At 38.5% G+C, this 288,358-nt stretch overlaps 4 protein-coding genes across 10 annotated transcripts; 2 read left to right on the forward strand and 2 right to left on the reverse strand.

Annotated features, from left to right (window-relative positions):
* The first annotated feature begins 82,984 nt into the window (after positions 1–82,984).
* On the forward strand, positions 82,985–118,456 carry JAG1 (jagged canonical Notch ligand 1). Its single transcript, XM_030448259.1, has 26 exons — positions 82,985–83,062; positions 84,014–84,319; positions 95,193–95,244; positions 100,667–100,921; positions 101,911–101,971; positions 105,753–105,883; positions 106,188–106,307; positions 106,757–106,870; positions 107,430–107,543; positions 108,347–108,460; positions 108,861–108,907; positions 109,462–109,635; positions 110,156–110,306; positions 110,837–111,001; positions 111,511–111,624; positions 112,150–112,263; positions 112,375–112,488; positions 112,609–112,725; positions 113,254–113,281; positions 113,394–113,479; positions 114,308–114,421; positions 114,648–114,757; positions 114,848–115,084; positions 115,384–115,515; positions 116,009–116,159; positions 116,878–118,456. Exons 1-26 carry the CDS (start codon positions 82,985–82,987, stop codon positions 117,333–117,335), a joined length of 3,657 nt encoding a protein of 1,218 aa, XP_030304119.1. The 3' UTR covers positions 117,336–118,456.
* Positions 118,457–126,072: 7,616 nt separating this feature from the next.
* SLX4IP (SLX4 interacting protein) lies at positions 126,073–204,297 on the reverse strand. Its single transcript, XM_030448708.1, has 9 exons — positions 203,927–204,297; positions 202,740–202,918; positions 199,175–199,223; positions 165,964–166,053; positions 162,574–162,697; positions 144,352–144,429; positions 140,592–140,680; positions 129,399–129,508; positions 126,073–127,915 (listed from the first exon to the last, which is right to left on the reverse strand). Exons 3-9 carry the CDS (start codon positions 199,199–199,201, stop codon positions 127,099–127,101), a joined length of 1,335 nt encoding a protein of 444 aa, XP_030304568.1. The 5' UTR covers positions 199,202–199,223; positions 202,740–202,918; positions 203,927–204,297; the 3' UTR covers positions 126,073–127,098.
* Positions 204,298–204,416: 119 nt separating this feature from the next.
* On the forward strand, positions 204,417–211,225 carry MKKS (McKusick-Kaufman syndrome). 6 transcript variants are annotated; one of them, XM_030447496.1, is made up of 6 exons: positions 204,417–204,558; positions 205,670–205,899; positions 206,628–208,060; positions 208,559–208,734; positions 209,405–209,515; positions 209,844–211,225. In XM_030447496.1, the coding sequence occupies exons 3-6, from the start codon at positions 207,070–207,072 to the stop codon at positions 210,282–210,284; spliced, it is 1,719 nt and encodes a 572-aa protein (XP_030303356.1). In that variant the 5' UTR covers positions 204,417–204,558; positions 205,670–205,899; positions 206,628–207,069; the 3' UTR covers positions 210,285–211,225. The 6 variants fall into 6 exon arrangements, with proteins under 6 accessions (XP_030303356.1, XP_030303355.1, XP_030303359.1 ...); XM_030447495.1 differs by having other exon boundaries at positions 205,674–205,899; XM_030447499.1 differs by having other exon boundaries at positions 204,417–204,546.
* Positions 211,226–238,654: 27,429 nt separating this feature from the next.
* Positions 238,655–266,323, reverse strand: SNAP25 (synaptosome associated protein 25). Of its 2 annotated transcripts, none has more exons than XM_008500561.2 (7): positions 266,252–266,323; positions 265,566–265,607; positions 258,829–258,877; positions 250,505–250,622; positions 246,343–246,468; positions 244,129–244,273; positions 238,655–239,975 (listed from the first exon to the last, which is right to left on the reverse strand). In XM_008500561.2, exons 1-7 carry the CDS (start codon positions 266,321–266,323, stop codon positions 239,907–239,909), a joined length of 621 nt encoding a protein of 206 aa, XP_008498783.1. In that variant the 3' UTR covers positions 238,655–239,906. The 2 variants fall into 2 exon arrangements, with proteins under 2 accessions (XP_008498783.1, XP_008498784.1); XM_008500562.1 differs by lacking the exon at positions 250,505–250,622 and adding an exon at positions 250,766–250,883.
* Between the last annotated feature and the right edge of the window lie 22,035 nt (positions 266,324–288,358).

The raw sequence follows: 288,358 nt of genomic DNA on the forward strand, positions 1-288,358 counted from the left end.
CATGATCCAAACCTCGTCTTGCAAGAACAGCCCCAAGGACACTTTTCCAGGAAAGAAATCAGCTCCCCTCCAGGTGTACCTATTTAAGCTGTTAGCTGCTCCAGGTGTTGCCACTCAGCACCGACCAATCCCTTCTGAAACTTCACAGTGGCTCCTAATAACTTTTTTTTTTTTTTTAATCAGTTTAGAGTTTAGGTCAGCTGAACATGCCTCTTGAAGATGGTGAACCAAAACTACACACTGAGAAAAGTTCATGTGTATTTAAGTTAGTTAGGCCTGTGTCCAAAACCGGATTACCCCTTAGATTCCATACAACTAACAGTCCTTTTCACCTCTGCTTCTCTGGTGACAAAAACTGGTAGACTTTTGTGCTGCTTATAGAAAGCAGGTGTCAGCACGTCCAAAATCATCTCTGCGAGATGGTGGACTAAACTTTTCGATCACTATTTGAACAGAGAGGCTTTAGTCTTCTGCAGTATACATTTCTCTCCCATACTATTTTAGGAAAACAGAAACCATTTGAGGGGAAATTACCCATAAAATCATGAGTATACAAATCTACAACCCTAAATGAGAATAAATTAATTTTCTTAAAAAAATTCTTTCAAAATTCTTTAATTTTCTTCAGAAAATCAGGTTAGTCTACCATAGAGGTAAAGGAAGTAGCCCTGTCAGCAGTTAAGCAACTGATGGTAGAGATATAATGTTCTGGGTTTGGGTTTTGTTGTTGTTTTTGTTTGTTTGGCTTTTTTTTTTTGTTTTTTTTTGTTTTGGTTTGGGGTTTTTTGTTTGTTTGGGCTTTCTGGTGTTTTGTTTGTTTGTTGGTTGGTTGTTTTTTTTTCCAGTAGGAGACACTAGAATCCACTAGTAGCTAAATATGATAGTTTGCAAGATTGAAAGAAAGATATTAAGTGTTTGTGTGATCAGGAAGGGGGAAAACAACGTCCAAGCTGATGATAGCTCTATCCATGAAATATTAATTCTTGAAGAGGTCTGTAATCAGCCCACAAAATTTCATGAAATTTCTTTCTCTGCAGTTGTACAGTGGGTCTGCAAGATGGATCAAAGGTTGACAGTGGCCTGCTCTCTGAAATATTTGCATTTCAGGGCTCCAAATAGTACAGCTTATTCTCTTCATCTACCAGCAGTTTGTGTTTCTAAAGAATAAATAAATAAATAAATAAATTTAAAAAAATAAAAAGTCAGACTACAATCTTCTCAGAAGAATTCTTAAAGAGCTAAAGGAGAATTGGATACCAATGTTTTGCAGTTAAAAGTGCTGGCACTTTATAAAGAGAAGCCTTTTGTTAGAGACAGGAAGTTTAGTTTATTGCCCGGTGTATACAGTTCTCCCACCGCATTATTTTGGGCTATTTTCATTCCTTACACAGTAAAGAGGAAATTCTAAGAACATTTCATTGCTTTTGCTTTTCTTTGTTTGATATACAGCAAAGGTTTGCAGTTTACTGACCACTGTATGGCTTCGTTACTTTTGACATACAATTTTACTTCACATAGATCCTCTGGAGGATAAAACATTCGTTCTTTATAAAAACCAATTGTTTCTGCCCCATTCATTTTACATCTCTCTCTCACTCTCATCTTTCATTATTTCACAGAAATAATTCCTAAATACCAAACTACGAGAAAACCCAAATAAGTTGCAACCCTTTTTTTCCCATGACAAAACTTCAAGTTGACACTACAAAGAGGTACACGATGACATTTTCCCTCTTTGCAGTTTCCCCAGATCTTTTTTCAGTAGGATACAATCTTAAGCAGAGTAATAGCATCACAGCCATTGTGCAGAAATATTATTTGACAGTAAGGTCACTCTTCTGAGAGCATTCATTTTCATCAAAACAGATACTGCATCTTATATTCTGTCTTACAATTCTGTTGCACAATATGGTTCCTGCAGCTGAAATTAAAAAGCAAAGATCTAGAATATCTGACTGCCCATTTACTCTTTGACTTTGCAAAAATTCACAAGGTTATCCCAAATGTTTTTAGACCATTCCTGCCTGACTGAAAAAAAGGATTCCTCATAAAAGGCTTGGTTTCTAAAAAATGCTAAGCATTTATTAGAAACAGTTTTAGATCCTCATTAATCTGAAGATGAAGTATTATTGATTTACAATGAGCAATTCATCCAATATCAATCACCAGCATATAAAAACAGAGTCTGAGAATTAAAAAATGGGTGATGCCTTTTTGGCAGCAGCTTGCTATGTCCTGCCAATGGCATAACCTGTCCAACTGGATGGGAAACAGGCCTGCTCTTTCTGTGTGTTCTGCATGCTTGACTGTATATGTCCCACAGTTCATACACCAACCTACATTTATTTTTATGTTACAGGATCAGCAAGTATATATTAGATCAAGGCTTTGGGGACTTTACATATTGCTTAACCTCAGTCACCAAGTCTCTTAGTCACTCCAGCTATGAGCATGGTAAAAATAGATAAATTACACAGATAGATTGACACAGAGACATAGTCACATCTGTGCACACAGACATATATATCCCTAGGGCCTGATGGAATAACTCCAGTTGAGTTCAGTCCGCTTTGGATCAGGCCCAATATTAGTATATGATAGAGAGTTACTGCTTCTGATCTTTGAAACCAGTTTTAAAAGGGCTAATGTACGGGGTGAGTCTCCATTCTGTGACCCTGGTTTTCCACCAGTGTAGCTCTATTGGCTTTAGTGGCACGTAAAAACAGTGTTATGAAGTGGAGAATTATGCTCACATTATGTTTTTTAAGTAGCTTATTAGCCTGTATATTACACCCTTTTTAGTGAGTTGGCAGCTCTGCAAAGGACTCTGAGGAACTAATTCACCGAAGCTGATAGGAGTCTTCCCACTGGCTTTGCAGCAGGGTCCTAAATTATTCTGAAAATTCTGGGGAGAGGTTATTATAAAGTAGCATAATAAAGAAAAAAGGGTGTTAATGACAGTCCCTTGAGGAGGTCTTTTGGAGGAACCTTCCTGTGGAAGTAAGAAAAGTTTTTAAAAGTATCTAAAATGTTCCTGAACTAGACATTTCCTTGCTTGCTTGTTACCATTGAAAGAAGAACCACCCCCAATTTCAGGATGGAAAAAAAAAAAAAAAAAGATATATTTTCAAGCCTAAATAGATTTGCTCACATCTTGTAACACACAGAAAGCATACAGGGTGGAGGTAGAAGGCAGGGGGCAGAGAGATTAAAAAAAACATGTCTATGCCACCCCCATCTCCTTTGCTGCATGCTTGGCCCTCGGGCTGAATTGCCTGCCAATATTGCTAGATCTTAACTCTCCTCTCTCACTGCTTTCAAGGTTGCCTCCCTCTCAGGTGTGCCCCAGTCACATCTCTCAGCCTTTAGGGCTGCACCTGCTTTTCCCTTCTCTGCTGCCATTGGCCATGCATGTCTCTTCTGGCAGCCTCCTGTCACACCCAGTGCTACTGCCCGCCCCAGCTTCCCACACACACGCACTTAATAAGCAGGTAGTGTAATTGCTTTCATAACACTTTTTCCCACAATGACATTTCTTAGTTTGTTCAGGCAGGATTTAAGGTTATAGCGCCAGTTCCTCGAGCTCTGTCTTAGCCCAGATTCCCTCAGTGCTATTAATAACAAAAATGGGTGCTGGACTTAAAGCTGTAAAGAGACAGGGAATGATAGAGCCACTGGGAGCAAAAGCCAGCCCTTCCACAGTCTCCTGCCCCTTCTTTGCCCCTCAGTTTTCGAAGAGTGGAAATTAACAACAGAGATGGACCCTGCAGAGTTCTGAGAGTAAATGAATTAAGGACAGGGAGATGGTCACTTCTCATGTCTCCAAAAGCACCTGAAACTAAGCTAAAATGCAAAACTAGTAACTTTCTGAAATTATGCCAGTCCTTGACAGGACTGAGAATCGAACCCTTCAAAAGAAGATAGGACAAGTTCCATCCATCTAATCTGTCAGTATATGCGTGGAGGCCAAGGGGAAACCATGAATTTCAAACAGGATGTACCTAGAGCCTGTAAACCATAAAATACTATTGTTATTGTCCAGACTTCTTTGCAAGGGACTCTGAAGATTCAGTTCTGTTGATTTGACTCTTCCCTTTTGGCATCAGCTCAGGGCCCTAAGTTACCATGAGAAACTGATGAAGGGCTTTCTGAAATATGAAGGAAGTGCTGAATTATGACAAAAGAGTAATAAGGTTTTATTATTGAAATGACAGTCATTCCTGGAAACCCCAAAAACATTTCACAAAAGAGGAGGCATCCATAAAGTAGGCAGATGCAAGTAGTTCTTGATGAAACTTCAAGACAAAGAATGCAGATGGGCTGAATTTCATATAGATGAGAATGAGCAAGTTAAAAATAAATCCCAAGTCTCACATACTCTAGTGCCACTGTTTATCATTGTCTTCACTGCTACTTCTTGTGACTATGTTTCTCTGACTTTTTGTTCAGCAATACCCAAACAACTTTTCCTTTGACTATGGGCATGCTGCACAAGGGAGGTGACAGACAGCATTCAGTGGCATACCTTACCTGGACATTTCATGGGCCAATAGCAGCTCATCAGCAGTGCAAGCAGTTCTTGGCAATACTTTGAATAATGTAACCTAAAACATTAGACAAGCAGAACTCCATCTTGGGCCTCTTCCCCTCAGTGCTTTACATACCTGAAATCAAAGATAGCTCAAACTAGCTACTTTTGACTACATTTGCTAAAGTTTTCCCCCTGGATGTTGACTAAGTTTTCACTGAAATCCCTTTCCTCAAATACCTTTACTTTTCCATGTTTTCATATTTATTTTTTCATATTGCTTATTTTTTATGATCTTCACTCCTGCATTTAAAAATTACATGCCAATAGATGCACATTATTTTCTTACAAAGGATTATGAGTATTAATCTACTAATCAGTTGCCATATCTCCATGACTCACAATAACTTGCAAACATTTAAAATTTGAATCATATTATTTTGAATGGAAATGAATAGAAGGAATAGCTATCCACAATTTTTTCTCCAGAATATCATTCAGATTCACCAGAGGAAAATATTTTCAAAATTACAAGACGCAGTCCAGAAATGACAAAATATTTAATTTAACCAAACTATATGAAAAAAAAAAAAAAAGTCATAAAATCTCAATGTATTTTCATTTAAAACACTAGTTTTTGTTTCAAAATCCCTTTGGAACAAAAAGAAAGCTCAGGGTAAAGCCATAATGTAATCCAAAATACCGATTTCATTTAATGCCAAAATATGAATGTAATTTGGGAGGTTTACATTTTCTTGAAAGATGCAGAAAGTGTCTCATTCAGGTTCTGTTCAGTCAAATTATTTTCTAATGGTTTGGATTGGTTAGCAAAATACAAAGAAGAAGAGCCTTAATTAATCCACCTCTACAAAAAATATTTCTGGTGACGTGTCATGACTACAAACAGTCATATCCCCAGAAAGTGATGCTGTGAAAGCAGCAACCTTATGATTTCAAGGGCTAAGGGGTGACTTTGGTTCCACCCTGTATGAGGCAGCAAAGGGAAGAAAATTTACCCTGCTGTTACAGAACTGGGCTAGACAGCTTTGCTGAAACAGAGATAGACAGCATTCTATCTCTTTTCATAATCCTAAATATATTTTCTTTGCGAGACTATAAATCACCTAATGCAGAGACCTTTTTCTATGGAAATCTCCTTAGAAAAAAGATTCAGTCACAGAAGTAAGGTACATGAAATCACGCATGACACAGTCTTCTCAGCCACTTCAGAAAAGTAGTGAGGAATGCAGTTTACTTGTATCTGTGGAACTTCTGTTCCAACTTCTACATGAGCTTTTATACTTCAATATTTGAGTCCTCCTCCTTCCAGATAAATGTCACTCTTTACATGATAAAAAGCAAGGAATAACCATGCTTAGCTGTACCCATAATACACAAAGCTATTGCTGAATGACAGCAACATAGCTTCTGATTTGGTATTATTTTGAATCAAATGCAGCTCTTATTCACTCACCCAATAATAACATTGCATCAGAGGCTTAGTGAAGACAAGAGGAAGGAATTTACCATTGAAAAGATGAGTCTGAAACACTGCCAGTCCTCACAGAATTTTCTTGACTTCATGTTACACATACCATAACATGTCTCAACCATGCCACAGACAACTTTCCCTCTAACACAAACATCTCCTCAGCATCACTGGATTCTGTGACTTACATCAATGTGACTTCTCATGTGAATGCAGATTACATATATGAACGAGAGATTGAGACTTCAGTCAGCACAGTATCTGGGGACCCTGTTGATATGAGGCACAATGTGGAAGTAAATCAATTAAGAAGTATTTTGAAATATGATTGAGATGGGGGAAGAATTTTACAGTTAGGGTAGGAAGGAAACACACTGTCTCTAACACACGTGTGTTTCAACTATGAAAATGCCAGGGTTTCTTGAAAATGCCCCCAGGACTGTGCTTCTGCAGCAGGCTGAAGTTAAATGCAACACAAAATCTTAAGTGGCCATGATAATTACAAAACAGGCCCAGAGATCAGTTAGGCTATTTTCACACACACAAAAAAAAATTATGCATTTTTCTACTGGATTCAAGATTTGGCATCATATTATTACTATTAAAATTATGATTAAGCTTGAACCTACAGGCTAAATTCAAGACACACTTTATTTATGCCTGTTGGAATTAATATCATTTCTACAAGAGTTTTCAAACAAAATAAAAAATGAAAAACTGGGTGAAAGAAATCTGTTGCAGAGCATTATACTATATCTTTCTGTTCATAACTGATGGAATGTTTCATTTTCATCTGTTGAATCAGCCCAGACTTCTGTTTCAAGAAGCATTTCCCAGTGGTACTGCATTGCTTCACAGGTATGTGATTTAAGGAGTCTAATACACACTTTGCTTTTATATGATGCACTGTCCTTTCCTTACTCCTGCTAGGAACTCCTTTCCCATTAAGAAGTATGTACTGTAGGTAAAAGCCTACTTCTAAGTAAAAACAGATTCTGTAGCAAACATCCTAAGTCAAACAGAATTTGGACTCTAGTTATCATAAAATTAATTCCTTAAATTGTGCTTAATCTCTGACCATGGAAATATAAAGAGAAAAGAAAATGGAAATTATTTATATATTGACCAGTATTACAGCAAAATAACATCCTCTTCTATTTCAGCATTATTTTGAAGACAGTAACCAGCAGACATCCTAGTTCTTTTCCAATGGAATCAGAAGTGTATTGGGCAATTTAATAAAAGAATATTCATTCCCTGCTGCTACTCTTATCTAGCACACGCTTTGTTTCTGTTTCTTGCATGGATCACTAAAGAGGTGGCACTTGACCAGGATTCAGTAGCTGTGGACTCTAGACTTTGGCACATGCTCACATTCACAGCCAGTTACATTTTAAATTGAGACCCTGAGTTACCCAGTCTGCTTGCAATGCTCTCAGTGGGTCTGTCAGAATATTTCCGCTCTCTCTCGTTCATCTGAAGTTCCCAAATGGCTTTCAGAGTCTGACACCCTGGCAGCAGTCAATCCTTGGCTGTTTTCCGTGAGGAACAGGACAAGGAGTAGCAGTGCAAGCCCTCTGCCCTGTGTGATGTTTTCTCCTCTGGTCACTGAAGCACTCCCAGTCAATGTTACATGCACACCAGTGGGACAGAAGATGAGCAGTTAAGTGGTCTAGGTTATTTTTCATGAAGACCAAGGTTCTGCTCCCCCCAGCACATTTGCAACTTCTCTGTCTTTAAAAATTACCAACTCCCTGAAAAACAGTTTTCTCACTATATATGTAATTCTCTTAACTACTCTAACACAATCCATAAGGGCCACATTTTACTAATTTTGCTCTCAGTCAACTTTTTCCCCTCGTTTAGATTTATAATGGAGACATCATAAATTTTACACAACAGTGTAAACAGTGTAAACAGTGACAGGACCTTTGCTTTACTCAAAATATTCTGGATGAAAGCATGATTCTCAGCAAGGCAATTTTCTTTTAATATTAAGCACTTGAGAATTTTTTTTCTTTCTATAATTAGTGGTGGCTATTCTTCCCATGATCTATAGTATTCTACACCATCTATGCTTTCTGCCTGTTGAAAATACCCTTTACTTGGAATACTGTGCACATGCAGGCAACAATTGTAAGATTTGCCTTAATGGTGCTTTCTTACCAGCTTGCCCATTAGGCAGTTAGGGTAAAAAGTAAATATTTGCAGCTTTGAACAAGCATCTGGGGAGTAGTCATTATAACTATCTGAATCCCCTCAAATTGATTGGCAATCAATTAACTTGAGGGAAAATTATCTAGCATAAAGTAGCTGAAGTGGAAGAGCTGAACTCCCTAATGGCCCAAAGTGGTATAGTAGTCAACAATCATAACCATTCAGGAAAACAACAGGAATTAGACCTGCTCAGTCTGTTGAAGACTGTTCAGCACTCAGTCTCTTACAGAACTGAACCTTTAACTACTTCAAAATCCGTGTGAGGATTTCAGATGTTCTGATGTAGACATTTTTTAAAAGATGAGTCAATTCTGCTTTTGAGAGAGTTACTAATAACATAAAGATCACAGGTTTCTGAGTCATACATATGCATATGCAATAATGTTCTTTACCGGAAACATAGCATAGATGCATGCAGATAAAGCTAGATATAGCTACAGAGAAATGATGGCATCTGTTGGTATAAAGGCTTCCCTGGCAAAGGTCTGAGAAAGCTGAATTGCTCACAATTAGTGAATTATGCAAAACTTCCTCAAGGAGTGATGATGCTGTATGTTTCAGAAAAATTGTTTTACTCTTACTTCAGACCTCTACTTTTTTCTTACCCTCTGCCTTTCAAGCCAAGTGCACACTTAAACTTGGCAGATGCAATAAAGTTCAAACTCTTCCTACCTCTTCTAACTACAATCTCAGAACTTGTTTCTGAATAGTCACAATTACTGAAGACTTCTCAAGTGACATCAGCAGAATTTCTTTTTAATTTAAAGTAAATTTTGGAAATATTAATACTGTTTGGTGACCAAAATAAGGAGATAATAACATGAACAGCAAGTGCTCTTTTAATCAAAAGGAACTGGACAGTGCAGAATTCTCCCTTGAAGTCAGTTGATGGAAAACCTAGTGTGCTCTGTGCTACTGGAAATCTGAAGAACTAATTTTCAACACTGAAAACATTTGCCAATGTTTGGGGTTTTCTTTGTAGACTTGCAGAGAATTAAGAATAATCACAGCTGTATTGTTAAGAGGGCTCCAATTAAATACAATCAATTTGATTAGTTTATGTCTCAACCTCACCATCATTTAGCCATCAATTTTTATATCCTGCAGATTCTAGATGCTGATAGGTCATCTCAGTTCCCCATTTTTTCCATTACCAAGATTTCATTATGCACGTTAAGCATGTTTCCATTTGCCTGAGGTACACCAGGGCAGGGAAGCATTTTTCATAGATAACTCATTTAATATTAAATGTCAAAATATTACTCACTTCTTTAGCAAGATCATGCAGCTGCAACCTGGAGAATTAATTTGGGATGGTGTCTCTGTGGAGTTCAGGGCGTTGGTCTAAGCATACCTTTTGCTAAACAAAAAATCATTGACTTATCCAGAATTTAAAACATTGTATGGAACTAACTAAAGAGTAATAACAAACAGCTAACCATATAAAGGAAATGGTTTTTAAGCCAGAAACACTGTGATTAATTATGGATAACAACCAGAGGAACTTCTCATTACATTAAGTAATGAAATAAGGATATTAACGTGATAACAAAAAAGTGGAAATGATTGTAGGCTTTGTTTTGAGGATTATCACCATAGTATTCCCCTTCTGCATAAGCAATCAAGAACCCATTGTAAAAAGAACCCTTAACACCTCCCTCTTTACAGACAGAAAATCGATGTAGGAGAAAAAAAGCAGGTTGACTATGTAACACTTGCTTCCTGTGTTTAATTGCAGTCAATTTACATGAATGTAAATCAGGATACAGGCAGCCTTTAAATGACATGACCAAGGATCTGTGTCAACAGAGTGAACCATCGCCTCATCCTCTCCATCTTAGCCCTGAGAACCTGTAACAAAGGCTTCCTCTTCACGGGGAGAGTGAAATTATACTCTAGCTTCCAAGAAGAGGTGTTTCCCACTGTCTTCACAGTAATTGCTTCAGAAGCAACAGATGTTTTCTATCACTGATCTTTTGCATTTGTCAGAAGAATACAAGACAAGATGGTAACTGATCAGTCCTTGTCTGGACTTCATTGCTTATGTTGTTATTTGGGCAATAAGGTTTGAGTGTTGTGGGTTATATTTTTTCAGTATTCCATTGCGTATTTAGCTAATTCCTTTCTTCTATAAGTATCAAACCAGAAATAAATCTTTTTCCATTTTTGTTTGTTTGTTTGTTTTTTAACTCACACCCTTTGAGAGACCTTTTACACATAAAAGCTACTTCAGAGAAAAGTCAGAGAGTTAATTTAAAATAGACTATCTGTGCTTGTGAACAAAACTTCGGTTTTGTATTAAGAATATTACATTTTTTGTCAGTCAGAAACAGAATTTCTACCTCCCACTTACATCCTTGTTTGCTTTGAAAATTATCAAGTCTTTAGACCCAAACTGCTCTCCAAAATGCAGTGTGTTAATACACATTTTGCAGTAGGCAAAACACAGTCACCTTTACTGATTCACTTGAGCTCATTCAATAGAGAAGCCATATGGAACTTGTTTTACTAAAAATGTAAATCAAGAGGAAAGAAATTTAGTTATCCCATGTTTCTTAAACATGGCATTTGAGCATGATAACAGCCATTCTTTTGCTTATAAAGCAACACATGACCAAAATATTTTTTAAAATTATGCCAGTCTATAAGCCTAAGAACCATTTTAGTCCCTCTATTTAGTTCTGTTGTTTAGCTAACAGTTGAATTTAACTAGGCTTATTCACAGGACCTAAAGTTTTTTCCTGAAACCAAGAATTGGAGTAGGGCCTTTGTAAATGCTCCTCTGCTAAGTGTTCCCTCTATGTTCCCTTCAAGTGTCTTCTACTAGATCATCTTTCTACTTGGCTTAGAAAGCCCTTTCTTTAACCCATGATTTCCTCTCAGAACCTTTATTTTGAACATTTCTGCCCTTGACCCATTAAGGAATTTTTGGTGCTTCAAGCCAGCCTTCAACATATTCTTTTGGGTCCCCATGTATCTCTTTTTCTTTGACCCTCTGCCTGAAAAGGAAAACAAACACCTCAAGAATCCTCCTGAGGTTTGCTCTACAGCTCCCCTCTAGCAATGGCAACAAGCCAGAATTATAGGCGGAGCCTTATAACCCCAGGATGAACTAAGATAAATTTGTAGCACTAGCAAGGCAAAGTTGGGAATCTAAGAGTGGCTTCTATTTCAGAAAATGGCAAGCAAAACCAAAAAAAAGCTTTCTTATGGCTACATGCAAATCTGATATCTGAAGCTATACCTAATAACTGCCTAATACCAGTTACTGTAACTGGCATAGTCCTACATGTTGAGGTAGACAGCACAGTGATGGATACAATATAAATACATCACCTTTCCTATAAAAATTATAACCTTCAGAGTTCACTTCATGGTTATCATCTATGTTGGCAAAAGCACTAGCATACAAGAAATAGGTTTCCTGCTTTTGACAGATCTTTCTTTTGTCCTCCACGATGATTTATCTCTCACAGATATTGCCATTAGATAGAACAGAATCATTTATGTTGGAAAAGCCCTCTAAGATTATCAAGTCCAACCATCAAGATGCTCCAAGCTATAAAAGGTTTTTAGCAAAAATGTTCAATTGCCAGAGAATCCTTTTCCCTAGCACACAGTAATGATGAAATACATAAACTCTTGCACTTCCTATGTAAAGACCAGGAAAGTGAGCAGGGAAGAACCTCTCTTAACAAAATAGAAATATTTCCACACTTTCTTTTCATCTGTGCAACTAGCAATATTTTTATCTATATCCCATCCACATGGATGCTGATGGCAAACTCTCTTAAACTGAGACATATCAGTTTACCCATTTGTAATAAAATTAACATGATTTGGGGGTTCTCAAAGACAGACACATAGAGACAATGTTTGATCTGAAGGGCTGGCTACAAAGCCGTGGGTGTGCAGCCAGCCCAGGTTTCCAGATTAAAAGCTACATTTCCGAAAAGCCAACAGAATCAGAAGAGATTCTTACTTTGAACTGGTTCAGTACTTCTCTATACTGATCTTTCACACAGTTTTTCAGGTCATACAAGGAGTTGGGAAAATGCAGCTCTTTGCCAGTTCTAACACTGTTAGGAGACTGCTCATGCTGGCACTGCTCTTCTAGCTGACAAGGAGTATCACCACACCCTATAAAATGCATTACACAGTGCAATGATTATGCATGTTAAAGAAAGAATCATTGCTGCAGGAAAAAATATAACTTAATTATAGGTGAGCAAATAAATTCATAATTGAGTGTCTCCATTAAAGCTTTCCAGTTTTATTTATTTCAAACTTTTAATCAGTTTTCACATTAGGATTTTGAAATTTCTATGTTTCTCTGAGAAACACTTTTTTACAGTACTTCTCTCTCAACATTCAGTAGCTGGTAATGACCAGAATTATCTTGGATAGTGTTTGTTTCCAGACAAATTCAGTTGCCTCACAGAATTTGATTCAACCTGCTCAGCATCACATGCTATATCTTAGAGTGGTCAACATCAGATCTTCCTGAGTAATGGATAAGGTGTCAGTTGCTGCAACATGCAATAATTTAATTCCCCCAAAAGTCTCATCTTTGTCTTTACAGTCAGGCACTACACTAAGTCTGGAAGCTCAGTATTTCTCTACTATTGTCATGATCATTTATAATTCTAGACATGCTTTTTGTCTATATAAGTGAGCGATCTGCATTTAAGCTTAAAAAACTGTGTAATTTTAAAATCAGATAGGCACATTGGTTTGCTTTCTGTTCTAATATTTGCTCTTGATAAATATTTTTCCTGGTAAACCCAGGCACTAAGTATTGTCATAAACCAAATATAAATGAATTGTGGATACACAATTCATGTGGAACATTCAACCAAAACTCAGTTTTGCATCTGTAAACTAGTTTTTAAAGAATTTGGTTTTCCTCTTTTTTTTTTTTGTTTTGTTTTGTTTTCAGTTGATTGTCTGGTTTTATTGTATTTGGCTTTGTGATGGATATGTTTTACTGTTTGATACATTGTGGCAAATCAGAGCATTATATTTTGACAGCATTGCTCCACTGAGAATTGAGACTTAATACAATTTTAATCCAGCCACCATTTTATTAAATCAAGAATTAACATGACTCTTCAGCTTTCACCAATTCCTTGCTGTACACACCTTCATAAGGACTTTTGCTTGATTAATGAATATGTGGTTTGGCCTGAAGTACAATGATACTCTGATTGTGTTTTTTTATGTGCCTTTATTTTTCTGTCATGTGTTACACAAGACTCTAGTAATATAATGGCTGTTGCAGTCATGAAGGTTGGTAACTGCAGATGATAAAAAAATTACCGTGATAAAAGTAGCAACTTTACTCCTTGTGTTCCTTGAGAAAACTTCAGAATTCAAAGCACAAGATTACACTGCAAAAAATAATCTCTTCTTGAAATTCTATTTTACAAATGACAGTTGTTTATTGCCCTACTAAAGTGTAGTGGATGGGTAAGGTTTTTTTGGAATAGATTTAAGAAAATTGTGACACTTCCAATCCTTTTAATTAAAACACTACTCTCATGACTCATTTATGTCACTTTAAAATGTAGACATACATCAAGCTAGATTGTGGGTGTGTGCTGATACAATGATTTACTCTGGATTGCTGGCCAGACTTATCAGTTAAAATAATTTAAAGCACATGGGATATTTTTTTTCTCAACCGCAGACTAACAGGCAGAAGCAAAATGGCTTTAACCCCTCCAGTTTGAGAGCTGTGTGGGATTTAGCCACACAGCTCTCAAAGTCAACAGAAGTTCAAATCCACAGGTGTGGAATGGCATCCTTCCACACAACTCTCTTAAAGTTGATGGCTTTGCATATCTGTGGGGTAAGATGGTGGGCAAACATACCTTATCTAGTGGTAGTCACTGCCATTATTCTGACTTCAGTGGAAAATCTGACCTGATAACTCAGATAGCTACAGCCCTGCGGGTAGAAAGTTTGGTGGATCAAAATCCAAAAGATTATTTTCCCCCTGAAAGTACAGAGCAAGTGGAACTTATACCACTTTGAAGTAATCCACTTCTTGCAGTTATTCTCAAAAACGGCCACCCTGTGACACACTGTGCCAAGTATTACTTGTGGGTGATCTTACAAGGCTGTCTCACATTTGGCTTATTGTTGTAATCAATCTGCACAGCACTGTAAGCCAAACAGTCAATGCCACTCCTTGACAGCAGCAATTAAAGATTCAGAACCTCTCAGCTCTTAAGGCCATTAACACAATGCAAGCAAACCTCATTAATTGTTTATGATCTATAAAACATCTGCTCATCCTTTACATTTGAAGGCAACTCAAGGTGTTGATTGTTGGTCTTTTAAAGCCACAGACAGATTCCTGGGCCCATGGAAGAACATGGGAACATTGCCATGAAAGGCTTCACCCCACATGTAGTTCTGGAGATAAATACCTTCCTAAAACAAACTTTCTTAGAGGGCAAGGACAAGAGCTTTTTTAAATGGCTTGCAGCAATGTTTCAACTTGTCCCAAGCTCTATTGCCTTTTGCATATTTTCCCAGTTTGGAAGAGAGCTTGGGAAAGACTTCCAGGAACTGATATGTAAAAACAGGCTCTGACTCCTGCATTTCAGCATCTCCAGCAGCTCCTGCTGAGTTATCTGTGCACATTTTGGGCTCTGTCTCAAATCTGTTCCGTGACCTGGGGTAAAGCTGCTTACTCTCTCTCTTCCTCAGCTTTCCAGTTGTAAACCACAGCTGATAATGCTTTCTTTTTTCTGTGTCATGTCTTGTCTACAGAGACCATCAAATTCAAGAGAGGGTCTCTGCTACAATGCGGTGTCTGTTCTGTGCCTACGACAAAAGGCTGAGATCCCACTGAAGGCTCCAGAGGAACTGGGCTCTAGGCCAAGACTCGAATAGGCTTGGCTTTTGGTTCAAACAAGGGTTCTCTCTCCTCACTGGCCATCATATTCATTTATTTTGCCCTGTGGTGAAGTTAATGCTACATCTGTGATGTCACAGTCGTTTCCATGACAACAGTTTTATGACTTCAATGTAAAGTCAAATAGAAGGAGAAGCTCAGGGACATGAAGAAAAGCTATTATTCAAATCAGAAACATCTGACACAATAACAGAGAAATGGCCAAGATGGTACTTTCATTGTTATACATGTTTGTGGTTTCTACTTAAGTTTTCAACAAGGTGTACTTCTTCCATCATGTTTTAATAGCTACTTTCCCACTTACATTTCGTTCGTTAAAGCTGTTTTTTTTCTTCAGTTAAATAAAAATATAAATTTAATAATGTTTGTTTAACTAGTTAATGAATGCTTTTGCCTTTTTTCAATTAGGTTTAATTTAATAGGAGTAAATTTGGACTGCAGTATAATCTTCCTTCTGAAGCCAAATATGAATGATACTATTTCTGAACAAACAGGGGAACTGTTAAAACTGTGGCTTTCCATACTTAGCAGAATAAGCTTTCAAAGAAGAATGTATTAAAAAAAACCACATCAAAGTTTTTGAAACACTGATTTTGAAAAAAAAATATATGCAAGAAGGCAAAGCTATTATGGAGTAGAAATAAATTTGGAGCAGGGTAAGGCAAAGACTCAGAAGCTTTCATTACATGTCTTTTCTTTGTTTGCTGTTTGTTTTCCCCTTGAACAACAACCTGGTCAAACACAGTTGTCTCTTCATGGAGTAAGGTGCCACCAAAGCAGAGACTGCAAAGTGGCACTGATATGGCTCAGTGTTTGTCCAGAGTGGGAACTGTCAGAGGACCTTTCCCTTCTGTAGTCTCAATGAGGAGTTCCCAGGAGCATCTAAATGTGGAGCTGATGCCTAAAGGCAGCCTGTGAAGTTTACCATATATCCTTTTTAGCAAGTCTAAACATATATATAAATTAGTCAACTCAAAGACCCTGAGAGTCACACTAAAAACTAGAACGGTTTGTAAGGCTTATGTAACAGGTTAGAGTTTGATTCACTGGAAATACTCAATGGTAGTTGTCAGTACCAAAGCCATTCAAGTTTCTCTAGAAAAGTTTTCAGGTACTTACTGTGCAGCCAAAACTGACTGGGTTTAGCATGTTACATCTCTACTACACTGCTTGATTCATGATAGTTGATTGAATTAATTAATTAAGATAAACAATTAATTAAGGCTGTCATTTTCAAAGAGGCCAAAGGAATTAAGTAACCAAATTCAATGAGACCTGGGTACTTAAACTCACTTATACTCATTTGAAAGGGCCAGCTCTAAATGCTCGCCTCTGTTACAATCATTTGCATTCACAGGATTATGAGTGCAGGTTTTTGTAAGTGCAGAATTATGGCTGCAAAAGCAGACACAGCATGAGAACAGACATCTATCCATGCATAGTATGCAAGCATAGTATGATAGCTTGTGTACATAAATGTATACGAGCAGTGGCCATACATTTAAACTGTCCTTAAAGTAAAAAAACCAGTATAGTTAGTAATATACCTGAAGCCTGTAAAACCTTCTTAAGCTTACCTAATTAAATCAGATATATGTTCTCAAATATACATGTGAACAAACTCATAATATATTAAAAATATATGCACACATATGCATATATAAAGTAAATGCATGTGTTTAAAGAGTCAAATGCGAACATGGGTGCAGACGGTTGTTTGGGTTTGTAGGCATTTTGCATTTTTTCTTCTCAAAACAGTGAATTGCAATCATATTTGCTACGGGGAGAAGGAGAAGCTAAGCTGCCATGGTAATGAACATGATCTTATCAAAGTATATGAGGAAATGACCTTCTGGACAGACTTATAATACAGGCATTATGGAAGTAGCTCTTACTTAAGTAATATAGAAGGAAGGACTGTACCAGAAGTATCATGAGGAAAAACAGCTGTAAGATTGATTAAGAAGAAAAAAAAAACCCTACAACTACTGTAAAAAAAACAATCAAACTATAAGAAAACCAATCAACAAAACCTGACACCTTGTCTTTAAAGCTGACTGCAAAGCAAAAGGACAACATCCTGTCTGTCTGAGAAAGGCTATAAGTGTTAGTAATAAAAATATGGCACAACCATCTAATGCATCCTTGCTACTGGCTCCCACTAAAAACAAAGGCATGACCCAGGGGGACTCTGACATGAGCAAATAAACTGTGGCTCTACTGAAGAGAATGACAAAATGCAGGACCTGTGATTGCCTTCCCTGAACATGGAGCAGAGCCCTCATTGGCATGACTGCAGCTTCCCTCCAAATCACTGTCTTTACAACTACTGCAAATGGTGAAGTCCATCTTGCCTAAATGAGGCAAGCATTAGCTTCTCATCCAGCAAAACAAGTTCAGGCATGAGTAACCTTAGGCCTACAAAGGCCTTTGGGACTACTTATGTGCTTAGACACACAAGGGCTTAGGCTCTTTGTTATGAAGGGAATCTCAAAAAGGAGGAAAAATCCCTAGTACAAAGAAGTGGGAATAAAAAACAGCCAGCCAAATCCTGTTCATTAGAGGGCAACTTATTTTTTTTCTACTAAAAATTGATAGACCTCTAAGTACATGCTAGAATGATGGCCCGCAAAGAAATCCAAAATATAAAGATCAATTTCTTCTACCAAGGAGGGTCACTGCTTTCCATTAGAGAGTCAATGTGTTCTCCAAACCCTTAAAGTATAGCAGAACAAATGAAAATAAGGTTAGCTGAGGAATACAAACAGATACGTGGCACATACAGACCTTTATCTTCACTCCATATGTAGCCATAAAATACAGCTGCTTAAATGTAAAATGTATGGATTTCCCTCTGCAACAAAGACATAAAATATGTCACTCCCAAGCAACTATTTGAGCATATGAACATGATCTTTCACTTCATCTAGGACTACCCACCCAGTAAACCAAGTTGTATTCTTTCTGGGTGGCTCAGAGAATAGCATATTACAGTGGAAACACCCATTTATTTCATTTACTGCCATTTATAATATTTTCCACTATTTGCAGATAATGAATTCATCCAGTCTTTGCCAAGATTATGCAGCCTGTTTTATAGCCAAAATTATCCAGAATCCTTCTAAAAATGTGTTACCCTTCATTTTCCATGATTGCTTAGTGGTTCTCTTGGAGCATGACCAAGATCAACCATATTAACAATGCACAGCAATAACTGAACTGTCATGCTTATACTCTCCTAGCAGCAGGAAGAGTGTCTTCAAGTTGGTCCCGTAAGTATACAGAATTCAAGAGCATAACTGTTCAGGTTAACTAAAGCCATTAGAGTAGAAATGAGGAATTACTTTTGAAGTTTTTTCCACATTCTACAGTGGTGTTCTCATAAAGGTAGATATATTTCAGATTATCTGACATATTATATATGTATTGTATTTGTAGAATATAACATAATGGAGACCTATAATGTGTAACATGCCTGAACAGACCTAGCTTCTGACCCTGTCAAGTCTGACACACACCTTCAACATTACACACCATGAGTAGCCCTTTCAGCCCTTTTCAGATGCAACAGAGCCACAGGCAGTAGGTAACACAGGCACCCTGTGACCAAGCCCATGCACAGGTCACTGGGTAGCTTTACCAAGCCACAAGCAAGGCAAGCAGGAAAACAATGGAATGGGACAGGTCCTTTGCGAGATGATGTGTATGGGATTAGTGCAGATTTCTTAGACAACTTCCTTCACTGGCTCGACTGTGCTGGCATGGTATGGAGGGTGGAGCTGCAGCACCATTCACTCCCTACTCCACAACAGGAAAGAGGAGAAACAGGCCAGTCACATCTGCTCTTTCCTTGTGCAGGGTCTGGCAGTCTGAAAATCCCATGCTGGGGAGAAAGAGGGCTCCTTGCCATCACCAGGCTCAACAGCTGGGCCCAGCATGTAAAATGAAGTACATGCAAATCTTTGCAGGAATTCCTTAGTGTTCAGCCTGTGGCTTTCACCTTGGAGTCAAGGGAATCTAGCTTGGGACCCTAAATGCAAGAAGCAATCTCTGCCCAGATGTTCCAGTGGTCAGTGCTAGCAGTGATAACAGAAGTAATCATACCAATAGTTATAAACAAAGGCTAAACAGAACAGATGCACTTTCTTTTAAAAAAAAATTGTACAAAAAAAATAATCACTGCAATAAATATCCTAGCAGCCAAATCTTTTTTTCTTAACATCACTGTTTTCTTTGGCACTACTGGGAATCTCTTAGCAGCAGCTAAGAGGAAGGAGAAACTTCGGCTCAGCAAGAGGCCCTCTTCACCCAAATCACCATTGATCTGCAAGACCGAAGCCGAACAGCTGGTACTGAACAAGTTAATCAGCCACCAAGTATGACTTCAGAACAGAGGGGAGCTGGGAACCACACAGCAGATTGAGTTATGGTCACTGGAACTGAAAGAGGTTGTCATGATATAACTGAAGATTTATTAGGACTGAAAACTGACAACACTGCAATAAATATTAATGCTCCAAACTCCTCCTCAGATTTCCATAAATACTTCAGTCTTCACCAGGAACTCCTTTCCCTTTGGCTACTCCATTATCCAATTTTACCATACATGTTACCATAATTTCTCCCTCCGTCTACAAGCAACACCCTGGCACCACCACAACTTCCTATACAGCAGGATCCACTGATATTACCCTATCTAGCCTGTCTTAGAATACTCCAGTCAACTCTGGCATAGACTCCTGCCTGTTTCTCTGGCTTCCTACCAGTAACATCTTGAGGCCCTAATACTCATCCACTTGATCTCAGCATAGCAGGATCTCAGCTGATTAGCTTTATTCAGGGGGGTTGGTTTAATCTTAATCTCCCTCTTTCTCTTGCCCTTTTTTGTTTGTTTGTTTTGGTTTTGACAGGGTCTTTGATTCCCATTCTGGTTCTTCTCAGGGCCTCTGAGTTTCAGGCACTTCTCTAAACACCCTCTAATGTTTCATCTTTTGGTGGATAAACTTAAACAAAACTTAAAAGCTTTTCCAACTATTTTTACTCATTCTCAGAGTCATTTATCAATCCCATAGAGAGCCTGGATGCCCCACATGATCACTCTGATCATGTGTAGTTAATGTGTTATCTCCGTAATCACACAAAGACAAGATGCTGGCAACAATCTGGGTAAAGCAACTAGAATCCATGGAGCCTTTTCTGCTCAAAACAACCATTTCTAGGGTGTGTCCTGTCAGACCACCACTAAGGTCATGAACAATACTTTGAGGCAGATACAGTGCTCTCATGATGCTGCAATATATTTTGGCTGTAAAAGTAATCATCTTATTTGCCCTGGCTCAATAGGCCCTGTGTGGTTGATACTCTAGTCTGGACAGCTTTGTGCCAACTCTTCCAATGTCAAAGGTGTATTTTCTTTCAAAGCCTAGCTGCAGGCTATGTGAGCTATATGCTGCTTCTCTTGTCTGTCCAGTTTCCCTGGCAAAAGTTCTGACTTAAACTTCTTGCACTTACTGGAATCGCAGAGAGCCATATGAGAAGGAAATGCGTGGCCTCTCAAATCCTCTAAACGTTGTCCAGCTGCCACTAAAAAGGTGCCCTGACTTGAATTCTTTTTTTTTTTTTTTTTTAATTTATTTTTTAACAGACAACTACTCTGTGCTTTTGTACAAAGCCATAGGAATTTTATTCTTGGACTAGTAGATAACCACAGCACATCTCTCCCAAGTTTCCAACCCCACAACCATTTTTCTTAATTTTGAAACTTTAAAGGAAGAATGTTGTTTTGGCTTCACAATTTTACACAGCTTGTTAGAACCAAGGGAGAATGTTACAATACCAAGCCACATGAAATGGAAACATCTGAACAGACCTTTGGGCTGGATCCCCTGCTTCCACCGAACTGCCCATGACTGAAGAGTGTCTGCCTTGAGTAAAAGACAGATTTTGTGACCTCAAGTCCTCATGGCTAGAAAGAGTGGTTTGACCTCTCAGTGCAATTAAGAGCTGCCTCAAATCTATTCAGAATTTTGTCCCTGACTCAGGATATACTGAGGACCTTCTGACAGCTACTGTTAACTGAAGCCCTGCATGCTGGGCTGTACTTGGGAACCTGGGAGTTACCCCAGCTCACTGACACGAACAGCTCTTTCCTAACACCTTTGGCAGGAGCCTCCTGAAGCTGGCTCTGTGGGTTTCGCTGCCAATATAGCTGTGCGAGGAGACCAAAACAGTTCCAAGGAACTGTTTCCCCTAAGAGGAAATTAAAAGAGAAACTTAAGCCATTGGCAAGCCATACATTAGACATTCTGGTTAAATGTAGCTAGACTGTCCCTTGGAATGACTGATTTTTGGAGAATGCTTTGTTCTTCTGCATGCATTGTACCCCACAATTGATTACTCAATCTATAGAAGATGCCTTAGTTTAGACCAAAATTGTACTTTTCTATCACAAATTTCCACAGCACAGCAGGACTAAAAATAAAATAGAGGTATGTAAGTGATGTTCTGCTCCTGCTGGCTCAGCCACTGCATTTCAGAAGGACATAGTCCAGTTATATGAACCATAAAGGAATGTGCACAGAGAAAAGCAGGGTTAGCAGGAGTCAAAAAGAGAGATTCAGGTGAGATGGACTTTTATATGACAGGCCTGTACTGCAGTCTACAGAGTTCAGACACTCTTAAAGTAGAGTTGCTTTAATAAGCAACGGAAGGTTGATCCTAGCTCCTTAGTCTGGGGTGTTCTGCTTCCCAGAGGAAGGCTGCCTATTCCCTGGTCCCTCTTGCCTTTAGAGGAGTAGACAGCCACCACCTAGTATTAGTTAGGTCAGGAGCCCATGCCACTGGGCTAGGCAGTAATAGAACACATATAACGCAGTATCTGCCCCCAAAATAATAAAAAACCTCTACACATTTAATGTAGGCAATGTTTTAGTAGATAATATTTCTGTTACGTCTCTTGTACACAGACAAGAGAAGCACACAGCAATTTTGTGGCCTGCCTAGGATTAAGGAACATGTCAAAGTGGGGTTAAACACCCAGACCTACAACACCAGGTAGCCCGCTATCCTCTACAGAAGGTCATTCTGTCTCCTGTTCAGAACATGGTTTAATGCAAGTTGAGATTGTCCTAGAACATCCCTCAAAACAAAACAGAATCCCCCAGTCCCAGATTTGACAATGCTTTATGGCATAAATGCTACTACTGCTGGGGGAAGCCAAGAGTAGGAGCAGTATGAACTTATATGAAACAGAGGCACGGAAAGAGAGATATATTTCAACTGAGTTGGAAAGCTGATGAGGAGATAAAGTCTTTCCAGATGGCTGGAGCTGTAAGAAACCTCTTGCTCTGAAGCTGGCCATATCAGATAATGAAAGAGAATTTTGGGGATGATAACTGGGCTTCACTGAGGCCGCAGAAAATGTTCTTTGCAGTGGGTCACAGGTTACTCTCACAGAGAGGCACACTACTGATGAACCCTCACATGAAACTGAGAGTGAGAAAGACCCCGCCTGTAAACTCAGGCTGCACAGCAAAAGCCAATGCAACCTGGTAGAATAGCTGCAACTGTTTTGGGAGTAGCCCAATAAAGTATTGACAGCCATGTAAAGGCAGTAGCAGCACAGACTTCATTTCACCTCAGGATAGATGCCTGAGGACTCAGCCATCCCAGGTGGGTTTTGCAGCCTTGGCTGAATCTGTGTGAAGATGGCCTCTGCTATCTTGTGATCAGTATCCCACTCTGACCAGTCAGAAGTGACCTCAGAAGTGTTCCTGTGGTTGCACCACAGATGTATCTAGTGAATTTGCAAAATCCAACCCCTTCCTCCCCCCAACAAGTTATTTTGTCTTCCTTAGCTTTGCATGCTTGGAAATGGCTGAGAAAATCCTACAGACTAATATCTTTTGAAATTGCTTTTAAGGACTCTTTTTTTGTCAGATTCCTCACCTGCTCTGTCAGGATGTTCTTTTAATGCCTTTCATATTTCCCCTGAAAGACCGTAAGCTCCCAAAGCCCCTGCATATCTGCCATCTCAGCGCTATCAGGAAAGAGCTAATGAGAATATGATTGTCAGTAATGATTACAAGTACTTTACAAACACAGGAAAGCATGTTCTGCATTAATTGCTAATCTATTTCAGCCAATTTGGCACCATGACAAATGCAACTGGTTGTATCTAACAATCCAGGGAATCGGCAATGACTGTGTTTCAGTACAGTATGTCCAGGGAGAAGAATCAACTGTTAATCCCAGGTGACTAGTTTCTTTATAAATATATTAGCAACATAATGGAGGGGTTTTTAATGGGATTATAACCACACAAGCAGACCCCAAGCAGCTGCTCTGCTAGTCAAAGGGAACTTGGCTGACAATAAGACCTAAGAAACTGAAAAAGTGGAAAATGGCAGACCTCTGGTATGACACACATAAATGACCTTACTGAAAAGAAATGGATCATGTTGCACACATGAAAAGAAAATTAAATATGCTTAATGCATATACTTTGTGCATGCTCATCTTTATTTTCTCCCATTGATACTCTGTCAAAAGGGGAGAAAATTACAAAACCAAGGAGAACTCATATTTTCATATACTGGGGAAAGATTTTAAAGCCAAAAAGATTTCACTCATACACTGAAAAATTAACAGGTTATTGTCAATATATGGCAAAGCCCATATATTGCCACCCAATCCTCTGCATCGCTGAAATAATTCTTCATGTTATCAATGTTATAAGTATATGTGTGCAAGCATGTCTTTGAGAGTGTGTGTGTATTGGATCAGATGATCTTTAAAGGCTCAACTCATTCTATGATTCTGTACACATAGAAAAGGAGAATGAGCTGTGAGGCAGCCTCTGGGAATGATGCTGCAATGGCATTAGCAAGAGAAGAGAGAAGCCTCATTCAGCAGTACCTCTTGATACATTTCACAGGCCAATTAAAATAACAGGCCCAGATTATGTCCACAGTAATATTTGGGTTCCTTTTCTTACCATTACTTTAACTGAGACATATAAAGATGGTCTTGTAACATACTAAAGAAATGATTTTTTAAAAAGTTGATGGAAGCAATGAAAGACAAATGTGAATAAATGGCAGTACACCTCAAAATATACTCTTTTTTTGGTTTAAGTCATTATTTGTTTTTTGTTTTGTGGCTTGAAGATGAGGCTAGGATTTGTTTCTGTGGCTTTGAAAGGAATACAGTACGGTATAATTCACATAACTGTTTTGGAATGCAAGCACTGTGGTATGTAGCTGGTCTAGCAAGGACTATTTAGGAAGTTTAACCTTCGCTTAAAGAAAATAATTTTTGAAGTCCAGATCTAATTTGCACAGTTCTAGAATTCCGTTACCAGAGGTAATTCGTTCAGGGTGGCAGTATGACTCACAAGAGTTTTTAAACACTCATTTAACACGAAACTACACCTTACATCACTCTGAAGTACTTTTGTTAGAATCAGCTGAAATGAAGGACACTGATTCACCTAGTCTGACCAAGCCACACTGCCTGTCTGCCATTCACTGATACTAACACAATATCCTTAGTGATTTCAAAGGCTGGGGATCAGACCCTCATCTTGAACATCTCTTGTACTTTGAGGGCCTGAACTCAGGACACCCTGACACCAGTTCAGGTGACACTGTGCTTCCTTTCAGACAGATGCATGGAGCACTGAGCTTGGATCTCTTGTTCCCAGACACTGCTGAGCCCATCGTGGTGTCACAAAAAGTATTTAAGATACTTATTCAAATACATATGCATACACTAGCAGGGATATGAAGGTGTGTAAAAGTTTCACTGGCCTCAGTTTTCACAGTTGTGGTGGCAAGCTGACAAGGTTCAATATAGCCTTTCTATCACACATCTTTTCTTTCCAAGTACCTAGCACTGTCCTCCAAAACAAATTCCAGATGTATAATTGCATCACCCTCCAGCCAAGTAACTGAGTGTCTTCCTGCCTTTTCTGTATGGCATTAATCACTGTTATTAAAGCTTCCCATCTTGAGTCTAGTTGTTGACAATACTTCTTTAGTGCACATAGTAGTGGATGTTGTACGATCCCCTGGCAGATTTACATTTTACTGATGATAAGCACTGGCTGTGATGCACTAAAAATACTGTGACTGTGGGGAGAATTAAGAGTATCTCTGGTGCCTGATTCAGGAGAGCAGTTAATGCTGGGATTAAGTCCATGGCTAGTCAGGACAAGACAGCTTACATTTAAAGAGAGCTAAGTATGTCCGGTAGTACCTTCCTGAATAACACCAGCCTCCAGAACTGGGTCTATACCAAGACTGTGGAACAATATCCTTGCAGAGGTAAAAGCCACTACAATCCTAGTTGTCTGGTACTCAGAGGGTAAGATGTGCTTTTTTAAACTGGCATTATCACAAAATATAGCAACTTGTTTACTTTTAAGCCTACAAAATTTATAAAAATCTAAAATAGAAGGCTACACTGCACTCATTTCTCCTCCCAAATAAAAAAATGGAAGTTTGCATGAGACACCTATCAGGCACACTGAATAACACACTGCTGGCAAGGCACTGGATAGTAGTTATAGGTGCCTATCAGGATCCTTACAAAACTGACTAACGAACACTGGAATTAAAAATGAAGACTTGCAGGGAGACAGGGGCTTTGAGCAGCACAGTATTTCAGATCAGCTTACTGAAAGCTTCAAAATATCACCAGCTTTCAGTCTGAAATGCGTCAGCAATCGTTTCATTTTTATCAAAACATAATTAGGCTGTGGTGAATGACAGCATAAATCTTAAATAGGAAAGATACAGGATGAAAGACCACCCGGGTAGAACATAACTGTAAACTTCTCCATAAAACTACATTTGAGTTCTGATCAAATACACAGGAACTCGTTTAAATGATCCAGCAAGAATCTTAACTCACCGACTTCCAAAGAAAGTGTTACCAATTAAGTGGGAGAAACTTTTAACAGTCAATTTTAATTATGCTAAGAGATTCACCAATCAACTCTCAGCTCAAACTGAAGCTTTTACTAGAGACAACTGGAACCAATTTAGATGCTTTTATGTTGCGTCTAGACTTTAATAAATGGTCTAAGCACGGAGCAATTCTATGCCAGTATCAAACTAGTTTTCATGCACACTGAGAAATGCATCAGCTTCTCAAAAATTCTCCAGTCTTTGTGTCTTGAAATATCCCCCTGGGAAATGATTGCAAAGTTTACTGAGTATATTACATAAGCACCACTGTGGGGATTGCTTTCAATACTTACCAAGATAGTGATGCCACAGATTGCCCTCCAGCTCAGTGCTTTAATCTGAGAGACACAAAGCTTACAGAGCAAGCTTTTCACTTTAGCATTAAATGGAATCGTTTTTCTGAATACAAGACATCATTCCTATTGAGTATTCATCAAAGTCCAGTAGAACAAATATAGCTAAAACATGAAACCACCCAGGACAGCTACAAATATTTAACAGATGCTTCAAAAAGGTAAACCTACGCAGTCTTTCAAACACCTAAAAAACATCTTTCTGTTGTGTCATCCCTTCTCTGCACATCTCATGGTCATGACTAAGCAGTGGGCTACTGTGCTAAAGGATCTGAGCATCCAGCCAGTCCATCAGATCTGATACAGAGGAATACAAAGCACCTGGTCGCTAGATTGTTTAAATATTGAAGTGCCTACCACAGTACACTCAGTAATACTCTAGCTATATAAGCCTTACCACTACAACACCACTTTGATCATTGCTGTAGGTCATGGAATCACTCTGAAACCAAAACAGTCTTGTTAAAATATTAAGCGGAATTACCATTTAGGGAGCTCTGTTGTTTTTTTTTTTTTTTATTTCCCTCCCTTTCTTCTTTTTAAACATGCCCATCAGGAGTGTGAAATTTTATGCATTTATCACCACCCTGAGGAGCAAAGCTTGTTAAATTAAGAAAGGCATGTTTAATTAAATTAATTTAGAAACATTCATATACTTGTATTCAGAGGGCACTGTATGTAATTTTAATTTTTTTTAAACTGAGAGGCTGCTTTGGTGATTCAGTCTCTTAAAATGTGTCCCACAGGTTGATATCAGACTAATAAACATTCAGGGAGTTCTGGATGCCAGAGGTCTGACAAAGTTTGGCCTCATTGTGTTCCTTCCACAACACAATGATCTAGCTGCTGCTGTATTTTAGAAAAAAGCAGCAGACAACTTTGGAAGTGCTGCACCAGCTTGGGTGCCACCTGAGGTAACAGCCATGAAACTCAGAAAGAGTAATTTTCCATTTTGCAGTAGCTCATAGTGCTTTTGTGAATCAACAAGCAGAGGGTGACCCATCTCACACCTCCCTCCTCCCACTATCTTGCTGAGCTCCAGGCTGTGGGGCCACATGTTAACCTACACGCACCTGCATACAGGGTGATGAATGGTTTGGGCAAGCTACTGGTTTGGGCAGCACATTTTGAGGATTGTCTTTGGAGCTATTGTAAACCTGCAACACAGAGGAGAATTCTTCTGTTAAATCAAGTACAAACATACAGAAAATAAGTCTGCTTCAGGGATAGGACAGTGTGGACAAGCAGGATGGAAGGAAAGAAGGAAGGTAGGAATGGATTAAAAATGAGGTTACATGTCAGCATGCCAGTAAGAGAGCATGGACCAGCACCTGCCAGCCAGGTTCTTTGACCCATTCATGAGAGTGGTTAATCCAAGGTGTTACTCTCAGTTTCTACCAGAATGAGAAAAACAGACTCGTATTTAAGCATCCGGCATCTTGACTTAAGCATCCATCATCTCTTGCTTTCAAGGATTATTTTTGCTGAATTGCAATAATGGCTTTTAAAAAATCAAATAAAAACCAAATGCAACACATGTTGCAGGATGCTGGGTTTGTATGAGGTACTGTAAGCAATGCTTTTTGCAAAGACAGGGAATGTTATTCATCATAGTTGTCTGTGGTGGACAATATGTTTACCTTTCAGAAGACTAACTGAAGATCCCTGTCAAGACAAAGAACTGGTCAAAGCATTGTGCTTTTCAAGGCTGAGGTTTTTTCTTTTTCCTTCTGTCTCCTTCAGAAAATTTATCAAACTTTGGGAAGTCACAATGATCTCCATTGCTGAAAATAAGTTACTAGCAATTTAAAATCTTCCATTTCTTGCATATTGTCATTACACAGAATAATATACAATGTAAAGAGTCGCTGCTCTTTGAGAAAGCACCATGATCTTCAGACCTGACCTTCTGAATAATATAGGCCAAAGCACTTAACTCAGTGTTCACTGCCTCAAGCCCAGATCTTGTGGCTAAACTGTAGCATGTCATTCAGAAAGATATTAATCTTGATTTATGGGTACCAGTTTTGATGTCAGAATGCCACACAAAGCAGTTCCTGTCTTGAGCTTTATGCAATGAATTGCAAAATTAAACTGGTTCATGGACTTGAAATGCCTCTAATCCAGAAAGATTTTTGTCCAGTTCTAGGCAGAAATAATGTATATTTGGTTTATAAAACTTCCTTTCCACAGTAACCTAAAATATAAGCAAAAGGTCAAAATCACCTGTGTTGCTTCAAAGGATCAGTTGTTACTCAGGCCAACAAGTTAGCCATTAAAAAGACTATATTCAATTTTTCATGTTGCTTCAAAGGATCAGTTGTTACTCAGGCCAACAAGTTAGCCATTAAAAAGACTATATTCAATTTTTCAATCTATGACATAGCTAAAAAAAATCATAGTGAAAGGTTGTTATAGTTTACTGAAATTCTTTTTCTACTGAAGTTGTAGTAATTAGTTATTGTTTTCATGCCATGGATTTTAAATCTTAGGGTGCAAATAACTAAATTTTGCTCCCTGATACCTACACAGCCAATAGCCTTCATGGAAATTCCAAAATCAGTGGATGAAATACTTGCCCCAGGAAAGTTAGTTTTGCAGAGTCTGTAACCAGCAGATCTATCAAGCCCCTTTGGGAACATTACTAGTTCCAGCACCAATTGAGGAAACAACTCCAGTACCAAGGTGAGGAAATTAATCCCATTAATCCCTGACAAATACAATCTTGGACGTGTTCGTTCTAGTTTTATGTAGGGAGGACTACATAAATCTGAATCTCAATGCAGTCCAAAGACCTGGCTGTTGCTATGCATGTGCCTGTGTCCAGCAATACAGCCAACCACTGGTACCATCATTTGCCATTGTCACAGCTTAATGCAAGATATAAAATATATATCTCACACTGCATAAAACAGACTAACACTACAATCACATTAGCTGCTTACATGTTAGTATCAGCAACTGAAAAGAGAATCTCACAATACAAGTATTTCACTGGCAAATGCACAATGGGGAGTAACCTGTAAGACTTGAAACGAAACTAGACAAAGCAGGGAAACAAATAGTAGAAGACTCAGGAGAAGTGATTTACTGATGGCCACGTAGCAGGTAGATGCAAAAATCAAGAACTGGACAAGACAAAACAGAGAATTAACTTAACCATCTACTATATCCCAAGAAATATTAATCATTAAATTTCAGAAAGTATTTTATTACGTTACAAAGCCCTTCAACTTCACTCAATAGCCATTCCATTTCAACCTGGAGTGTACCTACCAAACAAACACTCATAAGTCTCACGGAAGCATTCTTTAAAATGCCAAGCATTGGCTGAAACTTCAAGTTTACCCTTTCAAGACATGTAAACCTAGGAATAAATCCACCTGTTACTCCATCTTCACTGAGATCACTTAAAAAATCCTTCTTTCTATTTGCAAACAGCTTAGTGGCTACCAAAGAACAGTCACCAATAAACTTATTCCAAAGATTAAGTCCTGATTTATCACTGAGAAAGATTAAATCAGCATTCAGGAGCTGAGGCTAATTAGGACTGGGTAATAGAAGATTACAAAAATTGTGAAAAGTAAAAGGCCATAAAAACTGGTAAACTAAATAATATAGAACAAAACAGTGGATCAGGAAAGAACAATCACAACATGACCACACAAAGTGTACACTTAGGTAAAAACCTGTCGAAGGAAAGAAATGAATAAAATTCAGCTCTTAGAAAACTCAGCTCTGAATAAATGATTTGAAAAGAGCTAAATGCTATCCTGTTTTTCTACTTAGCAGTATATCAGACTTAAAGTAAAACAGATCTATTATCAATGATAATATCACTTTTAACAACTCATTTCTTTTTCCTCAAAATATTCTACAAAATTTCATTATGATTTTCTAATCCGTACACTCAAAGAGTTGTGAAGAGTTCTTCACTGTATGTTTTGCCTGTAAACAATCTCAGAACAGAGGTGGCAACAATCTTCTAGCTGCACAGCACACTGTTCACTGAAGGCTTTTCTGATGTGTCTCTGAAAGATACTCAAGTTGAGCAATATATAATGAATCCTCTGGCATGTACACTACAACAAATAACCAGCAATTTAGAATGAGGCTGGTAGAAGGCCAAATCCTCTGCCCTGTATCTCAAGAGAAAGGGATGAAAGAAAGATGAAGAAAGGATGAAAGAAAGATGAGCTCTCCACCAGATCTTTCTCTGCAGACAGAAGGAGCAGCACGGGCTGACCTACGGTGCCACAGAGGCAAATGAGCAAGAAGAATCCTTAGCAGATAACTGAGTTGGTGTGTTATGGAGGATGGAATCCAGCTGGAAGTAGGAGAGCACGCACCTTTTTCCAGGTTAAAAATGTTCTGATTTGAGGGAGTGAAAATGTGTCCAAGGAAATGGAGGCCTCTTTCCCAAAATCCCATGGCAAAGCCCAACATTTCACTGCATATGGGATGGAAATTTTTTGACCTGGCCTAGCCATACCCAGAGCTGGTTATGAAGTTCTTTCTTACTCACACACCCAAACTTCAGAAATGCCACCTTTAATAAGCCATAAGAAATATAAACCAGAACAGATTTTAATGAAAACCAAGAACAACTGCTGCCCTAGTCCAACAACCTCAAGCTAAATATTTAGCTGCAGTAACTCAAGTGAACTATGCTTCTTGATCTTTTTATTTAAGCAGAATCAAATTTTAAAGTTAAAACAAACTGGGAAAAAAATAAAACAACAAGTATAAACTATATACAAAGGGAAACACCAATTCAAAGCATTGTGGGAAATTATGCAACACAACTGTGTGATCCCCATGTTGATCAAGCACCATGAGCTGAGCTCTGAGTCCTTTCTTTGGAAGCGTCTCCATGAGCAACCATTAGATCTCTCCCCTTGTGCTGCTGCACTGTAGACTGGATTGCTGGCTAACTACATAATCTAATGTGGTGTCCACAAAACCACTGAGACCTGGCTTTACTCCACTCCTGTTTACATGAGTAAGAGTGTGACAATCAAATTCAATAGCAAAAACAGCAAACTACAGAGTCCAGGGTTAGGTTTTTTCCACAAAAAAGTCTCCCAAATAAGACTTGCTAACACTGTATAGACATATATGGGATGTTGTTTGCTGGAGCAGTCACAGGGACATGCTTGTACTCTTTGTTATGAATTGACAATAATGATAAACACATCTGTTTTAGACAAGGAATGTTATTTAAAGATTGAAGAACGATGTCTTTTGCTAGAAGCATTTGTTCAAATGGTGTGTTTTCCCCTGACTTTTTCATTCGGTTTTTAATAATACCAGGAACAGGAGGGAAGGACAGGGATTAAAAGAGAGATGAGGAGGGAAAGGAAGAAAGAGAGGAAGAAAGAGAAAGAAAGAAGTGCTAAAGAAAAAAGGAAGACAAAAGAAAGAAAAAGAAAGAGAAAGCAAAAGGGAAGAAGACAAGCAAAGCAAGCAGCTGGCGCTGAAAGTGAGCAAGACTCTCTCTCATTTTCCTCTGTCTTTTAATAAATCATTGTAGCAGCTTTGTGACAGGTCTCTGTTATCCATAATGCCCAAGCAAACAGCTTTTCTTTCAGCTCCTATTCAGTTGGCTGCCAGGGAAGCAGGATTGCAGGCAGGAAACTTCAGTGGCTCAGCCTGCTCCCCTGTAATTCAATTAGAAAAGCAAGCATGAAGTCAATATTCATTGCGCCAGGCCAGAACTGCACAGCACAATGAAATGATAATGAGAAAGTTCACAAAGAACTTGGGCCTAATGATAAGTTTTTAAAGAGGTGCTGCAGCGGGTGACCCGCTGTACAACTGGCAAACACACACAGGCATATGGGTCTTTACCCTCAGGGATTTACTCTCATCTCTTACCATCTGTATCTAGGGCAGACTGCCGATTGTGAATCCAAGGGAATCTTGTGATATACTGTCATAGGTCACCCTATTCAGCTATTTTGCGTCTCTGAAGGGAAAGAAAGCATGTTTCTTAAACACCCAGGCCCCTGGGGAACATATACAACTTGCTGGATCACAGGCAATGCAGTTTCAAGTCGTACAGAGCTGCAGCTCCCAAGCCCAGCAGGGAGGCTGGGCCTGTGGGGCACAAACCAAGGAAATAATGACAGAGAACCTCCAACACTCATGAAAGTGCAGAAGAAGAAGAACTGCACCCTCATGCTTTAAGAAAAACTCATTCCCTGCAACTACGAGAACTTAAAACATTTGTGCTTCAAACTGATCAGTACTGGGGTAAATGCTTGACTCAGTTCTGCAGTTCCCTCTCAAAGAGATCTCCCACTGGAGATGGGCTCTACATAATTTCCTTTATTCTCCTTTTAGCACTTTGCTGGTGACAAGAAAATATGTAGTTCTTTATTTTGTAAACATCATTGTATTTAGTTTTAAAAATAATGAATGATTGAAGTAGTAATTAAAAAAACAGCATTGTGTGTACAAACACAGAGCTGCCTTGTTCTAATTTTGATTTGGGATTCAACATTCCAGATATGACAGAATTTGTTCTTTTAAAAATTACTTCTGTGGTAAAGCCCTGGGCCCCTCACAGAGAGGCTTGGGCCTCATTATTTCAGTGCAGTACAGAAAGAGCAAGGGGCTCTGACTCTAAGCAGACAAACATGAGAAACAGAAAGTTTTTTCCCTTTTTTTCTCTTTTAACAAAAGCAAAACAGGGCACACAGAGCTTATGTAAGTTCCCTGAGGTCACACAGGGTGCCAGTGACAAAGTCAAAAATTGAATTCACATTCTTAGGCTCTCAGTCCAAGTTCGTGCCATATTACAGTGCAGGACAGTCCAAAGCTTTAACATAAGTTACAAAAATATGTGGTTATTTCCCTAAACTAATCTGTTAGACCAACATACATTAACATTCGACATATCGCCATCATCAATAATGGCAGCTTGAATATTTTCTCAAAACCAGGAGATATTTTTCAACATTGTTCATGACAACAGCCCATTTTTTACTTAACAGTCCAACAAAAAGGAAGTCAATTTTGCTATTCTTCCTGATTCTTCAACTGCTAATAATAGAAGTGGGTGGTGAATTGCTACATCTGCAGTAGGAAGCTCTTCATGTACTATTGGGCCAGTTCTTCAGCTGCTATAAACCCACACAGCTTCACTGAAGACAGTGCAGCTTTGTCAAGTCAATCAAGCCAAGGGCAGATGTATTTGTGTTCACTGCCCACTGAGCTTCTTCAGACTGACCTAATCCCTGCATCTCAAAGGGAGAATGAAGCACTGCCCACAGCTGGAACTATAGCCAGGGGTGTAACAGGTAGAACAGGCTGGCTGGTTGTCTCTTAGGGCCACCACAATTCTCCAGAAATCCTCCCTGATGAATAGAAAAGTTAAACACCAGAAAGAGCAAGCCTGTTCCAACCAGCCATGACAATTTCCTGGACTAAACACACACCCATCTGGAACATAGCACACAATAACAGCAAAGCATCTCAGAACGAGCTGCATTCTTCTGTTGCTGATCAAGAGATGGTACGTGAAAAAGGGAAAAGGGTTTTTTCTCTCAAGTTACACACACTTGTGGCAGCTTCAGCAGTTCACAAATTTTCAACAGTTTTGTTGCCCTAACTGTAATTTGTTGGCTTTTGCCAGAATTTTGAAAGTTTACCAACCCTTGGTTGACAGAAAACCATTCTCCTGGCAGAATAGATCAGATGCTGAACAGATGTTTGTTTGTATCATTACACCAGCAAAGAGCAAGATCCCAGAACTTTTTCTTTTGGTTCATTTATTTCCAGTGCAACTCCCTAAGAGAACAGAGAAAAAAGGGTAGGATGGCCATACATTCCATATGTATTCATGCTCATTCTCACTATTATATAAAAGGACAGATAAGAAGCACTTGTTGCTTTAGAAGTTAATACAGAACATAATTATACTTATCAATGGTATATAGACCCCAATTTTCACAACTAAATGCAAGTTTTGGATAATCTCCAAAGCCAAATATGACAAACAGAGTCCACACTGCTCAAAACAACTAGAGGTCAAATGTCCCTGTGTAACTCCTGTGTGTAGCTGGCAGAAGGGATCACAATAACTTCCCCGTTCTTATTTTAGAGGCAGCACTCTCACTCTTATGTAACGAAGGCAAAATGTGTTGAGGTCAGGGTTTCAGAAACACCAGCTTCATCTTCTAAATAGCCTTTGTCTCTCAGTAAAAGCCCCTGGGAAGTACACAAGACACTGCAGGTATCTACCCTCAGTCATCACTTGTTCATGTCAGACCCTGCTGTCCTGTTTTATGCCCTGTGCTCCGATGGGAAATGTCGTCTGCACAATATCCTCAGATGAGAAATGTTTTTTCCTGGACACATTAATGCATGTAATTGGTGCATGCTTTTCTGGAGTATTTCTCTCACCTTTCAAAGATAGAGACAATCAAATCTCTCCGCCACTCATCAAGGAAATGCTTAAGGCATCAAGTGGGGAATTCCAGGCCAGCTTATGGCTGGTACTAACTTTACATTTTCTCAAGAAGCAAGGTAACACAGGACAAAGACTGTCACAGTGTTTATTTTGAGTTCCTTGGTGAGAAAAACATTTGACACTTATCCTGGATGGTTGAAACCTTCCTTCCCTCCTGGAGAAGTCAGGCTATCTCTGGCATTCATATATAACTGCTGAACACGTATATAGCCCTCCAAACACACACCACTGAAGTCAGTTATTCTATATTAGGCTATAACCTTCAAAAGGATAAGGCAAAAGTAAGCTCTCTTTTCTTGATAGGTCATAGTATGCATGAGAGATGAGATCAAAACTCAAAAGCTTACCTTGCAGAAAAGCAAAGCACTAGGAAGAGACTAAAATCCTTCCCAAAGTTCTGCATTTCTCTAATTCCTGCTGTGCTGTTCTCAGTCCTGAAAACTGGAAGAATCAAGAAAAAAAAACAGGCAAAAGGGAAAAGATGGTCCTGCAGTTAAGTGATTAGCCTGATCAGGGTTTAATTTCAAGCACTGACATGAGACTGCCTTGCATCAATGGCAGATGAAGCTATGGGCTGTCTTCAACATATCTTTTTAAGAATAAATGAGATAGGAGAATGTTTTTATCCCATTCTTTGTTTTGATTGTCAGGGTTTAGAGGTAAATATTTTTTATTTGATCAGAAAGTCAACTGCACAACAGCTCTCTGATCTTTTGGGAAATCACTGTATTGTGATATACCCTTTATTTCTGTACTACAGAACAAACCCATATGACAAGGAAAGCAATGCACCACCGTACCCCATGTAGCCTTTTAGCAAAAAGGAGTAAATTTGGAAGTGGAGACACAGATGATCTAACTACAGATTATAGCCAATGACCTACACAATTGCATGCCAAATTCAATCCAGCAGGAAAATTACAGATGCATAGAATGGAGAGTCTCCTTGTTATTAATAATAAAGGTACTGCAACCAATGAGTGCAGAGCTACACAATTACAAGCAGACATGCAGTGTACACAATCAGGAATCCTTATCAGATTGTTTGGTCTATCTTTTCCATTTAAAAGTGATGTTTAAAATGTGTTTATAGACAAAAGAATTGATCAATGAATCTGTCATTTGGTCATGAGTAACATGGAAAAAATTAATCAGGTGATGAAAATATTACTGTTTCTCCATTTGAGAAATAAACTGAGGATTGTTCAAAAAGATTTTGTCCACACTCTGGGGATATATGCATCATCAAAGTCAATTATTACATCTTTGAAAATTTCCCACAAGCAAATATCTCCAAAGATATTTGGAAATGAGATTTACTAAAGGTAAAATAGCTGGGGGGAAAAAAAATATACCAAACCAACGAAAACAGAGATTTACTATTATTTAAGCTTTTCAGCTGCTCCCTAAGAAAATAAATTTGGAGTTAAACGAAATCTTCACTGTTTTTCCACAAAATAAATAACAGTAATATTATATCCACTAAACAGGAATCAGCTGTATAAACAGTTCACCTGTGTCTGACAGGATCAACTCTAGAATGAATTTCCCGGCAACTACATTCAAAGGAATAACTGAAGTTATGGTAACCATTGTAACTCAATGCATAATAAATATAAAGTAGCAAGTGGGAGGGGAATATATCTAACAACTTCAATGTCTTGACTAAGCATCTTGAAATTTTATAATTGAAAAAGGTGACAGTCAACACACTCTGTTACTTTCCACTTAAACTTTGTCCAATATTTGCCATCCTAAATCCTTTAATCAAGATTCAACTGTCTTTAACCACTAATCTCAATTCACCCATTTCTAAAACTCGTGTGTCTGGTTTCCCACATTCATTCTCTTCACAAAATGGACAGACATATGTTGTGTGCAATTTGAAAGTATTTTGCAGATTGGAAACAAACCCCTATTTTTCTGTCATCTAGTCCCCCCAGATACTTTGATGAATTTCAATGAACTAAAACTGAAGAGTTCACAGGCCTCACACAGTCCAAGCAAAGGAAGGCGAGAAAAAAAATTTTTTTTACTGTATCATTCTCTGCAAACTTGAACTCAGTGATCAAACAATTTGCAGTTGTGAACAATAAAAACTGTGTGAGCCTGTGAAACATGTCAGCAGGGCAGAAACATATCTCCCCCTAGTCTAATCCTTCCCACCAGCTCAGCATATGTAAACTTTTAGGTACTGTATGCTCAAGTTGTTCCCATAATATATAACAAAAATGTATGCTGTTACAGACCAGCAGCATGTGTAATAAATGTTTTCAGTGCTCAAGAGCCTAGGAATAGTTTGTAGGCTGCATGTGTACTATAGACTTGTGTCGACATAGCCAGATCCATCAGGTGCATAAAGAGAAATGATCCTGATGGCCACAGCTGGGTTTCAGAAGCTGCCTCTGCGGCTTTATTTATAGCAGCTAAACTGACCATTCAGCTCTTGACAAAAGGATATATAACAGAGCTTTGATAATGGGACTGCATCTGCAGTAGAAACACATCAGCTGTAGAGCATATGATACTTGCAACTGATACAAATCACCCAGTACAAATCTGGCATGAGATCTAGGGACAGAAGTTGGATGCGGAGGGATTACATCCAGCACTTTCTAAGACAAGTGCTCTCTGAAGAATGAAAAGGGCTCGATTCTACCTTGCCCTAAATTTTGTGCTGTCAACCTCATCAAAGCAACCAAGATGAAAAACCTTCTCTCTTCAACCTTGGATATGGGTATGTTTCAAAATACTTTGTGAACAGCTTTGTTTAGCGACGAAGCGCCTTGACATAACAGGTCTGAAACCTCTCATACAATTTCAGCTTTATCACGCCAGTACTCACTTTTCACTTAGTGGATTTGCAATAGTCACTGAATGCTGAATTTCTCTTTGTGCTTCTTTAGACAAGATCCTCAGCATACTACCGTACAAACTAATTTAATACCCACAGATGTCACAAAATCTTCCCATATTTATACTAGCTGAAGATCCAGCCTTTGTTTGCCAATAAGGGTGTAGCTCTACAGTTATACTGTTTCTGGTCCAAGTAATTACTAACATTATTGTAATTTACAGCACTACCAGGCACAAAAGGAAAAGAGTAACCACCAGGAACAAATCTTTTCTGATTCTTCAGAGTATGTGCAAGTAGCTAATATATGGTCAACAGAAAAAATATAGAGATGTGACCATAAAATATTGTATAATTATCTTAACGTGCTGCTTTCAGACGGACTTCATTATTCACTGTTCACTTTCCTTAGATATTCTCCTGCCTCCTTCCTCACACTGAGCATTGTCAGTTTGCTGTCATCTTTACAGCATCAAGAGTGTGATCTCTCCATTGGTACCCTGTTCAGTGTCATTTAAGCTGAGCAGTCTGCAAGGCCACCAAGGTCAAGGAACTATCAGGAGTAAGGTTTCTTAAGTGCAACGTGTGAGACACCATCTGACACTGTTTATAGATAGAGTTAGCCTCTTATTGACTACAGGATAGAAGTTAAAAGCATTGCTTTGGGAGTTCAAATGTGTTAACCTCTGAAGTGATGTTTGAATTAGGGTCATAAAGGGCCTAAAGTTTTGATCAGAGGCTTGGAGAATAAAAAGGATTTGGAAAAATTTTAGAGTGGGATCAGTGTAGATACACTGAGTGTGCCAACTGCTATATAATTGTTGATTTAATAGAGTCCATCTATCAGGTCTGTGCATTATGTGATCCAGTTCCAAAGATGTTTCCCTGCTGCAGCTGACAAAATACAGACTATACACTTCAAATGCAGTTGTCGGTCTTTAAAACATGCAGTTACAAAACACCTTGGCTGCTCTAGCAATCAATAATGGGAAGGGCAGTGTACATTGGATTAACTCCCAAACAATTAAATACTTGCCAGCAGGAAGAAAAAAATAACGTGAAACAATGCTGAAAGCTTGTTCACTATTTGGCAACCCCCAATACTACAAACACTGGTTGAATAATCAGGCAAAATTAACAGAGCTGGAACAGCAGGAAAAAATTCTGAGTTTTTTTGTGAATATACTGAAGTGGTAAGTTTTCTAGTAATTTCTACACCTTCCCTTGAACTGTATCCACATGTCACCTGGAATTCCTGATGCACAGTTTTCCTGGAAGTTGACTCACAGAGGAGGAGGTTAGATACCTGTCGTGAAGTGTAGACACAAGCTCTGAAGACATCACACCACCTTCAGCAAAAAAAGCCATGCCTTTTTCCCAGAAAGGAGGCACCAAACAGCTTAAATATTTTGGAACACTGAACCTGGGCTCTGCAGATGGAGAAGGAAAAATTCATCCCAGCCCTGAGAACAAGAGAAGCAAAGTGCAATGTCAGGGTGCAGCAAGGGCCGGTCACTCCCTAACGGACCAGGAGCTGAGCGTGATGACGCAGCCAAGGGACAGGCTGGTGAGGTGAGCAGGGCAGATCTATGGTGTCCACCCAGGGGCAGCCCAGAGAGCAGACTACCAGCTGAGACCAGGCCAGGCCATCAGACTGGTGCAGCAGGGACAATGGCCAAGCAGGGCAGGGCTGTGGCAGAGCTGGAGAGCAGAATCTTGCAGTGTCACTGGGGCAGCAAGTGATGGTCCTAGCTGGGATGAACCAGAGCCCTAAGTCATTCACAGGAATGTGAATGGAAGCTCCAGTGAAATCAGGCAGGGCCAATGAGGTCCACTAGTGCCGTTTTATCCTGAAGAATTTTGCTGCTTTTCACCATTGAACTATCTCTTTTCTCATGCCTTGGTTCCACCACAACAAAGCATTAAGTGTGTTGATGTTTTGTGCTCTGTAATTAAATTTTCCACTTTTGCTATCAGTCTTATCAACACAGAAAACAGACAGAAAGAGGCCCACAAATGCAGAGAAAGGATGGTAGAAAGGTCTGTGCTATATGTTATTCCAAAAGTATGGACTTCCTTTTACTACTCCACTGCCATATGCTACTCTTCACCAAAATAATAAGGATCAGGCATCCATATTTTGATTTATGGGTGGAAGGAGAGAGTCACTGAAAGGTTTACAGCCAATCTCACCCTTGCTCTTAATACCAGCTAATGTGTGCTTGTCGTAATGTAGCATGCAGGTACATGGCTGTTGCCTCTCCACTCACAGAAGAGCTGGGCATAGCCCTGCTGTATTTCAGCAACCACTGAGAAGGGTATGCATCCAAACCAGCTAGATGATGCTTCAGAGATGTCATAGTCAATGGTTATTGCTCATGTAGCCAGGAACAGAGACCCTAACTGCATTACAGAATAGTTATGAGTAGAAAAAGGCTCTGCAGGCCATTCTTTTTTTGGACTTGTACCAACAGCTAACTTAGTCTTGCTGCAAATCTTTCAAAGTGTGAAAAACATGGTCGATTTTGGTATTATTTCTCTGAAACATAACAGGAAATGGTATGTACTCAGCTGTTCCTGCTGCTTGCTGCTGCTGTGTGATGTGTTTCTATAGTGATGTTGTAGGATATAACATCCATACTCACCTTTTCTATCTTCATCAGTTATCTGGGATAATAATCTATTCATACATTTTAATCCCTCTACTGCATAGCTGAGGAAATGACAAAGCATAGGTAGCTATTACCCTTGCATTAATGATCATTTAGAATGCTCCTATTAAAACACACACAAATCTCTGAGCTGGACTCAACTTCAAAGACATTTCTCTTGCAAATGATGGTGCATTTACGTGGGACAATTAATATGAATAGAAATCAAGTAATCTGATGCCCAAATTAACAAAAAACAGGTTGTTTTCTCTACTCTCTCCTCCTCTCCTGCCTCATCTTTTACTTCCTTTTAACCTTTCTCTCTGACTCCTTTCTTGATTTCTTAATTGTAGTAAGTGAAACTAACATGCATATGGATATAAGCATACATATCTATTAATCTTAATAGCTGGACTGGATGATCTTAAGGTCTCTTCCAATCAAAGACACTCTGTGATTCTGTGATCTTCATGTTTCTGGTAAAACATGACACTGTGTGACTTTCAGACATGTACATAGATAAAACAAAGAAAGACAAAAAGTTACCTAGCAAGTGTCAGTCTTAATACTCCAAACTATCATTTCAGAGTATTAAAGAATATCATTCCCTCTCTGTAACCCTGAAATAAGATGTATGTCAAATCTCTGTAGACTAGACTGCAAATAGTTCAAGTCCAAGGCTGTGAAACCTTTCCATTTGTCACTCAGCTATCAGTAAAAGAACTGTCCCATACCAGATGTGTAAACAAATTGTCAAAATACAGTAATCTGTAACAGGTCTCAATGTAGACAACCATCTCTGATTAGCAAAAGAAAAAACTGATGTCAGCCAAATCAGTGCTGCTAGAAAATGAATTCTGTTAGTGCACACTGGTTTGTAGCAGACGATAGAAAATTTTATTCAGTGCTTTATAAGGAAATGCACTGATTTGAGATGCAGTTGAACTCTAATTGCCTGCTGGCAAACAGTTTGACTGAAACCCTGGGAAAACCAGAGCAATACTATGTGCCTGTAATAGAAAACCAAAATATAATTCTAGAGGCTAATCTTGACCCCCAAAGGGGTTTTTTTTGGAGCTCTCTTATGAAGATAATACCTTTTTTTCTGATTAAAGATCATTTTAGATAAAGGTACAAATCTGAACTGAAATCTGCAGTTATTTGGAGGACTAGCGAGAACTCACTAATGTTAAAACTGATACCTTGGCTAAGTAGTGTCTCCTAGCAGGAGTCAGTAATCATTTAGAAGATTCTAATCACTAGATTCTAATCACTACTTATTTGAAGAAATTGTGTAAAAATATCAGAAAGAATAGCTTGATCTTGAAAATTCATAAAAATCCAGGCTTGACTCTACATATTTCAAGAGCAGACTAAAACATTTGTTGGTTGACTTAAGGTAATATTTTAACCAGAAAACATAAGAAAAGAAACATCCTAATTGACTGGAAATCCAGCTGTGGACTTAAAATAGATTTTTTTTAAGTTGCATTTTTCATGTTACTAAGTTCAGAACTGTCTAGTCTTTGAAGAAATGGATTGGCTTGACAGAACTAGCTGGAGCACTCAGCATTCACACGGGAACTCTCTTCCCCTGTCAGCCCAAAATCATGGCTGTGAGACTTGCCATACCCTGACTGCTAGCTATTAAACATATCTACTTCATGCTTGAAGGAGAGACTTAAAGATGGAAATTTTAAAGCAAAGATGGAAATTGTAAAGCTTTTTGTGGATGCTTTGTTCTGTTTAAAAACATCTTTGCCTTCACTGGAGAGATTTTTCAAAGCTGAGGAAAGAATCTGTGGGCTGAATCTATTCCAACGTAGTAGTAATTAAGCTCTCCATTCATAAAGGCCTTGTCTAAGTCCTTATGAAATAAACAGCATTGCTCCCATTGCTTTCTAGAGACACAGGATCCAGTTCCATCTATCTAGGGTTCTTCACATGAATGCATCTTAACTGTGACTAAGACAGCAGCAGATAGATATCAAAGTAGAGCAAAGTGTTTGAAATCAGGATATCTAGTACAGTGACTAATCTGTGCCACACTTTCCACTATCAGTCCCTTCATGGAAACTCCAGAAACCATACCCACTGCCTGTTATATTAGCATTCTATACTTAAACCAACCACTTCATTTGCTGATTTCCATGTAACACCCAACTCCTAACCATGTACAATAAATCCTGCAGTGCCAAGTGTTTCAGGGATATAAAAATGAGTCCCTGCTAGCACTTGCTTTTCCATCTTCCAGGCCTTTACCCTGCCCCCTGAACTCTCCCCCTGTTTTCTTGCTGCCTTGTGACTCACCACTGAACCATGCCATCTGTGCAATGCAACCAAGTGATCTCTAGACACCCAGAGCCAGAACACTCCTTGCTCAGGAGCAGTACAGTAGCAGTGTTCTAACATTCAGCTGAACTTGTGGGGATACTGGCCTCTTAGAACTGATACTGGCAAGGAAAAAATGCTGATTTGGTGAAATCAAGGCATTCCACAGAATTATTTTTACTTTTTTTTTTTTTTTTCTTTTTATAAAGGAAAAAAATCAAGGAAGATTTCAACCTGAAAGCTCTTTTGTTTCCTGACAGTTTATCTATCCATCATTTTGATAGCTTGTCAGGTGGAGAGGCATCCAGCATCTGCAGTTTAATATCCAGATGGAGTCCAGGGATCACAAGCTTCTGGAAAGATCTATAGTAACACCTCGTATTTACCTCAGTTCATAAGCTTCAGGGACAAGGTTCTTCAGAGAGCCAAAAATCAATGTGGCTGAACAGAAATTCGCAAATGCCAGGTCATTTGCAGTAGCTGGAGATCTGGCCCTTGTTTCATAATATTTGATTAAAACTGACTTGTACATCCCAAATGCTACACTGCCAAAGTTGAACATCAACTGCATGAGAAACCATGTGGCAGGATGTGGAAAACTATTTTGTGTTAATGATTCTGTGCTCTGATCAATATTCTACAGTCTCCCTACGACCCAGTTAGTGTTTCACAGAAAATAACACAGTGGAAGAAACAAGTGTCAAATCACTAGGGCACTACCAGATTTCATACTGCTACAATCCCATACTGCAAGCTTTTGAAAGGCTGCCTGGGGCAAAATAATAGTAATTGTATAAAAAGTATGCAAAAGAATCTCATTTCTCCATGAAATGTAGCATTAATCACATGGATTATTGCTGTCCGAATGATAAGAGAGGCAAAGAACTCTGATTAATACTCTTCAATAAGAAGTCAATAACCTTATGGTTGTTTGTATCACATAAGGACTTGATCATATGTCTGACTCTCATTTGGTATTTTAAAAGAATTAATGGTGCATAAATCACATGATTAAAGCCATTGCAGGGTGTTTTATAACTGTAGGTTCTCTTTATAAACCATAAGCTTACTATGTGACCTAAACCTGGCTCTGTTTATAATTTTTTATTCAGCCGCCAAGAAAATCAACCAGCAGTGCTTCCATAATTGTCTGCATAGGCTTTCAAGGATTACTCTTATTAAAATCTTTCTAGTTGCCTTCATTAAAATTCTGTGAAGCTCTGCTGATTATCCATCCAGAAAGACCTTCACCTCAAACAGACTGTCCCATCCATGATTACCTATCTGTGTTGCTCTGTCCACCAGGACTTCATCAAGGCACTCATTCAAGGGGTGAAAGTCCCAAAGGTGAGCCCATAGCAGCTGCAGTTCTATAAAGACATCCTCCACTTGCCCACCAACCACACTTGATTTTTCCCATTCATGACTTTTTCTAAAGCCCAGAAGCCCATTCTGAGTGTCTGATTATTTAGTCTGTAGCAAGACGAACCTCTTTTAGGGTACGGCGCTTCAAGGTCCAACCAGGTGTTCCAGCAGAGACTCACGAATAGTGGTCCGAGCCTATAGCCCACAGGGCTGACTAGCCTGGATCGGTGCTGTTGCTCTGAGGGCAACTGACCTCTCTGCTGGCTAGCTCAGGAGTGAGCCCCACCTGTGTCTCAGGCCTCACCTTTTATTGGCCCCCTGGTCCTGCTCATGCGCAGTGGGGGCCCACCCTAATTGGGCACAGGTGAGCTTGACACAAGCTCATGCTCACTCCCTGGCAATTAGGGGCACCTGGTTGCCTTGTTACACTACATTAGTCTTTCCCTTCTTATTTTAAGAGGCTTGGAAGAGAATGAGCAATGTTGTAACATGAGGCATAATTCACCAACATGACTGTGAAAAAGATTTTTGGCACTGTCAAAACCACCTGTTAAAATGAATATATTTAACAAAACTGTATCTCTTGATGGCATGAAAAGTTAGACATTTTACCCTAAAGGCTTTTGGGGCTCTCGTTGTTTTTTTCCCGATCAGTTTCCAAATCTGTTACTTAAAGGTGGCTTCAAACTGTTTCTGTCTATAAAGCACCTCATATTTTTCTAGTCTGAAGACAGGAAGTACCCTGTTCTAGAAACCTCTTCTGCTTCTTTACTGCTGGAAACCAGAAAGAGTTAAAAATCTGTGTAGTGAAGATTGTCACATAGCCTAACAAGTCAGCAAAGCACAGTCTTTATTTTTTTTTTAACACAGGCAATACAGGAAGAGACTGATAATTAGAAGAATAACAATGAAACTACTCTTACAGCCAAGGAATAGGGAAGCTGCTGAAGACAACCATGAATAAAAGTTCAGAGCCCAAGTACTCCAGTCTGAAACTAGAAGATAGTTGGAGGAGAAGGGACATCTGTTCCCAGAACAAAAGGCCAAGAGAGGATGGGGAAAGCTCAAATTGTTGCAGCCCCTATCCTCCACCCCCACTCCCTGGGCTACTACATAAATTTGTTTTAGCCTGTTATGCTTTTTAGCTCTCTTCTGAAGACACATGAATCTGACGCTGTACTTGTTCTACTCACTGTCTCTACTCAACCTTTTTTATTTCTCTGCAGGGAAAGCTCAGTCACTGAATCTGTCTCCTTCTCCCATCTCCTCCCCTCCTCTCTGTCCCTCAAAACTGAGACATGAAGTTACATTTTTCTCTTTCTTACATTAGCCATTGTGGTATGAGAGTTCCACTAAGACATGGGCACGTTCCAAAAATAACATCTGAATAAGGACTTCTGTGTTTTTAAGACCTGACCCAAAATATTTATTTATTCAGAAGTTGAAATTCTCACGAGCAATGGATGAAATTCTGAAGAGGAGGTCTGCAGCAGGCCTGGACATAACACTGAATCTCAGGGCAACAAGTGCTATAAAACAGATAATGAACGATAAGCCATAAGCCAAGCGTCAGCAGAAATCTATATATTAGCACCATTTCATAACTCATATCAGTTATTTTTATATTAGAAAGGAGTAAGAATGAAAGCATAGGTACACTTACATAATAATTTAACAACCCTGAAATTATTTATAAATGACAGTGCAGTAATGGATTGCTTATGGCGAACAGGAGATTCACAGTTTCCCGGGAGGCTTATTTCCCCACTGCAGGATACAAATAATTCCCATTGACTTCAGTGCCTTTCCTGCCATGAAGTACTAGGAATTTATTGGCTGCAGTGGGAGCTATGAATAACTTGCTGGGGGAAAATAAAACCCAAAAGAAACAAATAAGAATAAACCTGTCTACTTCTTAAATCTATTTCAAGTATTTCTCTCCAAGCTACCTGGGAAAAAAACCCTACTCATCTCAAACTTACTCATCTTTAGAAACTAAAATTTCTTGCAACATCTATGAACAGATGTATATTTGTATATACAAATGTCACCGCAGATCAAAAGAAGCAGCAAAAGCCATAAGAAGATGAAGGACTTCTTATAAAAGAAATTCTCTCTAAAGGATTTGTCTCCTGGGCAAATTTGACTACCTAACAGCCAAGGTTCACACAGAATTCCCTCGCTAACACTGTGTCATCATCTTACTCTAACCACACATTTTGCTTCCTTTACCAGGGAAGAGCAATTACATTTTAAAATCAACCCAAAAAACAGATACAACTTTTTTGCCATTTGTGTGCTTAAATTCCCATCCTGCCCATTTGAACTGTTTGTCTGACAGCGTATCTGGTGCAGCAGAATAGGAGGAATAAATGTTCTTCTTTGAGAAACAAATTAGGTGAAAATTAAAGGAGACATGAGGGCTAATGTTTAATCTGGTAGACCAGCAGATGGACGGTCACACAGCTGTGGGCCTACCTAGCCAGGCATATGGCATTTCCACAACAGAAAAGTGTTTTCAAGAAACCAGTGAAATGTGGATGCTTGGCAGCTACGTGGGCAAGCAGAGGACTGTTATTGATTTCTTACTGCCTCCTTGCACACATCTAGCTGGGTCAATTCCTAATGACAGGAAACATGGCCATAGGATCTGCTCCAATGTAGCAACCGGTATGGAAGGAACTCCACTGGAGTGGCAGCACTGAAGGAATCACTTCTGGAATGAGGAATTAATAAATTACTGTTGGATGACCAATGAACTTTTCCACTGATGTCAGTGAGACCATGGGCATAGGTGAGAGGACAAAACTGAAACAGCAGAGCTCTTCAACAAGAGGAAAATATATAGAGTAACCCTTCTGTCTAAATCAGCGACTTTATATACGATATAGCATTTGGTTTCAGCTGAGCTTTTTCCAAGCTAGCGGAGACTCAGAACACTGAGTAAACTACAGAAATATATCCTTGTAAACATCACCTTTATGCAGCAGGTAAGGATTTTGCTGTGCATTTGTTATTTTCAAATTCCCATTTAATAATAAAAAATATTTTTCTTCAACAAACTCTGTGACATCCCCAAAATATATCACTAGCAGGTGTCTCAGATCGTACTAGAAATGTCAAATGATTTCTAGTCACATAGCCCTCAGTAAATTGAGTGGAGGATTGTGTTATTGTAAAGTATTTCAATACTACCACAGAAAGTCTATATCCAGCAGGAAAGGAAATAGCATCTCACAGAAAATTCAGCACCATACATGGTGGCAGGACATTTCAGGGACATAGGAATTGCTCCATATACTGATTTTGCTTTTAAGCAGAAACTAGGCCCTGAAAAACACAGTTAATGCGTACACAGGGCTATAAGCAATGTATTTGCTAGAATTGATTTGCCTTTGCTATTGAAAAAACTGGACAGCCTGCATGACTAAGTAACACAGGTTCTGCTGGAAGGGATGAAGTAAAGATGCAGTTTTGTAAAGAATTTAGAAGGAAATAGGGGGAAAAGGGAAGCTTCATTCTCAGTTTAACTATATTTTTAAACACCAGTCAGTCAGTTCCTAAAGCTCAAAAAGGAATACTCCTTCCAGAGTATTTTCATGAGGCCTAGGGCCAGACAGTTGCTAATCTGGATGAGTCAAGAGCATCCACTAGAGAGGAAACAACAGCAGGAAGCAAGGAAATCATCTCAGACTTCCCTTGGCTTTACTGTCTGGCTTAATAGGGAGACCCCACCTACAGATCTAATAGGGTCAGAGCTATAACCCAGAGCTATGAGATAGACAGAGTCTTGATTTACACAAAGGATTCTATATTTCTAGTTAAACTCACAAACAATGTTGAACACTACTCAGAAGATTAACAGGACCTCCCACTTCATGGAAACGGTGACTGTTTACATAATATGTAACAACAATAATCATAACAAATCCTAGGAGAAAACTCCAGTGAGATAAAATAACATGACCTTCTGAATTTTCTTCTTTTCTCAGTCTTACAACCCATGTCTTTACTCTCTTATACTCTAAGGATTTCTGCAAATGCTTAATTTCAGCATATTAGTTGCCCCACAAGTTTCAATTGGCCTAATTAAGCACACACACAAAAAGAAAAAGATGCATGAATAAGAGAATGTCCTTTTTCCCCTCTGCTTATGCAGTGCCAGACATGGTAGGATTCCTCTCTGTAGTTTCATCTCCCTACCACCATGATATAAATAATACAACGCATTCCACTTTGCAAGGTTAAACAATTAGCATTCTAAAGACAGGCCTGGTATAAAGTGGCATCCCTATTGATCTCCATTACTGTGTGGAGCTGGACCAGCTGAGGATCAGTTGCTCCCTAAGGTGGTGAGTGGTTTGTAATATGCAAAGAAGCTAAACAGACATAATTCCATGAAGAAAAAAAATTGCAACTGGACATCTTTCTGAAACTCATCTGTCAGTTGAAATTAATTACTGAAGAATGTTCTGCCTGAGAAATTCTCATTCTATCATTTATTATATTGTAATATTGTGTAGCTTTTGCAAGAGGAACAGACTTCATTACTTTTCCCCTGGGAACTTCTCCATTCTTTTTTTGTGCGTGTGCATGTGAGCAGACCCATAATTAAACAACCAGAACTCAGATTTGCCTAAAATGAACCATTCTAGTGCTCATTCCCCAATAGGACACTCCTGTGAAAAAAATACCTATTCCATACTAAGACAAGGGAGTCAAGGCAAGAAAAAAATTTCAAAAAGAAAATTTGTTTCTTTTCAGATCTAGCATTTACTTGTGCTGCACATGTATCCAAAAGCTATACATGTCAGGCCTGGAAGCCAGTATGCTTGGTGCTAAAGATTGGCATGACTGCCAGGGGCTGCAGGAATGACAGTCCTTCACATCAGTGCTAGAAGGAGGCAGTGAACATCCTGAAAGCATGTGCAATGTGGCTGCAGCCTTCTGCCAGCCCTCATTATGTGGCCAAGGTGTCTGTCGCAGTTTTCCTGCAGAATCTTCCCATCTGGTCAGCTGTCATGACAGGGTTCTGGCTGCCCTTTTAATATTATTAGTGATTTATCCAACAAAGAAAGAAATACAAAACAAAGTCTCTCACATGTAAACTCACTACACTTCAGCAAGTGCTCAGGTCCCATTCAGGCGGCAGCTAAAAGACCAAGTGGAAAAGGCCAGACTTGAATCCCAACATGTCCTTGTGCTCTGGAGTGTGGGCTACAGCAACTAATAATAGATGAAGCTTTACATGTTTTTCTTGTGTTTCTGCTGGGGCTGCTGTGGCATTAATTCAGCTTGTGCCTGGCAACTTATGTTAAACATTCCCTTTGTGGCTTTCTCTAAATCTTAAATTTTGCATGTGACCACATGTAAATGTAAATGTGTATTTTTATGGCCCTGTAATCTCAGTGCTTTTAAATCCCAGTTGCCTGAAGGCATACAGGGAGCTGAAGCAGAAAAACTTGGTCAGTTTGTGATCATTTAGAACTAGTTTATTTGCTCTTTTTGAGTGGATTTGGTTCCTGTAGAGGATTTTGCCTTTTGTGTCATAGAGTAAAGATAAGATCTAGGAAGCTAATTAACCCTGCAGGGCCTGTGAACAAGACTCATTAGAAAACAGTCAAACACATTTATATTTAAATACCATCTTTACAGGAATTCATATCATATTTCTGAATAGCAGATATTCATACCTTTAACTGCTGTAAACCACTTCCTTAAATAAATCTGAAAAATGCATTAAGTTTGAGCTCAAATTCACCTGAATTATACTTGTAAATACCCTACAGTTTGAAAGACTACTTAGTAATAAATTAAAGTCCTGTCTGCTGGACACTGTATGCTATAGTGTCCTTTCACCTACACCTCCCAAAAAAAGTGCCCATTCCACTAAGCCAGTATGGTTTGTAACCCACATTCTGACCAATAAATTCCCCTCTGAAGATATTTCTCTGGGGACTTTCTCACCTGTCCAAGGATGTGACAATGAGGTACATCGTTATCATAGACATCTGTGAGGCCATCTGGAAAGACTTCACAGGCTTCAGAAAAAGATTACTGAAAACATCACTCTGAGTAACATATTCCTGTAAATATTCTGAGCCAGACAGTAGCAAAGCATGGGTTCTAGTGCTCAGTGCCCATGAATATATATGTACTTATCACACAGATTCTAATTATTTGAGATCAAAAGTATCATCAGCAATTCTGAATTCTCATTCTTTCCTAACCCTACATTCCTTCCACTCCTCATCTCAGAGAGACTAGAAAAGAGAGATCTTCAGAAATACCACATATAATTTTCTACTCTGAGGAAAGGTATGGGAAAAGAAATGTTTTTTCATGGACACAATTGGTAGTTCCATTGATTTGACCAAACTCTTGACGTATCCTGAGGACTCTGGGATACAATAGCCTGATGTGAGCCCCTGCCTCACAATTTGATGCATTACTGTGTGCAGCTTTATATATGTACCATGTGCATGGTGGCTTAAAAGACAGAAGACTTAGGCTTCCTTCTTGTGACACCTTGAAGGGTAGCCTAGATTCAGAATTAGGTCTGGTAGGTACTTAACTTCATTGTAAGAAGCAGCCTGACCAGTGAGTGGGATAAATGATGCCACTGGGACTAAAAAGTATTTTAAAATTAATAATTTGCTTAGCGGTTTTCCTGAAGAAGGATGGGTTTAAATACAAATTGAAGGGCACTTTCTGCATCAGGGCTTGTGTCAGGGAAGATCCAAAAGATAGAGAGAATCTAAACAAGACAGTCCTACATTGTGTCACAGATATTTTAAAGTAAAATACATTACAAATTTATTCTACTTTAAATTCTATATCTAGACACAATCGGTGAAAGCAACCAATTCTTTACACTGCACGTTTTTCAGGAAAAGAGTGAGTGTTGTTTAGCATTTGTATGGTATTTAACACATCAGTCTAGGGCTGGGGAAACTGTACTATAACGTTATACAAAGGAATATAATTGTGTTTTTTTAAAAAAATTTTGGCTTAAAAATTTTGCCTCCAAGGCCTAAAATTAATATTTTATTAGCCAGTTTAAAAGCATGTTGTTCAGAAAAGACAATAACTTGGCTGTTTCTATAAGTAGATCCATGATTTATACTTTGAATCACTTTGGCAAAAACAGGAAAATCCCAAATCAAGTTACTCTTCAACCTGCACTAATAAATCCTGTGCTGACATGAATTCTTTTTTTGGTGCTTTATTTTCAAGGAGTCATGTGGTTTTTAAATAATCACTCTTCTTGTTTCCTCTTCATTCTATTCAACAAAGCAGCGATAAATGCAAAAGCATCTCAGGCAACACACAGCACCTCAAATGCAGCACTGAGAAATATCTCTGTGAAATCAAATTTAATGAGACATCAAAATATTACATCTGCAAGTCTTGGCTGCTGGGCAGTACTTTGTAGAGCAAAGCCAGTTTCCCTAGTCCAGATTAGTTAAGATCAGGTTCACCGGTCTAACATTTCACAAAATATTTTCCCACATTTGTCGGGCCAAAGTTTGAAGGGTGTAGCTGACAACATAAATGTGCCCTAAGGTGAAAATCCCTAAATATTTCCCTCGGTGATCTTTGTGTCTGGACATTACCAATGCAGATGTCTGTAATCAAGAGTTCTCCATGGACCTGCTAATTATTCCCTAGGCTTTTCCACTGGTAATAAAATTCCCATTTGTCGCAGCCTGTTTGCAGAAGTGCTTCCATTTCCACAGTGGTGGCATTAATTAGCAAAAACCTGTGAAATTTGTTGGAGTTTACAGGTTCAAAAAAACCCAGTAAGCATTACTCCTAGATATTCCTATTAATACAGCCATGGCAACAAGCCCTGAAAGTCCAACTTTCTCAGTTGGAGCAATTTTTCATGCTTGTAGCAATAAGTGGGAAATAATGGGGGTCTCAGATTCACATTAGGAAAGTTGCTTCTGTGACCTCTTCATGCAGATGGATGGTGAATTTCTCAGATAATAAATCAAAGTTTCCTGATGGTACAGTGGCATCTCTTGCTGAGGCCCATAGAGCTGCTGGCTGCCCTTTATTCAAAGGCAGCAGGCCTCCTCACTGCAGGATGCTTTCTCTACAAATCCTTCAGTCATGATCAGGAGATATTTGGGCCTCTATAAACTGCCTAGGTATTCTGGGGAACAGCCAGCATCCTGCTGGGAAATGGACACTTTTCAACTTCATTGACATCTGTCACACATATAAAGAATAGAAAATGAGCAGGAAAAAAGCCACATTATGACTTTCCCATCAGCAGGGCCAGTAAAGTCTTTGTTCTTAAAAGATATTTAAAATGTTCATCAGAGTTACCTTGCTTAATAGTCTTTGATAAAAGAGTCTTACCTTTGGGTTTTAATGACCAGAAAATGTTGCTCAGTTTCTTGATGCTTTTTGCATTCGGCTCACTCTCCTTTAGGAATTCCAAACAGAAAAAAAGAATAGATGCAATGCTAGGTTTTCTCTGCACTTTTTATTAACTTTCTTCCAAATAAGTCCCTGCAAGGAAAACGACACTGATTTTTATTATCAGAAATATATTTATTAAGTGACAATCTAATTCCCAGAATAGTAATGCATGCATTTTTTTTGGACTTAAACCTTTTTCCCAAATGGCCCTAAAATAAGCATGGGAAAGCAGTATTGTAAATACTGTAGCAATCTTCAAGCAAAAATACTTCTTTCCCTCAATGTATTGACTGTATTAAAGACCATTTGGGGGAGGATAGATAGGCTGTCAATTATTGCATTTATATAAGGATAAAACTTAAGATGATGCTCTCTTCCTCTGTATAATTGTTTTTAAGTGTCTTTAATGAAGATGACAAAATTTTAATAGGAATTTTCTCCCTCTGAGAGTGATGTGTATGCACAAATACTTTTTCAGTTCCTTCTTGATGCAAGTATTTCCCTCGAAACACAAAAGATTCCAGTAGGTAAAGGCACCTGGTAGGGAAACAAGAATTTTCAGCCTTTGCAGTGACACTATGGACATTCTTTTGGGACTCAGTTTGTATAAAAGCTGGTGATTCATAATGGAATTGATTCTATATGGTCCTGTTCCACTCATCACAGAAGTCAATATAATCTATTAATGCTGGGTTTTCTGTATTGACTTCAGTAGAGACAGTGTAGTTTATGTAAAGGTAACTGAAACCAGATCTGGCCAACTGCCTTCAGTCTTTTCTAACAATTCCACCCAAGTCAACTAAAATCAACAATGTGGTGAATGAAGCAAGCAGGAGTGGGGATCCATTTTATACAGAGATGATGTTGAGCTTGATGTGGCAGAAATATGGGAGATAATGTACTCACCCAAACAAAAACTGGGAAACCTCGATACACCTGCTCAGCTACAACAGCAAAGTCCTGGTACTGCATAGGCACCTGGGGAAAGGGATTTAGCTGCTGGTGGCTGGACAAAGAGGAGCTGTGACAGACTGGGATCATCATTCACTGGAGGCTGACAGTGGTATAATATCTGTAATGGAAGATAAGATGTAAGATTAGATGTATAAAGGATAAGGTGAGCTTAGAAATGGGTGAGGCTTGCAGGAGACCACTAAGCCCAAAGCCAGCTGGTGCACTGGTTTCCCAAAGCAGCATGAGACCCAAGGAGTCATACAAATGAGTCCCACCTGCTTAAAGCCATCACAACACAGAGCAATGAAGGGCAACCTGGTAATGGGAAGCTGCCTGCATCCCTCCTTTGGGTGAGAGATTTTTAACAACCTTTACCCCCCTCTCTGGTTAGAAGAGTTTTTTCTAAAGGCTGAGCCTGACTGAGAAAACTTTGCAGCAATGTCAAATTTAGCAATCTTCAAAGTTGTAGTGGAAAACACTAGCAAATTCTCTTGGGCAGAAAATGTGCTTTTCATGAAGAAAACCTCTTTGTTAAAAATTAACATACTGAAAGCATTAACATAGTCTTTAAAAGACTAGGCTCATTCCGAACACCTTAAAACAAAAGTAACTGCAACATTCCAGAAATAGGTTTTCATTCAGTCAGTTTAACAGTTAAATACCTCTAAAGGTCCAAAGTTTAATGATTCAGACTCTGGAATGACTTTTAAAACTGCCTAATTCTACTAAAGCACGTAATTTTTATAGCAAATGGGCTTTTCTGCAACAAAGCTGCAATTTCCATCCTTCTTAGGATTTCACAGACTGCCCACAGAATGCAGTTCCCTGCACACTTCAGTTTTGGGTGTGTGTGAACAGAAAAGGTTGATGCAGCTCATATTTTCACCATCAGCCCTACTTGTGCTCAGAGCTCATGTCTGAAGCACAGGACAACCCAAAGACATATTTAAATATACTCTTCATGTTCTAAGATACAAAGAGTGTGACCAAAGTCAAAGAGTCTCTTTGAATGATTAAAACTACTCACATCAAGCATTTTGCTTCATGGGCCTAAAGTACTCCTTGTCTTGCTGGATCAAACTGTGATGTAAAGGCAAAGAGGTGTAAAACTGGAACTCAGACAAATCAAGCCAAAGAGCACTGATATTGGTCAGTGATATTCCCAGACCATGCTAAAGCTACTCCATATAAAACATTTAAAATGTCAATGCTTAATTATCTATTGACTCTACTTTTAAAAAGGGAAATTATTCAAAATAATTTGAAAAGGATCTTTCTATTTTTGAACACAATTTAAATGCTGTAAAACTGAGATATTTCAAAGTGTTGCGTTGTTTTCTGTTTATCTTCTGGAAACTGCCGAATAAACTATTGTCCTTCCAGTCCCACTATCAGACTATAACTTTTTCTCAACAGATGCATTTTTATAAGTCTATATAAAGGGCATCTCATCAGCAGCATTTGAAAAAGCTAGATATTCTGGAACATAAACATACTAGAAGTGTCCTTAACTGCATTGTTTGCATTACTGTACTGCATTCTGCATTACTGAAGAAGTGTATTTAATGATGACAGTGCACAGCTACAGACTTAAGTCAAACAGCAGAAATTCTGAAAACCAGGCATTTACGGGTTTTAATTTTATATTACCAGGTTCTCTTTCTAGCATGTTAATATGGATTCAGAAATAATCTGACATTATTGTTCCTGTGTGCCCTGTATATAAGAGAGTGCCATTCTTTTTTTGCCTCCTGTCTTATTCCTTGGAAGGAATCAAGTTTTGTTTAGGAAAATCCTCCAGAACACTGAACATACCTTACTGTCATTCAAGCACATTTTAAAGCTAAGGGATATCTCTCCTCTCTCTGGATAGAATAATTTCCTCCGTGTAAACATGCTTGACATTTTTAAACGGCTTTTATATATGAAAAAATCTGACAATCTTTTCTCCGGGATTTTCTGAAGAAAACACGAATGCTTTATCCTCCTTTGTTGCATAAGGGAAACCTCATTCTGACACCTATCTTTTGCATTTACTGCAGAAGCCAGGGACCTAAGAATTGCAAGGGGACTGCCTCATGCTGTGACTTCCAGCTTTGTAAAGGCCACGCGGAAGTTTTCATTGGTCTCATTAACTTTTCCACTGTACCAATCAGAAGTTTATTATACAGTACTTTTCTCTTTCAACTTTTACAGTTCATACACCACAGCAGGAGCTTGGTCACAATGACCCAGAAATCCCCTTCCAGTCCTAGGCTCCTATGAGATGCATGAAAACAAATCGCAAAGGTCCGAACCAATATATGTAGAAACTAGATTATATGAAGCACAACAATGGGACGTATCATTGGAACAACAATCTTCAAGGTAAAACAACAGTCATAAACCATATTGTGCTGTATATGAACTATACAAACATTTCCACTTGATTTCCTAAGGAAATGAGGCTTATCCAGTCATGCTGTCTGTCTGTTCATGTCTCCCCATAATAACTTTCAAACCCACAGGCATATTTCAATACAAGTTGTCAGGGGAGAAGCAAAAGATTTGGAGATAATTACATTCCTCTAGGTCTTGTCACTGCACAGAGGAAAGAGACCAAAATTAGTTTCCCCAGCTGAGGTAAATCTTCTAGAAGGTGCGGGATCAGTATTTCTTGCCCAATTAGTACAAATCAGCTTATTTCTAGCCTTAGAACCAGTACACATATAGCTCCATAGCAGATAGAGCTGTGGCTGCCTTTTGCTTTCCTGGTCATTAGTGGTTCTGGGAGGGATCTGGGGGCCTCATGGAGGTCTTTAGAAGGTGTACAGGAGACAGAGGATATGGTTCTACAGGAAACTGAACTTCTGCTGCTCTTCAAACAGCTTCTTTTGCCACAAAATGAACAGGAGTTTCTGATTTTAAACCCTTGTCTGGACTATTTCTGCTCCTCCATTGGCCTCAAGGGCTAGGAATCCACTATGCAGTCATTCAAGAGTTCTTAGTCATTCTAATGGATGCGCTTTTCATTTGAGATCAAAAAATGTATTGCTAGGCTCAGGATTCCTGCAGACCTTTCAGAAAGAGACTCTTCTAGAGAGGAGATGTCCCATTCTCCTAACCTTCCAGTAATTTATTAAACCATGTGAGTCCCTGCTGACATGCAAGGTTTGCTCTTTCTCACAGTAAAGTTAAATCTACCTAATTTTATTGTTTCACCACCCTTTGCTGAAAGGTGTCCTTTGGAACCAGTTTATCTTCCAGTTACCTCCCTCTCCTCCCAATTCCACCTTCTCTTTTTATTTCCAAATCACATACATTAATGCTGCCATATTTAGAGGCATTCTGAGACACCTGTTAAACTCATACTAAATAGAAAAAAAAAATGAGAAGACACTCCTTGAAGATGTGCTGCTGACACGCATCATATGGAAAAGTTTTGTGAAAGTGGCTGACTTCAGCATCCCATGGAGCATTCTAAATTCCTGTTGCTGCACTTGAAAAAAAATTAAATTAATATGTCTGAGGGCAAGAAAAATCACCCTGAAAAAAGAACTAATGCTCTGAAAAAACATCTGACATGGTTTATAAGCTGCTAAGAAAGTCAAATAGAGCAGGTAGTGCAGCAACTTGAGAACTAAGCAGAAGAAAAAGCAAGCTTTAATCCAAATGTACCTTGAAGTACAATACTTATGGATCCAGCAGGGTCTGTTCTCTTAAGTTAACAGCTGTCATGTGGTCACACACAGAGAAGAAGGACAGATTCTTTGTATGTGAGAAAAACAGAACAGTGATGCCAAACTGGGGAGTCTTTTAAAAGTCAGATCAATTCAGCCAGTAAATTGAAGACTGCACACTTGGGATAGAAAGTTTCCTCCTTTTCCACATTAAATGACATTTCTTTTGAGGAATTACCATTTGCATAAAGGATTTCTAGAGATTGTGAGTTTGAAAAATGCTAATGCTTACATTTTTTGCTAAGTAAGTTACTTCCTGGGGATGCAGTCATATTTTTAAAGGATTTACCAGCAGACTTTAATTTTAGTAACTGACCATTTTGCCAACAGAGCATTACTCTGAAGAAACAATGAATAGATAATGTTGTTAAAATAATGTTTTCAAGAAGGACCAAGAAAAATGAATCTGCCATCAGGGCACCTAAACAAACACAACACCCTCCAATTCCAGTGTTAAAATTCATATGGGCTCTGTTGCTGAAGTCAATCTGTTATTTGCATGGATATGAATTCTGAGAATTGGGCTTTTTCTTTTTAATGGGTTATTGATCTTAGAAAATCACTCAAGGCAGAAAATACATACATTAAATAGTCTGACTTCACTTGCCAAGATGTGTTATTTTATAGACTTACGAAGAAAATCCAACGCATAAAGTCCTTTCAGCTACTCTAGACAAGACAGATCAATGTGCCTCTTAGACAGAGATCAACACTTTAAAATATTGATCGATAAGGAAATACCTGAGAGACTCCTCCCTCAGAGGGATTAAGGTGTTTACACTTTTTCAGGATGACAAAAACCTGAGATACAGAACTAGGGAGTGAAGTAGATATCCTAGTTATTTTACACAGAACTCCTAGAGATTCCCAGCAGATTGCCCTGCATAAGAAGTTCCAAGTTTTGAAAACTTAGAGTTTAGGAGAATGTAAAGGAATATACTTTTAAACTCAACATGATGTTAATGCAGATATGTTTTTGAAAGAAAAAGAGGAAGAAAAGCATCAAGATGCCAGAAAATAGAGCTCACTTAAAATAGTTGAAGCACAGAATCTACATCTCCAGTTGAGGAAAGCTTCCCTATTCAGAATAGGTGTTTTTGCACACAGTTAAAAGTTGTTTACAATAAGGATGGATTTCAGTATCTCTCTAAGCACTGTTAGTCTGGATTGGCTGCCTTCTGTAAAATAAATGTGTTCAAATACATTTAGAGAATATTCCTAAACTTAGGAAGTGCAATGGTAACAAAGCTCTGCACTCACTTGTTTTTTTAAGTATCTCACTCCTCAAAATATATAACAAACTATATAAATTTAGCATAAATGAAATCCTACTTTGTCTTAGGTGTTAAAGGTACTCACTTCCTTGTAACTTGTTAACTTACAAATATTTCCAAGTTAAACATTGATTTTCCTTTGCCTCCTGTCATCCCTGTCTTGAGCAATTTCTCAGATTGAGAGATTACAAAAGAAGTACATAGATCTACCACTCATTTCAGGTTTCATGGACTTCGGAATCATTAGATCTTTATACAGTAAACCTACACCAGCCAAGTCAGGCTACATCTTTGGAGAATGCTATTGCTTTGAAACTGAAGTAGTTAAAAAGTTAGAAGAGGTATGATCTGGACCACTATCTGAGAGGAAATAGTTTTGCAGAGATAACTGTGTGGAATTCTATGGCATGCTAAATACATCTGGTTATATTAGATAGTCTTGAGTTTCCCTCTCAACTAAAATCCATTAATTTAGTTATGTTTCCTTGGTAAATGAAAGAGTAACTTTTGATGAGATGCAGATATATTTCTATCTTCACTAAATTTCTGCTGTACCTCTTGAACTCAGTATTGTCCCAACTTTGGACTAACTTCACTGTGATTTTGCTGGTTTTTATTTAGGAAAGTACTCACAAAAATTAATAAAATAAGCACAACATCCAAAGAAAAATATTTAAAAAGTAAGATGTTAGTGGAGTAGACAAAACCCAGAACAAAAATATTCTGAATTTCTGCTTTGCTATTTGCATCCAAGAGCTAAGTTACTTGCTTCATTTTTTCAGCCTCATTTTTTTCTTAAAAGTAAGAGAAAAGCTGCCTGCTTGTTTTTCTCTCAAGAGTATTGTAAAAAAAGTAATTTATTTTTGTGTTTGTGTGGTTTATTTAGTATACTCAAATTTGATAAGGCCTTTACCCAGGCATGTATTCCATGATTGTAGAGGCTTCTGTAAAAACAGAACACCTTGAACCTGACCTTCACAATTGTCTTGCTTCCTGAGCACTCTACTGATGTTCACAAGTATATTTAGGGGTTCTTATTAAAATGGATTTCCCCTTCTACATTTGCAGTGAGATTATCTCTAAGAGCAAACCTGCCTTCCAGCTTGGCTTGTCTGGACACAGTGGAGCTGCACTGGTGAATGCAAGGAAGAAGAAAGCTTGTTTCAGAGAGATGTAAGGGAGATTTATGGGGCTTTATGTTTGTTCTGCAATTAAAAGACAGGCAGAAGAAGAAATTTCATAGAATCATGGCATAATAGAATCATTAAGGTTGGAAAATAACTCTAAGATCAAGTCCAGTCATCAGCACAACACCTCCATGTGAAATAAACCATGCCCTGAACTGCTATGTCTGCATGTTTTTTGAACACTTCCAGGGATGGTGACTTCACCAGTCCCCTGGACAGCCTGTTCCACTGCCTGACCACTCCTTCAGTGAAGCAATTTTTCTTAATATCCAATCTAAACCTCCCTTGGAGCAACTTAAGTCATGATGATTTGAGAAACTTGGTTTGAGAGACTACTCTGAGTTCTTCAGGTTTAGGCAGGGGCCACCTACCCTGCTTTCTAAGGAAAAAAACAGAAAGAAGCCCAGTGTCCATACACCATAAGGAAACATGCATACCCCAGAGTTTTAGTGCTTAAATGTCAAGTTTAAGGCTCATGGGAACTTTACCTTCAAGAGGTTCTGATGTCAGTAAAAGTCTCATCAACAAATCAGGCTACAGCATTAAGTGATGTTGCTGTTAGGAGTGAGGGAGGCTGTTGGCTAGGTAGAGTACTGTTTCTCTTCTGAGAACCATAAAACAATAGGAATAAGGGAATTATAGAAATAATAGGAATAGTCTGTGTGGAAGAAAGAAGAATTTAATAATTTCACCAAAGCCAAAACCCTTCAGAAAGACAAAGTAGAGATAAGGGAAGTTTAAACAGTAACTTTTCTTCCTAGTCAACAGGAAAACAGTCTCCTTTCAGGTTATGGTTGATTCTGAAGCTGTATATGATTTATTTAGTTAGTTAACACAGGCAGGGGAAGCAAAGTGTTGAAAGTACAACAGTGCTAAACTGAAACAGTACAGAAAAAAAGAGGGGAAAATTCTGTTACTAATTGGTAGCTGAAAACACAAGCTGATGTGAGGGTCAAGCTGCTATTGCTGTGCTGGGGGGAAGAAGAGGTGGAAAGAGAGAGAAAAATATTACTAAAAGATTTAGGAATAACCCAACTAGTGCTTGCCAAGAAAAGGAATCCACTTTACCCAAGCTGAAACTTAGGAGGCAGGGACAGTTCTGAGGAAAGAAAGCAGAGAAAACGACACCTGGGACAAAAATATTGGAGTCTGGAAAAACAAGACATGGTATGTGAATAAGAGAAGCCATGAAAACATCTGTTATTCAGAAAAAGATAACAAAACTGCAATGGCTCATATCACATTGGCATCTGCAAACTCTTGAAAGGAAATATTGGAGAAAGTCCAGTTCAGAGTCAACGACCACTTCATGACTAGCTCAGAAAAGGTTGTAGGACAGTAGATAATGCTGAAGAGGATCAGCTGACTGCTGAGAAAATTGGTTATTTCATTCAAACTGGACACAAATGTGCAAGACAGTTTGATCCCAGAAAAAGCAGTATTTATGCCAACTTGTCAGTATATGTGACAACCACAGAAAACAGCCTAGAAAAAGGTAAAATCCTCTCATTACTAAGGAAATGTAAACTAAGCATTGAGGTAGGGAAACTGGGGAAATATGTTGTGTAGTAGTAGCAAGAGAAAGTATCTGCAGTGCTAAAAAACCATGTTCCCAGGTCTTCTTAACAGTGTACATTCACTGCAAGGTTACAGGACAGAAACAAATTAAGATCTAGATGTACACCTTCAGGAGCAAGCAACTTATCAGAGTACAAAAAAATCAGAGAACCCAAACATGGTATTTTACACTCCTGGGAAAGCGTGCCTGGAAGTTACTAGAATATTTGAATAAGATTATTTGAGAATAAGCAGAAGAGTCAAGAGTCAGTTCACTCATCAGCTCAGATTAAGGGGAAAAGAATGAGGTCTTCAGCTGAGTATTAGCACCTCCATTCCCCTGCCAACAAAAAAACCCACAACAAACTGACTTGCAAATGTGTTCACTCAAGCAGACAAAGAGATCAGGTACAGAGATCCACTGGGAGAGTAGTGTGTGATATGAAGATAATGCTTAGTCCAACCACCAAAGATTGATTTGAGAGGACACTGGCAGGGAAAAAATACAAGGACAAACCACAGTGAAAACCAGGATGAACTGAAGGAATAAATTAGAGGTGCCAGACCCAAGATGAATGCAAACTTAAAAATGCATTTCCTTGCAAATTTCTAGGATGGGTACCAACACAGCCTTGACAGTTGGCATGATGAGATTTCTGAGGACTCACAGCTTGCTATAGGGGCAAAAAGCATCCTGAACACTGACCACACAAAATGCTGTGTTAGGTTAATATTTTGTGGGAAACTAACATAACTGATTATGAGCAAGTTGGAATTGCATATGTCATTGCATATGTCACTCAGTTTCATATTAAGTGAAGCTGGTCTGTCAGATACCTTGGCTCCTTGGAGTTTCTGCATGGCAGAAGACCGGATGCAACTCTTGGTTTTTACATGTTTTCCAGTTATGGTAGTCTCTGCCAACACTGGCAAGGTTGTACATATATCAAGTCTATGGTGAATGAGGCAAGGCTCTGCTCACTCTGATGTGATCTGAAATAAATGGGATGGACAAGTTATCAGATTAAAGAAGTGGGTCAGATCTGCCTCTGGCGCTGCTCCACTGACGTCAATGGATCTAAGCTGATTTACACCAGCTGAGTACCTGGATTGGAGGTTTCAATGGATTTACACAAAATAAATGAAAATGCACATAAAAATCTCCCTGGAAGATCCCAAGTCCAAACCCCTCATTCCTAAACAGAGTAAATAAATTACAAGAAAGCAGTAACTGTAGACATCATTTGTTACAAGTCAGCAATGAACAGAATAAAGGTCATGCCACCCTAAATCTTTAATTGCCCCTTACTCTCCTGTGTGAGAAAGAAACTGATAATTCAGCACAAAATCACCTTAACTCTGATCCAAAATAAATATCTTAGCAGTAACCATTCCTGGAATGAACAGGTACTGTCCTTTGCCTCATGAAACATTAACTTCAATCCACATCAGACAATTGAGGCTACAAAATAAAGTTTAGCTTCTGTCCAGGAGCTGGTCATACCTTTATTGCTGAAGAAAAGAAGTGTTTGTGGTCTATATACAGAACCACAAACACTTTCTGAACACAAATCTGCATGCACACATAAATTTCCAAGTATTTCTCAGACTTCAGTTCACACCCTCAAATTCTTATCCTAACTCTAACATAATTTCCTTTGGAAAATGTCTTTACAGTTGCTGTTCTTCTAAATAGTACTTTGAAAATACAACAGATAATATGTATGCATTGTAATACTTCCTAACTCATTCCCTGGGAACATTTAGCTGTTCATAGTGTAAAACAACCATAAAATATAGAAAACCAGGCTTTTATGATGAAGTTATAAATCATATGCATTTCTTTGCATCTACAGGCTATATCCTCAAATTGTTGGAAATTAGTGTTGTCCTGCAGAAGTTACATAGCTTTGCCACTCACAGAAAATGAGTTCTTGCTTTGGCACATTTATCATACCAAAAAATGAAACGTTTCCTCAGTCATTTCAGAATAGTGATCTACAGTGGTTGAATTTAAATCAAGTTTAGATATACTTATTCTCATCAATGACACCAAGCTGCATATATTCCATGCAAAAACATGCCAAGCTGTGTTTCTAATTTTCTTTAACTTTAGCTATTCCTAGGTGTTTCTATTCACATGGTGTTGACTTAAAGCACGGACATTTCTGCTGAGCCTAGAAGAGAGCTGTGGATTCATATAATTTTTTAAAGTCCCTCAGAAATAACATATTCAAGAAGCAGTCAAATTGTCTTGCTGGGCATACCAACTTAGTCTGGCATCTCCTAAATCTCTACTGCTTGTGTTTGCCACAATAAATTTTAGTGTGTTTTAAAGATACAAACTCCCCCCAAAATATTTGAGAAGTAACTACATTTGTTGATGTTCATATTTATATGGGGGGGGGGGTTCCCCACAGAAAATAGCTATTTCCTACTTCTCAGCAAGACTTCAGTCTCACGGGGGGGAGGGGCTTATTTTATTTTTTTTTTATAATTGATAAAATTTCTTCAAGGAATTGTACAGATTTCAGGCTTCCCTTTGATCAGTCTTTGCAACAATGACTCCGGACCTTTGCCTAGGTATGATTCCTCATTCCCGACACATACAATGGGAGCGCCCTAGCCCACAGAAAGCCCTCTCATTAAAGCTCTAATCTGTTCCACTACATTCTTGCAAGACAGAATTATCCAGCTTTAAAGCATGCCTCAATAGTGAGCCGTAATAAGACTGATAGAAACAGCTTAAGTAATTGGATTGCTATATGGTATTGAATGTCTGACAACAAAAGATATCAATCTCTATTCTACTACTGAATCTTTGTTCCAGCAATGAATTCATTTAGTAATGCACTTGGAGGCTTGAAGTCCCTGCAGGAGAAATAACAGACTGCAGACACAAAAGAAGGGCCATCTGATGAGCACAGAGAAAGCAACTTTGCCATTCCAAGAAGTTAATTACAGTGAACAAAAGCACAAGACTATGACTTGTTGACCATTAACATAATCACATTACTATAGTCTTCTTTTATTCCCAGCACCAGAGGGTCTATTCTTTCCTTACATTTGGAACTGTGCATCATGTTTGTGTTTTGTCACCTAAAATGTATTGAAGAACAGACCTCCCTCTAAAGACAGATGGAAACATCACACTTCTGCTTTAGTGTTGTTTCTTTTATCATCTATTCTTTGGAGGCTGACATACAAATACTGTAAGTAGCTGCCTTTTTTCACATTTTGAACAGAGACAATAGGTTCCAAGATTTTTTGCAAATTAAAATTTGTAAGAATTATTGCCTATGAAAGCTTGTGCTTATGAAATATGATACATATTATGTATGATACATACGTAATATGAATTACTATATTATTGTAACTCAGATATTATATGGTTCATGATATGGGGTTTACACCCACACCATTTTTGGAACTAAATATATCCCACATTTCCATATAAACTAAAAGAGAGTAGATTTCAACTAGAGATAAGGAAGTTTTTTGTAATGAGGGTGGCAAAACACTGGAATATGTTGGTCAGAGAGGTGGTAGAAGCCCCATCCCTGGAAACATCCAAGGTCAGGCTGGATGAGGCTCTGAGAAACCTGATCAAGTTGAAGATGTCCCTGCTCACTACAGGGCTTTCAAAGTAGATGACATTTAAATATCACTTCCAACCCAAACTATTCTATGATTCTATGACATCTAACCATGTTTTAAATCCCTCTAGTTCCTGATTTACTCCACAAAAGGTCCCTTTTGATAGCATGTGACAAACATTTTATTTCAGAAAAAAATCAAGTTCTAAGACCTTTAAAATGGGGGAGTTGCTGGAAATAGTAGAGATTGAGTGTTTTCACATCTATTGGAGCATCTATATTAACATCTATAGTTAGGTACCAGGGGGCTAGTATACCTAGAATCAAGGGAGCTGGATGCCATATGCCAGGGGACAATTTTTAACTGCTGTTAATCAGCCTAGCACAAAGTTAAAATATCTGGTTCCAACAACTGCACAGATTTCATACAAAATACAACAGAAGTAAAATGTAGCTACATCTATTCTTCTTCAAAGTAGCTTAAATGGCACAGTGTATTAATTCCCAGCCACTCAGAATTATATAAATGGTGTTGTGCCAAAAGCTCTATGAATTTATTTTTTAAAGCCATGATCAGATTCAGTAGAGCAGTAAGTACTTCCCAGTGTAGTAAAGACCAGAACAGTTTCCATTTCTTCCAGAAAGCTCCAGAAACAACATCTCCAAGTGCTTTTCAAGAAAAGGGAAAAAAGTATCAAAATTGTAAGACAATATTAATATCACTAGCTTTCTCTGGTGTTCTCAAAGTGGCCAGAAAGAAAATTAGTAGGGAGCAAGAACCTGCCTATATTCCATCATGAATTCATAGTTTCTGTACAAGCGGCCAAATATCTCTTCCATTTAACATAAGGATCATAAATTAGCAGAACAATGCTTTCCAACTAAACAGGGTATAAAGAGCACTATCAAGTGATGACTGAACAATCAAGCTTCAAAAGAAGCTCTTGCGTATCCAAAACCTACCTACCTTACCCAGGGTCACAGAACACAATTGTGTTCATCCTAAAAGCCAACTAAAGATGGTTCTTTAGTGAACCATCTCTGTCACAGTTCAGGTCCCAGATGAAGAGCAGAGAGGTTTAGTAAAGCATGGTTCTCCAGACCTCAGCTGTCCAGTGTTATTTCTACTTTGCTGGAATGCATCTCACCCAAACCAATCCTTCTCACACCCCAAAAATATACCTTGTGACTAGCCAAACCCTGAACAATTTCAACCAAAGTAGGACATGCTATTGAACTAGAAACTCTCCAACAGGCCCCATGGAGTCCACTGGATGACCACAGGGCAGTCTGATAAAAATCACCCACCACTGACTGGAATCACTCTCTGTGGTACAGCCTTATATACCACAGCACATTTCCTGTTATACCCAACCCATATTCCAGCAACAGCCCATCAACACCAAAAAATAAAAATAGCCATCTCTCCTGCAGCATTTCTGCTCTCTAGAATGGTAATGTTCTGCACAATGCTGGCCTCAGAAAGAACTCAGCCTTCAGACATAGAAACTGAGGGACCAAATGGCAGAGTGTCTTACTGGTTAGTTAAACCTGGAAAGGATCATGGGGTTTTTCCTCACTAAGCCTTTCCTCTTTCAGCTGTGAGTTGAAAAATCTCCCCAAAAGTTTTGTTTTAATTGTGACAGCTTTTAAAATCAGGTCTGGCTTTTTAATAGCAGAACAGCTGGTCTGGAAGCACTGAGCAGTATATACACTTCCCTGTGTAATGATTAAAATCAGCAGTGCTGTACACTACCTTGAACCTTGATAAAAATTTATTCTTCAAACAAGAAAATTATTCATTTCAACAACTATCTTCAGGCATATTAAATTATGTGCTTTCAGAGCTCTTATTCACCACAAAATTTATAACACTGGGTGCCAGTTATGGAAGCCCCATGATCCTTGGAGACTCAGAACTGACAGAGACTCGTCCTGACCCAAGAGAAAGAGCTGTCTCTTTCCCATGGCCACAAAATGCCATCCCTGACCTTCTGCTTGGCTCCACCATTTGCACAAATCCTTTGGCTTCCCCCTACTTGACCTCCTGCAAGTTGCAATGGACATATAAGGCACATGGCTCCCAGGAACACACTAGGCATGCTCTGGAGCAGTTTCATGATAGAAAAGTTAGGCTCTGAGAGGTCTGACTGATTACAAGCCAGATGCCCCAAAGCAATAGTGTTTCCTAAGAGTATTTGTTTTAAAATGCTCTAAAAGACTTCTCAAAAGAAAAGAAGAATTTTCAGAAAGAAGCAACTTTTTATAAGTGGGGAGACTCCACCAGGAACAGCGAAAGAAATTTTTAAGGAATGCAACTTAAGAAAGCTTTTTCTGTATCTTACAAAGGAGGACCCTAACTTCAGCTAGCAGTCTAGGACTATATTTATCATCATGTAAGGCTACATTTTGGCTTTGATGAATCAGGCTGAAAGTTGAGAGGAAGAGAAGGTGTTGGTGAATTCTCACTGACAAATAAACTCTTCACCTCCAGAAACCTCAAATACAAACTTAAGTAAATGGCTTCTTGAGTCAAGCAAAGCTTTGGAAGAATGACTCATGCCTTTCTCTTTTGCCGGAATCCAGGATCTCTGTTTCATACAGAAGAACCCTCAAATGTTTATTCTCCTTTTCCCATCCCACTCCATTATTTCTATTTCCCTTGATTTCAGCTTTTGCTCTCTTTATGGTTTTTCAGCTTTGACTCAGTAAACAAAAGCCAGTTGTTCTGTGTGTACTGGACAAGTTCCTGCTCTTTTCACCACAGACCAAGATCACTTGAAATGAGGCATTCACACTGCCTATTGCTCAGTGTCAGCTGCAAGATACTCTGAAATATGAACAGTGCAAGCCTTCCTAAAACACATACTCCAGAATTAAAGATACCCAAATGTACAGGAAACATTAAAATTGCAATGTGATCATCCTGTAGAAGACCACAGGTCCTGAACCAACAGATTTTCAGTACCGCCATGCTATGAGTCACTATAAATTTACCTCCAGCAGCAATATGAAAGCTCATGTTCAGGATGAAAAGTCATGATCAGTGCTGTAGCTCTCCTGTAATTTAAATAATTTTATTTTCGTTCATCTGTAATTATTAAGTAGTAGCAGTACAACATGTTTACCTGGCTCAGATAAGCCATGGTTTCTTAGCAACAGAATTCATTATACTTCAACTTTGATACTCTAAAACCTTAAAACGAAGAGCCCTGGTTGAGACAAGTGTTGTAAACTCTTGTCTAGATGGCTGCTTATAACATAAAGAATTTAGTATAAATTTTATTACTTTCCTAATAAATACTGTCTCTAAGTAAGTTCCTTGTCTGAAATACAAGTAAAGAAGAGAGCAGAAACAATAAGGGTCCAGAGAATGTCAAGTGAAGTGCTTAAAACCTTGAAGAAATATCTATAAAAAATTGTCTGCAAATGCTTGGATTATCATAATTAAGTGAGCAGGAGATGGGCATTACATAATGGAGCAAATATACAGAAGTCACAGAACTATTGTGTCTGGAAAATACCTCTGAGTTCATCAAGTCCAGCCTATGAGCTAACACCACCACATCAGTTAGATGATGGCACTAATTGTTACATCCAGTCTTTCCTAAAATCAGCCATGTCCTCTTCAGCCTCACTCATAACAAGACATAGGTCCTGTCAATGATGTGGAAAGATAATATTGAGAAATTATTTAAGAAAAATCTCAACATGAATAATTAAACTGTGGCACCCTCTGCCAGAAGAACAACAGGGAAACTGCTACCTTTCAAAATGAATTAGTGTTATTTAGGAGAAGATAAATCTAACTGGTTGTAAAGCCCTATGACTCTGATTCAAACATCTAACTAAAGCCTCAAGATATTTTTTCTTTTTGGCAAATAATTAATAGCTTTCTAACTTCTTTGCCCATTGTACTGATCAATATCGACAAATGTTATCATACTGCATATCTTATTTGGGATCACAGTGCTTGTACTTCTCTATTTCTTTCCTTCTTATGTAACTGACTTCTCTAGATTATAGTGATATTAGTAGCATCCTTCTTTTTTAAAAACAGTCTCTTTCAAACTTAAAATTGTTAAAAATCTCTTAAATGCAGCATTTTCATTGTGAAAATGCTGCTTATACAAAAATTATACTGATTATAGCCTTTTGTTGACAAAAAGCCAATAACTATTGGCAAGAATACCATTCTTGTGCTAACATACGTAAGCGTAACAGATACTGTGAAGGAACCACATTGTACCAAAAGCAATAACTATATTAATGGTTATGTAAAAGTAACCAGTTCTAAATTATGAGGATCTTCTTTACAGACTTGACCTTCTAGAAGCCTGGGGGCAATTGTTCATTTATTTTTTAAAACCTTGAATTATATATTAATCTCTTTTAATCGTGGATAAAGTTATCAAATATTTAATCATGTTTTAGAAAGCTACAGCTCGATGAAAAAATGTGTAAAATAAAAACCCCACGGGTCCTTTTAGATCAGTTTTCAAGCTATGTTTATCAACACTGGCTGAGTCATCAGAATGAAAGACTAGCCTTGTAGTCAATCCATGGGGCACACAGTAAGGTATTTCAGCTAAAGAACCTCAGACAATTGATATCTTCAGTTTCATGTTAAAGTATATATTTCATTTCCTGCCTGGACTGTTTTTGTGTAAAGTCTGGGCTAAGTGCTTATTCCTGAGCAGGCTTTCTTATGCACTTAAATTCACTTTATGTCTCTATGCCATTTTTCTGTCCCAACTACTTAAACTCAGTTTTATGAGCTAGGGACTGTCTTCTGATTAACATAATAGATATCTGATATCAATGCTAAGCACAACCATCACAACCATACTGGAAGCTGTCTCACAAGAATCAGCCTTTCACCCTTCATCTCCGTACAAGGCTTTCACCAAGCAGTTTGCTATCCTTAAAAAAAATTCCAATACAACCTTCCATATACTTGAGGCCAGCTAAACACAATGGGACAGAATGAAAACTCCCGGACTAAAGGAGAGGTTTTCTAAGAACTTTGAAATACTCTGTATAACATTACTCAGAAATTGTTCAGACTACTTTAGGGCTGCTCTGCTCTGTGCCTTTCATCCAGATCTCTTCAACCCTTCTCCCCTGAACAAACTTCCCCAAAAGACTGCAAATTGTCTCCTCCGGTGACCAGGATCACTTAGTTAGTCACTAAAAGCAGAGTGCTGACCTGATTTCAGATCTGTTTGCCATATATCTAACAAGAACAAAGGAGGTCACAAACGTAAATTTCCTCTGTACTTGGAAGGCATTACCTAGGGAATAAATTTTGAAAAAATTCTCATCTAGTCTCAGATTTCCTTTAGCAAAGCTAGCTTGGGCTTGGGGATAATCCTTTTTCAACAACCCCCCCCACATTTTTTGTAACCTGAAGTAACAAAAATAAAGACCACATTTGAGTAGAAAAACAGAATTCACTTTATGGACATACTCTTTTTAGAGTGCCAGCTTTATTTTGCCAGTTCAGGTCTGACAGCTTTGCAGTTTGACCAAATACAAACCTGAACTCAAGCCATGTACACATTTCTGTATGGCAACAAATCTTCCCAATCACTTGCCATCAATGACTGTAGTGCACTCACCCTGCTCACAGAGCACCACAAGCACCTTTTCTAAGGGAAACATCATGCTTAGAATCACAGCATAGCTAACTGTCAAGTCTTATTTCCCTTCTTAATGGGTTAGCAAATGGGCTGACATTTGTATTACAGGCATCTAACTTGTGAATTGGTAGTGTTTGCTCTTGGCTATTTTTTTTGAGAGAGCCTACTCTAGCCACAGTACAAACATCCCTTATGCTCCAAGCTGGCCCTTTGTCAAGCAATCTGAAACATGGAGCCTATTGACTGGTCTACTACGCACAGCTTCCCCAGATAAAGAGATCAAACTTTCTCTAGCCTCCATTCAGGATAAAAGTAGCCATGTTAAAAACAGTTCAAAGAACAGGCAAACAGTTCCAAGAGAAATAAAAAATTACCAGAAGAGATGTCTGTCTGATGCAAACAAGCCTCTATTTGTAAAGTGGGAAAGCATTCCACCTACCCCATAGCTGTCATAGGGTCTTCAGAAGAGCAGCATTTCTACAGTAACCTGCCCTTCACAGGATGAGCAAGAGCCTTTTTGTGCATGGCCAAGGGAAAGATGGGAAGGTGCAATGAATATCCTATAAACTGGACAAGGTGGGTTATTTCAGAAGAACATTGGTCTAGCTTGTGCCCTGTCCTCACATCTATGGAGTCCTGGGAAACCTGCTCTGCTCCACCCTTCGGCAATATGGGGCAGAGTGCTCTCAAAAGGAATGTGACTGCAGAAATAAGAGAGAGGGGTGACTCGTAAGAGACACATTCAATTCTGTATAAAGAAATGTGGCTCATAAAGAAGTGGTGACTTCTCATTTGTTTGCCTAGATGAAATAAGTTACATTCTGCACAAGACAACAGTTGCTTCCTAGCAAAGGGGAGATAGGTGCCACACATGCAATGTCTTCAGCTGGAGGGGCACATGGAAGGAGCTGGTAAGACAAAAAAGACAGGGAGAGATCTTCAGGGCCCACAGGAAGGAACACAACCATCCCAGAAATCCCAGTTTCTTCAATGCCAAAAGACCTTCTCCCTTCTGCAAGGTCCTCTTTGTTGTATCAAGAACTCTGTGAATCAAACCCTTGAGGAGTTCAGGAATTATATGCCCATCATTTCATGAAGATGTATTCAAGAAGGGACTGGACAAGACATTAAGCTAAAAAAAATACTTCACCGCAACAACTGCCAAATCCCATCAATTCAGTTTTTACAAGCATTGATTATTGCAGCAAAACATTTACTTAAGCTTAAGTAAAACAATTAGTTTTAAAATATTTAGCAATAACTTTCTCTTTATATTTTCTATTAAAACCAGTTCTGAGGTAGATTTATACTTCCATGTATAGCACATAAAACAAATGCAGTCTAAACGAACCAGCTAATACCTATAGATTCAGAATTGTTCAGTTCTAAAGGTATGAAAGCTAAAATACCTAAATATTGAAAGTTTAGTTATAGAAGATGACTTTGTTATGTGCCTTAACTGCGTTATAGGGAAGCCGTTAAAAAAACACCTGTTTTGCTACAGACATAACCAGAGGGCTCAGGGAATCTAGCAAGAGAAGGAAAGTAAGAGAAAAGACAGAGTGGTAAAGGGCAAAAGTTGATATTGGTGTGATCTGGTGCTGAGTATGCGCATTATGTGTTACTTTGCAAACACAATGGACATGCAAAAAAAAAGGCTGGAAAAAATCCTCTGATGAGAAAAATCTATAGCCTTATATGCCCCTCTCAAGTATCTTCTTTAGTAATCTTGCATTTGGTTTCAGTGTAATACGAACAGACCTATCTACTTACAAAAGCTCCGCTCTTCCCACCAGCCTTGTTTGTTATTTTATGTGTTTCTGCATCATTTGCAGAGTTTTCTTTGATCTACATTCCTCCTGGATGTGCAGTTTCCTTTTCGGCTACCAAGAGGAAAACTGTTTAGTTTGAGAATTTGCTTATTTTGAAGCTCCGTTGGCCCAAAATACCTATTTTTAATCCAAATGAACACAGTTTAGTGCTTTCAGCTCTTCAGCGCTGGTTGCCTTCCTTTCAGGAAAAACTTCTTTGAAACAATAAGTGACCTCTTCATACTCCAATAAAATTGCCAAAGTGTAATCCTAGCTGGCATAAATGAGAGCATTTTGTTTGCTACAGCCGAGTTTGAATATTTACACTCATGCATAATCTGATCCCTGAATTGCTTTATTTTAGCTTCATCTGGAAATGGTCAATATTTTGCGCTGTGTCTGACACCCAACAACATATACTATGCTGCTTAAAAACATAACAAGTAATTATGAATTCTCTCAGTATTTCTTTATTACAGACTCAATCTGTCTTCCACTGATGGCAGAATTCCTCTTTCCAAGGGATGGCTGGGGTTTGGTGCATTTGTAGTATGACTGTAAATCCTTCTGCATACAATATGTGACTTTAAATGCACAGTCTGAGCAATTTTAATCCTTCCTCCTTCTCTAATAAGCATCACAATGCCACCATGCTAGGAATAGTCCATAGACAAAACACAGTTCATAAATAAAAGGTAAACAATCTTCAAATGAGAAGAGAAGACAGGACACATCCTTGGAATGACTCTTTGACTGGAAAACAGGATATATTCTTCAAGGACCTTGCATGAATAGTCCCAGAGGACAATTAGAGATTAGATCTTCTGTTCTATGGGGTTAGGCCACAGGAGTTAACTTGGGAAACAATTCAGATAAACAAAGCACTAGCAAAAGGAAGGACACTGTTAGATTTTGCTTCTGTGTCTTTACTAGACATGGGCCTTCATGTCAAGCTCCCCATTAAGACCTTAGTTTCACATGGTAACAGCATTAACTAGATCAACCAGTATTGGAAAAGAATAGCCCCTTGTGATTCTGGAGACTAATTAAATACGGCAAAAATATGCTTTATGAGGCAGCCTAGAATTAGAGTATTCTGATCCACTGACTGAAAGTAAGAAAGGTAGTTAGTATCCTTAAGAAAATATACCACTTCTTCTATAGGAGCAAGTGCAGAAGCTTGGATACTTATGCTCCTTTCATCTGCAGCCTGGTATACTATAACCAGCCTAAGGCAGACATGTTCCCTATGAATAATTTTTATATTAAGAAAAAATTGGTGGGAAATCTGTACTGAAGTCTATGTGCGAACACCACCACATGTAGAGCTGCATAAGTAGTGGGGGAAAAAAGTGTTCCTACTTGGCAAGAACAAAAACATTCCTCATGAAAACACAGGTATGCCCACTTTACCAGAGTAATTATTAATAAAACAGTTATCAAGGTTGATTAACATAAATGTCTAAGAATAACTTCCCTTTTTCCTACAACATATATCGGGGGATGGAAAGCAAATATATGGAGTAATGTATATGCCCACCTGTGTAAGCCTGTATGAATTATGAAGATGCTTTGCTGGAAGAGGAGATATATATAGAAGATCCAAACTTCTAAGATGCTCTGTATAGAATCTAAAATTAAGAAAATGGAAGCAGTTTCCTGCTGAGTATGTATGGGTCAGGCTATTGAATATTCTAATGTAAAACAGAGGGGTTTTGCACACCTTTTTGAAATACATTTCTGTGTCTCTAAAACATAAGACTTCAATAATAAGGATACATTAGAACATAGTGATGGTGCTCTGTGTGGTTCATTCTAGGAAGCCAGGTTCCTTGTCTCAGAAAGTGAGATCAAAAATCACAGAAGAAAATTAGAACTTGAGGTGCCCCAATAGTAATGCAAATGAATGATCCAGGGAAACACCTATTTTATTTTTTCTAGATTTAAAGTGCATAGAAAATACATAAATTGTAAATCTTAGATAAAAAAAGTTAAAAGCAGGAAACACTACACGTTACAGTTGGCAAAAGCAGCAAATCAGGATTACCCCAAAGCAGACCTCTAAGGGAAGTGTTTGTCCCTCTGCCTGCAGTGCAGTGGCTCAGCTGTGCTGCCTTCCATATTCTGCATTGTCAGTACCACAGCTTGCATCATTAAGACTTGAAACTGATCCACTTCAGTGATTAGGCTGATCCAAGGACACAGGCAGAAGAGCGGGATTTAGTGGGCAGGCAGGCAGGAAAAGTCTTTTAACACTTTAGAAAACATTGACTTGGTGGAAGGAATTGGCTAGCTCAAGGGATTAGTAATGAGATACTGAGCCCCTTAGCTCTAGGTCACCACACTGAATCTGGCCCAGGTCAACAGAAATCAAAAGCTGTTGCTGTTCAGTGGCCTTCAGGAAGTCAGTTGGTGGTCCTACCCCAGCTACTGCTGGCAAAATATCCGTATTGTTATTACCAATAACAGTTGGGCACACTTAGAGTTTAGAACTGGCATGATACAGGAAAAGACTGAGAAGAGAAAGATGCCCCAGCAAACGTAGTACAATGAAACTCAAAAAGAAATGAGAAAACAAGATACCTGATCATTTACAGACTTCTAGGGTGCTTTGGGGCATGAGATTAAGGACCCTGTTCAAGAAAACCTTTCTGCCTAAAATCAGCTCCCTTAACTCCAAAGTAAGTAATTTATTGAGTATGCATAAGGCTCTGATTCCCAAAGCTTTGTGTTTGATGTGCCTAAAAAGAACAAATTCCCATTACAGAGAGAAGTACCCTCAAAAAACCCCCACATTTCCACTGTTCCCCAGCAGAACAGGGTGAATGAATCCAGCTGCTCCTAGATTTCATCCCTCCTAGGATTAAATTCTAATGTCTGTGTTGTGCAGGAGGTCAAATAGATTATCATAATAGTCCCTTCTGGCCCTAAAAACTATGAAATTGGAGAGTGAATCACAAGATATCGGTCACTGTTGAAGACAGGATGGTAGGCGAGAGGACTCAGTGATAGGGTGTGATATGGCAGCGTAAATCCGATGTTCTTAGGTCGTGTGAAGCTGACATTTTGCCTTCTTTGTTGCCCCTTTGGGACACAGAGAGATGCAGGTTGTTATAATAATAGGCCCAGTTCACTCTCAATGCAACCAAAGGATATTGCCTCTTACGGGAGCGAGCACATGAAGGACTGGGAAACACTAGTTATTTTCAAACTGGATTAAGTCTTTCAAAAGCTAATAGGTTTCCAATGAGCTGTGGTGTTGCTGCTGCAGCTGCTCTAATTCGAGAATAAAAGAATGCAGGCTTTGTGCCTAGGGACCTGTTATTGATCTGAGCACGGAGGATGGGAAGGAAGGGGGTAGAGGAGGGTTATCATCCTTTCAGCTGGGGTGGGGGCGTTCTTTTCAAAGTCACATTATCTGCTACTAACAACAAAGCCTAACCCCATGACATGCTGCTCTATACAGGATTGCACTTGTTGAAAACTAAAAGCATTAGAGAAAAAAACCTCCTCTGGCAACCTTGCACAGCTAACTTCATTGAGGGCCCACGAGACTCAACAGATGGGTCTCGGGACTCCTTCATTAGGAAATGTGCCTGTCCCTTTGCATCTGGTGCCCTGCTCTGCTCTGTGCCATGGACTCATTAGCATTGCAAGCCCACAGATTCCTTAGCACGTGCTTCCAATAAGTATTGTTAAAAAAGGAGGGGAGGGAAGTCACAGTTTGGAGCAGCAAAATGAGGGGTCACCCATCAGGCTGGGCAGCCTACCACAAACATGCATTTAAAGGGACAGGTGCAGAACTGCTTCTATTCAAGTTGTGGTAGATCCTCATTTGTTCCCCTCTGCCACAGTAAATAAAAATCATCATTATTTATATAAAAACCCAAACAATTCTGGGCAACACCCAGATTGTGGATCTGTGAGAGTTGGTAGCCCTTTTCAGACATAAAATGTGTGCACACTGGGTAATGCTATTACCTTCAAAGAAATGAATTGGGTTTAAGAGTCCAGTTCTACAGACAGGCTCTTTTTCTTTCAGTTCTTCACCGAGAATGTTTTGCTGCTACAGTGACACAAATCAGGATGTCCTTCATCACAAAACTGTTTTGTGGAAAGAGCAAAGAAAAACTTTCAGAGAGGCAGAGTGATAGGGCATTGTATCATGCTTATATTCCCCAAGAATAAGGACTCCTATTTGACACCTCTCCATGATGCTCCCAGCCAAATCTCACTCAATTCCTTCTCATTGACTCTTGATTCCACTATCCTGCTAGTAGTTGTAGCACTCTGATCACAGCTAACTCCAAGGTAGGACTGGAAGAGGCTCAAACTATTAATTGCTGAAGTTAATAGTTTTTTAGTTCCCGTGTGAAGGATGGACACAGAGAAAGTCTGTTTTAGCCCATTTACCTTGGACCTTTGTCTTTACCCATACCACCAAGGATGCTATCCACCCCTGGGGCTTGTGCTTTATCTAAAAATATTTAGGTTGATACACAAAGGTTTCTTGTACCAGGGAGCAGGCAGTGCCAAGGGACTAGATAAACACAGGCCATTGTGCCCTTAAATACAGAATCACAGAGTTGTAGTGTTTGGAAAAGACTTTTAAGTTCACTGCATCCAGTCACCAACACTAACACCCTGGAGAAACGTTTTGCCTGGAGATCAGCAGTGTCACTCCAATCTACCTAACTTTGATGCTCAACTCACTGGCCATTCCAGGAAGTTACTTAAGCACATCCCTGACTGGAAGGTTTTTTCCCTTGATTTAGGCTTATTTATATTTTGGGCTGAATCTGGATTTTTGTAATCGTAAATCCACTCACTAAGCACTTCTTCATGCCATATGAAGCAAGTCCCCTTATATTCCCCATGCAAGACTACATAAACTCAATGCCTAGAATATACGATTTGCCATGGAATAAGGGCAGCCAAGGGCAAGAATTCATACGCTGTACACCCAAATTTAAATTTGCTAATTGCAGTCCTTTTTTTAAGTCATTTCCTTAGCTAAATGACATCCCAGTACTCTTCAGTCTGGTATCATTTGATCGTTTGTGACTGAGAATGTAGTGAATACACACTATCATATGTTTTTAACAACAAAGAGACATGATAAGAAAACTTCAGATGTTTTGACGCTTTCATAACAAGAAATGAAACTTCAACTGAGTCCTGACTGAATAAAATTGGCTAAAAGCAGCACACTTGCAGGCAACTGAAGAAAACCCTGCTAGAAACTTAAAAGTATCTGTTGTTTTTTTGGAGACAGGGCTCAGCTGCGGTTCAGTACAGCTTTTTCTACCACTGACAGGAATAGCTGAGGCTACTGCTTATCAAATGAAAGTGTCATCTTGTCTGTGACAAAAGTGCCAGCACTGCTCAGTGTCATAGTTTTTGCACCTACTGGAAGCTACCCTAGCTTGATAAGCTGTACCCTTCCTCAGGCCTAAACTGTAGTCTCAACTATCCTCCATTTTCAGAAAGCAGGGATTTGAGATCAAATCCCTAGTGTATAGGAATCTCACCACAGAGGAGGATAACTGAAGGACAAAGCAGTTGGGTTCACAGGGTAACATAGAGACATCCCATTCTTGAAGAGTTAACACAGAAATAACCAGAAAGTTTTATATGCACAGAAATAAATAAAACTTGAGAGGAAACAACTGTTCTTCAGAATGGAGCAAGGTCTCAATTTGAAGCTGTGACAGAAAGCACTAAGGTCATGGATTCAATAAATTGCAGCTTGATAAAACATAAAAGCTCTACATAAATATTTTGTAGCTTTATAACTTTTAACTCTTTCAAGGACTCTACCAGTTCTCACAAGAGTCATTCCTGACCACCCTACAGCCTTTAATTGTTGTCAGAGTATCCTCTGAATTAGATTTAGTGCCTCATTTTAATTCCAGGGAACTAAGGTACAGAAAAACAAAGGTGGGAATTTCAAAGTCACAAAACACACAAGCACAATATACACAACAGGGCTTTAAAATTTTATTTCTCTTAAGCAACATGCTCCAGGGAAAGAGGAAAGTAATTGCTTGGAGCAACAATCTGGATTTGGGTCTCTGGTAACTAGAGCATCTTCTCCAAAAAGTTTGATCACAATTGGAAATTTTGCCTAGAGATCCAGCTTTAAGAAACTGTCTGACTCTCAAGAACAGAAACTTTCATGGAAGTAGGCATGCACTGCATTTTGTCTGGTAAACCGTATTCTTTCTCCTACATTCTATCACTTACTCAACTTTCTCATCAGAGGTTTTCTGTCCTGATCCATTTGTGCAATAGTCTAACATGGGGTGTGGCCTCCCCACAAAACGCTTTCTAATTAGCTTCTAAACATTAAACAATTCTGGAAGTGCAATTCCCATTCCACTCAGGTGATGAAAAGCTTTATAGGAATTCAGTCTCACTTTGTAATTAGAGAAATTAGCTTTCTAAGTTTAGATCACTCAACTGTGCAAATGGGTTCATCTGCTGGAATGTGTTGCTCTGAAATGTGTGTCAGCCAAGCAGCACCACACAGTTCCTATCTTTGCCTCTGCGACACTCGTCCAAGTGGAGAGGTCAGTTCCAGTACTACAAGAGGAAAATAAAGTGTTATGGGTGTATTATAGGAAAGGCCTTATCTAAAAGCTCACTCATCTGTGATTGACTGGAGTGATATGTTCTTCTCCATGCAGGAGGGGAGCTTAGCTCTACTAGATAAAGGATTATCCAAGTGGATGAAATTTTCAGTTTCACTCAGTTTGTCCAGAATGATATATAAAACTGCAGCAAATGAAGTTTAGAAGGTAGCTGGTAGCAAGGAGCAAGACCACTTTTACAAAAAATTCTATGGAGAAACAAAGGGCCCCTCCAGACTCTTTACTTGCTGTGAAATGAGGCCATCGAGCTTTATGAGTTGAGTCTTTATGACTACAGACTTCACATTTCAACCAATTTCTGGTAGCTTTTTACGCTGGTTTACTGAAGCGTAAGATGTAGGATCAGGCACCCACGATTATGCAGTTTTCATCTGCATTATAGTAATAAACAGAACTTTAGTCACTGACTTCAAAGTGAGATGGATTGATCAGGTCCCTGAATGAAGAATTTTTCCAGGGTCACCATTCTAAGCTTACCTTCAGGTATCATAAATCTAAGGAAATCCTGTGGGATTGTTCACAGCCACGATTCAATGAGTCAGTGAGCTTTAAAAGGAAATTACAACTTTCCTAACACAAAGAATTGACTTCACAACACCTGACCCTCATAAGCCAGGCGCTCCCTCTAAAGGCTGTGATCTTCATCCCAGTGAAGTCCTGAGCACTCTCCCAGTGGTTTAAACAAAATCTAACTTTATGTTACGGAACTGATTCAGGCCCAAAGCAAAGTACTGTTTGTAACACTGGACCCTGGCACACTAGATGTTTATATCAGCTTCTAATGTAGATGTAATTTAATTATGTAAGAATAGGATGATTAGCAGCAAATAATATAGTAAAAAGATGAGTGCCAGACATGGAAAAATTGTTCACTGGCCCCAAAGGAATGACACGTTGGCTCCATACCTCTTGAGACACAGACATATGCAAGCAGAGCACTGCAGCAGAAATTCTACATGCACCAAGCAACAACAATTCAGGTTTCCTGCGCATGTGCAGCAATTTGTACATTGCTTTACTTGCAGAGAAACGGGCATCTTAAAAAGCTCCTGAGGCTGAGTAACCCACCACGCTCAATTGGTTTTCAGTGCTGCTCTGCAGTCGCCAAAGACCTGGCCTTGACACCTCAGTGCAGAAAAGTGGGAGATAGGACTTCAAGGGAGAAATTCTGGCCTCCGTAAGTTAAAAGCATTTTGCTATGGCTTCCATGAGGTAGAATTTTCTTTCAGGGCTGTGAGGGAGAGGGTTTGCAATGTGCTCCTGCGAGACTTGCACCCTGCCATGGTTTACCCATCAGTAATACTTTGTGTCTCAAGACATTGGGAGGTTTAATTCATTAGTGCTTGCAAAGCATTTTAACTTGTTGGACAAGTAATTCTGTTTTAAGGGCAGCTGCACTGCTGAGTCACAAGCAGTGTGGGAACCAGAACTCTGGATTTCCTAAGCACTGGAGTCAAACAGGTGGAGTAACCTTTTGCAGAAAGGCCAACTCCAGACCTACCCTAAAGGTACAAAGCATACCAGCAGGCAGTAGGGTATTTAAAGGCCCAGAGGAGCACATGTACAGAACTTGTGAATGAGTAACATTTAAATAGGCTGTGGAAGCTAACCAACACCCACTGGAAAAAAAGAAGAGAGGCACTGGTTCTCGTATCACCAAACTGCAGCCGCTTTGTGGATAAAAGACATTGAAGATTTACCAGCCTAAGTTAATAACTCAAAGTAAGGAACTACCGATACTATTAGAACTTCTGGGCTGAATGAGGCTGAGATGAACATTTGGCCACTGTGTACCCCATAGGTGTGCCAAAACTGCTGGTTTGTGATCTAAATCTTGAGCTCACAAATGAGAAGCGATCTGCAGGAGTTCAATGAAAGTATGAGCATGGTTCTAGTGTTAGGAATATGAGTACCCCTGGCTTCACAGACTTAGACAATCTGTAACAGGATGGACTTTACCACAGCCAAGAACAAGTATGCACTTTGCTTTTGCCATAGGAAATGAAAACAAAGGAGATAAAATTATCTTGTTTTCCTCTGTACCACTGACTTTGGTGTATAAAAGACATTTGTACATCTACTGCCTTAGATCAGGGTGGAATAGGAGATAGGGACATAAGAATAGCTGTTCTGGGTCAGACAAACGTCATGTAGGCCAGGTTCCTGTCTCCAGCACCTCAGGAAGAAAGGGACAGTGATGCAGTGACAGTTCCCAGCACACTCACCCAATTTATGGATTAGCAGCTCAGGGACTTCTCAAACCAGAGACAAAGGTTTTTATTGTTGTAGAATGCCTTTTACGTGTGGCTCTTCCTCAGGGGCTTAGCCTGAACGCTTTTCACTACTGTGCAAACTGTTGGACTTCTCAGTGTCCTGTGGCAAGGAGTCCTACAGGTAACCACCTGGCTACCTGTCCCTGGACCTTGCCCCAGAAATGTGGCTAACAAACCAGCATTCCCTTGGTAGTTGGGCAGCAGGGACGCGTGTTTCCACCTCTGGAAGCAGGCAAGCCTCAGGGAGCCTCAGCTGGACTCAGCCAGTGCCATCTTCCCAGGACTGATCAGCCTGGAGCTGTCGCTGAGAGATGTGCCCCGCTTCCAGCTCCTTCCCTCCAGAACAACTGGAGGTATTTGGCGGTGCAGCCTCCTGTTACGGCGGGAATGACGAGTCCCCACGGCAGCGACTGCTACCTCCGTTTCCCTTAGGAGAGCCGCTGGCCAGAGCGACGGCCACCAACTCAGGGACCGGCCCTTCCGTCCCTCCTTTCCTCTCGGGGAGGAGGAAACCCACTCCCGAGGGCCGCCATCACCTCAGCGGCCCCACCGTCCCCTCAGCGGTCCATCAACGGTCCCGCCGCGAGCGCGGGCGCGCGCACGCACGTTTCCCACCCCCCGCCCCGTCCACCCGCCCCACAACGGCCTCAGGTAATGCAGGGCGGGAAAGCGGGCAGTCCAGGGCAGGGAATTCCCACGTCAAAAGCTACCCCAGAAGTTTAATTTTTTTACTTTAACCATCCCTAAGGAGGGAGGGGACGAGAGAGAGCTATGGCTCCCGCTTCGCTCCTAGGCAGGCAGGACCTGCTCGTCCCCTCCCAGAGCGGCGGGCGGGAAAAACCCTCTCCGCCGCCGCCGAAGAAACGCGCTCGCCCGCTGCGCCAGTCTCCTCAGCAGTGCCACAGCGGGCTGCTGCTCCAGGTAGCACAGGGAAGCACCTGCGGAGCGGAGCCTCCCTAGAGAGGCGGGGCGGCGAAGCAGGCTGCGACCCTCGAGGCAGGCTGCGGCCGGAGCTCGCCACCTCCCTCAGGAAAAACAGCCGCAGCTCTTTGCCGCCCGCAGCCGGCTCACTCTCCTCTCTGCGCCCTCTTCTCCGCCTCCTCCTGTCCTGCTGGTACCTGCCTTTCCCTACTCCTGCCATTCCCCTCCTCCTTCCCCCCTCATGCATATGGATGGACGCATGCGCGGGCGGGCGGCCTCCCCGCCTGCCGCCGTGGGCTAGATGAAGCCGAGCGGCGGCGGGGCTCCCAGACGGGCGGCCGGCTCCCGGGCGGTGTGTGTGCTGCATGTGCGTGTGTGTGTGTGTGCGTGTGTGTGTGGGTGTGTGTCTCGGGGGGGCAGGGGGCTCGCCGCGCCTCCACCACGCGGTGGCCGGCGACCTGAAAGAAATAAAAGGCTTGGGATAATAATCGCAATAATAATAAAAAAGAGAGAGAGAAAGAAAAGAAAAGGGAAAGAAAAGAGGGAGGCGAGAGAATAAGGAGAATAAAAGGAGGCTGGGCTGCTTTGCATTGAAGACCGGGGCGCTATTGAAAGCGCTTGAAAAGCGGCGTTGTTCGGCGCGGGTGCGCGCCGCGGCCGGCGCGGTATATTAGAGCGGGGCGGCGGCGGGCAGCAGCGGCGGCGTCTCCTCCTCCTCCTCCCCTTCTGGCCCTCCCCGTCCCGGAGCGAGCGGCGGCAGCAGCGGCGGCGGCCTGCAGGCAGGCAGCGCGGCGGCGGCGGCGGCATGCGTGCGCCCCGGCGGGCAGCCGCGGCGGCGTGCTCCCTCGTCCTCCTCCTGGCCCTTCTGGGGCTGTGGGCAAAGGTACGTACCTGGGCACCGCGCGTCCTGCTGGGCTGCAGCCTCTCGCGGCAGGGGAGGGAGGGAAGGAATCAGGGAACCAGCGAGCCGGAGCTGGGTTCTCGAGTCGGTAATTTTAGTGCTTTTTCTGCGAAATGGGGTTCCCGCAGTGATAGGGGTCGTTGGTTTAAAACATCCTCGAAGCTTTAGTGGTGCACAAGGCTCTTTTGCAAAGCCCCCCGTCAGAGCGGAGTTTCTGCTGGTAACTTTCCTGCGGTGATAGTAAACGCAGAAGTCCTCCTTGTAGGAAGACCTAATTCCCTTGGAATAAAGAATGTTATTATTGCAAATCGCTTTTTCCCTCCTGAAATTACTTTTTTCCTTTTTCCTTTTTAATTTTTTTTAAATTTTTTTTTTCCTAACTAGGACCAGTAACAGTACTCTTGAGCTGACTAATGAGCAAGCTTTGACTTCAGCTGGGCAGCCTTGAGCAGGGAGACTATTTTTCCCGTCTCAGCTGCAGCTCGGAGAAGGCAGAGTTTGCATTTCCAGAGTGCTTTAGCTACATCGTTTTGTTGGGTTTACCCTTGCGTATGCACTCTTGGTTTGGTTTAGGCTTATTTCTGAACGATTTAGAAGCCTTCCTCACATACACATTGCGGTTTTTTTGGAGTTGGTACTTTACGTTCTTATTTAGCATTAATGGTATCGTTTGGTTGGGATGATTTACGAGCTTTTCTTGTGCATGTCTGACAGAGAAAAGTTTGGAGTGGTTGTTTGTTTTTGTTTTTTTTTAAACTGTGCTCTCGTTGAGAACACACAAAGTTACTTCTGTCTGCAGAGTTGTAGATTGCATTTGGGAAAAAAGTAAAGTAACTTTCTTTTGTTGTTGGTTTGTTTTTTGTTGTTGTTTTGGGTTTTTTGTTTGTTTGTTTTTCTTTTTATTTCCTCCTCATTATTTCTTGGAATTAACAGGTGACTTTAGCATCGGGGCAGTTCGAGTTGGAGATCTTATCCATGCAAAACGTGAATGGTGAACTGCAAAATGGAAATTGCTGTGATGGCACCCGAAACCCAGGAGATAAAAAATGCACCAGAGATGAGTGTGATACCTATTTTAAAATTTGTCTGAAGGAGTATCAATCACGGGTCACTGCTGGCGGTCCTTGCAGCTTTGGATCCAAATCTACTCCCGTCATCGGAGGAAATACCTTCAATTTAAAGTACAACCGGAATAATGAAAAGAACCGGATTGTTATCCCTTTCAGCTTCGCCTGGCCGGTAAGTGTGTGGCCTGCTCTGGTTCTGCCTCTGTTAGATGATCCTGTTTCAGATGGCCATAGTGAGCTGAGCTCGAACTCCTTGCACAGGGGGAGAGGGACGAGGACTGGGGAGGGAGCAGGCATCTTGGCAAGGGCACCGGGAATCCGCAGCACAGAAATGAGTAAAATGTGGTGGTGTTTTTGTTCCCTGGGGCTCACAATGCATAGCCTGTTAAATTTGAAAGTCAGATGTGCTGTGAGGGGGATCTAAATGGGCCCGGGAAGCAAACCGAGTATCTCTGCACTTCACAGCATGAATAAGTCTCTTGAGACTTTGAAGGTCAGAAGTTCATTATTTTTTTTTTACTTTTTTTTTCCTAACCAATGAAGTCTTGGATTTAAGCTGAAAGAGAGCGAGTTAAGGGCTGTAGAGGGATCCCGTGTGAAAAGTGTGTGTCATAGCTGGCCTTATTCCCTGGAGCATATTTGAGAAGGCTTCCTGCTTTTCCCAAGGGGAAATCTCACTGCACTGCTTAGTCTTGATGGGAGTTGCTGTTGTTGCTCTTCATTAACTGGTTGCCAGCTTCCCTGGGAAGCTTGCTGTATTTTGAGGTACTTGTGGACTCTAGAAGCTAAAGACTGAGAAAAGCCTGGCCTTAGGTTTTGGTCCATTTCAGCTGTCTTCCCCACAGCACACTTTTTCCTGTCTGGTTGCCTCTTTGGTCCATAGATTCTCACTTCCTTCTAGTTGTGTGCAAAACTCGATGGCTCAAGGGAGGTGGGGCTCTTTGCCAGGCACTTTCCCAGCATTGACAGCTCTAGCAAATACAGGTCAGCTGTGTAGACAGGTGAGATGGAGGATGATTGACCCTTCCACTCGCTGAAGCCTGCTTCATTGTTGATCATGTAAAGAACCCTGGCTTAAACTTTAGGACTGTTTTTAATTTTGGAGTGCTTAGGAGGGTTGACATTTTCATGTAGTCAGTTCTGTAGAGGGGAGTGCTCGCTGCACAGAAACTGAGTACCATCTTTCCAAAATGACCATCACCCAGGACAGACCCACAGGTGCAGGCTCCAGGGCCATAGGGTTTCTGGACTCGCAGGGCTGCTGTGGCCTTGGATGGCAGGAGCTGCATTGTGCTTGCAGTGTTTTGTGCATGGAGTGTTCCATGCAGGCAAGAAAAAACTGAGGGTGAGCTGGGGGGCTCTTATGCACACACAACACCATGTCTTTTGAGTTTTGAGGTGGCTCTCTGGGATGCTGTGGTATGAAAGCTGAAAACTCCCAAATTTATGCAAAACTTATGTTTAGAGATCACCTAGGAAACAAAACTGTTTTTCTCCCCCTCCCCTCCCATTCTCCAAAGGTGCTGAAGCAGACAATTTCCCACCGACTGCCTTAGGATATGTCAATGCTCAGCAGTTTTGAAAATCCAGTCATCCTAACCTAGATGCCTTAGGTCATTTTTGTGAAGGGAGGAGGGCTCTTACGTGCACGCAGGGGAGGGGTGAATCTTGTTTCCTAACTTCTGTCATTATTGCGGCTGGCAAGGTGGAAGCATGCTGGTGACTTTCTATTCCCCCCTAAGCTCAGCCCTTCCTTTTTTTTTTTTTTTTTTTTTTTTTTTTTTTTGCGAGTGGGATATGTGGGAAGCCTGCCTCAGAAAGCATTCCTTCACCAGTTGTAGTGGTGTAGACACCCACTTTGTAGTCCTACGGCCAAGTGCTGCAGGCAGCCATGTGTTCTTGAAGTGTCCTGTGCTGCCTCCTACCTGTCTCCTCTGTCAGTTGTGACTTCTGGAGTACTGAGGGCTGGAGAGGCACAAGGGTGAAATCAAGTCTGCATTTTCAAGGAGATAGTATTACAAAGTACAATAGCAGAGCTAACAAAAGTATTCTCTGTTGCAAGTACAAGTCCTTCCTTTCTTTCTTTCTCTTTTTTTCTAACATGAAATGAGATAAAACTGTTATCAAATATGCCATCAAAGGGATAAAGGGCTTTGTAAAAATCTGAGGTATTTGAAGCTCTGCCAACGGCTGCAGCACTTGTGACTTGTGTGGCACATTTTGACTTTTTTCAGAAAAGGCAGGTTCATCAGGTTTGTGAGGGTTTTGTTTTTGTTTTTTAAACTAACTAGCCCCCTACCCTGCTCCAAATAATTTGAGTGCCTTGAATCTGAAGATATATGTATGTATATAAAAATGTGAAAACTGTTTATGTTCCTTCTAACAACCTCTTTCTTCTTAGAGTTTGGAAGGGAAATCCTTACATGGGGGGTGTGGACCGTATGAGAAGTTTCTTAAGCTTGCCTGCATCTTAGTGAAAGAAATGCTTCTATTGTCCTGCTGAATCTAATTGAGCACTGGAATCCTAGAGCAGCAGTGGCAAAACTCCACTGCAGCCTTTGAGATGTGTAAAACTGAAGAACTTCAGACACTCTGGTCCCTAAGATTGGAATTTTTGAAATAAGCTCTTGCATCTTCCCATGCAGAAGTGCACTTTTTGAGTGATGGTCTGTTTTGATGGTAGTCTGTTTGCAATTATCAAGCCTGCCTCCCAGTTTTAATTTCCATAGTACACAGCTTTTATGCTAGTGCTAGCCATCATGAATTTCAAATGTCATTTGAACAAAAGAATACCTAATGTGGCAAAGCTCTTACATGGAGTAAAATTTTACACAAATAATTTTAGGCGTTTTAGAAGCTCTACAGATAAAGTAGTAAACTTAGTTAACTCATATCTGATGCTGAAATTTCAGAGCTTAAAAAGTTTTTAGATGAGTGAATACTGTTGGCTTTACTAAAAGCTTGAGAGTAGCATTGCAATTTCCAAATTGCTAACCATGAGAGTTGTCTTTGAATGCATCCAATTGAAAATTGCAGTAAAGGTAATAGGACCTAGACCAAAAATTCATGCTTATCTCTGAATGTATGTTTGTGTTCTGTTGTCTGAGGGAGGCTTTTCTTGGATGTTCCATCTTGAGTGACATTAAGAAGTCATGTTGCCTTGACTACTTCAAAAAAAAGACTAAAAATCTCTTCCTGTGTCAAGCTGACCCCATACACTGTTTGTGAAAAATAGTAATATTGCATTAGAGGCTTTCATTCATCATGCAAGGAAGGAAGAAAAGAGAATGGTATGCTTTAAACATATTTTTAGATTTGGCTTGTAGTTGTAATGCAGACTGGAAGTGTCGGAGTCTTATTAATAACTTATGTGGTTTGCTCTTGTCAGATTTGATATGTATGCTGGTGGGCCATAAATTAATTTAAGTGATGGGAGGTTTAAGTAAGTTGCTAAGAGACAGGGCAGCAGACCTGCATAAAGGATCTGGAGTGCATCAGAAAGCTGCCCTTGCAATAGCTAGCAATTCTTCATTAGATTGAAAGAAAAATAATGTTGATAATGAGTAAGAAAAAATAGCACCCAACATGTAGCCCTGATTCTTGCATTCATTTTGAGACTAGTGATCTTCTTGCTGGGCAAACTTGGTCTATGAAGCCTTATAGACAAGTATGAAACAAAGGAATTATCATGTTGTCAAAGTCTGTTTCAAATTTCATTCCATGGTAGACACAAGCTCTTCTCCAACATAAATCACATCTCTCGCCTTTCTTAAAAAACACAAAGTGTGATGTGTGCTGTACCTTAAGGGAGCTGTGCACGAATTAACTAAGCACTAAACTTTGGTTTTATGTAAAGATCTTTTGGGGGTTTGGCAAGACTGTGAATAAGAAAGAGGTCAAACTTGGCAAGTCCTTTGGTATGCATAGCTCCAATTTCAAATGGCTTGTTAATCCTGAATTATGATGCTTATAATTATTTAATATTGGGCCAATTGCACCAACACACTAGGAAACTACTGAGGTGGAAAAAACCCTTCCAGACTCTAAATTACTTTAGCATCAAATACAATTAAAAAGGGGTTTGAACATTTATTATTTCAACCTTACTCTAAAAAATAAAATAGCCTTTCCCATTTTTAATGACAAATCTTACTGCTGCTGATTCCTGAAGACACAAAGCATGTTTTCTGAGTAGGCATTGTTTTTTTCTGGCTAGAAGAGATAAAAAAAACATTAAAGCTCTTTCATTAAGCTTAATGAACTTTTTTCCTCTGTCTTGACAAAAGAGGCTTCCAAAATACTAACCTACATCTTATATTAAAGTATATATCAAAGCCTTTTGAACGTGAGAAAAAAAAACACCTTAATTTGATGTATTTTTTTTCTTAAAAAAACCCCAACCAAACCAACAAACAACACACAGTAGGTTACAGCCACAAAACTAAAGCTTGTTTTTAGATTTTGTTTTTTTCCTCTTCCTGGTATCTTTTTGAAAGCTTGTGGAGTAAATGCTAGAGGTTGTTCAAGCTTTTCTAAAAGAATGCCTGGTAAATCATCTTGTAGCATGAGCAGATCTGAAGAAATTTATATAATAACAAAATACATATTAATCGAATCCAAATTGCATCATTTATTGTTGACTTGTAGCTAAAGAATATATCTTTAGCACTCAAAGTGCTGAAGGATTACTAATCAAAATGGAGCTGAGAGTATTAAGTGACATCTGAAGCATAATTAGCATCTATAAGGCTGTTTTTTCCCAGCACTGCAGAGAAGTTATGCATTCATTCAGAGGTTTTGGACTTCTTACATAGTCTTAAGAGTTACTTGTGTTCCAGTCAGTTCGGAGTTTCATCATCTTCATAAATCCATTTGACAATATTATTAAAAATCCTCATCCTGCCTGCTCCCTGAATTTTTCCAGTTATAAGGCTAAGTTCCAGTGACAAGACTTGCTACAGTTTACCTTCAGTGGCAGCTGGATTGGGCCTGGCATTGGAGCTGGTTCCTAAACTTGCTCAGACTACATGCACCCAGCCCTGTTGGCTTGTCTGTGCTGGAAGTCTCCATGTCTGAAAATGAATTGCATAAAATTGAAGCTCTATGCTTAAAATTCTAGTTAAACCATGGAAACTTGCCACCTCATTGCAAGCTGAAGTAGAAGTAAACTAGTTCTGAAACTGGTAAAGTTGGGCCTTAGCTATTTGAGTCAGATGATGTGCCATACAAGAATTTGTGGTCATATATGGCACTTACTCCATCTTCAGTTCTTAAGTGTGATGCCCTGCAGTTCATGCAAAAACTTTACCCTGAAGTTTTTAAAAGTATTTTTGTGTTGGTAATACCTCAGCCAGGATTGGTTTTGAAAATTCAGACTAACTTGATCTTGCATTTCTGCTGATAGATGCAAGTTTTTAGTGTTAATTGACACAGTTCTGATAATTTTAGCTGGTAATCTGAATACCCAAACATGGGGAAAGATGTCAAAACTAGGAACTGTTGTTTTCATTTCTTGTTAGTCTGTGGAGCTCTGTGGTCACTGTTGTGCAACATAAATTGCACTCATTCTTGTAGTATTCAGAGGAAACTGTAAAATGTGGATAGAAGTAGTTAAAGTGGTTTGTAAATAGTCAAACATCCAGACTCCTTTTACCAGCTCAACCCAGTTCTTATGCACTTAGGTAAATAAGTAGAAAGGCTTCTTGTTCAGGCTTGCTCTATGTGAACCTGGCTGTTTTGCTTGGCTGGCTACTAGGTATTCTCTCTATTAACCTTGCCACCCTTTTGTAACTGGTGCATTTAATTATCAGTGGGATGCTTTAAACAGGTAGGGGGACTGATAAGAGCAGGTAATCTGCTTGTTGAGGAAGGTTGAAAGCAACCATTGACATCTTGGCCTACCTACTTGTCTTTGACAAGTGGGGATCCGTGAGAAAATAACTCTGTAACAAGATAAGGCACTGATTAAAATGCTGTTGTCATACGATGCATTCTGCTAGCTTCGGTAACTTAAAATCATTAGCTCAAAAAGAAAGAGAAAAAAAAAAAAAAAGAGGTGCTATACTTATATATAAAAATATATATAATTTTTTTAAGGCAGGGAGGACACCAAGTCTCCCCTGCTCTGTCCCAGTAGATTGTTCAGTTAATGCATGCTAGTTTTATGATAGGAATACATTGTAGTCCGGCCACCCAGACAGAGGCATTGACTGCTAATATTAACCAAGAACAATAGCGTGGCCATACTGACTGCAGTGAGGATTACAGAACATAATGGGGCCTATCCAAAAATAATGCTAATACAGGACAAGCAACAGGAAGCAGCAGTAGACTCAGCATTGCTCGGCTCCCAGACAAACCGTGGACTTACTTCACACAATAGCAACTTCAGCACATTATGTATTCACAGGATACTCATTATTCCAGCAGGCTTGCCAGATCAGAGATCAGCCTGGTTTACTGGATGCTTAAGCGTATGCATAGTTTGGATAGCGGTACTTTTGTGTCCTTCATCATTTGGCAGGAGGGTGGTGGCTGTATCGCGGAGAAGGTCTTGACTTCAGTTACTGGCTTGGCTTGTGCCAAGGCAGAATGGGGGGAAAGTCTCTCCTGAAGGCTGCTAATATGGTGAAATTTGTTTTTATGTCTTCTCATTTATGTGGCAATGAAGTGTTTACTGGCACTAACAGCAATGAAGAAACTACACAAAATGAAGACTAAAGGAACAGTGCTCTGTTTTCATGTGTGTATATTCTGATGAGGCCCTTGGCTGCGCTGCCTGCTTGAGGTTCATCTTAGCTTTTGGCCATGGACTCTGAGGCATGAGGTTGTTACAGCTTGGACTGTTTATATATGCAGGGCGGAGAGAGTAACAGCTTTATGGGGTGTGGCCATATCTTTTTGTAAGCTGGCCCAAAGATGAGCTTCCTGATGATGTTGCATTTGACAACAGGTTAGGAGGGTTAGGTTGTTTCCCTTCTTTTCTTAAGTATGTGTATCTTCTCTGAATGAGGAACCAGTTATTTGTCTTCAGCAGTTTTGAAGGAATATTCTATTGTAAAAGTTGCCTGGCTGACCATGGCATGACATTGTGATGCATCTGTATAGCATCATCGTGACTTGTCATGTGGCAACAGGAGTACCAAAGTGAGAGACTTGCTCATGTTTAAAGAAAGTGGGTTTGTGACTAGCCTTTAACTCTGTCCAGAGATGTCATTTTTGCTGGCCTTTGAATAGTTTGAAATACCCCTTGGTTTCTGTTTTTACTGCCTTCCAGCTGAAGGGAAGACGGATTGCTTGGAGGTCTTGGCAATTTTCTGTGACAGCATGCTAGTCTCCCAGCCTTTTTCCCTGGGACTTAGGTAGAGTGCAAGCAGCATTCTCAAACTGGTCTTCACAGCTCTGTGTGGCTGGCTGAGCATAAGGACAACATTGCTGGGCTTAACCTGCTCTCCTTGTTTGGCAGAGGAGGAGCAGGCACATCATTCAGAACGCAAACTTCCCACTGCATTTGTCTAGTCATGGTTTCACATGCTCAGCAAAGCTCTTGCATGGTTTAACCACATGGGCAGGAGGAAAAGAAGTTTGTCTAGTTGCAACCTCTTTTAAAAAGGAGGCAGTCCTTTCACTAATGAGCCTGATGTTTTAATCTTGCTCTGTCCCACTGACTTGCAGAACGCCTTTAGAAGCCAATGTACAAAACCACCTCTTTGGGGTGGATGAAGGTAATCAAGCAGAGAGCTTTAAACACCTGCTTACCTGTAGCTGCTAGTATTTAATTTAAATAACCAGAAAAGATATTGCATTGCCCTTTCAGACCCTTAAAAGGAACAGTTTCTGGTGGATTTTGGGGTCTTATATTATCAATGGATCAAGATTAAATTGTGGTGTCTTGAGGAAGGTCTTGCACGTCATGCTTGCTTTGTTTTTTGGATTATGAACTTAGATTTTTCCACATCTTATAGCTTAACTCATGGGAGTTTTGCTTAGATTTGACCATGCTGCCTTTCAGTCATTTGAGCAGATTTGGCTGTGAATGTTCTGCAAAGTGTGCTGGCTTGCTGTTCCTTTCAAGCAGCCTTTCCTCTCAAGCTAGAATCCTAGCCTTCTGGTCAAGCTCAGCTTTACAGTGGCTAATTGGGTGTGACTCTGGAGAGTTCACTGCTGCCTTGTTGCCTAGGACATTGCTTTGATGGAATAAGGTGCATAATGTGGAATTCTTCTCTGGTTATATATATTTATTCAAAGATGGGCAGAGGTCATCTATGGGCATGGGAAAACTTAAACCTCCATTCTGTAAGTAGTCATTCCTGAGATATCTGAATTGTTGATCTATGGAGTGGGGATGATATGTACTTAAAAAAAAAATCTCAATAGTGCAGTCTGCACTGAACTGTTTTGTGGGGGGTTTTGTTTGTTTTAGTTTTCTTAGCTGTTTTTTTTTTTTTTTTGGTGGTGTTTTTGGTTGGGGTTTTTTTTTTGTTTATTTGTTCTTTTTTTCTTTTTTTGGGGGGGGGATGGGGGAGAGAATTGGCTAGGGGTATGTGGTAGTTAGATTGCTGAGGGAGGCTTGCCACTGTTGTAGGGCTGTGGGTGTCCATGTGTCTTTTGTTTAGAAGTGTCCCATCTTTAACACAAAGACTTGTCTGTCTTTGTCCAGTGTGGAGAGGGACAGAGCCAAGAGATTAAACTGCCATTCTTTGTATCATCCCTTTTCAGGACTGGGATTCTTCATTTAAAATATTCAGATGGGGTGAGAGAGGGCACATGGAAACAAGGGAATGGCTAGGATAGGTCTATTCCCCCTGCATTTTGTTTCCATGCAGTTAAGCAGAAGCGCCTCTTCCCTTTAAACAAACTCCTGTGTGGTGTTGGAAAGTGGTCACACAAGTATCTAGCAACAGTAGCACTTAAAGCTAGGATTCAACCTTTCCTTTCCTTAAGGGCTAGGTGTGTTGGTAAACAGTCCTGAGAACCAACCGGGAACTGTTGCTATGAGTTTAGACAAAATATCTTCCAAAACAATTATGCAAGGCTGAAAGGAAAACATCTTTAACTTCATTGGAAGTAGTGCTGGTTGCCATAATTCATTCTCTATCTTTTTTTTTTTTTTTTTTTTTCCCCAAGCTTGCAGTTACATGTTGTGCTTCCCAATGCTGGTAATTAAACTAGTTAGGAAGCTCCCAAGATAGTGCAATCTATATCTGTAATATGGCTCAGGAGTTTTATTCTGCTTTTCTTTGTTTGTAAAGACTTGTGTAAGAACTCCTTAAATCTGTTTTAAACACTGTTAAATTATCATGCTGTGTTTTATTTTAAAAGTTTTTTTCAAGTTGAGACACTTGGTTTGAAATAGTAAAAAATAATATGTAACTTTTATGAAATAGTAACCAAAAATGGTTTGGGCCAATGGAGCCTCTGCATAGAAGGTTGGGTGTGTGTCTCAGCCTGTCCAGCTTTGCTTACTTTTTGAAGCATTTTCCCACAGTTATCAGTGAACGAAATGGAATCCTAGTCTGCTTTGAATATGAAACATATTTAGGCTTTATTCCAAGCTGGTGTCTATCACAAACTAGGTTTTCATTCAGAGGCTGCATGCTGTGTCCAGTCGTGAGAAAACAGTCTGCTTCAACTTTTTTTTTTTTTAATTATTTTCTTTTTTCTCCTCTCTTAAGGAATTTGAGGTCTGCCTTGCACTTGCACCCTGTAGCAGCTTATTCTTAGAACTGTATTTTGTTTTCTGTTACAGAAAAGGTGTTAAACACTGCAGGCCACAAATAAGCAGAGCAGTCTGACTGAGCACAGATAAAATGAAGAAGAAATAAACCTTATGATATACATCTTCTATGGGAAAACATCAAAACTTTGTGAAAACTTCTTATTCATTCTATTTTTGTTCTTCTCACCAGAAAGATGTTATATTTACTACTTCATTTATACTTAGTTTTAAACATTTTACTTCTAATCTTCTTTTTTTTTCCTGGCTTTTTTCTTTTGGTATGTGTGCTTTGGTTTTGAATCATTCTGTACGTGTGGATATGGTTAGCTAAATGACAATTTTGAAAGATTCAGCTTGGATAATAATAGAGCTGAGCTGGGGAGATGTTTTAATGGCTCTTGTTCTCAACTTAGGATTGGAGATAAAGGTGGCTTAGATGTAATAGCTGGCATCTTTCCAACTCGTGGAGTCACTTCAGTTAGTTTATGCTTATGATTATTATTACTGGAGTGCTAGAGAGCTCATTGGCAGATTAGTGCGTCTGTAAATGTGACACGGGGTGGATAGTGCATCTTCCCTTTCCCCTCTCTTCCAAATAGTCTGGTTTTAGCCTTTGTTTTACAGTGCTGCTTTCTCACCCCTCCCCCTTCCCATACCCATCAGTTCTTCCCTCAGTTACCTGATACTTGTGGGATCTGTGATGGCCCTCATGCAGACAAAGCTTTCAAAGGGGGTGCTGAAAAGCAAAGTCCCTAGAGATCATGCTGTCGAGGCAGAGCACAGTAATCTTAGCAACACTTTATGCTTTCAGGGTGATTGGGGGAAGGGACAGCATGACTACTTCTCTGTAACTAATTCTTTTGAAGCAGTTTTTGAGGGTGGGAGGCTGGGGTTTTGGGGGGTTTGTTTTTTGTTTGGTTTTGTTTTGGGGTTTTGTTTTCTCGTTGGGTTTTGTTTTTGTATTTTGTGTTATGCTGCTGTGCTAGTCTGGCGTTTTTCTGTCTTCCATGTACATTTCTTGAACACATACTTTGTGGCTGCAGCATAGTGTCAAGGTGGTATTTCTGGTTAAGTACATAAGATGCATTAAGGATGACAAAGATGAGCTCTCCAAGGTGAAAGGTCTTCTAAGTTGGTCTGGATAAGGTAGCTTATGGGGTTTCAAGAAGATAATGTTTGTCTCAAGTATAATCTATTACCTATTTATGTTTTCAAGTATTCCATTTTAAGGCAGAGACCAGTTTTTTTCTTTTCAATAAAAATAGTTTTGTTTTTTTTTTCTTAGTCATGTGTGGCTATAAAACTAACTCTTATTTCTCTTTTGCAGAGATCTTACACGTTACTTGTTGAGGCATGGGATTACAATGATAACTCCTCTAGTAAGTATTCATTCTGCTCATTTACTTAGTTCAGGGACCTTGATTACTTGTCCTTTGCAAGCATTTGGTGGTCCTTTGCTTACTGTGAAGCAAGGCATGAGAGAAGGAAAAGCTCTCCCCAAAACAAGGGGAGAGCTGCTCTGCAAGAGCTTGTCTGCCTCACTTTGCCTGTAGAGGGTAACTCCCTCACCTAGACACCAACGTTTTGATGCCTAAAAATAGATGCTGTTAATTCCTTCTTTCTCTGTAGGGAGAACAAAAGCCAAGGGCTTTCTTCAAACTTTTTTTGTTTGGATTTTTTAAACTTAATGATACTCAGAAGGCCAAGTCTGTTGACTTGGTAACTTTCTATAAATGATGTATTTCTCAAAACTGAACATGCTGCTTAAAAAAAAAAGTTAAAAAAAAATCTTTAGTAGTCTTGGTAGAGGTACCTATCTAAGGACTGTAGATGGGAAACAGGAGTGACTACTAGGTCATCCTTGGGAGCTGGGTGTCTAGAGATTTATATTTATGAGCTGAAAAATATTTACCAGACATCACCTGGGGTGAGCTGGCTGGAAATCAAGGGTGGGAATATTTCTCCTGGAATGTTTTTGGTTGGTTTTAGAAACTTTCTGCTGAGCTTTTCCTGTTGGGTGTAAGAAACTGCATGGAGTCTCTTGGCATATGAGCTGTTCTGCTTATTGCCTACTGTTACTGAAGCAGGTGGGCAAAATCGACTCTATTCTCAGTGTAAGGCTTTAATAGTGTGTGGTGAAAGTCACAGGAGAAAGTATGAATCTGAACTCTTAAACCTTTTGTTGACACAACAAGCCTTTTCCTTCAGCAACAAAGCAGCAGCTCTGTGGCCCATCTTAAACAAATCTTAAAACAGCTCCTTGTAGGCTGCTTTGGAATGCCAGGTGAAAGCTGCACAGTTATGAAATGGACTTCATGCCTCACAAAATAAATGCCTTGCAGAAGTGTGAATGCTGCTGTGGTGTTAGGTTTTAAATGGTGAAGAGTAAACTGCTTCAGAAAGGCCTTTGAGGCTGGGAACCTTTCTGCACAGATCTGCTCTTTAATTTGGTTTTAAAATGTGCATGGGATGTCCTGTTAGTTTCTAGAACAGTTGTCAATTGCAGGTGATTCATCTGATCTCTCAGTTACAGCCACGATTTCCTTTACAACTGACCACATTCCACACTGTGGCAGTACCTGTGATTTCAAGCCCTACCACAGTACAGCTATGGAGAGGTGGCTGGGAAACATATTGACTCTTTGACTATGGAGGAGCAGAAAATAGATTGCTACAGTAGCGGAGTTATATTAAAAATGGAGGATGCTAGAATTCAAAGTGAAAGCCTTGTTTACAGTAGAATTTGAGAGTTTTTTCAGACTGGGTCTCTGCCACTTTTACTATTATTAGAGCTCATCTTTTTTCATGAAACAACTCTATTTCCAAAGCTACACAATGAACCCTTTCTTTGCTTTCATGTTCTGGATGTACAATTGTCTTCAGACAGACAAAATTGCCTTATTTCTCAGCAGTGCATTTGACCAAGTGCAGACATGTTCTTACATTTGCTCCTGATTTAGATTCCTGCACTAGTTTTGCTGTCACATATTCTATCTGGAGGTCACTTCAGTCATTGTAGTGCACAAAGCTTTTCCTTTGTACTGCATCACTTAGTCAGCTTTCCCATAGCTGAAGAAATAAGTCTTGAAGAACTAGTTACAGAAATAATTAGAACTAAACAGTTGTCATCATATAAAGATATGCATATTTTTTTTTATGCCCATGGTTTTCTTTTAACCCTCATTACTACTAAATTGTGAGGGCTCTGTGAAAGGTCTGTCTCTCTCTCTAAAAAAAAAAAAAAAAGTAGTCTTTGTGTAACTTTTCAATAGCTTTAGCATCCTCTGATCAATGCAGTCCTTAGGAGATCCTAGAGTGGATCCTTCCTTCCCCTCGCTACATTCCACTCCTCCTACCTTCCCTTTACCACATATTCTCTCTTGTCCCACTTCCAAGAGTGGCTTGCGGTTAAATTCTGGCCCTGTTGAAGTTCATGAGAATCGTTCTTTGTTGAAGCCAATATTCAACTTAGATGGCTTTCTTCCTCTGGTTCTTGTCTAGATGCCATCTTGGTAATGCCACTTCATACATAGAGCTAATGGGGCTGACATTGCATCTCAAACTATGTCAAAGAGCTATTGTAAATTACTGGTATCAATTGCATGTGAGTTCCAGTTGGGCATAAGAGACTTCAGCACAATGTAAACCAAGCTGGAAGTTAGCTGAAACAAAGACTTTCAAAAATAACTGTGGTGTCCTTGGCCACCCAAACTGCTTAGAGGAGTCTAAGCAGTTGTTTTCTGTTGTTGTTTCCTGATGATGGGTAGTTAAAATTTCCAGAAATTGGACCACCGAAAAGCAAAAGCAGGCAATCAAATTGCTTGTTTCCCTGTGTCTAAACCTCTGACACCATTGCCCACTGAGTAAAAAGACAGATAATTAGCTCTGAAATGTAGCCACAAAAGTGAATGAAACCAACAAACTCTGACAGCAAAATGCAGAGCAGAAGCTAAAGGTGTACAGAAAGCCTTTCTCTCCCTTTTCATTAATTTCAACTTGCTTAATGTTTCCTCTAACCTTGCTATTAAAGCATGGGATTCTGGGTCAGATGATGTTGCTTTCTCTGAAGCCTGGCTGATGATTTCTTTTTATTTACTTAGCCAGACTACTGCTTTGGGATTGTTTACAATAAAACTTAAATCATTGTGGGCTAAGAATGGAGGATTTGCAATGCCTTCCCCAAAGTCTGGGTCAGCATGCTTGTGTAAGTGTCTACTAATAGGTGGGAGTAGAGGAGGGTGGAGAAATTTCTGCACAAGAAGGAACATGCCAATACTTCATTGTGAAAACTGGGGGTGATGGCTAATGGAAAGAGATCTTAAGTCTCTGAGACTTGAATTTAAGTGTATGGTAGTAGCTTTATGATGTGTATCAAATGAAAGGCATTTTAGCCATGATCCAAAGTGAAATTGCAGCTGGTTTTCATCTGAGCCCTTAAAAAAATAAAGTCCAGTGGACTAATAAGGATGTTTCCATTGAGTTCAGCCTGTGGTTAAGGGCTCAAAAGAGCCATTGGCTCGAGTGAGATGTCATAGGCGTACAGCAAGGACATGCTTCCTAATGAGCTGGCAGATAGGGGAAGAATGATAGAGCAGAGGCAAGAGGAGAGGTCTCTTTTCCAAGGCAAATTGTTTTTCTCGTGCCAAGGACTGAAATAGCTGTCAGTTCCCAATGGGGAACAACAAAAGACTGGAAAAGCTAGAGTTTGTGTGTGTGTGTGTGTGTGTGTGTGTGTGTGTGTGTGTGTATGTAGGGAGGGGGGGGCAGGCAGCTTCCAAAACTAAATTGAGTGTCATTTCCCTTTTGCCACTTACAGGAGAGAAGGATAGAGTTGTTTTACTTGCAAGAAACAGGATGTCTTTATACACAGACCCAGTATTTGGGGAAATGCATTTGCTTTCCAACTGTGCTGTAGATCGGGGTGTAATCTTGGCAAGTGCAGCAAAGCCATCTCCGGTATGCATGAGTGGAACTATAATCGCTTGACTAGCCCTATTCAAGATGAACAGATATGCATCTGCTTAAGTACCTCTTGGAGTTAGTCAGGAATCTTGTTGATGAGATCTAAGAGCCTTACACCTGCTCAGTACAGTACAGGACATGATATTGCTCTGGATATACCAGTATGGAAAAGTCCTTAGGCATCTACATTACTTGTGAATGGGATTTAAATTAATAAAGGCCTGCATCCATTTGAAAGTCTTACACATAGATGTGGGGTTGGGGGTTTAGTGCCAATGAGTAATAAAATCTGATTTGAATGGAAAATACTATAGAACCAGAAATACCAGAAGGTGAATAAGAAGTTGCTGCCCTTAATTTCACACTATAAACACTTAATGCTGTAGTCTTGAGCCAAGACTACCCCCCAGAATGCATAAATGCTTACAGTGTGTGTGTATTGACACTAGTTCCTGCGGTTCTGCAGCAAATGCTTTGACTTGGCTTTATTCAAAACTGCAGATGAATCTCCAGGATCCTAGTGGCTAATTGATAATGGTGTGCGGGGCTTGAGAAGCCCATTTGTAAGTTCTTTTTTGAAAACTAAATTAATGGTCCTTAGCAATGCATTTAAAAGTATTAAAACATGTTATCTTAAGTTTGATGTAGGTAATTCATTAGTGTTTAAGTCTGCCTTATGTAAAATCCCCAAAATTACTTTTGTAATTAGTAGAAGAACAAGCTGAACATAAGTATGCTTTAGTTCTAACACTTGAATGTATCAGTATTTCACATGCTGCTTTCCTAACATCATTGGCAAACTGTTGTTCTACCTGCCATTATTCTGTTGCTGGGTTATGTTCCCATATACAGCACAGTGTATCCTGGTACTTATTTTTGGGTTTGTACTATGTCTGCAAGGATATTTTGGCTGTTTTATGATAAACTTTCACTCTGCAATCAAGTGGTTGCTAGCAGGAGGTTGTAAGGCAGCACATTTAAGTCACAGGACCTGGACTACATAGTAAAATACTGCAGACATATATAATGTTCTGAGCTAATGTAAAATATTTATTTCAAACCATAATTTAGATGGTGGTAGGGCTCTAAAAACCAGAAAACTTTGGCTAGAACTAAATGTCAAGTACAAAGTCTAAATTCTGAAATTTCTCCCTATAAAGAAAAAGGGGGATTTATAGCACATATACCCAGTAATTTGAGTTCTCTGCTTGAAGCTCTAGTAGTTTTGCATTTTTAGTGTCAGCTAACATCTGAAGAGAGGACACAGTATTTCTCAGCCAAAACCTGGAGAGATCACTATGTCAACCGAATGCCAGAGTTGCTTTTTTTTTCATTTAGTGCTTATACCAGAGTCTCCAAAGGCTGCAAACCTTTTGTGATGCTTATGTTCAATTTGTAGACTTTGCTTTATTAGGCTATTGTAGTATGATGTTTTGGTAAATATTCCAGTTAAAAACAAAGCTAGCACCATTAATGGAGAAGTAGGGAAAAACCACACTGTCTCAATTGACTGGAGCAAAAAGTAAAAGCAGCTGAATTTTCTTGAATCACAAACTGTATCGTTCTTATTGGATGTCCTTAAAATGCAGAAGGGGTAAGTGATTGGCAGTAGCCTAACAGTATCTTTTGATTTCAAGCTTTGTTCAGTATGATAATGCTGCATGTGTGTTTCAGTTAATGGTTTGTAGCTTAAGGGCAACCTTATCTTACTCTCTAAAACAGAAAATTAATAAAACAAACTGGCTGCCTCAGTCTTGTCTGTGAAGTTAGAGAGCTGTGATGTGGGAGATAATGATACCTAAATGAAGTTTTAACTCTGACATCTCTGCTGACTTCTAGATCCCGATCGCATTATTGAGAAGGCATCCCACTCTGGCATGATCAACCCAAGCCAGCAGTGGCAGACTTTGAAACATAACGCAGGAGCTGCCCACTTCGAGTATCAAATCCGTGTGACTTGTGCAGAACATTACTATGGCTTTGGCTGCAACAAGTTTTGTCGGCCAAGAGATGACTTCTTCACTCACCATACCTGTGACCAGAATGGCAACAAAACCTGCTTGGAAGGCTGGATGGGACCAGAATGCAACAAAGGTTTGTGACAAATATTTGACCCCCAAGTGATCAAGCAGTCTTCTGGATAGGGTTTGAGTGCTTCAAGCCCAGGTTGCAATTCAGTGATCATCTTGTACGGACAAGAGGGCTAAGGACTGATGGGAACACAGCTAAGTCTTTGCACAGAGAACTAGGGGCAGGAGAAGACTAGTTTCTGCCTTGTTTTAAAATCTCGGAGAGGTCTGGGCACTTAGTTGATGTGTTCTTTCTCTGATTATCCACATCTTTGCCCTTGGGAAGAAAACCCAGCCCATTGACTTCAATGGGAGTTGTGCTGCTGACTTCAAAAAGGATTTCCCCTTTGGTGCAGACTTCAAGACAAGCAGGAAGGAGAGACTTGTTTTAGAGCTGACCTGGCAAGTGTAATGCTTTGGTGTTTAAAATGTCCCAGGCTGTTTGTTCTGCCTGAGATGATGCTTAACATGTTTATTAGGGAATGGCAATGTCCTAGGTAATTTCAGAAGGAGAAAGCAGGACTCCCTGTAGGAACAGACTATTGGCATGTCTTGCTGACTGTGCTTACCTGCAATTTGAATAGATGCTCATTTTAATATCCTGTCTGTTCAGAGATATGTCTCAAAAGTAAATCCAGAGTAGTTAAAAGTTGCTTTGAATTAGATGTAAAGCCAGGGAGAGTGGGCCATGTCACCTGCAGAAGACAGAGAAAGGAAACCCACAGATTTGAAGTGGCTTGCAGATTGATAAGGCCATACAGTTTCTCTGTTTAGAAACAACTCTTCAAACAGCATTAGATACGATCCTCTGCAACCTAGCTGATAGATTCCCTATCACAGGGAACCACCTACCTACCTTGGTTTTCCTTCCAGTTACAAGGGACTTGTTAAAACCTTGGATTTAGTAGGATTAGAATGCTGGTTAGAGATTAAAACATTCCCACGAGTGTGAAGATGCAGGAAGCAGGCAGCATGCTGATACTCTTTTTGTTTGTTTGTTTTTTATTTTAACAGCTATTTGTCGGCAGGGATGTAGCCCCAAGCATGGTTCTTGCGCAATTCCAGGAGAGTGCAGGTAAATGCTCCTTCACTCCCCCAAACAGTTACAAAACTGATGCTAAACAATCGGACTGGGGAGCAAGGGTGGTTTTTTTTTTTGACCAGGCACATTATTCATGCTGACTTGCCTAGAATAAGTGGGGACAGGCTTTTAGTGCACTGATAATTTTAAGAAGCCTTTGGTTTGTGAAAATGTGGCACTAGGGGGAAGAGGGTATGGGATAAATCGGGTGAAAGCTGCCTAATGAGCACTAACTAATTGTTTCTGCATAAACAGAAACAGTGCAAATGTTTTGTGGGCATGGTTTTTTCAACAGCCTGATTAATAGGCGTTTTCAACTCCAAGCTTGAAGTACAGGATGGCTTTTCTCTCCTCTCCTCCCTTTCACTGCTTTCCCCCTTCTTCCCTCCCCCCTTTCCTCTCCCCCTCCCTGGTTCCTTCCATAGGTAGGCAAAAGTCAAGCACTCTTTAGAATGGGATTAGTTAAATCTCTCAGTTCCTTTACCATTGTGAGCCAGGCTCTGAGTGCTGAGAGGTTAATAGCTGGGATGAAATCTTGTCAGTAGACTCCCAATGAATACAGAATTTTCCTCCTGTGCAGACAGAACAGTCTGTTCTGTCCTGGCAAGGAGACAGTGAAAAGCAGAGCTTATCCATAACCCAACAATTAAATATTTGAAAAAATATACAGCATACATTTACAGCACAGGGAGGCTTTCTCCCGTACTAATAGAGGGTGAAGGGATATTAAATGTGGACATTCTTAATCAACAAACTGGTTTTAAGTTGCTTCATGTAATGTCATATCTGTCTACATGCAATAGGGAATTGAGGGCTTCTGAGGTTACAAAATGTTGGTATTGATTCTGTGCAGGAGGAGTTAAAAAGGAAGCGTGGGTATTTGCAAATAAAAATCAGAAGTCTGAAGGAACAGAAAGCAATTTTTCTGCCTAACAATCATTGGATTCTCTATTGCTGGAAGCTTTAGCTTTTTAGACTCCTTTGCTTTCTAAATAAGATGTAATTCAAACAAACTAAATCTTGTGTGTCTGATGGACTGTATAATATAAGAAGTTGTCCTAAGTAGTCACAGTGGTTCATTCTTTATCCTTGGAATCTATGCTTCAAAACCAAACAAACTAAAAATAATCAAAGAACATTCTAGGAAAGTAAGGTATGAAGTAACTTCTCATCCTCCACAAGAGACGTGGCAAAGTGAAAGTCAAGCTATAGGATGGACTGTTGTAGCCTATGTTTAGTGATTTTATTGTTTAGCAGCACATTGATATAAGCTATTTAACTCCCAGAACACCAAGTCTAATTTTTTCTTTTAATTAAAAAAACAAAGGCTTGCAAGTGGTAGGAAGTATTGGGGGGCCAGATGGCAAGAGGAGTATATCAGTCAAGGCTACCAGTGATTTGTGTTTCTGTCATCAGAATAAACATGCTTTATAGGGGTTGCTGTCTCCTAGTCAGAACAACAGGCTTTGTTTCAGATTTTTTTCTTTCCTTTCTCTTTCTAAGTCTCTTACCTCCCACTTACTGCCCAGACATGCACTAGTGCTCTTATTTACTTAAGGTGCAACTTTCCCACACTTGATTTGCATAGTCTTGAAACAATGCTGTCCTTCTGGTGCTTTCAGATAACTTCTGCTTGCCAAGTTAGACCAGTATCTTTAAAGTGAACACAGAAACAAGATTTTATTTTCTTTTAAGTTCTGATGAGTCATATAGCCTGCATGCTACAAATGCACCAGAGTTTAAAAATAACATCCCAACAGAAACTGCCCTGGGTTCTCATACAATAGACAACTTGAGGAGATTCTTAAAATATCCTTTCCCCTTTTGGTGCAAGTCACTTTCTTTAATGCAGGTCAGCCAACAAAACCATGTTTACTCATCAATTATACAAGGAAAGTTAACCTTAAATTTCTCATGAGAAACTGCTGCATACATGTTATTAAACAAGAATTATTACTATATATCTTGTTTTGGAATTGGTATCTAACTTTTTTAAAATACCCACAGCCTTTTTCCAATTTCATTTGTTAAATGTTGAAGTAAGTGTTTGAAGAAAGTCGTATCTTTGGCTCTACAGCTCGTGACTTTTTTTCTGTGTGTTGTTTCTGGTTTTTTAATTACTCCTTTCTAGCTACTCTTGCTTTAAAGAAAACAAAAAAAGCCTCACCCCTTTGATTTGGCAGAAAGGAGTAAAATCCTCAGTTTGGATACCTGCTTTTTGTAGGTGAGGTCCCTTAGTTTTGTCTGTGTGAAAGCTCACAGGCAAGTTGCTTTAAATGCAGTACAAATTAAAAGGGTATGTTCCTAAATTTTGATATTTGTACATTCTTATAATCCCTATAGAAGAGAGTTTTCCAAGAGCTAATTGAGAGAGGTTGTTTTTCCTGATCTGGTTTTCTTTCATGTTCTTTGCACACAAAGATGTATAAGTTGGACTATTGGTTTGGTTTTTTTTTTTTGTTTTTTCTTTTAACACAAATTAATGAGAATTTCCCATTGACTTGCAATAGACTGGCATTGAAAGAGCTATTAAAAGAAAAACTTAATTAGGATGCTGTTTGTCACCTGAGATTTTTAGAAGGGAATTTGGACTTACCACTGGCTATGTGTGATGATTCGATCTTTCTAGCCTTTTGCCAGGAAAAGAAATTGCCAGTAGAAGAATTGTGGGGGGTTTTATAAATAGAAAGCTTAGATGACTTCTATACAGATGAGATTTATTTTCGTAATTTGGTAACAGCTTCATGCATAATTGCTGCTGATCAATTACTCTCAGGACCTGTAAAAGAAATGCAGTACTTCAACAAACCCTTTCTTTTAATTTTCAACTTGTTTCCCTTCATTCCATCTATAGATCAACTTTAATTTGAAGAATCCTTGGTCTGCCTTGCTAGTGAGAACCAAAGGGAAGCCCAAATGAGCTTTCCCTTAAGCAAGTTTACTTTAAAAGAACATATTCCTTTTAAGTACAGAATTCAGGTAGCTCATTGATAGTCACATTAAATAATTTAAAGAATAAATTCTTCTCCAGACATGAAATTAAGGTTTTCTCAGAATCTGAGGTGTTTGTTATTCCCTAAAAAAAAGAGGTTAGCATATAACAAACTCTGAAATGCTCTGACAGATGATCTTTGAACACATTTAAAATCCTCATGTGTGCTGTTTTTCTGTCTCTCTTACTGTGGCCCAGTCTGTGCTTTCTGCATGTGTCATCTTGTTCAGAATAAGGTTCACTTCTGATAGAGTGGAGAGCTCCTGATGCTTTCCTACTGCCTCACCAAGGGCTCAGAGTTGGTGTTTACGGTTTTGTTTGTGTTCCTGCAAACCCAGCACGGCTGAAATGCCTGGAACCTTGTATTCATCTGAGTAACTATTGTTACCACTGACTTTTTCTTCCCCCCTCAATTTATAAAGCACCCTGTCAAAGTCCAGAGATTGATTTGTAGTGCACACCCACCCTCTCTGCCACATTTGTATGATGTTGCAAAGGAGCATTATTGTGCTGAATGGCCTCATGCTGGTTCTCTCAGAACAGTTATTCTTTTGTCAGGGGACTAGCTGCAGAGACCTTGGCAAAATTACTAAAATATTTGTTTACAAGAAACCATAAAACAAACCTTGAATAGCTTTCCCCCTCCCCTCTTCCTGCCCTTTTCCCCCACCTCTTCAGTCTTTCTCCAAGCTGTAGACTGCTATATTCACTGAGCAAATGTAATAATGTAATGGGGTTTTGGTTTGTTTCCCTGTTCTGATTTTTTTTTTTTTTCTCCTGAAGGTGTCAGTATGGATGGCAAGGCCAATACTGTGATAAGTGCATTCCACACCCAGGATGTGTCCATGGCACTTGCATTGAACCATGGCAATGCCTTTGTGAAACCAACTGGGGTGGTCAGCTCTGTGACAAAGGTATGCTAATCTTATAGATAGCCAAGTGTGATGCTTGAATTTTAACACTGGCAGACCTAGCAAGGAGAGCATGTACACGAGGCTGAGCGAGCCTCCTGAAACATGGTGGGAGTTTTGTCCTTCAGCTATTTGGTGTTGTTGCCTCTGCTTTTCTGGCGTTGTTAACATATATGCTTAAGTATTCTGTCCTGTTCTAATCTTGTGTGCAGAGGCAGTCTGTACAGGCTCTAGAATAATGGAACTGAGCATGCACGTGGTGATGTTCTTTTTCAACCACTGTTTTAATACCCCTCACCTCTTGCAGATCTGAACTACTGTGGAACCCACCCACCCTGTTTGAACGGTGGTACCTGCAGCAACACTGGCCCTGATAAATACCAATGTTCCTGCCCTGAGGGTTACTCAGGACAGAACTGTGAAATTGGTGAGTGTTTGATGCAGCTGCTGAGCTACCACTTGGCAGTTAATTCTTGCCAGCTTTTAGTGGCTGGTTTTGGATATCTTTTATGAGGTTGAGGAAAAGTCAGTTTCTGATGTCAGGACTATCTACAAAGACCCAGACTTGCTTGTTTGTGCTTCATCAATAGCAGTTGGTATCTCTGAATATCAGCCTTGTGCTCACCAGAGAGATCCTTAAAAGTTACCTTGTCTGGCTGTGACTCCAACAGGTGTGAGCTGGTTTTGAGGACTTCAGCAGGGAAGATGACTTCCTGCTGGCTGGTAGCTTTTTGATTCACATTTCTCCCAGGAGTGTGATACATTATGGATGATGGTGGTGTGTCCAGAGTAGAAGCCTGTGGCAGGAGGAGGGGAGGGTGGCTTCTGATGATATCATTGTTGCCTCTACCTCACTGTTTCTCTGTCCTGGCACAGCGGAGCATGCCTGCCTCTCTGATCCTTGCCACAATGGAGGAAGCTGTTTAGAGACTTCTACAGGATTTGAATGCATGTGTGCACCTGGCTGGGCTGGACCAACTTGCACTGACAGTAAGTCTTTCCTAAATGACATAAAAATGTGCGAGCTTGCTGGTTTAGATCAGTCTTTCTTTTCCCTGATAAACTTACCTTTATCAGGGAAGCCTTCTTACCCTTTCCCAGTGTTAGGCATTGGTTCTTAACAACCATTTATACAATGGTTGCACCCTCTTCTCCTTTGCTTTGTCGATTTTTGTTAAATGCAAGGGGAAAAATTGGCCAGTAGCTTCTTGAAAGAGGTAAAATGTTGAATTCTTGTAGTGTTTTGGCTAGTTGAAATTATGTTTTTGAGAAACTTATGCAATCAAAACCTGTCTTCCACTTGCAAAAAGGCTACAGCTGTAAACTGTAGCTGCTTCCCTTGTGCTTTGAACCACCTATCCCACTACTTTTATTTTTAAAGGAGGCTTTGGCTGAAATCAGGGTAGACCTAGAAATGCCAAGAAGTCCTGTTGTCTTTCTGTTCCTCAGGGCAAGTCCTAGTAACAGCAACCATTTATCAAATTTGTCAGTTACTGATGTATTGCTTGTTTCATAACAGAGCTCAGACTCTCCTTGCTTTGCCTTACAGATATTGATGATTGTTCTCCAAATCCCTGTGGTCATGGAGGAACTTGCCAAGATCTTGTTGATGGATTTAAGTGTATTTGCCCACCTCAGTGGACTGGCAAAACGTGCCAGCTAGGTGAGAACTGTCATTCAGTGTTATTCTGGTGGAGGGAGAATAGTGCAAAAAGGATCATATTCCAGTGGGCAAGAGCAGTCGTGTCCTTTACATTAGCTACCATTCCATAGCCTGTATGGATGTATTCTGGCTCTAGGACTGGGGTCTAGGACAGTCACAAAGCATGGAGTAGCTTCCCTCTGCCATTGTTTTGCTGATGTATGCTAGCAGTTGAAGGAAATAGTTATGAAGCCAGAGAGATGTACTTTTCAACCATAAATGAACTGGAGTGGGGAGGATGCATGTGTGTGTGTCTCCCAGTCCTGCCCCCACATGCATTTCTTCCTTTAGCCTGTGAGAAAGTTGATGTATCTCTTCAGCCATGTCACCTCCTCCAGACCAAGCAGTTCACAGCTGGGTTCCAAAATGTGGATGATCTCACAGAGAATAAGTTTTCTGCATTCTTTAAACAACACACAGATCCCAGTGACCAGCTGCAGCACTCCTTCTTCAAATTTCTCAGTTGAGATGTGTGCGCGTGGAGGAGAAGTTGCTCTTAATGAGTGGCTGGTAATTATCAAGTAATTAGCATAGCCTGTCTATTCTAATTGTAGAGAAATTGAAAGAGACTTCAGAGGACGATATATGATTGACTTTTGTTCATTCAAGTCACGCTAATCCATGCTGTATATTACATGTTCCTCTTATATCTGAACAAACTGCTGACAATTGCTGTGAAAACCTGTTGTAGGATTTTCTTTTTCCTTCTTCTCCCCCCTTGCCCTACACACCCCACATCTGGCCATTCACGTTGTTTTTTTCAGATGCGAATGAATGTGAGGGCAAACCCTGTGTCAATGCCAACTCCTGCAGGAACCTGATTGGCAGCTACTATTGTGACTGCATTACTGGCTGGTCTGGCCACAACTGTGATATCAGTGAGTGTCTATAACCTTGGGTTTAATAATGGCCATTTGGGTGTATGGATGTGTGTATGCCCCTGAATTCTAAGCTCAGATTTAAACATCAGGCTGAGTCCCAGTAGTTGATGTTTTTAGAAAGGGAGTAGCTGGTGTGGAATGAAAATATACAGTTTTATCAAACTCATTAGTCCATAACATAACTATACTCTGATAAAGTGACTAAAACAATGATGTGAAGTTTCACTGCCTTTAGTAAAAGAATCGTGGAAGGTTCCCACCCATTATAATAACGTTATCTCAAGGCATGCAGGAAACTTGACAAAAGGTTTATCTAGCTTCAGTTTTAGAGAGACTTGAACTCTGTATCTAGTGTAAATATACATTTTGCCTTCTAACTGTGCTAATTTTATTACAGATATTAATGACTGTCGTGGACAATGTCAGAATGGAGGATCCTGTCGGGTAAGCCATTTTTGTTTTATTTTGGCTTCCCTGAGACTTGCAACAGTAACCAAAGCATGACAGTCAAAATACAAATACTGTGGAAAATAGCAATTAGCTGGTATAAATTGTCATTTCATTGAGTTGGGGGCAGGGCCTATTTCATGCTAAAGCACGTAAGGGTATGTCTGTATAACAGCAAGGGCCAAAAATATTACTGCAATAAATGACTCATTTGTCAGTGTCACCAGTGAATGAACTGGTTGTGCATAATACCTACTGTAAATGTAGATACTCCTCTTAAAATTTTAGATTAATGTATGCTGCCTGGGAGTTAAAAATGTAAGCTAGTACTGGTGTGTCTGTGTGTGTTTATTACCCACCTACCTGACCCCTCAAATATTCTTGCCTTGTTTTAATTTGAGCTACTCTCTTATGTTGGTATTAGACATGGTAAGAGGTAATATTTTTTTAGTCTTCTTTCCTTCTTTCTTTTTTTTTTTTTTTCCTTTAATAAGAAAATATTAAGAGGGAGGAAAAAAAACTTAACTCTAAACTTTCTTCTTCCTTCCCAGGACTTGGTTAATGGTTATCGGTGTATCTGTTCACCTGGCTATGCAGGAGATCACTGTGAGAAAGACATCAATGAATGTGCAAGTAACCCTTGCATGAATGGGGGTCATTGCCAGGATGAAATCAATGGATTCCAATGTCTGTGTCCTGCTGGTTTCTCAGGAAACCTCTGTCAGGTAAGAAGCATGGGTGAAAGGCAGACCCTCAGCCAGTGGCATTTCTACCAGCACTCGGCATCTGTACACTGAATGCCTTGTATCCAGTGAACCATAGTATAAAGTTGTACTTGATATCGCTGTCAGTCTGCCAAGAAAGCACTTGATTAATATATTATGGGGAGGAGGGGGGACGGGGGAAGGGAGAAACCAACGCAACCCCCAGACAGGCAGCTGGGTCTTCCTTTTGTTAAGCAGACTGCAAGTGTCTGCATGTCAGGTTTTGTTGCACACTGTTAACTTGCAGTGGCTGTTAAGCACCAAGCGTGTGCTGCCTGCAGAAATAGTTGTGAATCTTAACTAAACTCTGCATTGCAAACCATTCACTGAGGCAGCAGATAAAAAGGTCACATTAGAGAATGCCTGTCATAGTTAGGGAAAGACATGATAAAACTTCAGTTTCACTCAGCTTCCCCCCCTTTACTTCTTCTAATTTTCCTCCCTTTTTTATTTACCTTTCCTCTCTCTGACCTACTTACAGCTGGACATAGATTATTGTGAGCCAAACCCTTGCCAGAACAGTGCCCAGTGCTTCAATCTTGCTATGGACTATTTCTGCAACTGCCCTGAAGACTACGAAGGGAAGAACTGCTCCCACCTGAAAGATCACTGCCGCACAACTCCTTGTGAAGGTTTGTGTCACCCTGCAGGTGAATGGGCAAAGCTGGCAATAGTTTTTGCCCCTCCCCTGGCTGAAGCCATAATGCAGCTCCAGTAGTGTCGTCAGTGGAGTACTCTTTGTATCTGGAGGCTGAATTTTGCCTTGTGCTTGTTTGTGGGAGAGGATGAGTCATTTTTGTAAATACCAGTTATCTGAAAGACAGTGTTATGTCAATGGGCACATAAAACACATCTAGTGAATCACCTGCTTTGCAGAGTTTGTTCCAGTCCATGGATGTGGTCCAGCGATCTTCCAGTAAGATGCTGTGATTATTTTATGCACAAAGATGTGGTACAGTCCTTTTATTTTAAAACAGCAAGCAAATGGTTGGCAAAGCTGGGTTTACAGTTAGACATGGTGATGTTAAGGGTCTTTTTAGAACCTAAATGACTCTGTAATTTGTATGTCTTTTAAACATCCATCACTGCAAAGAAAACTGTTGCTCTCAGCTTAAATTCATAGAATGGGCAATTCTCATGCAGATCTCTGCTTTTTTTGTAGTAATTGACAGCTGTACTGTGGCAGTAGCTTCTAACAGCACACCAGAAGGGGTTCGTTATATTTCTTCAAATGTCTGTGGACCACATGGAAAATGCAAGAGCCAGGCAGGTGGAAAATTCACCTGTGAATGCAACAAAGGATTCACTGGCACCTACTGTCATGAGAGTAAGAGCTAAAAAGAGAATTTTTTTTACTGCCACCTACTCTTTTTGAAAAAAGATTCCATCATTTCTTCACAGACTGCTTTAAGGTTTTCTTTCTTGTAACGCAATGAACCTTGAAACTGCTTTAAGTTTTTGTATCCTGGTTGGGTGAGGCAGATTAGAATTTGCTAGGCCTTGGGGAAGTTCATAGTCATGGACCTTCTGGCCTTGAATTGTATGTTTTTAAAAAACTTATGTATACAAGGCCTGTGCTAGTTAATAATGGGGTTTAACATGGATCTTAAGGATTCCTGATTATTTTGTTTGTTTGTTGTAATAGTAATTGTTGAGTGACAGGCACATCACTTCTTGCACTGTTTATCACCTATTTCTCATCTTGCTTGTAACCCTTTCTCTCAAAAGGGGCTTAGAAACGGAAGTAGCATCAAATAGTCTGCAATAAGAAAATTACTTCTAGTAGCTGTACTTTGATTTATTTTTGTTTCCCCCCTCCCCTCCAAACTGTTGCAGATATTAATGACTGTGAGAGCAACCCTTGTAAAAATGGTGGCACTTGTATTGATGGCATCAATTCCTACAAATGTATTTGTAGTGATGGATGGGAAGGAACATATTGTGAAACAAGTAAGTTAACCATTCTTTAGCAGGTGGAAAGTTCTCTTGGAAAAAACATCAGGAAAGAATAGGTGGTAGTATCCTTAAGATAATAGTGACTGATGCAAAATTCAACATAAACTCAGCTTTAAAGGCTGCAGAGGACAAGGGTGTCCTCTTCCCATGCTGAGTCCTGGGCTTTTGAATCAGAACTAAACCTAGGTTATGAAGCTCTGATCCTCTGACTGATAGGATAGTTTGTCATAGGTTTTTTTTCATTTCTTGTTTACTGACAAATAAATGAAATTGAACTGGAGGAATGTGGTGGAATATTCTTTGTGTCTGTGACAGTGCTTAAAGCTTCAAAATGTTTAATCCACACTTGAAACACAAGCCAGAATTAGAGATGGGACAAGCACCTTTAAAGCATTGTGTCAATTTTGTTGGATGTTTCAATTTTGTAAGGATGTTTCCATTGAGTTCAGCCTGTGGTTAAGGGCTCAAAAGCTCAAAAATGAAAAATGCTGCTTTTTTTTTTTTCCTTAACATATTTAGATATTAATGACTGCAGTAAAAACCCTTGCCACAATGGAGGAACTTGCCGAGACTTGGTCAATGACTTCTTCTGTGAATGTAAAAATGGGTGGAAAGGAAAAACTTGCCACTCCCGTAAGTTGAGCATTTCCAAAACCTCATAGGTGTGCTCTGTTAGGCTGCTTAAACTTGTTGCGTGGCTTTTAAGACAGCACTGGTGTTAAGGATAGTTTGGGTTCTTCACAGGTGACAGCCAGTGCGACGAGGCAACGTGCAACAATGGAGGAACATGTTATGACGAGGGGGACACTTTCAAGTGTATGTGTCCTGCAGGATGGGAAGGAGCCACTTGTAACATAGGTAAATAGCCTGGATAATCACCAGGAAGCAGATTCAGCACTGAATCTCTGACCTCAGCTTTTCCTCTTGGCTCAGTTTTGATGGCTAACAACTTTGTGGCAAATCTTGTTTCTATTGCAGCGAGGAACAGCAGCTGCCTGCCAAACCCCTGTCACAACGGTGGTACCTGTGTAGTCAGCGGAGATTCTTTTACTTGTGTCTGCAAGGAGGGCTGGGAAGGACCCACATGTACTCAGAGTAAGTCATCTCTGCTTGAACTTTTCCAGAGTGTTGTACGATGAGAACATGAGCTCATCCTGTCACCCTTGGAGTCAAGATTGAAACCAGAAGGGGAAGCTTGTTTGATGTAGGCTTAGCATCACCTGAATCCTTGTTTTTAATGACTTTATGTGATAGAGCCTTGACCTGGGCATGAGAAAGTTGCAAATGAGCTAAGTGGAGACAGATGTTGTCTTGTTCCACCCCCACCCCTCACGGTGTTCTTTTTCTACCAGCAGCTCTGTCTGCTTCTACATTAATTTTTTTTCTTGTTAGATTCTTTACAAGGATCTTTTCCTGTGTACATTTACATTTGTTCCACAATCTCGTTAACAAATTTTGTGGTAGAAGTCTGGAATCAATTTAGTAGAGAGATTCAGCATATTTTTGCTAAAGTTGAGATAAGTATATCTTGCACATTAGGGCAAGTTGTATCATTCCTTGCTGACAGTAGAATTGTATTAGCCAAAGTCTGCATATTTAATGTTGTCTGTCTTTGCTCTGCAGACACAAACGACTGCAGTCCTCATCCTTGGTAAGTGTAATATGTTTATCTTTTGTCCTTTGTTTTTTTTGTTGCTTTAGAAGTCTTGATTCTTTTTATGTGCAGCAAGTTTTTTAATGTCTATAATAACTCTTCTTCATAGTTACAACAGTGGCACTTGTGTGGATGGAGACAACTGGTACCGCTGTGAATGTGCTCCAGGCTTCGCAGGTCCTGACTGCAGGATCAGTAAGTGTGTCCATGGCACTGTACCTTGATCTTTGTCTCACTTGAATCTTGTTGCAAGACAATCATCTTAATTAAGTAGTAGATCCAGATTAAGGATAGATGTCCTGTGTTTTCCGTATCCATCCCTAGAGCTGCAACAGATGTGAGGAGGGCAGGACTTGCATTGAAAATGGAAGGGAACTTAAAAGGCCATTCAGCTGGAGCTCAAAACAAACTGTGGTTCAGGCAAGTGGGCAAAATGCCCTTCAGGATAGTCTTCCCAGTCAGAATGTGTTTGTGTAGTGTAGGTTCTGCCTGAGATGAAAGTGTGCCAGGCAAAAACCTTGTCAATTAATAATCCACCTACAAGCCCTGAGGTGATGTTATGCACTTCCCTGTAATTTAATAATAATTACAGGTAGGAGGACACTAACGCGCTTTTTTTTTTTTTCTTTTGTTAACATCCATGGAGATAGAAGTTGCATAGTAGCAATGCTGGAAATTGCTATTTGAATTTGCTGTATTTCTTGACATAGTCAAGAATCCAGTAGGGGGCCAAAACCAGAGGATGTCAGAGAAGAGGAAGTGTGTTTGTGTGAGAAGGAATGTGTCCTTGCCCTTGAAAAGCTTCAGTAGCCGTAGGGATCAGGTTTTAATCCTTCAGTACCACAAAACAGAAGCTTCAAAGAACTTTTTTGATACTGGTGGTGCTAATAAGAATCTGTCTCCAAGTAAACACTACAGAACAAACACAAAGCCCCAGCAGGCAAATCTCTCATGGTTTTTTTCCAACAAAAGAAAAGCATACTATAGACTAACTTTTTTAATTTCTTCTCCTTCCCATCACAGATATCAACGAATGTCAGTCTTCACCTTGTGCCTTTGGAGCTACGTGTGTAGATGAAATTAATGGGTACCGTTGCATTTGCCCACCAGGTCGTAGTGGTCCAGGATGCCAAGAAGGTACTCCAGATGTCCTAGCTGGTCATAATGCTTGTAGCAACATCTGTGTAATTGCATGTTAACAGGTTTGTGGTTGTATGTGGTTCTGGGCAGAGGTTATTTGTTTTAAAGCAAGTATCTATCCTGACTGATGAAATAAACTTACCACGAAGTATAGATAAATTGAGGAAAGAGTGGTATTTCACTCTTTCTCCTATTTTAAGGTTATAATTCAATCTCTCTTCAGTTACAGGAAGACCTTGCATTACCAGTGCTCGAGTAATGCCAGATGGGGCTAAGTGGGATGATGACTGTAATACCTGTCAGTGTTTGAATGGAAAAGTCACCTGTTCTAAGGTACAGCTATGCTGTGGTTTGGGTTACAGGTATGGGACTGTCTTCTGCCCTGCAACCAGTGGTCGCTTAGTGCTATTTGCTCTCTTCTAGGTTTGGTGTGGTCCTCGACCTTGTGTCCTACACACCAAAGGTCATAACGAATGCCCAGCTGGACACGCTTGTGTTCCTGTCAAAGAAGATCACTGTTTCACTCACCCTTGTGCTGCAGTGGGTGAATGCTGGCCTTCAAATCAACAGCCTGTGAAGACCAAATGCAATTCTGACTCTTACTACCAAGACAACTGTGCCAACATCACCTTCACCTTTAATAAAGAAATGATGGCACCAGTAAGTAAGCAGAACACAGCTCACTGTGCTGTAGCATATGCATTATTGTTTCTCACAGCACCAGAAAACTTTTTAAACTGGTAAAAGTGCAGTAAAAGCAAACGCTCCCTTATTATGAATGAAAACAGAAGGTATAGGAGGATTAATAGAATTCTACTCTTTTGTGTCCAGAGAATAAAAGCTGGTTTGAAGGGAATTCCACCTCCTCTTCCCTTGAGAACTCTTATTTCAGAGCAAAAAAAATAGTGTCTTGTATCCCTGTGTATTTAAAAAGCCAACAACTTTTTTGTCTCCTTCAGGGCCTTACCACAGAGCACATTTGCAGTGAATTGAGGAATCTGAATATTCTAAAGAATGTTTCTGTTGAATATTCCATCTATATTACCTGTGAGCCTTCACACTTGGCAAATAACGAAATACATGTTGCTATTGTAAGTATTCCTGGAATATTTTTAAATGTCTTAGTACATAATTGCTTGGAGATGTGTGCAACATGTGGATTCCATAAAAATTGTAATTTCTGCCTTTGTCAGCACTTCTTGTGGTTTAGTTTCCATCCCAATTCCCTTTAAGACCAGGGAAGAAATCTTGGTTACATGTGTGTACCTGAAAGCTACCATCTGGTGGCAACTGTAACAGGGTAGTAAAACATTTTTTCTCTTATACTCTCCTGAGCACTGTTTTTTAGGGTGGGATTTTTTTGTCTTTTTAAGGATGAAGACAAAAACTCAGCATTAATATTTTCTGCCCATAGCTGAGCTTTTTTGCTTGTTTCTGTTTTGTGGAGTTTTTTTGTTTTGGTTTGTTTTTTTTTAAGTATTAAAAGTAACGAGAGCTGTAACCGATTGCAAAAGTTTATAAATAGCAGATTACCTGCACAATCTGATCTGGCGTTTGGCATTAATTGTCTGACTTCTTCTGTAGTCTGCAGAAGATATAGGGGAAGATGAAAACCCAATCAAAGACATCACAGATAAGATTATTGACCTTGTCAGTAAGCGTGATGGTAACAACACACTAATTGCTGCAGTTGCGGAAGTCAGAGTACAGCGGAGACCGGTTAAAAACAAAACAGGTAAGCTTTTCCTTGGCTTCAAAAGCTTGTACACTTGCCACAACTAGAACAGCCTTTCAAAGTGAGTGAAGCTTTTCTCACTTCTAAGGTTTGTAGCAAGTCTGAGAATCTCTGCTTCTTGGCCCTGGTAACTGAGAACAAAAATGAGCCTTTGCACCAGGTTCTAGCTACTTTAAAAGAAAAAAAGGCAGTTCTGAAAATGCTCTTAACCAGTGGCATAACCTGTTAAAAGGGCCACTCCTCTTTAACCATCTTCATGGGAGAAAGAAGAAAATTCATGAAGTCACATTGCCTGGCTGGGAAAACTCCTGTATTTATTTACCTGGTGATGCCACTGGCCAGATGCCATGTCAGCAGTGTCAGTCAGCTGTCCACACAGCTGGACAGCCACCAGTGGTGGAAAGGACCATAGTGGGTATGGAGCCAGTTGGCCTCTGGCCAGATGTTCCCTGTGAGCAGGGTGATGAAGGCCATGGTATTCTGGCCAGCAGTGACTGGCTCTGTGCATCAGAGGATGACATTTTTCCACCAGGGCTATCAGTCAGTACTCCCTTGTCCTAATTTAAACACCCCGTATTCTGAGAGAGATGGGATTGTTCTTACGTTACTGTCTGGACCCCAGTGAAAAAGTAAGAGCCAAGATTTGTTTTCCCTGTAGAAAGCTTGGACTGGAACACTTGGTTTGCAGTGGGGTTAACTGGTCTCATCTCTCTTACAGATTTCTTGGTGCCGTTGCTGAGCTCGGTCCTAACAGTCGCCTGGATCTGTTGCCTGGTAACTGTTTTTTATTGGTGCATTCAGAAGCGCCGAAAGCAGAGCAGCCACACTCACACGGCGTCTGATGACAACACTACCAACAACGTAAGGGAGCAGCTGAATCAGATAAAAAACCCCATTGAGAAACACGGAGCAAATACTGTCCCAATTAAAGACTATGAAAACAAAAATTCCAAAATCGCCAAAATAAGGACACACAACTCAGAGGTGGAGGAAGATGACATGGACAAACACCAGCAGAAGGCCCGATTTGCCAAGCAGCCAGTGTACACTTTGGTAGACAGAGATGAAAAGCCCCCCAACAGCACACCTACAAAACACCCAAACTGGACAAATAAACAAGACAACAGAGACTTGGAAAGTGCACAAAGCCTAAATCGAATGGAATACATTGTATAGCAAACAGTGGGGTGCTGCCGTGCAGGGCCTTTAAGTATCATTATAAAGGCACTCAAGAGCTTGTAGTTCTTAAACTGTTGTGTAATATTTGAGTCTAAGGCTATTATTTACTTAGAATCCCTGTGTTAATTTAAGTTTTGACAAGCTGGCTTACACTGGCAATGATAGTTGCTGTGGTTGGCTGGAATACCAAGTGCTGCATTTCACATCTATGCAAAACTAGTCAAAAGTGCCCTCATGTAAATTCAGCTCTAGCTGATGCATCATGGAGATGTTTCATAAGGTATCACATAGCCTTATTGCTCTTTCTTAGTGTTTTTTTGGGTTTTTCTTTTCTGCCAGATGTCCCAATTTATACAGTTTCTTTAGAATAATACATTTTATTTATATTTATTGAATTTGAGGTTTTTGTATATTGGTTTTATGGTGACGTACAACTAGTTCTGTATTTGAAAGTGCCTTTGCAGCTCAGAACCACAGCAACTATCACAAATAAGTTTATTATTTATTTTTTTATTGTATTTTTGTTGGGGGCGGGTGGGGGGAACTTGTCAGCAGTTGCTGGTAAATGAAGAATTTAAAGAGGAAAATGTGTCAAAAATAGAAGTTTGTATAGATATGTATATAATTCTTTTTTATTAATCACTGTGTATATTTGATTTATTAACTTAATAATCAAGAGCCTTAAAATATCATTCCTTTTTATTTATATGTATGTGTTTAGAGTTGAAGGTTTTTGATAGCATTGTAAGCTTGTGGCTTCTCCATTTTGAATTTATTTTCTTGTTACATGTTGCCTATATGCCAAAACTAAGGTGTTCTAAAATAGTTTATTTTTAATAGGATGGGCTCTCATGCCTTGATGCTGGTTTTTGTACAATGTCAAATGTTTGAAACACCTTCCATAGTATCACTTAAGACTATTTGTAAGTACTGACTGAGGCAGTTTAGATAATTAGACTAGACAAATTTTTTTGCTGCTTTAGACTTGAAAAAACGAGTGACAGGCAGATAATCTGCTAAGAAGCAGTTTAAGGGAACAAAACTGAGCTATTACTTTTTGTAGATGAAATGTGAGTGGTTGCATGTAATTAAAATATCAAATTAGCGTGTGAAGTTGGAAACACAGCAATCTTATTTTGTAAATTCTGATTTATTTTTTTTTCTCACCATGAATATGTAATACTGAACCACTTGTAGATTTGACTTTTTTTGTAATCTACTGCATTTAGGGAGTATTCTAATAAGCTAGTTGTTGAATACTTGAACAGTAGAATGTCCAGTAAGATCACTGTGTAGGTTTGCCATAGATTACACTGCCCGCCTTAACAAGTGAGGAAATCAAAGTGCTATTACGACGTTTAAGATCAAAAGGCTTATAAACATAGTAATCTCGGTGGTTAACCATTGAGATCCTGAAGATACCTTGTATTGTGATATTAGTGTTACATGAAAATGCATCTTTGATGTGTTGTTCCTGGCAATAAATCTTGAAAAGTAATATTTATTAAATTTTTTGTATGAAAACATAAAAGAGCGTGGAGATTATTGAGCTGGGAGGTGCTCCCAACCACTTGGTTGTGGAAAAACAGTGAGAGGTGCCGGGCTACCTTTCCAAGACCTGCGACTGATTTCGGTGGAGTCAGGTTTTGTTAGATGATGACACGTTCCCCTCTGGCTCTGAATCAGATCCAAGGGGTTTGAAAGCTGCACAACCCTTGTTCTCCATGTCTCTCGGCTAATGTCCTTCTGTGCACTTCTAATAGGATGATGATGGGACTGGAATTGTGCAATGCCTACTCGCCACAGGCCAATGAGCTACCACCAGATAGTAACCAAACTCTCAGTAGCTAGGCAAGATACAAACTGCTGACCTGGGTGGGAAAGGATCCATAGATTATCCTGATTCCTAATGGGCAGAAAGTGCTTTGTAGAGCATAAAATAAATGCCTAAAATATTCATTGACAGCTCTTATTGCTTAACTAATGCAGCCTCCCCCACCTAGGAGGGGCTGTGTGTGGAAGTACAGGTTAGCTGTCTGATAGTCTCATTTTAGCACACTTTCCTGATGAAGCTGCTAATTTGTTCTGGTAAGGGGCTAATACAAATCTGAAGGAACAAGCTCAGTTGAAAAATAATATGAAATACTGTATTTTTAACTGAAACTGACCCACTCCAAGGTTAGGCCTTTCCATCTGTATTTTGATTGTTGTAAATACAGATACTTTTATAAGGATTGCTGTGATCTGAATATAATGAACACTTAATCTGACAGCGAGACATAATCGGTTCTGTACCGTCTTTACAGTGATATAAAACCCCCGATTATATCTATTTAGTGCAACTTCTGGTTTCAAACCACCTTTAAAAGGAAATTGCTAACTTGTTTGTATACTACTGGGACAGTGGGACTGACTGCTCTTGCTCTTCACAGTCACATGCCACGTAACTTAAGTACCAGAGAATCATCAAAGTCAACAAGATCAGCTCTATCTGACCACTTCAGTAATTCCTCATCAAACACATACCATGAGTATTTATTTCCCTTTCTTTTCTGAGTTTTACAGTCTGCAATATAGCAAACACATCGTGTCTACAAAAAGCCACTTAAAGATAATGGAAGTTTTCACCTTCCTCAGAAGCCAAAGTGGGGTTATTAACTGAATGTTTTTCTGTACTTTTATGCTGAATTAAACATCTTCCTGAAGACTACTGTTCATGTGGATCTTGAATTCAATGATGCAAAGTGAACCACTCTTTCTAAATGGCTGAAACATTTATACCTGAATTTGTAGGAATAAATTTGATTCTGCCATATATTAAGGAAAAAAAAACAAACAAAAAACCACACCAAAAAAATTCCCAACAAAACAAAATAAACCTAACAAAACCACACAAACAACCCCCCCCCCAAAAAAAATAAACCAAAAAACCCAACAGAAAAAAGAGGATTTAGCCAGTCCTGGGAGCATGTATTTCACAGGCCACTTTGAAACCTACTGAGGCGAAATCCAATTACAGACTTGAACGTAGTGACAAAGCAGTTCAGATCTCTGAAGATGTACTGTAGAGCACAACTTGGGTTCCTCAAGCTCCAAAACTTGTCAGCACCCCAAGCACAGTATTTGTCTTTCCAGCCTTTCCTGTGCTACATATGACTATCCTGACCATGCAGAGGTTCTGTCACTGCAGACCTTCTCCACACACAACCCTTTTCCCCTATATAACTCATTTAATCACTACCTCATACTGTTACAAAATTATTTGAGCTGCACAAGTTGTATGGGGGCAGGGAAGAGAATTCTGCAAAACTGCTGTCATGATATTTTTTAATTATATCCTCGAATCTCAGTGGTAGCTCCAAAATTCACATGCGTGAATTTAAAACAAAAACAGCCTTCTAAAGTACAGAACCACCACCAAGCTGGGGGCCATGTTTTCCATTGTCACAAAAATAAATAGAAACATGAAGTTTAAGGCTTTCCCATCAGACTGCCAAGGCACATTTAGTTTTTGTGGAAATTATACTTTGCCAATTCACAGTTTACTGCTCTGGGAAGATGCATTCTGTTTAGTCAGGAGAAGTTTCCTGCTGCTGGTGTGTGTTTGTTCTTCAGATTCTTATTCATCTAAGAACTGAAAAATACGCTTTTCCTGAGCTGCCATTTAAATTTTGGAGCTTTAAAACCAAATAACAAAACGAATCCCCTCAGCGCCTTCAGCATTGCTGTACCTATAGCTCCTTGAACATCTCCAATCTGGGTTTGGTCCAACTGGAACTGAACACAGCCACATCAAAGCCTCTGCACCTCCGCATGGAAAGGGCCCATCTTAGGCAGAGGTAACCAGGGAAAAGGTGCTGATGGAGCACATTCCATCAGTCTGAACACCAACATATTCATGTCACTGGGGAAAGACAGCCTTGGGAGCAGTTGTTGCTGTATTGCTAACAGGAGCATAGAGCCAGCTCGCGCTCATACAGCTGAGGCTTCCCAAGTGAGTAACATAAACCAGTTCAGGGCCCAAAGGTGAGCCTGGCATCCCCAAGCAATTTTGCTGATGAAGCAATTTTCTTTCCCACAGAACAATGCTTGTTCTTACACCAGCTAACACAGGGCAAGAGTTAGTATTAGTAACCAGCTTTCTGCCAAGCTAGAAAACGTACAAGGTTGTCCTCTCCATTGCTCCTTGCAGACTTCAGCTCGCCTCACCTCAGCCACCCAGGGAACCAGGAAGCCACCCTGGCCCTTTGCAAAGCCCCTCTCAAGCAAGTCACGAGGCAGAAGTTTAGTGTTTTTGTTAGTGTATGCAAAGATGAGAAGTTCTGACAAGGGAAGTACCAAATTCAGCCTTTTCCGCAACAGAAAATGGAATTGATTGCGTAAGCTCCCCCTCCCCTTCTAAATGGAGCAAGAATATTTAAGTATATTTAAGAATTTTTCAACTTCCTCTTTTTTGGTCTTGACACCAGCAGCCACCATGACTATTTCTCAGTGCACACAGACTTTGCTTTTAAAGGTTAGCTAATGCTCCCAAAAGAGGGAAAACCCAATAAAACAGTAATGATTAATCCCAGTTTCTGGGGCTGAAGAAGAGGAGGGGAGTGGTGAAGGTTCTGCGTGCTCTGTTGGCCACCAGCTACAAGTTCAGCAGATGGCTTTCCTAGCACTGGGGCAGCACTGGAGCAATGTGCTATCACACAGGGCGTCAGACCGGAGTTTCAGCCTGGATACTCCAGTGAGCACCTTCTCTGTGATGTGCACATTGTTTCAATCAGGTTCTCTACAGGGTGGAGAAATAAATCTCTACTCTCTTCATTCTAAGACTATGAGCTCATATTAATGTTAAAAAGGGGCATGCCCATCTCTAGAATTATAGTTTGGGACACTTCTTTTTTCAAAAGATCTGCTGTATAAATAAAAAGACAATTATTCTGGCAGAAAATGAAGCAGTTGAGGAGTTATATTACCAATTCCTACCACAGAGGTACTATATCTCAGTTATATTAAAGGATCTAACTTTGACAGAATGAGAGCAGGTCAATGAAAGTCTCATTCAAAAAAAGGTGCATTGTCAGCTCTCAGAGGAACCAGTTTCCCAGCTTTGGAATAATTGAAACGGATAGCAAAGGAGGTAGGATGGTGGCTGTTAATTCCCTGGACAATGTCCAGGTTACAGCTGAAATGCCTTGTGACACTGCATCATTTTCACAACTCTCTTACGATTTCTCAGCATAAGCCAACACCAAACAAACAGTCCCTGTCTATAAATGCAAACTTAGTGCCACCATGGGAAGGACAAGCTACCAGGTCCCATTTTAATTAAAAATACAAATAAATAAATAAAATAAAAGGTGAACAAGATGGAAGAACTGTGTTCAAAAATACTTGAACAAGTTGATGAAAGAATTTGCAGTACAAGTTCCTGAACCAGCTTGCTTTACCTTGAAGAAACTGCTTACCCTCTGTGCTGCACTAACTGTCAAAATACGCATATTCATATCCCTCCCAGGGTCAGCTGCAGAATGCTTTGATATTCCTTTGATGAAAGTCTCAGTGTGCTGTTATTCCCTCATCCCACATCTTCATGTTCACATAGGTTTTTGTATGCTTGTTAATGCTTATTAGAGAAGAAAAAAGAAAGCAAAGAAGTGAGGAGTGCCTTTTATTAAAGCTAATTTCTGAGGCCAACCCACACTTCCCACTGCTGCCTAAAAGACTCTTAACAATGCTGTTTGCTATAGCCTGCATTAGTGTTTTAATACACTATGAAACTTATTAGATTTTGATACAGGCAAGATTACTTGTAACACGCAGTGAGGGATAGTCTAACTACATTCTACACCTTTCATATACCAATTGAAAACAAAACAAAAAACCTCCTGCATCTTTTTCCTTAAAAAGAATCTAATTTCCAGTCAAAAGCCAGCAGATGCTATAAAAATGTCAATTAAAACCCAACCAATGTGGCCAGGTGAAGAGTGGGAAGGAACTTCACACTGACAAACACCTTCAGAGGGCTGCTTAGCACTTTCAGGTTAAAACCTGTAGCAAGGAAAGTTTTGGTTCTTAGAATTTTCCTTTTTTTTTGTTGGTTTTTGTTTTGGGGTTTGTTTGGGTTTTGGTGGTTTTTGGTTTGGTTTGGGTTTTTTGTTAGAAATAGGGGCTGCTCTTGAATTTATGCAGCTCAAGCACAAGACAGAAATGAAGGTAAGTGACTGTAACAACACACTAACTCCAGACCCTGGTATGCAGAACTACAACCCAGCAGATAATATCAGAACAAGCACAAAGCTTATTACTCAAAATAACTCCTGTGATAGTTAAAACCTTCCTACCAGCCAGCACTGGGCAAAGGAGATTTTACATCAGCCTGCTTCCTCTTTATAAATAACCATACAAAAGGCTGGTCTGGCTTTTGATGTGTGTTTAAACACAAAGGATTACTAAACAAATATTTTTAACTACTTTGATGTAAAGAATAATGGAAATGATAGGCTGAACACTTTAGAGAGTGTTTGGCTAGGAAAGGACTGTTTCACTATCAGCAAACAGCACAGACCAAATTAACCAGGTGATTTATTAAAAAAACAAACCACAAGAACAAATAAACAAACAAACAACAACAAAAAACCCAAGCAAAGTTGTCTGGTTTGGAATAGACAGTTATTTCTCTTTTAGAAAAGCATATATTTTTCAATTTGAGTTCTACATTGCAGAATGTAGCCAATAACAGATATATACATATTTCAGAGGAGTTCAAAGAAGCTCTGAAAATGAAAAAAAAACAACATAGCAAACAAACACAAAGGAAGAAAAAATTAACCAAGTAGTTTCTGTGCTTCAGTGGCAGCAGAACAGAGCCTTTAATACTTACTACTTTTAACAGAAAGATATACAAATGCTGCTCAGAAGCAAACTGCTAATAGAAAACCACAACTAAGACTTGCAAATTACTACTTTTACTCTAGCTCAGTTTCCAGCTTTTTTTTTAATTCCTCAATCTGATTTAGGAAATCAGGCTTGTGGTTCAAGAGCATGTCAGCCCACACCTCTGCCAGTCATTTGGGTGCAGGTGGATTGTAGATAAAGAAAAACACAAAGACTGAGAATCTGACCTTGGGCTTAAAGCACTGAGATAACAGAGTCATGTGGTAACAGCACAGCCTGGGTGTCCCAGGAAATCTACTTGTACTTGTTCTGAATCTCTAGGCAATAGCAGCTTTAATCAATCTAGCCCTACATTTCTTACTATTGCATGATTATTGTTTTAAAATGAGAGTGTTCCTATGCTATCAGTAAGGTGATAGAAAACAAAATTTTAAGTAACATAACAAAAAACCCTTAAGCAAAAATCAAGTGTTCTTACCTAAACATACAACAGGTTAATTTACAGCTAAGATTACAAAGTTGAACCACGTATAACAGCATGTGATGATCCAGACTTTATGTGGTTACTCTCTGGTTTCTAATACTTGAGTTAAATGGATTAGGAGAGGACAGAGACAAGAAGGGGTGCTTCAGAATCCAAAACTTTTAGCAGAAACAGTTTGGGGCATACTTGCTCAAGACCATTCACACTTTTCACAGATATAACCAGTGTATTGGTCAGTTTGAAAAGCAAGTAAAAAGTCTTTTTCCTGACCAGAACAGATGAAATAACCAAAGTGATTTTATAAACTCAACATGGATCTGTTACTGCATAATCACTTAAACCTCTCCTGTAGGTATCTCACAACCAGGAAGATAATCTTTAAGACCCAAGGAAAAACTAGATATGACAATAATTTTAAACTGCAGTCTATAATATATGCTTGTACCATTCTTTATCAGTTTGTTCACTGTAAAAACTTAAAAGAAGCCACCAAAAAATCTACACTAATGCTTTAATATAAATTATCAAATTATTCTATTCAAATAAATCACAGAGTGGTTTTGGTTGGAAGGGACCTGCAAGACCACCTACTTACAGCCCCTCTGCCATGGGCAGGGACACCTCCCACGAGACCAGGTTGCTCCAAGCCCCATCCAACCAGGCCCTGAACACCTCCAGGGATGAAGCAGACACAGCTTCCCTGGGCAACCTGTGTCAGTGTCTCACCTCCCTCATAGTTGAAGAATTTCTTCCTAATATCTAATCTAAGTCTACTCTTTCATCTTAAAACCACTACTCATCCTATCACTACATGCCCTTGGAAAAAGCATACTTTTAATTAATTATTAAGTAATACTATAATTTTAATTATTTCTAAATATTTAATTATTCTTTCATTTTAATTATTATTAATTTTTATTATTTGAATACTTAATTAAATGTCCTTATATGTCCTTTTAATTAATCAAAAAGGTGCTTTATACTCCCTTCCTGGCCCTGTATTTTAAGTCCATACAAAAGACAACATTAAACATACCTCAGGCTATTCTTCCTCCAAACCCAGGTTCATTTCCAGCCTCTGTTTTGCTGTTACTAGTAAAGACCTTTGCGCAGAGCCTGAAGATAGGTAAGCATTAGCAAACTAACTGTAAATCACTGTGAGAAACACTGCACAGAAAGGCTGAAAGAAAAAAGAGAAAATGTCTTCTAGCAGGCATTTTTCATTTATGACAAAAGCAGAAATTCTTTACAGTAGAAAGATGCTGTTCAACTGAATGTCTTGCTGTCAACTGCTGAGCTACTAAGTCTCAGGACATGTATTACACTACCAATTCTAATGCTTACAAATGTGAATCTTCCTCTGTACCTAAATAAGGATAACCTCAGTCACAAGTATGTGTCAGTAAAATTTCCACAGTTCACATAAAATGCTTGTGGTAACACTGATTTTAAGAGAACAATGAAAGAAAATTACTTGTAAGTTTATTTTAAACATTTAAAAAATATAAGCATGATACAAATGTTACATTTCCTTAGCATATTAGTATACAAATCACAAAAGCAGTATTAAAAATCAATGTGGAATTAAAAACTACCTTTCTCTTAAAATAAGAAATAAGTTAGGTATCTCTAACACCTGAAGAACAGTCCTTGCATACAAACAAGACCTGGTTCTGAAACAAGAATGGATGAAGCTGTGTATGCTTGTATGGACACTTCCCAATAGCAATGTTTGCACATCCAAGTGACTGCACATCTAAAACTAATCTTCATTCTTCCAAAGACCATGTGTGTGATCACTTGTATCCACAACTTTGGTTGGAAATAAATATTTATATCAAAGCTGCACAAGCAGAAGCCAAAGTTACTTTGAAACCCCACAGGAAAGGTGAGACTTTAATTATCACCTTACTGTTGTAAAGATCATGTGAATAAACCATGAACTTCCTAACACAGAGAGAGAAAGGATTATTTTTTACTAAAATAAACCATGTTCTGAAACAAGCAAAACACTGAGTAACTGCAGCTGCCAAATGATCACAAAAGTGGTTTTAACTTTTGCTGTCATCAGCTAACATCACTTTTTATAAGTACTGATACATACAGAGATCTAAAATTTTGCTCAGAAAATATTACTTTAAAAGATGTTTCTTTGTACAAATACTATACTGGTTTGTACAATATTAATACCTACTTCCTAAAGACTTAACAGAATTATCTTCATTATAGTTGCAAATGACTAGGAGACTTTGTTAAAAAGTCTTATCTAATATTGACTTTGTATTTTTACTATTTTTCATTATTTTGAATTGCTTCCTACTTTTTGCTTACATTTTCCGAGCACAAAGTCGGCTGTCTATCCATGCCATCATGCTACTATTTCAGACTTTAAGACTTGTTAAGCCTTCGCAGTTTTAACTTCCTGAGACCATTTTCAGCTTCTTTTTTCCTTTTTTGGCTAAGCTTCTCCAAAGACACAGGCTGCAGTTCTAAACAAGATGGTGGCACCACAGGCAATTCAGCAGTTGTGCTTGGCTCATTTTGCCCTGTCTGCACTGTATTGTTCCTCACAGAAAGAGGCTGGGAGAGGTCTTTACCCAAAGTTAGTAACTCCTCATCAGAAGTAATCTTTTTTATGTCTTGTTCAGGAAACAACCTAGAATTAAGTGGGGTCTTCTCCTTCAGCAACGGACCTAAACAATCATCATCACACTTACTCATCTGGGCATTGCTAGGAATTGAAGGAGTTCCTTCTTCAGAAGATAATTTTTTTAAATGCTCTAATTTTTCTTCTGAACCACAACTCTTTTGTTGAGCCTGTGTTTTGGTCACTTCTTGACTTTGTTTTGGACATAGCAGTGCTGACTCAGAGCTACAAGGGGGGTTCTTGCTTAGAAGACTTGTCTTCAACTGCTCCACACAGTGAGGTTTTTGCTGGCTGCTAACATCATCCGGCTGTCTCTGATTAACATAATTTTCCAGCTCTAAAACAGGAAGCTCCAAGTTGCTCTCAGCTGTATTTATGCAGTCCTTTAGCAGTCCTGTACTCCTAAATTTCATTTCAGCTTGAGGTCTGAGAGTAGTCTGACATTCGTTCTTTCTGTTCCCTGTCTGAGAGTCCACTGAGCCAAGATACACTTCTTTGGAGTCCCCCCTGCTTTGAGGTTTGCTTGTGCCACTTTTACTTGGTTTTGTCCTTTTCACACTGCAATAAAAGAGGATTTTGTTTTTAAATTAAAAAAAAATTCCTCAGTGCTTCAATGCCCCTTCTTACAAACTCTGAAACACCACTCGAGCAACCCCTTCTGAATGTGGAAAAAAGCCACATGTACATCATCTTGACAAGCAGTAATGTTTGTCTGGTGTGGATAATATCAAGTGTTATCCATCTGATTTTCCACTGCACTAGGGGAACCCTATTTATTAATGACTAAGCCATGAAGGAGTTCACATTCTATTCCAAGAGGCAGAACTGGATTCATTACAGATGTTAAAGGTCAACACAGCATAAGCATATTGAATTCCTTCCCAAACTGGCGAGATAAAATAGTATTTCATAAGTGCCTAAATGATTTTAAACCATTCCCATATATTCACATGCATAATGCATATCTAAAGAATAGAGGGGGCAGGCAGGGAGAGGCAGCGTGCATGTCTCTGTGTGAGAGTTTCTAATCTTTATTTTAGAATGTTCCCCTGGAATTTTTCCCAGGACATTTCAAAGCATTACTTTCAAGTTAACCACTATTCATCTAGTATCAAGCATGTTCATCTGGGAAGGACTTAGGTAATGCAAGTAGATGATATTCTAAAAGGAATTATATAGGAAAATGGAATCACAAGGGACCAAATGGAGTGTCAGTACATAAACACTCCTCATCAGTGTGTCACCTACAAATGTAGATTTCACATGGGCTGTAGGACGAACTTGATGCACAACAACTGAAGCTTCCTAGATAAAATTTTAAGTCTAGAGATATTACTATAAAGATATTGCTATTCTTGCTGCTCTTTTTCAGGTTGGCATATCTAGCTCCTCAGAAAGAGGGCTCTCCTAAAACAGGTAGAGCTGGTACATCTCCAAATCTAATACTATTTTAAAAGACAACACAGATGAGATGACTTGGGTAAAAAGGTGCCATGGTTCACAGCAAATTGCCAGTTCTACAGCTGATCTAAGGATCCTGGCAGCTTGTGCAAGAATGGCATCCTGGTGTAGCAAAGGAGCAGTCAAATGTTCAGCTGACAAGGAGCCCTCCCTATCTGCTAGACTAGGGACACTCTTCAACTGTGACCAAAGATTAAGACTATTACCACAGTATACCGTAGACCCTCAACACGAACAAAACATATATCTGAAAAATGCTTTTCCAATGACCAGATTTAAACATTACATATTTATTTTGGCTCAGAGATTCATTCCAGGAAAAAAAAAACCCACCCTGTTTTGATTCTGCCCAGCATTATGTGAGAGATCTGTGTGGGTTGTAATAGTTTTTTCATGCTGTACAAAACAACCACAATAACTCTATGTGCTTATCCACACTAGAGTAGTGGTCTTAGTAATTAAAAATAATCTTTTGTAAAATAATTTATATTATTTGAAGCTTTAACACATAAGCTAGATTCTATTTACCCAAATTTTACCAGACTATAAACCTAACCCCTTGGAAACAATAGTGACATACATTTCTTTCAAGATGTCCTGCTTTATTTGTTCATTCAGAGTAATCTTAAACTTCTTGTTCTCAGCAGATTCAGTAAAATACTCAGACGTCCCATTGGAAAGTTCTTCTTTCTGCTCCAAAAGAAAATACCATGACACATCAAGCTATGATTATTCAACAAAAAACTCCAGTTCTAATACTGAGACTTACAGATGTTCTTTATTATTTCAATCTGAGCAGTCTAAAAGAAACAGAATAATGTTTAATCTCTTAATATTTGGGAGTCTAGTCAGTTCCCTCCTCTTTCAGACTCCCAACAAACATATTTCATATGCTAAAATATACCACAAACAAACAAGACTGTAATGTAAAGGATGTAGCTTTCCAAGCTGTCTGAGGAAACTGTTGGCAAATATTTGACATCTTTGTGGCTCAAACTGTGACAAATGCCAGGAATCTCTCTTGCAGACAGGAGCATGTTTGTCAGTTTTTTTCTCTGAAGAGACTGACTGGCGCAGTGGTCTATATACTTATTCTCAGAAGAACACCCATAATTTTCCATACTTAAAAAACAAAAACCAAACCAAAACAACAAAAAACCTAGATAGTGATACTTGCTCATTTAAGGTAGCAAGGGTTAAAGCTTTTTAAGACTAACATTCAAACGCTCACAGATTGTAGTGGTTGGCTACTACAGGACAACAGGGGAATTCTTTCTGGTCTCAGCTAACAGCAGCACCATAGTTTTATAGAGATTGGGGCGAGAGGGAGGGAAGGAAAATGCTCTTTTTCTTCAAGCTGTGAGCATTTCCTTTCACAACGAAACAATCTCAATGAGAGAAGGGCCATTTTCTGACTTCACTATTAACTACATCCTTCAAAAAAGTATTATCTCTGAGGCTATGGAGAGGAGAGAAAAAAAATGTGGCAAAGACAAGAAGAAAAGAGGCTTTGTCCATCTTCTTTGATAGTATTTTTCTTCATCAGCCTGCATGGGCTGACTGGGGCACACCAAATGTAGGGAGTGCTCATTTATTCTGTTTCTTGCTTGGCACTGTGAAGCTAAGCGGGCAGGAGCTAGACGGTACAGGAAGAACACAAGAAAGCAGAGAAAGACTGCAGAGGCACAAGGCCAAAGCATGTACATGATTGCTGCCTGGAACACTCCTCAGGAATCTGTCACTTGTAGGGGGTTAAACTCTGCTCATGATTTTTATTTCTGCTTTAAAGGAGAGGGGGTAAACCTCAGGACTCTTTCCAGAAAAATAAGCCAGGAAAACAGCTTCCTGTTTTGTAAGCAGAAAGAGCATAGTGAGGCAAAGAAACAAAACTATTTCCACAGTTAAGAAAACTACAGCTGTTTGGAGCCTTTGTTTCAGAGACAAATTATGCAAACCTGTTTGTGTTCATTGGTAAACGCATGAAGTTCTGTCCACTAAGGGTGCAACACGTGTGTTTAAAGCAGACAGAAAACACATGGGGCATACATGCAATGTGATTTCAACCTCAGAAATCAAGCCTAACTAGTTTAATCTGAGGAATTAATTGCTGCTTCTATTCTTGTTCAAATTATGTACTCTCATAATTTGAGTAAATTTTCCTGTTTTGTAAACTATTAAAGAAGGGAATATTATTAAGATACTTGAGTGCTTTGCCAATTTTAAAACAAGACACAGACTTCACTGTAAAGTCTGTAGAAACTCTTCTGATTTCCAGTAAGATTCACACGACTCAGAAGCATTTTGCATAATCACTCTGCATCAAAGCAGCTGAGAGCACTCTTACTTTGCCAAAGAACAGCAGCACAACCAGAAACATTTGAAGGCTAATGTATCTTAAATCTTCCTCAGTGTGGCACGGTGCAACAGGCTTGCAGGGTCTGTGGTAAACCCTAAAGATGTGGTAGACAATGGGTGGAAAGTAGCACTTTGTACCAAATCCAGAGGAGGACTGAGACAGTTCCTGTCCACACGTACTCGCTACTGTAGATAAGCAACAAACCTCAGTTCTAACACGCAGCTGAATATGACAGCACATGATCACTGCCCTGGGTGTACCGTCACGCCAGGGTGTGAAGAACAGACCCTGAAGAGAGGCAGAAATGACAAAACTATGTCACTCTTGATTTTCGAGTCTGTCACAGTAGCCAATGGTCCAGGGTAGAAGGCCTAACACATTCCATCACTACGCAGTTGTCAGGCTTCTATTTTGTTTTCAAGTAGCTTATCACATAAAGCAGTGACAGAAAAGGGTTAAGGCATTAAAAAAATTAAAAATCAAAATGATTTATATGTGAAACACTTCTGAACATGCCCTCTAAGTACAGTAGATTTTCCCCTCGGAACCACACCCTGTAAGTGCTGTATTTTGAGAGCTGAACAATTAACATAAGGCATATGAGTCAGTCTTTGAAAGACTCTGTGGGAACCAGAGAGCCTTTTGCTATTAGGAATGATGTAAACTCCCTAAGGCTGGAATAAGTCCACAATAGAAGGCAGAGAGAGTCATAAATAACAACAATGGGCACTCCATATACTACTAAGACACTCAGCCATTATTGGTGATACTTCCTTTATTTTCTTTATTAGACTTAATAATTTTAGTTAATTAAAAAAAAATAAAAAACACTGTGTGTTTTGGGAATACTATTTATTTCCTATGGGAACTTCAAGACTTGCTAAAGAAAAAAAGCTAATCTGCTCTCATCCTGTCTAGTAATCCCAAATTCCTTTTAGGCAGTGAGATAATTAAAGAAAAATATTCCAGGCATAAAAAGGAGGACAGCAGAAGCAGACATCATATAAACAATGACACCATGACAGAGGAAAACGTCAAAGCACCGCCAGACTTGTGACTTGATTCTGAAAGAGCTGCAGGGAGTGGGATTGCTGCTAACAAATTAATACCACATTTCTTGGCAAATTGTTAAAGACAGACATATTTACATTTGTATAGAGATTGGGTGGGCACAAAAGATTAAAATGCTTCTTAAGCCCTTGAACTGTCAAGTTCTGTTAGAAATATGTGCTATTAAAATCATTTTTGTCACTAAAACTAGCCTGCGGAAATAAAGCTTACAAAGTTTTACTACCCTACCTGTTTGTTATACTGGCCTCTCACAACTTGATTTTAAGATCTTTAGTACTTATCCAGAGATGTCTGGGAAAAAGCCTCTATTAAGACCTACAAAGAAATGTGATTTTTAGGCACATAGTATACTTAAGTCTTATGGAACGAAAAATTAATTTACTCAACTTACCGTATCACTCAAAATGAAAAAGAAACCCTCAAAAATGAAAAGTGGTGACTGCCATCTGCAGCTCTCTTTGGAACAGCTAAATTCAGCAATACATCATTAAATATCTGTAAAAGAATTACTCATGGATGTGCACTAGTGATGAAATGTTCCAACTTACTATCCTGAAGAAGAGTGAAAGGTTTGGCATTTTCAGCCTGGCAGTAATACTTGTGTAAAATTTTTTTTTTTCTTTTTTTTTTTTTTTTTCAGTCCGGGGTTTGGGATGCTGGGCTGGGAGAAAAATTTTCAAAGTGAACAACACTGCCCCCCTTCCCATCTCTTTATTTAGTTTTATATTTTCCAGTTGTCTCTTACTATGCTCAGGGTAAGAATTGCATATGTTTATGCACTTAGCAAGTAACACTATGGGATAATCAAATTTCCCTTCTCATTGACAAAAAAAAAAAGCAAGCACAATAGAAAACACACATTGTTTCTGAATTGCATTTATCGATGTGGCTCAACTTGCTCATCAAAAAATACTTAATAGAAAACATCAATGGGTCCAATAAATCAAACTTAGTATCAGAGTGCCATATGGGAAGGGAATCGGAATATAATAATGCAGACAAAGCAATGAAGTAAACTATTACACCAAGCACACACAAGTTAATAAAATTTAAATTAGTAAAAGAAATCACACAGAAACAGTTATCTAGAGGAGCTTTTGCAGTTGCAAGTCCTGCTTGCAATTGCAGGATTTCTCTTAATGTCACTCTAAGCAGTATCAAAAGCTCAACAATCTAAGATAACCCTTTAGGTCTCAAAACTGTTCTAACAGATGACTGGCAGATCAGAGAGGTCACACAAGACTCTTCCCAATCTGATAAATAGAAAAGGGCTCCTAAAGCAAGTGAAGAGGTTTGTCAGTGAAGGATTAATCAGATACTATCACCTAACTGAAAGAAAATCAACAGACAAGACTTTGGGCCTAGTCTTCTCCCCTCTCCCATCCCACATAAAAAGTTTCTCTCAATATCACGATACAAATATTTCAGTGCTTCCAATATAGTGATATACCTGTCCTAGCAATTCTACTTATAACCTCTTATGAGATAATAAAACACTCAGAGAATTTCTCCAAGAACAGAAATAGAGATGGATATTATCCTCACACAGAATTACATTTCTGTGATAGGACTTGCAGAATGTTGCTCTATGTTTACTGTATTGTCAGTAAGTTCCAGTAAAAGAAACTAAGGATCATTCCATGTTACAAATGGGAATACTGATTTTTCATTAGAAGTATTTTTAAGGAATGATGATGATTTTAAAAAATTACATTCTTTTCAAGATTGAAATTGGAGAAACAACGAGAGAAAACTGCATCTCTAGTGAGGAGGAGAACTGTAGAACTACATGTGACCTAGCACAGAAAGAAAAGTCTTAACTCTTGCATCAGTACAGTCTTAATTATCTACTACCAAAATTAATTTTGATTTGACACCATGGATCTTAAGGTGTCTGGAGTCCCTAATGGTCTGTACTATTAAGTCTAAAAGTTGACCCAAGTTGTTATAAGCCTCTGTGATACACATTGCACTTTCTCAAAATACAAGGTGTCAACTTAGGTTTCTCATGCATTACATAAATCCTGGCAATTCTAAACACTCCAAAGGTCCCCAGCGCATCATCAGATTCCCTTAACACACAAGACTTCTATAAGGAAAATACCTTCTTGCTTTTGAAGTCTCTTATTTGCATTTTCATCATATTTTACGCATGGAATGTAGGAAATTCAGAGTTTTCTAGATTTGCATTTGAGTACTTGCTAGATAATAGAAAAATTCCTAATAAACTACAAATGGCATAAAAGAAGTAAAACATGATGTTTCATAAAAAAACCTAAAAACTGATACACATCTGTAACAGAAAGAACAAGAACACACATAGCACTTTCTAAAGCCACAGAAGGTGCTGCTGAAACAAATGATTTATTTACATACTGAGAAGCACGTGACACATGCTGTAGTTGCTTGAAGGCAAAAAGCGTTAAAATTAACGTTAAGTAATTGAGCTAATAATCATTCTGATTTTATATACTGATGCTACAAGACTCAGATTCTATCTTCAGAGAAAGTGTCCACTGATAAGAAGTAGAAGCAGAAATAACAGCTTTTCAACTGGAAGAACTTCTCTCAATGACACTGAAGAAAGATCTACATTTTTTTTTTTCTTTTAGGGAAATCAATGTCTTAAAAAACTGAATTCTTAGGTAGCCTTTCCTATCAGTTTTAAGGTTCCTGACTCCAGCAGCTATGAAAGAGAACATACATGTGAGATATATGAGTTTTTTTACTTTAAAGACTTTTTAAATGAAAAAAGATAGCAATTTTATGGGGGACTCCAAACCCTTTCCCAACTTGCAAACCATGAGGGAAGGAATCTATAACTTAATTGTCACGTGAGTACCTGAAAAAGCAAGAAACTCCTGTAATCCTGAATTACAGCTTTTAACAGTCTGACGTGAAGATCCACTATCTGCCAACCAAATCTAAATGGGTTTCAGTCAGTCAGCACAGATGTCTAACCACCCACCACTAATACTGAAGTAAGCTTTGTATTTATGCTTCCAGATATAGCATGGCTTATATGACATGACAAAATACTACTTATATAACACACACACACACATATATGTACACAAACACACACACTACACATGATGTAGAAAGCAACATCATTCACCTGCTTAAAAGCTTCAATTCGTACAAAAAATCTGGATAATAACAGTCTATTTTAAAATATAACTGTTCTTTTTACATAGTTACAACAGTGTTTAACAATTGTAGGAGATCTTGGAAAGAATAACTAATACTATTGATCTTGCTGGTTTTAGAGAAGGAAAATATGTAAAAGAGGCAGAACTGCACGGCCCAGAAGATAATTACTGATCAACAATTTAATCAATGTATTAGCTTGGTTTTCAAAATATCACCGTCAAACCCAAGACCCCAAGATTTCTGATCTCACACTGGGGATCTGTCCCTTCAAATTATTTCAAATCAAATAGTTCAAAAATCCTCCCATGAACTTTATCATCATATATTTCAGCTTACTGTTCAGTCAAGACATGAAATTGCTATCCATCATAACAGTTTTCAGCTTAAGGATGAGGAATGGCCTGCTCTTTAAAACAATTTAAAAAAAAATAACCCGTCAAATATTTTTTGTCCAACAGGAATACAGAGAATTATTATCAAAATCTGAAGTAACTTAAACTTTTTAATGTCCTAGAGTCCTCAAAATCTCGCAGGTGCAAAGCAGGTCAACAAAACTTTTAGTTCTCTGTAGGTTTAAGCATCAGCACTGTCAGCCTTACACCTCACACCTTTGCTGGAGGTGCTTGTCCTCTTAAAGTCTGCAGAGAGGAAAGAATATCATTCTTAGCTCAAATCCACATTAACCACCAGTGTAAGCTGTGACAGCAGGAGAGCGAGAGGGGAGAGGAAAATGAGGGAGGTGAAAGGATGATGACAGATGATAATATCTTAAATAACCACAAGGCTTTGACAAATGAGATCTTGTGAATGCTGCTAAGTAGTTACATTTCAATCAACTGCAGTGCTCATATAAAAAGCAACTACTAAAAATCAGTGAGGGATTACTCAGTTTGTCCCTGCTTTTTGAAGACTGCTTCATATGGAAACCATTTTATGTACTTAATAATTTATGCTGCAGTTATAGGACCTTTTGTATTTCTGCTACCCCTTATCTGGATTTTGCACAGTGAGGTAGATAATCTTTTACTGAAGATTAATTCAACTTACTTATTGGCTTTAAGACAGTTTAAGTGCTACTGCTTCTATCATTCCATATGCACTCTAATAATCTGTCTGCTTTTCAGATAAATAATGCTGTGGAACAAAGACTGTCACATCAGTTCCTTGTAGCAATATCTTGGCCTTTTTCCAGAGATCACATAGTTAATTAACTCAGCACTACCCATGTACAGTGTAATTGATCTTTTCAGTAAAAATACTAGGCATTTATCAACAGATGATATTAATTTACAGTTCTAATGCCCCTCATCTCTGTGAGGTTTCTCTGAAGTTCTCCACAGCCTTCTCCAGTCTTGACTAATTGAAACAATTGTGTCAGATTTCATTTCATCATTTGTCCATTTCTCTGGATCATTAACGTAACAAACAGCAGACAGCTATTAGACTTTCGCCACGCACAAAATAAATCAGTCAGTTTGTGAGCTATAAGAAGAAACTAGGACAAGTTCAGACAAATCTCACTGAGGCAATTCACAGCATTAACTGCTCTCAGGTATCCTCCCTCCCCTTATGCAGGAAGTTCCTCCATTGCAGGGTTGGCAGAAGGGAGCATGCACACACCCGAGCAACTCTCGCCAGCAATTCAACGCACCAGCTTAAAAATAAGGGATGTTTGGTATGCCTGAATACACAAGACTGTGATATGCAGCAAGATGAGATGCAGGCATGCAGCCCTTTTGGCAAACTCTGCTATAGGAGTGGTAATCTCCAAGGAGAAGATGCAGACAGCTGGAACAAAAAGGAATATTGTTAAACTGCCGAAGCATTCTTCTTTCTGATAAAGTCAAAGCCACTGGTATCATTACTTTGTGACAGAGCATCTCAGAGTGCAGTCTTATGATTCAAGATGATTTACAGCTATCCTGACCACTGAAAATTAAATCCCACCCTTATCCAACAAATGGTCCTGCCAAGCCTCTGCGTTAACACCACTCAGTTAAGAGTCTGACTGAAGTGATCCAGCTGAAAGCTAAACATGCAAAGCAACTAAAGCACCCCCCAGAAAAAACCCCAAAAACCAACAAACAAAAAACCACCAACAACCTTATTTTCAGAAGGAACAATTAATTCACTCAGCTCCCCCACACATGCTAAGGAGAAGAATGCATGGTGAAGAGAAGACAAGACAGGAGAGACTCATGTTTCAGTATCATCAGTCTTGCATCAGCCTTAGCAGAATATGCAGGATGAGAAGATAAAAGTGACAGAAGCCTGATGTTGCTAAAGTAAAAACTCAAATATGAAAGAAGTTTTTTCAATCAGCTCTACCACGTGGCATATGGATACGGTTCCTTAGTCTGCACTTTACCCTCTCTGCCTTTCTGAAGAATGTAGCCAACACTACAGTTCTCTAAACTGCAACTTAAGATTGTTTTCCTCTAGCTGTTTCCTATAGTGAGAGAGAATTAAACACACGATCTGGAAACACATAAAAACTAGATTTTATGACATTTAAAAAATTATAATAAAATTGAAAACCATCAACAAGGGAAGTATTAAAACAAATATAACATTAATATGTTTATGGTTGCTTAGTTCCAAATCAAAGTAACTATCAGCTGCTACAAAAGGGTTGGGGTTCTGCTCTTTTGACCCAAGACCTGGCTGCATGCTCCTGCAACCTCTTGTGTCACAACTGGCAACTGCATGGGTACAGGATAAGTCAGTTCAGTGAAATAACATGACAGAAAACTAAACCTCCAATAAAAAAAAGAGAAACTTCACAAATAAATAGTTTTCTGCCGCATTAAGTCAATGAATTAATTCTCAAATGAAGAATCAGTTGGTCAATTGAAACAAGAATGGAATATGTAGCTGGAGCTAACAGGGAACGTGCACTGACCTTTTCAGTAGTAGTTGACCATTACAGCAGTTCATCTTTTTAGCAGTTTAGTGATACTGTATTCTTATACACAAACACGCAGTTCCATGCAAAAATTAGCACTTACACAGTGTGAATTGTGCAACTGTATTTCACAGTGTTTCCTTCTTCCCCTACCCAATCTGATATCACTTAACAATAGAACAGTCTTTAAAGTACTTAAGATAACTAAATTCCACATGAAATCTTCTACTAATCCTTACAAATTGCTGCTATCTGAAAGAAGTTTTCATACTACCTTCCAGCAGACACCTGTTCCAGCAGCATATACTCTGTTCAAAGTCTCGTTAATTATACCCAAGTGTACACATCCCTATGAAAGAACCAGAAGACTTTCCAGCATAATCTAAGCAAATAATGTCATTTCTGCTCCTATAATTTTTTTTAGAAAGATAATGTACCTGAAGTATGTTACAGTGACACAAATTATAAAATCAGATGTATGAAGATGCAACATTTTGCATTTACTTTGGGACTCAAAAAGCACTCAGCATACTTTTAGCACTTCTCCTGGTGTACCTATGTGCATTTATTTTTTGGTTGGTATAGTTTTTTTTTTAATAACAGTCTTTTTGAAAAATAATCTTTGGTTTTGTATATTTTTTGTAACAACAAGGCACAGTCGGTGGAAATACTCAGATCTTTCTAATCGTGACAGGTTTTCCTTTTCCTCACTTTCTTTTCTGATTTCACATCAGCAATAATTTCAAATTTCCACTTGAAAGTCAGCACTAGCTTAACCTCCTTTCATGCTTTCCCTACAACTATTTCCTTTCATAGATCCAAGTATAAATCCAATGTGTTTAGCAATGAAACTCCATTGTTAGCCCATTTTCAAATGCTCACAAGCCTCCAAGAAGCCTTCCACCCATTTCTATTTCCACTGTTTCTTCAGATAACCCATTTCCAATTTTCCATTTTAGCTCTACGTAATAATCACCAAGAAAATGTAGTCACTGACAAAGATGACTAATCTCTTTAGAGCTCTTACATATTTCCCTGGGTTTCCTCTTTTGCCATGTTCCCAAAACTGTAGTCTTTTTCAAGATAAAACTATTACAAGAGTACATTAAAACAACTCAAGATTACAAATACAGTTTGGTAAAGCAGGAAACAATGGTTATGTGTTTAAACTTAGCATTAATCAGCCAAGCTATTCTTTCATCTGTTACTTGAGACTTGCAATTTGCTCATGTATTTTCAATAACTTTCTGTATTGTTTCTTTAATAGAGATTTCCTTTCTTCCAAAATTGTTATTACTGCCTGCAGCCTGATTTTTAGATATGGCCACACCATCTTAATAGTTTTCAATACAATACTGAGAAACTAATAAATTTCAAAATAACAAAGTATTGCTAAAGCAGTTACATTTTTCTTCTTCTGAGAGAAAAACATTTGCTTGATCCTTTGACATTTAAGGATACTTACCAATCTAATCACAATAATAAAATCTGCAGTTAGTATAATAAATAAAACCACTCTGGTATTCAAAAAAATAGTAAGTGGGACAAGTAGAAGAAAAACTTTTTTTCCCCAAGGCTCAATTCTACTTTAACACATCTAAGATAAGCTACTAAAATATGCATAGACCTCAAGTGTCCAGTTCTGACTCTCACTGTGAGTATAGTGTCTGCTTGCCATACAGCAGGTCTCCTGGGTCAAAGTGAACACTCCTGAGACAACTAGCAGTTATCAGCTGCATAAAATTTATAGGCCTTTGACCCTGATAAAGCCTTCAGGATAAAATATTTAAGTAGAATTCTTTATGGTATTTAACTACACACCAGTGTTTTTTTCTCCATAGATGCCCAGGGATTTTCTTTCCAGCACAGCTAGCACTGATCCATTTGAGTTATGCAGAGCAAGTGCTAAGAAAACAATACAAGAAGCCCATGGACATTAAAAAGTGCCCATTTTAATTCTGGAAAGTAAAATGTTAGAAGGACAAAATATAAAGTGGAAAAAAGATCCTTAAATCAAGGTTCTAAAACCATCCCTAGCTTTTCTAAATGTTCTTTTCCTCTGAGCCTCATACACCTCAGAAAACACTGCGCTTACAAAAATTCACATTTTCGTCTGCTTCAGACTCAATTCAAGATGTCCTTTTGAATATTTCCTACCCAATTGTAAATGCAACTTTCTGGTTCCAAGATGACAGTAACAAACATGCTAACAACTACATCTATACAAAAACATTTATCTTACTACTATAAAATCAACCAAAAAATGTATAGAACTGTTTTGTACATACCAGTACATCATTTTCGCACGTCCAAGTACTTGGATTACATTCAAGCTTACTGACACAAACTATAAACCTGTCAGGAAACACACGTAGCTCTATACAAAAATAATTGAAAAGAAGAATACAAAAATTATTACCATATTCAAAATCACACATAATGACAACATATATATGTGTTATTTTAGTTAAAAAAATAATTTATGTGTTAAATTGCACACTAACTAATTTCACACTAACTAATTTCATACATTCCACTAGTTGCTTACCAACCTTCTTCAACATCCCATCCTTCCTTTTGTTTTGCTTTTTTAAACCATGAAAAAAAACCCAATGTCAGAGTAAGTTTAGTTTCCAAAAGGATATAGTCATGGCTGCGAATCAGTCCACCTGCACCCTTGGTCACATATACCAGACAGAGCCAACAACCAAGCCACTTAACCATGATTTTGTTTGTGCTATATTGGTGATGAGTCTTTTCATTACAAAAGCTGTCAATTATGTTTGCAATACAGCACAACATATTCAGTCAGGTCTTGGCATAAAAACTCAGCACAAGGCTAAGTGTTTTCAACTCTGACTACAATGATTTTTGAAGTCATTTAAATAAATTGGTTAATTAGCACAGAATTACATATTTTACTCAAGATCACATGGCTTGTTATGAACACAACAAAGTTTCTATTTACAAAAAGAAAAAATTGAAGGGTTCTCAGATTAGAATAAACCAGACAAAGGTTTATCCAGTATCTAGCAACACTATGAAAAAAGCATAGCTGGATAATTTGTCATGTTACATATCAGATTAGTTCAAGATTACTACATTAATATTTTCTCACGTTTTTTGCTTGTTTCTTTCTTTCTTTTTTACTTCATTTTTAATGGGTTAAGCTTATGTTTTGGTTTTAGTAAAAATTTTTTAAGATTTTTTTTTAAATTTGTTATACTTCAAAAACAAGATGTAACACCCTATTTTTGGGACAAGAAGGGGATGAGGCATAAACAAAAACCATGAGGTTGACCTCAGTTGTTTTGGGGGTTTTTGCTAGAATTTCTCCTCAACAAATTGGTTATCGGCACAATACACACAATTTTCCAGTGACAATCAGATCTTCTATATGGGTGACTCTCTAGAAAGTACTGCTTCTTCCACAACAGCACATCCCATTGGTGCTTGCCATACATACCCCACTAAGCATGTACCTGAAGGGAATTTTCTAGACTCATTACAGTGAAAGATGAGAACATTGAAATGGATTACTTTGCATTTGACTCTGGCTGAAAAAGAATCCACAGAGACCTCAAGTATATTTGTGTCAGCAAAATGAGCCTTTCAGATTCTTTTCAGAAAACTGTGTCCATTCACACTGTGCCTTATGTCCAGACTATTCCTTCTCTGCTTGTGTCCTCAGAACATGAAAACTCACTCACAAAGTTATAGCACTATGGTTTTCAAACTGCAAGCAGTCTACAGACATCTTCAAAATGGGTTCCAAAAAAAAAGCTGGGCAACTGTTGCAAAGGCTTTATTTGTTATGCTTTTGTTATGTTTATTTCCCATAACAGCCTCTTACCTAAGTTTGCTTTAGATACTGAGTGATCAAGACCAACCAAGTATGCAAGATTCTTCTTTTATAAGGCTCAACACGTTTTTTGTGAAATACTAGGTGTATCTTACAGAAAGCAAACGTTAGTGCCAAATTATTTATTTTAGGATATGTTCTTATTTTGCTATTTATTGGGACTGAAACTATGCAAAATGAAGCTCCTTTCTTGTCAAGAACTGTATGTGGAAGTAAAGTTTTGACTGAAGCATCAGAGACTCTAATTCCAGCAGCAGTAGTAGGGCAAGTTCATTCCAATTACACATTTTTATTGTTATATTTTATAACAATTTCACTTGCTTCCAAACAAAACAAAAGTATCTTTAAACATTCACTGATGCTTTAAAAAAGTTCAGATTTAATACACAGAAGCCAAGTTAAGATACCAGTGCAGGGACTCTGCTATTCTACTCTAACTATTCTTCCAGTAGACTGGGAGACCAAGTCTGATGAAATACTGAAACTCAACACTCCAATCTCTTCAACCAATATGAGCTTAGAAAACAACTAGCTGGGATTTGAAGAAAGCCTTGACCAGTGATATTTAACATCTTTGTCATTGACATGGACAGTGGAATTGAATGCACCCTCAGCAAGCTTGCTGATGAAACCAAACTGTGTGGTGAAGTCAACATACTGGAGAGAAGGGATGCCATCCAGACGGACATTGACAAGCTTGAGAAGTTTGCTTGTGCAAATTGCATGAAGTTCAACAAGGCCAAGTGCAAGGTTCTGAAAAAGTTCTGAGAAGAATTTGGGAGTGGTAGTGGAACAGAAGCTCAACATGAGCCTTCAATGTGCGCTTGCAGCCCAGAAAGACAATCAGGTCCTGGGATGCATCAAAAGAAGCACAGACAGATGGTCAAGGGAGGTGATTCTCCCCCTCTGCTCAGTTCTTGTGAGACCCCACCTGGAGCACTGTGTCCAGGTCTGGAGCCCTCAACATAAGGACATAGAGGTCCTTGAACGTGTACAGAGGAGAGCCACAAAAAGGATGAGAGGGCTGCAACACCTCCCCTATGAAGCCAGGCTGAGAAAGTTGGGGTTGTTTAACCTGGACAAGAGGACACTCCAAGGTGACTTTATAGTGACTTTGCAGTATCTGAAGGGGGCCTACAAGAAAGCTGGGGGAGGGCTTTTTACATGGGTGTGTAGCAAGAGGACAATGGGAAATGGTTTAAAACTTGAAGAATGGAGGTTTAGTTTAGACATTAGGAAGAAATTCTTTCCTGTAAGGGTGGGTGAGACACTGGAACAAGTTGCCCAAGGAAATTGTGGCTACTCCCTTCCTGGCAGTGTTCATGGCCAGGCTGGACGGGGCCTTGAGCAAACTGGTCTAGTAGAAGTGTGTCTGCCCATGGAGGGGGGGGGTTGGAACTAGGTGGAACTAGGTGATCACCATTCTGTGGTTCTGAGATTTATGAATATAATGAATTCCTATGATAAAGAAGAAATTCTTAAAAATATCCATTCAAGTATTCAATATTTTTAAGGGCACCTAATTAATTTTTTTAATTTTTTTTTTTTTTTAATATGAAAAGCTCAACACAAAGGGCATTCATTTTTATAGCTCCTTTTCATAGCTGTTGGCGGGACAGGATTGGCATCACTTCCTTAAAGAGCATCTTGACTTGAGAAAACATGAAAAAAGATCTGGTCCAATGACATCACCTACGTAAAGATTTTATAGCACTGAGGTGAATGAAAGCCTTTTCTTGCATACACTTGTACTGTACAGTTGATGTCACAAGACATTCGAGCAATAATGAAGTGATTCATAACGCAAACTCTGGTTGATTCACCGTACCGAGACTCAGTAAAATGCTGAGTCTCATTATACTTACAGAATTTGGTGTGGCTTAGCTGATTACCCTGGGGCAAGGCATAGACAAATTCAAAATTAAGTTTAACAAAAAAAAATCCATCATATTTAAAGAAACACTTTTTTTTTTTAGGAAATATCCTCTGGAAAAAAACAACCCAAAACCAAAACAACAAACCAACTAACCAACCACAGAAAACCCACACCAAAACACCAAAAACCAAGCTCTGAATTAAATTTTGATCAAGTAGACAAAAATCAGACAAAATATTAGTTTATGTTCTTTTTTTTCCTTCAAGAAATGCAAAATTCTAAGAAAAATGATAAGAAACTGATTTCTTACCACGATAACGTTTCCCTACAGCACAACGAAGATTAACCCATCTCTTCATAAAATAAGCAGTAATGTGAAGACTGTTGGCTGCAACACAAAACAAAGGGATAATATTAAGTGTAAGGGTATTTCAGGCTTTCTGGTCTCAAAGCATTGCACATCTGTGAAGACAGGGTTGAGAGAATGCAGTAGTTCAAGAATACAAAAGAAAACATAACTTTAAAAAGAATATTTTTTAAAAAAATCTACTCATACTGAGGTCTCAAGAAATTAGTACCTGAAACATGGAAAAACCTAAACAAACTGCTGATCACCAAGTTTTGGTACCCAACCACAGAAATAAATTTAAATCAATTAATTGAGTTGTCATCTGCTTAATAGCCTAGTGTCATGGTTACTTTTCCAATAGGCTCACGCCATATTCACTATGATGTTTTCATACTAATTTCTACAAGAACACTACAGATGACCAGTCTCTCAACTGCCTTCTATAGAGAGGTGACATATTTAATACTAAAGGAAAAAATAACGGCTATAAAAAACCATAAACAAGAAAGGTCTTAATTTTCTGCAATTTCATTGAATTTAGTGAGAATGCATACATTTAAACTACTCAAAATCTACAAGCAGATGAATCTAGACTGGCTAACACAGAAGATACCTGTAACATATACTGAGGCTTCTTCAGTTTCTGTTCCCGAGAGTGACAGAAATCCATGTGCACCAAGAGCATAAGAATAGAAAGGATTACAATACAGAAAAGAGACTATTGACTACAGCTAAGGAAATCAGCTTCTACTTTTGTTCTATAATTCCCAAATGACCTTGAATAAATCAGTCAGTTAAGACCTGATTCATGAACGTATTTAGCAACCTAACTCCTACTGAAATTGAAAGAAGTTAGCATCTGACTCCTCCTCTGTACACCTCACTAAAACGAACATGTGAAAAAAGGGTATTTCCCCTAACTCTGATGGGTGTTGCAAGGCTTGAATTATTGCTCCTTCCAAGACAGTCAGATACTCTTAAGTGCAGTTATCACAAAAAAGTTAAGAGAATCAAGTGGTGATGCTATTCTTCTAACCATTTAAAAAGAAGAAAAGCTTGTTTGTTCCAGTCCAGCTCTCTAATGAGCCAGAAATAAGGCATGCTCTACTTCCAAGTTTGTCCCCGAACACATCTTTCTTCTGCACATTCTTCAAATCTCCTACTTGTGCAAGATCACCTGCAGCTCACCATCAAGTGCTGTTCAGCATCACCTCTCATTAAGAACTATAGTTTTATTGACAACAATCAATCCCTTTGAAATTTATCATCCATCTTTTTTTCTTCCCCTCAGGACGATACCTAAAATTTGACTTCCCTTTCGAGATTAAGTCAAGATGCAACAAGTTGAACCATCCCTTAAAGATGATGAGTGCTAGAGAAAAATTTGGATGTAATTCACCAGCTTTATTAACTGTATATTTATGAGCACAATTAAAGAAAATTACTTTCAGCTATTTCCAGTTTGGCATACAAAATTCTTCAGCATTGTTAGTAGGGTTAGCCAAGTCAAGGAATTTTCCCTGTATATAAATAAGATATTACAGGTTAATGAAAAAGTAACAGTCATAAAAGTACAACTTTGGAAACAAATCCTTGACCAGAGAGTTGGAATTTTATATTAATAAAAAAAGTCTTTCCACCTCCATATATCTGAAACATTGCAATTCTATTTTTCTCAAGAAGACCTTCAAATGAAAAAGTATCAACCTTTCGCTTTCCATATAGAAAAGAACAATACATCATTCATTAAATTCTCTAATGAATTAGTGACATATACATCTGCTCATTTTTCTTTTTATCCTGGTATTTACCGAAGTTAAGTGTTTAATCACATTTGATTGACTAATAGCCTCAACAAAGCTTCAAATTTCTCTCAGAGGCCCTCGATTCAGCTAGCTACTGTTATCTGGAAGAGAACATCTACCTCAGATCTAACAAATTAACTAAGAGATCAAGACATCTCTACACTATTTTTGCAGTGTAAGCTTAATCCTGAAAGTATATAAAGCCTTCAAAGGGAGTTGCACCTGAGGCTCAGCCCAGAGGGACTAACACTAGAAAATAATTTTAGTTTTCTTGACTATTCAATACTTGACTTTACTGAAAAAGACTGAACAGATGATTTGCTGTTACTTACTGCTGTGAGAAATTTTATGACATTCAAGATACCAGTATTTCATAAGTATTGCACAGATACATCTGACCTAGCCCATAGTCAGACGGAGTTAGCGAAACTTCCCAGTTTTCAAGTTGCTAAAGTTACTGCAGAACTATAAAAAATATTATATACTCTTTCTGCTTCTTTCAAGAGAAATAAATTATCCAATTAACCAGAAACTAAAAATGTAAGTCTGACAAGAAAACCTTCTCATTCAATAAACTCATGTAACTTGCAGCTTTTAAAACTTTTTACAGTGACTCAACATGAGTCTGAATCTATTCTCAATTCCAAACTTGTCCACCATCAACACCATTTATGTACTAGCATACTCTAAGATTGTCTTTGTGCAAGCTGTGGAGTACGCTCCAGGGAAAATGGCCAGTGTGTACTCAGCAGGGATCAATACCTGCTTTTCATATCTGTAGGAAGGATGGACCAACTGATATGTACCAAATGGTCCAGTACAAACTCCTTTAAAAACACCTTAGAAATTTTAACCTCGAGCTACATACAGTATTTTGCAGCCAGTAATATAGACAGAAATTCCACTGAGCTTACCAAACCCATATGGATCAGTCTTTGATTTCCTCTTTACTGTGCAACATAGATAAAGCTCCATTTGCAGCTTATTGACAAAGCAGAAATAAAATTGATTTTATCGATTTGGAGTTTGGGTTTTTTTTGCACTTCAAAACTGTGCACCTATAACCAGGCACCAAAGACAAACAAGAAAAACAAACAAAACAAAACAACCCCAAACATGCCCACCCACCCCACCAAAAAAACAAACAAAAAAAAACCAAACCAAAAAATCCCTCCAAGCCCTGGAACCCAAAATGTGAGACAATAAAAGTGGTTCTAGAAAAACCACAGTTTAGTTTCAGCTGAAAAAACCCCAGTGAGTGCTGCCTTTTAAGGGAATGGTAATTTGTCCTGCTTGTTATACTTCATAGTCCCACAGCACTGAGAAGTATCAGACCCTGAGTCCACACTCTAAGGCTATTCAGCAACACTTGTATTCCAAGAGAACCACAGCCAAGCTGACTTGCACTTCCAGAAGGCTGCCAAACAGAGGCTGTGGTACAGTGTGGAGCAGTGGGAAGCCCTCTCCCACGGCTATTACGGACCATTCATTTGGGAGCCTGGGAAAATGCCTCTGAGCTGCTGAGTTATCTGGAGCAGCCTGGCAGATGTTCACTTCCCAGCACAATCTGGCACCTGCACAGCTCTGAAACAGAGTTCAGTCAAGTCTTCTCCAAAGCCACACTACAAGCCTCAGAAGGCCAATCTCCCCCCAAACATTTCCATATCTGACAGGCACCTATTTCTCATCATCCAGTATTTTTATACCATCTTAAGAAAAATACACCTATTTTTCTTCCCAGCCTACATGTTTCATATTTCTCACAGGTTGTTCTGGATTAGAAGTGCTCCTATATTTGGAAAGCAACAACAAAGTAAATCATTGCGACACAGATATTAAATAAAAGCATGACTTTCTTGTGCTACAAGGTAAAAGTAAATAGTGTGTAAAGGTGCATTTGTCTTTTTGAAACACTATATTGTACATTAAAAAAAAAAGAAAAAAATCTACATTTTGCTTATACTAATTATTCCATACAGATTAAGCTATACAGGTAATAATGTTTACGGTATTTAGAGCTTTTCATCTTCAAAGTGCTCACATATTATTACACTGCTTTTTAGCAGTCATATTTCTTCACTTAAAATTATTCACTAACAAACCAAACTTCTGATCGTTTGTAAAAAAAACAAAAAGGGAACCTTTTATTCTAAACTTATTGTTAATTGTGCAGCTTTCCTTCCCCAAAACAAATGTTCAAGTTCATAGCACATGCTCCAGAGTTGGCTGCCATTTCTAATTTAGTAGCGATTCAAACCAAATGTTGGAATTTAAGTCTAGGCTAGATAGGGTCACCCTCCACAAGACAGCAGATATAAAATCTCTCAAGACTTCCTGAGCCTTTTCTGGTGTTCAGAATTGGCACAGAATTTCTCTAATATCTCAGACACATATACATACACCTCCACAAAAATACAAAATTAACTTCAGTTAATGACAAGAATCTTCACACAGTGCAAATTTTGTACACCGAATAGAACAACCTAAACAGCCCAGAAAAACATGTACTGATCCATGTATAATAAAGGCCATAAGCTATAAAAATAAATAAATAAAAAAGTTTAATATCTAAGAAAAAAACCACTCAGGTCATTGAATTTACATATATAGAGAATATACACACACAAAAAAAAAAAAAAAGAGAGAGAAAAGACTTACGTGCAGTATTAAGTGAGTGAGTATTGCTGCAGGGTCTAATTTGCAAACTCTTGTATCTACAAATATACTCTGTGATGTCATTTGTGCCTCTTTTTCCAGGGTGCCTTACAGTCAGCTTAAACTAAACAGATAACTGATTTTTTTTTTCTCCTTACTCTTTCACAATTCCATGAGTCTTAGCGCTATTCTTCTATCTGGTAAATCTTCTGAATGCAAGACAGTTGCCAAAAAAAACCCCAAACCATCAGTGAGAAATCTATCCCATCAAGGATGGGGAGGGATGACAAGATTTAGGTCCTATCATATTAGGGAACAGGGTCACTGATTGGAAGAAAGACATTAACCTTTAAATGAACTTGATCAAGACAGGATGAGATATGCCTAGCATAAACCTCTCTGCTATTAGAACACTGACAGCTGGACATGACATGCTCTCTATAACTTTCAGAATCTGAGCCACTAACAGTGAAACTAGACTGAGCCATTTTATGAAATGCAAGAGCAGGGTTGCAGGACAAGGCAGAGAGGTACAAAATTTATTTAGAAATCAGGACTATACTGGCCAAACTGGATCCAGGATAAGGCATTTTCTTATCGTGGGTATTCTGGAAGAAAGAACTGAGAAGAAAAAGCATGTATAAGGCCATCTGGACATAAGAGAAATGAACCTGATGGAGGTCCTGAGAACACACCAGCTCCGAAGGAAAAAGACCATCTTCCACTCACTAACAGTTGAGGTAGAGAAGCAGGTTGATCCAGTCCTGGATACAGCTCTTCAAATACAGTCTCTTCATATCCATTTGTAATATTTCAGCAGTGATAACCACCACCACCTGCTAATGCATTTGAGCAGATAAATTATAGAACAACGCATTTTATGGTCAGTGTACCATTAGCACATACAATTGTTTTCTAATAGGAGACAAGATTTAATTTCACCCTTTTGTTGATCTCAGACTCAATGACTATTATTAATTGCATGTGATGGACTTTAACACATACCTATGTATGAATCTTCACTGTTGTGAAGATATAAACAGTATTCCAGAGGAAGCCACGTGCCTGAACTTCTTTAAGCACCAGAATGAGACCAAGAACTGAGAGAAAGGCAGACAAACCCTGTCTGACAAGTTAGCAGCAGAGGAGAAACTAGTGTTTCTTCAAAGTGGCCACATCACTGTGAAGTAGCCACTTAGTCTGTTGTCACATCTGCAGAAACAGCTGTATCCAAATGAACCACTGTCACTTACATCACCGAATGCCTGATGATGATAGCAATAAGGTACATTCTAGCTAAAAATGAAACAGACACACAAACACTGTGATTGTGACGAGTTTGACTTCCAGGGCACTAGGGAATGCTATGGTCACCTTTAAAGCACATGCCTCTTTCAAAAAAAAAAAAAAGTCCTTTCATCCTCTCTCTCTTTTTTTTTTTAGTATATCCATGAGCTTCATGAAACATTTGAAGACAAGAAATACCTGAAAGGACTGATTTTGTTTTTTAAACATCAGGAATCTCTACAAAGCAAAGACTCTTCTAGCACAAAAACTCAACCAAAAGGTGGAAATGAGTCCTTTAGAATTTAAGAGGCATGACTAAATCCCCTTACCGATCATTAAAACAACATAATCATGGGTGCCAATACTACAATGCTGAAAGATTTTCAAATAAAGTCAGTCAAAGGTCTCCAGGTTCTATTCTTTTGCCCAGCAATAGGAAAAAACTTCTGCAAAGCTTCTTCCCTGAGAGGAAAGGGGTTTAACCTTATAGCTCCCACAGCTGACAAACATTTCCATCTTCTACAGACAGCAAGGTTTCTAGGCAAGGATCACTAAAAGTGTCAGGAATATACTGCATCATATGGCTTCAAAACTTTTGCAGTTGGTGAAAAAAATCTGACAGTCTGCCACTGAAGAGATGATGAGAGAGAATGCGAGGGAAGAAAAGCTTCTAAGAGGTTATCTTCAGCAGAACTTTAAAAAGATAGCATGAACATGAAAAGGTAGTTTCTTCAATGCTCATCTTGATATATGGAAGCAACAAACATTCTTGTCTCTTTTTTTTGAGGACTCCTGTTTGGATAGACCAGTGGACTCAAGAGGTAGATGTTGATGGTCATGACTCCACTTATCCTCTAGATGACAGGGTAGAAGAAACTTCAAAAGCAAGTGAGTTCTAAGAGACGTGTATGGACTTGAAACAGTATGCATTTCATGCTGTTGCATGAATAAAGGAAGCAGTAACAGAGATTCACTGGTTTTGTCTTTTCACAGAACAGACCCTTGTTAGGTTTATAACTACTCAGAATATAAGGACATTTTTAAATGCTGGCAAATAGACTATAATTAAGTCAGTCACTGAAGAGCTCTTCGATTTCCAAAAAGTCACAGTCTTTTTCTACTCTCAGAAACTGCAATGCAATGTAATACCACCAAAAAGAACAACCCATGATTCTGTTCATCTGACCAGTGCCACTCAGTTTTAGCAGTGAAGTAGGTGCTAGCTGTGTGCGAAGAACTGGAGACCGACTGCAGCTCACTTCAGCTTACTCAATAACAGAGGTTGTGAGACCACTCAAATTACTGAGAGAAGTATCCTGCAGCTTTTGTCATCAGTGTAACAGTTTAAAAGAAAAAAAAAGAAGAAAAGAAGAAAAGAAGAAAAGAAGAAAGAAGAAAAGAAGAAAAGAAGAAAAGAAGAAAAGAAGAAAGAAGAAAAGAAGAAAGAAGAAGAAAGAAGAAGGAAAGAAGAAGGAAAGAAGAAGGAAAGAAGAAGGAAAGAAGAAGGAAAGAAGAAGGAAAGAAGAAGGAAAGAAGAAGGAAAGAAGAAGGAAAGAAGAAGGAAGAAGAAGGAAAGAAGAAGGAAAGAAGAAGGAAAGAAGAAGGAAAGAAGAAGGAAAGAAGAAGGAAAGAAGAAGGAAAGAAGAAGGAAAGAAGAAGGAAAGAAGAAGGAAAGAAGAAGGAAGAAGAAGGAAAGAAGAAGGAAAGAAGAAGGAAAGAAGAAGGAAAGAAGAAGGAAAGAAGAAGGAAAGAGAAGGAAAGAAGAAGGAAAGAAGAAGGAAAGAAGAAGGAAAGAAGAAGGAAAGAAGAAGGAAAGAAGAAGGAAAGAAGAAGGAAAGAAGAAGGAAAGAAGAAGGAAAGAAGAAGGAAAGAAGAAGGAAAGAAGAAGGAAGAAGAAGGAAAGAAGAAGGAAAGAAGAAGGAAAGAAGAAGGAAAGAAGAAGGAAAGAAGAAGGAAAGAAGAAGGAAAGAAGAAGGAAAGAAGAAGGAAAGAAGAAGGAAAGAAAGAAGGAAAGAAGAAGGAAAGAAAGAAGGAAGAAGAAGGAAAAAAGAAAGGAAAAAAGAAGGAAAAAGAAGGAAAAAAGGAGGAAAAAGAAGGAAAAAAGAAGGAAAAAAGAAAAAAGGAAAAAGAAGGAAAAAAGAAAAAAGGAAAAAGAAGGAAAAAAGAAAAAAGAAGGAAAAAGAAGGAAAAAAGAAGGAAAAAGAAAAAAGGAAAAAGAAGGAAAAAGAAAAAAGGAAAAAGAAGGAAAAAAGAAAAAAAAAGGAAAAAAGAAGGAAAAAGAAGGAAAAAAAAAGGAAAAAAGGAAAAAAAAGGAAAAAAGGAAAAAGGAAAAAAAGGAAAAAGGAAAAAGGAAAAAGGAAAAAAGGAAAAAAGGAAAAAAGGAAAAAAAAAGGAAAAAGGAAAAAAAGGAAAAAAGGAAAAAAGGAAAAAGGAAAAAAGGAAAAAAGGAAAAAAGGAAAAAGGAAAAAGAAAAAAGGAGGAAAAAAGGAAAAAAGAAAAAGAAAAGGAAAAAAGGAAAAAAAGGAAAAAAGGAAAAAGGAAAAAGGAAAAAGGAAAAAGGAAAAAAGGAAAAAAGAAAAAAGGAAAAAAGGAAAAAAGAAAAGGAAAAAAGGAAAAAGAAAAAGGAAAAAAGGAAAAAGGAAAAAGGAATAAAAGGAAAAAGGAAAAAGGAAAAAAGGAAAAAAGGAAAAAAAGGAAAAGGAAAAAGGAAAAAGGAAAAGGAAAAAGGAAAAAGGAAAAAAGGAAAAAGGAAAAAAAGGAAAAAAGGAAGAAAAAAAGGAAAAAAGGAAAAAGGAAAAAGAAAAAAAAAATAGCAAATGTAATGTCTTCTATACAGTGATAAACTTGAGCTTGCCTTGTGCCATAGGAAGACAATACAAATGAACAGACATGGTCCATATCCTAATACCCACATGCACACACGCAATTACATATCTTAGATAAAAGAATAAGATACTCTGTGAACAAACACAGGACTCTCACCTGCTGTGTAGTAAAAAAGCTTTGCTATTTAAACAACAGTATTTCACACCTAGAATGTCTCTCTGAATAAATCTAATTTGCTGTGCATTAGTCTCTCTCTTATCTGTTTGAATTTCATGGACTATTACTATGTTCTGTTACTATCCCACAAACCATATTCAAGATTGCTGTGGAGATTTTTCCATCTTCTTTTCAAGTACAAGTCTTTATTATTTGCTGCATTACTGAACTTCTACTTACTTCTGTAAGTTTTTAGTATGTTAAGACCCTTCAAAGCTTTGCTATTGTAGTTTTGTTTATGGTCTGGCACTTCTGCCTTTGTAGTCAATAGCAACACTCAGGGCATAATAAACATAACATATCCAGTACATTCAGTGGTGAATCAAATGCACATAACTGCTCTCACTGAACTACTTACACAAAGAGAGTATGCACAACTTTCTTTCAGGAATTGGCCCTCCATCTCTATCTGGACAGACTTTTGTAAAGCCTTATAAAAATTTTCCAAATTTAAGGCAACCCACAAAAATGTCTGCAACTTGAAATACTGTATTTTCTCTCTACCTTTGTCATATGATAATGAGACATGAACAAAAGAACTGAAAGGAGAGTATTATATGTGTAATAAAATGCATTCCTATTCATACTTAACCACTGAATTGCACCCAAAAATACTTTCAGTTATAATGAAAATAAGGACATAAATGTTCAACACATCCATAATGAGCTTTTCTTCTTAAAACGTAATGACGTTTTTTTCTTAGGCTGTTGGTGATAGTTTGGGGACTTTCATATTGAGACTTTCAGGGAATGCAGGGGTTAAAGATGTTTTAAACAGAATTTCTCACAGTTTGAAGAGAGCAAAACAACACATTTAGGAAACCAGACAGTTAAAAGGTCAAAACATTACACTTCCAGGTCAAGCTTCTGGTTGCAATTAAGTAAATTCCTCTAAACATTTCTAGGGAAACCATACTTCTTTTAAGGTTTTATTTCAAATCCCTATTCTTTCTTACTTACAATAATCAGACAATATTGCTTTCTTTTGAAACATTTAATAAAGGGTACTTATTTTTTTTTTCTCTTTTTTAAAGGTAAAATTATATTTCATGTCAAAAATCAAATCCCTATTTTTTCCATCTCACTCAATATACAGTTGAACTGATTTAAAAAAAAGGAAAAAGAAGTTATAAAATCTAGTTAATTTATAAAAAAATAGATATGGTCTTTACCCCTTAGAAATCATGTTTTGCTTTTCATCCATTTTCATTCATCTGTATTTTTATAGCAAGGTTTGGCTTTGGATTTTCTGTGTTGTTACTGAATCAAGCTAGATTGAAAAAAAGCCTAGAAAAAAAGCCACAAACCTAAGATGCTGAAAATCATCTTGATGTAAAAGCTGATATGCCTGCTAAAACATATGATCAAGCTCATGACTGCCCAGTAAGACTACTTAGGTCTAAAAATAAAATAAAGTAAAATAAAAAAAAATAGAATCTCTGCCCAGGTAACACAGAGATTTTCAGAGTTGTTTTGTTTTTCTTTAAAGTTCCACATAGCCACCATGGCTGCTCAGAGACACGGCATTATCTGCACATGGACATGGACAGTAAGCACAACAGGAATGCAGTGTATGTAGTTTTTGCAATGCAGGAGAGGTAGATATGGTATGCACCCAAACAACAGCGTCCAATGTGTTTGACACATGCAGTTATATGTACCCAAGCTGAGAAAATGAAATCCTGAAGGTTTATTCATACTGCATTAAAAATTTAGCAAAGCCCAAGAGATACGATCAGATTGAGCCATTATTTGCAAATGCTTTACTTCAGCAGAATGAACATATGTTAAACTGCCTTAAGCAGAAGCTGATCACTCCTGTACTTTATCTGTTGCATACAGAAAGCAGCAGGGTCTCCAAGCTATCCCACACACATATTTGTAAAGGTCAGATAAGCTAAGGAAAGCCAAGTTGATCACATTAACCAAATACCTTTTTTGGTATTTTAGATGTTTCAACATGAGGGATCTGAGCATCCATTAAATGCAGACCACCACAAAACAATCCTAGCAGAAACCTTATTTGCCATGTTCACTAAGGGTGAGAGAAGACAAATTAAAGTCGAACGTATTCTTCAGACACTTCCAACTTCCCAAATCTATCTGCTACCTATCCCATCTATGCCTGGTGCTTGAACAGGGCCATAGAAGCTGCACAGTGGTATCCTCTGTGTTTCTTGATTCCGAGTAACTATAGAAGCTTTAAAAAAAATTATACAGAGTACAAGAGAAGGAGTATCTAAAGACATAGAAAAGAATCATTAAGTGCTTAAGGGACAGATTTTCAAAATCACTCCATGTAAATTCCCAAAATGATGAATTCCCATTCAGGACAAGCAGATGCCGAGGGCTCTTTCAAAAGGTAGCTCTATGTTCCCTGGCCTAGATGAGAGTCACTTTGATATTCCCAAGTGAATACCAAATCAGAAATTAAGGGTGGGGTTCATCTTCTTAATTTGCAACATCTGCATCACACTAATATCCTAAACTTCATTTTTAGCTGATAGAAAATAATTGCCTATTAATTTCTAGCCAGCTTTGACAAACTGAAAGAGGAGACATAAATCCAATTTAAATAGACATAATTAATGGATAAGGACTTTTGGCCTAACTTTATAATGAAAGCTCCAAAGATAAACTTTAAATTTGCATAATTATATGTGTTTTTCCATAAACTGGAGCACTAACAGCAAAATTACAGCACAGATCTGCTTGGATGCTACAGAAAGACCTTTACATCTTATATGTACACAAGATAGAAACTGTGAACACTTGCACATGCAAGAACATTTTTTGCACACACATATACTTAGAAATATAAATAAATTTGAAAATATAAATATATAATAAAAAAATAGGGAAAGAAGATATAAAGGATAAAAACAAGAGAAAGAAACAGAATGAATTAAGGCAGACAGTAGTCAAAGCTTAGAAGTCAAGGCTCTTTTCAAAACCAACACCAAATTCTTCCTTTTCACAAAACACTCCTGATATTTTAAATAAGACTTCTTTTCACTACAATACTAACTATATAAAACTAAGGGTATCTTTAAAATAAACATACTGTCTTGTTTCCTGTTCAAGGCCATAAATGGCTTCACATGGAAGATCCAACTAGGAATAAGAAGAGTGCATTCAATACACCAAATACTGCAGATACGAATATCCCATGTAAAACAGGGACAGCAATGCTCAAGACTCTGCAAATATCTGTGTAATAATAGGAAAATAAAGATAGAGCCTTCCATCTAGAAGGTGCAGAACTCTCACCTTTCTCTAACAAAGCTTTAAACTCAGAGACTCTCTCTGACATATTAATGAACTTTCACATTATAATGCAGATGTTTTCCAGAAAAAAATAATGGTAAGAAAGGTCATACTGGGTAAGATCAAAGGCCAATAAGCTAAATGCCTTGCATGTAAAAGTCACTGTAAATGGCTACAAGGGCAGGCTAAATACAAGAGCAAAGTGCATGTGGTTATTTCCCCAATACTCTCCCAGGCTTGTCGTACTCAAGCCTTTACTAAACCAAACTAAGTTCCTGTGAATTCTGTACCCTCCTTGAGTTACTCTCCCATCTTCCTGTCCAGTTTGCAGACTTGGCACAAGGTTGTATCTGTTATCCATTGGCAAAGAACTCCACATTTCTAACAGTGCTAACTACCATGGCACTCCCTATGCCTTAATTTGATCCCTTCTTGTTCTCAAATTGGGAAAGAAGAGAAGAATTATTTTGTAACTCTGTTACATTCTCCCTTATTCATGTATTTTCTAGGCTTAAGACCTAGCACAATTAGTTGTCCTTTTATTGCATTTCCTCATCTTGTTGCCTATCTCGGAGTTTTTCCCAATTCCATTGTAAGAAAAGAAGTAAAGGAGAGGAGAAGAGAGGAGATGAGAGGACAAATCACTAAAAGGAAAATACTCAAAACAGGTCATACGTGGAGGATTTTTGTTCTTGTCAAATGTTCTCTACCCTGAGAAAAGACTGACAAAAACAAACACAAAAATCAGACACATAACCTTCATCTTGCAGAAGAAATATATTTTGGTGAAAAAAGATGAGTTTATTCCCCATTCACTGTCTGTATAAATTTGTAAAAAGTAATCTAAAGCAAATACAGGAAATATTAAGTACAAGATATTAATCATAACGCTTTTCTTACATTTTTGCATAAGTTACTGCATACTTCAGAGAGCCATGAGGCTCTGTTGTCACAGACAGATGAATGTAAGTTTAAAGTTCACAAAGATCTGAAGGACTGGGACACAAATCATAAATTAGTCCACTGTAGAGAAGTTGAAATATAGTTCTTCTGAGAGACAGAAATGACAATGTGCAAGTGCAAATATCAAAGGTAATTTAAATGACTTTTGTCCTCTTCAGTTCCCTGTGGTAGCTTATCTGCTATAGCTTACTTTCCCTCCAGTTGCACCCATCAAATTTTTATGGTTGTTTTTAAAGCAAGATAGGTGAAATTATTCTAGTTAAAAACAAGTAAAACACTGTTCTGCAGCAGAGGAGTAAGAGTTAACAGCTAGGACAGTGGGAATAAATCAGTTTTGCTGCTACAGGATTAAAATATGAAACAAAGTCTACAAACATCATACACATTTCCCGCTCTACAGTAATAGTGAGCACTCCTAAAGCAACCAAGGGCAGCCTGAAAAGGGTGTTTCCCTTAAAACACCATAATGTTCAAATTGAAATGCAAGGCCAGGAGAGTTTGGAATATTTACTATCATGATTTATTGTATATTTCTCCTGTGTTTATGGGAGCCAAACAGTTTCATAAGCAACAGAACAGAAATGTATTCTTATGAAACTGTATCTTATGCATTTTTTCATATTAAGTAAGATGTGAAATTTGACTCCAGATCTTTGAAAGGCTGAACTATTAATAACCGTGCTTGTATTTCTTCCAGTTTTTCATTTTAGCAAGCTTATCATAAGTTAATTTCTGAAAATCTAATGTCAGATGCTTCTACCTGTTAACAAAGTTCAGTCATGTTTGCAAAAACCAAAGAGGGGGGGAAAGGAGGGATGACCAGACAGATACACACAGAAAAAACACATTCACGATAAGCCCTATTTCATTATAAAACTGGGTTATAAATATAAAAAATACACATTCCCAAAGAAAGCAGATGAAATCAAACTGGAACCTCATTGTACCATGTGACAGCATGCTCACTAATTCTTTTCACTGTAGAAGAGACTGTACAATAAAGAGATCTGAAATCAGAACAAAAATGTTCCACCCTCAAGCCAAGAAAAACAACAAGGATACTAGGGAAAGAATGAAAAAAGATCTGAAAATTACTTTTAGGATAAACTTAGTTAACTTTTTCCTCCCTCAAGAGGGGGAAGAAGGTCAGTTTACAAGATACGTTCTTCCTTCTGTTTCCAGTGTGGACAGCCATATTTTCTTTCTGCATCCTCCTTTTTGTTTCCTCTGTGCCCACATGAACTTTGCCTTCTTCCTTGATTTCCCAGTTTCCCTTTTTCATTCTCCTATTTAGTATCTCTACTCAGTCCTCTTCAAGTCTCATTACTTAATTTTCTTTGTTCTTAATCAAAAATCGCCACCTTCAGCAGAACACGAAGAAAAGGTTCTGCTTTTAGCGTTAGCCTAATGTTGGTGAGCATTATGACACACTAACACGCTTGACACCATCACTAAAAATTAGTATGTGTAGTTGACTACGACACGTAAAGCAAAGTGAAAATGGGCATATATAGAAAAATTTAAGTGCTAACTTTGAAGATTATATAAAATGTATTTTTTTTAATGAGAGAAACTCACAAAGGGTTTTTTAATTGGATGGTTTACATTCATTTAACTTTGAATAATGCAAGTGCATCATACCTGATTGATGCCCTTCTTGCATGACTTTGGCCTTGCAGATTTGATGCAGGCAGAAGAAAATCTGTGGAATTCTACTCCATTTTAATGTTCTCTTAAAAAAATAAAACTAATCAAAATCAAACACATTTGAACATTAATTAAATGCAGGAAACAGTGTGTTTATACCAAAGCCTATGTCTAAACACCAAATCAAAGCTTACTTTGGCAAACTGTTTATACTGGCCATTTGGGAGGGGTGGGGAAATTGTTCAGACAGAAGGAAGAATGGGAAGAACTTGCTTGTCTTGGCTACTTTCTCTCATCTTTCCATTCTTTCTTTCTTCTCCTGTGTGTAACACCCACAGATTTCCTAATGAGATGGTATGCGACCCACCACACACTGCTGTGTGGGTGTAACTTAAATGAAAAAGAAATGTAAATTAACAAGCGACATGCATGTATATTTATATTACATGCTGCAAAACTGAAAGGTAGTATTAAACAATATTAAGCATAATATTTGATTAATCCTAAAAAGAAAGTGTAATAGGTGAAAATTTTCTCTTTAAAGTAGTCCTGGTAGCCAGCTTAGCAAGTCTTCTCTGCTCAACTGATCTAAACAGCAGGAGAAGATCTCTTCAAAGTAAGATAGCTTGGCTTCTGTTTCTGAAGAAAATCCTAATACAACATGCTTTGATACTTGAGGTAGTCTAAGATCTTTGTGATACTGGTCTAATAATTCTGATTCTAATTAAATTTTGAATACATCATGCAATGCAGAGAGAAGACTAATTAAGACTGACCTAACAAGATACAAGTTCAAATAGAGGTGGAATGCTGACCTGGGATACTTGAAGTAGTAAATAACCATCTAACAAGCACCTTAATGTTTCTTCTGTAGATACACTCTTCCTTAAAATAGTGGAGGGTTTTACGGCAATGAAATTCTAGACACAGGCTTGCGTAACTTTGAGCAAAAGAAACCACATTCAGTTTGAGGAGCTAAAAAACTTCTAATAACATCCAAATGCAACAAAAGCTGCGGGCTTAAACATTTCCCCAGCAGCACCTACAGCATGTGTACGTAGTTAGCCACATACCAAGCCTGCTCATTTCTTTATACACTACAAAACACTGTCAGCCAAACACTAGCCAGCTATTCTGCACGCCATCTGTTTGTGAAGAAAAAAAACCAAAAAAACCAAATTAATGTACTCTACAAACAGAAGCTGTCATCCTAGAGAAGAAGGAACAAATAAAAAGTTTTTGGAGCCATTATGACAATTGCCAAAGACTGTTAAGACTTGTGGCTCACCCAAAAGAGGTAGGTCCCAGTTGCTCTGGTGAAGACCTGCCTTCTCTTATTTCCTTCTCAGGTAAGAACAGACTTGAATGTAACCTGAATAAACTTGATTCTTGGACTTGAACAAAGCACTCCTTTCTTACAAATTACATCCCTCAGCAAAGCAGGCTGAGAGAAGAGGAAAGAGATGGATTTGGAAACTAAGTTCAACACAAATGTTCGTTATCATAGACTGTTTTCTTCCTTCGTTTCTTTATTAATGACCGTGAGATTAACTGCGGAAAACTGATGAACAGTAGTTCTGCCTCATTCAAAGTAAATATTCCTAAATCTAAAACTGCCACAGATATTACCGACGACCTCAAATGCATATCAGTCAGTTTTTTCTTTTCAGGAAATAAGGGGAAGGGTCAAGCAGAAGATCAGTTCACAACCCTGGGACAGCATACCAGTATTTTTACTGAAGAGTTCATACTATAAAAGAAAATAGAAGATCCTAAAAATCTCACGAACACCCTCAAATTAGTATTTCACCTATCTGCACATTTAAAAGAAATTATTATGTCTGGCAGTCTGATCTTAGGAAATAATTGGCTTTGAAAACATACTTTATACTGAGTCAAGAAACTTTAAAATATAAATAATAAATAAAAAGGAACATGTTTTAAAAAGAGAAAGGAGAAAAAACACATCAAATGTCAGAAATTCTGATCCCACTCTCTAATGTCCTGCCCTCCCCTGTATAAAAATTCTATTTGTTCACTCAAACCCAGAAATGTACAACAATCTGAATGTTTACATGCTTTATAAACATCAGTAATACTTTTAAAGGATGAAATGTAGTTAAAATTCACAAGAAAAAAAAGTGTTTGAAAAATCTTTTGGTGTCCTAAAGAACCTTTTATTTATGCAGCATTGTCCTCTTGTGTGTGGAAAAAAACCCTCTTCTCATGCCATAAAAATCTGGCTTCCAAAATTTTGCAACAATAAGCCAACCAGGCAGTATTTAACCTATATTTCCTTAATTAAAAACACATATTAATACTAATATTAATATTAATTAATAATATTAACATTATGTTATATAGATTGACATTAATATTAATTAATAATATTAATATGTGTTTTTATTAATATAGTGCTTAAACCTCAACCATCACCTAGAATTCTACAGGAATTTAGCTTTTCAAGAACCAAAAACATTGAGAGGCAAAGAATATGTTCAGAAGTAAAACTGCTAATATATGTTGATACATTTTTTTTAAATTCAATGTACTGACTGTATATTGTAAGTATGCAATTACATTCATTGTAGTATTTCTGTTTCAGTAGAAACTATTTCAAAACGTTTAAGGAAACATGCAAAACCATAGCCAACACAGGGTTTACTACTGTGGCCCTTCTCTTCTGTGACAATTTTATAACAAGCTGTACGCTGGTAGTAAAAAAGTCATTTTTTCCTAAGAACTATTTTAAAATTAATTCCTTGTGAGATAAAATACCAAGATAAGTCTATGTACTGTACAAGCCACCATGATGACCTAGAACAGCTAGTGAAAACCAGTAAACAAAAGCTGTCAAGCTATTTAGCCCCAAAGAAGATTTAACGTTAGAGCACAAGCTTTTGTGAACATTATCTTCAGTTTAAAACACGTATGTACTGAAACTGCATCTATCAGTCTCAACACCCTCACAAAATAATTTTAAAAATGTTCCACTTGGATAACTGCTCTTACTACTGTTCTCTTCTGCACAATAATTACTCCCATAGTCATCAACTTGACTGCCAGACCTCCAGTAACACTGGTGAAATGACAAATGCCATTTATCAAATCAGGGCAGCTTTTTAATTAACATTGTTAGAAATAGGATAAATAAAAATATCATTTCTGAACCAAAAACTACTGAACTAAATGTTCAAGTGGAAACAAGACTTAACAAACCAGCGTGATTTTTTAAAAATTTTCCATTTTGGAGGGTTTAGGATTATACCATTTATTATTTTAATTCTAATAGTAAGCTCTCATACTAATAGTACAAGTGCTATGTTTATTTTTCAATGACAGAGAAAATGAAAACCCACTTAATTTTCTAAAGAACAGAACTGAAGTTCTTTCAGACCCAAACACCAGCTGTTTCAGGCTTACTGGCTTTCCTGATGGCAAATGTCTCCTGGCAAAAATAAAGAACAGCAGTTTTTAACATATTTTATTCTACAGTAAGCTAAATAACTTATTTTACCGGTAAGAAACAAAGGACCAGATGGTGCACGATCCACTGATTTGCATGGACCACGTTGTTTAGGTGCTTCCAAGTGGTGTTTGACCCTTGATGCAACGACCTCCTCTAGCAGCATGCAGACCTCCTGAAATAGTAACCATTGGATGATTTGAATCCAAATTTACATACATTCCCATAGGCACACAACAGAAATCAACAGAAAACCACTTTAAGACAAAAAAGGAAAAACATCTGCAATTAAGTACTCAGGTATAACATGGAGCTGAGAAGCACATAACTGAGGAAATGAATGGAAACAAGATGGGGGGATCAAACAGTTTTACTACAAAACAAGAGAGGAAGTACATTATGAAAGTATTACTTAGCAGGTGAAATACTTTGCATTACAATACCAATAATTTTTGAAAAGCAAATTAGTGTCATTTGTATACAAAGTAGGAAGAGATGCATGTTAAAATGTATCGTAATATTAGTTAATTAAGCAAAATATTAGTAAAAACCCTTCCAGGAATTCACAACACACTGTTTCTCTACAAGAATCCTTATAAACCACAACAGATACTTTAGTTCAATTCCATGTAATTTTGGGGGGAATACTCAGAGCTCATTAGGCCACAGCAACCTAATTTATCTTGTTCATTTTGATTTTCCTGCTTCTGCACATAGGTGTTCATATTTTTCATAATTCTTTCGACAAAGCACAATGAAAACCACATACAACTCAAAAACAAATTATTCAACCAGAATAACCAGAGAAAAAACTTGGGGTAAAAGAAGAAAAATCCCCCATCTCTTGAATACCAGAATAATTTTTTAGATTAATACATACACATACATTTGAGACTTTTGCCTCAGTATTCTCATTTTCCACTATGCATAACTATGTGCTCACAGAAATGACATTGTGTGGCAGACAAAAATAACTTTTAACCTTTTTACAGTGTTTGGACAACCAAAAAAATTATATTACCATCTAAACTAGTATATATTGTCTTGAAATTTACTTTTCATTAATCTAGAAAGTATGCAGAGCAATAAATTTTTAAAGTGTTGCTCTAAATGAAAGCAATACACATATATTAGTCAACCACAGACAGTATTGCCTCCTTACAGTAAGAAAGACATTTTCCTTTCTGCTTGATGGGTGCAATTATAAAATACTATATCTACTTATTTTTCTGTTTAAGTCATCAAAGGGATCTCATCACACATTCCTACACAGGACTATTCAGTCACATTAGAATGAAAAGGTCTAAAAAACAGTGGAAATAGTGTCCATTTGATTCCTTCTCCAACAAAAAGATTAGCATGTGTTTCCTTAATTTATGTGGAAAATAGTTTAGTTGTTATGCTCAAGGAAATATTTAATTTGTTCTCCACATAGAACTATGCAGACCTGTATTTAAGAAAGCACAAACAAGAATAGTCTTCAACAGAATAGTCTCTGTGTACTTTCCACCACTAAAAAGTACTTGTAAACGAGACCTGCTATATGCATATGGAGAGATCATTGCAAAGATGTGAGCAGAAATCAGTTTAATAAATGTTTTTTGAAGAGCTAAGATACAAGTTTGCCATCCCAGGGGAAAAGAGCTAGGACAGAAAGGATGGGGAATTTGAAGGCTAAAAAGAAATGCTCTCCAACACCTTAATGTGCATCTTGCAGCAGTCCCAAGATAACAGTATATAATGCATGTGACAGCAGTGTGCAAACCATGGTATTTACAACGGCCACCTAGACATCATGCAGTGCCTATTCTTACACCAGCCTCATGCTTAAAGGCACTTGCTTAGGTCCTAGACTGCTATAAGGGACCCATGCTCCAGCAGGAGCTGGCTGCCGACAGGCCAGGCCTCCTCTCTCCACTTGTCTGGCACCACAGTGCCCATCTCCATCTCTTGCAAACAGCAGCCACTGACTTTCATCCATGGGTAATCCAGGGACCAGCAAAAATCATGTTTGTTTTACAAAGGGTCTAAGTGGCATCTGCCTTTACCACAGACAAGTAAAGAGAGCTGAACAATCAGTAGTATTTTTCAGATTTTGGAAACAACAAAAACATAGGAAACTGCAGTGAATATGTAAAAGCTTTCATTTAAAAATTATGTAGGCATAATTTTGCTATAATATCTTACTGACCTTTTTCTTGCCACTTTAAAAAGATTCTGTGTAGGACTTTCAGGAAGTGATGTGTAAAGCTATTGGAATCACTTCTCACTAGTCAAAAATATGCAACCTTTGTACTTCACTCAAAACACGTGGTCACAGAAATGTAACGAATGTTGCCCTGTCATGCCTCTTTATTAAATCAATCATGATCTAATTTCCTGAAATTAATATCTTTTGTTTTGGCAGTCTTACAAGATACATTTTGAAAACACTTAAAAGCCAGATAACCAGGATAGTAAAGCCAGTTATAAATAGAAGGGTAATGAGTATTCATTTAGTAAAAAAAAAACCAGTCTAAAAGATTTTCCCCATTTTCTTCTTTCCCTGCTTCATAAAGCACACATCGGCTGCATCACATTCTGTTAACTATTCTGCTTCCACTCCCTTTGCCTATTAATTTATTGTTTCTTTTAATTTAAGTTAAATGTATTACTTTTGAGACATACAGGGATTCTCTGTAGTGACAAGTTAATTATGCCATTATTAGGAAAGCTATCTGGTTAAAATTACCGTAACAGACACTTGCGGGAAAGTCCACAGGCATTTGAAACATGTCCTGCATTCATTTTCAATAGAGAACTTCTCAAGTTCCCACACAGACTGAAATAGGGGAAAACTCCTGTCAGTAACTCATCATAAGACTGTAGCAGAAATCATACACAACCTGAAGTTACATTAATGATTTTGCTTCTCACTGGTTTTCCAGAATTTCATCAGTTGTCTGGATATGCATGTGACACACTCAAAAAAGAAAAAAAGATTAGAAGGTTTTTTTCATGTTATCATGCACATTCATTACGTTTTCTTGCACTCTCCAAATGCAATTCTCAGGAGGAAAAAAAATTTATAGAAAGATATTGCACCAACAAGCTCTGCAAAAATGGTACCTGCCACAATCTGTTTTGTATCACGCAGGATAATTTACAGATATTCACAAGAACTTCTAATTTTAAAAACTTAAGACAGAAAAAATCAAAACACTCTGTACAAATGCATGTATACACACACAGAGAGTTAAAGAAATTCAAAAGGCAAATTGAAAGTGGTCATTAGTGACCCGAAAAGCACATATGGATGACTTAGGGGTCCCAGAGAAACCACTGACTGTTTGGTGTAACTAACAGTATTCTCATAACATTGAAAAATTCTGAACAGTTCAAGGCAATCCAAATTTTCCCTGAAGCCACATGCTTTTGAAGTAGAATTGATATTTGTTGTACCTCTTTCTCATGATCTGAAAACCAGCTGGTGTCTTTACTGGAGCCTTGAGGCAAAATATGAACATCCACCAAAACAGCAAAGTTCCCACACTGGAAAAAAAACAAAACAAAGAAATGAAAAAAAAAAAGTTCAGCTGTAGCTGCTAGGAAGCACATGTTGAGCAGACAAGGAGGTAAACAATCAGGTAAGCATATGCATCTGATTCAGAGATACAGCAGACAGAACATAAAACTGTGGAAGATTATAAAGTGGGGAATTACAAATTTACCATTGTTTGTAAGCTTAATGAAAAACAAGAGCACCACTTGTGCTCTTGGATAGCTCACTGACAGTTCAAACAATAACAACAAACAAAAGCGGATGGAATTTTCTTCTGTTGTCTGTAGGCCACTTTTAAATCTGAGTTCAAGAAAATTTTAATGTGAAAAATTAGCTGTTCCTTAACCAAATTCCCATCATTCTGTTTTCTGAGAACTTACAAGCATATTAATTGTCTAGTTCAAATTTTAAATGTATTAAGTCCTTAAAAACTCAGCCTCTTTAGAAGTTTTTTTCCTCTGTCCAAACTACTCAGTGCAAAGAACAGCAAGTTTGAAGAAGCAACTACATCTGGCACTGAGCCAATACTATACTTTAAATTGTTAAATGATAACAAGGCTAACCTATTAAAAACACTATATGTAGTTGTTAGGATTGCACAGGCTACATGTCAAGATGCATCAACTATTTCTGAAGTTCCTTGATAGGCTTTAATTGAGGTGTGACATGCAAGGTTCTATTATTTTCTTTCATCTGTATATCTATCATTACAGTGACCTTCTAATATAAGGAAGAATGAACAGCACAAAGACACCTCCTTAGTTCCACTGTTCAGTAACTTGCCCCTAGCAAGAGAATACTGATTCTTTTTGTGCACAGAGGCATGGTGCATTACAAGCTCATGTTTTTCCCTTTCTTCTACACTAACTCAGCACCCAATCTCAGTCAGACTTCCTTTAACTTAAAAACTTACAAAGTAAAAGACAATTTCAACATTCAGTTTTGGCTGTTTGTGCTGCACTTGTGATGCAATAAACTCATTCTTTGTGAAGACTGGACATAAACAGTCATGGCAATCACATGTCTGGAATGTCTGATAGAACAGAAATAACATCCTGACTCCAGACAGATCTCAAATGTGTATGTACAACTCTGCATTAGATTGGGCTCATTTCTAGTGGATATTGCAGCACACATTTGTTGTCCTAATTCACTCTCTCCATATTTGCTCTTCACTGCCAGACATCTGTAAAACCCACATCAGAATTCCAACAGATAACAGAATGTGATCTAGAAATATCATGATACATATTTTCATACTGTAGTTGTACATCACCTTCAGCTTAAGAGATACATCCATATCTTAGGCTTATGGTATAGCAGAAGTACAGTCTTTGACAGTTAGTACAGACAACAACATACAGCATCGATATTATTAATCATGACAGCATATTTGGTACATTAGCAATCTCTGGGTTTACAGAACACTAATATCTGTAAATTATCAATTTAAATATCTATTTAAATAATTATTTAAATAAAACGAAAATATATCTCATGACCAATATTATATTGTAACTAGAATGCAAACTGGTAATGTAACTAGTTTGGCAAATGAGGCAGGCATTGTGAAATCATTTTGAGAAACTTGTGTTACTTATAGGTATCAGCCACTGAAAGAGCAGAATGCTTTGATCTATTTTATCAAAAGGCTTCTCTTTCCTCCAGAGAACCAAGGATTACCAGATGGCTGCAACTGCAAACCTCTCCAAGCTTTAAATTGATGACAAAATATCTCTTAAAAATCTCTGGTGAATCATTAGTCAGCTCCACCAAACTTTCGAGTTGACTACTGAACTTCAAAGTTAGCAGATGCTGTATATGTAAAGAGAAAGCCACTAAAGTATTCATGGTTCAGCACCTACAACAAAGAACCACTATTTGATAAATCAAGAAAATTCAAATTATCAAATGCAACATGTTAACTTGCAACATAATCTACTGACTACAGAAACTTTATATATACATATAGGTGTAAAGTATAGACCTGTTTTTCAAGGAGGTAGTCTTTGTAATTATTTTCTTTCGAACGGCAATATCTGTCTCATTTGCCAACTGTATTTGAAACCACATAATGGAATAGTTCAAAATTATGTCAAAAATATTACAAACAAACCAAAAGTGTAGTACTTCAAAGAAAATCAAATAGATCTGAACAATATGTAAATTCTTGTAATACACAAGTTTTGCCCACAGGGAAAGCTTTCTGTATATTTCTATCCCTCTGAGTCTGGGAGCACTCTTCTTGCAGACAGCATTACCAGGACTATTTCATAACTGTCACAGACAAAGAGCGATACGAGGAGCATGAGAATTTAAGCACTGATTTTTCTGGGTCTCATTAAATTCTCTTTTTCCCAAGTTCTGTACATAATACAAGCAACAGCTCCCACGCAAGCTCCTGTGCACTCTCAAATTATACACTGTATTGCATATTCTACATCTGTATTTATACTTGATATGCCTTCATGTGGTAGATATATGTGTATGATTTGACAGCTTAACAGAGCTTTGGTTTCTGCAGCAGCAAAGGAAGAGTTCTCTGTACAGACTAAATTCCAATACAAATAATTGTGAGGAACAGAGGGAAAAAGAAAAATGTATGCTGTTCATATTAACAGATTTGACAATATTATAAAAGTTCCTAAATATTGCTTATTTTCACTCCGAAGACATGTAATTCCAGGAAAATACTAGTTTTTATTTTACAGGAAATGAAGTAGTTCCAATCACTCTAGCTGCAAGAAGCTAGAGTGACTCGTGACTCCTAAGTACTGTAACTGAAAGGAAAAAGAACAGATTTTTTTAAATTTATGTTTGCTACCTCAAACTCAAAATTTGCACTAGAGATTACTATAGTGGTGTGTGGATGTCAAAACTGAAACCTGAACACACACAATTTGAAATACTTTTGTCAAGAATCAGTAGAAATGAAATTAATTGAAAAATTAAAAGACAGAAAAAGATGCAATTTGATAAGCTCCAGAATTCTAGAATTCAAACCCCCTTCAATTTAACAAACTGTTTTTAATGGTGAATTACTTACTGTAATATTTAATAATATTCACTGTGCTGTTAAAAAAAAGGGCTTTAAATGATCTCAGAACATCGCCAGTGTGTTGTTGTACAGAAATGGCATCCAATTTAGAACATATTTTCAGAAATCAAACTGTTTATATAAATACATCAAACACTTCATAGATTCTACAAATGGAGAAGATAACCAGACTTGTAACATAAACAGAATTAATACCAATGCAAAGCAGTAAGTCAGTCAAGGAAAGTCATCTGCTCATAACCTGTTAGAACTTTTGCCCAGGACAAGCACATATTAGAAGGTATCTCAAATCCAATAAGCAGATAAAACAAAAAGAAGTACTTTTTTATTGCTATATTCATCACTACAGTCAGGGGGGCTGCTACATGGGTACTCTCATTTTTTTAAACTGCATCAATTCAAATAGCAGAAACCTATAAACAAAAAAAGTTGTGATGTTGGGGATAAGAATGGTAAGCTTGTATTCTGTTACATAATTGCAAATGTGCTGTATCATTAAACCAGACAGGAGTAGAGAGACAGCCTCCCAAGACACTTATTAGCATTTCCCATTCCTGTGATTATTCTATGGATGCAGGCTGTAGGGTCAGAATTAATTGATGCTTGGTTGAAAAGGAAACATATGAAAGCTTGCATAGCTTTTGGGGTTAGGCAGGAAGGAAGCAAGATGTATCTGTCACACACACTTTTACTTTCCAGAAGGACAGCTGTAAATATAGATGACACTGTCATCTAAACTCTGACATAAGAGTACTAGGTAGCATGAAGTTTACTGCCTCTGCTTCAGATCTGAATGGTCTTTGTTGTACCCAAAATTTGGGGAGTTTGTTACATTAATTGGTCTACAGAAAAACACCTTTCCCAATAAGCCTTGCTTTGTTTTTAATCAATTTTCTTTAAAGATTATTTTGAAACATCTTCCGCAGTTCCACTGGAAGAGAAGCATGCCCTACACTGTAGAACTCTGAGCTTCCCAGGCTAAGTATATGGTGACTGTTTCTAATGTTATCTTTTCCTGAAAGGTGTGATACTTAGTTACAGTAATTATTTTCTTCTACTCCTAGATGATGCCAGTAGTTAAAAAAAAAAAATGACAAGATCCTGATGACCACTCAAAAATGTCACAAAGCTGAAAAGGGTTTCCAATGATAAAATCATCAAAGGTATAATCAATCTTCCAGTTGGCAAAAGCCTGGCTATAAGAGAATCCATAGGAAAAAAAATTAAATCACAAAATATGTAAATAAGCAGCAGCTTATGTGAAATATCTTCTAACAAAAAGGAAAATTTTCCATGCTTGCTAATTTCTTTCTAAAAATCAGTAAATGATCTACATTCAATTTTACAGGTCCAAACGTGCAGAATTCATTACAATTATGTACTGTCATTGGCCTGTACACTGTGCCTCTTATATTACGACTGCATATGGATCTTGCTTTTTTCAAGCTTTCCAGAAATACATTTTTTTCTCTCTTTCTTTGTATCTTCCTGACCCCAAAGAACACAACATATTTTGTTTATATGTTGGCACCAATGATTTTCAGTACTGCCTCTCCTTTTGTCTTACAGAGCAATAGCAACAGGCAGAAAGCATTTAAGTGAGTGTACAGCATGGGAGAAGTATTTGTCATTACACAAAATTTATTTATCACTCATTTACAAGTGTGTCTGGGACCACTGTGATTCAAGGCAATATATTCCTGTAGGCAAACTGAAGTGCAATTTGACACTTTCCAGGCAAGCAAATACCTCAATCTGCACAAACATACAGCTCAGGATAGCTATTTGGGCCATCACCACTGCTGGCCATATGGGGGCAAAGGAGGTTCAGTGATATTGAACATTTCTCATTATTTCAAGTAAATAAAGTTACAATTTGGTATGTGCAGAGCTTTTTCCAGAATCTCCCATGTTTGGTTGGGGAAGAGGTCCTCCTAGAGAAAAGGAGGGGGGAGGGGTGAATAGATAGAACTTTTTTTTTCACTATACAATCAGGTTGCACTGAAATGGTGCCTTTCTAGTCACTGTTCAAAGCAAGGAGGTTTTCTAATCCTGAACTTCAGGAGTCTGTTTTGAAAAAAACAGGTCACTAGTGAATTATTCTGTTGTCATAACATTAATCTGAAGGTGACATAACAAGAAGAATTGGTGATTATAAAAGCATCTCTCACGATCCAATTCAGAAAGAGAGCAGAACAGACCAGAGCAAAGGCTCCAGAAGAATCCAAAAACAGAAAGCCTCAAGGAATTTACGATGCAAGTCCATTCATCAGAACTTGCAAAAGATAAGAAGCAAGCATCAGGAAAAAAAAAACAACAACTATATTCCACTTTTGACCTTTTCTCTTTTCTGAATAAGAACTGCTTGGTTCTGGAAATTTTGCAAAGCTTGTAATTTGTTATAAATATTGCATGGCTCTGAGGAGACAACTTGTCAACCAGAACCATCCGTAATGCTGAGCCATTTGCTGCATTATTGGGGAATTCACAGCTGCTTGTACTAGATGCCAAATGGGATTACAGGAACTTGAATGACAAAAAGGGGGAAAAGCAGAAGACGTGCAGAACTGGGAGAGTAACTAGAAATTGATACACAGACACTGTGCTCTGCTGTGTTTCAGGCTTTACAGCATTTGGGTTACATGTTGCAATTTCATGAGCATCCAGCAAACAGCCAAGATGCCCTTCAGAAATATCAAATGGGATTCTATTTTATTTACTAGAGTTGTATCAGAGTTTTAACAAATAGCTGATCTTGTTAAAGAAGGATTATAGCCATAAGCTAATACCCCCTAGATCTTTTTTGTTTCCTGCTTTCAAAAATCTATGGGATTCTTCTGCAACACTAAAAAGGGAGCAGCAGATCAGGGGAGGTTTAGGTTAGATATTAGAAAGAATTTCTTCACGGAGAGGGTGATTAGGCTATGGAATGGACTGCCCGGTGAGGTGGTAGATTCTCCGTCCCTGGAGACATTTAAAAAAAGACTGGATGTGGCACTCAGTGCCATGGTCTAGCAACTGCTCCGGTGGGTCAAGGGTTGGACTAGATGATCTCTGAGGTCCCTTCCAACCCGGCTAATTCTATGATTCTATGAGTAGCAATGGCATAAGGGGGTGTAACTTGAAGATTTGTCCTCAAAGAGAGCTGTACTAAATAATACACAGATTCAGCATGAGTTAAAACAACCTAAAATGCATTCAGACTTTCCAAAATCAGGGAGGAAATTCCCCCTTTTATGACCTGAATACAAGTTATAGCAAAGTAATCTTTTGCAAGTGGTTGGCTTGCTTTTTTAGGAGTACAGTTTATGTATGAGAAATTCCTAAAGGAAGGAATTTAACTTTCTGGCATTTCAGAGGAAGAAAAGTAGTTATCTGTAAATTCCATCAATGAGCTATAGGAGCATTAAGATCACATTCAGAGGTTCCCATGCCAAGCAAAGAACAAGTTTTTAGAATAAACTTCTGAGAACAACAAGAAACTAGGACGCAACATCAAAGCAGTATTTTAAACTCTTAAAAGATGCAGATGGACAGGACAGTAAATATAACAAATGATGCAAAAAAGAAAACAAGAAATATTTGTGAATGATTCAACCCTTAGGAAAATGTAAATAAATCTAAGTAGTTTCAAATCTGATGGAGCTCTGTATGATACTGGAGACTTTCAAATTAAGGAGTAATAGGGTGTTGTTAGAGCATATAATTGTGAGAGATCCACCCAAATCAACAGATTAAAATAAGCTAATCAAGACAACTCCTTCAAGAACACCCTAGGTATCTGCCAAAGTAAAGGATCTGCATGTTTTTAGCAACATAAGAATGCTTCAGTGCAAACAGAGCCCTTCAGTTTATCACCCACAGTCAGGCTAAGCAGTCATTATCTAAGCATCTAAACCAGTCTCAGGGAACTGCTCTGTCAGGTACAATGTTGAAAAAGAGGCCTAAATTGCATGAGAGAATTAAGCTTAATTTAGGTTGTCAATCTGTGCTGGTCTGATCCCAATCCCGTAGGAGGTTTTGTAGCCTACGTATTGAAAGGAGCCACATAGCTGGAGCTCAAACAATTGCAAAAAGCAAGTTTTTCCCCAGGGCAAAGTTTCCAAGTAACAGTGCAATCTCAACATTGTTTTGAGAGGATATATACCATGTCCCTGCCTGTGTTAGAACTGATCCAGAAAAACAAAAATAGCAGTACAGTAATTGTTCAAGATAACAGAAAGATAATTTGAGATTCCAACAAGCTGCTTTCACCCTTTTGTTGTAAAATATTATTATAAAACACATGGTATCTTTAAAATCATAGCTAGCAAGCCATGAACAGATATTAATCTCTGCAGCAACCTGTGTTTATGACACTTTGGATTGGGAAGGGTGAGAGGCCATATTAACAGGATAGCTGAACTTATTCACAATCTATCTAAATTTAATTAGTTCTTAACTGTAAATTTTCAGAACATTTCTTTGGGCTTATACCAACAGAGTGACAGAAGATAGCATGTTATTGTGTACCATCTGACCTTTGGTAAGTGCGTGCAGCTAAAGATTAGAGCTACCTTACCTAGCTCTCACCCTAAGCTACCAACAATAAAAGTTTATTATTAGAAAAGCGACTCATGATGAGAAGAATGGCCTTGTCACTACTGTACTGAATGGGAATTTTGGATACCTTTTGTGGTTCTGGAAAATCAGTCCTTAGCCTTGGATTTTTACCTGTCTGGAATAACAAAGGATTTAGTACGCACTCTCTATAAAGAGCCCTGCATATCCAAATCAGTAATTTTGTAATTATCAGACACTACAGTAACAGATTATCGTATTAAGTATTGAGAACTAGCAACCATAACAATTATTAATACTCTTCCTTTGATTTCTGCACTGTAGATCACAGAAGTACCTAGTTCACTATTAGTTTCTTCAATACATCCTCACAGCAACTAAACTAAATTTCAAATTTAGCTATTCCTACCTATCACAGGTCTAGTGATTGGTTAAAACAACTGGAATAGTTAGATGTTCATAATACACAAAAGGGCTTGCTTAAAGTCCTGCTAAGTAAGAAACTGCATGAATGACTAAAGCTTCCAAACTCCCAAATCCCAAACAAACAGTAGAGTGACAAAATAATTTTCTGAAAAAATGACAGCCAGTAATAAAAAGGCTTGAGGGCCTTTTTCAGACCTTTAACTTGTTAAATAACTTTCAGAGGCTTTCACATACATGGTGTGTTTTTATATTAACAAACCAAACTTTAAAGATCACCAAGTACTCATTGGCCAGCTACTGATGTTTTTGTTAAGCACATGGAAAGAACAACCAAACAGGACAGCTGAAGACCTAGTAAAGTCTGCATATGCTAGTCGTGACTAGGTAATTAATTGCAATAAAAAGTAAAAAGATACCACCCTTACCATCTTTTGACGTAAACTCTATCAGAGAAAATAAAGCCAGTCATTGGACAGAGCATGGAAAACATCATTTACAAAATTCTCGAAAGGTGAAGAGACAAACCACACTGTTTGTTTGGTAAGGTCATATGCACATTACTAACATGAAGGGAGCAGCAGTTCTCAAGCATATGATGCATCCAATAATGTATTTCTTGAGTTTACTGTACAACAGATGCTGGGACAGGTCAACTTCCCTCTCACAAAAACAGGATGAGGAAGTGAGGGCAGGTCCCACACAGGAAACTGTTCCATGTCCACCAACTGTGCAATTATTTCATAAAGTCTCTGATTCTTTTTTAATACTAAAAGACAAGGTATCACCTGCCCTAAAATTTACTTCCTTCCCTCCCTCTCATGAAGATGTTACCTACCGCAGCATGCAGCTACTGAAGTGGAAAGCAGGAGAAAACAGAACACTGAATCAAACATCTGCAGTCCATGTTTCAATATAAAATATGTGCAGATGTTAAAACTTCATGCCAAAATAATTTTACAGATTAAAGATACACTGATTACACATGCTCAGACTTTAAGAAAAATACATAAAGCAGAAGTGGTTTTACTCTGCAAAGAAAAAAAAAAGGACTAACAAGTCACACTGCTTAATATTGTTAAATGTGCTTAAGTGGTTGAAATGATACATATTTCAAGTGCATAGAAGTCCTTTTTAACTCTGAATTTGAACTAATTTGTCTTTGAAACAAAGCTAAGCCAGGAAAGTTTCAGAACTACACGAAGGCTTTTTCAGAATTAATGTAAGAAAAAAAAGTGATTCACTCAAAAAACAAAACCAAAACAACATATTAAAGAGACAGCCTTTGGACAAAAGTGTCCAAAAAGCTGGATAAATTAAGTGGGAACATTTAGTTAACATAAAGCAGAGGAAAGCTCAAGAAACTTTATTCAATACTTTATCTACAAAGGTAAAAGGAAGGAAACAGATGAGCCTTTCCAGTGAGCAAGTGATGTTCAAAATCTTACAACTGGAAAAGCAGGATTAAATGGATGGAGAATACATCGTATTTCAAAATGGAGTCACATGAGTAATAACCTCAAGGAAGTACTTGATGGAAAGCAAAAGAATATCTTTTTTCTTTTTTTTTTAATTGTTTAAGGGAAAAAATGCTTTCATCTGACATTGAAAAGGGTATATATTAAACAGACTTTGTGCATAAATAAAAAAAAATGGATACAAAAAATATGAGAAACAAGAGCTGATTTATAAAAATATGTAAAATTTTAACATAGTTAAGCACTGAAGAGCTACTAACAAGCAACAATGAGTTGGGAAACATACCACTAATGCCTGGGGGACATTTTTGTCACCAGAAAGCCTGCTTAAACAAAACTTAACCTGCTAAGGAAGCTATTTCTCCATCTGTCCATCTTTGCCCATTCTGCCTCTACCTTCTTCCAGAGATTAACACTTCCAGAACAGGTAGTATTATTCCTTAACTAAATCACTTTTGATAAAACATCTGTTTTCAAATGCTTACCAAAACCAACTGAGTTTGATAGAAATAAATAGAGAGTGACTATACATATATATGTTTCCTAGCAAACCTGAGAAGAAACTCTGGCATAAGAAATCTAGTGGGAGGTGTCTCTGCCCATGCAGCAGAGTTGGAACTACAAGGTCTTTAAGGTCCCTTTCAACCCAAACCATTCTGTGAGAACAAGGCAATGAAAAAGCAGGTGACTAGACCTTAACTCAAACCAGGTGAGCTGTAAAAGTACATCCAATTCTGTCCCAACATCAGGCCTTTGGGAGGCACCCAGCAACACATCCTCCTCCCTCTACAGAAAGCGGCATTAGAAGTACATACATACAGAAGTACAGCATTAGATCGTACACGTGTTAATCGTCATTTCCAAACATATAGCAAGCACATAAAAAATTTGTAACCCAAAATGTGAATCCTTCAGCAAATATTTCACATTCTACATCTCAGTTTCTCAGGTTGGGGTAAAGAGAGGAATTTCTTACCTTTTTTCTTGTAAAGATTTGTAAAAATGAGTCAACTCAACTCGCTAGGAGGAAAGAAAATCCAAACTAAATGCAGTTGTTTTTAACATGAAAACAAACGTTGACTAGACACAGAAACAAACTGTATACACTTTGACAGGTATAATTTAGTCTATAACTGGATTTGTTAGTTTCTATAATTAATTTTCATACTAAATGCATTGATGGGTATTATATTCATATGTGATTGATTAAGTAATGAAAAGCCAAAGGAAACCACTTGTTTTCAAATATAAGTGAGCATACACATAGTATACTCATTTTCTCCTATTTTGAGGTGTAATAGAAACAACATGCTCCCAAGATTTCAGAGAAGTCCTATTTTAAAGCTGAAAGAGGGGAAGAATGCTAAAAAGTACTCAATTATTCTCAAAAAATATTTACCTATTTCACTGAGATAAAAAAAGCTGTTACCTCAAAGAAAAAAGGACCTACTTTTAGGAATGTTAGAAAAGAATCAGTACCTAGGATTTCAACTGATATTTGGGAATGTATTTTTTTTAACTTGGAACTTTACATTTCAAAGCAATTTTTTTCAGATTTCCTGTGGATTATGTTACTAATTGGGAATATGTGGGAAACATTTCCCACCATTATGTTTATAAAAGTCAAAGTTCCCGTGATAATTAGCCACAACCCTAACACACGTGGAAAACATTAAAATCACTTAAAATGATTGTGTTGATTTTATGTAACACAATGTACACTTTAAATACATAAAAAATTATACTGGGTCAATCCAAAGGTCCACATAATCTGACAGCAACTAGTGGTAGATGCAAATGCCTACAGGAAAAGGCTAAAAAAGATAAGAAAATAATGACACTTCCCTCACTAAGTGTATTAGACATTTAGCAACATGAGACTCCTGGGCTTTCTATCCCATAGGCTGTATGTATTTAGAAATCATCAGTGATTGCTTTCTTCAGCATTTGTTAAACAGGTTTATAAAACTGTAAATTTTTGCACCCACAATATTCTGTGACAAGCATTCCCACAATCTGGTAACACATGCACACGGAATCACATCTTCTAGTTAATTTCAATTTATCCTGTTAGTTTAATTAACAGTCTTCGGTTGTTAAATCAGAACAAATACTAATTTCTTATTTATCTCTTCCCGCCATCCGTGGTTTAATCCCTTTAGACCATTAATATGACCCACTCACATCCAGCTTTTTCTCTTCCTTGCTGAAGAGCATGAAATTGTTCCTTATACTGAGAAAGTTCCACACCTCTCACTAGTTCTCTTAGTTCCAGGAAGAACTATAAACATACATAGTTTTTAAAAAATAGATGTGCCCTCAATTTGTACCACAGTGCAGTGATTGCATTACTCACATTTTCTTCATTCTGTTCCTACTAATTCTCTAAAGAAACTTTTTTTTTTTAGAAAATGCTGCTGTGAACTGAGCTGACACTTTCAGAAAATATAAATTTTCAGCAGTCATTCCTCTGCGGTGATCCTGTCTTCAGGAACTGTCACCTGTATCCATAAGCTTGGAACTGTTGTCTCTTACCCCCAGATCTGTGACATTTACCTATTCATCTGTTATTTTATTGAACAGCTCAAAGATTTTTTGCAATACTTCACTGTAAGCCTTTGCTCTTCAGCTCCCTTTTCACACCATTTACAAATACAGATGGTGTCTGCCCCAAAACACAGTATTGCCTTCACCTCCATTTATCCTTTAGTCAGGTAATCTATGCAAGGACTTTCTTTTTCAGCTTTTAAAGAAACTTTGGTGAGTTGCTTGTCAAATAGTTTTGGATGATCTAGATAGGTTACAGCATCCAGATTTCCCTGTTCCTTATGCTGATCAGTTCCTGTAAAGAAGCCAGGAGGCTGTGATGCATGACTTCTATTTACAACTGGTGTTTTGACTTTTTCCCAAGGTTCTATGCAAATATCTATACCCATTCATTCTGCCTTAATGGAGTTGGAGCTGATTTGCCCTATACAGATGTTAGACTTTGATCTCATAACTTTCTAGTCCTATCATACAAGGCAGAATCAAATAGCCTGAACTAGAGCAGTTTAATAAGACTTGCCAAAATTTATTATTCATGCACATGCTAAAATCTGGCTTTCTAGGAATTTATACCAATTAAGTAAAATAGCTACATTAAAACCCACTGTTTCTTTTGCAGCTGTGAAAGTGAAAAAGTAGTTTTCAAAGTTAATGCATCTGTTTAAAAAATGTCATCTTTTTAATGACATCTTAGTAAACAGCAAAACTCTAAAAATGCATCTTAATACTCTCTCCAGTTGTGTGCAAATAGAGAATTATGCTCAGGTTGGTGCTTTATCCCTTAGGAGACTAATTCTGCTTCAATGGTTTCCTAGATTTCCCACACACTGAATCAAACTGCTGAAAGAGGACCCTACCTTCTATATACAGGATGATTACATTTTGTAAAACACTACCATACCTTTTTGTAATAATATATTTAGTCAAAATACATGTCTACATTTGCCAGATTCTTCTTCTCCTTGCTCTATCAGTAAACTTATCACAAAAAATTACTATAGGTCTTCTAATGCTTCATGACATTTTTCATCAATTTAAACTCATCATTCAAGACTTTCTCCATGCCTGCTAAGGTCACAGTTCCTCAATTCATCTCTTAAACAGGTAAGTGCTATAGTATAACTGATAGAAGCAAGCAGCTCAGGTATGCCATTTAATAACAACAGTCTAAGATGTCACCTAGCTGAATTAAGTCTTGGAAAACTTAAACTGAATTAACCAACATGTCTGCAGTACACCTAATTTTCCATATCCTGTATCTACCTGCTTAGCCCTGGAAGGGGGAAAGAAATAGTTTACACACAACAAGCATCCCTAACTGCTGCCTTGCAGCAGCCTGATGCTATTTATCAATAAAGCCAAAACAATCATCACTGTCAGCTGCTTCATATCTCACAAGGGGTAAATAATTTTCATGTTCTGATTTTTGCTCCTCTGAAAATTGAAATCCTGATAAAGCATTTTGCATTAAATAATAACAGTTTATTTTTCTTTTCAGAAGTTGACAATCAGTTGTTAGAGTTGTAAAACTACTACACTTCATGCCAACAAAACCAACTGTTTCTTAAATTGCTAGCTCTTTTAATTTATTACCATATCAAGGAAATATAACTCAAATCTGTAAACAACAAAAAAGTAATTATTAGTCCACAAGCATAAGAGAAGAGTTTTTCCTGTACTGCTTGCTGAAGTACAGTTCTGGTCTATATCACTCTCAGTTCCCAAGCCTCTTTCCACCTCTCCTTATCTCGCTCTTCATTTTCCCTCTGTCAAAGCCTATTTTTCCAGGAAGGAAAGTTATGGTAAAGATGAAGAATATTGTTCAGCACCTCTTTGCCCTTTGGCACTGCTATCAAACACTGGGATTTTATCTGCCACATTAGCAGAGATCTTACAAAAAACACATTCCTTTTGTATAATGTACATGGTGGTCACTCAAACAATAACCAGTAACAGATGTCTGAAGAGAGTAGAATGGACTATTTAAATAGAACTTTATAAATTCTGATGATACTTTCCCAGATTGGAAACCTTGACACTTAATTTATAACTATCAGTATGGCCATATACTTTCCTTTGTGTGTTTATTTCTAGTGCCAACCTTGGTAAGTGTACTTTGCCGATCATTCCTGAAGTTCCACTATGACCCCGCAAGATAATCTTACCCTCGACTTGCATTCATTTAATAGTGTATAGATAGTGGTGAAAAATGAAAAGCTCTTTGCAAAGAATCCTATACACTCAAACAAGGAATTCTGACAGAGGCTATAAATGTAAGTACTTGTATAAAACTACTGGTCACATTCAGTACCCTGCAATGACTATCTGAGAAAGTTTTTTCTTTCAAAGGAAACACAGAAGTATAAAAGCAATGCAACCTGCTAGAGACTTTTCCATTGAAGTTGCAGTGTTACAAGGTTTGTACTAAAGTCTGCTTTCTACAGATTTTAAAAAAGCATTCTCACTCAATATACATGGGAAATTAAATAACAAGTGCTTTGGATATGACTTAGATATGTAGTATTACAACAAAGTGTTGGAGCTTTTCAATTCTTGATGAATCTACATATGTAAACCAATAGTGCTTTTACTGATACAGAAACAGTAGAACTAAACCTCAATTTAGCATAACATAGAAGCAGGGTTTTTAAAGCTACAGTTCCTATAAGGCTGCATTACATCTAATTATCTTGTTTTCACGAACTCTTTCAACAAAGATTCCTGTACATATTTCGGTTGCTTAAGAAAAAGGCAATTTTTTTTTAATTGACATTTAAAAAGTTCATCTCAGCTATAGAGACAAAGGATAATGAAAATAGTAGCAGTAACAGAAAATAGATGTTAAAAGCCAAGGTGAAATTCTGCCATTTTAATATCTCTGCATAGATGCACAACAGGATTTACAGACAGACACTTAGGAGACAATTTGTTGTACTTCAGGACAAAACATATCCTTCAGGATCTTTGAATTTGAAAATAAGTACAAACAAGCAGAAGTTTCACATTCCTGATTAGATTTTTAAAACAGTTGAATAAGATGAACAAAACATGCAACTCTAATATTTTAAGCTTTCCAATTAGCCTAAATGCATAAATCTACTTGCATTTGCTCAAGACACTCAGCCATGAATTTCAGGGTCGTTTGTAGGGAATACCCTCCCCTTTTCTCCTAAAGGCAAGGCAACAGTAGTATATACTTGTGTAAAAGTTTTATCCTCTGTAGGTAAACAGATCTGTGAAGCATTCTTGCAACAGACAGATGATATTATGGGCCAGAAAGTTTATTTTTTATTTCTTGTTACAATGTTCACCTGTACCACTGTTCTTGAAAACCCATGAAGTTCAAAAAGACAGGTGGACAAGATGGAAAGGCCTCTTTCTATAAAGCAAGAATTCTTTCAGATAGAACTTCAGCAATCTCTACCAGTAGTCAGAAATGTTATATTAAAATACACGATGATAGATGATACCAACTTAACATGACATCATTGGTTTAAAGAAAAAAAATCTACAGATGTCATACAATTGTAAGCATGAAAACTCAAGTGTAAAACCAAAGGATGAGCTCTCTCATCCTGCAAAAGTCACCTACAGACATCGATAGATAAACCTATGCCATCTAAGGATTTTAACAATCTCTGCAAAGCTAGACTGCTATGGCTGAGTTTGCATGTCTGCATTTCTCAGAAGAGCCAAGGCAGGAAAAAGTACACTTGAATATAAAGTTAAAAAAACCTTTTTTTCCCCCATGGATTTCAAGAGAAAAAAACCCCTGCATTACAGATGAGAGGGAAATAACCCTCAGAAAGCAACAACTGTGCTAGCCTCAACTGTCTGTTTTTTAAAGGAATGAAGAAACTGAGATGACAGCATATGACAAATTACCATTTCTGGATGTCATGAACACAGAGGACCACAGAGATAGGAACAAGTGAATGCACTGTACCTTTTATCTGATTTATATTAGTAGGAGGAAGACAATAAAAATAAACTTCACTTTAATATGTATGGAATGTCTTTAAGCTTCATTATACTTATAGCCATGTATTTATATATTCATATTATTTTTTGCTTGAACTTGGTAACAAAGGTCCACTCATAGGTTTTTAAAAACACAGAAAGAAAAACATTTGTATATAGTAAACACTGCAAAAATACACATTATTAGTCACCTAATAAGACCTACGATATTGCTAAGGGCCACAGCTGAATGAAGAGGAAATATTTCCTAACATGTCTGACATCAAGAATGAATTTCTGTGATCTGCTATAAAGTAATGAACATCAAAGGGAACACTAGGGACTAGGGTGTGTAAACATTTTAATTCGTTAATATTAATGATTATTGCATGATAAAGTGCTAGATGCTCCAATCTTGCTGGCTTCAAAGTTTTTCAATAAGGCCTTCAACCTTCGTTCATTAAAAAAAAAAAAAAAAAGTTATATTAAAAACTAAGAGATGAAAAGTTATCCTGAGCTTAAGTGAAGTTATAATCTTCTGGAAATTATACAATAAGTTATAATGCTGAATAAGCATGACTAGCAAAAAACGTTATTAATTTATTGTACTCAGTGAAGTCTTTAACAGACGAAAATTTTACATTTGATACTTCAGTAAAACAAAAAATAACAACCTACCAAAAAAAGTGCAAATTTATCAACCAAGATTTGTAAAACATTCAAATATACAAGTGTATAGAAAGCCACTAAGAGAAAAATACTAATACAAAATATAAACATATATACACACACATACACATACAAAAAATACGTTTTTTAAAATAAAATGTAACTGTAATTTTAAATGGCAAAAGAATCATAAAATCACAAGAAAAAAATTTATTCCTACAGATTTTTTTAAAATAAGTTTTGTTTTGTAAACAACATCTTCCTATACCACTGAGGATGTGGACTATTTAAATTTATTCTATCTTCCACTAACTGATTAAAAGTCAGACTAGCAAGGACATAAATGTGATGGGAAGCACCACAGAATTCTCTGCTAACTGAACAAATATATTTAACCTTCAGTGAACTATCGCCCTTTCTTTGGATTAGTACCCGGGGAAGGATAAAGCATTTTGTGTATTTGTTTCACTTCAGGTACATTAAGCTCTCCTTCCAGGATGTAAAGGAGGGAAGGCTATAAAGGAGTTGTGCCCACTATTCCCCAGCATCTGGATATTTCTAATCTCTCCCCTATTTCAAGCTGCCAAGAACAGACTTTCAGCCATTCTGGACAATCAATTTTCCATCAGTCTGAATATCATTTACTACTCCTAAACCTCATCTTGTTACTGAGCCATTACTAGTTCCTCTTTTACTCCCCCTGCTCCATACTTTGGTAAAGGAAAGGGCAAGTAGATGACTATTGCCCTGTTCCAAACCTTTTCTCTGTTCAGCCTTTTAGTTCAGCTTTTAGTTTGACACTACCTGCACATCCCTGCTCCAGTGCCAACGTTCATTATTAATCTCATTCTGCTCCACTGCTCTCGTAACAATCAGTCTTTGTTCCTCACCCAAACTACTGCATCTCTGCAGGACATTCTCATGCCAGCCACCACAGTCTCTGCCCCATAAATAATAAGGATCTTCAGCAGTTTTTGCTGTGTCTGCTTTTTGATGTTGTTGGGTATGTTTTGTTTTAAGTAAATCATCCCACCTTTTCTTTACTTTCAAATTAGACAGACTCCATCTTTATCCCTCTAAACTTCAGTCCAGCAGGGTCCACTATGATCACAGAAGATTCATTCTGAGTACAACATTTTCTTAGATAAAAACTGAAGCTACTAAACAAATGCAAACAGATTATTGTATGCATGTATGACTTGCTGGGGAGATTACCAAACCAAAGGTAAAGGGCCCACCACAAAACTCAACTTACAATCACTGCTGCTTGTTTAAAGCCTCTGATTTGTTATCATTCAAAAGACTGCAATCCATTGCTGTATGTCCAAAGTTAAAATATTAACCTCTTTTTAAATATATATATATGAATAAAGAAAGTAATAAATAAATCATATAAACACTGTACAGTATATATATACATTGAAGGGGCCAAACATATCAGCTGACATTGGGAGGTGTGAACCACCAAAATAGTTAGGAACAGTTTAAGGGAACTGTCTTCCTATGCAGCTAGAAGATGATCTGCTGATTCTCTAAAAAATACAATTAGTGTACTAAACAGATTTTTTGCACAAAATTTACAATTTAAGATTCGAGATTAAAATCTTGGAAAACAAAATTAGTAATATTTAGTTTTGATTTACAGATAATTTGTTGCTTGGCTTTGTAATTTATAATTATCATTTTTCCATCAAGGGAAGTGAAGCCGGTGAGACAGCTGAACAGGAATGATGAAACATGTTGATTGCCTTTTTCATATGCTCTTCACGAGAACTTAAAGGTTACCTTTAACAGGGCAAACATTTAATTCAAATTTCAGCACTTATAAAACACCTGGTCTGACTGGTATTCAGCAGCAGGAACAGAATTTAGGCAGCAAAGAGCATGTGAGTATTAAAAATTAAAAGACAATGATCTACAAACTGAAAGCTTCACTAACCTCCTATAGTAATATTGACATTTATTATATACTTTGTAAAAGTGGCTTTAAAAATATAGCTTTGCCTTTTAAGAGTTTCATATAATAGCTTATTCTGTCAGCTGACTTCCTAAAACTGAATTTCCCAATAATTTTTTTTTTTTTTTTTTTATCTCTTAGGTAACATACTGTTGGGAAAAACAATTATTTTAGATTTGTGCAAACTTATAAGAAAACTTCAGGTGAAATACTTCAACAAAGTGCCCATGAGATAATGGAATTAGTGGAAACCTTCTCAGGAGTAGTGTCAAGTTTTAGTTAGTAGTTATACAGCCTTACTGCTATGTAAACAAAGAAATCCTTACCAACCTTTTGTAGATATGTCTAGTAAATTCTGGGGATTATTTGGATTTTGTTGTTACCTATAAAACCTCAGAGATACACAGAAGCTAAACACATAAATATATTAATAAAGACTTTGAGAACAGATCTATAAGACACTATATAAAGTCAAATATTTATTATTTGACTAAAGATGATGTTCATAAAAATGCTCCTATGCCATCTTGCTCTTATTAGCTCCATATTATAAACAGACAAAGAACAGTCATCAGAAGTTGTAGTCTTCACAATTTTTTTGATAAGATGATATGGTGCTTAGATAACTGCACATTATCACTGCACTTGCAGTTCCTAATGGTAATACGAATGCTGAAAATATGCATTAATTACAAAAAAAATAAACAAAACCAAAATTGCCTGCTATGTTGAAGCCTTGCCAGCTCTCATGATAACTGAGGCCTGAAAGAGATGTATGTTCCTGCCCCACAGCTAAATTCCTGTCAAATAGTAGCTACAGAATCAACTTATTAACAGTATCGTACCTGTGCCTCCCAATTTAAAACAGGTACAAGGACAATATTTATGAAATTTATTGCTCCAATATGCCTTTAAAGAACCAAAAGCCAGTTGAAAGAAAATAATCCCTTGTTTTACTAAAACCAGAGCAATGATGCAAAATTATTCTTTCATCAATTATCCATTTGAAAGTACTAAACTAAATGGAGACAGTAATTGCTGACAAATCCTAGTAGTAAACAAACCGGTTTCATATTTTACATATTATCAAGAGGCTACAGAATTAATGGTTACAGCCAAAGAAATGTTGACACAGTTGCAGATTGAGACTTAACATGCTGATCATGTTAAAATACTGCACAAGAAATATTTTTCCACTTTGTAAAAAGCCAGACTGTTTACATGTGTAAGTGGCTAGAGACCTTGTTGTCTGTGTGTGGTCTTAACTTTTCAGTATCATAACTATGAATATAAAGAGAACCAGCATGAAATAACCTATTATATTTACAATGAATGCCAGACTGCTGATGTTAGAAGCGCTGAGATTTAAGTTACTTGAAATCAGCAGTACAAAATAGATATAGCTACATCTGCACCACTTTTTATAAAAGAAATTAATATACAAATTGAAACACAGCTTTTCTGAAAGTAAGTAGAAGAATCATACTTCACAGAAGTTCATTTTTCTTCCCTTTACATTGTTTTGAAAGACAATTAATTTGGAGAAACAAGAAATTAAAGATAACGAACATTGCCACTGTTAAAACCCCAAAAATTTTGAAACTATGGTAACTCCATTCATATTCTCTCAGCATGCAGGATGTATTAAACTATTATAATTTGTTATTATAACAGCAACATATCACAGCTCCAGCACACGAATGTCTTAAGTCTCTAAATAGCTGGGTTTTAGCAATTTAGAAATTTTTCACCGCAAAAAATTTACAGCAAATTTTTGCTGTAAAATGCTGTTTCTAATTTACTTAGAAATCACTGGCAAGTGTTCTGCAACTAACAGTAACTTTTTTTAGATTAGTTAAATGGTCTACTCATGGTTTACTAAGGAGAGCACTGTGAAACCACTGGGGAAAAGAACATGCAAGCTACCTGCAACACAGGAGGTCAATGAGTAGGTTTATCATTCACAAACATCTAAAGACTGCAACAGCTAAAGCGTATCAAACTGTCTCATATATCCGCTCTATGTCTAGCAATAACACATACAATTTAAAAAGGCAAATATGCAGCATAAATCAAGAACACTCTTCTTCAATAACTCAATTCAAGAATAATCAGTATTTTTTATACTAATTGAGATTTCCTCCCACAACCAGCAATAAAAAGCAAAGGTCACCATCTTCACTGCATCTCTCAGTGCATCCCACTACCTATGGCTGAAATTTTTAAGATGTAATTGGAAAAAGACAGATTGAAAGGACAAGGTTGTTATCAAGTATGTAGGTGGGAAAGCTTGCAGATTTCTGGTTCTATTCACCTTGGGTTTTCCTTACAATTCATTTACATGTGAAAAGGGGAAGCAGGAAGAAGAAATTATGGTTTTATTATTAATTCTTCCATATGCTTATTTATTGATATTAGTGTGTACATGGAAAAGAAGAATCTTAAAAATATTTTCTTCTATAAAATTACAGAATTAAAGTTAGAAGAGGAAAACTCAGAGATATAATGGATGAACAGAATCAGCACTGTGGGGCTACTCTAGTTCCATTTGGGACACACATACCACATGAGGTTTATTTCTGTTCCATAAGCATTTAAGAAAAACAAATATGTCCCCAAAACCCTTTAAAAGTATACTTCCCAAATTAGAGAAATTATCAATAAGTAATTAGAAAAGGAATATGTATTCAGAGTAATTCACTATAAAAAAAAAGTGACCCCTGAAAGGGGTTTTTCTGGGTTTCCTCAAAATAAGCAAGCAGTACGGCTCTGCAACCAGGTGAAAATATAATGAACTAACGCTGGCTGAAGAGGAGGAGTTAGCTAAGCTGTACCTGGAATCCAAGCAGCAACGCTCCATTCCCACGCCTACTCCAGCCCGTCAGGCCAAATGCTGGAGGGGGACAAGAGCGCAACCTCCCCACCCCATCCCCCTGCTCCCCGCACAGTCGGGGCGGCGCTGTCCGCCCCAGGGCTGGTGCTGAAGCCTCCCCCGCCACGCCCCCTCACCCCCCGCGGCCGCACCAGTTGGGTCACCACTGCTTGCTGCTTGCTCTTAGGGCCCTGAGCAGCTTCCTCCAGCGCTGATGTTTATCATGATGCTTTCATACTATTATACCATTGCCCAGGGAGATCAACCTCTGCATATCAAACTTTAGCTAGCAGAAAAGGAGCAATATGAGAATTATATCCCACCACCATGACTGGATTCTTTAACAGAGCTTATTTTTTCTTACTATTCTATTGTTTTTTCTTAATAAAGCTTTATGCTATGCATTTTTTCAGGGTAAAATTACTTGTAGACATTCAATTTTTTGCTCTAGTGTAGAAAGGTTAATGGATTGATTGAGGACAGCTGCAAACAACAAAGAATGACCTAAGATTTTATTTTGTAAAATGTCAGATTGTAGTCAGGGGAATCACAGAAGGAAGTTCCAGAGGACACAAGTATTGAGTGGCAGATTTTCTTTCTGTTTAGGTAGCAGCATTATGATTCTAATCCCATTACCTGTTCATGTGCAATCTGTTCCTTAGAATATTAATGGTATATTATTGAATTTTCATGCTTATAGTCTGCTGGTTATCTGCAATTTGAAAAGTTACACATACACCCCTAATGTTCAACAACAGTTATACAAGTCAATGTTTATCCCAAATTGCTCCCTCCTAGGACACTGACCTTCCGCAGCCTGCTCCACAATCCTTCTGCTTTTCATTTTACTCTTTCTAGTTCTGTCCAATCTGTAAATCCCTGTAATGTGTTGTTATAAACATGAAAGCAAAAGCAAGGGAGATGTTTGCTGCTGAGGACAAGATTTCAAGGAACAGACCTTTCATTGTCTTTTTGCTTTGTGGAAAAGTCTGGAACCTTCACCTTTAATACATGGGAACCTCCATCACACAGCCCTCAACAGAGCTGCCATTTGAAAAAAAACCTTGCTATTTTTTACCACACTAATAAGACAGTAAATAGCATCACATTTAAAACACTGCTTGGACATTAGATTTGCACTGTGTTACTACTTAAACATTTAAACATGTGGTGTACTGGCTTTTAAGAGATTGAAACCACTACTGAAAAGACAAGGGAACTAATCATCTCGAGGATCACTGAAATTAGAGAAATGAGCCTACCACTTGCTGATCAAGATCTCAGCACTAAATCTGTAAGGTAATCCAAAGAGAAAGCAGAAGTATTTCAAAATCATGTACCAATATGATGACAGCCACCAGCAGAAGAGAAGATATTGATGAGGGCATTACTATAAAGTAGATGTTCACAGTGACTAAGCTTATTCTTTCAAACACCACTATGTTGCCTACTCTGAAACTTCTATTTGCATCAACTAAAAGTCATTAGTACCTCTATAGACAAAGTCTGGTGTTAAAGACACAACCACTTCTTAAATGGAATAGAAATATTGTAAAGAAGGATATAAGTTAAGTTACTTTATGAAGACCTGTACTCTCTGAAGAGTAGGCAGAGTTTTATATTACTATTTAGAAATACTTTCAAAATGCTCCACAGATAATGAGTGTTAATGGTGATACTGAAGTTCTCTACTTTTTGATTCTTTATAAAAAAAAGTTAAAGGTTGACAATCTATTCCTAATATCTCTGTGTCAAGAAGGAACACCAAATTGGCAGAGCAATAAGATGTGAAATGAGCTTCTGCTTATACCTGGGTCTCTGTGGAAGAGGATGAGCAATGCTGCTGGTAATTCCAGAGTATTTTCTCCTAAACTAGTTTAGAATCCACATTTTGTTACAGATCCAATACCCTGGCCAATTTACAAATCTAGAAACTGTATTTTGCCACCTCCATGATCTCTCCTTGCAGTGGAAATGCTGTCTTATATCAATACATGAATAAGAGCTGCCTCACCTTGTCACAACACTGGCTACCAACAACAGAGCTTTAAATTATTTTAAAGTTGTACAGCTTGAAATCACGTGAGATTTCTTGATTGTTACAAAAGATACTCTAACAAAAAAGTAGGTTCTAACAATATCTGAATATCATTTAACTATTGAATTTCTATTGTGTTCTACAACACTGGATTTTTCCTCCCCCAGATTTGTGCCATAGTTCAAACAGCAATTTACAAACACAGACTAAAACCTAATAGTTCCTACATACATAATAATGTAGGCCTCTCACACAATGACATATGAACCAACTCAAATAGCCCCAAAAAGGGCTTCAAATTAGTCAAGAGGTTTCTGAACAATGGATAATATGCTGGGTATCTGCAATTGAATGTCTTTAAAAATAATCTGTAAGTACGCTTAGTAGAATTCCAAACACTGTGCAAATGAAATCACAGTTCCTGCCCATTATCAAGCTGAAGGAGGAATATAGGCAAAGAAACAATTTTCCTTAACATTTTGTAAGTCTTTTAAGGCCATCTCTAAGTACCCTGTGCTGTCACCAAGCAATAACGGAAGATAAAATATTCCATTCAATTTTCTAACAATTGTTTAAGTTGGCATGTAAAGATTTAAAACTAATGTTAAATTAATTTTAACAATTGTCTGAAGATATCTATAAGTCAATGTTGTTCTTTTATTCCAAATCCTGTAAGATTTCTCTCCTTTGGGATGTCCATGGCAGCCAGTGATGATTTAATCACCAGTCACTGCTACTCAGTCTTTTTCATATTATGCTATAAATACTCAGTGCTTGGCACTTATTTGAGGTGAAAATATGTTTTTGTTTGCTTTTTTTAAAATTGTGGACTTAATTTTCAACTTTCAATGTCAGTGTTATTGTTATCAGCTACATTGTTTGTAAATCCCTGGAGACATGAATTGGGACTATGTGAGTTTTAGCACCCAGCAAAATAAAAAACAGAGAATTAGAGACAATCCCACAAAAGGAATAGTTCTTTATAAGCTTGTTTTTCACTATTGAAGATTACCTTACTATGTCAAGGCAACACACTATGGTTGTGCTACTTACATTAATCTCCTTCTTTTTGTAATATAGGAATGGTAAAATAAAGAAGGGGAAATTATATACTGCGTGACCCTGCCAACTGTCAAATCCTAGGATCTTGGCATTGAACAGATCTTCTTTAATGGCTACAACTTAGCTCTTTCCCGAATCTTCAGTTCAAGCAAATACTTCATGTACAGAGCTATGCACTTCTATCAGCCTTTATCTGTGTGATACAAAGCAGGATAAACTGCAACTATGTATATTTGGTTAATTATGAGTGCTATTAAATCACTGGTAATATCCAATGAACAAAGATGACCCTCTGAGTTTAAAATAGAAGAATATTGGCTTGAACTTGAAAGGCTGTACTTAACTGTATCTTATATAAACTATTATTTCACCAGCTGAGTGGTGTTAGATACACCAGGCACCTTACTACTTCCTGGAAACTAAGCAGGGCCATGCAAAATGAACCTTGCACATGGGACAGACAACATTCTTCCTTATTATCTCTTCTCCTTACTCTCCTTCAAGACAGCTAATCAATTCCTTCACTAGAATCATATTTAATATGTACATGGCAAGTGATGCAGAATAAAATCTGTTTTGCTGAAACTTGCAGAGTCAGGATTCCATGCAAGAGGATCTGTCTGTAAATAACACAGATAGCAGAAAAAGCAAAGAAGCCTCAGTGAAAGCACTTAGGAAGAAAAGGAAGTAAGTATAAAACTAAGATGACACTTGCTCTGAAGGCTTCATAAACAGACCATACTTCCCTAGCAAAGTACACTTATCAACAGGAAAAGATCATCTTGAAGTACTTCAGTCACTGAAGACAAGACTTCAAAACTGTCTTTACATGACCAAAAAGACAACAAACTATTATTTTCCCACTTTCCCAAGTAAAAATCTCTCAGATACAAAACCTACTTCATAGTAAGAAGGCAGTGTTGTATTTTGTTTAGGCCCCATAAAAAATACAGAATTCTATGAAGTAAGGAAATAAAAAAACAGTTCATTTTGATTTGTACCGACATCATGGATTGGCAAGACCTATCTTCACTTACCATTTTGTTGTATGACTAAATAAACCTATACAGCTAATATGATTTTTATTCATTATATAAAGTTGTTTACACTTTATGTTCATTTGTCCAAGCAACATCCCACAAAGGCAAAAGCAGACACATTCTGCTAAAAAACAGGATAGAACACCATACAACAGCAGAAGGGCTCAAATAAAGACAAACTCTACAGACTTTGGTCTCTATAGTAGGAGTACTTTTTTGTCAATTAAGATACCACTCTTCAAGATATAGTTCTTTTTTCAAATGTACTTCTGACCTTACTACTAAATTTCTTTATTAAACCTGCAACTTCCCACTGCTTGTGGTAATTAAAATAGTGGAAAGGGATTCAGGGAATAATAGTAATAATTAAAAAAACACACATCACAAAAACCACCAAACAAATAAGCCAAGATTTTCCCATATGGAATTTGGTGACACAATTTGTATGACTGATATTATAGCATCTAATAAATTTATCTTGATTCTACCTTTTTTCTTAATAACTGAAGGTAATATTGAATTCTAATGAAACATTCTCTTTCAAAAAAGACGAGGCCCAGTTTTTATAGCAGAATAAATACACAATGCTCAAAGTTTTAAACGAGTCATTTGGAAAATTAACATAAAAAAAAAACCAAAAAGAGAAGGAGATACAACTAAGAAGACCTTTAGAAGTCTGCATGTTAAATTGTAAAGCACGAATCTTGCTAGCAAAAGCTGCAATCACACACACTTGAAATCACAATAATATTTTCATAAGCCTGGTGTCTCACAAAGATTCAGTTACAAGTATTTCCATTCAAAAGAGAGAAAATAGCATAAGAAAAAAACCCACCAGTGGGACTCCTGATCATTAAGAGTGAATATACTACTCTACACTACTTTATATTCACTTACTTGTTAAGCAACTTCCTTTGCTTTGTACTATAGAATCATACAAACCTAAGGTCTCATTTCAATTTTTTTCATAACTCTTTTCTCACTTTATACTTCTTTTCACAGTCTTGGTCACACAGGGGTTTTCATTTTATTCTTTTTTATTGAAATAAAAACAGACTATTTGGCTCTATCACTTTTCCAACGTAAGTACTTCAGACACTGACACTATAGATAAACAGACTGCATTTAAAAAATACAAATTAATCATTCTGAGGAAGGCTATTGATGAAATAAATTATGATGTCCTTAGTGCTGCTATAGTGCGCTGGCAATATACTCCTACAGGCTCTGATCCAAAGCCAGTTGGACTTCAGCAAGGTTTGGGTCAGATCGACTACAGAAAAAATTTAATTCAATAGTGGTAAGTGAAATCTAAGATGTATAATTGGATTAGAAAAAACTCCAAGTAGCACTGCAAGTAATGGTCACTTCCTCACAGCTCATACAGATTTTTAGTTCCTTAAACTATTATTAAAAGCGCCTGGAATTTATAGTTTTTTGCCAAGCACATTGTCACAGCTTAATTGAGCAGCTGTCAACTTTTAGAAAATAACTGCGTTATCATCCCTTTTAGAAGAACCACTGTGGGAAGTGAAACATGGGATCTAAAGTTTCTGGAGTCATGGTAATGAATCTGTTTTCATCAGGTGACCATGAGTCATCATTTTATCAGCAGTTTAAAGGATTTTCACAAAAGTTAAAAGTCATCAGTGCTCATGCTTAGCAATCACTGCTGGAGAACACTGAAACAGGGTGTCATATCCTGTGGTACCATTATTTAAAGACAAGTTTGGCTATTGAGTCAAGAAAAATACTGCTAAGTCATAGTTGGATAAGTTCTTCAGTGGACAAAAAATGCCCAGAAACTAAGCTTTTACTTGAGAATTGAAATTGAGCAGTAAATTTTGCTTTTAAAAATAGACTCATTTTAAGGAAGTTCTGAACCACACAGATGAAACATAAGAATAAAAACGTTTCGTCAGCCTCTCTTCTCCCTTTTGCTCCACAGTCTAGTCAGAACACACTCGTGTACCAAATACTCAGATCACTTCCACATACCAGAATCCATCTATGTTGTTCAGGGTGGGGTAAAGGCATATGAAAAACAATTAAAAAAAAATTATATTAAATTCTCAAGTTACCAATATCAAGAGCGAAAACTGAATAATTAAATTCTTTGTACATGACATTACCAGGTACTATCTGAAACATGGATCTCTTTACCTCCCAGCCTACTAACCTCCATCTGAACTCAGTGGAAAGAATTGAAAAATGTCACCTAAGTGCAAGCTAAATTGCTCCCAGGACCTAAACACATTCAGTGACCCCATGTAGCATCTCTGCTAAGCCCTAATGTTTTGCTGGACTCAGCAAGATTGAAGCCTACTTCCAAGTTTCCCATCCCTTCCTCATTCCCTGCTGGACTCAGGGGTCAAACAGACAGTACCACCAAGATCTCCAAGAAACAGAACAATTTAGTGTAAGATACAGTAGTGCTGATCAAAAGTAAGGCACACAAAAATTATCAGAGCTGTTATACCCTTGAAATATTTACATCTAAAACAAAAAATAAAAATCAGTATCATTTGGTACGGTATATATCTAGAATCCCATACCACTTTCAATGTGCGCTCAATTACCAAAAGCTTCATTTTCTGCCACAACTGGAACTTTTATAACTAATCAGTTTAATTTATTTGATTTACCAAAAAAGCATAATGCAAGTTGAACCATTGTTTTATTCCTTATTTGAAGTGATCCCCATGAAAGTAGTGTTTCCACTACCTATGTTTATCCCTCTGGCTTCCTTTTCCTTTCTGCTCTGCTAACACTTTAAGTCTCCCAACTCTTCATTCACTCATCATTTCCCTAGGCTTGAAAATTAATCCTCCGAGGTCAGTGAGGAAACTTCCATTGACTCCAGGAGGTCTAGCATGAGACCGCACACTTAATTTTCTTCCCCTCTACCTCCCAGCTTCCTCATTTCTTTCTCTGGAACTTATTTACTCATCACTTTAGACATTCCGTATCTGGTCCCATGTAATTGGGAATTAAATGCAGTTAGGAAGAACTAAGTAGATATCCCACCATCCATTGTTTTCTACTTCCTATTTTAAATAATATTTTTCCCCAAGGTCCACTGTTATTTTCTTATGAAATTTAAGACTCTTTAGACAAGACTTATTTGTTATCCATTCACATAGAAACAAACATCACAGCTGAGTGAAGTGCATGATGCTACTTGATCATAACAATTTCAACCACGGGTTGTGAATAAAGTTGTTTTAGAGAACACTCTTCATAAAAAAAACATAATTCAATTGTTAATATAGATATTCCTCATTTTCAATGACACAAAAAGCAAATATAAAAACATCCAGTACCTTTAAAATTCAACATTTTTTATTCAGTTTGAAGAACTTCTACAAACCTTACTGATTGTAAAAAAACTTATACTATATTTCTACTGAAGCAACTGTAAGGATTTCACAAATGTCTTAAGTTTTTCAATGTGGAAAAAGAAATGGACATGCAAATATATTGGGTTTTAGTCATTAAAACTAAGTACTCTAACAAAATGTAACTCTCAAACTAGAAAGCAGTGTGCTAAACAGTTCAAAATGATGTGTAAAAAAAGTATCTGTAGTATCAGTCTACTAACTGCATAGTCACAACATACAAAATAATTATCTTAAATACAAATGGTATTCCTTACTCTCACTCTCCATTTCAGAGCACTACATTCATGTATCCATGGCCTTAATGAGACAAAATGCATTTCCTATCCCTCACTACTTATTATATGGGATCAGATAAAATTAAAAAGATGAGAAAACCTATTTATTAACCTACCTTTTTTTTTTTTTTCTCTTTAAACAACTTCAAAACTAAACATGCCAGTTTCTCACAGGGCAAAATATTACAGTAATATTGACCAGCTAATTCAATGGACACTTCACAAAAATGTGAACATTAATCTATCTAGCCCACCTAGATGTCACTTGATAATCATACAGAAAGACTTATCTGATACAGAAATTTTTACTGACATGCAATCACTCTGTTACATTTCAACTGCTAGCTAAAAAACAAGAAAGAACTGGAAAGACTAAAGAGATCACGAAGCTTTAGCATTAGAATTCTATTAACATATTTAAACAGACACAGAAATATAAAAAAGGCCCTTCAGAAATCAACTGCTCATTTTCTTATTCCAGACCAAGGACTCTAATACCCTCTACAGGTCTGCAAGCAGACCCTAAAATGACCCATGTGGCACTGTGAAAACATAAGAGCATATTGGCCGATAGGAAAATTATCTTTCCATACTTCTACCTATAATCAACATCCTTTCTATGCACACTTTCTTTCATGAAGAATTTCTAAGACATGCAAAAAAAGATGTTAAGATGCCTTTGGTTATACTTCAGTACCTTAATGATTACATTAAGATATGCCAACATCAATAAAGGATATATACATAAGCCAAATTAGGGGGAAAATTGACCACATTTAAGTCATACAGTCATTTTTCTTCCAATTATTTCCAATATTTTAATCTATGTTCCTCATATAAAAAAAATATACTTGCTGCTTCAATGACACTTGCAATTTAAAGGAAGCAAAAACTCTGAAGTAAGAAAGACCAAAAATTTTCATACACACTTCCAACATGGAATAATTTAAATTGATACCAAGGAACATTGCTGAAAAATTGATTGCAGAGTGTGTCAGATGACCAGAGGGAGCATTGAAACTATAATTATCTTAAGATATGTGCTGGCAAAGGCCTACAAATCTGAGACAGAACAGAGCTCTAAATTTCTCAACATAGGAAACAATAAAGTAAAAAAAGCTTCCCTTTGAGCTGAGCTAAAAGTCTTCAGTGCTTTGCAAATGAACAAATTGCAGAAAACGGTAAATGAAATTTTTCTAATACAGCCATAAAATTTACTACTCTTAGTCCAACAGTTTGGCATGAATAAAGCCAGTTTACACAATTCTGGAACAGAAATTCTTTTTAGTTTGTCCAAAGGTTTAAACAAGTGATATTATTTTTCAAATCCATATAGAGTTCATGATTTTGCTTTAAGACTCATCTATTAAAGTTAAGATTTATTTCTCAGAACAGCAGTAAAATACTTTAGCAACACAATAGAGAAACTTTAATTAAATTCACATGGTTTATTTTCCAGATTTGGGGTATTTTACCATGCAACACTTTATGAAGTATCACTATTTCCTAAAATTTAAAATTGCTAATGAAATTAACTGGCATAAAATATTATCTTTTGCACATCACAACTGTTTGGCAACTGAAGAAAATGTGTTTAGGACCTAGCTGTAGGGTTTTTATTAAGGCTTAAAGCTATTTTACTGCATCAATTATTTTACTTCAATCACTCTTAATTGCCCATTAAACCAAGCTTGAGCTTCCTTTCAAAAATAGGCCAAGTACTCCCTCTACTGAAAATAACTCGCTGTTACACTGGAGATACAGAGATTCTCATATAAAAATGTGTAAAGGAGCAAAGCCATTAAACAAGTTAGACATATTTTGCTTTTAATTACATTGCAGTCAGCAAAGACTCAAAAGCCTGAAAAGCTGTACTTTTTGCTCTCTTACCAAAAACATACACATGCTTACAAAATCTAAAAATTTACAAGTGGACAATTTAGAAGACAAGGTATGCTTGAAATATTTTTAGACTCAATAAAATACTCCTGTTGATTTCAAACACAACAACCCAAAAGAATATGGTATTTTCTATACTGTCCATGTAGAGAGGAGTTGAGAATATTGTCTGCCTTTTAATGGAGAATCTTCTTGAAAAATCTTGTGAAAGTAGAACAGTCCTTAAAAAGGGAATTTTCTGATTAAATACAAATACAGTGTAATGAGATAAATCTTACACATCTGTGCACAAAGTGAATTCCAATCAATTTTTTCACATATTAACATAATACATACAGGATATCTTTTAGTCAAGGCAAAGTCAGTACCAGTTAATTTTCAGCATTCAGACCATGCAAAAACATATCCTCCATTTCTCAAATATTATCAGAAAGAAAAAGTTCCATTTTATTGGAACTCTCAAAAGTTTTATCTATGATATTCCTTACCTATATACTCAGTGAGAAACTACCCATTTGCTCAGATAGTCAGTGATGTTAAATTACTTAGTGATTGCCAGAGTACGTGCTGAATACCAGGCTATGGTGCCTCTGGTGATTCAAGCAAGATGTAATAATGCAGGTCAGTTAATCAAGTATCTTAAGGCATTTTATCTAGTGGAGATATTTCAACTCACACCACTTGTTTTCTTCGCTTCTTAAATTATTATTATTTATATCAACACTTGTCAGCTAAGAAAAACAATGTCTTCAGCCTCAGTTTCTGTTACCAACATCAGCAGCATGTAGATTCAGAGTGTTAGATGAAGTGTGCTCAAAATGAAAGATCTTTCTCCTAACTCCTACATCAATTTAGAAGTGGTGAGTAGTACAGATATACTGTCAATTTAAGATTTGTAATAATGTTAAACAGTAAAAAAAATTAAAGCGAGCGATCTACTAAATACTAAAAGGCAATTTACCTTGGAAGAGAGCACATAGTCACACAAAAATGGCTTGATCTGCTTGTTGAATAGGTTGGTTACCCACAAACCCAAATTTCAACAGCTTCCACAGCCTGACCAATCAAGAAGGTTCTTGTAGCTGCCCTCCACAAACCCCAACTTTACCCACAAAGCAAAGTCTGTTCTGTTAAGAAAATTCTTGGGAAAAAGACATTTCCAAGGGAGTAATACATTGCTCTAATCACTTCAAAAAGCATTCATTATCTCAACTACCCTAAGACATACAAGATCACAGAAACAAGAGAGAAGGTCCAGAAGATGTGGTTTCACAGTTTTTACTGAACAATTAGTTTTATTTCTTGATAAACTTATATAGTTACAGTAGAACTATCACGTACCATGTTTATTACATACTATTTTGAAAAGCATTATTCTTTACATACATAACCAAAAGTCAGAGACTGTTTGCAAAATAAACGTCAGTAGCATAAGACGGCAAAAAACCCACATAAATAAATACTCAAGTGTGATAAATAGTTTAATAGCATTGCCATGCCTTAAACCAGGAACTCATATATACACTAACAATATTGTAATATATAGTAAGAGAACAATCAACTCTAAATTTTATTTCAGGCAGAAAATACTCTGCTACTGAGAATGCATACAGTTTCTAATTCTACCTATGCAACTAATCACTTTCGGTTACATGCTTTTAATCTCCAGCTGACCTCAGAAGCCCTCTGCCACAATACAGCAGTGAAAAAAGAAGTTTGCTTCCAAAGAGAGAGAAAAGCTGATACAAAATATGCCACTATGCCTGAAAGGTACACTTCTTCATCATTAACTTTTACAATCAACATACACGCATTCTAAGCAGTATTACTGATTAGCTTTTTTTAAAATTAAAGCTATGGCATTCTACTTACCTTAATGACAAATTTGTTGGAGGCCATGACAGGTCACTGTAAGCTGGTCCTATAAAAATATCAATTAAAAGTGATCAGCACTAAAGAAAAAACTCAGATCTCTACACCAACTAAAAGGATTATTTTAAATGTATTATTCTTTTTTTTTTTCATTACTGCTGTTCATCCAACTCTATACTCTGCTTTAAGAAATCCAAGGAAAATTCTTATTTAAAGGAGAATTTCTTAGCTACCTTTGTTGATTTCTTTACTGAGCCTTATAACTGTTCAGGCACTTAACAGCCAACATATGAAATACAAAAACAGAACTATTTTTCAGGCAGTACCAAGACTGAGACAAACCCACCTAACTTACTCTCAAGAAACCATCAGAGAACAGCAAACAAAACCAGGAATATTTCTTTACTGCAGTCTCAACCCTGGTCCCTACCTATACAGCCCTGGCCTAGTCTCTCCTTCAAAATAATTGTTTCACATAAAATCTCTTCACATAACTTAAAGAAAGAATGAAGAAAAAGGAAGTAAACACACAAAATTAAACCCCCAAACCTCTCTACATAAAATTTACCCCTTCCTATTTTGTGGATACTCTTATTCATACTTAGCTAGGGAACCCTCAACAGCCTGCAAACAACAGTGGCCGTATAGAAATAATATCATCTACCACAGTATCCTCTATCTACCAAGCAGCAGTAAGCAAACTTCAGAACTGAGAGATGCATTCACTGGCTGCAGTTCTGGTAATTACTAGTATCAGAATTTAAAGCAGTGCAGGAATAAAGCACAGCCACGTTTTTATTGTTGTTTTTTGTTGGTTAGTTGTTTTGGGGTTTTCTAGTGTTTGGGGTTGGTTTTTTCTGTTTGTTTGTTTCTGGTGGGGATTTTTGTGATAAGAAACTGGCTTCTGGTGCACCTAGTATGCATATATTTATATATATATACACACACACACACACTTGTGTATATTTGAAATTTTAGACCATTATACACATAAAGCAGTATGACCTGAGCAGTATGTTGCACAAACATAAAAGTGAACTTCAGGCATCCACTTCTGTAGCACACGAATCTTTCTTGGGACACGGCACTTTGAAGTCAAACAGGTGTTCTTGCCAACATGCACAAACAGTGCTCGATCTTGCTGCCTTTAGACTTGGCTAGCCTTGTTCGGTGCTTTTGCTTCAGACTCAGCTAACCTCCTCCTCTGGCTGCTCAAGAGTGAGCTGAGCATGTACTCTGGAGCTCACCTTTTACTGGTCGTCCAATCCTGCTCATGCACAGCTGGGTTGAGCCCTAATTGGGCACAGGTGGGCTTAACACAAGCTCACGCCTCCCACCTCGTGATAAGCAACACCTGATTGCCCCATTTCACTACACACTTCTCTTGATTATTCCAAGCAGGATTTAGTTTGTTTAATATGGAATATTGAGTGACATACATTTAGTTGCATGGACCCTAACTCTGTCTCCATTCCAAGTGACTCAGAAAGCACTAATTCATGCTGCAATTTAAACACACCCTCTCTTGAGTGCAAGAAGAAACCTTCAATTAATTGCTAAGATGTTTTTCCATCACCTTAGGAGAGCATTATACCTCACTGAAACAAGCTTCAAGTTGGCTTGCAAGCCAAACCATAAGTCTAGCCACCTTCCACATTAATTTCAGTTTTTAAACTTTTTTTCCAGTCTGATAACAATTATAGTCACAGTACTGAAACTACCACTGCTGTTTGTCATTCTCCACATAAAGGGGAGCTAAACATTTGACTTGTCAGAAAGTAGAATATGTTAAATTCATGAAAGACTTTCCAGCTAACCCCACAATGCTGAGATTCAGCAGAGACCCCTATGGTCTCTGAGTTAAGATCAGAGGCCCCTATGGTACTGAGTTCATATCTACAAAAATCCTGGAATAAAAACATTACAATACATTCTGGTTTCCCACAGGATACTAACAGAGGCAACAGACAGGGAAGATACTTGGAGTGGACACAAAACCAGGTGAAAAAGTGTCTCAGTGGTGGAAGATAGTGTACCCAAAAATACAGTTCAAGCTTGAAAATCAAGAAAGAAAACAAGTCAGTAATTGGCATATGAAATAGACTAACTGCAGTAAAGACTACTCTGGGAATAGAGCTGATTTTTGCTCTCTGAATTTAAAGACTATAAATTTAGTCTCTTAATAAGTCAGACAAACCTGGTCAATTTTATAAGAGATGGTACAGGAAAATAGTAAGAATGCAGGAAGACACACCCATTTCTCACCGTACACTTCCAAGTTATTGTGACGTACTGCAATAGAGCTGTCAAAGTTTCATGATACAGCTTAAGTTGGTGATATGTGTCTCTGTCAGGCACTACACTTACACATCTCAAAATAAATACTTCTATGCAGTGCTTCCATTACAAACAACCAAATGTTGGGACCAAAGATGTCAAAGCAACTAAAAAAAAAAAAAAAAAAAAAAAAAAAAAAAAAAAAAAAAAAGAAACAAAGTAACAAGGGCACAAGTCCATATTCTCCCTCAAGTTAAACTTCACATTACAAAAACTCCACTTCTTTCTTTATACTACCACAATATCCAAGCAGTAAGAAACAAAAATAGTAAAAGTATCAAGTAAAATGGTTGTTACTGTAACCAAGTTAAAATGAGTTTGAACAGAAAACTATTCTGCAAGTAACTTCTGAAAATAAACTTTAACATAGTTAATAAAATGTTTCAACTACATATTGGAAAAGCTCAAATTGAAACTTTTTTCCACCTTCACAGTAATAACAAGCAAAAAGTTATACAGAGCAACCAGCATTTTCAATTAGTCATGTAGTAAGAAGCCGGAATACCATGGTTCAATTTGTTGGCTGTGGGAGTAAGCTGACTTAGGGAGTTTGCCAGCTACCCCATCTTTTGCATTGACTATGTAGATAAAATAAAGAAAATACAGCAAAATGAATAAATGTAAGCAAATTCTTATAAAACTAAAAAGAATTCACTTGATTCATAAGCCATCGGGAAGGTCACTGAATTGTCACAGATGAAAAAATACCCAGTACTAAGACATCAGAAAAAGAGGAAAAACACCCATCAACTGTACAAGAATAAAGCTAGCAAGCCCCAAAATACTTTGCCATTTTTGTGTTGAAAAAAATTCACAAGAAATACACATCTATTATAATTGCTATTATTTGGTAAAAACACTGTTTCAGGGGATGCCATATCTGTTGCAAGCTAATATGAACATCTAAAGCAAACAATATATAAGGAAATATGAAGATATAGCAAATAAGGTAGAAAAACTCCTCTCAGAAATTACATACATTATGTTGTGGGTTTTTTTTAAAGTCTTGATATTTTTTTGACAGCCTGTACAAGAAAACAATCTAGAATTAAACACATATGTTCTGTGTAGCTAGAGTAAGACACACTTCAAAAATAACAAGGCAAACTATCTTTCTTTCTTAAATTTGACATTAAGTGGAATGGTAAACACTCAAGAGAAGCCAGGAAACAGGGTTCCCAGAGAGCAAGCTGAAGTGTTTTCTGCCAGTTGATGAACAGCATCTCACCTTAGCAAAGGAGCAGATTCCTGTGGTGAGGAAATCTGGAACTCAGCAGGAACAAGGAACTGAAAACTCCTGCCACACATGCCCACTGGAAGATACAGCAACTTCTAACTCAACAGCTGCAACCTATTGACATTCTGCATATCTTTGGGTGCCTTTACCTTGTGTGGGGAGATGGAAACCTGAAAAAGGCAGAAATAAACACACAAATCCTAATTAAGGAACTATCTAGAATAAGTTTTTATTAACTCTTTTTGTTGTTCATAATTAATTATCACAACATAAGAGAATTTCTAATAACTTTCCAGTCCTTAGGTACCAGTTTCAAATGCTGTTCAGCCCAGACCCTCCACTCAGTCATTTTCTGAGAGCTGACCCTAAGCTTGGGATGAGCAGTGTAATACTCATCTACTCACTTATTTAGTATTTCTACACTGAAAAAGAGATACCAGAGCCTTCACATTTTGCAGTCCGAATTTTTAGGCCCACAGTTGCCAACTTTTTCACTTAACCTTTAGAAGCTACTCATTCAACAAGTCTGCATATTTTTATCTCATTGTTGCCCACACTGTCTCATTCACGAAATGCCAAATCACCTTTAAAGTTCAACAATTCACTTCCAAAAACATTACCATTTCACCATAAAACTGCATAGAACTAAAGAAAGGAGAAGCTTTGAGGAGCATCAATGTGCTTACTACAGAGAAGTACTAGCTATTAAGCTATCATGTTCCCCCAATGCTGAATGTCTTTTTTCTTTTTTTTTTTTTTTCCTTTTTTTTTAAAGCTCTGTGCAATGTTCATTGCACGCAACTGTTCCACAAAACGTTGAGGCGAAAAAAAAAGTCATACTCTTTTCTGTATGAAGATTAGGCATTAATAACTTCGCTTCTTGCTGGCTGTAAATTCTGCAACTATACACAAAATCAAACACACACATTAACACTTGAATCTAAGCTATTCTTGACACTGACTGCAGGAGTAGCGGGAAAGAGAAGTGAATACAGAAAAGGTGCAGAAGAGATTAGAAAAAAAAAATTAGGTCTAGCAACAAAGTTTTCTTGAACTTGTTTTTGTCAAGGCACACTGCCCACCTGCAGGAAGGCTCAAGAGAGATGCATAAAGAAGCAAGGCGACGTAATTGCAACAGGAGGGAAGCAAGGAAGAAAAATTAGAGCTAGAACCCCGACCGATGATACAGAGGCTGGCATCTCTCCGGGCCGGAAGAGAGGGCTGACATTAGGGGCGGTGCAGGAGGAAAGCCGCCGAGGCGGCACCTGTGGGAGACGTGTTAGGAGCCGTCCAGCACCGCAGCTCCCTTAGGCCATCATCTCGCACAATTATCTGCTCGGCCGCTCCCCCCCTAAGAGCCTCCAGTCCGAGGGTCTCAGCCGGGCGGCGGCAGCTCCGCCAGCGCACTTTCCCCGTACCTCCTCCCCGCGCCGCGCCTGCCTCCAACGGTTCTAACGGCTCCACTGCCCCCAAGCAAGATGGCTGCCGAGAAGAAGCTTCTTCTCCCCTATCCAAAATGGCCGCCGGCCGTAGCCACCGCCCGCCCCGATCCTGCCCGAACGCAAAATGGCCGCCAGAGCAAGGCGCACGTGACGTTGCGCTGCAGCAATGGCGGCGGAGAAGGGGGGGAGGGCTGCCCGGGGAGGCGGGGCGCGATCCGCACTTCCGGGCTGATTCCGTCCCGGCCGCTTCCGCCCGGTGCGGGTTCAAGTGCTCAGGGAAGGGCGCGTTCCCCTGGCGGTTCAGACCGCTGGGGTTCGGCGGTATATCAGCCAGAGCCTTCCCCCCGCCTCCCCAGGTCAGAGCCGAGGTGAGCTCCTGGGGGTAGCCGGGCAGCGCCTTCCCCGCCCGCAGCGTCGTGCTGCGTGAGGAAAGAAGGGTAGAGAGGCCTGGAGTGTGCCGGTCCTCCTCAGCCGCCTCCGGCCCGGGTGGAACCGCTCCCCCTTCTGGCCCGCGCCGCAAGGTCGCTGGGACGCGGGGATAGAGAGGGTGTCGGCTGGGGACCTGCGGCGGTGTGACCGAGGGCCGAGACGCTTCCGTCAGCGCCCCGTTACCCCATTTGTCTCCCGCGCTCCGGCCGCCTCTGCGGCTTTCCGGTCTGCTGGGCCTTTAGCGCCGAAGTGGTACCAAGTTGTGAAACCTCCACAGCGTGTTGGTTTGGGGGGGTTAGTAGCAGACGTGGCTCCTGTCAGGTGGACGGAGGTGGGGGCCTGAAGGAGCCTTTACTCTCCGAGTTGTGCCTTTGTAGCTGCTTAAACCAAGAAGCTATTTTGATAATGAAACTTGAGTGTGTGCACCTTTTTTTTCCCTGTAGTTAGCAATTCTCACTGAAATCCGAAGGGAAGTAGAAGCTTATGCATTCTTTTTAGACCAGGATATTTTTCATATGTTTCTATCGATGCTTTGTGGTTTCTGAAGATAAAGGGCATGAAGGGATGAGATGGTCAGGCATAGCTGTTACTCTGGGCAACATAAAGCCATGTCAGGAGCATTGGAATTTGGTTGACCGACAGATTAAAAGCTCCTTATCGTTAGGAGCTCGGTTAGTCAGTGAATTCCATTAACTATGGTGAAAAAATCGGTGCATTTATAAACGGCTTTGGTTTAGACTTCAAATATTTACCATTTGAAGCAGTAGCATTTGTAATTAGATAAACATAACAAACTAAACCAAGCTTTACAATTTAGCATGTCAAAGCTTGAAGCAAAGGCAGCAATTAACATTTCAGGATGTCTGAATTGAGATTATTTTTATAGCTTTTTTTGAAGTTCACAAAGTAAGACTTTCTTGTGTCATTTTGTGTTGTAATCATCTGTCACACTGTAATTAAGAATATTAACATTCAGATTCATCTGTGCTATTATTATAGAGTGAAAAAAGAATTTCTAGAACATATTTAAAATAAATCATTTTTGCCTAGGTAGATGCCAGTTTGCAATGGGTCTTAAAACCATCTGGAAGGACTACAAAGTTCTGATTGTTATGGGAATTGGCCTCGGGCTGGCGCACTGGGGCTGGTTTGTCATCAAGTCCAGTCCTATTTTCCAAATTAAGACAGAGGACTCCGTTCCAGAACCTGGGATTGTGGCATACGTGATGCAAAAGAATCACCAAAATAAAGAAAAATAGCATTAGACCTGTGTGTTGTGGGTAAGTTGCCCAGTTAGTTGTATTTTTGCCTTTGAAGCAGGAGATGAGTCAAATGAGAATTTTGTAACAGAATTTTGTAACTCTAGAGGACAGGTCTTGCTGTCCTCTAGAGTTTTATTTTGTTATTTGCTACTGAGTTAATTTTTTAGTTACTCCAGTGTTGTTTGTAATAATGGCATTTATAATAGAAACAAAAAATAAGGTATGAGAGAAATCTACATACCGTGGAGATTGCATAGAAATGTAATTAAATACCCCTTTAAAGTTTTGAAGTGCTAAAGAACTGGAAAAAAAATCTAGGTATCTTGAAGTAAAAAGCCTCTCAGAGGCAGAGATTTCTTAAACTTTCAGCATGAAAAGCTTTTGTTTTGAAGAGGTTGCTTGACATGCAGTGCTTCAGTTCTTTTGCTATCAAGTAAAAACAGGTCAACATCACTATACTTTTGACACACTTCACACAATTCAATGCAATTTATGATGGCCTGTTAGTTAGAAACCTACAGGTAAACCAGTGTATAAACTGGTGGTCAGAACTGAAGATATTAATAAGCAAGTATAATTTGTGAATTCTATGTTTGTAGTGTATATGTAATATTACTGGCTTTACTCAATTAAAAAGCATTGATATACATCTTCATGTGAGGTTTTTTGTGAAAAATAAAATAGCAGCTCAATATATGCAGTATTGTCATCAGATTATCCTAATAACTTTCTGGTTTTAATTGTAGGTATAACTAGCTTTGAAGTTTTTCGTCTGTGAATGTTGCCAGAAGCAGAGATGAAGAAAGCTAGATGGAATAGAAAGAACTTCCTGCTTGTGGCAGGACTGTCACTTATAGGTGTCCATTTTGGAAGCTTGCTTGTAAACTATGTTGCAAAAAAGTCTGCTCAGTCACATTCAGAAGCTAAAAAAGAAGTTCGGCATGAATGAATTAGGTTACTGCTGTCATTATGTGTCAGTTTCACAGTAGGAATTAAGTCTTATTTTAAGAGATGATGAGCAGTCACAGGAACATCATTACTCTATGTGCTGTTTACCATTTAAAGTAATAATCCTTGGATCCAAAGAAGTGAAATTCACTACTTTAAATTTTAAAAGTGCTGAGAATTATATATCCAAGTAAAAGTGAAATCTGTTTTGTTGGCCAGAATTAAAATGTTACTTTGAAAATGTCTCGTCTTGAAGCTGAAAAGCCTTCTTTATTTATTAGTGAGCCTTTAACTAAAGATACAGTTAGTCAGTCACTGTCTCTGCTGAGTAGAATATTGAGATCTTGCTATGGTCCTGCTGGAAGGCTCAAGCATCTCCACAACGGTGGGGGAGGCTACGTTTGTACAACTTCACAGTCTGCAGCCATCCTCAGTCGTCTTCCTGTCAGCCATCACGTGCTGAGGGTTTTGACATCCTCTGTACAGAACCACGTATCCCGCTTCAGTGATTGTGGCCTGTTTACTGCCATTCTTTGCTGTAGTTTGATTGAAAACTTTAAAAGGCTGAACGTCGAGTCTTGCACTGTCGTTAAAATAAGCAAACACCTTTTGAGTTTATGTATGGACTACCTCAGATCTGAGGCCTGTGGTTGCCGAGTGTCGGTGGATTTCAGCAGCGTCGAGACTCTTCTTTGCTTGGTACAGAGCATATTAACAAGCAAACCTGCTTGCATGCTTAATAAAGCAGAAGTTGATCATCTCAGTGTGCTGATTTTAAAAGCTTTTATGTTTACTGTTCCATGTCATGTTGAGAATAATGCTGTTCTAGGAAGGTGTGTCATAGTGCCTGTGAAAGGTAAAAGAGTTGTGGATTCTGCAGTTCTTCCTGGGCTACTGATTGAAACACCAGAAATTCAGTTGGCAAAACCACTTATTCCCAAAAGAACCTGTTCAAATGTGATCAAGGTAGCAGTTTTCTCTGCGTCCATGTCAGGAGATGGCTTCAGTCCCGAAGAAGGAATTACAATAGTCCATCGTGGAATTTGTCTAGAAATGTCAGAGCTGAATCAGTTGCTTAAGGTAGGCAAGCAGCTGGTTAATGATGAGGTTGGACTCGTAGTGTGCCAGAAAGTTATCCATCCAGTCTTAAAACAGTATCTGAAGGAGAACCGTGTCATTGCTGTGGACAGAGCTGGGCTATCTCTGATGGAACCCCTGAGTCAGATGACAGGTAACAAGTTTTCTGTACTAAATTTTTGTTCTTAATGTTCATCTCATAATGAAAAACCATCTAGGTTGGTGTCACTAGAGAATAAGGATTCTCATACTTCTAATTTTATCCCACCTGAGCAAAAGTTTATTGTTTTAGTCTGAAAACCAATTTTTAAGGTGAGATTGAACTTTTGCAGGCTCTGGTGATGACATACTGCACATATGATTATTGAATGCTCGATAAAGAATATCCCAATTATAATAACTGTTTATGAATGTAGATTATTTCCAAATTCATTAGTGAGAAGAAAGCAATTGCTTTGTCTTAAGCTATTACTAAATCTTACACTTTGAAAGCATGTCGGTTCTGTTTGATCTGTGTAAATTAAAATATGAGGTATTGAAGAATACATATGTCATTGAAAAATCCAAGAGGAAAGAAGTTCATGCTTTATGAAATGCAACAGCTCATCTGATGACAGATTCGTATTGTTTTCTGCTTTTCTCAATTGGACAGGTTCTAAGCCTATAGCTTCTATACATGCATTGTCTCCCAGTTGTTATGGCACTTTGGAAGACGTGTGCATTAAGAATTTTGCATCAAAACATTTTGTGCATCTAATTCCTAATGACACAGTTGTCTGCAGCTTGGTACTCTGCAACAGAAATGAAACAGCATGGGATGAATTGAAGGTAGGCAAGTTTTCTTAATCTTTCTTGAAAAGTAAAGTATTTAAAGGAGGAATAAAAAATATAGACATGGTGAGTTAAGTGATATTTCAGTACAATACTGGATTTCAGAGTTCAGGAATACGCTTTAAGAAAGCAATTCAGAAATGCCCTTGTTTCCACAATTTCAAAATCCCTGAAGTGCTCATATTCATTTAATGCCTCTGTTTTAATATGGGAAATTGCTGAGTGAAAGAAACATTTTTCATCTGTTCTTGAGGCAGGTGGTAGATAAACATTTTCATTCTCATTACTTGGTCTACAAAAGTATAACAAAAAAAAATTCCAAGCAAATGTCCACCAATGCCTGCAATAATAGTCAAGTGTAGTTTTGCATCAAATGATTGCTCTAGAAATGTCATTGATACGTTTTACCTTTTTATATGTAACCCCGTTTTGCAGAAAAGAAGAAATAAAATAGAGCTTTTTTAGTTGTGTTTTTACATAGTGAATTTGGGCAAATGAATAATTTAAGTAATTGTCACTTTGGAAATAATTCATCAACTTTATATTCACATATGATACAAGTTTATGAAGTATGTCCCAGAAACTACTGGAAATTTTATTTCTGTAGTTTTTTGAGTGGGAAAAATCCTATTAATTGTGTCTAACAACAAATGGGTACTGTTTTCAGCGTGCCTGTGAAACTGCAGAACATGTGTTACAGTTAACAATCAAGGAACCTTTGGCATTGTTGGGAGGTGGCTGTACAGAAACTCATTTGGCTTCTTACATAAGACACAAGGTATTTAAGATGAAATTTTTTTAAAGCTGCTTAATATTCCTAAGAAACAAGAGTTCAAGGTGTCTCTGCTACAGTCAAAACTTTCTTAGATAATAATTGTTGCACTTTTTAAGTCTTAAAATAAAAATATGTAGAATTTTTACATTGAAAGGTAATCACACAGAACTCAGCTTTGACTTGAATAAACCCTTTTCCATTGCAGAATAATCATCACGTGTGATTTTCAAAGATAAGACTGGTCTGTTTAAAAAATGCAACAGTACTGTATATACTTGTTTAATATCTATTTCTCTAAGTGCTCTAATTTTCTGGTTTGTTTTTTTTTTAGAGTGGTACCCTTTCCACCATCAGTCTTAAAGATCTGGATTGTTCTCAAACACAATACCAATTAGTTGCTGATGGGTTTTGCCATTCCCTGGAGTCTGTAGCTTGCTCTCTGAATCACGATGGTGGAGAAATTCTTACAGACATGGTTTATGGACACTGTTGGTTTGTTCCATCCGGTTTTTCTTCTGCCTCTGATTGGTCAGATTTAGTTTCAAAATGTGGCTGTGGGATGAATAGTAACACTAAGAATCTTAGCTGGAGGCTTTTGCGAGGCCAATCTGTCTCTCCTGTTACACAGAGCTGTCCTGAAGAGCTCTCAGTAAAGGTTGCTGACTCACTGGTTTTGGACTCCTTTGCTGCAAAGTGTAGTGGCCTACAAGTAGCTCTGGAGACAGCCAATCTGATTTTAGATCTCTATTGTGTAATTGAAGATCAAAATTAGTTCTAATCTCACATGAATATTGTTGCACAGAAAGATATTTAATTCAAAGCAGGATAATATATAATGTTTTAAGATACTTTACATGGTTATAATATGGAAAATAGAAGTTTTAAGTGATTGGCCATGAAGTACTCTTCTGATTGTTGATCTACTGGGCCCTCAGTGCTTTTCAGATGTGTAACATTTTGTTAAATGAATAGCCAAATACACAATGAATCCTAGTGAAGTGTGATTTACAACTATTCAAACTAGTGCGTTCAAAAGAGGGAATGACCGTTCAAAACTTGAGTTTCTTGTATTCTTTCTTGGAGATTTGAAAGTTCTTCAATAAATAAGTGCTGAATTTAAGGAACACTTGGTGATGTTTCCTCTGCATTGAGCAAAGATTTGCTGTTTCTGTTGGCTCTGTGGCATCTTCAAAGGGAAGGAGAAAATAGATTCACTTGCTAAGAAAACACATGTTAAGGATTAGAATTTATGTAGTCTCAACAAAAGCTTTACACATTCAAACAGACTTTCATATTGCAACAGAAGTTTATCAGTGACATTTTTTATTATACAGGTATAGAAGAAGGCTTTCCTTGGCAAATATCTTAATTTGCTTGTTTTCAAATTCATAAGATCTTATCACCGTATACAGTATGCTTTCTGTTTTCTAGATGAATGGATTATTTTAATTCCTGTGTAATTTATTTGGCAAATTATTGAATCTCAACTTGGAGATCTAAAGGCAGCTGGTAGGCGTTAGAATATTTAAAAAAAAATTTTAGACTATGTGGAACAAACTTAACCAAAGTGCACCTTGTCTTCTGTGGAACACAGGATACTTTATAAATAATGTTTCTATCACTTAAGCAAAGGTGCAAGAAAGAATATCTCACTCAGCATTCAATTAACTCTTTGTGCATAGCTTCTTTTAACAAAGTAAGGCTTTAAGCTGCTCAATCTTGTTTTGATCTTTATATAAGGCTGTAGACTAAATGATCAAACTTCCTCATTTTCAGCTTGCATGCAAGATCAAGGCTGTATCTTTCTTGAACTCATTTTCTTTGCCCCTTCTCTTTGTTTTCAGTCACAAGGGACAAATCATTCATTGCATGCTTTGCAGAAAACATCCAAATTACTTATAGACTAGTCTGCTTATTTGTTTCTTGGTCTCAAGTTTTTCATATATCTACTGATTATAAGCAATAGAATTGTCTTGTGTAACTCAGTTTTCAAATACATAATTAAAACCAGATCTTTCCAGACTTTTTGTACGAAGTCCTTTTCATTTTAAGAGCATAAATAATTTTCTCACTGTGGAAAGAATGAAGTTATTTAAAATTCTTTTATCCTTTTATGACCTGAAATGATTGTTTCAGTGCTCTAAACAATCCTTAGGGAATTTTTGGAAGAATGTTAGAAGGATTGAGATGGAAGCTGATCCTTCAATATACCAGGAACCATATGAAAACATCAGGAGTAGTGAAGCCCAACAGTGGTGTATATGTTAAGGCAAAGAAGACTTACAAGCTCTCATTCTGTTTTTCCACTGCCTCTTCTCCCCATCTTGCCAAGTTTAAACAAAATAATAGAAAACTCTGAAAAAACAAATTTAATTTTTGGTAAGTTGGTAAAAAACCATTTATACCTGAATCAAAGACTGTTTCATATATAGATAGTTCTAATAAAAATGAATTTTCAACTCTTTGTGACTGAAAAGAATAAGCAGCCAGTACTGCTGGTTATGGGCACTTCGGGTTCAGTTCTTGGTTGTGCTACAGTCTTCCTGAACCTTTGGTGGTTAGTGTTACCCCACCTTTCATGAGTAATAAAGGAGGAATACAACTTTGGGTAGTGCTTAAAATGCAAATAGAATTTTTACTCTCAATTCAAGACCCACTATCAAAATAACTTCACTCTCACGTTTCTTGATAAAAATTAAATGCAAAATTGATGGGTTTCCTCATTCAGTGTTTTAAGTCCTCTGAGAAGCCACCATGGTTTTATTTCCGCTTTTCTTGGAATTTAAAGTTTGTTCAGTGGGAAGAATTAGTATTACACAAGCATTAATATGGGACAAGCGTTTTCTGATCATGAGTTCTCTCATGCATTGACTTCCACAGATTGCTCGGAGGCTATTAATTTAAATTTTAATAATTTTACTGGCAATGCACAAGAAATAAGAACATTCATCTACAGCTTTCTCAGCTGTATTAGTGCTCCAGGCATAGCAGGAGAAAAAGAAGTGCTGATGTTATAATCACTCAGGTCAGCATATTTAATGTAGATGCAGATTTAATGCAATTCTCTTCAATATTTTTGCTTTCATTTGTTTATTTCAATTTTGTTTAGTACTTTGTTTCCCATTTGGTGTTTAAAATTCTAAAGTGAAAACCTGAAAATGCTGAATAATTTAGGAATCTTTAGGATTTCTATTATTGTGTCCTACTTCAAGTAGACGTAACATTAAACATAATAACATGGCTTTGGAGAAGAACCCAGAATACCTGTTTCTCCCTGATTTTGCTACTGCTCTGTCTATTAACAGTCACTCTGAGCCATATGTGAAGTCTTTTTTTCTGTTTTCCTATCTATGAAATAACAATGAAGATAACTCTTCACACACAAATCTCCATGCCTTAAGAGTTGTAAATGCCTAATGTATAGTGAATAAGGCCTTGCTGCGCAGGAACAAAGAAATACATAATTCAAGTCCCTGCTGAAATACAGTAATTGCATTAAGGGAACTTTGGCCAGGATTTATGTAGCCTCTTTAAACTAGCATGCTAGGGAAAACTCCCCTGTTCTCCCTGTATATTGAACCTGGATGCATTTTCTTTACTCTGAAATTTCAGCAAGAGTGTATTATTGTTGCTAATGGTAACCTAATTTACAGTCTTATATCTTCAGTGCACACAGTGCCAGAGAAAAGCTCTGAGCGGGAATGGCTGAACTAAAAGATGAGCATCATCAGACACCTCAGCAATCCTTACTGTATCATGTATCTTCAGAGTCTATGCTCTGCTTGTGTTTAAGATGTGATGGTCATATAACAGAGATGCTTGAAGACAGGGTAGAAGCAGATTTATGAGCTGGAGAAACCTAAATTTACTGGTAGTATAAAAATGATTTTTTTTCAGAATTGTTTGGGTGTTTCTAGGCCAACCAGCTGTTACATTGTTATATCTGTTCCAGTAAAGGAAGAAAGTATTCTCCAGTCTTGTCAGAAAAATATTGCCTACACAATTGCTAGCGAAGTAATGTACAAAGCAATTCACTTTACCTGAGACTTGAACTTTTGGATTTTCTTTGAGCCCTTACTTTTCTTTGCTGAATAGCAAATTGTAGTACTTGTCACATTTTCAACAGTGCCACGTGAACTGAGTCATGTAAGTCCTATGCTCTTCAATTTTAGAAAAATCAATAGCTGTGAATCAGTCAGTGTCACAGGAAGAACTTTTGTCTGGATTTGCATTTACTACTGTTCTGAAGATACAGAAATAGTTTGGTTTTATTGCAAAGAAACTGTTTCCAGCATGTTACGATCTGTGCAGACTTCTTGAAGTCAGTTGCTACTCATGATGCATTGTTTATTTTGATAATTTTAGTAGGTTTTTTTCCAATTACATAAAGTTCTCTACCTGCTTGTCAGCAGTGACAAGTTGCACAGTACTGATTAATAACATTTTGGCCAATAACACTGTGATCTTAAAAGTACTTCTTAAACAGAAGGTGTTTTTTTGTCTATGTACATTGAAGCTGTATAAATTAGTACTGCATATTACTATTCAAACTAGATAGAGTAATTCTTTATGCTGGTAGTGTAAATCTATTTGCAGCATATGTAGAGAGAGGCATGGTAGGATTAGTCCAGACACCAATATAACTAATTGCAGAACAGGTTCTAGGATTGGATACTTTATATCTTCAACTGTGCTGGCTTGCATTATTGTTGACCTAGATTTAGATTAAGTATCTTATAGGCATCCTTTGTGCAGAATTTTTTTTTCATACCTTACTACAAGCATCTTTATGAACCTGAACTTTCAGATCTGCTTGCAAGTGAAAAACTTTTATTTGAGCTTTCATTATGTGCCTTGAAGGTCACAACTGTGCACAGTCTTGCTTCTGCAAAATGATTACTGGTGTTTTTGTTATTTTCTCTCCTGACCTCAGGTACACATTAAATACTGCCTGCATTTATTATTATAACACTAATGTCTGTAGACGGGTGCAGACAAGTGAACCTTTCTTGGGGTACCGCGCTCCGATGTCAGAGGTGTTCTCACCAAGGTGCACAGTCAGTGCTCCGATTTTGCCGCCTTCAGACACAGCTTAGCCTCCTTCAGTGCTTCTGCTCCAGACTCAGCTGACCTCCTCCTTTGGCTGCTCGAGAGTGAGCTGAGCTTGCATTCCGAAGCTCCCCTTTTATTGGCCCCCAATCCTGCTCATGTGCAGCTGAGGCAAACCCTAACTGGGCGGGGGCGGAGGCTTAACACAGGTGGGCTTAACACAAGCTCACGCCTCCCACCTCGTAATTAGCACCTGTGGGGCTGTGTACGCATGCTCAGACCACTCCTCTACACATTCTGCTACAAATGTCTGCTAAGCATTTGTATGGCAGCATTCCACAACATCAACTAATCAATAACTTCCTTTTTATAAATCATTGTCTTTTTACAAGTAGAGAAGCTGAATCACTGATCTTCAAATGCCAGCCTAAGTATCTTCTCCTTTATAGTATTGTTACTCTGATGTATGTTACACCTGGTGAGTGGTTCAAAAAAAAAAAAAAAAAAAAAAAAAAAAAAAAAGAGGAGAAAAATAGAAAATTAGTATTAGAGAAAATAGCTGTGACTCAGCTTCTGAGTCATCACTTGGGGGCGAGGGTGTGCAGGATCATTGGCTGATGGCTGGAGTACTCCCAGGTGATAAACAGTGATTTTCAGGGAATTGTAGGGACTACGGTAGTTCCAGTTCTTGAAAGAAACTGTGATTTTTAGAGGCAGAAGCAAAACTCTTACATCCTCCTGTTATTACACCTTGTTCATGTGTCAGAAGGACCCTGAGCTCTAGCGGGTTTTGTCTTGGGGTTTCTGGTATGTTGCATTGGATTACGAGTGTGGTTTTGCAGGTGAATCTCTGAATTATCCATGGTGAACTTCCAGGTGCCCACCCAGCCACTTACTCACTCCCACCTCACCAGGACAGAGGGAGAAACCAGAATGACAAGCATTGTGGGTTGAGTTAAACCTCCTCCCCTATGTTTCTCTCACTTTTCCCCACTCATTCCTTACTCCTGAGTGGTATTTTGCCTTAAATCTGTTTATGCAGAGGTGGTACCAGCATGGCCGAGGGGTTGTGAACTGTAATGCCACAGCTGGAACCAGCCAACCTACCCAGAGTCTGCCCAATCTCTCCAGCTGCCATCTTGGATACACATTACAGCATGCCATTTTTTGAGCCCTCACCCTAATCACGATTGAAGGATGTGGAAAAAATGCTGATTCTAAAGGAACTTGGAGTTGGGGAGAGCCAAGGAGCAGTGTAAAGATGTTAGCAAAGCTTAATCCTGGAGGATGTCCTGGGAAACAGATATTTTGCTTGCCTGGTGTCATGGTTTAGGCTGGCATCAACTCATGTTAGATGTGGATGGTGGAAAGGTGTGGTCACTTATGGTTGTTATTCAGGGCAGGTGTGACAGAGTACCATGCTTCCTTAAGAGGCAGGTCACTGGATCCTACCTCTGAAGAAATAAGGGTTTAAAGTTGTCTTTAAGGACTGTAGAATTTCCCTGAATTAAGCTCTTTCTGGGAAGGCCGAGATGGCTTCCCAGTATCTTTGAGAAGGGGAATGGCTGAAAAGCAGCTTTTTGTGGGGCTCTGGCTGCAGTTCAGATGGGAAGACCCATCTATACCTACCTATAAGAGCCTCCTTAAGCATGGTCTGAGTATATGAGCACGTGTGTAAGATCTACCCATGGCCCTTCTGTCATCGTGAGTGTTACAATCCATGAAGTGACTTCAAAAAGTGAGTTTTTCTCTATTTACTTTGCCTAATAAGCAGAGGATGTGTGGTGTGGTCATCTGTCTATGACAGCCCTTTCCCCTCTCCCCCCTCGCCCCCCATTTTTGCTTTCTATTGCTTCATTTCTAAGCAAGCAAGCAAATATTATTAAACTAACAAAGGTAGAACAACTGTGTTACTTAGTTTTATATGACTTAACCCTGGCCTCCTGATTTTCTTCTTTGCTGGGGTCAGCAGAGGTGAGGAAAAAAGCCCTGCATTTTTTCTATTTGTACCTGAGGGATTTTTTTTTTTTGGTATTTAAAATCATGATCCTCAAAAGCATCTCCTAAAACTGTCTGTGTTACTTAAGTGATGTGTAGTTCTGTGATGAACTTTTCACTTACTGCCATGCTTTGTGTTTAACCCACATATCTTCACTGGATCAGGTTTTGAACTCTCATGATACTTATAAACATTAATTTTTTCATAAATTGATTTTTTTCTTACTATACATAGACACTGAAGTATTGGGTCTGGACACTCAAATATGTTAATATTCTCCAGCTGGAAACATTTCTAATCAAAAGTTGCTCTCTGCTGAGACATGAATAATCAGGTAGTAGCCAAGACTGTCGGAGATGTCCCTGCTATACCTTACCTTTGAAATAAACTGATTTATATGTGCTTGTAATAGTATTGGTATGATGCCAGCCTTTCCAAGTAAAAGCAGGAGGAATTAGCTTAGATTTTTAATAACAAAAAATGCTGTGTAAGATCCTCCCTTGAGTACTGAAATACTGTGGTGTCACATAAGAAAAGCTGGATGCACTTGATGCCTTTGTAAATGAAATGCTTTTCAAGGACTTCTTTATATCAAAGCTCAATAGAATAGCAGCATTCTGAGAGGAGAGTGAGTGCACGTGTCCTGTTTTCAGGTGTTCAAAAGATCCATTGCATCTGTTTAATCAAAATGGCTGCTAAAAGAAAAATCTTGTTCCTAAAAGTGCATGCAAAACAGCAGATGTCCCTCCAGTCTTTCTCTATGTGGCCAGCAAAGAATTCATTCCTGTACAGTAATAACTTGTGCATGATATTATTGCCTATATTTAAGATAGTCTATGTTAAGGAATAAATAGAATACATGAAAGAATTTCTGAGGTTAACTGAATTGCTTTTTTAGGTAGAGAAATGTTTCTGGACTGTGTCTATCTTGATCTGTATATGTTGGCATGGAGTGGAGTCAATTAAAGAAGAGATGTGAGAAATAACTAGTATGAAGTGCATGCTGCAAAATATAGGCCAAAAATCTCACATCAAAGTGGCAAAATTAGTTTCCTGCATCATAAAGAGATGAATAAAGATTCACAAACTACCTAGTAGATGCTGTGAGTACTAGGTCTAATCTTGAGAATATGGTTTTCAATGTGTTGGGTGGTTTTGTTTGATTTTTTTGCACACTGATAGGGATCTGAAAACTACCTTGCTATTGGCCATAAGGATGCTGGAATAGTAAGAAATGTATGTCTGTCTTAGAGGTTACTTTTGTTGCTTAAAACTCTTACATAGGGGCATAAATTTACCCAAGACTACATCTGCCTGCATCACATGCCTGTAGGAGACAAGGAAGATGGAGTTGTTCTTACATTAGGGGAAGAAAAGAGAAGTTTTACAGTATCAAAATGCAAAATGTTTTGGATCTTAGTAATATTAAAGTTCTGCTGTTTTAAAAGGTTTTCAGGCACATACAGCTTCTGCTCCAGTAAGTGCATAATCTGAATTTTGTTTTTTAATTTTTTTTTAATTTTTTTTTAAACCTTGTGGTGCTTTGAGAGGAGCAGGAAGGGAAGAACTGGAGTTGTCTTTTTCCTTTTTTGCTTCATTTTTTAAAATTCACCCTACTATGTAATTGAAATCGCCTGAGCATACAATTTTTAACAATTAATTACAAGATAATTCCATTTAGGCATGTGATTTCCAAGGTGAGAAGAGGTAGACTGTTAAATTTCTGGAGTGGTTCTTGACAGTTCTTTAAAGTGTTTGTGAGCAGTATCTGAAAACTTTGGGGATGTAATTATTGCCTATGAAATGTCTGGTCTCCAAGAATGGTGTGTCTGAACTGAACAACAACAACAAAAAACCAAAAAAGCGACAAAATTTTGCTAGCAATAGTTCCACCTCTGAGATAAAGCAGAGGTGAGTTTATATTTTGCTGACAGACATTTTGCCTGAAGTTTTGCATAGTGGAAGATCTTGCAGATAGTTGCCTTTCCAAGAGGTTATTATTAACCTCTCTTGAAGATGCCTGTTAACTTTAGAAGGAGTATTTGTATTATTGGGAAATGAGGGGGTTATTTGCAGTGATGCTTTGATCATACATAGCAGCTGTCACAAGATTACAGGCAAGTGATATTAAATGATTCAAAATAAATGTGCAAATCTGCTTTGGAAATAATGAATTTATTTGTTCTGCAGTGAGGCTTTGTGGCAAGACTGCCTCGCTTACCATGAGTTTTGCCTTCAATTCTTCACTGGTTTGACTGGCTAGATTTACAAATCTTTCTAACTTCTCTGTAGCTGTATTTGTAGCTCCAGATAGAGAATATTTGCCAGGCTAAATGATGGCTAGGCATAGTAAGTCGGAAACCCTGCAGTAATTGTAAGGCACAAAATCAATTCCACAGTTGTAGGAAACACAATTTTAAAACCAGCCAAGAGATGTAGAGGAGAGAGTTGAGTTGGAGCCTCAGGCCAAAAGGTTATTTCTGTACAGGAGGAAAGAAAGCATTCTGTTTTATCATCATTGAGAATAAAAGCTCCCTGAATAGAAAATTAATTTATATTTCCAGGTAATAAAAACATAGAATAGTTTGTGGCAAGTACACTATGGAAAAGTGAGTGACTTCCAAAGAGATTCTCAGCTTCAGTCAAACAGTAGGTGCAGGAACCACTGCATTCCTCATGAACACTTTCTTTTGGCCTTAGACAATGTGCCAAGAAGATGCTGTCATACTGCTGTGTACTCAGTGTTGCCTGCAAGCAGAGATGGAGTTGATAAGATTCTGGTCTTTTCAAAACCAAGCATGTTTCTTTTTATTTGAATTGATGTGTTAAACACTTTTTTTCCTTCCTTTTTTCAATGTGGGCATTATAGTGACTTGCATGTTAAGAAACTATAAATCTGATTTTATTGTGTTTTGGTTTTGTTTTTTTTTTTAAAAAAAAGGGTATATTCAAAATTTGGGCCAGATCTTAGGAATGTCAAAGACACTTTTGTCTCTTCTTTGTCCTAGAAATGTGGGAAAGCACCATTTCCTCATCACCATCTTAAGAGTTTGCTCAGTACCTTGACTTTGTTTGAATATAAAAGTAACAGAACAAGGTCCAGTCCAGGAAGATGGTCCCCATCCTCAAAAGATATGGCTGATTCTCAAATGGGGTATAGCAAATCTTAATTCTCTACAGTGACCTTTAACTGGTCAGGGAAGAACAGCAAGAACTCTCCTGGACTGTCATGTTACCTTCTAGCAATCAGCAATTTGGGGACTTTTAGGGATCAGGCTGTATTCAGATTGTTAGTTTTAACATGCACTGTTAGGATTATTTTTCAGTTAGGTCGAATTGTGTGTTTCTTTAGGTAGGTTCATATTTGGAGCAATTATTTAAAAATCTGGCTCAAAAGAAAATAAGGGGACAAAGCAAGCAAGTGCTCAGTTGAGATTTTGGATCTGCACAGGAGAGTGTCTTGGGCTGAGCCCTGCTTGGTACAGTGTACCCGAAAGCCATGGTGAAAATACTGAAATGCCAGGATAAGGCAAGGTACAAAAGTGGACTGTGTCTGAGGCCCCTGGGTCATACTTTGTGAGAGATTTTCAAGCTCTGCTTTGGTCTTAAGAATCATGAGAGATCATGGAGGTCATTTTTGTCCTCTTCAGAGACAGAGCAGGAAGAAGTGTTCATACCCTATTCTTGAATTCTCTAAGTGTCCCTGCTCTTCTGTCCACTCATACTGAATGGCATCTCTTCTAGAGCTCATAGAATCGGATTATAGAAGTCATAATGCAAAAGATTTAAAAGTGAAGTTGTTTAAGGAGCTTACTTCATAGTAAATGTCCTCCAGACTGGTTAACTAAATACCAAATATTTAAGATCATTTAAGTTTCTGGTGTCTAAATGGTCACATTGCTCTGACTAAACCAATGCATTAAGATTCTATAATCATGCAAAACAGATTAAAAAATACACCTTCAAATCACAGTGTAGACTGGACAAACTACCCATGATAAAGTACTGTACTCTGGTAGGAGCAGCCTTAAATTACTCATAGTGTAGTGCTTGTAGTAAGATCTTTTGATGCACATTGGGATTTCATTTTGGATTTGTTTCCTGTTCTGATAATACAGTGAAATAAGCCCTATTTTTTATTTTTAATGGGGATGAAGGAATTTAGGAGAGACCTATTTGGGTGTAGTCAGTTCTAGTGATTATTAGGTCATTGACCACACAATCTAGTTAAAATCCTTGTGTTGTGTGGCAGTATCTCATAGTCCATGGGAGTGCCTTGACTAGCAAACTGAGTTGAGAGAAAAAAAAAAACCAAACAAACCAACCCAAGTGTATTTTCTGGGTTTATTTGAAAAATCAAATAGTTTTCTTCAGGCAGAGCTGTCTGTATATGGAATAAAGGGCAGACTCAAGCGTACTTGTTAGATAACTCTTACAACGGAGCAAGCGTAGAGAGTTTCATCTTCCAAATGGATTAGAGGAGGAGGACCAATTTAAGGCTGTAGGTCACAACTTAGGTGAGAAGGGGTGGTATTTGATCTTCAGTCTCACAAGGCCTAAACTCATGTCTTGTCTACAGAGGTACTGAGACTTTCTGTTTTATAACAACATCCTTATAAATCAAAGAGTGTTCATTTGATCTGGAGTTTTGAGATTTTGCAGCTCTATACTTACCAGTTCTCCTGAACCCATGTGAAGTTAATGATGAAGCTCATGTTGCATTAAAGGTGGAAACCTTTGAGATGCCCTTTATATCAAGGATGAGAAGCTCCATTTTTTTTACAAGTAGCTTTTAGGCAAATTGTTGGACTAGAGAAATAAGTATGAGAGAGAAGAAATCTTGTGCTTTTTCCAGAACTTCTGTCTGGAATAACTATGCAGATCAAGGAAATTACCTGCTTCTCTGCTCTTGCTGCCTTTCTTCCCTCTGCTAATTTGTATACTTTAACATTTCTGTCAGAGTTGGGTTATAAGTGAAGAACAGAGAAAGTGGGAGGTGTCCAATTCTTCCAAACTCTGTATCATTTTAGCAAAATAAAAAAAATAAAATTGGTTGCTGTGATAAGACTAAATCATCAATTATTCTGCCTTGTGCAGAATAATTCTGTCATGGGACTGCAGTCAGGCTGCTGTGGTAAGGCAGACACATTAGTCCAGATTGCTTGGTTTCATTTGCACAAAATGCTTGTAAAATTTATAATGGTGATAAAGTTTAGTTGCAAATGTACATTTTACATTACTCTTGGTATTTCCAGAGCTGCTCAGGTCTTAACAGTCAGTATTTGTCCCCAAGTCCCAATACACCAGTGAAACACTGTGGTGTTGCTTATGTTGGGTCACAAAACTGGCAAGTAAAATATGGAAGACTCTTGGCAAATCTTTTAAAGAACAAGCTGTCGAACTTCTATTCTCTATGTGCTTTAGTTCTTGCTCATGGGTGGGAATAGCAAGACCAAAGAGGTCAAACCCCTCAGTGATCTGGCCTGGTACTGTGGTTCAAGGCTTAAATTTTACATAGTTATTGCAAAGAAAGTAGCTGGTCATGAGCTGTAAGTCCTGTTAAGAGAGTCATGTTGACTTTCTGTATTTTTCAGGTAAAGTGACTAATTTTTTAGTCAGCTACCTTAGCCAAGGGGGCATGATCTACAAAAGGTGCTGAGAATTATTGTGCTAAAAGAAATGTCAGCATTAACTTTTTTGCACTGGTCACTTGGAAACTGTTTTATAGTAAAAATCACTTGTCATCTCTGTAAAGCATCATCCTGTGGTAGATGTGTGGTATTCCAACTGCCTCACACCTTTTCACCTCACACCTTTCCTTGTTGCTGTGACTCAGCAGCAGGAGTGTTTCTGCTCTTCTCTGACTGGCCTTGGTCATGTTATGTTGGTTTTTTTTTCGTCCAAATCTAGGCAGTCCTGTTGGTTCTGAGATATTTGGATTACTTGATGTGATGTCTGTATAAGATGATGCTTGCCCTGTGCTTACCGTGAAGGGGAAGTGTTGGCTGTTAAGTGGTTGGTTAGTGGGCATCCTACATACTCCCAACCTATTTGCTTCCTGATGGGCTGTCCCAGCTGCTTTATGTCACTTGACTTACAGCTAGTTGGGCCAGGCAACACATAGTTTCCTCTGGAAAATGAAACAAAACAAAAAAACAAAACAAAACAAAGCTAAAACCAAATAAACAAACAAAAAATCGCCAAACCAAAAATCAAGCAAAAACCAACCAACCAAAAAGAAACAAGCCCCCACAAATATGGGAGTTTAGCACAATAAAAAGAAAATTAAGACAACCAAAGCCTTTTATATTTTTGTTTTAGTAGCACAGAGTAAATATTTAACATGAAGGGAAATATGGATAAGCTTAAAGTAATCGCTACCTAAAATAGTTTCACTGCAGGAACTTGATTTAATCCATTTGAGACTATTGCTTTTTGATCTCTTTACAGAGTGTGTTTTAGGTTTAAATACCTAAGTTTAGGTTTAAATTTAACGAAATGTTATTCGATCACCCAAGAATATGATAAAAATAGGATTACTGCAAGGTTTTCAATGAAAAGAACTGGTGCTCTGTAATGTGAGTGTTTAGACACTGAAATAGGCTCATTAAATTATAGCTTACTTGATAAGGGTGAATATTAAGTAGCTGCCTTTAGTATATAGTATAAAGTATATATATATAGTTTATATAGCAATGACTAGGATTTTTTTTTTATTTATTTATTTTTTAGAAAAGCTGTTTCATAGGTATATTTGAAATTAACAGAATCATGCTTTAATTCTATTTAGAAGTCAAGCAAGGGCCTGTTGGGGAACAAAGTTGTACAAGGATAGAAAGATTAATCACAGGACACAGTTGTCATAGTTTTGTCATTCGTGGGACTCCTTAATGTGCTTGGTCAAGTAGTTGATCAAGAGATTTCTAAGCTTCGTAAGCAAAAGCAAGGATAGTTTTGTTGGTTTGTTTTGTTCTTTTTTTTCTAGAGACAATTTTCCAAAATAATTTGTGCCACTGTTTATATTACTAGCTTTATTTATGGTCTTCCATCTCAAATTTACAAATAAAAGGAAGGAAGCAAGCACTTCTAAAAATACAAATGAGAATTTTTGTTCTGGGTCCTATGCTCAGAGACCACAAAATTCCTTAGCTCACATCCCCAGGAATGCAAAAACTTGTGGGCAATCACAGAGTAAATTTCCAGGATTTGTGACCCATTTCTTTGTTGCAGAAATGGCTGTCAAGTATTTTTCAGTCTTTATTTCTTACAACTGATTTCCCATGTTGCTTCTGCTTTTTAACAAGATTAAACAAAGCTTTTCAAGTAAAATTTGTCTCTTCGTCAGTGACCCTGTGAATCTAGACATTTATTTTTAAATGCTACAGCTACTCTGAAGTGTCTAAGCTGTTTTGCCTAGATTTAGGAACTTTGGTCATTCCTATCCTGAATCTGAAGCTAGTGTCCTCCTTTTCCTCCTTGCATTATTCTGACTTTGTGAAAGACATTCAGCAGTATTAAAAGCCTGAAAAATTTGTTTGAGCTCTGTGAAGATTTGATTTGCTTCATCCCAGCAGTGAATTGACTATTATTAGTCCATGCCCTGTTGTACTGATCTCTATGTCCCTTGATCTTTTTTAGGCAACAGCTTCAAGGGGTGTTCTGGCTATCTGTATTCTCAGACACCCATCGTGCATGAATATTGCTATTCCTTGGAAGGCTGCCTCTTCCATTGTAGTGGCAAAGAGTAAATAGTTGCTGGGAAGATCTGATAGAAAGGGAAATATCATGCAGGTGGTTTTCATTTCATACATAGCAATATTTGAGGAAGTAAGCCATTTTTCTCAATTGAACTGCAGAATGGGGACTGCCAGAAGGCCTCTGAACATAAGGTTGCCTGAGAGTTAGGGTAGAGGGTGAACAATGAGATCTCTATCAAGATATTGGGAAATTTGTGAGCTTTGAGATACTGATATTCTTTAAGAAAGATTCCTCCAGAAAGCTCACTTTCGGAATAAAAAAAAAAATCATAGTTGCTGTATTCTGAGGTGAAAAGAAAAAAAGCCTGTTGCTTAAATTACAGGAACTAATTGTAAAAATCCAAATCAATCTCTAAGAAGTAACAAGTGAAATCAGATTTTTTTTGTTTTTTCAATTAGGAGGGTTTTCTCCATTTAATTTGGACTACTTTACTTCGGCTGTGTTTCATTTTGTCCTGTCAGTTTTTACATCAGCCAATTGCATTCCTGGGAAAGTCATCCACTGCAATGCCCTTCTTTGTTTTTATGTTTTAATATGCTTTTATATTTGTGTGTGTATGTGTACATACATAAATATTTCATTGCTTGGAGCTCTAGTCAAGAGAAGTGGCTATCAGGAAGTATTAATCTTGAGTTGAGTCCGAGTCATCTCTACAGAAGTACAGTGTAAAATCAAATGAGTACTCTTTTGTTAATATTCTCAAAGCCAATTTTTTTTTACATATTTGGATCATAAATATGCTTCAGCTCTTCCTTTTCATGTGCCCTTGTGCAGCTAATAGAATTAAAGTGAGGATATTTTATATGTAACAGAGAGCAAATGCAGGCATCATGCAGCCAGAAACCTGTCACAAACCATATTTTTGGGATAATCATGAACCATAATTTCTTCTAAGACACTTATATATCCTTGGTTGTCCTCTTGGATTTAGACTGTGCATAAACAGCTACAAGCAGTTCCACCCTTTGGTAGAAGGAGTTTTACTGTGTAAAACTTGTAAATCATAATGCAAGTGTCCACTCTTCTTGTCCTGAATGTTAAATAATCAGATATAATGATTTAACTTGGCATGTACAAGAAATTTAGCTGATTTCTGTCTTGAAGCAGTAGAAATAGGCATAAATGCACTTTTGCAAAAACTTCCATGAACTTAGTTGCTTCCTACAGTTACAAACAGTTGGAGTCCCAGTTTTACTTTATTTTTATTGCAGAAGTAGAGCATTGGAGTGACATTTTTTAAAATTTGAGTTACATTACTTTGTGGTGCTAGAAGCCTCCAGTGGGCAGTCATGAAGAGTCAGACTGCCCTATATGGGTATTTTGTCCCAGAGATGTGTAAGGAACACATTTGCTTTTCCCCACTGATGTGTGTTTCAAGACATGGTTTCCCACAGCACAGCTTGTCTTTTCTACTAGCCCTGTTGCTGCTGTGGGGTTTTTAATTCTTTTTGGTTTTCATCATCACTCCTTTCTCTGTCTTTACTGTGTCCAGTTGGAGGAATTGGCTGAGCCACCTTTCTTCTTTCCTGTGGGCACTGAGTACAATTCCTCCTGGAAGTGTGAGCCATGGGATGCCTAGGGAACAGCTTGTTCTCTTTCACTGTAATGTTACATAAGTAATGGGCTCCCAAGACCTTTTTCATCTCTGCAGTGAGAGGACCAGCTGACTGACATGCAGCCAAAGCAGTAACTGGGAGGTACAGGGGCAGAAAAGGACCCTGCTGTTTTGGAAGGGGTGGTGAATGTTGTTGTTGTTAATCCTGATGCTGTCTGAAAAGATACTTTTTTTTTGGTGTTTTTTTTTTTTTGTAATGGCCTCATCAAATAATAGGTACATGCTAACTTACTTGTCAGTTCAAGTAGATTCTCCTTCCTTGACTTCTTCTGCTTGACACATGAAGATTTAAAAATGTAAGAAGGAAAACAGCCAGATCTCAATAACTGCCCACTGTCAATCCTTGCTGCTTTATCACATCATCTGTGTGGCAAGGGTAGAAAGAAAAACCCAGGACAGGTACTAAAATCTGCACTGGTTTTCACTAATTTTTTTCTTTTCTTTTGAGGGAGAAGTTGCTCGTTGTTTGAAGGCATAAATGGGTCATGTAGCTACTGCATCTTAAAAATAAAATTGTTGGCAGGCTTCCCTGCCTGCAGTGTAGTGCGCTGAATTTCAATGAAAATCACCCAAATGTACAGAGATGCTAGGCATCTCAGAATGATGAAATATAAAATGCTGCAGCATACATTTCTGGAAAACTTCTGTGCCACTTGATTTGCTTATTCACAAGTCTTTTCTCAATCAAAGCATTAATATTTTTCTCAGACAAGTATCTAGATTCTGAATTGAGCAGAATTAATAACACTCTCTATTTCCTGTCCCATAAGCTACAAGGGATGACTGTTACATTGAAACCATAAAATGCATTCTTTTGAAAACAGTCCTTTTAAATAGCAAAGCCCAATTCCAAAACCTATGGTTTTGAAGGAGTAGAAAAAAATTATTTTAACTATTTACTTTAATAGACAGTTATGAAGACTTTCTTCCCTTGCTCAGACTGTTGAGCAAGATTTGATTATTAATGTTTAACCAGCCTCCTGAATGGTTAACAACTGCTGTGTTGATGCTGGCATTGTTCCCCTAGTTAATTAGCCATTAGTTCCTTTCTACCATGTTACACTTCTATCATAGCACTGTGCCAGGTAATGTGTATAACCATACTCTGAAATGTGTGTGATAAGTCTAAATGATCAGCTGTGATGAGGTGAAATCTCTAGAGCCTCTCCTAGATTCACCACTGATATCTCCCTTTGACCATAAAGTGCAAACTGAATAAAGCAAGGTCTTTTTAGTTCTTTATTCCTCATATTTTTGGCTGTTCTTTATGCAGAAACCAATTTCGTCTAAATACCTATCAGTAGTAGTAAACCATATAATGTGAAGGAATAGAAGAACGTTGCATGCATAGGGCTGGCAGTGGAGTCTCAGTCTGTGTCTCATCTAGTGGCTGGGTAAAAGCATGAAAGAGAAGAAAGGTTTGATTCTGGTGTGATCAGTAAGAGAATTTCCTAGTGGAAGTTTCCTGGTGTTGCCTCATTTTTTTACAGGGAGGAATCCCTCTTCATGAGGACTACAGTTCATTCAATACATTCCTATAAGGTCCTGCCACTTACGTCTAGCAAATACACATCAGGTTCTCACTTTTCCTTCTGCTGGATGGTGCAGAAGCATCACAGAAGATGAAGATGGCTGGCTATCTTCTCTCTTTTGTCAACATATTGTGTGAGTGGTATTAATGTATTTTCAGTTGTGCATCTCAACCTCAACCCAGACAGTGGCAGCCCTAAAGTATTAGCTTTGGAGGAACTGGTGTCTGTGGTTTGACAAGATCCTTTATGAGGCTGCTCAGGGAAGGAAATCTTGGTACTGATGAGCAATGTGGGAATCCTCTGTGACTAAGCTTTTCTAGCAAAACTGTCAACAGAAGATAAGTGCTCTTTGAATGAATACTTACATCAGATGATTTTACCTTCATGGGCTAGAGTATCTAGCTGCTTTTGCCATTTTATCTGGTCACTGTGGACAGATTTTTCCTCATGTATTTTCACATGACCTCATCGCTCTCTACAACTCCCTGAAAGGAGGTTGTAGCCAGGTGGGGGTTGGTCTCTTCCCAGAGGACTTTCAACAAGACAAGAGGGCATGGCCTTAAGTTGTGCCAGGGGAAGTTTAGATTAGATATTAGAATTTCTTTATGGAGAGAGTGATCAGGCATTGGAATGGGCTGCCCAGGGAAGTAGTGGATTCTCCATCCCTGGAGATATTTAAAAAGAGACTGGATGTGGCACTCAGTACCATGGTCTAGCAACCGCAACGGTGGTTCAAGGGTTGGACTCAATGATCTCTGAGGTCCCTTCCAACCCAGCCAATTCTATGAGTTAGCACTGAAGTTTGCCTATGGTGGACAATGATATCACTAAATCTGAAGGGAAACATGTTACCAAAATGCATAGACTAATCTCACTAGGTGAAAGCATTTTTGTTTAAATGGGAAGTGATTAGATTATCTTCAATATGTCTTTGAGTGGCTAGAGATGATTGCTATTCTGGGAGGCTCATATGGTGTTTCCTGAGTCATGCGACTGTGAACAGAGAGGCAAAGGAAAATGGTTTCCCCAGTTGTAAGCAGCGATCTCTGTCTTGTTTCCCATGCTGAAATTGCTGTATTGGTTTATTTTCAAATATCATTGGAATAAGCAATGATACAGCACATATTGGGAAGTACAGGAAATCCCTTTCATGTGTGTGGGGTTTATCTTCTTCCTTCCCCCTGCCCCCGATGAACCCACTGTTTTATTCCTAGCTTTTCCTGCAGCTGAAGTCATGTGTTATTTCATCTGCTTTACAACAGCAAGACCATTTGACATAATTCATTATGTGCAACCACAATGTGAGCTGTTATGCTAATCCAGGCTAATCCAGCACTTCCCTGAAGAGCTGCATTAACAAACTCTGCTTCAGCATTGCCAGCTCAGCCTTTACTGGCTGGTGGCCCACTGGCCACACAAAGCTTGGAGGAAGTCAAAGCAAAGTGTGCAGAGCCAGCAGTCTCCATTCATCCCTGACAACCACAGCCCTCTGGGGTAAAGCAGGAACAGAAAGCTGTGGGATGCACTTCTGGACTTGCTCCTCAGCCCTTTCTCTGCAGAGGCTACAGCCACACAAATAGCCACAGTGCCTGGGAGAGACAGCACTGAAAGGAAAGAGCTGATGTGCCAAGACAGGCAGAGCCCCTGGTCTGCATCAGTGATTACTTAAACAAATTCTAATGAGCACATGTCTGGGGGAGTGCAGATAGCAGTGTGGGCTGTGTCCTGTTATCCCTGCATGGCAAAATCCAATGCCTGTTCAGAGATCCTATTTCTTTACCCTGAGGGTGCACAGAGGTCACCGTAATTTTTGCAGATTGCAAGAGCATAGTTTGGAGTATATATGGAGGTTGAGGGTATATTTTATTCTTTTTTGGGTTTGTTATATTTGTACTGTCAGGAGATGCCTCATGATATTTGGGGAAAGAGAGCTCTCCTAAATGGCAGTGAACACCTGAACATATGTCCCACAAGTGGAGCCAGCAAGAGCAAATAGCTCAGGCTGTGCTCCCACAGAAGTTGTTGAATTTCAGACTGCTGCTTCAGAGCCCTGCCTTTCACTATTATTAGTCCTAGCATCTCTTCGTTGCAAATGACAGACTTAAACCTGCTTATTTTTTAATTTACCCTTAAGTCCTTATTTCTGACTGAAGTTTTCTTTTCTACCTTTGCACTTATACAGTGCTACTTTTCTGGTGTAGTGCCTGTACATCTTGGCCCTGCCTGAAAAAAGGAGCTTATTACTGTTAATTTATATTTTTTTTTAAATCAAATATAGATGTTTAGGTTTGGTTTTGTCCTGAGACTGCTCTGATGGAGATGATGACACAGCCTTACATTTTCAGAGTCAAGAGGGCACAGCCTGGTATAAAGCTGTGCCAAGGATATGGATGTGCAGAAGCAATCATTACCTCACAGTATCTGCTGTCAGGAGACACTCCAGGCCAGTTTGGTGCATGTTTGTGTGGTACATGGTCAAGTGTCATAAGGACCTCCCAAATATGTCCCTTATCCAGGCACCTAAGTTCCTTGGAGCAGAACCAGAAGGCAGAATATTCATAAGTGTTTTCTGAGTGCTGCTGTGAGCCATCCTTACATCCATACAGTTGTGATAATGCTATAGCATGTGGCGGTCAACATCAGAACCCCATGGAGAGCCAGAGAGATGTGCCCTGTTTAACACTCGTTTTAACACTGCTGGTTCAGCCAGATTTTAGTGGGGCTGCTTGAGGGGGGGGAGAAGTATTCTGTGCTCTTCTGAAGTATTTGTTCAAAAAACAGTAACAACAAACAACACCAACCACAAACCATGGAAGCATGAGTTCATTTCTCAGTTTTCTTCATGCTGTGCTGGGCAGATGAGCAGCTAAGGCATTTGCAGATACAAAAATGCACTTCTGGGACTTCTCCCTGTGGGAAACCACGGCTTTACAGAGGAATGATTTAGAGAGCTGTAGTTTGTCTTGACAGTATAGTTTCTTTACTCTGAGCTACGAAATAGCCTTTTTGCCAAAGTTACTATAGGCTGTGAAAATCAGATGCTGCAGTATACGCCTTTGCAGGTGTTGGGTGTTTCTTGAAAGAAACAGTTGGTTGAAAGTGGAGGGACAATTTGTAAAAATTCTTTTCCTGAAAAAAACCAAAACCAAACAAGAAACCCTAGGAAAAAATAAAGTTTAGTTCACCAAGAAACCAAGATAAAATTAAAAGAAGGTTGCGAAAGCTACAGATCCAGAAATGCTGCTGTTTTGTTCTGTGGAAGTTGCTCTCTGGGTCTGTTGTACACTTTTGGGTTTGAGGGGCTAGGTGTTTTTGTTTGTTTGGTGTTCTTTTTTATTCTTCACACCACCACTAACTACCCTTTCCATCCCCACCCTTCCCTGCATAATCTTCCTTGTTCCACAGTACTTCCTCTTATGATTGTACCAACACTGTATTATTTGTCAGCACTGAAATTCAGTTCAGAAAAAAGAACAAGAGCCATGGTGATTCTTTTAAATTTTGAAAACACTAGACTTTGTTTTAGGCTTGCCAAAACAATGTGTTGGGGTTTGACTTTGTTTTGTTTTTAAACTGAACAATGAAAATTTGTCATGAGGGAACAGTAGAAAAAAATGCTCAGAAGACTTCAAATCTTTAATGTAAAAATAGACTCAATGTGTCAAGTCATTCAAGTAGGAAGAAATGTTACAGAGAGTACCATCCATGGGGGTGGGAAAGAAAATATCTGCAAGGATATTCTGAAAGAGATGGGCCACAACCAAAGACTGTACCAGACCCAAGAGATTTGGTCGTTTTGTGTTGTCTCGTAAGGGCTCAATTTAGAATGAAGATCTGCTAGCCACCACTCAGTGGAAAGATCAACAGGGCTTGCTTAGAGAGCTGTCCTTTCCTCAGCTTGTGTCCTCCTTTTTTGTTTTTTTTTTCCCTTGGTAACTATGATTTTTTTATATTTGAATAACTCACAGCAAGTCAGTGTCCTTGTGTATCATGCAGCTATTTACTTCTTGTAGATTTCCATCACAGTTAATTCCTGTAATTTCCATGATGTGTTGATTTTGGGTGCTTTGTGAATCATGAACTTCAGGAAAAGCTGCTTATATCATCATGTGGTATGATACATAAAGTGGATTCTTAATCCTAGAGAGTTTTTGCAGGACAGTTGCTCGGAGTATTTTTGTTTGAGTAAATGCATGTGTTACAGAGGTGGTATGGCCCTGCATCTTCCTCATTTTTTGAGTTAATTTTACTTGTATCACTTTGACTGAATTCACACATTCTAGTCCCCATTTAAATAAAACAGGATTGAGGAATCCAATTTCAGACTTAATATTGAAACTAGCTAGCTTGCTGTGCTGGCTCAGGATCAAATACTTGGCTAGCAGTCACTGTCAGAAGACTCAGGCAAATAAAGGAGAACAAATGTTCTACTTAGAGCTCTGTCACGGTTTCATAAAACCATAAAATCTCCAGTCCTGTCAGCCTCATCTTACACTTTTTCTGCATTCATAAGATTTTCTGGATTTCAAAGGATTTGGGGAAATTATTCTGAAATTATGCTAAAGTGTTTCCTACCCTTCATGGTATTCAGAGCTTCAGGAGTTTGTCTTAGGCAGGACCTATCAAACTGAACGTTTTCAGGCAGTAATAAATAGGGCCTGGCAAGAAGCAAAGCACACTTTTAAGATTTCTGTGGTGACTGCAACTCCACTTGCTTTTCTCAGGTTTTCCTTAGTATTTTGTTGGACCTGAATTCTAAATGACTAGTAATGTGCTTAGTTGTTTTAATGGTGAAAATCGAAGGCGTTATATGGCAATGTTAATTTTTGCTTGCATTATTCTTTTAATGATGAGGTCAGTTCTCAGCAGCCATTTTACCTTTTAAAACTCTGCAAAAACATGCTCTGTATTAGGCCATGAATAGCAGGTGGATTTTGATCAGGATAGGATGACTTGCATCATTGCAGTCTCTAGATAGCCATGAAAAAAGAACTGTGTATATTCCAAATTCTTCACTACCAATGCATTTACCAGCCAGACTCAACTAAGATGAGCCTTTATTGTTAGTGATGACTGAAAGAAAATATCCCTGTGCCAGTTCAGTATCTCCCTCTGGTATGTGGATACTGTCTTTTGAGCAAAATGCCTACGTACAGTTCCTTTTCTATAACTACACCTTTGCCTGTCTTGTCTGCTTAGGTTGTCAGCTTTCTGGGGCAGTGATGGGCTGGGCAAGCCTGGACCAAAGGGATGCTGACCTCAGTTAGGAGCATTGAGGTGCTGCTGTGACACAAGAGCTGTTGATGCAGAGGATTTGATGTGTAGGGAGAACATCTGGTTGACAACTAATGCATAACAAGTCAGACCCTTTTTGCCACAATAAACTGCAACTGACTGAAGTTGAACTAGGTTTTTTGTTTTTTTGTTCTGCTGGTTGTCTTTAAACAGAATATTTTGAGTAAGTTACTGAGATACTTAGGTAGAATTTTCTCCCTCCTCCAGATTGCTTTTCTTGGTTTAACTTTTACTATCAAGCATAATCATAGAGGAATGCCATGATACAATAATATGCAGGCTATAGGTTTCCAACTTAATATCATCTGAGCATCCAGTCTTACTTAAGTCAACTGTCCATGTTTACAGTCATCTCCACTCTCCACTCCTCACTGTCTTCTTTCTATGTCTTCAAATCAGGTCACCATGGAGCAGACCATAACTTTAGGCTTGAGTTCCCACCGTGTCCTCACATCCAGCACTGCAGCTCTGCTTTACAGCGTGTGTGTTATTGTGTACATTTTCAGCTTTCATTTCTTGTCCACTGCACCTCTCCTCCATCTGAGGAGAGTCCACCAGCACTTCTGGGGTGTGTCTAGGAGGTTTGAAACCTCATTATGCTTCTTGTTTGAGGGCAAATAGACTTTCTCTCTTTGTCACCTCAAGGCCTAGCTAGAGACAGTGCATATGGTTGACTTCTGAGAGTAAAGCTGTAAGGATTGCCCAAAAGATGCAGCAGTTCATTAAATTTCATGTTTCTGGTTAGTTTCTCCTCATATTCTAATTTAATCTAAGAAGCAGAAATGTGCAGTGGATGCTGAAAATAAGTTTTAAGATAAGGCTTAAGGTTGAATGTCAGAATCATAGCTGCTGTTTCTTCAAAATTAACCTTTCAGCATGTAGTTTATAAACTGTCTCTAGAACCACCTAGACTTTCGGGTGTCCTGCAGAGCATCAAAATTGTTTAAAATACTGTCATCAGCTGGATTTACTATTGTTGATACAATAAAGTGTGAGAGTACTGTACTGTAAAGTCAAAATATATTATTTCTTAAAGATATTTTGCTCCTGGTTTCATACTGTTGGCTTCGATACTGAAGAGTACCCTTAGTGCAGTGGGATTTATGTGTATTCATGCTTTGGAGGGCTAATCTACCCCCCACAAGTGTGTGAAAGAATAATTCTGTTCCTTTTAATGAACTTAGAATCAGAATTTAGATGGAAAGCCTGCTGTGCTCTAAGTAGAACTTACAGCTGCTTGTATTTGAGTTAACACTTAGTAAATTAACTCAGGACTGCCTATAGCAAAGTTTACTAAACCATTTCCAATGTAGTGTTTTATTTTAACTTATGCCAACATTTGCTGGTCTGTATTTTGGATTATAAAACCCATCACTGGGAAGTTATCCTAGGTAGGATAAAGGAACTCTTACTTCTTCTACCTGCTTTTTAAAAACAGAGAATTTTAAAGCTTAGAAAAAACAAGTTGAAAAAACCAAAACAAACAAAACAAAAACATAAACAAAACCCCCACGAACAAACAACCCCCCCAAAAAACAATTACAAAATCAGTAGTTTTAATGAAAGAAGGGAATGAGAATTGTTTTGCATCAAAAGAGATTCTTCACCTGTCTCATGTAGAGTCTCTCAGTTATTGCCTCCCTGTGAAATACCTACCCAGTGCTTGCTTGTCTGCTCTCAGCTTCCCAAACATTCTTTTTTTGCATCAGCTAATGGAGAATTTTTAGATCATTTTGGGTTGACTACCCAAAAGATTCCCCTGCTGCCTTCCAGGGTTGTCAGGGCTGAAGAAGACTTTCTTGCAGGTGTCCCTCCAGGTGACACTGGCATGGTGTTCAATGCTGTAGTGGATATCAATTTGTTCCTTTGGTGCTTCTCCTGCCAAAATCACAAAGCAAAGAGCCTGGCTGAAAGCCTAGGGCAAAAAATATGCAGGTGGAGAGTTGTGAAATTAGTGACATGTCTGAAGGCAGGCTAATTCAGCATAAGGAAAAACAGGAAGGGAAGAAACAACTGGGTAGGTGCTGAGAGATGTAGGAGGGAAGCCAGAGAAGGGGGCAGAGGTGCAGGGTGTACTGGAATAGGAGCAATGTGGAGTGAGCTGTGGTCTGGTAGGTGGGCAGGAAAGGCAGTTCAAGGCTGAGACTCCTCCATAAAAGAACTCCCCACATCTCTGTGTTTAACCAAGACAATAAGTAAGCCCTGGTACCCTCACTGCTACTTTTTGCTTTCAGCCAGCAGCTGTGAAACCTATCAGGCCAGTGAGCACCCCTTGCATCTGATACCTCCTGACTACATTGTTTACCCTACTACGTGCAGTTTTTGCATGGACAGCAGTGACCTTGAAATAAATCCCGAAGGTGTGGGACTCAGCGTGGTCATTCGCATGATGATTCATTTTGATTTCCCTCACTGCCATCTTGTATGGAGTATTTTTGGGTTTTGTTTTGGGGGGTTTTGGGTTTCTTTTTAATTGCAAAATAGCATTTAAATTAAATACATTAAAACTACCTGGTATTTTACAATACAGATGTAATCTCTCTTAATATCATTACAAAGAGGATCCAAGTACCTTGCAAAACAGATCATCTAGAAGCTGCGCCCCTTATCCCTTTTGAACCAGCTTAACTCCTGAGCAGGGTGTATCTCCTATATCTGCATTTCTTGTCGATGTTTGCAGGTTTAAAATCATTCTATTTATGTTCTACTGATTTCCAAACAAACCGTCGCTATATTTCTCTAGAAAGGCAACAAAATGGCTCAGAAGACAGCAGTCACATCCTGCCCACCTGCTCCCACAGGCACACACAGCAGCAGTGCATATACCTATGCTGTCTCTAACACACATAATTTTCCTTATTATTAAGTACTCATCTCTTTCCTTTCCAGTGCCTTTAAAATAAAAGGTCTATATGTGCATAGGTACACTCAGGAGAGGAAGAGGGGAGGGGAAAAAAAGGTGTGGAAATTGATTTCTTTGCCTCCAGATCTCTTAAACGTATTATTTATTTATTTGCTTGTTTGCTTGTTCAGTTGTTTTATTTAAATCTGCCACCTCTGCAGATTCAGGTCCAAATCCAAAGCCTCTGGAGGTTAATAGTTACTGTTGTGGAATACAGTATTTTGGAGAATAATTGTCACCTATATTGCCAGATTTAAAATGTATCAGTGGTAAGTGTATGACTTGGCACAGGTATCTCTCTGGAGGGCTGCTTTGCACTTTGCCATGCAAACTGTCACATTTAGTTTACTTCAGAAACAAAGGATGCATTTTACTGAACCCATGTAAGCTAGTAAAATTTACATTTCTTAAAGATTAAAAATAGTCAACACTGCTTTTCAGAATTATCATTTTCTGTTATATACGATAATACCACCAAATCTTCAAGGAATATTAATAGGTTATTTTTCACTTTCTACCTTTACATCAAATCCATTTGCTTTTCCTAAGATACGCCCTATCAAAACTTGAAGATGCTGTATGTGATCTACGGTTTCTTTTCTTGTATTTGTTTCAATCTGGAAAGCTGTAAAAATGTTTTTTGAGTTTAGAAGTTGTGTTTATGCCAAAGTTGGGAATCATTAACATCCTACAAGTTTTAAAGTTTCTTTGAGATAAGCCACCTTGATTTTTACTTAGCTTTTCTAGTTTTTTCTCAATTTCTCACTGCTGACAGTGAGACAGTGCTGACAGGTATTTAAAGGTGACTTTCTGCTTGTTTTTCTTTTGCATTATATATTTCCATATTCTACTTCTTATTTTTTCCTTTTGAGAAATAACATTGAAATATCATACCTTGAGTGTATTTTGATATTTTCATTTCCAGCCTACACTGGGAAAGGAGGAGAATGACATGAAAAGAGTTGTTAGTTGTGGATTTGTAGATCCTAACAGAAGTTTGTCTTTTAGTTGGAATTCAGTTTAGATGCAAAACTTCAAAATATCTGGCTAGGCAGTTCATTCAGCTATGGCACCTGAGAATATCAAAGAACCTTTCCCCTTTGACTACTCAAACCAACACCAACATGAGGGTTTTGCTATGTTGCACACTAACTGTTGGTTTAATAGCACTGAAATTCTAGAATCAAGTGATACTTCATGAAACTTTGTGACCCTGGGCACTCTCGTTTATTTATTTTTTTTCCTCTTAAACCTGTATTTCCAGATGGCACTGGTGCAAAGTAAAAAGAAAATAATGTTGCCAAAGTAAAATTTATTAGCAGGAAAAGGAGGCTTTGCCCTCAGAAAAATTGGATTTTTTTTTTCCACAATCAATGTGACCCTTTTATTTTATGGGAATCGTAATTCCAGCTCTTTGCTGTGTCCCTTTCCTTCTAGTGCTGTGTCCCTCAAGCAAGTAAGGCTCCAAGTGCACCATGCTTGCTCAGCTTCAGGGAAAGCCTGCAGCATATCATGGGATACAGGAGATGACCAGAGGGGAAAAGGGAAAAAACATGCAACATTCATTTAAAATGTCTTTTTTTTTTTTTTTTTTTTTTTTTTTTTCAGCTAACTCCACTGCTGCATCAGGGATTTGGTGTGTGTAAATCTTAACAAGTGGCAGTGGATTGTTTTTAATAAACTGCGTGAGACTGAGCTTTTCTTTGAATTATTTCAAGTGAAGTCAGTTTCCATAAAACACCAGAGAAATGCAATATATTAAACTTATTTACTCAAGTCATTTCCAGCCAGCTCCTAAGAGAACCCTGCATACAGTGGAGGAGGATACAAAGACATGCAATTAAACTTTTCAGTATTTCTGTTCTTTAAACTTTCCATGTGGCAAAAAGTTCCATTACTTTGGTTTTTGATCTTTGTTCAAGACAAAAATATATGTCAAAACATAGTGATTTCCTTCACAGCAACAGCTTGTATTTTTTGATCAGCTTTAATGGCTTTTGGAAGTATGATCTTCTTCGATAAGGTGCGTTCTTGGCATACAGACAAGAATAATACCACCATTAACATATTCATCACTTTCTTATATATTTCTTGCCCGTCTCAAATATCCTTGTATTTTATGTTCCCATACTGACACATTTTCCAATACTGTTATTGCCCTCTTTTAGTAGGCTCTGACATAGCAGACCGATAGTGCTGTCACAAATTCTAGAATTCCTGAAAGAACAGCATTGGAAATGGTCAGGAGATTAAAAATGTTTGCTTGAAGTTTACTCTTTGGTTTGAAGTAGTGGAGGAAAATATTTGTATAAATGAATTTTTAATAGATACTAAAAATAAAAAGCTGCTAAAAAAAATATAGCTTGTCTACATTATCACACGATTTTAATTATGCAAGCATTCGTCTTCTTTGTGTATTTTGACTTAGGGCCATGTGAGACACATGAGTTAACTGTCACTCATGCAGAGTTAATTATAATTTGTCCATGTAGGGAAAACCCCCCAGGGAAATATGATAACACTTTTCACTGGCAGTAAACATTAGTCGTTGTAAGTAATTTGAAAAAATTATTCTTAGCAGACTATAAAAAGTCTGCAGTTCAAAGTGTTCCCTGAAAAGAGGTGTACTAGCATGTGGATCCACTACAGAAATGGAGTTTATTGACTAAGGAACTGTATCCTTCTGTACCGTAACATTTATTTCATTTTTTCTCTCCCTGGGAAAAGATAATATATTTTGATTCAGTGTTTGGCAGTCCAAGCCAGGTTCTATACAGTAATATTCACTTGGAATGTGCTGAGAGAAAAGTGCTGTTTTTAGAAGAGTTACTTTTATACTGCATTGCAAACAGAAATTTTCAGTTTCCCACATATAATATAAATCCAGCTTGTAAAGAATCTCTACACTTTGCACTTCTCCTTTTCCCATGTAAATAGCAAATAACTAGTTGTCACTGATACACAGGGCAACAAATAGATGAAGCAAGCATGGATTCTGAGATCTATAATTTTTAATAATTTTTAAACTAGCTACAAAATGTCAATCACTTCACAAACTGACAGGAGACATAAGGAATTTCATATTACATGCTGTAAATTATATTTATCTCACAGTTTATCTAGAGTTCATTCATTTAGGTTTTTTTATTATTTTTTAATTAAGTTAGCTACTAAACATCTCAGCGATTTGGTGTGCATAGCTCTAGGTAAGCAACAGAGAACTGTACTGGTAACAAACCACATGGGGATAGCGACTAGTAAGAGAGAGCCTTATAAAAATTACATTTCTTTTGCACCATTTCATATGGTAGTTGTCTCCTCCAAAAGATAATCTTCAAAAGCAGCAGACAAACCAAATATATTACACTTATTTCTTTTTGTCTTTGACATATTTTCAGCCAAGCTTTTATTTTGCTGGCAATGGCTAAGTGGTGAGTGCCAAATCCCTCTTTTTTTCATAATTAAAAAAAAATGATCATGATTAATAACTATATATATATATCAACAAGAAAAAAGTGGCACGACTGCAAACTTGCTGGTATAACATAGTCCCAAAAGAGTCCGAATACTGAGCATGCTTTTGTTGTCATTGTTGGTGTGCTACTGCCATGGGAAAATTCTTGTTTAAGTAGGAGTCTAAAAGTCTATTTATTCCTCATGCATAAATGCATAAATCACATCACTTTTTAGTGCAATGCTTGTTATAGTAATATAATTCCACATTGTCTAATCATGAAATCATAACAACAGATAATGGCAATGAAGAACCGAAGACAGCAGGTTTAAGTGCTTAAACATCATGATACCCAAAGACAGGAGCATGGCAGTAGCTCTGTGGAATGTCACAGTTTTACAAGAACAATACTGTATATTTAGAGGTTAACAGCACGTTTAGCATTCCAACAGTGTTGTCATTCAGCAAACATCATTAAAAAAAAAATAATGAGGAGAGGGAACAAAAAGAAAAGGAATCCAAAACAGAAACAAGGAAAGGAAAAATCCCAGAAACATCATAGTGAGCTATAGCCATCAAATCAGCACTATGTACAACCTTTGGAAAGAAAGATATCTAGAAAAAAATAATTACAAGTATCATTTTTGGAAAGCTGACAAACTACACAGGACAACATTTACAATGGGGCTGATATGTGCATGTGTGCAAACCTAGTAGGTAAATACCATGATAAAAGCATGAAGGTGCTGCCCTGTTGGACAGCACTAAAAGGAAATGCACTTCACTGCATTTAACCACTGCCCAGCATCTTTGTTGCACGCTGGTTGGCTTCATCAATCCTGGTTTTGTTGGAATCAGCCTAGGAAAACACAAAGGAAAGAAACATGAATACAGGGCAGAAAGAGAACATCTTCAATGCTCAGTGGACACTTCTCTGGTTCTGGCTAGGTCAGGTAAAAAAAGAAACCTGAAAATACTGGAGACCTGACCTTTTTTTAGTGGTGCTACAGACTCAAAAGAAAATGACTTATTTGCTGGTTTTGTGACACTTCAGGAATCCTTTGAGCAGAGCTTTTAAGTGTGTATTCAGCTTCACTGAACTGCAAATGCTATACCAGATCTGTAGCTGGTGCTATGGGTAGTGCTAGTGGTACAGATGACAGGATGAGAACTGACAACGTGCACGTGGATTTCACTGGTGAAAGGCTCAGTGCTCTCTGAGATTCAGTGGACCTAGACTCTGTTGTAATATAGATCACAAGGCATGCAATCAAAACTAAAATTCACTGGAGCAGGGAAGCTAGATCATCTGATAGAGGGAATGCTGGCAAAGATAATTTCATTTGAAAATACATCACTCTGGATCTTTTTGCTCTACATGTGAAAGGAATTGTTAGGGGTGATGCTAGCTTTCCTTTCTCTCAACAAAATGCACCAGTGCAGTTACAAGACAGAGTAACCTCTCTCATTCGTCAGCAGCATAACCAGGAATTAAGAAAAGGCAGGGATTCTGCCTTATTTGAAGCAAGTACACTAGAATTTAGTCCAGTATAGGCTGAACTGTTAACTTCGCTGTCTTATATAGGGTAACACTTGCCATGCTTATCAAATGACATTAATAAAAAAGCACCACTTGGGTGGTTTAGGAGTTCTCTTTGAGTGGGAAGACACTTTGACCATGGCTTTCTGTAGCTCTGCAGAAGTTAGTTTTGGAGACTAAAGACATTGTTTTAGCTAACAAAACTTGGCAAATCTCCATTCAAGACCATGTTGCTATGCCAACTTATGCTAGCAGAGGGACCAGATAGAAAATATTTTCAATTTTCAGAATCAGACCTGTGGGAAAGGTGAGAACTGGGTTACTGCTTTAAAATTATGAACTCAGATATCAAATTCTGTGGTTTGAGGGCTGCATTTTGTTAGATTTGATGATTGTTCCTGCATCTCTGGGGGCATAGCCAATTGTACAGATTTATTTTAAATCTGGAGTTTGCAAAGACAAGGGTGAAGCAACTTTCCTACATACATTTTAAATCCTTTAAAAGGATCATAGTGGTGTGCAATAAAAACCCAGTCCTAAATATCTTGGGCTTTTCTACATAATTATTTTGGCAAATTATACATAGATGTATATTTTTAGAACAGTAGCATGAGCCAGATCCTCAACACATGTAAATATGCATCACTATTCACTATAACTCACAGTTCTTTATTTTAGCCATGATATTGACCTTGTCCACTACAGTACAGTTTTGTGTAAAATAATTTAACAGTTTTGAAAGCAATCATGTTTGTCATGAAACACAGGAATATTGCTTGAGTATTCATTAAACTAAATGTTCCTAAGTAAGCATACTGAAGTCTAACTCCTCCATGATGTTGCATTAAAACTAGTGAGAGTCTTTGTGAAGACCTTTCCACCTAAGTTAGGGAAGAATGTTTTGAGCCCTTCCTGCTTTTCCTCACAGCCTCCTATTTGTGGCTCATTTTATGGTCAGGGTCTTCCCTGCAATTTGCAATTTGCCCTACTCATTGCATCATCGTTTTAGTTTTTGTCCCTTTCTCTTTGATCTGTGGGAAAGATAAAGCCTTTCATTCATTGCTCTTCTGATTACTGTGGGTAGATCAGATTACATGTCTCAACTACGAGATTGCTCTGGTTTGGATGCTTGCATCCAGTTTAACATAAATGCTTTAGGAGCACTTGAGTTAGCTTTGTAATGCACCCCTTTTGCGAAGTGATGCAGTGATGCAGCTTTTGTGAAATGTGCCAGCCAAAGGTGACTCTAATAATCATCATAAGTGATCAAATGCACAGTGCTCCAGCTGGTCAGCAAAAGAAAACAGCCCCAGCAATGCCCACCGCTAGCTAGGGATGATGACCTGTTGCGTATTGTATTGCAAAATGGATGTGTATGCATTTGAGGGTTCAGTATTACCCAACTGACAATAATTTCTGTCTTTTACAGAGGGTTTTCCTAATATATTGGTTTCCTTTTTCTAGTATCTCATCACTACATGTCCTTACTCTGAAAAGTGTGGCATTTTTTCACTGACTGAAGACTGTCTTGGTTCTGTGCTGCTTTCATGACAGCTTCTCTGTGTACGCTGGAGGTCTCCCTCTCAGAAATGTGGTCTTTAGCCAAGGACTCTACCTAAAGAGTCCTGCCTTCAAGGCTGGATTTAATGAATCCCATTGGCTAGCAATTTTGTTTTTCTATGGTTGTGTGAAATGCCAAACTCTGCAAGAAGACCTCAGAGACATGGAAGGCCAGTCTCTCAGTTAGCCAACTGCTCTCAGCATGTACTGCCTAGAGATTTGGCCCACGTGCACATGATTTTGTGCTTCACGTGCACAAAGGACTGGGCAATTTCTTCAAAATCCAGATGTCTGCAAGCCTGAGCTGAGAGGAGAACAGTGGCTTGTTAGGCTTGCTGCACCTAGTGATAGTATCCTATAGGCACAGATATGACACAGCTGATTTCTATCCACAGAGCCTTCCACAGGGAGATCTCCTTGCATTGTGTAATGTCATGAGTGCATGTCCTCATGTTTACTCTGAGAAAATAACATATGTCCTAGAGTTCTTATTTAAAGATATTTATGATGTATTCTGTATAATCTTCCAGTCCCTTCTTGTCATATAGTTAGTGTACTGCTTTCTAGAGATTCTCATATGAATAACAGCAGTAAATCCTTCCCCCACCCCATACTCTTATTTTCCCCAGAAATATGAAATGTTACAGAATGGCATCACAGTAAAACTATGCAGTCAAACTAACAGTAGCAGCTTTTTAAAACAAAAATGTGATGAATGCAAAGCCATGTTCTCTACCGTGCCACTGTAAGAGACGAGTTTCCCACCTTTAGGGAAGTGTATACTTCACTCAGTTCTCTCTGGAATCAAACTTCAGTAAGGAAAGCTTTCTGAGTGTATCCCTCAGTGCAGTATTTAATTGTTTTTCACTAGGCTTTGTTGTAGTTAATTGACATGAAAAATAGGTGTGGGAATCCTGCTCATGTGAGAAGGTTTGCACGTGTAAAAAGGCTCAAGAGTACAAGCTCTACCACTTAAGGTCAGCATTAACTCTAAGCAGCCCATATAAGTCCTTGGGTTAGATCCTCGGGTGGTGTAAATCTCAGCTGAAGTTGAGTGTTGTATTTATTTTAACACCAGAGGAAGATATAGCCTCTTACATCTCTTCAGCCTGGCTGTGCCTGGATCTTTGCCAGCATACATTGCAGATGGCTTGCAGATCTTGGGATCTGAGGATGGCAGTGAGCTCCCAGCCAGGCATGGTGGGTGCTGCTATCTGCTTCAGAAATCTGCAGTGCAGGTCTGGTACTGGAACTGCTATCTGCTTCTTTAGATAATTTTGCAATAGGAATGCTGAGCCTTAGTTATTTTTATATTTGTTTATATATATATATATATATGTATATACACACACACACACTGATGGAGCCGGGAAATCTCTGTCCTAAGGTGGTTACAAGCAAGCAGCACAAGACTGTCTGCGTGGTTACCACACAGCAAAGCCTTCCCCATCCTCTTTTTGTGACAGGTCTTCCAAACAGGTGATCCAATTCTCTATTGCTTATGGAATTTTCAAGGAAAGAAAAGTACAGGAAAGCTTAAAACTTGCCAGGAAGTGTAAGTGCATTCAGAACCAGGCCCTATGGTTCTGCACAGATCAGGGCATTTCTCCTTTCCCAAAGCTGTTGTAGAGGGAACCTTGATTTGTTCTAAGCCATCTCCTCACCAGCTCTAGTCTGGTGAACCCAACAGTGTGGGTTCAACCTGACCTGAACTGAAAGTTACTAAAGATCCACAGCAGGAAACTTTGCTTTGTCTCAAAGTTTTAGAGGGAGAAGAGAGAAGAACTCTAGCAGCTATTTCTGTCCCTTGTCTTTCTCTGAGCTGAAGAGAAAGTGCAGCATGCACAGCCTGTCCTTGCAGAAGGGAAAGCACAGCCCCTTTTGGGGTCCTCTTAGAAATGTCAGCTCTTACCTTCTCCATGATCCTGTCAATCTGGCGATTCTGTGTGTCGATCTCATTGCCCATGTCCAGGGCCATGTGACGTAAGTTGCCAATGATGCCACTGACCTGCTCGAGGTTCTCATCCATTTCATTTTCCCGAGCATCGTTTGTTACCCTGGGAGCAAAAAAGCAATTATTTGAAGCAGGGAGAGAGGAGGTTCCCCCTGAAACTCTGATTCACCCAAAACCTCCCCTGCATCCTCCGTCGCTTGTCACCTGAAGAGCATGCTGCTATACACAGCTTTGAAGAAAAAGAATTAATAAGTAGCTAGCCTGAAAAACCACAATACCTGCTTAATTTTTGGATATTGGATTTAATTGCCTGAGTTCATCACTGCTCCATTTGTACTGGTTGTGTCGGCTGCTTCTAGAAGTATTGCTGTCTGAGCTTGACTGTACCATATACTACACCTCTCTGCTCCTGATGATCCTTCTCAAAGAAAGAATGAAAGGGTGCTCCATTAGGATCCATGAGTGGGAAATGCTGGAGGGTGGTGGAATTGAGCTATACCAGCTCTCCTCCTTAAACTATATGGATAACGGATATTGTTCAGTTTTCTTATGTTTGGGGTTCACTGAAATTTTGGGGAAGAGCTGCTTCAGCTGGAAAAATCCTGGCCTAACATCCTATTCAATTAAGTGTATTTCTGATAAATTGCAGAAGCAGCTTCTCTCAGATTTACTGGCTTTAGTAAAGATCCTTTGTCTTTTGTTCTTAGCCCCATCTTTTTCAGTTGCTTGGTTTTTAGAAGAAAAGACTTGTGCTTTTAGCCAAGGATCAGTTCAACTCTCCAGTGACTGGAGAGGCATGTGGTGATTGGCACTGGGAAAAGCAAGGTCTGTGGATCCCACTCAGAAAATCACTCTGAGCCTACCTATTTTGTTCATGTGGGTGCCAAGAGGGTGCTACAGGCTCTTTGCAGAACAGTTATGGTGCAGCATAACTTTCTTTACTGCTATGCTGTTCCCATGCCTTAGCCTTTGTTTTGGTGAGGCTGCCATCCAGAAATAAAAAACAAAAAAAGTGAATGGCAGACCCAGCAAACTTAAATGGCAACTCCATCCCACGCTCCAGATTGCATGACAGCATTGTTTCTATCAAACTGCTTTCCCTTTATCCCAGCAGCCAAAAAAATAAGTGGATAATAGTTTTGGGGAAGATAATTACTTATTAATCCAGTGTCCCTAATCTTCACAGATCAAAGCTTTGCCTACTGGTATGCTTTTATCCGCTCAGCTGATAGTATTGTCATCTAAATACATGCTCTACAAGCACTGTAATCAGTATGTACTTATTGCTGGGTCCCTATGTGTCGCTGAAAGTTTGCAGTCTGGTTTCCATTAGTATAGCTGTGTGTTTCAAATTACATTTCATTTAAATGCAGGGAGGTTGCCACTACTGAAGCATCAGTGTTTCTCCATGGTTGTGGATTTACAGCAGCTGAGGAATGGTGTATAATTCCCAGTTCAGTGAGGTTTTCTGGACAGTCATGACAGGGATGAGGTGTACCTGTAGTTAAAAGTGTGCTTCAGATTCTGTGCTTGGCTCCGTGCCTTCATCTGAAAGTGAAGGAAGGGGTGCCTGAGGCTGTGGTGCATCTTCTGGCAAGGATGGATAATGAGCACTATGTACCTTGAGACCTAATAACACTAAGCTAGTACTTATCTAACACTTAATTCCTCAGGCATTTGACAACAGTCATTAATGACATCCAGTGTTCATGCCAGGAAGCTGGAGCACAGAGGACGGTGCTGACTGGCGGTGACAGTCCTCACACTGCTGCTGAGAAGTAAATAAATAGAATTTCTATTTTATTATTGCCCAAATCTGGGCAGTCTCAAAGAGGAAGGTTTGGGGCCACAATTTCAAGCATCTTCTGGTTCTCAGGGCTAAAACAGTTTTTGCCAGGAGTTTCAGCAAAATAAACATCCTTTGCTCTAGGCCAGGCAAGCACCTACAAGGCCAGGGGCAGTTAGTGGAGGCAGTAAGCCTTTAGCACCTCTCTTAACCACCATCGACCTAAATCTGAGCACCCATGACTCAGTAAAAAACTGGCTCCATCACATTACCCAGTGCCACTGAAGGAGTTAACGAGCATCACAGAACTCATGACCATATGGAAGAAATCTAAATATATCAGTGAGGAGGAGAATAGAGAGAAAACAGTGGATAAAAAGGCTCACCTGCGGATAAAGCCACCACTGATGGCCATCTGCTCCCGTTCATCTACAACACGTGCAGGCTGGCTGGCTACGACACCATCCTGATTATTGCCCCAGGCTTTTTTGTAAGCATCACTTGATTTAAGCCTACGCAAAAAAGACGATGAGTAACAAAGCATCAAGTGGACAAGGACAAATGCAAAATACTCCAAGCTAAAAGCTGAATCAAGCAAATGAGTTTTCAGATAGAGGGTCATTAATTGTATACCGATATATCATAACCCTGAGTAAAAGGAGGGGTTTGGTTTGGTTTGGTTTTTTGTTTTGTTTTGTTTTGTTGAGGTTTTTTTACTGCCACAACAACTGTGATGGTCAGACATTTTGTTTCCAATAGGGTGAATTGCAGTTGTCATGTCTACAACACTGCACACAGATTTTTGGATGTTGACTTAGTCTTCAGAAAGAAAAAAAGAAAAAAAGAGAGAGAGAGAAAGAGAGAAAGAAAAAGAAATACAGAGAAGAAATACAGATAAATAGAAAACATTTCATTTCAGTGACATACATTTTGACATCAAACACAGAGAACATACTGGAGGACAGACATAAAAACAGAACTGCCAAGTATAGTGTGTACATCATATCACAGCAACACACCCTCTTAGAGCGTTGGCTAGATTTAAATATTTTATCATGCAGAAGATGGGGTTTCTGTTGATATTTTTTAACATGTATGTGGCAAAATAGGCATTTAAAGCCACTAACCTTTACCAAGGTCATTAGGGGATGATTTTGTCATAAAATTCATAGGGTTCATTAGATTTTGAGATAATATATCGGTACTTGAAAATAGTAATCATACATCGACAGTTGATGTACAAACCTTTTTCCACAGAGACAAAAAGTAAAATAGGCAGAAGTGAAATGAGTGCAGGAGAAAAGAAGAGATACAAGCAATCTAGCATCAGAAAGGGAAATTTTTCTACATTTTTCTTCATGCACCAGCTACAGGCATGAATAAGAAGTGAAGCATTCTCACTAAGCACAGTTGCCCCAGTAGTTCATCATACTCTTAATGCATCAGCAGTAACAGCCTTCACAATAAGCAAGACACAGGCAAAAATGGATCATCACTTCCTTCAGGAGCTTTAAACCACAGGACTTTGAAATAGCCTAGTGACTTGTTATGCTAGCTGTTTATGACACATCAGCTTTCAGAGAACCATTTTTGACTGAGCTGCCATGCATAGAAAATTAAAATTCAGGCATACCTTCAGTGGCAGATTAGCATGTGCAGCATATTTAGGGTTGTTGTCATTGGGGTTGGCAGGGAAAGTGTGAGTGTGTGACTACTGAAGGTATAGATTCTTGATTTTATTCCGGAAATGGTGCAGTTTCCAACAAAGCTGTTGAGAACTGCAAACCACCATGGTCTCCCTGTTCTTCACTTGTCAGTCACATTATCAGCTGTGTGGCTTGGATTTTTGTTGAGAAACTGAATGTGCTTCTTGGGGACTGAGGAAAGGACACAATAAACCCTCCCTTGTGTAATGTTCTCTCCATGCCCCCTGAAGCAGCTTGACTTCTATTGAGCCTGAAGATGTGTTGCATGCTTCAATATAGAATTGAAAGGTAGATGAAAAGAGGATCTTTCCTACTCATCTGTTTTGTTGCTTATTTCCTATTAAAATCTGTGAAGACTTAAAAAGATGGTTGGCTGATTTGTTCTTAATATTTGTTTTTAATAAGTTATCTAAATCTATACAAGAGCTTTCTACAAATGAGTGAAAGTAAATTAAATGAGATTTCTCTTTCTGAACATACATTTACAGATTTTGGCCTGTTCTTTAGACCTGTGCAACTTTGAGAGTGAGACAGTCTCTGTTTGAGGTGAATTATTTTCTACAACCACAGCTTGAGCTCCAGTTTCTTGTGGACTTCACATTAAAGTCAACAAACGAAGTCTGGATCTGCTCACAGTCAATAGCAGTTGTCCTTTTGAATGCAATCTGGTGAAAGTTTCATGACATGGACATTTTGGGTCTCCTAAGAATGTAGGATGAAACCATACACTTTGGTAAGGCTCATGGAGGTGTATTTACAAGTAGCAGAGTATAATTATGTGTGGAATGGTTCATTTGAAATATATGTCACTAATTTACCACCAGCCAGTGGAGCATTAGGGGATGATAGTGATACTGATATCTAGAACTGGATGGATTTCTCTCCCTCCTACACTCCACTTCTCAGAATATCATCTTATTTGTTTCATTTGAGTCCTGGCATAGGATTCAAGGAACAGTCCTTAAAAGCACTGTTCATCCATACTCTGTTTCTAAACACAATGACTAATGAGTAATGCTAGTTTGTGAAATCTGGCTGCAGACTGTGAAGGTCAGAATACTGCCTTGAAGGAGGGAAGAGACACCTTTAAAAATGAATGTCTCTCACATTGAATGTGTTCAGTAATTCTTGGGTTTGAATCTATTGATCTAATGACCCTGCAACCATAGTGAAGTGGTAAATGATTTAAGGCCACATGTCAAGTGCTAACCCCATCCATGCCATGGATCTGACTGTCAATTTATAGCAGTCTTTCCCACAACACAGCATATTAAAGCTGTTCTAAAAAATGGCAATTCCTGCAAAATATATTGATTTTTTTATATACTTAAAGAGTGAACTTTTGATGTAGGCATTATGCCAGCTTTCTCCAGGAGGAGCAAGCCAAGACAGTGTTCTTCTTTAAGTTGCAACAGCATTTAGAGTGTGGGAGATGTAGAGTTTCTGATTCGTGATCTTGTACCTTCAGCTCTTCAGCACTAGGTCTTCTGGTGCAAGACAGTAGGGCTAAAGCCTTCATCAGAGCTGATGCCAGTTTAAGGCAGTATGACTGAAAAAGGCTTTGTGTCCTACTTGCTCCTCTTACGTTCTGCACACCAAGGCAATAGTATGTATATATATATTCTAGGCAATACATTTACCCCAGCAAAGTACTTGTGTCTTGGTATGCAGAAGCAAACTAATTTTTTTTTTTTTTTTTAAGCTAAGGCACTACCTGCATTGTGTCCCAAGGGCATTACCTTCAAAATAAATATGACTGATAAGGCAGAAACCCAGTCCTACCTTTCTGATTTCTGGCAAAATACCCACTGAACTCTATAACAGCTGTCTTTCATTTGGTCTTGATAATCACAACAAGATCAACACCTGGCTGAGAAGCAAGTGTCTGTGCCACTCAGAAAGTGAGTATAATATTACAGAACCACTGCGCTCTGCCTTGTTTCCCACACCATCTCTGGCCAAGCATTTATGAATCTTTTCACTATAACCTGGCTGTGTGCCTACTCACTGCATGCTGGATTTGCCATTTCTTGAGGACTTTGGGTTGGTCTACTTTGTGCCTGATTTCCTACACCCACAGAACCACACATTGCACTGTCAATTGGCACTGAAAACAAAGCTTTGCATTACTTGGAGGATGGTTTCATTCAAGTGTGATGGCATGCAAGCAAATTTGATGCATTTCAACATTTCTGCTTAGTGTACGTGTTACCAAAATGAGAGAAATTTGATGTGCTCAGGTTTTGTCAAATTTGTTGCGTATGACAGGATGAAAACCATTTCAAGTTGAGTTCCAATTGTGAAGCATGTCTCTTTCAAGACCTCATCACAGACTCTTTCTGTTGAACAATGTCTTAATTTCATCCATAATTTTAAGTAATGTCCATTATGACCTCTTCTAGGGTTTTTTGTTCGTTTGGTTGCTGGGTTTGGTTGTTGGTGGGTTTTTTGGTTTTGTTTTTGTTTTCAGTATTTTTGCTTCATTTATTGAACTTCTTTGGGAAAACATATTTCAAAATTTAGGGTCTCCAGGAATAAGGTAGCCCAAGTGTTTTTGTTTGCTGGAAAATGTAACCACTCGGTACACTTTGTGTAAAATGTTGAAACTTTTACCATTAATAGGTGTCAACAGTGAAGCTTTCACTGCAGTATGCCTGATTTTAATGCATCTACAGTAATTCCCAGTCAGTTGTCTGTGCTATGAGATGAATGCATTTGTACCAGAATTGTTCTTTCTGCATGCCACATGCTCATCCTGTCCATGTGCCTAGCAAGGATGAGCTTCACAAGGCCTTTGGAATCAGCCTTAAGTGCTCAGAGAGATGAGGCAGGCAGCACCTACTTGTTACATGGACAGACACAAAGACCACAGAATTTTCCTAGGTCCGTCAAATTCTTTTCTGCTTCTTTCATGTCCTTATTGATTTGGTCCATTCCCTCTTCGATGCGTTCCAGTTGTTCTGATTAAACACAAGTATTTTATCCCCACAGAATGAAGCGGATGGAAAAGGACAAAGAAAAAAAAGACAAAAACTTCAGACATTCACTGTGACAAAAAAAAAAAACTGGACACCACATAGCAGAGCCGGTACCCAGTACCTACTTGTTACAAGGACATATGAAAAGGCCACAGCATTTCCCTAAATCTTTTAAATTTTTCTCGGCCTCCTTCATGTCTTGGTTGATATGGTTCATGCCTTCTTCAACACGATCGAGTTGTTCTGGTCAGGACAAAGGGATGACAGTGTGGAATGAATTGTATTTTTGTTTGTTTGCTTTTGTCTTCAACAGAACATGAAAAATGACCATGTAGAACTGAATTAATAATGACATTACAATGCATTAATCTGAGGGGATGCATTGTTGGAAGGCTATATGCTGCGCTGGATGTCAAACATGCTTTTTGTTAATATGAGAAGAGTAAAACAAAGGAGGAAGATGTTTGAAATATAGTCATTTAAATGAGATGTAATGATGTAGAAAGGAAGGGTTATAAAGTTTAAGGTCCAGAAAGATAATACAATACATCCACTTACTAAGACACCAATGACATCCGAGAGAAAGAAAGATTACATGTTATTATTTTGCATTTATGTGTGTTAATATGTGAGAAAAGCTGTCCTTCCATGGAAAATACTTCAGCTACTTACACTTACAAATCCCTTGGAATCAGGTGATTTTGGATAAAGTAATTCCTTCGATTAGTGGGTAACTGATTAGTGGGACAGCTGGCAGTAATGGTACCAGAGATGTAGCGAGCGAGCATATCCAAATATTCCTTTTGCCAGAGGCTGAGGGAACTGTGACCTGACACTCTGGTCTACATTGGATATTAATTTCTAATCTGAATGCAGCCCCAGGGCTGGTTTTCTTTCTAGTGTAGATGCTACAAATGAGGAGTAACCTCAGTGAATGAAGAGGAATTACAACCAGCACAGAAGCCTGATGGTCACTGGAAGAGGACCACTAGGTGTAACATTCATTGTCTCTCTCCCCAAAGAATCTTACAAAGTCAAGCACTGGGTGAAGATTCATGTTTTCTTATAGTTTTCTTAGTGACTTGGTAGCTTAGAAAAAAATGAGGTATTAATTACTGCAGGATTAAAGCTGGAAAGATGGTCTAGAGGAACAGAATGCCAGAACAAAAAAATGTAGGAATGGATCCTCTGCTGATGTATCAGATACAGATCCAGTGAGGTCAGGGCTCTTATGTAGAGTCTGGAGTGCAGTAACAGCAATTTCATATGGGTGGAAAGCCTCATCATTTGTTTCATGAAGGATAAACCCAAATAAGTATTACCCTAAATGAGAAAGCTACTTGGAGTGGCATTTCAACCCAGGAAAAACTGTGACTGTTTTTACAGAGATAAAGTAAAGCAATCCCAGTAAAACACAAACACATTCCTAGTCCCCATATTGAATAGAAAAATATAAACACAGAATTAGACTGAGAGGAAAGGAAATTTAAAAAGTGCATTTTGACATCAGTACAAAACTCCTCTTGACTTCTTTGGGAACATGAATAGGCCTAATTTCTTACTTGGGTTTTTAATAACAATTGAGGTTTACATTTTCAAAGCTTTCTAAGGGATTTGGATACCCAAGTTCCATTAAAATTAATTTTATTTAATTAATTTTAATGAGTATTGGGCATATCAGCCCTAGAGGGCCTTGAAAATCCTGGCCTAAATAATTCAAGCTGAAATAATTCAAATACTGAGCCTGTGCTTTTTGTTTAATCCTTGTGTGAGGCTGGGCTTTGAGAAGGGGAGTTGCCATGTCAGTATTGCCAGCTGCATCTGCTCTTCAGCAATCAGATCTCATTCTCCTCAGCTGTACCTGCCTATCCCCTGATTCCACAGGTGTTATTGATGCCAAATCCAAGGATGCATTTAGAGGATCAGAGTTACCTAGCAGTGTCCTCTAAAAGAGGCACATATAACCTGAGCAAAGGATTGAGAAGCTAATAAGGAAACCTGAGAGACCCATTGTACATGTTCTACCAGGTAAGCTGCTGAGCCAAGAAATACAAGGTTGGATTGTTTTAATGCATGTTGTAACTTTACATTTAGGTTGAGAGGCTTTAGTACAAGCTTTGGTTCCCACCTGTAGCCACATTGACCAGAAAGTGTCAATCTCTTCAGAAATATGAGTCTGAAGTGTGGTAGAAGGTGAGATTCCTCCAACTGCTCCTGCTCCTCCCCAGCTCAGAGCCCTGCCTGCGTGGTTAGGCAATACTCTTTCTTGGTCTGGGAAGTAGCTGTGGGAGTGTGAGCTGGCTTTTATGCTCATCCATGCAGTGTAATGGGAATTGCTAAATTTCTCTCGCATGCCCACATACTGCAGAGGTGTCTGCAGGGCTCAGCTGGTTTTCAGACCTCTCAATTAAAAAAAAAAAAAAGAAAAAAAGCTGTTCTGTTGTCTCATGTGCTCTGGGACACTGGAAGGGGAAAGAGGTAGTGACTTTTCATCCACTGATTTTGCTGCCTGTATTTCTCTAACCTTGGATGGCCACTATAAGACTGCAGTGATTAGGCCTGGCCCTTGTACCACTGGTGGCTTTGGATGTAAGCATATTTCCTTCCTCAGATGCATGTTCTCTGAAGCCAGGTATATAGTAGGACCTTTTAAACGTTCTTTCTCTGTTTACTATTCTGCCAGAATAAATGAGTGCTAATTGAAAAGTACACTTGACATGACTCAAAGATTTTCATATATATCATGGCTTACTCTAGGAACCTGACTTATTTTATCCTGCCTTAGGATCTGTGTATGAATCCTGTCCTGTTTCTGAATAGAAGTGGAACCCACAACTAATTTATCTTCCATTAAAGGAAACCTTATCAGTGTAAAAAGCCTACTGTTGTATTTGTAGCCTAGAAGTCTATACAGCTGACTTCTACTCCTAAAACCAGTCACTAGTTGTTAATGTAGTGGGCTGGATTGTTAACTGGTTTAAACTGGCCTAGTTTTGCTGGCTGTGTGGAACAACACCAATTTATACCTGTCAGAAATCTGTTCCCATAGTCCAGGAGATAAATTCTTGAGTCTAATCACAATTACTGAGGCATAAATATTATAGAGGGATTAAATGAATGGGGTCACTTTGGATTTGTTTTGATTTAACATACTAAAATCTGGCCAGGAATTAATCACTGCTAATAAGAAATCAGATGCCTACCAAAAGGTAAATTTAATATCTCTTTTCACATATCATCCCTATTCCAACTTTGTATTTTCTATTAAAGGTTTTAGGGAAGACAGGATGATAGCATATACTGCCATGAAGTTATACAAATTCACACCTATAAAACATCATGTACTTTACCTCCCATTTAGAGAAACACATAAAGGTCGACGTTTAAACATCTGTAGATACTTTGCTGCAGTATTTTTTAGAAAATACTGCATCTATATATGTTTACATACCATATATGATAGATACAATTGTCTGGAAGCAGAATACATATCAGAGGTATGTTTCATTGAGATTTCTTTCTTTTGTTTTTAGCAGGAAGTTCTTCTAATCATTAGCCTTTTGTGTATATTTAGAACTCTTTGTGCCAGAGCCGGTCACTTTGATTTAAACATAGTGGCAATATATTGACTTCCAGACCTTACAACAAACTGATGGCATATCTTAGGATACAAACAAGGATATTTTTTTACCTGTATCAATATATTTGTGAATTATTTCTGTTTTAAAACCATAGGAAAATGAGGGACCTTAAGGTAGTCCTGTTAGTTTTACTGTAGCATTGTGGCCCTTTGCCAGTGGATCTTTTGCAGGATCTTCCACAAGATCACTCTGGGACTGATCTGGGGAAGTGGCTGGGAGAGGGAAGTTTTAGCAAGAGTCTGCCTCATCTACTCTTGTGTTTTGAGCAAATACAGCTGCAAAAGCATCTTAACACAGCGTTAGATGCAGGACCAGGACAGGGAAAATGTGGTGTTCCTCCACCATTGCAACCCCATTTGTAATTATAACAAATGTTCCATGACTAGAGCCCAGGATCTGGGGCTTGTGTTTAAATATCAGTTAAATGCCTGTGGAAAAGGGATCTTACTCTTTTGTGCAGTGAAGCAATTTCTACCAAGGATGATTTTAATTGTAGACAAAAAAAAAAATAAAATATATATATATATATCTAAAACCACACTCTAAATATAGTTGCGTACAAGAGGGCTGAGTTTAAAAGAGAGTCAGCAGATTAAGTATTTCCAATGATACTCAGTGATCCCGTTTTCCACAAAGCAGAATGTTGTCAGAGAGGAGTATTCTAGGACAATTTTCTCAGAGATCCTGAGTCTTGACCTAGCTCCACTCTGAAAGGCTTTTCTGAGCACAGGTAGGAGTGAAAGAAAGCTGGCAGGGCATGCTTGTGAACCTGCATGTAGCTGTACAAAAAATATCAGTAGACAAGGCACAACCTGCTCTTGGGGGGGAGGTTGTCTTTTGTCCTGCACTATGCTTTCAATATAATTGATACTATTTTTTCCCACTAATTAGCAAACTATTTCTGACTGTGATCACCTGAGCACTTAGGTGTTGGTGGAGTGCCTCTACTGCTTTTGGCATCTCACTACCTATCAATTTTTGTGGTAGTTGTTGACTAGCAGATAAGCTGGGAAGGGGCTTGCACAAGGAGCATTAGTTTTGCTCTCTGATGGTAAAGAATGGTAATTATCTTTACTACCATTATTTCTCCAGCATCATGAAGACAGCCAGTCATAATTTATATAAAACTAAGACTTGCAACTCATGTAAAGCCAGTAGATGTCAGCTTGCATGGGCTCCACTGCATGGTGTAAACACTTTTGCTTGTGGGGGTTGCCCTGTTATTCCAAAATTTTATACCCATATTTCAACTTCACCTAAAGTACAGAGCTTCTGGGTAAATTAAACTGCTCCTTCTTTACAATGGTATTGCTGGTTGTGCATCTGCTGTTGCTGTGGTGAAGAGAGAATATTTCTATTCCACTGTCATTTTGCTTTGTGGCTTATCAGTGCTGTGGATATTCCTTTATCTTACCTTGTATGAAAAATGGCTGTGCTGATAATGTTGTTATGAGAAGTTTCTTCCCTCCACCCAGTTTTGAATACAAGATAAAAATTCCTCTGTAATAAACTGCATGAGGAGATCATGCAAAAAAAGAGGTTTTGAAGATCCAAATCTCTCTGCCTGCTGATACTCGCAGGTGTTGGGAGTTTCCTTTGCAGGAAGAGAGCTACTGCTCTGGGACCCCTGCTAGGTCTGCAATTCAGGTTTATCTTCATATCCTCGGCTTGTGCTATTGGTTTAATTTCTACTCTTTGCATAGAACCAAGTTGCATCCAACTGTTAACACTTTTTCTAAGCTAGCATCTTTCAAAGCCATGTTTAATGAGCAATTGCCACTGCTCAATAATCCTTTCCAGCATCAAATTTTAGTGTAAAATGTAAAACTTTTAGTTTAAACCATTATGTACAGGACAGGTTTAAAAAGATGTAAGCATTCTCCTGATGGAAAAAACCTCAACAAGGAGAATCTAACTTCTTAGTCTTCCTGTGGGCTTCCTGGGGGAAGAAGTGAGTTGGTCTGGGTGACAATATCTGTCTCAAAAAATTATAATCCTTGTTATTGCAGAGGAACTGCTCCAAAAGCCCATTCAGATTCCCAGTGACTTCAAAGGGCACTGGAGATCTCTAGTTCTTGTGCCATTCCCACCCTCTGTGAAACAAGAGTAATGAAAGCTCTTGTGAAGCTCCACATCTCTGTGCTAAGCATTAGGGCAACAGGAGCTAGCCAGATGGGATTTATTTTATAAATGCCTACTGTTGTAAAATTACATTGACTTCTTTTATGATCCCAAAGACTTCTGCTAATTGATATCAGAAAATGTGATCTGCTTTACATTTTTTAGGTTGAGATTGGCTCAAAGAAGTTTTCTTTGTAAGGTTTGTTTAACTACAAAGCAGGATATTTTGTCAGGAAGCTTAGAAACAGCTTCAAGTAACTGCAGAGATCAGATATTCTACTTGCTGCCCACTGGAAAGATCAATGTCATGTTTTTTGTATATTTAACACCTAATAATCTTAAGTGAGTTGTGCAGTCAGCTGAAAAGAGATCACATGGCAGTGTTAGCAAATGATTTCCTTAATCTGATAATCTGCTGAGACATCCATAAGTTTCACATATTGCACTAATTACAGAGAGTTCAAAGTCATCATTAGTGTATTTTGCTCAATAACAAAATAAATACTTCATTACTAAAATAAAGAAAAATATAAATGAGGAATTATTACAGCTACATATGGCTAAAATGGACATAACTTAATTAAACATTTAGGATAGTATAGCAGTTACAATATTTCCAGGGTTTGTAGCAATGTCAGGCTTTTCCTCGAGAAACCCATGGTGTATAGTCATAAGCAAAATTTACTGAACCACTTACAGCGTGACCAGAAACAATTTAAAGAGGCTTTTAAATCGTCTGATTATTTCCTATAAATATTGACTGTCTCTGGCCCTGCAATATAGATTTCAGTTTTCATTGTCAATAAAGTTTAATACTCCATTCCTTGGATGCTAAAGAGGTTAATGCGTTTAGTTTCAGCCCCTTGGCTCGTGCAGACCATTCTTCCTAGCATGACTAGAGAATCAGCAGGACAACTTTTACATACTGGGGTTTAGCAATCACAGAGCTCCAAAGTAAAAAACAAAATTCAAGTTTAAAACCAATTTTAAAATCCCAGAAATCTGTGGAAAAAAATAAGTTAAAGAACAGAAACATACTTTTCCAAGATTAAACACAAGGGAAGATACAGGAACCATTAAGTTTCTGCTGATCTGCCTGTGAATTACACTGCAAGACACACCTGGGTGTTTACAGACTTTCTCTGACAGCATGTGTGATTTATTTTGTCTGTATAATTCACTTCTGAAACAAAACAAATTATTTAGACAGGTGCTATACCTGTTTCAACATAAGTAATTTCTGATCTTCTGTATTCAGTGGAAATTTTTCCACTATGGGTATTAAGAAAAAAAAATTATGACAAGAAAATATTCTCTGCAGTTTTTTTTCTTGTCAAGGCAGGTTGATGGGACAAAATTTGATTAGTTTAAATTCTCTTCCATACAGGGAAGATGAAGTGGGAGAGAAGTAATGAGACACACATTAAAAATCAAGTAGGATAAACTACTTTCTGTTTAGGTCCTAGTATTGCTTCTCATTCATTTTAGTCCCAGAGAGACAGTGCCACTAGAGACAGCAAAGGGCCTGTGAGGTGCTGCAGTCCATTTCCCAACAGTGCCGTACCATTTTCTACAACCATTGAATGGGCTTGATGAGTAATGGAGCATTACCTCTGTAGAGAGCATTTGTCTCATGCCACATATAAAAAGGGCTTTTGGGGGCCTGGTTTGAGATAGAGTAGCAGAAATTTATGCTCTGTTGGTTTTACTTCTCTTTGAGGACACCCTTTTGCTGGTGCTCTGGGTCTGCAGCAAATGGAGACTTGTTAGTTTTGTTGTGGGAGGGAAGCTACCTACTTCTTTGTGATATTATCAAATGTAATTTCCTGGAATGTATTAAATATATCTAGCTCCATTTTTGTTGCTGTCGTCCACAGACATGGACTCATGTCACCTTGAAAACTCCTTTATAGTCAATTGTAATGCACTAATCTTGCAGCTTTTGAAGTTAAATGCCTGCTGTCGCCACTGATTTTTCTATACAAAAAGCAACCAAATTTTGCACAAACTAGATCTGTTTTACCTTCTCTTGGGATACATTTATTGCATGCTTTTCACATGTGGCTAAAACAGGTGAGAAAAATACATAGCACCTGCATAAATAATGTTGGATCTTATGCTTATGGAGGAAAATCTTTTCATTGTCTATCTGCATCTTGATCTAAAGCTTGCTGAAAAATAAAATGTCTTGGATGAGTTCAGCCTGCAGATCTCTGACATTAATGGGAAACAGATCAAAAGAAGTACAGACTCTTACGCAGTTATTGTAGGTTCCTGTCAGACAATGAAGCTAAAAGCAAAGAGGTTTGGGGGTTTGCATGCACAACCACATATATTTTATGGTCATTCTTCTTAGGGTTGCACACAGTTAGTACAGTACATTGAGAATGGTTATATACTTCCTTACTGAAGCAATCTGAACTTACCTCCTTGCTCATCCAACATAACCAAAGTCCTGATACCAGCATCTTTACTCTACATCCCAATAGTGGTAGCAAGGGAAGGAGAGAGGGGGAGAAGAAAGAGAGAGAGAGAAAGAGAGATCAGTGAGGGAACACTCAGCCCTAGATATGGAACATAGGAAGGCAAGAAAAACAGTGAAAGGATTACAAGGTCATGAGAGGCTGGTGGCACAGTCCAAAGACCTTATGTGCCTGGACACTGTAGAAGGAACTGTGTACTTTCAATTGTACCATTAATCCTTCAAAATTCACTGAAATATTGAGATACTGCAGAAAACAGCAAGTCCTAGACTTTGAGGTTAGAACAATGCCTTTACACTAGAGTAATTTCTAAAAAGAGAGGCTTCATGTCCACGTTCCCTGAAGCAGAAGGAAAGATTGGGGTGTTGACACTGCAGGTGTATGTTCATCCCACAGGAGAAATTCCCAAGGACAATAGATACGGTGCAAACACATTTGGCAAGGAGACAGACATAGTGGTTTGTACATAGCCCTTGCAACACGGAAATCAGAAAGCTTGCCTACTTAGGAAATCCATTTGAAAGCAGGCTAATATTTAATAGGATTAAGACTTTTTTTGTTTGTTTGTTTTTCTTTTTGTTTTTTGGCTTGGAGATCTAATAGATTTGTGTTTGAGCCAGCTTTTAGTTCAGTGCAGAGACACCTTGAACATCAATGAACTTTGAGTCAAGCTTGAAGGCAGGATTTTTAAAACATGCTGATCCTACCCCTGTTCCCTCAAAGGTTAATGGGAGTCTTATCACCACCTTTGTGGGACACAGGACTGGAAGAAAAGCTGAGAAATTCAGAGATACCACCTGTCTAAATCAGCAGCAGGGCACCTTTCACAAATGCAGCTTTTGCATGCACTATCATCACCCTGGGATGTGATCAGGTGGCTCGGGTTTCTGGGTGCTCCGATACTAAGCTATATTGCAGATCAGATTAGCTCCTTTTTAATTACAATGGAGAAACCAGCTCCATCCTGCTTGGAGCAGTGATAATGTCTGAATAATTAATGGCCTGAGTGATCTCCTGACTGTTGCATTTCAATAACAGATGAAGCAAAGTTCTCTGTGGCCTGACAGCTTGCTGGGGGAATTACCTGGACACGTGCAGCAGTAATACAGCTGCATTTGTGAACATAAAGCCATGCATGCCCCTGTGAGGCAGATAAGGTTGGTAGTTTAGATTTTCCAGACAGCGGGGGAGATGTCTGCAGTTACACAGGAAGATGAGAAACAGAAACTTGGAGTCCTGACCTTCCCCTTTGCTTTTTCAGGCCATCTTCCCTCTCCTTGTGGCAAATTAAGGACTTCATATTATCTTTCCTCCCAACTGCCAGGTTCCCTGCCATTGCCCAGCTTTTCTTCTGAAAGCAGTAAAGTCAGTCTGGCTGCCACTTGTGGTCACCTGTAGTGACCTTACATTTTCTGTAGGGCAGGCATCAGATTTGCTAAGCTCTGTATGTGCAGTAGCTTTTTATTGTGCTCTTTCTATGCTCTTGATATCCAAGGATGGCTTACCCTGTAAGACTTATATGTATTTTAAAAAACATGCCTCATGAAAACAAAAGGAGAATGTTTATGTCCTGAATCATCTTGGTTTTGAAGAAATATGGTGCAGTCTTATGTGGAATCATTCTGAATATTGGACTCAGAAAATGCACTATTGGTGGTATGATACCTGTTGATTTTCAGTGACTCAGAAGTGGTCAGGCTGAAAAATGTTTGCTGCTCCTTAACCACCAGACCTTATTTTCCTGCATTTTTTAACATCTGAGCAGGCTGCCTTAATGCAGCTAAGGAGAGCTCTGACCTGAATAAGACCTATGCTGAAAGACAAATTCAGAATTTAGTCCTTATGGTCTGTATTTCATATTAAATCCTTGCACAGAGCAAAAGAGGTGCAATTTTCTTTTACTCACCTGGCCATCAGCACCATTTAATTTTATCAGGCAATTTCATGTCTCTTAAAAGCAGCCTGGCACATCGTTAATACTAATGTTAAAATATTAAAGGGTGTGCACTGAATATACTTGTCTGCATCTGAGGTCTAACCCAAAACACATTGAACCTAATAAAAAGATGCTCACTGGTAAAGAGGAGAGGTGATTCAGACATCAAGTGACAATCTCCTCCTGTTCCAAGTTTCTATTAAGCATTAATTTTCAGATTTTTCACACACACACACACAAAAATCCCTGTATAAAGCTAATTTAAAAGAAAAAATGCATCTGTGCATTTAAGTAGATCCAGACTTTCCTGAAAGTTCAGCATTTCCATTGTGATTGATCTTTTAGCCAGCTCTAAAGTAAACATATTTCTAAGACAGAACTGTTCTAAAAATGACCTTATCATCCAGATGTCTGATCAGGAGAGGAACACTCATTTACTGACCCTCAGTGACAACAGGCTGAGGCATCCCGGACAACTTCAAAACCTCTTCATTTAAAGGAATATAGAGGAAGAAATGTGCCACACAAGTGTGTTTGGGGCCCAAACAGACAATGTTTAAGTTATTTGCACTGAAAGTATCACAAAAACTCCCGCTAGTCTCAATGGAGTGAAGTATCACAAACACACTCAAACGGGTTGCTGAAAGAATGTGTAATAGGAAATGACAAAAGCTGTGTTATACAGCAACTAATCATTAAGCCTTGATAACAGGCTTCCAGAAGAGTTATGGTAGGGGCCTGTTGACCATACTTTGATTTTTCTGGCCCTGAGGGCTCAGGAAGAGTTCCCATCAGGGCTCACCAACATCAGTGAGATCCTATGGGGGAAGCCATGAATGGGTAGGACTAGTGAGGTCCCTCTTGTTATGAAAATGTGTGACAATGGAATATTTTCCCTTCCCCAGAGAGAGAACCTTTCTTTGTTCCTGTGAATGGAGGGATTTCTTAAGACCCTCCGTCATTGCACAGGCAACCCTCTGTTTAGTTTGTAGCAAAATAAGGACTCTCAAAAAGTGGACCAGAGATCATCTTTCATAGGACTCTACATTGAGCACGTGCAATTTTAATCCACCTCTTAAACCTGTAAAAGCCTTCTCTCTCCAGATTTACTCCTGACTCTCTTGTCTTCTTGTTGAACTTGAGAGGGGAATTTGGACTGCTGGATATTGCCACGGTACAGCAAACCTTTCATGTGGAGGAAAATGGCACAGCTTGAATTGCTTTTGTTGAGGTGTTAAATGAAATATAGAACCCATAAAGTTTATGAAAATCTAAGTTCTTCAACCTTCCAGTAGCCCAAAGCTTTACTGTCTAGAATGCAGCAAGCCACCTGGTTGGGTCCAACACTCTTTCCATGAAGTATGTGCCCATTTCCATGGAATGGCATATGTATTTCTGTGGAATTACACAGATTAAAATGCTTTTCTGAGTAGAACTGTTCTGATAGCTAATGTTGTCAAAGGTTTTTCAAATTAGCTTTTGCAAGCTTTTCACTAATTAATAGAATTTTTTATTTTATTTTATTCTTCAATCTAAGGAACATTTTACTACAATAAGGTCACAGGAGACTCAATTCCCAATTGAAGGAAGTTAGTAAAATGGCACACTGTATGCATAGTATCCTGTGTAGAACAGCATGATGAGGCTGCCAAACGTTTATAACTTACCATTTCAGCTATGATATGTTTGCAGACTTGAATCCAACCCCCCAGCATATGAGAGTGGAAGATAGTCTTATCTGGATTTGAATGTACAAAATACATCTTTTGTCTGTACACATTGCTAAGTGCTTTCTTGCTGGGATTTCTGCAGTACTGATTTTGTTGATATTTTTTCCCTTGCTGCATCATAGCTAGAAATAATTTTTTTATTTTATTTTTTCTTTCCCCTCCCCCACCCTACAATGACTGATTTCTTTTAAAGGCTGTGGCAGTTCCACTGGACAATGGTAATAGACTTGCAGCTTTTTTCCTTGCTTGTATTAGCCTGCATTTCATAAAGTTGGCTCAGAAGTAAAAAGCTTGAACAAGAAAATAAGGTCAGCAGTAAACTTTCATTAGTCTCACTTCTTCTGCCTCAGTTCATTTTTGTTTAATGTTTTGGCCCAAACATTGCACAGCATCATCATAAAATACATGTATTTATTGCTCTGAGCAGCTGAGTAGCTCAACTGAGCACTGGTCAGTGTAGATGTGACTGAGCTGCATGGGTACACTGGGCACCACAGGGCAAACTGATTTTTGTGGTCTGCCACCCCAGTACACAGCTGCCTTAGGGCAAAGCACAGTGGCTGCTTTGCAACAGCCTCTCTCCACTTCTTGCTTCCCCTGTTATACTAGGATTGAAACAATCAGCCTCTTGCAAAGCTGGGTTGTTAAAAGAAGAAGTAGTAACAAAATTGATTTCCTTTGCTGATGTTCCCTGATAACAGCATCAGGGCTTAGCCTCCAAACTCTCTTTTCCTGGGCAAGGAGGGTATAGTCTTTTGGAGACATCAGTTTTGTCCCCCAAGCTATGACCTACATTTTAACATTAAGGATGCCTTTTATTGCTATAGACCTTCCCTGGGTGGACAGTATACTTCTGTGTCTAGAGTGGAGCCAAGTTTGTTTGTATTTTCCTAGTACCTAACAGAGCAGAGCCAAGCATGGCAGAAATCCGTACATATGCATGCAGTAATCATGTTTAAACATGGAGGAATCCTTTTCTTGAGTAACGAATAACAGATTTGCTGTAACAAGAGAACAGAGTTAAAAGCATTCTTTCACTGAGAAAGAATATTTTCTGTCTCTACCCACTAAACAGGTTCTACTAAGCAAGGGAGTCTATTTAGAATTTTTTTATCACAACAGTGCGAGTTCAGTTTCGAAGACATTTACCATTTGTCTTTTCAGTATAAAATCTCTCACTGCCTATATGCTGCATGCTTTTAAAAGTATCTAGGAAATGTAGTCAGAGTAATCAACCAAATGTTTAGACCACAGAAGAATTTTAAAGGTCTTCTGCAGCCACATTAGTAAACATAATATTCAGCTCATTGTAGAAGAATTCCCTTGACTATTAAGTGCTAGTTTTAGAAACTTCTCTATTTGGACACAAGGATATTGTAGCACCTGAATAAAAGCCAGGTCCAGAGAGATGCCGAGCTCTTCCACGAAGCACTAGAGTCCTATGTAAATTCATTGGTAAATTCAGCAGTCTTACTTCTCCTCCCACTTTGCCATTTGCTGTGATTTGATACTGAAATTCCAGTGGCATTCACAATATGCTGGTTCAATATGTTAGGAAGACTCAAGCTGTGCATAGGTCACAAAAATATGGCTGGGGAGAGACAGGGCTGATATTTACTGATGGCTTGGCCCTGAGCAAATAACTTCTCTTACTTCCCACTCATCATCTGCCTTGTCTTTTTAGATCATAGGCACTTTGGGGCAGTAAGCTCTCCTGCTTTGCATCTGTGGAGATGCCCATATGACTCTCTCCTGTGTTGTTGAATTGATTTCAGCAGGACCTGCATCCAGCATATAGTTTACATAAAGTGATGGTTAGAGATGGCTTGTCCAGGGAACTGAGCAGTAAAAAGAGACAGGTTGCTCTTGAGACAAGGGCATGCTTGTAAGGGGCCCAGATCTGAAGTGTTTGTGGAGAAGAAACTATGTTCAATGACCCATCTGGCTGTCTATCTGTAGATGGAAATTTGATTTTGTTTCCACTGGACTCCACTGACCTCCACAGTTGTGATTGATTTCAAGGCCATGAAGCCTAGGGCTGGGCTTGTGCTTGTTCCTGAACATGGGACCTGATGTAATTTTCTTCCCGCTGTCTCTGCTAGAGACTATTCTGGTTGTCAGGAGTACTGGGACTATCAGTACTGATAACCCTGATTAAAAATGTCACCAGCTCCAGAGCCAAGACATGTATGGTGTCTGAAAACAATATGTCCTGTCAGGTGGGAGGAAAGTTTTCTACCACCTGATTGCTGGACACTTGAAACTGAACTGAGTTAATGAATTTCAGACTTTTAAAACCATTGTTATGAAAAGAGTGAAATGAAGTCTGACCAAATCAGGTTTTTTCCTTCTGGGAGTGATCCCTGCAAGCTGATATAACATGTATTTGCTGTGAGGACTGAGATTGGGTCCCCTTCATTAGCAGCATGAAAAAATGGAGAACTTCTCTTTCCAAAGCTGTCAACCTAGGATATCTCATGAATGTTTCAGAGATAGATAAAGAAGTGCTGCTTGCATACTGTAGTGACTGAAGGTCTATAAATAGCTGCATGTGTTTCTGCAGAGGGAGATATTTAGAAATTACAGGGCAAACAGACCAAGGGCCTTTCCCACCTTCCCCACCTTTAGTGTTATGGGAAGGCCATCAGAGCAGTATGGCATGAGGCTCCAGGAGCTCTGCAGCAAGCTCAGCCACTTGTCCCTGACTCCAGGTCACCTTCAGAGGCTGTTTCCTTGGTTCATCTTGAGTAGCCTGTCTCAGTGGTACTGAGACCCATACTCGGGTATGGGCAAAACAGTGCCACAGCAGCTGATCTGCAATGTGACACTTGGCAACTAAGGCAGAGGGTCTTGAATGACCGTCATAAAGGTATAAGGAAAAGGAGGGATGGAGTGGCACACAGAGCCAGGGCCGTACCCTAGCAATGTGTGTTAAAAAAGAAACACACCTCTAATCTCAGACTCTCCATCACTTTTGCCCGCAACAGCAGTGCAAATAAAATGCAACTCCTTACCTCTTCAACAAGCTGCAGCATTCGACGGGTGCTCTCAAGGGACTGAAAAAATAAACAGAGGAAAAAACACTTAGATTTGGCAAGGTACAGCTTCCAACACTAATGTGGAGTCTCATGCTGACAGTATGTTCTTTCTACATTCTTTGCCTTCCCTTACAATAAAGCCTTCAGCATGGTACTGGTGATGTCTTCAGCTCTGTTATGGCTTCCTAGTGCAGCAGCTCCCACTGCATCTCAGGGCAGCTGCAACCTCCAAGGCTTTTGCACTACCCTTGCAGCAGTGGTTCTTGGAACAGCTGGCGTTCCGCTTTAAAAATAAAGTCTGTGGTTTTCAACTAAGACTTTTCAGAGACCTAATTGGTGACTTTTAGCATTTAATAGGTTTGGCAAATTGAAGGAATCCTCAGAAAATATTAAATTGCTGCTTTTAGCTCTGAGGTCAGTCAAATTGATGTGGACTCTAATACCTAAATCAAACTCCCAATCTATAAATATCTTAATCTAGACTAAACATGACATTACATTTTGCCCCAGCTCATTTAATTTCCAATTCTGCTTCCAGTGCAAAGCTGACAGAAAACAGAATTAGCCTTAGAAATCCTTTGCCGGATCAGCTCCTATTTCAGGATGTGTCTCTCACGCCAGCCCCAAGCCCAGGTTTCCAGTTTAGTTCTTATTGGTCTCACTTCATCAGCGAGCTGGTCAGCACGCCGCTGCATTTCTTCCAACTCATTGCGCATATCAGCGTCTTCTGCCATTTTTGCTGTGGGTGTGTTGGTGGAAGCTGCAGATCCAAGGATTTACGTTCAGCTGCTTTTGAGCCTGGAAGACAGCAAAATGGGAAACAAAGAAAGAGTGTGGTTAGGTTCCTGGCTTACTGAATTTTGCCTAAATGTCAGTCCCAGAAAACTGCTTTTACCACATGAGTGCCCTCACCCAAACTCTTTCTTTCTGGATAGCAGTTCCCATAGAGTAGAGTGCACACAGGACTGATTGCTCATGGTGGTGCTTTATTCTTGTATTATTAGTCAGTCTTGAAGAACAAGGACGTATCCTTGTCATATTCTTTGAGGAAAATCCTTCCTTTTTTCTTAACCTTTCAAATGCTCTTCAGATCGGAGTAGGAGAGTATTATTTGCTACCAGAAACAGTCTTGAGACCCATTCTTTCTTCTGTAGAATTAACAGCCTTAACATGAAGGAGCTCAAGGCCAAGCCTATGCCCCTCGTGTCCTATATTTCAGCTGCATAGCTTTGAGAGCTGGACAAGCAGATAATACATCTGCAATGAAATTAAAGACAATGACACTGCACATTTATATCAGCTAATGATATCAGCATTCTGTAATTCAAACTCTGAAATAATATTCACAGATAGACTGGGGAGAAGTTCTCTGTGTGGAAGAATCCTTCATTTCAGAGGAAGTGAGAGCAAGACCTAAGAGGTATTTTCAACTTCTGCCCATAGTGAGTCAGATTTTGATCTTAGTTATTGCTTTCAATATAGAACGACACCACTGAGCTCACCCCAACCAGACATCAGGATGCAGCCCATTAATCCCCATTTGGGTAGAGTTTCTAAGTTCAAGCTATCTCTGATTACTGAGCATGACTTGATTAAGAAAGGCGGGTCCTCCTACCATCTGTCAGGTCTTTATAACAACAACACTGGCTTATTTCTCTGCTTGATTCAAGCATGGCACATTGAAAATTACTGCTCACTGAATGTGAGATTTGTTCATTGGGAAAAAACATAATCCCAGGTGCAGAGGAGGTGGGGAAGATGTGGGGGACTGCAAATAAACAGCCATAAAGCACACGCCGTCATGCTCAATTACAGAAAGAGGACACAAGCAGCCTCTCTCAGCAAAGCTTTGCTAAGAAGGCAAAACCCAGGGGCTATTTTCTGTCCTGTCTTTGCAATATGTGCAGCCCTAATGAAACGAGATAAGTTAGGGCAGAGCTTGACTTCTAAAATTTTAACAATAATAACTCTGTTTAAATGGAAGTTATTATGTATTGGAGGTGAATCTTTTCCTTGCTTTGACAGTGCTCATTGTAAGGACAAGAGGAGTATGGGCTGAACAGGTGCAGCTGAGGGGCAGAGAGATTTCCTAGATCTCAACCTGTTTGCTTGGAGACACATAAGGAAAGCAGACAGCTCCTTGCATTTCATCTGCAGCTTCAACAACGGACTTGTTTTTCTTATCTACGAGGGAATATGTGACCTTCATGCTTTTGCATTAGCTGTGCCCTCGCTCTTGGTTGCTTTTCCTCTTTGAAGCTACAGCAGGAAGAAAACTCTTTCAAAGAGTCAGCCCTGCAGCTACTGGCACAGCATCTTACTGTCACCACTGAGTGCATCACCGCATCTGTGTCAGAGGGAGGCTGACATTTTCTAGTGGGTCACACAATGTTTAGGAGCCCAAATATATGCTGGAGAAGAAGCCCACCTGCCTCTGCCAGCTGCTTGGTCACAGCAGTGTGAAGAACGGAGCTTATACAACTCAACTGCAACCCCAGCTAATGCAAACGCTCTAGAGCTTAATTTCAGGTTTAAATCAGGCACTTCAAGGATGCTCACAAAGAGCAGTACATAAGCTTTACAAAAATTTTCACACTCTGAGGATTAGGAGGGTGAACCAGGAATTGGTCTTCTCCTGAAGGGCATGTGAAAGTGTGGGGACACTGTCAAAGCCACCCAAACCTTACCACCCTGCTGCTGCACTCCTGCTGCCTTTTGTGGCACATCACACAGCTCCAGAATGATACTGCTCCTGGTCAGCAAATTCAACATGCTCAGCTGGGATAAAAAGAAGTTATTTTGGTAAAGAAAGGCTCTTCAAACTCCTGTTCTACTTGGCACATCTGGCACTAGTCACTGCTTCAGAAATTGTGTTTTTTCCCAGATTTAGGCAGAGCTCAATTGAAATATTTCTGGTGCTACTTTTGTAACAGAATATCAGGATGAAGGCTGTGGACCTAGATTTAGAATATTTAGTTAAAATGTCCTCCTCTGCCTGGATCCCTTGCTACACTTACCCCTCACAGAATGACATCACTGAGTTTAATGAAAAAGAGGACGATTTAGACATGACTTTGGGATTTATCTATTTGGTATCTACATCTAGCTATGAGGGGCAGGAAACTGGTTCTCCTCTATATCTATCTGGCAGGATATTACTAGCTGTAAAGTGGGAGGTGATGCTTTAGTGAGAAGATGGGATGCTAACAGGGGATTTCCTTCAGTCTCTGAGAGCATCCAATGTGAACTGAATGATTACAGAAGTGTAAATGAGTGAAGGTGACTTGAGTGCTTCTACTGGCAATAATGAATAATACAGTCTGTCAGGCACTGCAGATATTAAAAAAAAATGAACTGAAAATTCAAGTAGATTCCAGCCTGACTGTTGATCTTTTACTTACAAGCTTTTGATCATAAGCCAGCATTGGTGTTAGGGGGTGCAAAGAAAAGAAACAAAGTGGAGAAACTTTGTGATTTTTCTCCCAAGTTATGCTTCTTGATTATTAAAAAACATCAGTTGGCATCTTAGTGACAGACACATCATGTTTTTCATGAAGTTAAAAAAAATGTCAGAGGTTGTAGCCAGAGATGTTTTGTGGCAAGTGATCAAACTTGACAGGTTTATTGAGATTGTTTGGTATTTGTAAGGCATATAGAATGGTTGAGAAACAGCAAATAGCATTCTTCCAGACAAGTCATTTTACATCAAGTTTTAGTCATAAAAAAAGTGCCCCAGAGCAGTGCTGATTCAACTTTAATAGAAAACCATGCACAAGGATCAATAAAAGTTACTGATTTTCACACAGTATGATAAACCACATATATTTTGCAGATAGCTGAGATGGGTTTAGGTTTTTTGCAGATTTTGCGGTTAAAAATGTGGTATAGAACAGATTAGAAATAGGATTTTCCTTGAAAAGCTCTGTTTAGGCTGAAATTCCATTCCAGCACTTTGATTTTCCAACAACAAGCCCTGGGGGTTGGACTTGATAATTGTCCAAGGTCCCTTCCAACCCCTAGCATTCTGTGATTCTGTGGTTTCTCAACTAGGAGTTTTCCTTCCTACATAGTGTTTCTTAGGAATGTATAGTCTTCTTTATGTATTAAAACATTGCAGCTGAATGATTACAGGAATGACCAGGCAAATGTAAACCATAATGGATTTGCTCTCACTGGTCACTAAAGATGACAGGACAGACTTCCAAAACCAGAAGATATTGATCTGCCTGGGACCAACTGAAATATGCTCTTGTGTTAAGATGGGAATGGGTCAAAGATATTTGTGAGGACTTCTGGTAATAAATTCCCAGTGGAATTTGTATTTTTGAGAATAGCTGATATTTTGCATTCTGTTCTCATTCAAGCTGATTTGAACCAAGTGTCAAAATCCTATAATTGACCCAACAACCTCTAATATAGCTGGAAATAATCTCTTAAAAAGGCACTCTGTGTTTTCAACATAAACTGCATTTGATTTTGTCTACAGTCACTGCAGATGTTAGAGATTAGAAAATCAAAACTGTGATGTAATATTTTAAGTGCTTTAGATCTAAAACTTTGATTTAAAAAAGAAAAAGTTGCTATAGAAGTTGCAGTCTCTTGAACACAGTCAATTTTTGTTTATACTTGCAACAATTGTACAAATGCAAGCTCAAAATTTCACAACAACCCTTGTTTTTCCATTTCAGAAAAGAGAAGGCAAATTCTCTGGGTTCACACACAGACATATATGGTGCTCTCTTAAAAGGAGACCAAAGTCCAAATGTCTCTGCAAAATCCTGTGTACATCATGTACCGAGCTGTCCTCTGGGTCTTTTAGACAATGCAAGTAGCTTCAGGGACTTGGGTGGCTTACATCAAATTCCCTGTGCATCAGCCTTATACAACATGCTTGTGTTTGTACAGAAGCACAACAGACTAAGGATTTAAGAAAAATACAAAAAAAGGCTGGCTAATGGAAATGTGTTGCCTATTTTACTTTGAATTCTGCATCTGCTATTTTAGTAGTGCTCAGATGCAATAAAGAATCTCATAGAAAGAACATTACATATAGTTATGGAGTTATCCTGAAGTCTAAGAGAGACCTACATATAACCCCGGAGGAAGAGAGATACAATGTGTAACCTTTGAAAGCAAATATTTGCTTCACAGTGATATAAACACTTCAGTGCAATAAATAGTGGAAAATGAAAATGCTGCTATTTACTGTGGTGAGGGCAACACTGCAATAAAATGTTCTTTTTTAAGCACTCTCTCTGTTACTGAAGGACACATCCATTCTTCTTGTGGATATTTGTAGCCAGAGGATGACTGCATTGGCATGTTCTACTAACAAAGTCAGAGCCAGTCAATACCACACTTTGCTCCTTTCTTGTAGGATTGAAAGAGCTTTACCACAGTGGTGTGGCATCAGTAGAGCCTTGAAAACCCAAAGAGAGATTTTGGATCAAGCATCTCAGGATGGATGCTGAGCCATTTAAAGCTGGTTTATGGGTTGTGGCTGTTCCCCTTTCATTTTTAATCTGGTCTTTGGTAGAAGGAGAAACACCCACTGTTGAGGGGGGAGATGAAGTTCAGCTACAGACAGAGGGGCTCATCCTTGCTCCCCAGAGTTGCCTTGAGCAGCACCCTGACATTGGCCATGTCTTCTACCACCTTCACCAGCCTTCTCTGGATGGGCTTTCTCTGGCTGGGTTTAAGAAATGCATTGACCTTAACTCCAAAGCTCAGTCTAGACCAGCAACTGTCTGCTAACACCAATTGGGAATGAAATTACAACAAAAGTGAGAACCTGCTGCAAAAGGATGCTTAGTCCTGTGTGTTGCTGACAACAGCAGGTTCCCCCTGAAACTCAGTTGAGGATGTGGTATTGAAGGCAGAGCCCAACAGAAAGCCAAGAAAGGCATGTGTGTGCTGCCCACATTCGGTGTGACAAACAACAGCTGATGAGAGATTATTTAAGGAGGCGGGGAGCGTAGGTTTTATAGACTGTGGACTCTCGCAAGCTCTAACTCTCCAGAGCTTTGACTTCTGTCATCTCCATTTCACCCACAACTCACCACAATTAATACTGTCTATAACAGAAGAATTTTCTGCTTTTGCACTTACTGTATTTTTATTGATCTGAAAGCACTTGGAGACCAAATCAGCTAATTTTGTAATGAAAAATCCTATTGGAAGATTTTACACTATTGCATAAAATCCAGCAAAAAAAAAAACCAAAACTCTTTTGGGTTTTTTAGATTTACATTTTAAATAGCTCTGAAATAATCTCTTGAGAATAGTCTGTTTTCAATATAATTTCTGCAGCACATCTTAATGCAGTTTATTCACAAGCTTTTCAGCAAAGTTCCATTTCCAAAGAAACACCTTTGCTATATTTCCATTACTGATGAAGCCAAAAAGCTGCTCCTGTGTTTCCATAGGGTATGTTAGCATTAGCCTGTGGCACAGGCACCTCATCCCACAGCAGGTTGCTTGTAAGCCTTAGGGCCCAGCTCCACAGCCCAGACTGATGGAGTACAATTATAATTAATTTCACAATGTTTTTCACTTGGTATTCAGTAAAGAATAATGCTTCCTAGTGGGGCTTGTCTAGGCCTGACTTTGGAAAGACAGGTACCATGATCTTGCAAATGTGAATTCAGGAAAGAAAGCAATTCCTATTTTGTCACTGTCTTCCTTCATCACCTTTAGACAGCTTATTTTATGCTCAGGGTTTGCTTGCATTGCCTGAAGATAAGTCTCTAGAGCTATGTGATATGCTGTAGGTATTTGGTTTCCTGCTGCTGGCTGGATCTGTCAGCATCTTAGAGATGTCTTGTATACCCTCTGATGGGACTGATTGTCCTTGTTTAACCACTGAATCTGGCTCCAATCTACACAATATGGATAAAATTCTTATTTTCCTTCCTATCTTGTCCTGTTTTTTTTTTTTTTTTTTTTTTTTTTTTTCTGGATGTTTCAGGACCTGGACAGGCACTCAGTTTGGGGATACATGTAGTGCAGGACAAAGGTGACTTTTGGATAAATGCATGATGTCCTATTCTCACTTTGCATCTCTGTGTCAGAACTCGTATCTAGCTGGAACAAGAACCATCCAGTCAGAGGCCAAAATTAAGTTGAAGTCTAATTTGATATAATTATGCTTCCTGATGGATCTGCTGAATAAAAAAAAACAAAAAAACAACAAAACTAAAACAAAAAACCACCAACAGAAACTAGAAAGCACTTTTCCTGTGTGTTGCTATAATTACAAAAATCCCAATAAGATTATTTCTTGGTGTGAATGCAATTAGAAAATAGATGTGCTACCAGAGGAATTACTTCTTCTTGTTTAACGTGAGCAAGTCCCTGGCAAACCCCTAATCATTAGCAGGTAAATGAGGGTGATTTTGTGTACACACAGTTGCAGTGCAGCAGACAAGTTGTGTTGACACAACCTCTCCGTGCCTCTGGTTTCTGCAGATAGGGAGGGTATGAGCAATATATCCCATGCTTCCCCCTCTGGATGCTGCAGCCAGGGGCAATGGCAGGTGGGAAAAGTTGCTGTTGAGATCTCAGATAATAACAGGCAGATTCAAAAGAAATGCCTGCAGCCATCCCATCCCAGTACAAAGCAAGTCATTGTTGTCCTCTCACTCATCAGACAACACTGCTGTTTTATGGGCATGTCACCTTATCAGGCTCCTGCACTGGAAAAAAAAAATAAAAATAAAAAAAGCACATAGCAGCCATTTTATTACAATTTCACTCCAGAGTAATAACAACTTGACTTCCTACCCATTTTACTGCTAACAAAATCGCTGTAGAAAATAAACTTTTCAATACATTATCACTTTGCAGTCATTTCTACAACTTTGTACCCACACATTTTTCCTTTTTTTGTTTCTTTCTGACAGCAACAGAAAAACATTGCAGTCAAAAATGTTTGGGTTTTTCTGTCTGGGAAAGCAACCAGGCAGAGTGATGGAGGGTTAAGAAAGAAACCCTCATACCAGGAGGGGGTTCCTTGCCTGGAGGGGGTTTCTGGCAGCACAGAGGACACTACACAGACACCACAGAGACTCAGGCTGCCCTGAGTCGAATTCCCATGTATCTTATGTAGCTGCCTCATACAGCTTCATTTATAACTTCACAAGCAATGTCCTACAATTCCCCAAGTGCATTGTGTTCCCACTAGTTCTGAGCCCAGGCCCTTACTTCTCCAGTATCCAGAAAACGTTTCACTTCCAGCACAAATTAATTCACATCCAGAAAATACCATCTTGTTCCTGTGTCGGTCGTGTGCTTTAAACAGTTTCTCTCCTTCCCTGCTCTCTTTTTCTCTCTCTCTGAGGTGCACAAACAACAGTCATAACCTTTCTCAGTGTTATAATATGAAAGAGCAGGCTCAGTGATTTCTTGGTGGATGGTTGCCCTGATCATCCTAACAGCTGTTGGTTATGCTGGCTCCAGTTTGGATGAGTCCTTTTTGGAAAGGTTGGCCAGCATTTCACAGGGTGTTTTAAATGAGAATATAAGCTTTGCTCAAAGGGCTTAGTGCTTCCCCATCCCTCCAGGAGACACCTACTCCAAAATATCCTACAACCTCACTTGCCATTTGCATAGTAGGATCTTGGTGGCTCAAGACAAGAAATCCAGGTATTAGTAGAGAGGATTAAAGAAAATGTCTTGACTCATTCTAAAGCTATTTACATTCCGTGGCCATAACCTGAGAGGAAAACAAAAGCCATCTGCTTAGCTGGAGGATGAGATTTCTGACCACGTCACAATTTTCAGCAAAACTCACACCCTGAACTATTCAGGTCTCCCTCAAAATACCATCACTGCAGCAATGACAAGCAGTTAACCTCTCTTCTCATCGATTATATTCCAACTTGAGTTTCTTTGCGCTGCTCCTAAGCCACTAAATCTGATTAAAAGCCAATTTTAGAAGCTAGGGGTGAAAGTCACACCCTGTTTCAAGTCAGAGGCATTTTTATCGCTGTCATTGGTGGGGTCAGGCTTACAGGTGGAGCTTCCAGCCAGCAACACACTGGTAGATGCTGGAAGTGTGTGGAAGGTGAACAGCAGAGCCCGTGTGTGGGGGTCTGTGTGCACATATAAAATGGGAGTTCTTGGTGTCTTAAATGCTTTTTTGTCAGATATTCTTGGAGCTCTGCCTGACCCTTTCTGTTTCTCTTAGATTAAAAGATGGATGAATGTATAGATAGAATATATATACACATAATTACATGCACATATAATTATACACATTTAATATACACATATTTAATGGAATTATTGCAATACATTTATTGAGGGATTTGGAAGACAGCAAATAGGAGGAGGAAAACTGCATGGCAGATATTCCTGGGGATCATAAAGGGAGTTCCCATGAGGACACATGAAGGCTGTTGTATTTTTTCTTCCTAAATTTGTGGAAAGAGAGGGACTGATCCCTCTACACAGCTTTCTCAAGAGTGCCTAGAGATTCTGGTCCAGCTCCCTGTCTCCATACTCACATGCAAGCCTCTTTCACATCTCCTGATTTAAGTCAAATGTCATCTCTGTTGAGAGTCCCAAATCAAAATCATCTTTAGGGGTGAGGCCAGGAGTCAAACCTCAGCAGTGACAGGGAAATCAGTGTGGACCAAAGGCAGGTACAGATATCCTGGAAATATGAGCAGGTCCTGCATCCACCCTTGGCTCATAGCACCAAAGGTACTAGCACCTATATGTACCAAAGCCTTACTGCTCATTTTCATCGCTAAGAGTTGCTCATAGATGACAGCTGTGAAAAGCAGAGATTTTGCAGATGGTATAAGAGACCTCCTTTCAGTGGGCTCCAGGAAAGTGGTTGGTCATAGGCTGGGAAGTCAGTGGTCATTGAGCTTAAGCCTGTTCATTCACATCTTTCCCTCAGAGTCTGGATCAATCTGATCCAAGCTTATGAAGTGACTGGATTACAGAAGATGAACTGTGTCTGTGTCAATTAACTGCCCTCTGTGCTGCAGTGTCTGTGAGCCAAGAGCATCTCAGCTACCTAACAGCTGATGTGGCAGGAGAAAATTACACTAAGTCAGTCCTGTTGGCTCATTCTTTTACTTTTAATCCTGCCAATGGAGATGTCTAACACATCAGTCTGGTGGTGTCCAACTGGCTGCTGTTGGTTTGGGGGTTTGAATGAGGGGTCTGCCTTTGTACCTTTATAAATCAAGAGGGGTGGACCAGGTGGCAACAGAGAAAGAGCTGAACTTCTGCACCAGAGCATTAAGCATGAGTAGTTGTTCAAAAGGCTTCACTCCACTCTGCTTCAAATGTTTCCAAGTCTTCTCTGCCTTTGCAAAGTCAGCACAAAATGCCACCATGTCGGAAGCCTTGCACACTCTTTTATTACATGCAAATCAAATCAATGGCAGAAAATGCAAGCCAGTAGAGATCATCCTCTAATTTCTGATTATGATCCAAGAAAGCAGAAAGAAAAATGAATATTTTTCTAGGCTAAATGAATAATAGAAAGGAAACACAGAAGTATTACAGGAAGTAAGGAGACCATATCTCCATTGGCCTCTGTCAGCAAGTCAATTTTTGCAGCATTTTGTGGAACTCTGCAAGTCAGGTGAAAATTTTGTGGTAACTTTTTTTAATTTGGAAGCATTATTTTTTTAATTAATTGAGTGGAAAAATGAATAACTCAGTCATTAAAAAAGCTGTAGAATTCTTCATTTGTATGTTGAAAATTAGTGCTATCTCTTCTTTACTAATCCTGCTGCTTTCAGGACTGCATGAGAGAATCTGTCAGGGTAGCTAGTACTTACACAAGCTAAGTATGGAACAGCTTATGATTTTAATAGGAAAATATGGAAAAATATTTAGCGGAGAAAGAACAACAACTCAATATTTTAGTTTAAAAGATTGGCATAGTTGACATAGTTAACACCTTCAACATCAAGGTTTTTGTAGCTTTGGTTTCAAAGTGATAGACAGGAATAAGGTGTTCCTCTGACCATGTTTGTCATGGCTGTCAACAGATTCAGGCAGACAACATTTAATTTCTTTCCATGTGGTTTGTATTTGCAAGATTTCTTTGCTGTCCCAGATTCCTCCCTACCCCTGCACCTGAGCTGTGTTACACCAGTAAGGGCTTACTTTTCCTGTGCTGAACAGGACTGGATTACTGTTTATTTCTTGAATTGAGTGCTGCACAAGCCCCACTCCTTCACTCCTTCTCAACATTCTGTCTTAGTTTTATGCTCTTTTTATCCTCACAGCACCACTGTAAGTGCAATATTGCATTGCCAATAGAGCACACATGGGTTTGGCTACTGGTCCAAAGGGCTGTAGCTTCACCAGGCCTTTTGTGGTTAAGTTTCACTGGCTTTCAGGACATCTGTGTGGTCACTGTGGCAAATGTGTGATACCAAAGGACACTGTCTTCTAGCAAGAGCTGGTAGCAAGATGTGAAAGTAAAGGTCTCATTGTCTTTGAGTGTTTGAGATTCCACTGATTATTGATATTCTTTTCTTTTTCAAATTAAAGAGACAAGGCCTTATCTTTAAAGAAGCAATTTCATTATCCACATCAATGTGTCTGCCTGTCCATCTTTATGTTCAAAATATTGCAGGTAGCAAGAAGGAGGGGAGCTTGCCAAATTGAAGTTTTCCCACTGTTCATGCATCCATTTGTGGTGAAGGCACTGTCGTGTGGAAATGCAACAGCTTAAGTAAAATAGAAAAGGCATGAGGGCTTATAGCCTCAGTCAAAGTCCTATCACCTCAAGGAACTGCTGTCCAAAATATTTCTGAAAGGAGTTCAGGAGACTTTCTGCATCTCTCCAGTACTCTCAATGGATTTTCAGTAGGGCAACAGAACTTTAATAATGGACAAACAAACAAACCCAAGAAAAAGTAGGTTAACCTTTTTGAGGGCAACTCAATCCTTGAGCTTCCCCAAGGATGTCTCTGCTTTGCAGACCTATAGCCATGCTCTTGGCTCAGGACTCACTTTCCATCACATCCAGGGAATCCCTACCTTATTCCCTGTTCCACTCTACTTTGTGCCTTTGTCTCCACTGAGAACTTAAACTGTGGAAAAAAGGAGTTAAAGCTGAGGAAAGTCCATGAGATTTGAAAAACTTACTTCCTCTCAGGAAACAAAAAAGAAAAAAGCTACAACCATATTACATAAAAAAGGACCCTTCCTAGTTTTTAACTACTTTATTCTGTTTTTATGTAGGTGATTCACAGATACACATATCAGTATAAAAAAATGCAGCAAGGATAATATAAGAACAGAGGAGAGTATCTTTTTAAAATGTGATCTGTGTGCAAAGGCCTGGGAATCCAATTAAAACTAATACATGTTTTATAAATCTAGATTTTATTATTTGGAGGTTTTTCAATAAAGTCACACAAACTCTTTTTTTTTCTTCTTTAAACAGCTCATCTGACTGAAGTTAAGCTGGACGTTCACCAGCCTAGACTCACTGACAGAAACCTTCAGTTTTGCAGATGCCATTCAGAAAAGAGGTAGGATCTATCTTCTCCTCTCAGTGGGCACGATTGGGAGTTTAGATGGGAAGATCGTGGTGTCATATCCACTGATATTTGCCAGTGAATGTTTATTAAAAGTAAATAAATAAATTGGAAATTACTGTTTAAAACGTATACTTAACAGTGCACTTCTAGTTGTACAAGTCAAATACTGAAAGGTTCTGACATTTCCAGGCTAAGTAACAAATTGTATTAGCCACAGGAATGCATAACAGCACCCCACAGATACGCAAAACTTATTCACTCATTTTCAAAGGCCACTGCTGCTTTCTGATTCACACCTACAACTAATTCCTGGCTGCTAGTAATTTTCCAGGAATCAGCAATATAAATCTGAAGAGGCCAAGGGCACATACGCTCATTCGCTTTCCCTGATTCAGGGGATGGGAACTCCTCATTATTTATTACAGGCTCACAAGGCTGATTTAGAAACCTCTCTTTCCTCTAAAGTCCGTTCCAGCCTTCAGAGACTGATGAAAAACACCCCTCAGCATGCTCCTGCAGTGAAGATTACCCAGATTTGCAGGCAAGGATTTAGCTGTATTAAAACAAAAGCACAACTTCTATTTCTTTTTTTTTTTCCTCTTTCGTCCTTTCTTTTTTTATTGACCAATCAATTCGACAACAGGCTAGATAGGGCCTCAAGGGCATTACTTTCAACCACGTGATCAGCAGATTAACAGAGAGTCTGCAAAATCCTTTCCGCCCAAACTGTTTTAACAGAGGATCAAAATATTTCTCTCTGCATGGGGATTTTTATTTAGCTAGTTCTTTTTTATTCTGTTTGCACATGTTAACGAAGGAATTAAGGCCTGCAAGGGCATGTAAGATGGTCTGGTATAGCTTCTAACTTTTTCCTTTCAATTTATGCTTGGGATATAAAGTTTTCCAGTTCTTTGTGGGAATGGTGTCCCTTCCCTGGCTCTTATAGTTGCATCATTATTGATTGAATCTCATTAATTCACAGATGATGGCCCCGAAAGGTCAAACTTCAAACATTTTGGAAAAACTTCCTCTTTTCCCTGCTGAAGTCCATATTCTTGTTAAGAGAGATGGATGTATTGAAATACGCTTGCAGAAAGGTTCAGAAAAGATGTGAGTTGGATGGGTCCAATAGGGTTGCATGTGATTTACAGAGCTCTGCTGAACTATAAAACATGAGATTAATTTTGGTCAAGTAAATGAAATAAAGAGCATTTGACAGACTCTTGGGCCCAGAAGCTTGGCTATTGAGATGCTGATGTGCTAACTACTTTGCAGCATAGGGGTATATGGGGATTCCCACTGAAACCTTTTCTATTCAATGTGCAGAACTCTGAGCTATGCAGATACAGCTACTGCTGAATGCTATTGTAGCATGGGAGTGTTTTTTCTGAAGAAAACAGGACTCAAAAAACAACAACAAAAAGCAGAAAAACAGATTGCCTTACATTCATCTAAGGAACAAAAGCACACGTCGAGCCATATAGGTTGGGGATGGCACATGAAGGTGTACAAGCAACATGGCCAAGAGGGTTCTTTGGCTGCAGCATGTGTTGGAACACAAGTAGCACACTGGCTCAGCTGCTGGGCAACGAACCACAGCAGTGAGCCAGGACAGGAGCAATTCACATACTACCAAAAATGAAGGAAAGAATAAACTCAGAGAAAAAAATAAAAAAATAGCTGACATTTGAGAGCAATCACAGTCTGGTCACAAGCAAGTCACAGAATTCGACAAATAGAGGATATCCCTGGAACTGTGCTTTACTATCCCTGCAGTCTCACTGTCAGAGGGCAGAGGAAATTTGCCTCACTGACTGGCAAGAAAAGCTCCAATTCTTTTTCTTCATTTAAATCTCTAAACCTTTTTTTGCCATCACTGTGAGCTCCGTGGGGTGACTTTGGGCCTGTAAGACCAGAGGCTTTTTAAAGAGCCATGCTAAAATGAAGGAACAAAATTTTCCTTCAAGTGAATGAGTAGTGACAGCCAATCTGATTCTTCTAAATATTAAAATAGTACTTGTTCTACATCAGAAAAACAAGATTTTCCTTCCAACTTCTCCCTTCATAGGAACCTCATTTATTTAGGCACATCTGTCATTCATTCACCTGAGCATAAATCCAGAGAACATTTGGGGTATGGCCAAGGTCCTCTGCTTTTCCAGCCCTTTAAATGAGAGCAGAGCTTGTCCCAAGGACAAGCAGTGCTGCCTCCAGCACATGGCAGAGATGACTCACCCAGACAAAACCCCCAAGACGATGCTGCAGCATGACAAGGACCACAGGGCAAAGCCTGTGATGAGACCAGGCTGAGGGTGTACAACCCATAAAGATGATCACATCTGGCCCAGCAAAGTCAATGCCATGGTGAAAATGCCTGAATAGAACAGAGGGCAGCAGATGGCCTCCCTGAAGGTGCTTTCAGCAGTGGTAGGTGGCTTCTGGCCGTGTCCCCAAACACAGAGTTAGGGGTTGGTACACTGTGAAGCCTGTGAGAGCAGGCATTGTGAAAAAAAAGGATATTCTACCCCACAGGGTGCCTTTACACTTTCAAATGGCCAGGTGGTTAGTGTAAAGGCTAAGTGCCTCAAACATATGGTGAACCCAAGGGTTTTGCTGGAGATGCTCAGGAAATGGTAAATGTGCCTCTTCTCTGAGGCCCACTAGTGGAAAGTCATCTTTTCAGGTTTTGTTAGAAATGCTCCAGTCTTACAATATCAGCCCCCCTTTGTTTTTTCAGCTGGTTTTAGTTTTGGAGAGCTCTCTCTTCTCTTATGTTTCTTCTGCAAATATATGCTAAGGATTTCTAGAAATGAGATTTTTTTGCAGGTAAGAACAATTCTTGATAATGAAGTCATTCATCAGTAAAATACATTACAAGCAAATGTATTGACTTGCTTTACTATATGTTTATAGATAGTACTCCTGTCAATAAAGCCAGCAGGACAGGGTCTGAACTTCACTTGATTGTAATTCAATTTTAATCTAAAGCAATCATTGTTTACTTGCATATTTTATGTAATCTAAACTCCTGGATGAAGACCCAGAGAGTCTTCATTCTTGAAGTAAGAATAACGAGGGAAGAAACGCTGGGTCAGATACACAGATAGTTTTCCTTTACGAGCATTGCTCTGTTTTCAGACTGAATCGCTTTCATGGTGCTGACACTTATTTCTTAGTAAGTGAATAAAAAGAGGGAGATGACTCCTTCCTTTCTGAAACCCCAATGACACCTACAGCAGAAAATCCATTCCATGTAGGAGAACTTGTAGTGCAGCTGCTGCCTTCACATTTAACCCAAGGTTAAACTGAAGACCACAGATTTAAATGAAGTTACCTTCCCAATCTTTGAAAACACATCTAAAGAGCACATCCCAAGGACATATAGGCTAAATGCATCTGGTAAGTTAAAAGCCCCTTGTTCAAGCAATTGTTGAGGGAAATAAAGAATATTTATGTCACATAAATCAGTCAATGGCTTAAGAGAGCTCTCTAACTGTATTTCAGCCCCTGTGAGCAGGGAGCCCTGTGACTGAAGGCCAAACTGTTGTCTGAAATTCTCCTGGCTTAGCCCAGATATGGGGAGCAGTGAGCAGAGGCAGCGAGTACGTCTGTGGTCACAGTGACAGTGCTCTGGTCTCCTTCATGTGCTGAAATACTGACATGCCAGTGAGAAAGCTGTGCTTCCAGGTCACCTTGAGCTGAAGAGAATAGGGGCAAGAGATTTATTTTAGGAGCTTTTGGGAGAGGCGTGCTCTATTTTTAAAGAAAAATAATAAATTCTGGGAGTTTATTACACGCTTTGGCTTGGGTGACTGCCAGAGAAGGAGTACCTTGCTCCTCAGAGGGATGTAGTACAAATGTGTTTCCAGCCTCCATGTTTTCTGTCTCATTGGGCTCTTCTGCTACAGAACAGCTCCGTCAGCTGTGGGATTCCTTTCCCTCTCTTCCACCACTCGCAACTGGACCCACAAGTCCTTCTTTCCAAAGGAAACCCTGCCCTCAGCAACATCTCCCAGTTCCAGCAAACCAGAGGGCACTGCAGTCTCCGCAGTGAGTGACTCTGCTGCCAGTGCTGCTTCCAAGGTTGCAGTGAAGAGGCTGGGAAGGAGGCTTCCTGGGTGTTAAATTTAATACAGCAGTAAAGCAGGGAGGGCATACTGCAGTGTCAATTTTAATATTAGATGCAGTGAAGCCCTTTGCCTCAGGGATTTGCTCTCAGCTGCTGCAGCAAACACAGTTTTGCTCTCTCTTTTGCTCTCAGCTGATGCAGGATCCATTGCTGGAGCCCATTGGGAACCAGATGCCAGTGCATGTCCCTGGGGCAGAGGGTGCAGAAGGCTGTGGGCAACGAAAGAAATCAACTTCAGCAGCCCCCTTTCCCTCAGGTGGATGGAACCATGCAGCTTTTAGTGAGGCTTTGTGCTCTGTCCTGCTTTTTTTCAACTTCAGATGAAGGAAGGCACAGCGACAAGCCAACAAATCATTTATTTTCTCCTCTTTCCCCTACATCCCTCATTCCATAAGGCTGCCTAGAATCCAGGTTAAGTAATGCAGGACAGTGGAGACAAAAATGACTAATGTTCTCGGGTTTCATTAGACATTGAGGGTAATCACTGTCTGAAACTTCAGACAGGCCCTAGAAATACATGAATTATCGTCAGTGCCCAGTAGGCAGCTGGCAGCAGTCTGTGAAGCAAACTCATCTTCAGTCTGAATTTCAGGAAACCCAAAAATACAGGCCATGACTTAAAACTTTGACCTGTCATATGGAAATAACTGTGGCTCTGGTGAGGCTGGCGAATGTGTAAAATTAGTTTTTGATTAATTCTGTATTTATGAAAAAAATGCCAGATTGTGAGGAAGGACTCTGCACACCTCTTCTTCACTGCTGGAAAGCAGTGAAGTGCCTTGGGCTGGGAGAACTAAACTAATGCTGGCTTCATTGAGGGAAGAATTTAAAACTTGTATTTTATGAGGACTTGGCCCAAGAGCCTGGAACAGGTAGCTCACTTCACAATGAAACACTATAAAAATCCTTCTCCCTGCCAGGCTAAGGTGAGAAAGAAAATCCCACATAATTTATCTCAGAGGAGCTCATCTCACTGCTACTGAAAGAATAAAGGTTTTCCTTCTGAACCCATTGGTACCAAATTTTAGGTTGTAAGGCTACTGTCACAGTAGCTCATATTCATTACAATGCCTACCTACATATATTTATTCCTAATGAAAAAAAATCAATATTTATTCATATTTAATAATCATTCTCTGAAAGCAGAAATTTATCCTGTCATCAATACCAAGTAATATGTCCCTCTGGTAACAGAAAGTTCTCCGCTTCTGAAACATTGCACTTCCTATGGTGCATCATGAGTCCACTCTGTTCAGTCAGCTATCTCCAGAACCTGAGCTATCTTCCCTGAGATGGAAAACAATAGATCAGCCCCTCAGACCTCAGTTAGAAGGTGATTAATGTCAGGAGCAATCATGCACTAGGAAAGTTCTTCCAGCTTTTTTATGTGTCTGAGCCATATTAATGAAACTTCTCATGACATAGGAGTCTGAGTCCTTTCGCAAGGCTTCCTGCTGCAAACCTCCTCTTACTTAATGGAGGAACAAGAATTAAAAAAAATCTACCCTAAAACTTAATGAGGGTATTTTCTTTCCAGGACATTTCAACAGACCTTAAGATGAGCACTTATAACCTTAAGATCACAAACAATACAGGCACAGTAAACACTGTTTTGTGGTGCAGATCTGGACAACAGAAGTCACAAATCTTCACTTCCTTGTGGCTCAGTTCAACAATGAAATTCATATGAAAGCTTGTTCCTACAACTAATAAACACATTGAACTGGAGCCTGGGAGCATTAGGTCAGGAGCAAATTAATGTTACTGAACCAGTGAAGCTTGACTTAGTAGGACACGTGTCACATTTAGGCTGCTGAGAAGGCACCTTCATTCCACTGCTGATTACCACTGGTCCTTGGTTAGCAGATGTAGTAATGGTCAGATGTGAGGGTAACCTGTAGAACAGTTCTTCTCCAGAGTCAGTACATGAAACTGTTAACAGTCTTCACGCGTCCCTGCTCAAGATGTTACCCAATCCAGATTATAATCCAAAACCTGTGCCATGCAACTTTAAGAGGAAAATCAGTGAGTAATTAAGAATACTCTCCCATTTGCCCTGCCTTGGGGTAGAGGTCTGACCACCAGTATTTACTGCTGTAGCTCTTTCAGGCATAAAGACAGTAACCACTGAGGAGCTTTATCAACCACCCAATAAAGGTCTATGAGCAAATCCCCAAATGTTCATGGGCCCAGGAATGAAAGTGAGTACCTGTCCTCTGACCCTTAGGAGTTATCCACTGCCAAAGTTAGAATCATAGAATTGGCTGGGTTGGAAGGGACCTCAGAGATCATCAAGTCCAATCCTTGGGCGCTCTCTAACCATGATCAGTTCAAAAGCTAAACAGCAGGAATTCACAAAACATGAGCCTTTCAGTGATGTCCCAAATCCCATGGAGTGCTGTGGCAAACTTCCCTGAGTGACACACAGCCTCAGATCCTTGGAGGCCCCGTAGCAGTGCCTATTAGCTCTCTTTTAAGATACCCTGAGGCCCACAAGTACAGGCACAGAGCCTGTGGAAAGCCAGGGAAACGACAACTGTGTTCAGCTTTTGCAGCTGTGTGGTGGGTACTTTTGTCCCATGAGAGCCTAAGACCAGGGTAGGTGCCCAGAGGCACCATAAGGGATCAGTTGCAAGTGTATGCTGTGGTACAAGAAAAATACAGTTCAGGAGGACACCAGTATTAAAATATGATTTATCCAGATATTTGTTCTTTTAAAAAATTCTTCTTTCCGAAACATGGCATAGCATTTGCTATTCCAGACAATGTAATTTCAAGGACATATATTTTATGTTTAATGCCATTCTCAGAAGAAAAAAGAACCTGCATTAGAGGCTGCCAGCTTCATTATTACCCCAGGCATGTGATGCATCATCTGCAGAAATGGCTTGGCCATGGGAAGCCCAATCAGTCTTCATCTGCTTCATCTTATCCAAAAATGAGATGTAAAACATTTAAATATTTCCTGCTTTCACTACATGCCCGTCACCAAAGTTACAAGGCTAGAAAAGCTTTTTTAACACCTTCAAAGCACATGCAACAAATTTTTTTTCCCTCCTCTCTCCAGTTCTGATTGTGTGTATCAGTATTTCTTGGCTCTGAAGTCTATCATCAGTCTAAATGCTTTAGGGGGTTTTGGACCAAACAACAGTACAAATGTCATTCATCAGTATAGACTCTTTGGCAGGAGTTGAACTAGACTCATGTAAGACGCATAGATAGGCACCAGTAAAAAAAGACACAGAAAAAACTTTGCCATTTCATTAGAACTGTGTGATACACTGATTTTATAATCTAATCAAGTCATGATCGAGGAACTTACTAAGGACATTAAAACTTAATTTCTTACAGAAATGGAAGCTTTGCAGAAAAAAAAAAAAGTGCAAATATTCCTTTCCAAAAATTACTCATCCTTTTCAAAGTGCTAACAAAAATTTTTCCTTTTCTTCCTGCTAGGGAAACAAATCTATTTTTACTGCCTAGGGGTGTGACTACTTTATCAAACATTCTGCACTCAAGCATGTTGATCAGCTGCTAAAATACATGCAATAGGTTATTTTGTTTCTGGAGGGAATTATTCTTTTCTTTGGTATTGGAATAGGGAAAAGCTGGATAAAATTTCTTAGTTAAAGTCCTGAATTTATGAGTTTCTGTCAATATTTCACATTCTAATTTTTACGATTTTACCATAAAGTTGAGATGACCTCATGTAAGAAATATTCAGCACTTTAAGTGGTAATGGTGAGATTTATACAGAATCAGGTGGTTGAATTCTGAAATATATTTATTTCAATAGCATTGATTAAATAAGATTTATTTATTTTTTGCTGGTCTGGTTTATTAAGCAGCTTGTCTCTTGGTGACCCACAGTTAACACTTACAATAAGATAATTCAGGGATATAGATTAATTAAACAGTATAGATGAATAAAATTCACTGTCAGTTTACTCAAAAATATAATTAATAATCAACAATAATATTGTACCTACTAGAAAAGATACTTACATTTTCATCTGTGTGAAAGTGGCAATTTTGGTTTTCACAGTGACAACAAATAGTTTCTTCAAATTATGTATTTTTCTTGATTACTAGAGAACCTCATCCTTGAACAACTGACTTCCATCATCCGTTGCTAACTTCTATATAGTTAATTCCTTGTGTAGTTTTACAATGTGCTTCCCATAAAAATGGCACCTTTAATTTCCTTTTTTGTGAGTTCTAGGCATAAAACTTGAAGAAAAGTCCAAGATGTTTGCAGTAATGGCCAACTGTTGTCTGACCTAGAAATGAAACTTCACACAAGCACAAGTGTATGGCTTAATTTTCTATGACATCTGCAGTTACATCTGGACATTTTACTTTGTCCCATCTCTGTCTGGCAGTCCTGCAGTGTGTTTAATTTGCTCAAAGAATACCAGATTGCTGCTGACCCTTACAAGTCCACATGCATCCTTTGAAGAGAGACAGGTTCTGACAGCTCTGTTAAGAAATTTTAAATAGTGAGCACATGTCTCTATCTAATGTTGGACTAAGCCACCCCTGGCATGAGATGGACACTTCTTTGATCTTATGCATCTTGGTGGTTATGACCCATCTCAGAGTCAATACTGGGCATGAGTTTGTGAAAATGAGACTGTCATTCAGGCAACAAAAACTTTTTTACACTTCACTGGTTCAAAACCAGTTTCATGGCTTTTCTCTGTATTACAACATATGGCAGCAGAGACAGGATTTTCTAAAATTCAGGTTGAATGCTCTTATTCAGACATTCCCAACAGCTTGCTTGGAGGTTTTCATAGAAGTATGTCATACTATATTAGCATTGACATAATTGCCATTTGTTCCTACACTTTAGTCATGGGAGACCTGAACACCCCGTCATCTTCCTTTCAGAGGCCTTTTAACAATTGTAAAGCATCTATGAGGAATGTCATAATCAAGACAAGCTAAATCACTGTCCCAGATATTCCTCTTCACTCAACAGGATTCTCTGGGGGCTGCATCTCTTGTGACTGTTGCTATTTCTGCAGAGGCAAACATGGTATCTCAGCTGAGGAAATGTGAACAACACACTTCCAGCTACAATTCTGCATTTTAATAGCATCCTCTGCCTCAAATTCATATTATTCCACAGGTCTGTGTTGAGATTCATATAGAAAATCTTGCGGTCAAAATTACTGGAAATTCTGGATTTGAAACACAAACTTTTCACTCTGCCCACATCTGTAGGTACGAAATGGAAAGAATGCAGAGTAGGTGGAACTTCAAGTGTGTGCAGTAAGCAGTTTGAAGATCTAGAAACTATTTTCTTAGAAAATAATTTCAAATGAAGAAGTCAAGGAAATTAAAAGCTGGGTGAGCATTCCCAAAACACAGGAAAATATTCATGATATAATTGATGTGCTAAAAATTGTTCTCTTGCTGATTCAACCATGTCATACCTTGAAAGTATTTCAGCCCTGTGATTACTGAGGTGCAGATGAGCCACTTTTCTCAGCCTTCCTTCCTTCCTTCCTTCCTTCCTTCCTTCCTTCCTTCCTTCCTTCCTTCCTTCCTTCCTTCCTTCCTTCCTTCCTTCCTTCCTTCCTTCCTTCCTTCCTTCCTTCCTTCCTTCCTTCCTTCCTTCCTTCCTTCCTTCCTTCCTTCCTTCCTTCCTTCCTTCCTTCCTTCCTTCCTTCCTTCCTTCCTTCCTTCCTTCCTTCCTTCCTTCCTTCCTTCCTTCCTTCCTTCCTTCCTTCCTTCCTTCCTTCCTTCCTTCCTTCCTTCCTTCCTTCCTTCCTTCCTTCCTTCCTTCCTTCCTTCCTTCCTTCCTTCCTTCCTTCCTTCCTTCCTTCCTTCCTTCCTTCCTTCCTTCCTTCCTTCCTTCCTTCCTTCCTTCCTTCCTTCCTTCCTTCTTCCTTCCTTCCTTCCTTCCTTCCTTCCTTCCTTCCTTCCTTCCTTCCACCTTTATACCGAATGCTAGTTACCATGCTGCTTTGGGTCCTAAAAAGCCTGATTCAGTAGAGGTTGGTCTGTTCTGCTCTGCCAAGGGACTTGACCATATTCTCCTTTAGACATATTATGATTCATAGCAAAATTCCTATTACGTTCAACTGATTAAGGGTTTCACAGATTAGGCT

This window comes from Calypte anna, chromosome 3, assembly GCF_003957555.1.
Source record: "Calypte anna isolate BGI_N300 chromosome 3, bCalAnn1_v1.p, whole genome shotgun sequence".
Lineage (NCBI taxonomy): Eukaryota > Metazoa > Chordata > Aves > Apodiformes > Trochilidae > Calypte > Calypte anna.

Coding starts and splice junctions, on each gene's coding strand:
- JAG1 (XM_030448259.1), top strand. CDS start 82,985: ATGCGTGCGCCCCGGCGGGCAGCCGCGGCGGCGTGCTCCCTCGTCCTC. Junction 100,922..101,910: donor GGGACCAGAATGCAACAAAG/GTTTGTGACAAA, acceptor TTATTTTAACAG/CTATTTGTCGGCAGGGATGT. Junction 105,884..106,187: donor TGGTCAGCTCTGTGACAAAG/GTATGCTAATCT, acceptor CACCTCTTGCAG/ATCTGAACTACTGTGGAACC.
- SLX4IP (XM_030448708.1), bottom strand. CDS start 199,201: ATGGCCTCCAACAAATTTGTCATTAAG. Junction 144,430..162,573: donor TGGTCCTTTGTTTCTTACCG/GTAAAATAAGTT, acceptor TTTGTGTTGCAG/CCAACAGTCTTCACATTACT. Junction 129,509..140,591: donor CGTGCGAAAATGATGTACTG/GTATGTACAAAA, acceptor CTTTTGGAGCAG/AAAGAAGAACTTTCCAATGG.
- MKKS (XM_030447496.1), top strand. CDS start 207,070: ATGTCTCGTCTTGAAGCTGAAAAGCCTTCTTTATTTATTAGTGAGCCT. Junction 208,061..208,558: donor ACCCCTGAGTCAGATGACAG/GTAACAAGTTTT, acceptor TCAATTGGACAG/GTTCTAAGCCTATAGCTTCT. Junction 208,735..209,404: donor CAGCATGGGATGAATTGAAG/GTAGGCAAGTTT, acceptor TACTGTTTTCAG/CGTGCCTGTGAAACTGCAGA.
- SNAP25 (XM_008500561.2), bottom strand. CDS start 266,323: ATGGCAGAAGACGCTGATATGCGCAATGAGTTGGAAGAAATGCAGCGG. Junction 246,469..250,504: donor TGTGTCTGTCCATGTAACAA/GTAGGTGCTGCC, acceptor TTTTTTGCGTAG/GCTTAAATCAAGTGATGCTT. Junction 239,976..244,128: donor TTGACAGGATCATGGAGAAG/GTAAGAGCTGAC, acceptor GTGTTTTCCTAG/GCTGATTCCAACAAAACCAG.